The 288,358-nt window shown below is 40.0% G+C and overlaps 23 protein-coding genes and 2 long non-coding RNA genes across 34 annotated transcripts; 15 read left to right on the plus strand and 10 right to left on the minus strand.

Moving 5' to 3' along the window:
• Window positions 1-737: 737 nt before the first annotated feature.
• Window positions 738-25,444, plus strand: LOC308318584 (meprin A subunit beta-like; the record flags this gene model as incomplete). The annotated part of the gene is made up of 13 exons (XM_080768200.1): window positions 738-882; window positions 1,508-1,523; window positions 1,710-1,748; window positions 1,833-1,864; window positions 2,318-2,387; window positions 4,053-4,170; window positions 4,321-4,505; window positions 4,667-4,885; window positions 5,043-5,195; window positions 22,114-22,332; window positions 24,446-24,913; window positions 25,024-25,197; window positions 25,338-25,444. The coding sequence occupies exons 1-13, from the start codon at window positions 808-810 to the stop codon at window positions 25,442-25,444; spliced, it is 1,875 nt and encodes a 624-aa protein (XP_080624326.1). The 5' UTR covers window positions 738-807.
• LOC308317900 (prostasin-like) lies at window positions 14,370-20,712 on the plus strand (the record flags this gene model as incomplete). The annotated part of the gene is made up of 9 exons (XM_080767248.1): window positions 14,370-14,485; window positions 14,739-14,923; window positions 15,102-15,320; window positions 15,429-15,590; window positions 17,141-17,167; window positions 19,502-19,673; window positions 19,781-20,052; window positions 20,226-20,371; window positions 20,464-20,712. The coding sequence occupies 9 exons, from the start codon at window positions 14,370-14,372 to the stop codon at window positions 20,710-20,712; spliced, it is 1,548 nt and encodes a 515-aa protein (XP_080623374.1).
• Window positions 25,445-32,078: 6,634 nt separating the features above from the next.
• Window positions 32,079-40,609, plus strand: LOC308318355 (meprin A subunit beta-like). Of its 3 annotated transcripts, XM_080767881.1 has the most exons (15): window positions 32,079-32,172; window positions 32,348-32,442; window positions 33,115-33,130; window positions 33,317-33,355; window positions 33,440-33,471; window positions 33,923-33,992; window positions 35,590-35,707; window positions 35,858-36,042; window positions 36,221-36,439; window positions 37,576-37,728; window positions 38,945-39,163; window positions 39,248-39,709; window positions 39,816-39,989; window positions 40,145-40,272; window positions 40,541-40,609. In XM_080767881.1, exons 2-14 carry the CDS (start codon window positions 32,368-32,370, stop codon window positions 40,249-40,251), a joined length of 1,869 nt encoding a protein of 622 aa, XP_080624007.1. In that variant the 5' UTR covers window positions 32,079-32,172; window positions 32,348-32,367; the 3' UTR covers window positions 40,252-40,272; window positions 40,541-40,609. The 3 variants fall into 3 exon arrangements, with proteins under 3 accessions (XP_080624007.1, XP_080624006.1, XP_080624008.1); XM_080767880.1 differs by having other exon boundaries at window positions 40,145-40,584; XM_080767882.1 differs by lacking the exon at window positions 32,079-32,172 and having other exon boundaries at window positions 32,260-32,442; window positions 40,145-40,584.
• A 1,294-nt stretch (window positions 40,610-41,903) lies between these two features.
• On the plus strand, window positions 41,904-43,824 carry LOC308318376. The gene is made up of 3 exons (XR_013964354.1): window positions 41,904-42,031; window positions 42,564-42,744; window positions 43,701-43,824. It is a non-coding gene; the product is annotated as an uncharacterized lncRNA (long non-coding RNA).
• A 184-nt stretch (window positions 43,825-44,008) lies between these two features.
• Window positions 44,009-56,187, minus strand: cblc (Cbl proto-oncogene C, E3 ubiquitin protein ligase). 6 transcript variants are annotated; one of them, XM_080767878.1, is made up of 13 exons: window positions 55,186-56,181; window positions 50,481-50,627; window positions 50,012-50,168; window positions 49,781-49,902; window positions 49,500-49,637; window positions 49,201-49,288; window positions 48,976-49,107; window positions 47,269-47,439; window positions 46,636-46,788; window positions 46,166-46,218; window positions 45,820-45,903; window positions 45,278-45,333; window positions 44,009-44,857 (listed from the first exon to the last, which is right to left on the minus strand). In XM_080767878.1, exons 1-13 carry the CDS (start codon window positions 55,536-55,538, stop codon window positions 44,715-44,717), a joined length of 1,797 nt encoding a protein of 598 aa, XP_080624004.1. In that variant the 5' UTR covers window positions 55,539-56,181; the 3' UTR covers window positions 44,009-44,714. The 6 variants fall into 6 exon arrangements, 3 of the variants coding, with proteins under 3 accessions (XP_080624004.1, XP_080624003.1, XP_080624005.1); XM_080767877.1 differs by having other exon boundaries at window positions 48,976-49,288; window positions 55,186-56,183; XR_013964350.1 differs by having other exon boundaries at window positions 44,764-44,857; window positions 45,278-45,405; window positions 45,609-45,903; window positions 48,976-49,288; window positions 55,186-56,187.
• LOC308318377 lies at window positions 45,599-49,921 on the plus strand. The gene is made up of 3 exons (XR_013964355.1): window positions 45,599-45,692; window positions 47,302-47,465; window positions 49,515-49,921. It is a non-coding gene; the product is annotated as an uncharacterized lncRNA (long non-coding RNA).
• Window positions 56,188-59,959: 3,772 nt separating the features above from the next.
• Window positions 59,960-86,849, plus strand: bcl3 (BCL3 transcription coactivator). 2 transcript variants are annotated; one of them, XM_080767884.1, is made up of 10 exons: window positions 59,960-60,005; window positions 60,603-62,272; window positions 63,139-63,253; window positions 71,894-72,002; window positions 79,800-80,007; window positions 81,766-81,854; window positions 81,975-82,052; window positions 83,138-83,308; window positions 85,143-85,242; window positions 85,686-86,849. In XM_080767884.1, the coding sequence occupies exons 2-10, from the start codon at window positions 61,570-61,572 to the stop codon at window positions 85,793-85,795; spliced, it is 1,683 nt and encodes a 560-aa protein (XP_080624010.1). In that variant the 5' UTR covers window positions 59,960-60,005; window positions 60,603-61,569; the 3' UTR covers window positions 85,796-86,849. The 2 variants fall into 2 exon arrangements, with proteins under 2 accessions (XP_080624010.1, XP_080624011.1); XM_080767885.1 differs by having other exon boundaries at window positions 83,141-83,308.
• A 200-nt stretch (window positions 86,850-87,049) lies between these two features.
• On the plus strand, window positions 87,050-97,796 carry ddx61 (DEAD (Asp-Glu-Ala-Asp) box helicase 61). Of its 2 annotated transcripts, none has more exons than XM_080767887.1 (13): window positions 87,050-87,243; window positions 88,666-89,553; window positions 89,665-89,728; window positions 89,837-89,941; window positions 90,178-90,307; window positions 92,183-92,329; window positions 92,995-93,089; window positions 93,761-93,883; window positions 94,295-94,423; window positions 94,552-94,732; window positions 94,971-95,072; window positions 95,183-95,399; window positions 95,946-97,796. In XM_080767887.1, exons 2-12 carry the CDS (start codon window positions 89,375-89,377, stop codon window positions 95,389-95,391), a joined length of 1,464 nt encoding a protein of 487 aa, XP_080624013.1. In that variant the 5' UTR covers window positions 87,050-87,243; window positions 88,666-89,374; the 3' UTR covers window positions 95,392-95,399; window positions 95,946-97,796. The 2 variants fall into 2 exon arrangements, with proteins under 2 accessions (XP_080624013.1, XP_080624014.1); XM_080767888.1 differs by lacking the exon at window positions 87,050-87,243 and adding an exon at window positions 87,435-87,483.
• A 1,088-nt stretch (window positions 97,797-98,884) lies between these two features.
• On the plus strand, window positions 98,885-117,195 carry tomm40 (translocase of outer mitochondrial membrane 40 homolog (yeast)). The gene is made up of 10 exons (XM_080767890.1): window positions 98,885-99,112; window positions 99,762-99,970; window positions 103,101-103,168; window positions 105,910-106,002; window positions 106,176-106,277; window positions 106,480-106,585; window positions 107,604-107,726; window positions 115,829-115,905; window positions 116,444-116,546; window positions 116,682-117,195. Exons 2-10 carry the CDS (start codon window positions 99,763-99,765, stop codon window positions 116,819-116,821), a joined length of 1,020 nt encoding a protein of 339 aa, XP_080624016.1. The 5' UTR covers window positions 98,885-99,112; window position 99,762; the 3' UTR covers window positions 116,822-117,195.
• Window positions 117,196-133,946: 16,751 nt separating this feature from the next.
• Window positions 133,947-135,591, minus strand: LOC308318363 (beta-1,4-galactosyltransferase 1-like). Its single transcript, XM_080767892.1, has one exon. It carries the CDS (start codon window positions 135,500-135,502, stop codon window positions 134,513-134,515), a length of 990 nt encoding a protein of 329 aa, XP_080624018.1. The 5' UTR covers window positions 135,503-135,591; the 3' UTR covers window positions 133,947-134,512.
• A 4,062-nt stretch (window positions 135,592-139,653) lies between these two features.
• LOC308318365 (trypsin-like) lies at window positions 139,654-144,009 on the minus strand (the record flags this gene model as incomplete). The annotated part of the gene is made up of 6 exons (XM_080767894.1): window positions 139,654-139,806; window positions 141,374-141,510; window positions 142,364-142,527; window positions 142,857-142,955; window positions 143,333-143,489; window positions 143,970-144,009. The coding sequence occupies 6 exons, from the start codon at window positions 144,007-144,009 to the stop codon at window positions 139,654-139,656; spliced, it is 750 nt and encodes a 249-aa protein (XP_080624020.1).
• A 1,332-nt stretch (window positions 144,010-145,341) lies between these two features.
• On the plus strand, window positions 145,342-148,120 carry LOC308318364 (serine protease 1-like; the record flags this gene model as incomplete). Its single annotated transcript, XM_080767893.1, has 5 exons — window positions 145,342-145,381; window positions 145,992-146,145; window positions 146,857-147,116; window positions 147,592-147,728; window positions 147,968-148,120. 5 exons carry the CDS (start codon window positions 145,342-145,344, stop codon window positions 148,118-148,120), a joined length of 744 nt encoding a protein of 247 aa, XP_080624019.1.
• A 7,710-nt stretch (window positions 148,121-155,830) lies between these two features.
• On the plus strand, window positions 155,831-157,253 carry LOC308318360 (interferon-inducible GTPase 5-like). The gene has a single exon (XM_080767889.1). It carries the CDS (start codon window positions 155,886-155,888, stop codon window positions 157,023-157,025), a length of 1,140 nt encoding a protein of 379 aa, XP_080624015.1. The 5' UTR covers window positions 155,831-155,885; the 3' UTR covers window positions 157,026-157,253.
• Window positions 157,254-158,724: 1,471 nt separating this feature from the next.
• Window positions 158,725-162,399, minus strand: LOC308318358 (interferon-gamma-inducible GTPase 10-like). Its single transcript, XM_080767886.1, has 2 exons — window positions 162,263-162,399; window positions 158,725-160,614 (listed from the first exon to the last, which is right to left on the minus strand). The coding sequence occupies exon 2, from the start codon at window positions 160,605-160,607 to the stop codon at window positions 159,045-159,047; it is 1,563 nt and encodes a 520-aa protein (XP_080624012.1). The 5' UTR covers window positions 160,608-160,614; window positions 162,263-162,399; the 3' UTR covers window positions 158,725-159,044.
• A 4,319-nt stretch (window positions 162,400-166,718) lies between these two features.
• LOC308318585 (uncharacterized protein) lies at window positions 166,719-172,589 on the minus strand (the record flags this gene model as incomplete). The annotated part of the gene is made up of 2 exons (XM_080768201.1): window positions 166,719-167,989; window positions 171,437-172,589. 2 exons carry the CDS (start codon window positions 172,587-172,589, stop codon window positions 167,013-167,015), a joined length of 2,130 nt encoding a protein of 709 aa, XP_080624327.1. The 3' UTR covers window positions 166,719-167,012.
• Window positions 172,590-176,269: 3,680 nt separating this feature from the next.
• On the minus strand, window positions 176,270-186,555 carry LOC308318367 (trypsin-1-like; the record flags this gene model as incomplete). The annotated part of the gene is made up of 6 exons (XM_080767895.1): window positions 176,270-176,317; window positions 176,492-176,593; window positions 176,705-176,841; window positions 177,367-177,617; window positions 177,820-177,967; window positions 186,516-186,555. 6 exons carry the CDS (start codon window positions 186,553-186,555, stop codon window positions 176,270-176,272), a joined length of 726 nt encoding a protein of 241 aa, XP_080624021.1.
• A 1,458-nt stretch (window positions 186,556-188,013) lies between these two features.
• LOC308318586 (trypsin-1-like) lies at window positions 188,014-190,075 on the minus strand (the record flags this gene model as incomplete). The annotated part of the gene is made up of 6 exons (XM_080768202.1): window positions 190,018-190,075; window positions 189,718-189,865; window positions 189,185-189,435; window positions 188,674-188,810; window positions 188,396-188,497; window positions 188,014-188,061 (listed from the first exon to the last, which is right to left on the minus strand). Exons 1-6 carry the CDS (start codon window positions 190,055-190,057, stop codon window positions 188,014-188,016), a joined length of 726 nt encoding a protein of 241 aa, XP_080624328.1. The 5' UTR covers window positions 190,058-190,075.
• Window positions 190,076-192,325: 2,250 nt separating this feature from the next.
• Window positions 192,326-195,696, plus strand: LOC308318587 (trypsin-1-like; the record flags this gene model as incomplete). The annotated part of the gene is made up of 6 exons (XM_080768203.1): window positions 192,326-192,395; window positions 192,553-192,700; window positions 193,733-193,983; window positions 194,737-194,873; window positions 195,114-195,215; window positions 195,682-195,696. The coding sequence occupies exons 1-6, from the start codon at window positions 192,356-192,358 to the stop codon at window positions 195,694-195,696; spliced, it is 693 nt and encodes a 230-aa protein (XP_080624329.1). The 5' UTR covers window positions 192,326-192,355.
• Window positions 195,697-196,344: 648 nt separating this feature from the next.
• On the minus strand, window positions 196,345-198,484 carry LOC308318588 (trypsin-1-like; the record flags this gene model as incomplete). The annotated part of the gene is made up of 6 exons (XM_080768204.1): window positions 198,415-198,484; window positions 198,118-198,265; window positions 197,386-197,636; window positions 196,913-197,049; window positions 196,600-196,701; window positions 196,345-196,392 (listed from the first exon to the last, which is right to left on the minus strand). The coding sequence occupies exons 1-6, from the start codon at window positions 198,452-198,454 to the stop codon at window positions 196,345-196,347; spliced, it is 726 nt and encodes a 241-aa protein (XP_080624330.1). The 5' UTR covers window positions 198,455-198,484.
• Window positions 198,485-199,962: 1,478 nt separating this feature from the next.
• On the plus strand, window positions 199,963-202,209 carry LOC308318369 (trypsin-1-like). Its single transcript, XM_080767897.1, has 6 exons — window positions 199,963-200,023; window positions 200,352-200,499; window positions 200,734-200,984; window positions 201,281-201,417; window positions 201,568-201,669; window positions 202,095-202,209. The coding sequence occupies exons 1-6, from the start codon at window positions 199,984-199,986 to the stop codon at window positions 202,140-202,142; spliced, it is 726 nt and encodes a 241-aa protein (XP_080624023.1). The 5' UTR covers window positions 199,963-199,983; the 3' UTR covers window positions 202,143-202,209.
• A 9,112-nt stretch (window positions 202,210-211,321) lies between these two features.
• Window positions 211,322-213,584, plus strand: LOC308318370 (trypsin-1-like). Its single transcript, XM_080767898.1, has 6 exons — window positions 211,322-211,382; window positions 211,708-211,855; window positions 212,094-212,344; window positions 212,678-212,814; window positions 212,963-213,064; window positions 213,510-213,584. The coding sequence occupies exons 1-6, from the start codon at window positions 211,343-211,345 to the stop codon at window positions 213,555-213,557; spliced, it is 726 nt and encodes a 241-aa protein (XP_080624024.1). The 5' UTR covers window positions 211,322-211,342; the 3' UTR covers window positions 213,558-213,584.
• A 2,774-nt stretch (window positions 213,585-216,358) lies between these two features.
• LOC308318371 (trypsin-1-like) lies at window positions 216,359-218,635 on the minus strand. The gene is made up of 6 exons (XM_080767899.1): window positions 218,575-218,635; window positions 218,164-218,311; window positions 217,683-217,933; window positions 217,208-217,344; window positions 216,956-217,057; window positions 216,359-216,478 (listed from the first exon to the last, which is right to left on the minus strand). Exons 1-6 carry the CDS (start codon window positions 218,612-218,614, stop codon window positions 216,431-216,433), a joined length of 726 nt encoding a protein of 241 aa, XP_080624025.1. The 5' UTR covers window positions 218,615-218,635; the 3' UTR covers window positions 216,359-216,430.
• A 2,837-nt stretch (window positions 218,636-221,472) lies between these two features.
• On the plus strand, window positions 221,473-223,682 carry LOC308318373 (trypsin-1-like). The gene is made up of 6 exons (XM_080767901.1): window positions 221,473-221,533; window positions 221,732-221,879; window positions 222,114-222,364; window positions 222,698-222,834; window positions 222,988-223,089; window positions 223,563-223,682. The coding sequence occupies exons 1-6, from the start codon at window positions 221,494-221,496 to the stop codon at window positions 223,608-223,610; spliced, it is 726 nt and encodes a 241-aa protein (XP_080624027.1). The 5' UTR covers window positions 221,473-221,493; the 3' UTR covers window positions 223,611-223,682.
• A 1,559-nt stretch (window positions 223,683-225,241) lies between these two features.
• Window positions 225,242-229,723, minus strand: LOC308318368 (trypsin-1-like; the record flags this gene model as incomplete). Its single annotated transcript, XM_080767896.1, has 6 exons — window positions 225,242-225,289; window positions 226,024-226,125; window positions 226,320-226,456; window positions 227,145-227,401; window positions 228,292-228,439; window positions 229,684-229,723. The coding sequence occupies 6 exons, from the start codon at window positions 229,721-229,723 to the stop codon at window positions 225,242-225,244; spliced, it is 732 nt and encodes a 243-aa protein (XP_080624022.1).
• A 4,580-nt stretch (window positions 229,724-234,303) lies between these two features.
• Window positions 234,304-236,040, plus strand: LOC308318372 (trypsin-1; the record flags this gene model as incomplete). Its single annotated transcript, XM_080767900.1, has 6 exons — window positions 234,304-234,371; window positions 234,473-234,620; window positions 234,928-235,175; window positions 235,476-235,612; window positions 235,732-235,833; window positions 235,993-236,040. The coding sequence occupies exons 1-6, from the start codon at window positions 234,332-234,334 to the stop codon at window positions 236,038-236,040; spliced, it is 723 nt and encodes a 240-aa protein (XP_080624026.1). The 5' UTR covers window positions 234,304-234,331.
• Window positions 236,041-288,358: the final 52,318 nt, after the last annotated feature.

A 288,358-nucleotide genomic window follows, 5' to 3' on the forward strand; every position in this document is an offset into this window, starting at 1 on the left:
TTTCCGAATGTTGGTAATAGGACGGGATTCTTTGTTCACGATCCAATTTCCGATTGTTTGATTTTCTCCAAAAAACACTTCGGGTATGCCATATCACAACAGACAAAATCACAGACAATATCCATCATATCATGATATGAATATAATATTGATACTAGGGTAGTCCTGATCACATTTTTTTTGTCCTGAATCGATTCAGATCATTTTTTAAATGAAGTGATCGGCCCCAATTTCAAATCATACGATCGGACCCTAGTTGGTACAGTTTTACTCTTCAATAAGTAAGATATGTTTTGATATTGGGATTTAAAAAAAGGTGTATTATAGTAAAAATGGATACAGTATCTGATTACAGTTGAGACCAAGTGGATAATGCATTTGAAACTATGCATTGATTGACAAAGGGACACATTTTTTGAAAATTCTCATTTGGTATGTCCTCCTCTGTTGTTTGAAACCTGTTTGGGCTATCCAGAAATAGACTGCTTATAAGCACGATGTACAGAACTGTACCACACAGACCTAAATTTTCTGCTGAGCAACAGACAAATGAATCTATACAGGCTTGCAACATGCTAATATTAACCTTTAATTAAATGTAATTTAATTCAATTTAATAATTAAAGAAATGAACTACAAAATGACTTTTGATAAAGAATATTACAAAATAACTATACTACTACTACTATTACTACTACTACTACTCCTACTAATAATAATAATAATACTGGTAATAATAATAATAATAATAATAATAATAATAATAATAATACACCTTTCCATACAGCGTTCCAGTTTTTAAAAGCTATGCCTGACCAAGGGACTGTGAAAAGGATGAATACCTTTATACTTCTTGTGCTGTGTTATTCATCATTCTCCAGGGTAAGAGTACCATTTCTTATACACTAGTCGGGAAAGGAATTTACAAAATAAGCATGTAAATTGTTTAAGTTCGTAAAGTATAAGCCTAACCTTAATAAGTTCAGAAAGAATGTATACCTGCTTCGTGCTTTGTAGCAGATGATTTATTGACTGACACTACAACTGACAGACTTTTTATATCTCTGCTGTCGGGAGGAAACCTCATAACTCCAAAATGTTCATTTTTCAGGAAATTAAAAATATACATTTTTCAGGAAATAAAGAAAACGTTATATTTTTAAAACAAAGCAATACAGCCTCATCAAAGTTGGTGTTTTATATATTGTCAATTATCCATGAGAGGGGGAGAGGTGATGGAGTTAGTTGCTTTAGCAGGTTTTGTCCAAAGCACTTTTTACTACTTTTCCATTGGTTCAATATTTTCGAAACAACACACAGACGTAAAGGGTGTTCAATATCACTGATTTATGCCAAAAAGTCTAAAACCTCCTGACAGCAACAATCCAGAATGATTTTTCAACTGTATTTTGTTTATAAATCTATATTTTAATAAATCTCAATGTGACACAATAAATCTCTGACAAACGTTGATTTTTTATTTGATCAAATCTTGTTTTCCCCTCAGCCTGAAACAATCCATGGTAAGCTTATATTCATTAACTAAATTACCTTATTTCAGTTGTTGAAATGGGTTTAAATAGGCCCAATAGACATACTTTATTTGGATTTTTATTCCAGTCAGCCTACGGCATCTATCTGGTGCTCAGTGTTGCATACCGTTGTTTCTGTCAGTTTCACAATGTTGTATCATCTCTCTGTTGCTCTAGATATTGGCGATGGCAAGGACATTACTGAAATCAACGAGGGTAACAAAATGTTAAACAAAATGGAATTCAAATGAAGTGAACTGTGTGTGGTGGTGTCATCCATTTTCTATGTTCTCGTTACAGGTTTAGACTTAACATTTGGTGACATCAGGGAGGTGAGATTAATATTTCATAAAATCACTACAATTTAAACACTTAATTGGTACCCTATTCAGTGGTGAGCATTTGGTGAAACATACCATACCATATCTACAACCTCACAACAACGCATAGCAACGTGATGCCTTTTGAGGTTGTAGATTGGCTTTTTTAGGTCAAGGGAGGGGGCCTAGTTTAGACCCCTGCCCTGAGGACTAAGTAAAGGCTTTAACTTGAGGTAATTGACACTTGCATACATGACATTGCGTGTGTGAGATTACAGTACTTTAAAGTTACATAAGATAAAGGAAACTTTGTTGTCCATTGAACTGTCCAAATTAAATGTGGTATAGGCCACTAAGGCCAGTAGTATACAGTAGTATACAGTCTACAGACAAACTAATACATACCATTTAAATGTTATGTAATAAAACACAAAAACACTAAATACATGTTTTTCTTGATTTCAGACATATCAGAGAAACACCATCAGTCGACAATGGCCAATCCCAGTACCCTATGTTCTGAGACAGTCTCTTGGTAAATACAAAGCTGACTACTATATACAGAATAGATATGTACTATTATTTTGTAATATTTACACTCTCAGTCAGAGATGAATTATTTATCACAGAGGATTATATGGTTTCATAACCAATAGCATGCAGGTAACCATCTGATCATTACAATAGTGTGGCACAACACTATTTTTTGTACATTTTATCTAAAAAGTAAAGAGATGCAGTCATTCAGATTTAGATTTAGATAAGGTTGTTGCATTCAGACTGAGACAGATCAGATTTGAAACCACCTCTGAATGTGGCTCAAGTCACATTGGAAAAAATCAGATTCCATGTGAATCAGATTTCAATCTTGATGTGGCACAGATCTGATTCAGGCTAGATTTTTTTTTTTTTTTTAACAATATATTTATTGCGTTTTTCTTTTTTTAACAAACAAACAGACAATACAATAAAACAATACAATACATAATACATCAGACAATACAATTACTTAAAATGAAAAACAAACAAACAAAAAGCAAAACAAGAACATACAGTACATACATAAATACAGTATAATAAAATAAAATAAGGGCACTTAGAATGGTAACAACAACAGAGTCCTTATGGCCACAAGACCAAACAGCTGCAGAGAATACAATTAGACCTTTTCAGTTTCCACCATTAAATAAGATAAATCATTAACCGTAATATATTGGATAAACCGTCCCCATATCTTATCAAACATCTTCTGTTTATTCTTCAAAGTATAAGTAATTCTTTCCAGAGGAAGACACAATGATAACTCCCTAAACCACTGAGCAATACTGGGTTTGCCTATCTTTTTCCACGATAAGGCTATAGCCCTTTTGGCTTGTAGTAAACATAAATCTAGAAATCTTTGTTCGCTACTCTGAATCTTATGGCCATGGGTAAAGACCTAATAGAAACAGTTTCGGGTCAAGCTCAATATCTATCGACAATATCTTCTGAATCTCCCTCCTCACTTCTTCCCAGAATTCTTTCACTCTTGGACATGCCCACAGACAATGGAAAAGTGTACCTTTGTCTTTACCACATCTGATACAAGTATCTGGAATATCTGCACTAAATTTATTTAATTTTTCTGGAGTGATATAGACCCTCATCAGCCAATTATATTGCAACAGTTTTAACCGAGTGTTACCCGTCTGGGAATGAGCATCCTCCACTCTTCCAATGTCAATTCCTCTTGTAGATCAGCCTTCCATGCGTTATATTTGGATTCAGAGGATTCAGGAGAGAATTCTACTAACATAGAGTATAAATCAGAAATGATGCCCCTATTAAAGGGGTTTCTGATAAGTTATTTTTCTATTATTGACAGGGGAGGGAGTGTCAGAGAATTCACCTGTTTAACCCCTATAAAATTCAAGCTAGATTTGGCTGCCAGTCTGAACACACAGATCTGTGACAGATCCGATCTGGTCACTTGCAAATGCAGTGTGAACGATCGGGCCAAAAGATCAGATTTGGAAAATAAATCAGATTTGAATCAGATTTGACTGGATGTGACTTAGTGATGACAAAACAACACACCACTATCGGTAAGTCAAAGCAATCACCGTAAAACAGATTCCTGACATTTGACTCATTTCAACCTTGCATGTTATGACCGTCCACTGCACAACCATCAACCATGACACCATCTGGACCAATTAAGACATGAATTCCAAGGGGGTCTGCCTGAGAGCCTTTGAACAATTCAGACTGAAGTCATGCATTGATTTCAAGCCCAGGGACTCTGAAGATAACTACATTTCTGTCCACACGTCACCTGGGTAGGTTGACTGTCTGTATCTGTCTGTCTGTGTCATCATTCAATATAACATGGACAGATGGCCATAATAATACGTTTAATTAACTTTCTGGCTACTTTCTGGCGATGTGAATGCAGGTGGAATTTAAATGTTTTTTGTTTCCCTGTTCAGATGTTGGTCCTACATTGGGCAATCAGGCTTTGGTGAAGATGGACAGCCGCTCAGTCTTGGGCCAGGATGTGATACAACATCCATTACTGAACACGAGTTTCTCCATGCTCTGGGCTTTTATCATGAACAGTCCAGACATGACCGAGATGACTACGTGACCATTAACATTACTAACATCAAAGAAGGTTTTATTAACATTACTCTCACATTTTGCTACACAGTAGAATCTAGTGTTCATTTCGATCCTAAGACTGTAGCTACACTCTTTGGAGTCAAATTAATACTGATGATTTTAATGTATCTGTAATTATCTTATGGTGTGACGATGGATTTGTGTCTCATCTAGGTAAACTGCATAATTTTGCAAAACTAAGTGAAAACAGAAGCAGCACCCAGGGAGTCTCTTATGACTACTACTCAGTGATGCACTATAGTCAGTATTCTTTCTCCAATGGGAATGGGCCCACTATTATCACCAAAGACCCAAAGTTTCAGAATGTGATTGGTCAACGTTTGGAAATGAGCTCCAGCGACGTGCTGAAGCTGAACCGACTCTATCACTGCAGTAAGGACCATATTATTTAAACATGTTTTCTTTAATACATTTAAGGTACAACTACAAAGGTATACACTTTCTAAAGTAATTCCTACAGGTCTTTGTGATGTTTTTATTTGGTCAGACCAACCTAATTGTCTTCTATTCTATGCTCAAATGCCTACAGATTCAACCATTGCATTTATAATGTACTGCGGTTTTTCTCATGTGACCGAATGTGGAATGAGTCGCTGTTTGAGTTCACATGGCCGCTGGGAGTGGGTGACATCTGCTGCTGGGGGTCCGAGCTCTGACGACACTAACCTACCTAGTGTCAGTGGTAAGTTGGCTGGGAGTGGGTGACATCTGCTACTGGGAGTCTGAGCTCTGACCACACTAACCTACCTAGTGTCAGTGGTAAGTTGGCTGGGAGTGGGTGACATCTGCTACTGGGGGTCTGAGCTCTGACCACACTAACCTACCTAGTGTCAGTGGTACGTTTTTACAATTCAGCTGATGCTAACCCATGTATTATCTCTGTTTTGGCGGTATAATAAATTGTTTTTTTTTTTGTTATCAAATGTTTTTTATTTAAGACAAAAAATCACAATAAAACATGTTAACATCATGAATGAAATAAAATAAAGAAAGAAAACAAAACATATAAAAATAACACATAACATCAAAAGAAAGGAACACAAAAACAAACAACAAACAGACAATCCCACCCACCCCTCCCCCCGGGACCACAAAATGTCAGGACTCCTACCACTGTGCAATAGGGAAAAATAAATAAATAATAATAATGATGACTAAATCATGTCCCCATTGGCGAAACGTCAATGTATGAGGTGGTTTCCAGTGCGAAGCAACCATCTTCTTTGCGGCCGTTACGCCAGCAAAGAAGACACGAATACGGGTATTATTTAATGGCAATTGGGATACATCGTTTAATAAGAATAGAGATGGAGAGGGTGTAATGTTAATTTGTAGAATAATTGAAAGTTTAGCAGCAACCAAATTCCAAAATGTGAGGACACTCATAATAAATTGTTATATTTTAATTTTCAACAGCACAGCTAGCTTTCAGCAATTATAATTGCTTAGTAGTTTGTTACTCAGATTCAATATTGAGTTGATTTCTTACACTAGATCACCACGGGTACCCTTATTTTACCTTTAACTTTACCATGTCTTTTAACTGTCTCATTTAACTGTATGTGTTTTATCTCCAGATATTTCAAATCTGCAGAATGAACCCTCACTCCCATGTCCCAAGGTTAAGCCAACCAACTTCACTACAAAGAACCATGCCAATAAGAGCCCATGTGGTGCACAGTAAGTCCACAAACTGCTTCTGGATAACATGAACAACAATTAACTGAGAATATGGCAACTGGTTGTCACACATTTGACATAACGTTGTGTTAACTTGCCCAACACTGGTTTTAATTATTTATTTGATGTTTCTTTCTAGTAAGAATTGAGGCTCAAATACCTGCACGTACAGTGGATTATGCAATAGGGAAATTGAAGTTAACGGTATCAAGGCAAACATAAAGAGAAAGAAGAAACATCCGTACACTTGTTTGTAGAGCTCCATAGTAGACGTACTTTATTTAATTGGCAAAACATCTGCAACATTTCGACCCTTTACTTTAGGTCTTCATCAGGCAAATGTTGGCATTTCAATCTGATCATGATCTCATCAATATGGTCATCAAACAACCAACACGTCAAGCATCTATTAAGATAAATTCTTCCTACTTCCTTCCCCTCATGTGTCAAACCAGTTTGACATGTTGGAACACCTCAATCAGATATGTCATCATGTACATTTTGTTAAAATGTGCTTTCACATCCTTGTAGCATTTTAAAATTATGACAAACATCTACAGCACAGACTATATCATTAAGAAGGAAACAAAACAAAAAGAGATCGGGCTCAATCACAAGACAATGATGGGAATATTGCACGACAATGTTCACCTATAATGACATTCCCAAAATAGGGATGGTACAGTATGTTGAACATATTTAAAGGCTCATCATCAGAAATTTGTAGAAATATTCCAGATATTGTATTTGTTTTTAACAAACTAATTACATAATTATTGTATTTATTGTATTTTATCTCCCAAGTATTCATTGCATCTCCAAATGATATTTTTCCCCCAGTCATCATCGACAGAAGTCTGCATAACACCATTGTGCTTGATAAAGCACTTGCCGCCATTGGACCAGTTCGAGCATCTGAACCATGAAGCTGGTGTCAGTCAGTCCTCCAGTCATCACCGTCTGTGAATTTATTTTTTAGTGAACCTGACTCTGTGACTCATACTTCATCGTACGACGAAGAATTAAGCACAATTGTGCCTCATATATTCTGCTAATATGTCAGTAAAGCTGTGCAAGTTCTATCTATTCCTAGTGAGATGCAGTACAACATTTTCAAAGCAATAAACAAAAAACCAACAAAACAGAACGGCAACAGAACGGCAACATTTCCTCATTGTGTGATCTAATACATGTTTAAAACCAGTTACAGACACTTGGAGGTAAGTCTGCAATCAAAGATTTAAATTGGCCGTATGTAATGGGAGAGCAGATCTTTAATTTAAGATGTAAAAACAAAAGGCTGTTTTTCCCAGTTCTGTGTTTACATTTGGAACCATTAGTGTAAGGTTGACGGGGATAAGATGATTCTTTCCCCTCCATCAGGCGCCCCGGCTGGCAAGGGGGAGGTAGTTTAGAGGCCAGGATTACTGCGTGTTTTTGTGAGGGTACCTACCCTAGGGCCTATAGGGGACACGGTGAGAACATGCAAACTCCACACAGAAAGGCCCTTTCGCCAACTCCACCTCGGGTATGGGCACTGATGACGTGGAGGAGAGAACACGCCCCCCAGCGTCCACAGTGGGAATCGGACCAAGGACCTTCTAGCTGTTAGGCGACAGCACTACCGACTATGCCACCGATACTTTTACTGAAGTACAAAATGTGAGTACTTTTTCCACCACTAAAAAAATAAAATAAAAGATCTTGTATCAGTTCAGTTGTATGTATGCATATACTGAAACTGTATATGCATACATGTACCATCCTTCATCTTGTATCGACCATGGCATTCTTCCAAAACGGTAACAGTGCAGATTCTGCCATTGCACCATTCTGCCATTCTGACTATGTGGTTTCCGTGTGTGGTTAGTGTTAGATAAGGGAATCGGAATGTTGGTTAACCCAACCAACTTCACTACAAAGAACCATGCCAATAAGAGCCCATGTGGTGCACAGTAATAATAATAATAATAATATATACGATTTATATAGCGCTTTTCTAGGTACCCAAAGTCGCTTTACAGAAAGAGTACAGACATATTTATTAGAAAACTATTTAAAAAGGTTTAAAAGGTTAAAAACTAGAAATCAAAATCAAAAGAGGGACAAACAAGAAGGGGTGTGTCAGTGTGTGTGGGGGGGGGGGTTATGTAGGGAAAGCCAGTTTGAAAAGGTGGGTTTTGAGTGTGCTTTTGAACATTTCGAGGGTGGGGGCAGCTCTGATGTGAGTTGGGAGTGAGTTCCAGAGAGAAGGGGCAGCCACTGCAAAGGCCCGGTCTCCCCACAGTAAGTCCACAAACGGCTTCTGGATAACATAAACAACAATTAACTGAGAATATGGCAACTGGTTGTCACACATTTGACATAACGTTGTGTTGGGTCAGCTACATGTAGCTTAACTTGCCCAACACTGGTTTTAATTATTTATTTTATGTTTTTTTCTAGTAAGAATTGAGGCTCAAATACCTGCACGTACAGTGGAGTAAGCAATAGGTCTATTGAAGTTAATTAATAGGCGTATTAGCTATGATTCACTGTTTTGCAGTGTTAGGTCAGCTACAGTACATGTAGCTTAACTTGCCCAACACTGGATAAGATGATTCTTTCCCCTCCATCAGGCGCCCCGGCTGGCAAGGGGGAGGTAGTTTAGAGACCATGCAGGATTACTGCATGTTTTTGTGAGGGTACCTATACCCTAGGGGACACGGTGAGAACATGCAAACTCCACACAGAAAGGCCCTTTCGCCAACTCGGGTATGAGCACTGATGACGTGGAGGAGAGAACACGCCCCCAGCGTCCACAGCGGGAATCGGACCAAGGACCTTCTAGCTGTGAGGCGACAGCACTACCGACTATGCCACGTGCCCCATTTTAGACGCTTTTAACACTACGAGCGGCCAAATGGAGGTCTCCGTCCTATCAAATAGTTACTCTCAGAGCTCTGAACGGAGATTAATCAAAACACGGAACATTAATCATTTCATAACCGAGCGCACCCGCACCATCTGAGAGCGACGATTGGGAAACATCCGATGTCATTTCCGGTTGGGACGTCATCCAATCTTGTCCCCCTCCAATTTTAATGGTTGGGATGAAAAATAATAACGTGAATAACTAACGGTCCCGTCGCTTGTCGCGTTAGAAGTCATCAAACCTCCCGTTGTTGTCGATCCCCTCGGGGGTGTTTTGGCTACATCTAGCTACTTCCAAGATGACACGGAGCGACCTTGAAATAGGCTCTGAAGCTGCAAATCGCTGGGCGCCCTGATTTAATGGTTCCAAATACCTCTGGGCGGTCAGAGTGTTTAACAAAAAATGAAAAGACTGCAATCAAAAGTTACTGCACCATTACTGCATCAACAAATTATAGTAAAAACTGGTCAAACAAAAATTGTCAAATGATATAAGAGAGATCTACAAGCTCACAGTGACTCTGCGTTGTGAGCTTGCAGATTGTCTATTTGTGGGTTTCCCCAGTTCAAATATGATTATTTTGTGAGGTCACAGCCTGAATTGGCAAAATATCTGCAACATTTCGACGCTTTACTTTAGGTCTTCATCAGGCAAATGTTGGCATTTCAATCTGATCATGATCATGATCTCATCAATCTGGTCATGAAACACCCAACACGTCAAGCATCTATTAAGATAAATTCTTCCTACTTCCTTCCCCTCATGTGTCAAACCAGTTTGACATGTTGGAACAAATGGAACACCATGTCATTTTGTTAAAATGTGCTTTCACATCCTTGTAGCATTTTAAAATGATGACAGGTATAGGTAAAACTCTGTCAGCTGCATAACAGTGATATGGAATATATTTCTCAAAGACAGAGCCATAGGAGAGCATGCATAATCAGACCAAAAGGCCCCAGAACTGAACCTCGAGGGAAGTCACATTTAATGGCAGTCGGGGTCGGGGATGACCAACATCACCCTCCCAGGTGTTTTAGAAGAGGTTACATGCCGGAATTCTGAAGTCCTCTCTTCTGGCACAACGCCATTCCGATTCCCTTATCTAACACTAACCACAACGGTCTCATTTCAAGTTTTCAAATGTATAAAAATGTTGAAAATAGCAGATCTACAAGCTCACAATGTGTTATAGATGCAACACATCATAGATTTCAAATCGCCGAAAAGTAGGGTTGAAGTGGTTAATGTATGTTTTGTAATATTAAACCAAATCTAGAATGTAACTAGTAACCAAAGCTGTCAAATAATTGTAGTGGAATAAAAGTAAAATATTTGCCTCTAAGATGTAGTGGAGTAGAAGTAAAAGTATTGGACATTTGAAGTACAAATTCCTCAACATTTTACTTGAGTACAGTACTTTCCACCACCACTGTTTTTTTTTAATGTTATGCAGCCTTGCACACATGACTAAACAACAGTGAATAAACACAAATTCTCAGCTCTTTTATCCTTCCGAACACTTCTAAAAAGAGACTCTTTGATGAACATCAGGTTTTAAATTAAATGGACAATTGAATAGCAAAACATCTGATGGAATGCTGTCTAGCTTATGGACAAGTAAAAACATTACAACTGTGATTAAATAATATATTATATCACATCATGGAATTGTGTTTAAAATAATCATTACACAAAGACTAGTTACATAAGTTCTTCCCTGACATAATATCTCCTTTGCAACAAATGTATCCCACAAGTTTCTGTACCAACCTAGAGAACTTCTGGACAGATGTTCTCAGATTCTCAGAGATCATTGGTATTGTTAGAAAATACATTATTATTGTGTAATTTTCTGAATGTTGGTTTTACTCTTCAATAAGTAATATATGTTTTGATATTGGGATTTTGAAGAAAGGTATATCATAGTAAAATGCACACAGTATCTGATTACAGTTGAGATAATGTGGATAATGCCTTTGACAATATTTATGTGATTGTGAATACTGTCACAATCACATAAATATTGTTACACATAAATATTGTTACACTTTATTGGCAGTTTGAAATTGTGACCACTTGCTGAGGACAGGCTAAATACAGGCATTTTTGGGTACGGAGCCTGCTTTTAACTAATTCAGATGGCATATGAAAAAAAAATATATAATGAAATGAATGTCATAAGAATACACAACTGTATTACATTTAACTTTGCAAGTGCTTTTATTTTTATTAATTAATTTATTTTTAACATCCACTCAAACATCCACTCAAATATTTTGACAATGCTCATTTGGTATGTCATCCGTACTGTCGTTTTAACTTTGAAACCTGTTTGGGCTATCTGGAAATAGACTGCTTATAAGCACGGCGTACGGAACTGTACCACACAGACCTAAATATTCCGCTGAGGAACAGACAAACATAGTCTACATGAAGGCTTGCAACATGGTAATATTAACCTTTAATTAAATGTCATTGAATACAAAATAGTCTTTAGATCAACTGAATAATCTTGCAGCATAGTTTAATAAAATAACTTTTGATTAAAATTATTACTTGAATAACTACTACTACTACTATACTACTGCTAATAATAATTATTATTAATCATTAATAATTCCATACAGTGTTCCAGTTTTTAAAAGCTATGCCTGACCAAGGGACTGTGAATAGGATGAATACTTTTATACTTCTTGTGCTGTGTTATTCATCATTCTCCAGGGTAAGAGTAAAACATTTTTATACACTATTCCGGAAAGGAATTTACATACACTTACTTACTATTATGAAAATAAGCATGTCAATTATTTAAGATCATAAAGAATATACTATATTTTGTGCTTTAACAGTTGCTTTATTGACTGACACTAGCTTACAGACTTTTTATAAATCCAGAATGATTTTTAAACTGTATTTTGTTTATAAATCTATATTTTAATAAATCCCAATATGACACTAAATCTGAACATGACAAATGTTGATTTGTTGATTTTATCAAATCTTCTCCCCCCCTCTCAGCCTGAAACAATCCATGGTAAGCTTATATTCATTAACTAAATTACGTTATTTCAGTTGTTGAAATGGGTTTAAATAGGCCCAATAGGCATACTTTAATTGGATCTTTATTCCAGTCAGCCTATGGCATCTGGTGCTCAGTGTTGCATACCGTTGTTTCTGTCAGTTTCACAATGTTGTATCATCTCTCTGTTGCTCTAGATATTGGCGATAGCAAGGACATTACTGAAATCAACGAGGGTAACAAAATGTTAAACAAAATGGAATTCAAATGAAGTGAACTGTGTGTGGTGGTGTCATCCATTTTCTATGTTCTCGTTACAGGTTTAGACTTAACATTTGGTGACATCAGGGAGGTGAGATTAATATTTCATAAAATCACTAAATACTAAAATAGCAGATCTACAACCTCACAACAACGTATAGCAATAAGCAATGTGATGCCTTTTAAGGTTGTAGATTGGCTTTTTTTGGTCAAAGACAGAGGGAAAAGGAAGGGGCCTAGTTTAGACCCCTGGGGATTATGTAACGCTATAAATTAAATTGACACCAATCTGGGAACACATTGGCAAATCACAGGAAAACACAGCGTCCTCTTTGACATGAGTCAACAGTCTGTCTGACACTTTTATATATATATATATATTTTTTTCTATATTATTTTACTGCCTTTATTGGATAGTGTACGGTTTGGTGAGAGATGGGGGTGACACGTGGCAAAGGTTGTCATGATCGGGAGTCGAACCTGCGACACGCCGTCAGGCTGGCTTAGCAGCCTAGGTGCCCGGACCGCTACACTAGCCACCCAGGCCTAGACTAAATTGACAAGTGTCAATGCATGACATTGCGTGTGTGAGATTACAGTTACATAAGATACAGTTATATAAGATAAAGATAAAGGAAACTTTATTGTCCATTGAATTGTCCAAATTAATATTTGTATAGGACAGGCCTACAGTAGTATACAGACAAACTAATACATCCTTCTATCCTAATGGACAGGGGGTTCACAAGCACATGGCCGTTTATCCATGCTCCTTCTCCTTCTCCTACCAAACCACTCCGTTAGCACACATCTCTCCATGCAAAAAAACATCTGCACGCCACCCGAATCCAGCTGCACTACATTGCATCCACGCAACTGTCATATTTACTGTACAAATATTACTTTTGTCAGACACACTGTTATTGCACAACATTTCGCTGTGACGCAAATGACATCACAACTTCCTCATTCCCCGGCACCTCCCCTTTTCACTGCACACACACACATACACAGTTACACACACGCACGTGCGCACACACATACACAGGGCACAGCAGCACGGGACAGCACAGTTTGCTACAGTACAGTACAGTATGGTAAGGCACAGCACAGTACAGTGCAGTGGAGTACAGTACAGTACAGTACAGTGGAGTACAGTACAGTACAGTGAAGCGCAGCGCAGGACAGGACAGTGCAGAGGACTACAGTATACTATTCCCACTAGGTTACCACATTTACGACATCCAAGCAACTTGGTATATAGAAACATTGCCACTTGCCATGCTTGCTTTTAGACGGAAATAAAAACAAGCAAAACAAACAATAGGGCCACTCAGCCAGGTTGCCAAGTTTGCACTTTCCAAGCAACTGGGTTGCCATATTTGCTTTTAAAAAAACCAAACAAAAAAAACAATATCGAGTATCGCCCTCCCACTATTGCCTTCTTCCCATTTGCAACGCGTGGCGCTATAGGACAATGTAATAAAACACTGAAGTGTCTATTGTTTTTCTTGATTTCAGAAATATCAGAGAAACACCATCAGTCAACAATGGCCAATCCCAGTGCCCTATGTTCTGACACAGACCCTTGGTAAATATAAAGCTGAACTTGTATACAGTAAAATCCTAAACTATAATTTTGTAATTTTTCACACTCAGTCAGAGTTTATATGTGGCACGGAAGGTTTTATGGTTTCATAATAACCAATAGCAGGTCATTTATTGATCATAATAGTGTGGCAGAATACAAATTGTTTTGTACATCTAAAAAGTAAAGAGATGCAGTCATTCACCTGAAACACTTGAATTGATCTCACTGACCCAAGAAAACAACACAACACAACACAACACACCACTACTATCAGTCAAGTCAAAGCAATAAGTGTAAAAGAGATTCCTGACATTGACTCATTTAATCCTGATATGACTATCCACCTCTACTGCACAACCATGACACCACCTAATGGACCAAATAAGACATGAATGCCAAGGGAATCTGCATGAGAGCCTTTGAACAATTCAGATTGAAGTCATGCATTGATTTCAAGCCCAGGGACTCTGAAGATAACTACATTTCTGTCCAGACGTCACCTGGGTAGGTCTGTCTGTCTGTCTGTCTGTCTGTCTGTCTGTCTGTCTGTCTGTCTGTCTGTCTGTCATAATAACATGGTGAACAGAATTTTAAACTATTTTGTTTTGTTAGTTGTCAGTTGGCACACACTATATTGTTAATGGGGGTCCCTGTTCATCATTCGTACCAGCTTATGGCCATAATAACAAGTTAAATTAACTTTCTGGTAACAGTGTGAATGCAGGTGTAATATTTTTTTTCTTTTTCCCCTGTTCAGATGTTGGTCCTACGTTGGGCAATCAGGCTTTGGTGAAGATGGACAGCCGCTCAGTCTTGGGCCAGGATGTGATACAACATCCATTACTGAACACGAGTTTCTCCATGCTCTGGGCTTTTATCATGAACAGTCCAGACATGACCGAGATGACTACGTGACCATTAACATTACTAACATCAAAGAAGGTTTTATTAACATCTAAAGTTCCTTTTCATTACTCTCACATTTTGCTACACAGTAGAATCTAGTGTTAATTTCGATCCGAAGACTGTAGCTACACTCTTTAGAGTTAAATTAATACTGATTAATTTAATGTATCTGTAATTATCTTATGGTGTGATGATGGATTTGTGTCTCATCTAGGTAAACTGCATAATTTTGCAAAACTAAGTGAAAACAGAAGCAGCACCCAGGGAGTCTCTTATGACTACTACTCAGTGATGCACTATAGTCAGTATTCTTTCTCCAATGGGAATGGGCCCACTATTATCACCAAAGACCCAGAGTTTCAGAATGTGATTGGTCAACGTTTGGAAATGAGCTCCAGCGACGTGCTGAAGCTGAACCGACTCTATCACTGCAGTAAGGACCATATTATTTAAACATAATACAGGTACAAATGTATATTTACAGTGTAAACATTCACAGACCAACCTAATTGTGTCCTATTCTATGCTCTAATGCCTACAGATTCAACCATTGCATTTAAAATGTATTGCGGTTTTTCTAATGTGACCGAATGTGGAATGAGTCGCTGTTTGAGTACAGATGGACGCTGGGAGTGGGTGACATCTGCTGCTGGGGGTCCGAGCTCTGACCACACTAACCTACCTAGTGTCAGGCCTGAAAGTGGTATGTTTTTGAGTGGTGCAACCACTCCCTTACAGAGCTATGTGTGTGTGTGGGTGGATGCCTGCCTGCCAGGGTGGGTATGAGCTCGAAAACAGCATGTTTTTTTCACCACCTGTGCGCAACCTAACACACACATAAACATCGGGCCGGCCCCTGGACACGTTCCTGGGGGTCTGGATGTGAAAAAGTGAAATAGATCAGGGGTTTTCAACTGATTATGAACCAGGGACCACCACCCTGACTGAGAATTGTAACATAATTTTCAATTAGTTTTAAGTATCCGAAAGATTGATTGAATGTTTACAGTGTTCATTCATTCATTCATGATGAATGAATGAATTAATCTTTATTTTCGTGTCTTGTCGTTAAGACCCATCCCTTATGGGATTATAAGACACCAACAACATAAATAAACAATATCACGTTCACTTCTCACACAGAAGCTACACCAGGTATTTGGTCAAAACAGAACAGAAATAAGCAAAAACATAAAAATAAAATACATGATACATCACATATAAGTTTTCTTTGTCCGTATGTACCACTGTATCAAGAAGACATTTCCTGCCAAGCCAGAAAAACCCACCTATAGCTGAAGCCATTTGTACACTTAGACGTATTATAACTAAACCCAAGGGCGTCAACTCCGGTAGTGCCTGAGAGCTTAGTCGTTATAGGGACCTTCTGCCCTTGACTAAACCTGATGACACTTTATGTAGTCCAGCAGTAAACAAACCTTCTTTCATTTCAAGGATATGCATTAGGCCACGGACACACGAATCTCACGATACAATCTTATTTATCTCTGCTACCCCAACCTTAATCTCTCAAGAACAGAACTGTAAATGTACAAATGAACTGAAATGTACAAAACACATGCTAGGACCTTAAGTACCTTAAGAAGACATTTCCTGTCAAGCCAGAAAAACCCACCTATAGCTGAAACCCAAACGTTTAGAAACCTCTGTTCCCTCTGTCCCAATGAACAAAACAATTAGCTGTAAATTATTTAAATTTGTCATTTTTTGAATAGCTTGTTTCCTTTCCTTTTCAGGGGTTCACTCACAAAACTCACAAGATGGTAAGTACAGTTATGTTTTACCTGGCTAAAGAGCAATACTATCTGCAAGGTCCTTGCAGATTGTTTTTGAAAAATGCAGAAAAACACATGCTAGGACCTTAAGTACCTTAAGAAGACATTTCCTGTCAAGCCAGAAAAACCCACCTATAGCTGAAGCCATTTGTACACTTAGACGTATTATAACTAAACCTGATGACACTTTATGTAGTACAGCAGTAAACAAACCTTTTTTCATTTCAAAGATATGCATTAGGCCATGGACACACGAATCTCACGATACAATCTTATTTATCTCTATACCCCAACCTTAATCTCTCAAGAACAGAACTGTAAATGTATAAATGAACCCAAGCGTTTAGAAACAGTGTATACAGAACCTCTGTTCCCTCTGTCCCAATGAACAAAACAATGTGCTGTAAATTATTTAAATTTGTCATTTTTTGAATAGCTTGTTTCCTTTCCTTTTCAGGGGCACACTCACAAAACTCACAAGATGGTAAGTACAGTTTTCGTTTACCTGGCTAAAGAGCAATAATATCGCTGCTCATTTCTTCTAACCCAGCCCGTTGATGCATATTGTGGTTGAATTACAGACTCAATAAGGTTATAAGAACATAACTGTAGTCTATGAAAAACTCAGTGTAAACGTCCTTGCAGATTGTTTTTCTTTCTATGAAAAATGCAGAAAAACACATTCTAGGACTTTAAAGGCAGTAAAGGACCTTATGTGTTTTATTTAAGTAACAGCAGACTGTCTTCAGTGACACCTTTTAACTATTTGCTCCATATACAGCCTATGCTATTTTTCTATTTATTCAGTGGTACAAATGTACACATGTTAGCTGTCACGGTGAGTCAAAGGGTAGGACCCAAATGCAGGACAAGAGCAGGAATGTTCAAATAAAATGATTTATTAATGCAAAATGGCGTCAATGCTACAAACAAAACAAATGAGTAGTAGCAGCATGCAGAAATTGCCAAAAATGCAAAGGTTAGCACAAAGCAGTAAACCGAAAGTTCAAACATGAAAACCTTTTGAAGCAGTAAAGTACAAAAATGCAGCCTTTCAGAATTGCAAAAAAAAACCAGAGAACCAGGAACCCAGGTACAACACAGGGGACAAGGAAGTATGTTCTGACAGTGCGAGTGTGGAAAGAGTCCAGTCTTATAGACCGATTCAGAAACGGGTCTCATGGTCGCAGGCAACGTATTTCCTGTAGGCGGAGACGACATATCTGCGGTTTCCCCGCACAAGGCTGCTGCTTTATACCTCATACTAAGCACAAGTATGAGGTATAAAGTACAGCAGCATGTTGCCTTAAATTATTATTGTTATATCACTTACTATTACTGTGTTAACTTATTATTCATGTCATGTGTGAGTGGATAGGACCCGAATGGAAACAAGGCCGCAAGGTCTTTCTTCGGTGAAATCCTTTTTTGGACAAAAATGCATGACTGTACTTTGTGCTGTTTGCATTTATGTTGCCTAATAAAGTATTCAAAATAAAGTATTCAAAAGCCATGTGTTCCTAAAACAGAAAGATTGGGTATTGGGTAAGACTGACGTTATGTATCTTTCAGGACCTTTCACTGCTTTGTCTCAACCATTACTTTATGGCTCTGGTCTCAGCCACTGCGGTAGATATTTTGACATTCCGTATTTATTTATTTTTATGTTGCCACTACTGTTGGAGCAGCCATAAACTACACAGGTTCATCCCGATGTTCTGGGCATCTTTGTAATGTTAAAGGCCTATTCATAGTCTGGATTTTCGGTGGTGAGGTGACCACCCCTCCGGTGGTGAGCTGACCACCGGAGCTGAAATAACGTTGAGCGGCCATACTCTGTTTTTACTCACCACCGCTCAACGTTATTTCGCGGTGGTCGCGGTGGTCAGCTCACCACCGAAGATCCAGACTATGAATAGGCCTTTAGTGTTAAAAAAACAAAAGCATGTAAAAGAGTAACGTTTGAGGCAGACTAACATCAGTCACTTTTCCATTCACTGTAGTAGAAGGAGGTGCGGGGAAACCGCAGATATGTCGTCTCCACCTACAGGAAATACGTTGCCTGCGACCATGAGACCCATTTCTGAATCGGTCTATACCGGGTCTATAGAGCGTCGCAGTCCCTCCCCCTTTCAGAACGACGAGTGGCCCAGGAAATGAATCGCAATGCATTTGTCCCATAGGCTTTTCTTAAAGTATTTATTTAAAGACTGTTACGCCGCGGACAAAGCCAACTCGGATCGTGACAAATCATGACAATGAACACAATATTTTGGGCCGATCAAATCATTAGAAAGAAGACAATAAAGGCAGGAGACAACACTATTTGTTTTGTTTTTCTTGCGATTCATTTCCTGGGCCACTCGTCGTTCTGAAAGAACTCTAGGGAGCAGGGTAATTGCCGAAGTGTTCACAGGTGTGGAAGGGGCATGGCACTGTTGGGCTGGAGAGGGAGTGGGAACAGGTGTGTGACAAGGACTGAGTCGGAATGGAGAGTGGCTGACATGCAGACAGGGGAAGGGTCAAACCATGACGGTTAGCTACAACTAAGGCATTGTAGTTTTTTGGGCAAAGAGATGTGTTTTAAAAGAACCCGAGAATCTAGTATAGAATTCTGTCAAAGTGTGTGTGTGTGTGTGTGTGTGTGTGTGTGTGTGTGTGTGTGTGTGTGTGTGTGTGTGTGTGTGTGTGTGTGTGTGTGTGTGTGTGTGTGTGTGGGGTGCGGGATTAATACTTCATCGTATGATAGAGAGCATAAATTATGCATTACTCTATTGGCTTTGCAACCCAGATCAATTGACGTTTGTGTCTCTCTCAGTGTGCGGCCAGCCTCCTCTGAACACCAGAATAGTTGGAGGTGAGGACGCTCCTACAGGGAGCTGGCCGTGGCAGGCCAGTCTACATTCATCTAGTACTTCTCCAAGTCACTTCTGTGGAGGATCTCTTATTAACAATGAATGGGTGATGTCAGCTGCTCACTGCTTCTCAAGGTGGGGCGTTATTATCAGCAAGAGTCTCTGAGACCATTTCATTAATACTTGCAAAAGGAAAGTGAATATTGTGCTAATTATGGATTGCCTTTTTTCTTTATTCTTAGTAACACTGTACCATCTGGTCTCACTGTTTATCTGGGTCGGCAGAGTCAAGAACTATCCAATCCTAACGAGGTCTCTCGGTCGGTTAGCCAGATCATCCGCCACCCCGACTATAACTCTATTACTAGTAATAATGACATCGCTCTCCTGAAACTTTCATCGCCGGTGACTTTTACCAGCTATATCCGACCAGTATGCCTGGCAGCATCGGGGAGCACCTTCTACAGTGGCATCGACAGCTGGATCACCGGCTGGGGTACAATTGGATCTGGACGTGAGTACAGTACAGTAAAGGTCCATTTTAATGGTAGCATTTCAAACCAGGTGAATTACAGTAATACAACAAAGAAACCCCCATACAGAAATGAACTCGGTGACTGTGATGAAAGAAAAGAAATACGTTTGATATGATAATTTGCTCATGAAACTAACTTTGTGTCTCCCTAGTTGCCCTTCCTTCCCCGAAAAACCTCCAGGAGGTGGAGGTTCCAGTGGTGGGGAACAGACAGTGTAATTGTGACTATGGAGTGGGCGCCATCACTGACAATATGATCTGTGCTGGCTTCACTGATGGAGGGAAGGACTCGTGTCAGGTGATCATTTGAATGGTTGTGTTCATTGTGAGCATTTCTTCCCGGAAAAGATCTCATTGTTTTAATACAGCATGTGTTTCCCTACACGACAGGGAGATTCAGGAGGCCCAATGGTGAGCAAAGAAGGTTCTCGCTGGGTTCAGTCTGGAATAGTGAGCTTCGGTCGGGGTTGTGCCCTACCTAATCTCCCTGGAGTCTATGCCAGAGTGTCTCGGTACCAGGATTGGATCAACAGTCACATCAGCAGCGACCAGCCAGGATTTGTCAACTTCACGTCCTCTGGGACTAACAGTGACCTGAGCGTCACCTGTGCTGGCCTTCCAGCTATAGGTAAAGAATGAAATAATGAAATAATCATGCAGTGCATGCCGTTATAATTTATAGCTGAAGCTGTTTGCACACAACACTTAGACGTATAATGACTGGTACAGACACTTTATGTAGTACAGCAGTAAACATAAACCTTTATCATTTCAAGGATATGCACTCCCTAGAGGCCATGGAAAAACATTGTCCCTGCATCCCTACATCTGCCGGTTATAGCGCCACCATGAGGCCGATTTCTGTTAGTCGCACAGATTTCATCCAAATCTCACGCAAATTGGTCCACATGATCTCTGTAGTCATGTGATCAAGACGAGTCTGTTGGATTTCTCAGATTCTACACTGATTGGCTTACACACTTATCGCTATAGTCATGTGTTCAAGACGGATCTGTCCGATATATCATTTTCCATCCTAATTGGCTAACATTGGCTTTCAACGTTTGCAGGATTGGCCCGTTTTGAAAAATAATAAGCCTCAAATCATCCAATTGCCATCCAAGGCAAGAAGAAATAACACCCTTTTCACATTGGCCTATTATAGCGCCACCAGGGAGGCCACAACCTGACCTGTCCTGGTGGAGACCTGTGCCGATTTCCTTATAATGCTGACTCAATCAGGCAATCCGGTACAGTTTCCCTTGAGATTCTAACTCCCTTTTCTGTGGAAGTTCTTGACGTCCGACTTCCCAGTAACTGACAATATTGACGCGTCATCATCACGTAATTTACTGCATTGTTTCTCAACTTGTGGTCAATACAATAAATTAAAATACAAATCTTCACTTTCCTACATGCATGGTCAGGGACCACATTCAATACCTTCACGGACCACCAGTGGTCCACGGACCACCAGTTGAAAACTCATAAAATAGATGATATAATTAATAAAATAAAATAATGCCATATTTATAATAATTATTTGGATGGAGCAAAAGGCCTGCAATGTTTTATGACAATTGATTGATTGATTGATGCAACTAATTTACTTGCAACCATTATCCCCAATGGCAGTTGCAAGCATAGAGTATTAAAAGGATAGAGACTGATCTGGCGCGAAGCTCCACCCCCTCCGCTATTCAGTCAGTGGAAGTTGCTCAGTGGCGTTTTGAAGCAGCCGGAAGGACCGTCTACTTCCGCCTTTTTTCGCCGATTCAGCATTTGGGCACCAAATCTTGGTGCCCAAATGCAGAAGTGCAGCTGGGCTTTAACATTGAGTGCTCGGTTGCACGGGGTTTCCTCGTCAAGAATCCACGGGTCCGCCTGCAGTCCTTCCTCTTACCACTAGGGCCCAGCGCTTCAACGTTGGAGTGCCTCACTGGCCCCTTGGTTGCAAGGAGTTGCATTGGTGTGGTTTGAGACCCTAACCCTAAAATATAAGAAATGTAAAAGTTTGAGAAACACTGTTCCATTATGCAGGTTACTTCATGCATGCTAGCACAGCCTCTGGCATGGAAGGAGATTCCATCTGGATGCAGACCATGAGGATGAGTCCCAGCAGGACGTGTCATGTCCAGTGTCTCCAGTTCTACTACTACCACAGCGGGAGCCCATCAGACCAGCTCAACATCTGGATCAGAGAGTTCCAGGACCAGTGGGACTCTACAGGAAAACTACGTCTCATGGGACAGATCACTGGTAAGGAGGGATGGACAGACGGACAGATTGATACACAGAAAAACGAATGGACAGACACACGGACGGACAGACAGAATATAAATCATGTAACTGCATCGTATACAATTTAAATTAAGACAAGGATTACAGTGAGTATTGTAGAACAGGACTCCCAAATAGCCATATCCTCTGCAAAAAATATACATGCTCATCTGTTTTCGTGATGTTATGTCATTTTAGTTTCCTTCTATTCATCCTCTTCTTTCAGGTGCATCCATGCGATGTATTTTAGTTCTTAGGTATTCTATTCATAGTGACTCATAGGAATAGACTACGTGACAACCAGGTATAGTCTGGTGACCACCGGAAAGATGGGTGACAGCCGGAATGTAGACGGCCCCCCGGCTGACCGGGTTACCCGGGAGCAGTACGGGTTGGCCCAGCCTATATCTTACGTGAGGAGGAAGCCCAAATAAACCTCGGTGAGGCCTTTAGGAGGGCCATTCAAGCCGCAAGCGTAGCCTGCAGCACCACCGTTGCCCAGGTGGAGCCTGCAGAATCATTGCGGCTCAAGAATCTACCACTACTGAATGAAGTGTCTGGTGCTGGGAGTCTGGTACAACGCACAGGTCCTGGACCTGGTGTGAGCAGGAGTGGACCTGGTGAGAGCCTAGTCCTTCCATGTGCCAGATTGGTCTACCTCCCAGTCCCGGCAGAGTAGTTCCGGAGCGGCGGATTGTGTGGCCCTGGTCTTTCCCTATTCAATAGGGAAAGACCAGGCCCACACAATCTGCACACAAACCACAGTTTGGGAAACCCTGCCCTATTGGGTCTGATCGAGGGTCACCTGAGTGAGAGGTATGATGTTCGCGAGATCCGAAACCCTATCAGGGTGTTGATGCACTTTCCCTATATCTGCTATCTTATGCACACAGGTTTAGGACAACGGAAAGCGCCTCTTCAAACCACCCGTAATGCGAATACGTTTGATAAAAGAATGGGCTCCTGATTTGGAGCTGCCTCGATGACGCACAATATTGCAGAACATTCACAGCTCAGAGGTCTCATTCTGTCTTAACCGATTGAATGCGGGAGCGGGATATTCACGTGGTTCGATTCCCAGTGGTCCGATGCGGGAACGGGAGATTTACGTTAACTGCATGTTTTTATTGATTACGGGTTGATTACTTTCATTCACCTTTCTATGCGCCCGGACATCGGCATTGTATAACGTCTGCAACACACATGGAGTCATGGACAGATGTATGTTTCCTTCTTCATATTATGAACTAACAAACGAATCACATTATCGAGGGACCGCCATGAAATCAGTGGCCGCTGGCCGGGTCTTCCGTTGGGGAGCGGAGCACCACCACTGATCACCATAGCCGTCTTTGCCAGCAATCACTATACCTCGGTCGTGTGTTTTATTCATTATAATTGCAGTGATAAGACCGCAATGAGAATGAACGCGTCAGGGACGTCATCGACCCGGTTGTAATGTATAACGAATACACATTTCCTCATCCGATCCTAAACCGTTGTGTTCTGTGGAAGCTATTTCCCCTTCCTCTTCGAGTTGCTCTTTTCCATCGCTCCTGCTTCAAAGAGGGTGTCTGTCCAGAGAGGGGTTTGCCCAGACATGTTTCCCTCCTAGCTTGCAAGTTGCAAATCAGTGAAATCACTACCATCGCCGATCCAGTAACGCGTGAGATAGATTAGGCGAAGTGCGCATCATCATCATCATCCTCATGAAACCAGAGTTATGAAGGTTTAAAGTCACAGACATTGACAGGCAGATATAAAAATGAACACAAATAAATTAATATCCTATACATACTATACACCGAATGAAAGCCATGTCAGTAATTGGTTATTGAATGCAGCTTGCGCCCACCAGAGAGAACTTTAGAGAAGTCATGGACCTGAACAACTAAATATTCACAAAATAAGGCCTATAGCGACATGTACACACTATATACCGTATGAAACAAAAGACTCTCTGCTTTCATAAGAAAAAAACTAATATTGTAATAATAATATAAATCACACCCCTGTGAAGTGAGCGGTGCAACTGTTGCAACAAATACTGTTGCAATTACATCCTTTATGATTGTGGAACTCCTTCCTCCAGGTTCACCAACATCTCATTGGCAGCTCCACCATGTTCCTCTAAATGCCAGCAAGACCTTCCAAGTGGAGTTTCAGGCACAGAAAGGAGCAGGTAACTCTTCAGGAGGCTTCTCCATAGATGACATCAACCTCTCCGAGACGGAGTGTCCACATGTGACCTGGCAGATGAATGACATTGAGCAGGTTTTGTCCAACAGTCCCGACGCCTATACCTTCTTGTATGGTCCAAAGCAGTATTCCAGTGAAGGCTATGCATACCAGGTTGTAGCAGTACTGCTCAGAAATTACGCATACCGGTATATCGGACTGTTTGTGCGTTTGGTGTCCGGTGAGAACGATGACCAGCTGGAATGGCCCTGTGCATGGAAGCAGGTGACTTTTCAGTTGCTGGATCAGAACCCCAATATCCAGTTGCAGATGACCAAGCAGAGGAGCTTTGTTAATGATGCCAATGAAACTGAGAGTGATGGTGAGCTTGAGGGATGATTTGTTCCAAAAACCTAGCTGTTGCATGCATGTCATCTTCAACAGTATTTTCTTGTGGGTTGTTTACCATTTCTACCTGTCATCTGTAAACAGGTACTTATACTTGGGGCAACCCTCGTCAAAATGGTGTAGTGGTGACAGGGGAGAACAATGAGACATATTTTGCCAACCCATTGTATGGTATATTGTTCTTTGCCAGTCTGAGTTCAATGAGAGAGAGAGACTTCCTGAAGGGGGGAAATGTGGTTTTCCATATCGACTTCCAAGGTAGGCACACTGAGTACTAGGCAACATTTCACCTTGAAAGTTGACCATATAACCAGATAAATGAATTATGATTCTATACTTTACATTGATACTTGTATGAGTTGGAACCACTGGAAAGAATATTTTTTCTTCTCTTCTAGATATTTCTCCTCTTGTTAATGGCAGTGATCTTCCATGTCCAAAACTACAGCCAGCAAAGATTTCACATCCTCCGAATACTCTTAACAATCCATGTGCCGCACAGTAGGACAATATATCTGATTATTATGGGGATAAATGATGGTGGCCTATTGAAAGAAGAGTACAATTTAGCACTACATTGCTAAGTACTGCAATTAATTATCACGCAGTTTCACACACAATTATTCTCTGCAATCCATCCAAGTTGACAACTATGAGAAAAAATGCTGCTATATTACCCTATTGTTCGAAGACTACAGTACGTTGTTTTTCCAATGGAAATATCCCAAAAACGTGGTCGTATTATAATCGAGGACTAGGACAATTTGACATTCAGTGTTCTTTTTCCACAAATGGTTCTTGGAAAAATTTGGGTCGTCTTATAATCAGTCATCTTATATTCTGCGCAATACGGTACTGTATTACTGAACACATCCTTTATTTAAATACGGTACTGTATTACTGAACACATCCTTTATTTCAATACGGTACTGTATTACTGAACACATCCTTTATTTCAATACGGTACTGTATTACTGAACACATCCCTTATTTCAATACGGTACTGTATTACTGAACACATCCTTTGCAATGTAAGACTACTGATTGAGTGATTGTAGATGTTACTGTAAAGTCACTCTGGATTAAGAGCGTCTGCTAAATGCCTAAATTGTAAATTGTTGTTGTTCCCTAGGGTGACGACAACCCCACCTCCAACCACCCCACCTCCAACCACCCCACCTCCACCTACTCCACCTCCAACCACCCCACCTCCAACCACCCCACCTCCACCTACTCCACCTCCACCTACTCCACCTCCAACAACCACTCCACCTCCAACCACCCCACCTCCACCTCCAACAACCACTCCACCTCCAACCACCCCACCTCCACCTCCAACAACCACTCCACCTCCAACCACCCCACCTCCACCTACTCCACCTCCAACAACCACCCCACCTCCACCTACTCCACCTCCAACAACCACCCCACCTCCACCTACTCCACCTCCAACCACCCCACCTCCACCTACTCCACCTCCAACCACCCCACCTCCACCTACTCCACCTCCAACAACCACTCCACTCCACCGTTACTGTAAAGTCGCTCTGGATTTAGAGCGTCGGCTAAATGCCTAAATTGTAAATTGTTGTTGTTCCCTAGGGTGACGACAACCCCACCTCCAACCACCCCACCTCCACCTACTCCACCTCCAACAACCACCCCACCTCCAACCACCCCACCTCCACCTACTCCACCTCCAACCACCCCACCTCCACCTACTCCACCTCCAACCACCCCACCTCCACCTACTCCACCTCCAACAACCACTCCACTCCACCGTTACTGTAAAGTCGCTCTGGATTTAGAGCGTCTGCTAAATGCCTAAATTGTAAATTGTTGTTGTTCCCTAGGGTGACGACAACCCCACCTCCAACCACCCCACCTCCAACCACCCCACCTACTCCACCTCCAACCACCCCACCTCCAACCACCCCACCTCCACCTACTCCACCTCCAACCACCCCACCTCCAACCACCCCACCTCCAACAACCACTCCACCTCCAACCACCCCACCTCCAACCACCCCACCTCCAACAACCACTCCACCTCCAACCACCCCACCTCCACCTCCAACAACCACCCCACCTCCAACAACCCCACCTCCACCTACTCCACCTCCAACAACCACTCCACCTCCAACCACCCCACCTCCAGCTACTCCACCTCCAACAACCACCCCACCTCCACCTACTCCACCTCCAACCACCCTACCTCCATCAACTCCACCTCCAACCACCCCACCTCCATCAACTCCACCTCCAACCACCCCACCTCCACCTACTCCACCTCCAACCACCCCACCTCCACCTACTCCACCTCCAACCACCCCACCTCCAACCACCCCACCTCCACCTACTCCACCTCCAACCACCCCACCTCCATCAACTCCACCTCCAACCACCCCACCTCCACCTACTCCACCTCCAACCACCCCACCTCCACCTACTCCACCTCCAACCACCACTCCATCTCCAACCACCCCACCTCCACCTACTCCACCTCCAACCACCCCACCTCCATCTACTCCACCTCCAACCACCCCACCTCCACCTACTCCACCTCCAACCACCCACCTCCATCAACTCCACCTCCAACCACCCCACCTCCACCTACTCCACCTCCAACCACCCCACCTCCACCTACTCCACCTCCAACCACCACTCCATCTCCAACCACCCCACCTCCACCTACTCCACCTCCAACCACCCCACCTCCATCTACTCCACCTCCAACCACCCCACCTCCACCTACTCCACCTCCAACCACCCCACCTCCATCTACTCCACCTCCAACCACCCCACCTCCATCTACTCCACCTCCAACCACCCCACCTCCATCTACTCCACCTCCAACCACCCCACCTCCACCTACTCCACCTCATATCATTTATCATTTATCATATATATCAGGAACTAGCAACAAGAAAGTAGCAGAACGTTTGAAGATTGGAAGTTTAAAACCAGATCCGTAGACATAACGAGTATGAAAGATAGGATGAAATTATTGAAAATAAAGCTTCTTAGTGATGATGGAAATGATCCGTTATTTATTTGAGAATTTAATTCTCACATAACACTCATTATCTTTTCTGTGGAATAACGCAGCTGCAATTTATGAAATATGCATGATAACAAACGTTATGAGTGGCTTATATTTTAAGGTAGGCTATCAATTAAATAATGATAAGCATATTTCCACAGTTTCATATTCAGAGCAAGTATGCTTTTTCTGCCCAGTGATGAAGCGCCTAATTACTAAAGAATCTTCACTAAAGCAACTCACTTGACTGATTGTATTATCAAGTGCAGGCTGTATTGACTATCAAGACAACACTGGAAAGAGCTCAGACTTCATTATCCCTATAATACTAAGCACGGGTGATTTTTCATAATGTTGCTGATGTCTGAGGTGTGTGGGTCTTTCAGTACCTTCATGATGCTCAGTGACATCATAGAAGGTAGGTTTGTTTCCCTGCCCACATCCCTGGTTTTTTCTACAGGCAGGTGTTCGGGTGAATTTCACCCGTGTTTAGTGATAGTGTGATAGAGAAAGAATCCCATACACCCACAATGGACTTTTTTCTTTTTTTTCTTCTTAGGAATGGGTGGATCCAATTGTGTGAACCAAGTGGTGCAACTCCTCTCTCTCTCTCTCTCTCTCTCTCTCTCTCTCTCTCTCTCTCATTAGAGACACAGCACTACCCCTCTCTCTGTTTCTGGCGCCCCCTACTGCTATTAATACGTCACATACTCGTGCTCATTGACCTACACAAACAAACAAACGGGTACACGGACATTGCAAGCTGGTTGTAGAAGTGGTTGCACCACTTAAAAATATATATGCACGTTTTTCACCGATTTTGTCCCCTCCATGATATGTTTTTTGTGAAAAGTCATGATGAAATATTAAAGAAGAGTAGCTCAAGTTACCATGCTGTACTACTAATATTTTTTATGGAATATTTTACATTGCGTAAAATATACCTGTGTTTAGTGATTGTGCAACAAAAATATGTTTAGTGTTCTAGGGTTATAAATCTATTCTGCAACTATACTGTATGACTAACCAAATAATCCACCTGACCTTTATTAACCGACCCCTTAGTACAGATATACATTTTACAGTGCAGTACAGGAAATACTTGAATGTCAGTCTTTTCTGTATTCTGTCTTTTCCGACCCCCTTCCATTCATGTCCTTTTTTCCCATTGTCTTAGTTATAGTAGACAATAGTTAGGGTAGGCTATGCTAGAAGCCATTTAAAAACAAACCATTCTGGAAAACAATCAATGCCAGAGCCGGGACAAGCGTGATGTACTCTCTTTTCTTTTTGTTTTATACTTTGTATTGATTTTTTACATTTTGACAGCATACAGTACGTTGTGCATAAATCAAGTGTCTTCTGTCCCAACATTGGGTCAGCCCGTAGTATGCCAAAACAAATATAGACAACATTCAAATCAGCGCCAGAGGAATAACTAAAAACATTAAAAATAAAAATAAAAGGAGGAGAAAACAAAAGGGAAAGAACAGAATCCACAACCATCATTATACATATATCGTTGACTAGGATAAAAACAAAAACAGAGAGAGAGGTAAAGAAGAAACGTGAAAAAAGAAAGAAAATAAAAATAAAAGAGGGGGGGGGGGTCCTTGGGTTGTATTAACAGAAATGTCATCAACATGTCTAATAATAAACGGGTACAGTCAGGGTCCAAGGCCAAACCACTGTCATGATGCAATAAGTATAGGCTGGGAGTAAAACTAAGAAGCTTGCCTAGGAATAGGATTGTGTGTGTGAAAATGGACCTTTTTCCAGTATTGCTGAATTAGATCACACTTCCAGAAGACATGCATAATAGTACTAATTCCTAATGACACTTGAAGCAAAGTTCTAAGGAGTTGGGAAACATATTATGAAGACGGAGAGGTGTGTAATACGTTCTGCATGTGAAAGAATTTGAAATGTAATGAATGGATGTTTATAGAGGTACATTTAGGAAATATCTTGTTACAGATGAAGATCCACTCTTCTGGGTCAAATTTCACCCCAATATCCTCCTCCCATACTTGCTTCAGTGAGTCATAGGAGGAGTTACCAATATTAGTCAGTATATGATATATCTGAAATATGACCCTTCCTAACATCGGGGGTAACTTTTTCAAAACGTAGTTTCCCCTCTCTCCTCTGACTTTCTAAAAAGTGTCGGATTTGGAGATACTTGAAGAAGCCTAACCTTTAGTAGCTGAATTTGAACCATCTAAATCGAGAAGGAGTGCACTGGGTGTGATGACAGTGAAGTGACAATTGAAGGAGTTTTAGACCCTTTTAATAATAATAAAAGAAACATTACTGCATAGTGCATTGACTACAAAACTGGCCAAACAATGGCCTAATTGTCAAGAAAATAACAGATCTACAGGCTCACAACGACTCTGCGTTGTGAGCTTGTAGATCGTCTATTTTCACAATATTTATCTGTGTAACCGAGTCAAAAGAAATTAGTGGGGGGTTCCCAGTTCCAATATGATTATTTTGTGGGGTCACAGCCTGAAAATGTTGAGAATGCACTGTTCTAATCTAGACAGTTAAACAGGTAGACAAAGTAGAAAGTACTCTTTATGCACAGTATACTTTCTATATGATTCTTTATGTTTTGAAAATAGCAGATCTACAAGCTCACAATGCGGCACTGTGAACTTGTAGATCGAGCCTTTAACCATATTTCAAATGTATATAGGGCTGAAGTGGTCCACCACCACTGATTTTTATTTTTTTTGTATATCTAATGTAACAGCCACATGACAGAAACCATATACATGATCCCAAGGACCAGATTAATAATAATAATAATAATATATACGATTTATATAGCGCTTTTCTGGGTACCCAAAGTCGCTTTACAGAAAGAAGTACAGTCATATTTTATTAGAAAACTATTTAAAAGGTTTAAAAGGTTAAAAACAAAAGAGGGACAAACTCCAAACTGTTGTGTGTGTGTGTGTGTGTGTGTGTGTGTGTGGATTGTAAATTAATTCATCTTCAGTGTTCCGTTCAGTCGTCCATTCATCTCTACAAAAGAACAAACCGTACACTGGCAGCAACTGTTGCAACAAATGACAGCCCCTATCACACCTACTGTATTGTTGCAATGATATGACTTTTCTGTTGTTACAGTACATCTGTCAACAGCTGTTATGCAGCCTTCACACATTCCTAAACAACAGTGAATAGAATACAAATTCTCAGCTCTTTTATCCTTCCGAACAGTTTTTCTGTACATTTTCCCACGACTGATGAACATCCAGTGCTAAATTAAATGGACAATTTAATAGCAAGATATCTGATGGAATGCTGTCTGGCTGATGAACTGTGGCCAAAAGTTATATTATAGCCTACAGCATCATGGAATTGTGTTGCAAAATAACACACATTTCATTACAAAAAGACTATAGTTACATAAATTCTTCCCTGACATAAAATCTCCTCTTTGCACCAAATGTGAGATTAGGGACCCAAATACATAGGAATAGTTTCTGTACCAACCTAGAGAAATTCTGGACAGATGTTCCCAGGTCATCAGATAGTCTGAGAGATCATTGGTATTGTCAGAAAATACATGATTGTGTAATTTTCCGAATGTTGGTAATAGGACGGGATTCTTTGTTCACGATCCAATTTCCGATTGTTTGATTTTCTCCAAAAAACACTTCGGGTATGCCATATCACAACAGACAAAATCACAGACAATATCCATCATATCATGATATGAATATAATATTGATACTAGGGTAGTCCTGATCACATTTTTTTTGTCCTGAATCGATTCAGATCATTTTTTAAATGAAGTGATCGGCCCCAATTTCAAATCATACGATCGGACCCTATGGTACAGTTTTACTCTTCAATAAGTAAGATATGTTTTGATATTGGGATTTAAAAAAAAGGTGTATTATAGTAAAAATGGATACAGTATCTGATTACAGTTGAGACCAAGTGGATAATGCATTTGAAACTATGCATTGAATGACAAAGGGACACATTTTTTGAAAATTCTCATTTGGTATGTCCTCCTCTGTTGTTTGAAACCTGTTTGGGCTATCCAGAAATAGACTACTTATAAGCACGATGTACAGAACTGTACCACACAGACCTAAATTTTCTGCTGAGCAACAGACAAATGAATCTATACAGGCTTGCAACATGCTAATATTAACCTTTAATTAAATGTAATTTAATTCAATTTAATAATTAAATAAATTAACTACAAAATGACTTTTGATAAAGAATATTACAAAATAACTACTACTACTACTATTACTACTACTACTACTACTCCTACTAATAATAATACTGGTAATAATAATAATAATAATAATAATAATAATACACCTTTCCATACAGAGTTCCAGTTTTTAAAAGCTATGCCTGACCAAGGGACTGTGAAAAGGATGAATACTTTTATACTTCTTGTGCTGTGTTATTCATCATTCTCCAGGGTAAGAGTACCATTTCTTATACACTTGTCGGGAAAGGAATTTACAAAATAAGCATGTAAATTGTTTAAGTTCGTAAAGTATAAGCCTAACCTTAATAAGTTCAGAAAGAATGTATACCTATAGCCTGTCAGTCTACTATTTCGTGCTTTGTAGCAGATGATTTATTGACTGACACTACAACTGACAGACTTTTTATATCTCTGCTGTCGAGAGGAAACCTCATAACTCCAAAATGTTCATTTTTCAGGAAATTAAAAATATACATTTTTCAGGAAATAAAGAAAACGTTATATTTTTAAAACAAAGCAATACAGCCTCATCAAAGTTGGTGTTTTATATATTTTCAATTATCCATGAGAGGGGGAGAGGTGATGGAGTTAGTTGCTTTAGCAGAAATTTTGAGGGTCCAATGGAGTTAAGAGGTTTTGTCCAAAGCACTTTTTACTACTTTTCCATTGGTTCAATATTTTCGAAACAACACACAGACGTAAAGGGTGTTCAATATCACTGATTTATGCCAAAAAATCTAAAACCTCCCGACAGCAACAATCCAGAATGATTTTTCAACTGTATTTTGTTTATAAATCTATATTTTAATAAATCTCAATGTGACACAATAAATCTCTGACAAACGTTGATTTTTGATTTGATCAAATCTTGTTTTCCCCTCAGCCTGAAACAATCCATGGTAAGCTTATATTCATTAACTAAATTACCTTATTTCAGTTGTTGAAATGGGTTTAAATAGGCCCAATAGACATACTTTATTTGGTTTTTTATTCCAGTCAGCCTACGGCATCTATCTGGTGCTCAGTGTTGCATACCGTTGTTTCTGTCAGTTTCACAATGTTGTATCATCTCTCTGTTGCTCTAGATATTGGCGATGGCAAGGACATTACTGAAATCAACGAGGGTAACAAAATGTTAAACAAAATGGAATTCAAATTAAGTGAACTGTGTGTGGTGGTGTCATCCATTTTCTATGTTCTCGTTACAGGTTTAGACTTAACATTTGGTGACATCAGGGAGGTGAGATTAATATTTCATAAAATCACTACAATTTAAACTTAATTGGTACCCTATTCAGTGGTGAGCATTTGGTGAAACATACCATACCATATCTACAACCTCACAACAACGCATAGCAACGTGATGCCTTTTGAGGTTGTAGATTGGCTTTTTTAGGTCAAGGGAGGGGGCCTAGTTTAGACCCCTGCCCTGAGGACTAAGTAAAGGCTTTAACTTGAGGTAATTGACACTTGCATACATGACATTGCGTGTGTGAGATTACAGTACTTTAAAGTTACATAAGATAAAGGAAACTTTGTTGTCCATTGAACTGTCCAAATTAAATGTGGTATAGGCCACTAAGGCCAGTAGTATACAGTAGTATACAGTCTACAGACAAACTAATACATACCATTTAAATGTTATGTAATAAAACACAAAAACACTAAATACATGTTTTTCTTGATTTCAGACATATCAGAGAAACACCATCAGTCGACAATGGCCAATCCCAGTACCCTATGTTCTGAGACAGTCTCTTGGTAAATACAAAGCTGACTACATATACAGAATAGATATGTACTATTATTTTGTAATATTTACACTCTCAGTCAGAGATGAATTATTTATCACAGAGGATTATATGGTTTCATAACCAATAGCATGCAGGTAACCATTTGATCATTACAATAGTGTGGCACAACACTATGTTTTGTACATTTTATCTAAAAAGTAAAGAGATGCAGTGATTTAGATTTAGATAAGGTTGTTGCATTCAGACTGAGACAGATCAGATTTGAAACCACCTCTGAATGTGGCTCAAGTCACATTGGAAAAAATCAGATTCCATGTGAATCAGATTTCAATCTTGATGTGGCACAGATCTGATTCAGGCTAGATTTTCTTTTTTTTTTAAACAATATATTTATTGCGTTTTTCTTTTTTTAACAAACAAACAGACAATACAATAAAACAATACATAATACAGCAGACAATACAATTACTTAAAATGAAAAACAAACAAACAAAAAGCAAAACAAGAACATACAGTACATACATAAATACAGTATAATAAAATAAAATAAGGGCACTTAGAATGGTAACAACAACAGAGTCCTTATGGCCACAAGACCAAACAGCTGCAGAGAATACAATTAGACCTTTTCAGTTTCCACCATTAAATAAGATAAATCATTAACCGTAATATATTGGATAAACCGTCCCCATATCTTATCAAACATCTTCTGTTTATTCTTCAAAGTATAAGCAATTCTTTCCAGAGGAAGACACAATGATAACTCCCTAAACCACTGAGCAATACTGGGTTTGCCTATCTTTTTCCACGATAAGGCTATAGCCCTTTTGGCTTGTAGTAAACATAAATCTAGAAATCTTTGTTCGCTACTCTGAATCTTATGGCCAGGTGGGTAAAGACCTAATAGAAACAGTTTCGGGTCAAGCTCAATATCTATCGACAATATCTTCTGAATCTCCCTCCTCACTTCTTCCCAGAATTCTTTCACTCTTGGACATGCCCACAGACAATGGAAAAGTGTACCTTTTCTGGAGTGATATAGACCCTCATCAGCCAATTATATTGCAACAGTTTTAACCGAGTGTTACCCGTCTGGGAATGAGCATCCTCCACTCTTCCAATGTCAATTCCTCTTGTAGATCAGCCTTCCATGCGTTATATTTGGATTCAGAGGATTCAGGAGAGAATTCTACTAACATAGAGTATAAATCAGAAATGATGCCCCTATTAAAGGGGTTTCTGATAAGTTATTTTTCTATTATTGACAGGGGAGGGAGTGTCAGATAATTCACCTGTTTAACCCCTATAAAATTCAGGCTAGATTTGGCTGCCAGTCTGAACACACAGATCTGTGACAGATCCGATCTGGTCACTTGCAAATGCAGTGTGAACGATCGGGCCAAAAGATCAGATTTGGAAAATAAATCAGATTTGAATCAGATTTGACTGGATGTGACTTAGTGATGACAAAACAACACACCACTATCGGTAAGTCAAAGCAATCACCGTAAAACAGATTCCTGACATTTGACTCATTTCAACCTTGCATGTTATGACCGTCCACTGCACAACCATCAACCATGACACCATCTGGACCAATTAAGACATGAATTCCAAGGGGGTCTGCCTGAGAGCCTTTGAACAATTCAGACTGAAGTCATGCATTGATTTCAAGCCCAGGGACTCTGAAGATAACTACATTTCTGTCCACACGTCACCTGGGTAGGTTGACTGTCTGTATCTGTCTGTCTGTGTCATCATTCAATATAACATGGACAGATGGCCATAATAATACGTTTAATTAACTTTCTGGCTACTTTCTGGCGATGTGAATGCAGGTGGAATTTAAATGTTTTTTGTTTCCCTGTTCAGATGTTGGTCCTACATTGGGCAATCAGGCTTTGGTGAAGATGGACAGCCGCTCAGTCTTGGGCCAGGATGTGATACAACATCCATTACTGAACACGAGTTTCTCCATGCTCTGGGCTTTTATCATGAACAGTCCAGACATGACCGAGATGACTACGTGACCATTAACATTACTAACATCAAAGAAGGTTTTATTAACATCTAAAGTTCCTTTTCATTACTCTCACATTTTGCTACACAGTAGAATCTAGTGTTCATTTCGATCCGAAGACTGTAGCTACACTCTTTGGAGTCAAATTAATACTGATGATTTTAATGTATCTGTAATTATCTTATGGTGTGATGATGGATTTGTGTCTCATCTAGGTAAACTGCATAATTTTGCAAAACTAAGTGAAAACAGAAGCAGCACCCAGGGAGTCTCTTATGACTACTACTCAGTGATGCACTATAGTCAGTATTCTTTCTCCAATGGGAATGGGCCCACTATTATCACCAAAGACCCAGAGTTTCAGAATGTGATTGGTCAACGTTTGGAAATGAGCTCCAGCGACGTGCTGAAGCTGAACCGACTCTATCACTGCAGTAAGGACCATATTATTTAAACATGTTTTCTTTAATACATTTAAGGTACTGCAACTACAAAGGTATACAGCATACCTTTGTGGGAGACACACCCATACTGCCACAATCGCACTGCTAAACCTCTTATCCTTAAACTTTGTCTTTTTTACTATTTTGAAAAACATATTAAAGATAGAGTGCTGTGATTTTTTTCCACCCTAAAATATGATCATCAGGTCTTATTGTTATATAAGTTGGTATAATTTTTTCAAAAAGTGTACAGTATTTGTTAAAATGTTGTTTTTATGTGGGCACGCCCACAATGCCTGGTTTTCCTGATGGGTGGTGATCCGCCTGAACTACAGCTGTAGTTGTATGATAAAGGGTGAGGGGTTAAGGGAGGGGCTGATAGTGTGAAGAAACCCTAAATACAAAGTTAATACACCATTGCACAATAAAAACGACTCCAGGGTGTCTAATGAAGTACTGTCACCTCATAGACACGTGAAAAACTGGAAAAATTAAAAAATTGTGGCACTCCCTCTTTAAAGTTGTTCAACTAGCCGATCTACATCAACACGCTGTGAGCTTGTAGATTGGCTATTTGAAAGATTTTTTTCCCCCCAAAATAGTAAAAAAGACATGTAGGGATAAAGAATATATTTATTAAAATAAAATAAAATAAAATAAAATAAAATAAAATAAAATAAAATAAAATAAAATAAAATAAAATAAAATAAAATAAAATAAAATAAAATAAAATAAAATAAAATAAAATAAAATAAAATAAATTATATTATATTTAAAGATATATAAAATATATCTTTATTGTATCATGGACCACTAGTGGCAGGTGGACCACTGGTTGAGAAACAGTGTTCTAATCTAGGGAACATACAGTCTCATTTCCCATCATTCCTCGGTTATCTTAACATAATTAGTGTTGGATCTCTTGTACTTCTGCTTTAGAGCTATTTTGAGACATTCTCAAATAACATTTTGGATGTTAACTTTAAGTGCAATATTTTGCTAAATTCAGCACAATAATTCCTGCAGACTGTACTGTATATCTAAAGTAATTCCTACAGGTCTTTGTGATGTTTTTATTCGGTCAGACCAACCTAATTGTCTTCTATTCTATGCTCAAATGCCTACAGATTCAACCATTGCATTTATAATGTACTGCGGTTTTTCTCATGTGACCGAATGTGGAATGAGTCGCTGTTTGAGTTCACATGGCCGCTGGGAGTGGGTGACATCTGCTGCTGGGGGTCCGAGCTCTGACGACACTAACCTACCTAGTGTCAGTGGTAAGTTGGCTGGGAGTGGGTGACATCTGCTACTGGGGGTCTGAGCTCTGACCACACTAACCTACCTAGTGTCAGTGGTACGTTTTTACAATTCAGCTGATGCTAACCCATGTATTATCTCTGTTTTATCAACAGAATAATCTTGTGCCATATTTTGTTTTATATATAATTTTTATGTATCAGAAATTTTAAGTGAAAACAAATCTAATAGATCTTTTACAATCAATGAAATCCATTAGTCTGATTGACCACTTGAGCCACATTTTATATGATAACAGTCAATTAATTGTTGCACAGCTAAATTGCATGCCAAATTATAATCCAATTTGTATTGTTTATAGAGAATAATAATAAATAAAGCAAATAATATACAGTATTTTATACAATTAGCCATTCATTTTCATATAACTCATGGTTGGAGAAAAAGGCCTGCAATGTTTTATGACAACATAAGGATTGATTGATTGATTGATTGATTGATTGATTGATTGATTGATTGATTGATTGATTGATTGATTGAAAATTGTATTAACAGTTTGCAGAATGGGTACAAAGAAAGTAGAGGTCAATACAAAATCTGCTAAAGAGTATAAACCCAGAAAAGGCACTAAGACTTGAATCTCTTTTCACAGGATATAGCTCAAACGCAAAACACAGCAGTAAACACTTTGTCATTCAAAATTAAGCTCCTGTGTCTCAAAAGATGCAGTGACACTTTTTGTCCAAATACCCATATGGGCTGTCTAAGAGCATTAGAATAGAACAGAAACTAGAATCAGCTTCAGTACAGTTGGGTGCTATAGTGTGTGAACTTCTGTGAAGTGAGTGAGTCAGTGAGATGAAAAAAGCTGCGAAATCTGCCTAGCTCAATTGACCTTATGCACACCGCTGCCATCTTGTCAGCAAGGTGCTAACTAGGTGCAACTTCCCATTGACAGCCCATTCATCCAAACAGAAACGTCCTATCTAATTGTATTAAACAACATCAAACTCACCAACATTGCAGCTGTACGGAAAGCTTGAATTATCCTCTCATCTATCTGCATAGTGTTTGTTTCATAAAAACAGTGTTACGTCCACCTCCACCATCTGTTCTCTCCCCTCCAGGTAGGATTGCATCCAGCTCACTGATGAGCTATCAAAACCAATTGATGTCCATTTGTTAAGGGAAGACCTTGAAATGTAAAAGTTTGAGAAACACTGTTCCATTATGCAGGTTACTTCATGCATGCTAGCACAGCCTCTGGCATGGAAGGAGATTCCATCTGGATGCAGACCATGAGGATGAGTCCCAGCAGGACGTGTCATGTCCAGTGTCTCCAGTTCTACTACTACCACAGTGGGAGCTCATCAGACCAGCTCAACATCTGGATCAGAGAGTTCCAGGACCAGTGGGACTCTACAGGAAAACTACGTCTCATGGGACAGATCACTGGTAAGGACGGACGGAATCGTCTTAAATTGTTCAAATATTATATTGCTATCACAACCTTTATTATTATGGAAATCCTTCCTCCAGGTTCACCAACAGCTCATTGGCAGCTCCACCATGTTCCTCTAAATGCCAGCAAGACCTTCCAAGTGGAGTTTCAGGCACAGAATGGAGCAGGTGGTACCTGTAAATCTCCAGGAGGCTTCTCCATAGATGACATCAACCTCTCAGAGACAGAGTGTCCTCATGTGACCTGGCAGATGAATGACATTGAGCAGGTTTTGTCCACCAGTCCCTACAATACCTTCTTGTATAGTCCAAAGCAGTATTCCAGTGAAGGCTATGCATACCAGGTTGTAGCAGTACTGCTCAGAACTTACATCGGACTGTTTGTGCGTTTGGTGTCCGGTGAGAACGATGACCAGCTGGAATGGCCCTGTGCATGGAAGCAGGTGACTTTTCAGTTGCTGGATCAGAACCCCAATATCCAGTTGCAGATGACCAAGCAAAGGAGCTTTGTTAATGATGCCAATGAAACTGACAGTGATGGTGAGCATGAGGGATGATTTGTTCCGAAAACCTAGCTGTTGCATGTCATCTTCAACAGTATTTTCTTGTGGGTTGTTTACCATTTCTACCTGTCATCTGTAAACAGGTACTTATACTTGGGGCAACCCTCGTCAAAATGGTGTAGTGGTGACAGGGGAGAACAATGAGACATATTTTGCCAACCCATTGTATGGCATAAAGTACTTTGCCAGTCTGAGTTCAATGAGAGAGAGAGACTTCCTGAAGGGGGGAAATGTGGTTTTCCATATCGACTTCCAAGGTACAGTAGGCACACTGACTACTAGGTAAACATTTCACCTTCAAAGTTGACCATGAAACCAGATATAAAACTTAATTACTTAGGATTATATACTGTACTTTACATTGATATCTGAGTTGGAACCACTGGACACAATTATTTTTCTTCTCTTCTAGATATTTCTCCTCTTGTTAATGGCAGTGATCTTCCATGTCCAAAACTTCCGCCAGCAAAGATTACACATCCTCCGGATAATCATAACAATCCATGTGCCGCACAGTAGGACAATATATCTGATTATTATGTGGGGATAAATTACAGTATTGCAAGACAAGTACAATTTAGCACTACATTGCTAAGTACTGCAATTAATTATCACACAGTTTCACACACTATTTTATTTTCTGCAATACATTCCAACTATGAGAAAACATGCTGCTATTGCTGTATTACTGAACACATCCTTTGCAATGTGAGATTGTAAATGTTCTTGTATTACCATGTGTTGTTCTTGCTTACTTTAAATCACTCTGGATTAAGAGCATCTGCTAAATGCCTAAATTGTTCCCTAGGGTGACGACCACAACCACTCCACCTACTCCACCTCCAGCAACCACTCCACCTATTCCACCTCCAACAACTACCCCACCTCCACCTATTCCACCTCTAACAACTACTCCACCTACTCCACCTCTAACAACTACCCCAACTACTCCACCTCTAACAACTACCCCAACTACTCCACCTCTAACAACTACCCCAACTACTCCACCTCTAACAACTACTCCACCTACTCCACCTCTAACAACTACTCAAACTACTCCACCTCTAACAACTACCCCACCTCCACCTACTCCACCTCTAACAACTACTCAAACTACTCCACCTCTAACAACTACTCAAACTCCTCCACCTCTAACAACTACCCCACCTCCACCTCTAACAACTACTCAAACTACTCCACCTCTAACAACTACCCCACCTCCACCTACTCCACCTCTAACAACTACCCCACCTCCACCTACTCCACCTCTAACAACTACCCCACCTCCACCTACTCCACCTCTAACAACTACCCCACCTCCACCTACTCCACCTCTAACAACTACCCCACCTCCACCTACTCCACCTCTAACAATTACCCCACCTCCACCTACTCCACCTCCAACAACTACCCCACCTACTCCAACAACCACCCCACCTACTCCAACAACCACTCCACCTCCATCTACTCCACCTGCAACAACTACTGCACCTCCAACAACCACTCCACCTCAACCTACTCCACCTCCAACAACTACCCCACCTCCAACAACCACTCCACCTCAAACAACTAGGCCTATTCTACTGCTAACAACCACTCCACCTACTCCACCTCCATCAACTACTCCTCCTCCAATAACCACTCCACCTCCAACAACTACTCCTCCTCCAACAACTACTCCACCTCCAACAACTACTCCACCTCCAACAACCACTCCACCTCCAATAACCACACCACCTCCAATAACCACACCACCTCCAACAACCACTCCACCTCCAATAACCACACCACCTCCAATAACCACACCACCTCCAACAACCACTCCACCTATTCCACCTCCAACAACCACTCCACCTATTCCACCTCCAACAACCACTCCACCTCCAACAATCACTCCACTTACTCCACCTCTAACAACTACTCCACCTCCAACAACTACTCCTCCTCCAACAACTACTCCACCTCCAACAACTACTCCACCTCCAACAACCACTCCACCTCCAATAACCACACCACCTCCAACAACCACTCCACCTATTCCACCTCCAACAACCACTCCACCTATTCCACCTCCAACAACCACTCCACCTCCAACAATCACTCCACTTACTCCACCTCTAACAACCACTCCACCTCCAACAACCACTCCACCTATTCCACCTCCAACAACCACTCCACCTCCAACAATCACTCCACTTACTCCACCTCTAACAACTACTCCACCTCCAACAACTACTCCAACCACTCCACCTCCAACAGCCACTCCATCTCCATCTTCAACGACAGAAGACGACGACAGGTGCTCATGTTGAAATTTCTACAAGCGACAAGATATATATATTCCCATAGAGCAGTGGTTTTGAATCAGTGGTCCAACAAATCTTATATCCAATGACAACAAAATATTCTACGTTTTTTGTCTGAGATGCTAAATCTCATCAAATGGTGGTCCTTGGCTCAAATGTCGAATAAATAATGGGCCTTGATATGGAAAGGGTTGAAAACCACTGCCAGAGAAATCTTAGATTGCATTCTATAAGAACTGTGTTACAAAAAATAAACAAATTAGGTGATTTAGTCAATTATTTTTTATATGATATTCAGTTACATTTGATAATGTATTTAAAGAAAATTTGATTTTTTTTATTATTTGGATAAATTAGTACTTTTTTCACAGACAGTTGATACTGTCCATATGAGTGACATCGCCCGGCTGGTTTCTTTATTTTTGGACCACAGTTCTAGGATAGTGGCCTCTAGCGGCAATGATTGCAAACTTTGGTGCTCTATATGCAGTTTATTTGAACCATTTATTTTCCTCCTTCCTGCAGCATCTTCGACTCCTCTTCTGGAATGGTGTCCTCCACTCTGCTCGTCATCCTGGCTGTTGTGATGCTTTTGAATCTGTGATCTTCTCCCATCTTCAACTCAACCTTATGATGCGTCCATGCAGAGTGGAAACTGGGAACATATCCACTTGGATCTTCCCACCTCAGTGTTCAAGTGGTTGAGGTTGGTACATAATGGACTGACAAGGAGGACTGTTCATGTGGAATTTTCCTACTTTGAAGTCAGAAACGTCTCATTTTCGACTTGGCCTGAACTAAGAGCATGAATGATTCATGCTTTTATGGAGATTTGACCATTTCTACAGTATTTTGTGAATTCAGCCAAACAAATATTTTGTTAAACTTCAATAACTTGAATGGTATAAGGTTCCTATTTGTCATTGACACACCTTTAGAATGTGAACTAGACCAGAGCCGACATTGATTGATGTTCTCAGCTGTAATTCTTTTATAGAACTTTTGTACTTTTCTAAATAATTCTCTCACAACTGAAACAAGCTTTTCCTGGTTAAATCAACAGCTTACTCTTTCTTTAACCTTAAAACTCTATTGACGTGCGCCACCAGGGGTCATATCATATCATATATCATATCATATCATAATAACTAGCAACAAGAAAGTAGCAGAAAGTTTGGAAGTTCACTTAAACCCAAATGCGTAGACATATAACCATTATGAAAGATAGAATTAAATTATATGAAATAAAATCAAGTAAGACATTTATTTAACATTATAGGCTGGTGTGGTATGTCTGTAGTGTAATACTGACGAAACATAGAACTTTAAAATTGGCCTGCAGTTCAGTGTTTTCTGAACGATGAGGCTATACTATTTTGTTTATATTTTAGCTATACTGATTATCTTGACCATCTGCTTTCTAAATAGTGGCATTTCTGTTGTTCTAACCCTTCAAATAAAAGATTGTTGTGCAAGTCAGATTTAAGTTGTCTCCCTTAAATTAATGCTGAAATGGACCTTTTTTTAGAGCCCTAAAACCAATTTTAGCATCATATTTATCTCGCTGTTTTACACACTATTGTTAATGAGCTGGACCTTTTTTTTATCATCAGGGCAGCTGCCCTTCAAGGCACACATTACAAAGATCACTCTGTCCTGTAGGTTTGAACTTGACAACACCCAGAGGATCTGAACCTCTCCAAGGAGTCTGACCACAGCTTACTCCATCCCTACATCATGCTCTCTACAGCTGATTCACTGGCTTCCAGCTCTCTGTGTGGCGTCCCTTCATCCAGCCTTATGCCTTTAAGTTTACAGACTTTCCACAAATTACTGCTGTCGTCACTCACCACCAGAGGGCGCCCAGAAATGAACATTGTTTCCCCTCCATCAGATCTACTGATTGCCATCATCTTTGTCTTGTTACTCATGTTCCATGTTCATTGCATCTGTTAGTAACAGAGTTGCTTTAAGTGGTGATTTGTTCACTTCTCAGTCATTGTCTTTTCTTTGTTCTAGCTTTGTTTTCATCCTCTGAACATTTCAGTGGAATAACGCACCCTCAATGTATGCAATATGCACAATAACAAATGTTATGAGTTGCCTATATGTAGGTAGGTATCAATTAAATAATGAGAAGCATATTTCCACGGTTTCATATTCAGAGCAAGTATACTATTGCTGCCCAGTGATTAAGTACCTAATTACTAAAGCATCTTTAGAATGCCAAGCAACTCACTTGACTGATTTTATTATCAAGCACAGGCTGTGTTGACTATCAAGACAACACTTTGGAAAGAACTCAGACTTCATTATAAGCTCTATTCTGTGACTACTCACTACTGTATTATTAACCAAAAAACAATCCACCTGACATTTATCAACCAATCCCTTGGTACAGATAGGCCTACATTTTACAGTGCAGTTTACAGTAAATACTTGAATGTCATTCACAGTCAGAATTGTGGATGAAACTTCACTGCCAGTGTCTTCACAGTGATGATATGTTCTTGCCCCTAAAGTCTATAATTTATACTTTGTTGTACAACAATGTTCACTGGAGAAAAAAAAGATTTTCAATCAAAAAAACAAACAAACATGTATTTTCTGCAAGTGGTACATCATGTGACAAAGTAAAAAAAGGCTTTACAGACAACAGACAAGATCCTTTCATTGTCAGTATGAAATGGCTCTGTCCATCCCTCGTTGGATGCGTTTGTCTTTTCTGGATTCTGTCTTTTCTGACCCCCTTCCCTTTGTGTCCTTTATTCCCTTTTTCTTTTTGACTGAGATGGGGGGAGTTAGACTTGCTGCTCCACCTACACAAAAGAAGGAACATATAATGCTTTATTTATATTCTGTCTAAAGGGATATAGCCATAACTATATCATTCACTATTGTCTTAGTTATGTCTTAGTGTGGACTGCCATCCACACTGAGCACTAACTATATTGTTCACCATTGCATTTTTAAGTAAGCAACAACGCAATGTGTTATGATGAGCATCTATATATGATCTGCTATTTGTATATTCTTAAACCTGATTCAACCAAGTATGAATCAGGTTTAAGAAGAGAGAAAGTGTGTAAATAAAGCAATATATAATCCAATCTTACTGTATTTAACGTTTTAAAATTACACCTTTCATTCACGTTTTGACGCTGCAGGTCTACACAATACAAATGCACATTGAAAGGTCATGGCTTGAGGGCTAAGTAATTTCCCAAAACAAAGCCTACCTTCTGCACCTGACAGGGAGGAGCCAGGATGATTTGCCTCTGGCAGCATTTCCAAACTGTCACAGAGAGATGACCACAAAATTAATCCGACAATAATTCAGCACATTTCACATGGTGCTGTATAAAACCTATAGGTTGTACACAGGGTTTAAAATGGTTAATATCACTCATACAGTCCGTGGCAGGGGGATACTGTGTTTTGCTGTCAGCAGCAAGTGGTTCAGCAAGAGGCTAATAACTGTAATCAAGAGACCTGATTGCCTGTCAGACTTTCAAGGACAGTCAATCAGCCATAATTATGTGTTCTTTATCTTTCAGAGACCCGGGCCACACCATGTGGATATGAACTGTTTTCCTCAAGGAGGGGGAACTGCACGCCTATGGTTGACCCAAGCAAAGAAGCTCAACATGAATGGTAAAGACAGTTTATATTAACCCATTTAGACCTGAAGTTGATTCTTAAAACACGTTCAAAATACTAACAGTTATCTGGAAAACATGCAATAGACTAGAGAGTTTCAATGCAGACGACTGGCACTCACCTGCGGGAAAGTGGGTAAGACACTGACGGTTGCAACCCACCAGCATACTCCTCATCTGTACTAGCTGCTGCCTCCCACTGCCTTCTATTGGACGGGACAGAACAACCAACACAAAGAAACAGTGCAGAGATATGTCACATGTGAAACTCTGAACAAACAATGCTAATAGGAGTAAAACTGGGGTGGCTTAATTTCCCCCATTAGCAAACCTGCAGATGCTGGTCAACCTGCAGAGTTGAGCTGTTTTCAGTTGGAGGGGTCAACATTATGCTTACAAGCGACAAGTATATTACCTAGAGATTGCAGGTAGTCCTACACCTGGTTACATTTTTTTTTTTAAACCTACCTGTTACTGTCGGCCTGCAGGGCATGATGTCCTTTATGTTTGCTACTGGGATACTGTTAAAACAGAGTGTGAACAAAGGTAGGACCATCAATACATGTTTTTGCCTGATGCACATCTTTGGCCACATCGTGCAACATTTACAATTGTACATTACATTCACAACATTGACAATAACGGATTTATTGAAAACATTTTTTATGTTTGTACTTAATTAATATGAAGAATATTTCAAGAGGGTTTCTGTATCCCATAGCTTCACTTGAAAAGCAAAACAAGCTACTACTACTCTTGCATCATTTCAGGGAAATTTCATGTTTGAAAGTGAAATATTATAAGCAAAAGGAGCACAGCACATCGGCCCTGTGAGGTGCCACTGCCAGCAAACGGAAAAAACAGCCATGAAGTGTGGTCACCAAGTAAGATACTATCTTCGCATTAAGCAAATTAAATGTCTGGATGTGGGAACTTACAGAATGTCTGTCTGGGAGGCTGGGCGCAGAAGGCTGAGTGTGGAAGTGGGGAGACCGGCTCCATTGGCCCACACTGGATTTAGGGGGTAATGGGGGAGGGCTGATAAAGGATTTAGGATGGGAACTAGGAACCTGGTACTCCTCATTGGAGAGCTATCCGGGGGGGGGGGGGGGGGGAGAGAGAGAGAGAGAGAGATATGGGGCAGAGAGACAGGGTATAGGTAAACCGTAGAAGAGAGGGTAGCAACTTGAATATTGGCAATTAACCTGTTGGGGTCCTGGAAAGGGTGATCCCCAGCTAAATGAATTAATATATTATCAAAATCAATTTCAGTCAAAATCAGTCTCTGTAGTAGGCTACACTACATTTGGGACTACAATTCCCTTGATGTTTACAAATGGAATGTTGAACACAGGTGCCTTGCATTGGCTATCAAGTGATCACATGCACTGCTCAAACCCTTGTACTGTTTCGTCCTTCAAGACCGAAAGCTTGCATTAAACTCTGATATCTGTGTGCAGCTAATTTTCCTCTGTCTCAAACTTTGGTTATTTGAAAATGTACAACAAGCCACTAGCTCACAATTCGTCGTTGACATTTTTTCACAAGCACAAACTGTGGGCAGAACACACTTTTCTCAAGGCAGCCACTGTCTTCATCACCAGTTCCACATCCTCGTGGTCGTCCTCCTCGTCCTCCTCGCTGTCCTGCTGATCGGCGGCTTTGAGGTAGGGTTCCACCAGGATGGACTCTGTTCCTTTGATGTCACAGCGGCAGTATGGGCAGGAGTTGCCACTAGACTTCTGAACAACAACAATGGACAGCGAATGTGAGTCTTCATGCACCCCATTCTATTTTGCAACACTGAAGTAGCCTAAATAATGAGTTACCACACGCTATTCCTGACTTTATATTACCAGCTCAGTGGCCTTGTGCTTAGAGTGTCCACTCTGGGTATGGGAGGTCACGGTTCGATCCCCGGCCGGGCCATACCAAAGACTCAGTACCTCCCTGCTTGGCACTCCGCAATAAGGGTTGGATTGTTGGGGATAAGTCTCTGTGACATACTAGCGTCATGTCCAGGGGGTGTACTTGTACATCAAGCTACCTCACGCTACAGAAACAGGAGATAGGCTCCTGCCCAATGGGCCTCATGGCTTGGCAAGGCTTACTTATTCCTGTATATTGTAAATGCCGAGGTGGAGTATGGTTTGGGGAAACTAGTAAGGTTAAGGTTATTGCTAAGCATACTAAAAGAGATAGCGACAGAGAGAGAGGGAGAGAGTGTGTGCAATCTGTTCATGCATAGGTGTGTGTGCATGCATCCTCCTATGTGAACACTTGCTGCTGAGGATGGGAATTATCGATTAAGTCTAACTAATAATCGCTAAGTAATCGATTAATCGATTGATCGATTAACTGGTTAGTTGATAAGTGGCATTTCTTTTAAATCTGAGAATCTTAATTTCCCTCAATGTAACATAAAAATCTACACTTTGCTTAGAAAGAATACAAAAGACATATTATATTATCTTGACCATTTGAGATACAGGACCAGGCAATGGCATCTTTGTATGAGGAATAAAATGAAAAGTGCACTGTCTTGTCTGTCACATCACATGCAAAGGCAGAGACGTTTCTGTGGCTACCAAGGTGGGGGGGACCTTTTTCACCCGGGCCCACATGTGCGTTCCTCGGCCGTGTGCAGACAGCACAGAAAATTGCCTGATAGAACCGCAGAACTTTCGATTAATTGTTAACTGTGAAGTTTAATTGATTCATTTCTTAACAGCGATGAATCCATTAACGCTTATCTATTAACATCCCTACTTGCTGCATTTTCTTCCCCCATTTCTGTGTGTTTAATGAGCAGGGCTTACTGTACGTAGTCGGCATATCATAAATCACTGTCTGAGATCATATTGTTGGTACAAATGGGATATCTTATATAAGCAATGCATGGCAGGGATTTGTAATCGTTCCTATCTGTCCAACAGAGTAGACTTGTGTGGAGCTTATGTTTTTACTCTATTCCACCCGTTAGCAAAACAATTCGAGCAAATTGTAATGATCAGCAGTCTGCCCAGAAGAGACGATTAACCAACTATTGGATTGAAAAGGTCATAATCAAGAACGGATGGGTAGATTTTGGGGAAACTTGGTGGCAATGAACATTTTCATGTGGCAGCCAAGTCTATGTACGTTTAATGTTTACTTTAAGCAAGTTCATGTAGTTTGACAGACAGACGGACCAACCGGCCAACTGACAGATATATCAGTTATACTAGCTGCGTGGTCAGTTACAGCTAAAAACGATGTCAGTGGATTGACCTACATACCTGCCAGCCTAGGAGACATGACTTGCATAGGAGATGACCACAGGGCTGGATACGTGTGTCCTTGTCCCTCTCCGTGCAGATCTTACACAGCTGAAATGTGCTCCCTATCTCACAATAGAGCTCATACTGTTCCTGGTGAAAGGAATCGGATGAAATAAGAGGGAGAGGAGAAAATAGATACTTTGGTGTCTTATGTGAATGTGTGGCATGCGTAAGTGTGTTTACCTCTGTGACTTTGACTTTGCCTTTCTTGGCTGGCTCACACAGACTTGTCAGGTCAGGGTTCACATCACGGCCATCTGGGTATAGATAGCTGCAGCCATAGAACAGAAAACCCAAATGCATACTGTGTTGTAACTCGTATGACTTCATAATATGACTTTGGAAATCTGTTCTGTGTGTGTGTGTGTGTGTGTGTGTGTGTGTGTGTGTGTGTGTGTGTGTGTGTGTGTGTGTGTGTGTGTGTGTGTGTGTGTGTGTGTGTGTGTGTGTGTGTGTGTGTGTGTGTGTGCGTCCATGTTCACCTGCCCTCCCTGAAGCCCTGGATGAGTGCATGGTGGAGAGGTATATTCTGGGGGATGGTCTGGATGATGGCTCCCTCAGTTGTCACATGACCTATGGCCCACTGGCCCATCCTGGTGCAGCTCAGACGGAAAATGTAACTGGGAGGGGGAGGAAATCCAATGGGTAAATGTTTAGCAGTCTATGTAGCATTCATCAGAGGGTTGTGGAATAGTTTGTCTGGCTATACGCAAGACTAGTGTAGTAGTGTTAGACACGGAAGGTGAGTTAGACTGTAACTCACCTCCCGGCTCTTTGGCGGTAGTGTTCCAGACGAAGTTTGACCTGGTCATATGTGAGGAAGGCCATGTAGCCTGGATGAGTCACTGCTAAATGGTTCCAGTTTGTTAAAATCGTCCTCCAAGGCTTGAGGGAGAAGACAGAACAGAACAGGAGACATTTAGAAACAAATATTGTGTTCATTTGTGTCAGTCTGTGTCATGCTCTGTTTAATATAAATCTGAAAGTAGGCTACCTGAAACAGTCTGGTGAATATGTCAAACTCAAACACTGAGACGTGGTCATTGCAGGTGAGGTCAATGGTGGACTGCAGTGCCATAGACTCCATCCCTTCCTCGAACGCATGCACTCTTCTCAGCTGCTGTTTAAAACTAGCCCACTGCACTATACACCTAGGTGGGGGAGGGCAGGAAACATAACATTTATTTTACATGTTGTGATTCTCAACATGTCGGAGGGTACTGCAAGTCGACCTCGAAATATTTGGCAAGACACTAAAGATTTGTACAACTATTAATATCAAAATAATGAATGTAAAAAGTTAATAAATAAATAAATGATCATCATATTATTTTCTTTAAAAACAATGGCAATGAATAGGAACTTAAATTACACTGCGTGCAGAACACAATCAATTAATAAAATAAACATGCTCTGAAAATGCACGTGGCCCACCCATCTGACGTATCTGTGCCCATTCTCACTTGTTAGCAAATGAATGTCTCCAGAACTGCTCAGCCTCCGTCTTCATTGCCATATACATAAATCCATGGAATTGTCCCCCAGGAAACATGGCCTTCAGCTCGGAGAGCATGTGACTGAAGAGCAGAGAAAGCTTGGTCAAGTTCCTCCTGGGAATAAAAGGGAGAGCAGACATTCAGCTGTTGTTTTTTAACTGATGCAAAGGTCCATGATATGAGCTATAAGAGCTCAGCTCTTCCACTCTAAAATGTTAAACTATTGCAATTAAAAATATGAGCTATGAACATAATACTGTAGCATATGAACTATAGTCCTTATACTCCCTCTTGAGTTGTTTATTAAACTCAGCTGTCAATCCTTTTACAAACAGTATCACGTATACCTTTGGTGTACAATAAATCATGTTTCCGCAATGAACAGCAACACCCTATGGGTCTAAGTTAAATACGTTTTGACTCTGTGTTGTGGAGGCCCCTCAATTATAATATGTGATTCCAATTTAGGCTTGATTGCACTATGCGTTCATAATGTATTTTATTGCGTGTTTATCACATGACTACAGATATTATAGTAATTTGAGTGAGCTTTGAACAAGATCTGTTGTACAAACGCTTTTGAAGATAGCACCTTTGACCTAGCGGAGACAATGACAAATTAACTTCCAGTTGTAGAACCTTAAAATAGAATGTGGCATTGTTTAAAAAATAAATGTTTTGTGAAACTTTCCATCTCTCTTAGAAGAACACTCACAGACATGCACACCGATACATATTCACATGTGTGATCACACACACACACACACACACACACACACACGCACGCGTGCACACGCACGCTTGAACATACACGCATGCGCACACACACATGCACATACACACGTGTACATACTGTACATGCACACGCACACACAGTACTTTCGCACAAGTCAAGCTATCTTATACAAACAGGATGCTCTCTTGTATTGGTTTGACTGTCAATACCACAAAATGTTCCATCGGCCACCAAGCCACACCTCAGCAAGTCAAGCGAAGTCAATCTTTGCTAACAACATAAATCACTGTCAATGCAATGTACTTGATTTAAACTAGAATAAATGACATAATAACATAATCATGCCAACATCGTTCCCTATCATAATAATAATACTGCATTTACACGTTTTCTATCCCATAAATTACCACCATAATGCATGTAATATATTATATCTATATATATGTTATATATATGGATGATTGTACACATTTTAGAAAATGACATGCACACCTCCCTCCAACTTTGTGTGTGTGTGTGTGTGTGTGTGCGTGTGTGTGTGTGTGTGTGTGTGTGTGTGTGTGTATGTGTGTGTGTGTGTGTGTGTGTGTGTGTGTGTGTATGTGTGTGTGTGTGTGTGTGTGTGTGTGTGTGTGTGTGTGTGTGTGTGTGTGTCAGTTACTCCACATTAACATCTCAAAGGCCCAAGCTCGACCTTTTCTTCTTCTCTGTCATTAGTAGTCCTAACAGGACCAGGCGACTGAAACCAAACTCCAAATATAAAGTCACCACATTTAGCCTGTCCTTTCCACAAATATCAGAATCACTGACTCTCTACACACCCACCATTATGTCTGTATCAATGCAATGGTCAATGCTGGTCGATGCTATTTATGGATGCTGCAATTTACGCAATGATAGGTTAAGCTTGAACTGTGTGAGGATACTGTAATAATTGGCAAAACTAAAATTTATTTGTATAATTATATAACATTATTGTAAAATAATGAATGTAAAAAGTTAATATTAAATCAAAATGCCTATTTTACCTGTTTATACAATGTATTTATTATGTGGGTTTGGTTTGGCTCAGCTTTTGAAATTCAGTGTCAGGCTCTGGAGTAGTGAGTCTCAGTTCACCCAATTTTCTAGAGGACCCTTCTGACCTTTGGGGCCCTCGGCCTCGGCCCAACTGCCTAAGTAGAAGTTATTTTACGACATTATGTTGTCTCTTTTGTGCCGTTAAAATAGTTTTTACTCATTATTGAAAATGTTAAATATTTCCTGCAGTAACAAATTCAAGCTACAACCAATCATTAGCTAAAACAAGATATCTAGTGCAGTGGTTCTCATGAGGGCCAGGGACTTCCAGGGGTCCATAAGGTCCACAGTTTAGTGACAGATAGTTCATCTTCACCATTATTACATGTACAACTACACAATATTAAAACAAAATCCTCTTTAGTTACACTGGTGTGGCCTGATACATACTAAATTGGGGGTCCTAGAAATTAAGAAAAACTGTTGAGAATCACTGGTCTAGGAAGACTATAGTTTCTGAGCTCTTTGCCAGACATCTCTACTGCATCATTTATGCAGGAAATACAATTGTGAGAAATGAACACATTTTTAACTGTTCTGAACTTCTGACAGGAAGTACCTGTCAGAATCGAATGCAGCATTGTGCATGTTATTTGTGCAAATGAGAAAGAGGTAGGGAGAAAGTATGTGTTACCTCATCTTCAAACCACCCATTGCCTATGCTACTTTTCATTAGATAGATCAGGGGTTCTCAACCTGGGGGTCTTTCCGGGGGTTCCCAATCAAAAACGTTGAGAACCCAAAATGTTCACTACCCCTGCAGTTAAAACCCCTCTGACTGCATCATGCTATATATGTCTGCATTGGATATACACAACATTATGTGAGACGTGCACCCTCTTATGACCTTGCAGCTAGTTTGTTTGTATTAGGGAAGGTCATCCTCCAAAATGGAATTCCTCTGCTGGACGAGGACCGCAGACCGGATAGTAAAGTTTGGAAACAAAATGGCTACCAGAAGTTTAGGACAATAAACTATAGGAAACACTACGCAAGCTGTAGTATAATATCATATATTGTACATTATACTGTATATGGAAGAAGACCTGTGCGCTATGAGAGGATGAGAGATTTATTATGTTTAATAATACTTCAGATCCAGATTTATCTTTATAGGTTTCCTTCCTACATTATAATGTTCCTCTATTGTACCTCCACGGGACACATACAGTATATGCACGGATGCACCTCAAAAAGACCATCAAGAAAGGTGTCATTCTATTTAATAAGTAATCGTTAAAATTGTGGCCCGCTATTTATCATGAGGCATGATTGCACATATGTTTAAACTACATTTATTTTTCTATAGAGTTTCCCCTCTAATACCTTGAGTATGTGGTGCCTGGGTGGACATTGTCCACCCAGGCAACATTTTCCCACAAACACACGTGTCTTTTGGCTAGCTGCAGATGCATCTGAAGATATACCAGTAAGACGCCTGAGGGCGAGAAGTAACCGCGGCCTTGCAGACTGCTGGGTGAGCACTGGCACTTTGGCATGGGGGGTCAGATCAGCATATGGAATGAATTCTGTACTGGCCATATATGGAGCGTGTCTTGAGTGTACAGGGTTTGATGAGGTCAGATCAACATATGGAATGTCAGAACAGGTCAGCTCCATATATGGAGATCTAAGGATGGCAGCGGTGAGCAGGGGCAGTGTCTTGAGTGTACAGGGTTTGATGAGGGCCCAGGCCGTGCCTGGTGAGACCTCTAGTTTTCGCCGGCTGCCAGGCGCGGCTGCATCAATAACTTTGGGGCAGGCCCATCTAGAGTAAATGGGCAGGTATCAGTCAAAAGGGAGACGTCGAAGAGGAAGGATGGATGGGGAAGGATCAACATATGGAATGTCAGAACAGGTTCTGACATATATCCATGGAGATCTAAGGGTTTGAGGTCAGATTTAGTGTTGCTGGCCAATATTGATGACACCAGGGATCTTCATATATGGGCTTATATGACCTGCGGTCGTAAAAATATATAAAGATAATAAATTATATTTAATTGTTCTTTAGGAGTTTCCACATGTTTCTGCAAATGTTCAGTAGGTTTAATATACCGATTTTCTATGTCAAATGAATGTTTCTCTTTGTCTGTTTTCCATAACTCAGGTTCACAAATGCAAAGTAGTTTCTGACAACCAAGCAGAAGCAGAAGTTGCTCATTTCAAGTGGTCATGCTTGATAGAGCTTGTAGAAAACTGAATCCATTCCACATAGCCTTCTTAAGACAAGTCTCATCAATAAACAGAGACATTTAATCTCATTCTTCAACTCCCATCCCAAAGGGAATTAAATGAATATGCTAATGTAATTACTTTATAAGACTGATTAATTTAACTTTCAAATGTGTTTGTTCCTGTGAAGCAATCACTGCAAAATATAGCAAAACGGATACATTTCGGTCTTGTCTTGACTGTGTTCTGTTTGGCTTAACAGGCTAAACTGGATTGACACTACATGCTTCATTGTCAGAGTTTGAATTCTGCAGAGCTGCCCTAGCTTGCTTTATTTCTGCAGGTGAACTGACCTCATATTGAAAATACTGGTAAATGAAATGAAGGATATCATAGTATCTTGGTGTTTTATATGTTTTCAGTGGCTTGTACTGTGACTTGACAGGACACAAGGATTGGAAAAGTGATTGGCCACTTAGCGTTATATTGATCAGGTTCCCCAGGGGTTTCTACACTCCCCCGCCCCCCCCCCCCTTCACCTCTACATCTAAAGCCTGCATGTCTACAAGCTCACAGCACATTGAGTTACAATGCTTAGTGAGTCCCTGAATACTAGGGACACTAGGGTTCATGTGGTTAAAGGTCACTCTAATTGTCCCCTCCTTATAGATGCTTTCTTACCTGCAACTGGATGTCTCTTCAAACATCTGGTCCCGTCCTTCCTTAAACAGCAGCACAGCCCTGTCAGTCTTGTCCACCAGGTGTCCAATGAAGATCCTCAGGTAATCTGCCTCATCCCCACGTGGAACTTTGCTCCCTGGTCCCCTGGGCCCTTGGTACGGTTCCCAGACTTGAGAGAGCAACGTGGCAGTCTCAAACACCACCTCCGGCAGGTATGGAGGGCTGGCCCTCAAGCTCAGCCGAGGGTTGGTGCACCGCCGGTAAAGCTTCTCCAGTCTTTTGAGAGCCTTTTCCACCATCCGCTGGTCGCTGATGGTGGGGAACTCAGAGCTGGAGCTATTTGTTGTCGCCATTGTTTACAGTTCTTCAGTTGGCTTGTCTGGTGACTGGTCTGGTCCTGCTGTGTTGTTTTCACTCCGAAAAGTGTCAATACATGTGTCTCTCTTTCTCCTTCACTGTCTGTCCACCTGTATGTGTGTGTGTGTGTGTGTGTGTGTGTGTGTGTGTGTGTGTGTGTGTGTGTGTGTGTGTGTGTGTGTGTGTGTGTGTGTGTGTGTGTGTGTGTGTGTGTGTGTGTGTGTGTGTCCGTGCGTGTGTGCTGTTGGAAATTGTATTGTAGCAAGTTATTGACTGCATATGATGAGATACCTCATCACCTTGTCAATGTCTATGTGAGATATTTACGGTAGCATGCTGGCATCCATTAGGCATCCATTGGCATCATACCGGTAGCATCATGTTAAACAAGGAGAAAGCACATCCGTGGTCAAAGCATCCTCAGGAAAGGTGACAAGATGGTGAAGTCTCCACTCAAACAATGTCCGCAACAGCAGCAGCACAGGAGCAAAATAACTGAGACTTATATACTGTATAACTTTCCAAGGCCTTATATGTGCCACACGGCACAAAGTGACTAGGTAACTAACTGGTAACTGTATAACTTTCAGTATATCAGCAGCACAACCCGAGAGGCTGTGCATAAGGGAAAGTGTGAGCTGAAACTAAGTCAAGGGAGGTCTCACACTCAACCTCCTCTCTCTCTCTCTCTCTCTCTCTCTAAACAACTCCACTCCATTCTATTCTTATTCTCTCCATGCTAATGATCACATTTATTCACTTACTCTGTCATAGTTTTTTGCTGATACAATGCTTTGACTTCAGTGAAGCGTGATACTCATTCAAAAGTACAAAGTCTCAGAGGACTACTTACAGTAGATGGAAAGACTGTAGTGGCTTAATTGTTGCTGATTCTCTTTCTCTCACTATCTCTTTCTTTGTCTCAGCTACTCTGCCTTTTCTTGTTGTCTTTGATGAGTTTCCTGGTTGCAGCCAGACAAACAGGTTTTGTTTTGTTTTTATAGCCCAGAGAGAGAGAGAGAGAGAGAGAGAGAGTGAGAGAGTAAGAGAGAGAGAGAGAGAGAGAGAGTGGGGGGGGGGGGGGGGGGAGAGGGAGAGAGACTATGATAGGTGTGGGCAAAGAATTGCAGCTATTACAAATTAAGAACAGAGGAAACAAAAGACACCCACAATACCTCTGTGTGTGCATGTGTGTGTAGATAGAGGAAAGGGGGCGAACGGAGCATACAAAGGTGTGCAGACCACCGCAAGACAGGATGTGTGCCTGTAATGTCACTTCACACTCACAGCAGCACCAAAAATTAAACGGGTGCTGCAACCTTGCCATCTCTCTACCCGGATCTAAATCCTTACCCAAGTGTCATCAGTGGTTCTGAAACCTTTTAATTTAAAGGACCCCCATTACTCTGAGAGTATACAAAATAATGTAAACTCTCGAGTTACAGAGTTACTGTAAGGGTCCATTTAGAACCCACCTCAAAGAACCATGATGGTTCCTGGACCCCACTTTGTGAACCACTTGAGTTAGCCTACCACCATGACATAGGAAATTACCGTACTTATTTTGTATCATTATTTGTAGTTTTGGTGTTTTAAGGATCAGAAACAGTTGTGTGTCAGTTAAATGCCAGTAACATAGCCCTAAATGTAAATGTTTGGTATTTAAACAATACTACTTGTTGGATTAGTGTGCTATCTGCTGCCATCGAGTGGTGGAATGAGAACATTCCATTTTCTTCCACTGATGTTTTATTCACAATGCTGAATTAGACACATCATATCCATCACAGACTCACAGTATACATTGGGTTGCTCACTGTGCATGTTGTTGTATTGCTTTGTTTTATATTGATTCAATTTTCATATGATAAACCCAAGTCACTGTACTGTGAACATACATAATTATGTGAAAGGAAGCTTTGTATTCCCAGTAACCCCTTTTCTTGTTGTCTTTGATGAGTTCCTGGTTGCAGCCAGACAAACATTTTGTTTATTTTTAATTCATGCAAATGTTTACTTTACAGGGTATAGAGTAGACACATGGCAAGTATTTCAGAGTTATTAGACTGGGAATACAAACCTTCACATGCAGGTATATGTTCAGTATAGTTGGGTTAATCATATGAAAATGTTATCAATATAAAACAAAGTAATGCAACCAAATGCACAGTGAGCATCACAATGTAGTGACGGTTACACACCGGCATTCTGAAACTTCTGATGGGGGACATAACTAGACTTTTCTGGGACCCATGACAGCATATGACACCAGGTTCTGGACGTGCTGGTGATGACGATATGACACCAGGTCAACATTTGGTGATGGAGAACACAAAGAATATTCAATAAAAACTAAAAGATACCTTGAAATTCATCAGCTGTGCTGTGTGAGTTGCATAAATTAACTGGCATTGACTGTCAAGATCCTGTTTTGGAATGAAGGGTCAAAATGTAAATTGTATTTTAACAGAATTATGTTCCTTCACGTTTTTTTCATTGCACTTTTGCTTCCCCAGCACAAGAGGGCGAGATTTCCCTTTAAATGGACAGATGAAAACATTGCATTTCAACATCGTCACCAGCACTGACAGAAGTATTTCAGTATGTGCATAAACACAGAGACGAGACAAGGACGTCGTGAATTATCTTCCATCTTCACAGAATGTGTTGCACTGTGACATAAATCAGTGATTGATTGTCAACTTGAGCCACTGGTTGACCGTTAAGATACAGCAAGTGGGCCCCCCAATAATTGGCAAAACAAGACATTATTATTGCTAATATAACAATAATAAAAAATAACTGAAAGTATACTACGTTAGTTCCATTGATCCAAGCCATAACACAATCGATTGATTGATCATTAAAATAAATGTGGCCATTAACACTTTTTGTGCCTGAGGGCAAAGTCTCAAATCAAAAATAAAGCTTGCAAAAAATAAATACCGGTTGTAATTAAAATGTTCACCTATAAATGCATGCACGTGTGTGTGTGTGTGTGTGTGTGTGTGTGTGTGTGTGTGTGTGTGTGTGTGTGCGCGCGTGCGTTGTGTTGTGTGACAACTTGTCACCAATCTGTCACAGAGGGAGCAGATGGAGTCACAGGGTCATGTGGAGACCAGTGGCAGCTCTAGTACAGGGCTTCTCCAAAAATGGGTCCTTGGGCCAGGGGATCCAGGGGCGCCCAGACCAGACAAATTGCTTATAGCATTAAATTCAGTTTATCCACTATAACCCTATTTTGTTTCATACTACTTTGGCTATGTTCACAAATAGCCAACCTACAAGGTCACAGTGCATTGTAGTGATGTGAGCTCTGCTTACAGATCTGGTATTTTGGAAAGATTAAGCAAAATCGAATACATTTTGTGAAAAATGTTGAATGATTTTGAAAGATTGTACACAATCCCTGGCACAGAATTGTTAGGTATTTTCCGTGGTTTTGTGGGTGATGGTCCATGAGTCCTTTGGCCTTTTAATCTTATGACCCGGTGTCTCCTATGGTCTTGCCAAATTATGGATTATGCCCTGTGACTGACATTTGATGTCACGCTGTCCCACTGACTGTAAAATAGTATGGTTCTGGCCCCGCCAGAGTTTAGATAGTAACACTGCTCTCCTAGCTAGCGTTGGTAGATAAGAATTGTTTTGTTTCCGTTTGCCATAACACCCAGCTTCTGTGTTTTTGCCCTTGAAGTTAGTATTCTCTCTAACAGACTGGTAAACTGCACTCAATGACGTTATGCCCTGTCCCCCGGTTCCACTAACTGATATTGCATGTCCGGACTATCTCTGCCCCGTGAGATAGTTCCTGTATGCAATATTCGTGACGTCTTGCATTATCTGTCCATTTGTAAACAAATATGTTTATTGACCTTGTTGTTCAACACATTTTCCGGTGTATTGATTACGGTATGCTATATTAACCATGTTCAATTTGGACATGGTCAGAGATCCTTGTGGAAACGCTGTCCGGATTACATGCCTTCTTCTCTCCCAATACAATGGTGAATATGAATATATCTGATTGAACCCCCTCCTAGCTCTGCTTGTCTGAAATTGTCTTCCTTGTGTCTGTCAAATTCATTCTAAGGTATTTTGGTTAACTCTGTAATACTCTGACTTTTACTCATTATAGTTCAAAAGGTTTTTATAACCATTTCTGTAAAGTTACCAGCCTTCTGCTTCTATTCCAGTGAAGAGTATTTATTGTAATTAGAATACTTCCAAAAGTATTTATACAGTTCCGGTGTTCCGGAGCTTCTAGCTCTCTGCTATCGAAGCCTTTCCTTATTTATCCTAGTCTTTATTCTAATACAGTCCTTTCAAGTATAATGGTGGAAATATTCCCATCAAGAATCTTTTCAGATCGAGGTGCAGCCAAATTAATAAGCTACCGGTATGTGAGTGTCCTTAATTGTCCTTGACATGAAAATGTTTGAGAACCACTGCTCCTAGCTCTGGTCCATAGCTCTAATGCGTGCATTAGAGCTATGTTACTATCAACGTCCGCCGCTCGCATGAATGCAGACCAGCCTCTACTCTTTAGTGTAAATAAAAAGAACGTTTTTGCTACTCACCAAAACAAAGGCGGGTTGTGTCAATAGAAAGACTACTTTCCTTAGTGGAAGCACTCTGAGCCCCCCACCACACGTATAAACTGTACTTTTTGGCCAAAAAGGGATTTTGTTTCCACCGAAAAAAAAACATTTTTAGTTACTCCGCTGCGCCCTCTACTGATATTGCCCAGAGAACTGCCTCATAGAGGATATTTTTCCTCCGGTGAAAAAATATCCCTTTTTGGCCAAAAAGTACCGTTTATACGTGTGGTGGGGGGCTCAGAGTGCTTCCACTAAGGAAAGTAGTCTTTCTATTGACACAACCCGCCTTTGTTTTGGTGAGTAGCAAAAACGTTCTTTTTATTTACGCCAAAGAGGAGAGGCTGGTCTGATTTCGATTTGAGATTTAACATTGGAAGTCCCATATCCTTGTACTGCGCGGGGCAGAATCGTAGAAGCAGTAGAAGGATATGGATCAGATCTACACTGCTCCAAAGGAAGGCTACATCAATCAAGTCATGCCAGGTCATAAACTGACCAGTTTTGTCATGGTTCACCAATCAGTCACACCCACAGGAAATACATTTATTCCCTATTAAGACACTTGGGGAAGATCCCAGATCTGCGCGTTCTGCTCAGTGACAAAACAGCCCCGGGCAACGGCTGAACGGCACAACAAATCCACCAAAGATGCTGCCCGGCCAACAGAACACTGCGCGATTGATAGATTAGATCACATGCGAAGTCTGCTTCCTCTTAAACAGCGCCAGAGTGCCGAACGATTTGCCCCCTGTGCATAACGCTTAACGCATTAGACATAGTTGTTTTGATTGAGTTTCTATATAGCCTACCATCAGTTTCTAAACAGCGAATCGGACGACACAGACAGTCGATACTCGATACACTAGCGCCAGAGACTCAGAGAGTTAGTACAAGCTGAAGTACAGTAAAATAAAGCAATCGTAGAGAGTGCATTGCCTCATTGCACAAATGCACTGTCAGTGCACTCTTCAAACGCTTTTTTCTCCCTCAATTCGGAGCGCAAAGGATTTAGGAAAGCCCCAACATTTGCAAAAGGCGATCACTGTTCAATCCGGTTCAATGCACGCACAACATGCAGCATAGTTCACCTAGGCTACATCTGTTGGTGTGCAGGTGCGCGCTTGAGCCTATACCTGTAAGTGACCGGTCAGTTTGGTTATTTTCCTCGGAAAACAAATTTGCATTTTGAATTATAGTTGTCTGAAAACCTATATAAGGATCAAACTTGCATGGAAAAGCAGTGGATTTGATGGTTGCGCACAGTCTACATTGATAATGGGACATGGCGTCTGTTGACTGGTCATTTCGGGAGCATTGCTCTCGTCTGAATCATCATCTGCGAACCTCAATCTCCTGCGTCTGAATCTACAGTCCACACACCTGAAAACTGTCTCTCTGGCAACACACTGCGCCGCGGGACGGGTTCATGCCGACGATTACCATGGACGCTTTCTGTCAGTCGGTGGCCACAGCGCCGCTGGATCTACGCACCACCAACAGAGACCGCGGAGGCACCGGCGTGTTGTTGAGGACATACGACGACGACAAAGGTCACCGCGGGGACAGCGACACTCATGTCACCGCATCCCCGTGCAGCAGCAGGCGCACACGAGCGGACAGCATGGGACACGGTGGGGAAACGAACGCGCTGCACAGGGAGCAGCTGCTTGCTGGGTCTTTGCCTCCCACTCCTACGAATCCCATGCTGGAGCTGGACACAAGACACTCGACCACACGTGCAGCCGAAGGACTTGGAAAGGCGGTCGAGTGTGAAGGACTTGGACATGCGGTCAAGCGCTTCTATAGGAGCGCACTGGGCAGCGAGCATGACGCGGCGGTCGACAAATCTTCATCGAGGCTTCCCTTCAGGAAACGCCGGTTTCCTGCTGCCCCGGCGGCGATCCCGAAGCGCTCGCCCGCTCCACCGCCACCAGGCAGAGAAGACCGCTTATTATCTCCTGCTGCACAAAACACTGCCTGGCTCCAGCGGAGGAGTCCCCCGAGGTGCTTCGATGATGAGGAGAGGAGTATCAGTGCGCCACCGCGACCACCCAGGCACATGTCCTTGTCCAGTGTCAGAGACGGCTATCCAGCAGCAGCAGGACTCGTGCAGGCGTATAGTCCGTACAGTAAGTTAGCGATTCTCATGCAGACTTTTCAATTGAAAAGACCCCCAGTTTGATATGCATTATGCCACCGATCCCCATATTCGTTATATTACTATTATTATTATTATTATTATGATTATTGATGATGATGATGATGATGATGATGATGATGATGATGATGATGATGATGATGATGATAATTATTATTATTATTATTATTATTATTAACCAGAGCATCCATTTGGTTTCTATTCCTAATCTTATCATTTAGCTGGGTACCCCGGAGCCCCTCAATGACACCTGGTCCTGGACCATACTGTGGAAGTATTGGTCATGAATAGCCTTTAACATGGCCAGATTGAGATTGATTGCAACCCATTCAATTAGGCTGATCTGGGGCACACATGGATTCCTACACTAATAATACTTACACAGCTAAATAAATTCAATTTACAATTTAAGTCTGCAGGGTGTAACACAATTTACCATTATGGGTACATTTTTACATGTTTCTTTAAATTATAACACAGATATAATAAATAACCTGCCTATAGTAGGCTATACAGTATTGAATATGTCCTACACTATAGGAAGAAAAAATAAGTTCAGTGATGATGATTTTTTTTTTAAGTAACATTGCAGTTTGCAGTCTAAAAGAATAGCTTAGTAGTCAATCAAAGTAGTCAGATAATCAAAACTTAGTATAGTACACAGTAAACATCCTCTACAATCTATTCTTAACTCTTGAGAGTGCACAAATTTGACCATGCAGGTCCATTTCCTTCTAGGATTGTACTTCCTTATGATGGAAACTGGAAAGTATATAATATCGTCTGTCTTGCCAACTTGTTCACTCTTCCTCTCAATCTCTCTCTGGTCCGATCCAGTGTGCCCAGTCTACTACTGGCCTCCCGTGGCTGCCTTCCACCCAGCCCAAACCCAAGAAGAGAAGTTACTGGCCGATGTCACTCTGGCCACTGACCAGGATGAGGATGGAGACACGTATGTTGATGACTTTGATATTATTTATTTATCTTCTTCCCCACAGCATTGCTTTCTCATGCACACAAAATCCACAGAGTGTAAAACATGAGGCATTTATAAGATCACTAGGTTAAGCGCTACACTGGATCTCAACTTTGAAATATGCAGTTTTCTGTGCAGTTTAGCTCTGGAAGCTTTCCAGTACAACTAAAGCCTTTTACTGTTGGCCACTTTCTTTCTTTCTTTCTTTCTTTCTTTCTTTCTTTCTCTCATTGAGAGCAAGCTCTCTTTTTCAAAGATGCCGTGATCTGATATAAAACACAATACATATAAGGAAAGAAATAACAAATATTTGAACCACATTACAACGTCACAGATGGAAATAATTGTAGTGTTACAACAGGTGCAGTCACTATGTAGTGTTTCCTCAAGAAGCACCCTGAATTTCTTTATGGAGATCAATCGAACCAGTTTCAGAGAGTCCTGAAGTTTGTTCCATTTGTGTGGACTGGACTCGGAGCATAATAAATGATAGGAGCTCCATTGGGCCCTATTTTGGCCAGTGCCTTAACCCTAGCCTGGCCCAGGTTAAGGTTAAGTTTAGGCATAGTATTTGTGAGGATATATAATAACCACTTGAACACAACGTAGCACTCCCTACCCCACTGACAGCACGGCAGGTAAAACAAGCGCCCCATCAGCACCCATCAGGTCCCACGCTCTGCGAAAAAGGTAGTCCTGTCCACCAGTAAACAGTAAACATGTGAACTATAGCGGGTATAGATACAGACAGACCATATGTACCATGCAAAGAAAGAAAAGGAGAATTGAAAATACACTGTACACTACAGTATTGCTTCAGCAATCTTTTCATTCCACCAACAAATAGTTCCTTCAAGACTGCAATGTCAGCCCTAACAAAGACCTAGGAGGTACCAGAATGTTAAAAAAAAAAAAACTGTTAAGGAACTCATATGTTTATATCCATGACAACTGACATGAAAGAAGAGCTAAGCATCATGTATACACCTGCAGGTTCACTTTAGGCACTGCATAATTATCCCATAGCATGTAATATGACTCATGTCATTACCCAGATATATTATCATAATACAGACAGCAAATTGTCTCATCTAGCATCTACAACTTCAACTTGACAATCTGCCACATTTGCACCGGGGCATCAAGCAGGGAATAAAGATCCTATAGCCCCCCCCAGGCTATGAAAGATCAAGATTTTATTGTTTAAATAAATATTTGGAGGCAACAGACTTGTGTTGTCATGGCACCCAAATTCCAAACAACACCTTGTCTATATCATTAGATAAGTAAGTAGCCTTGCCGAGCCATGAGGCCCGTAGGGCAGGAGCCTATCTCCTGTTTCTGTAGCGTGAGGCAGCTTGATGTACAAGTACACCCGCTGGACATGACGCTAGTATGTCACCTTGATGCTGAGTGTCAAGGAGGGAGGCATTGGGTCCCATTTTTACAGTCTTTGGCCAGGGATTGAACCCCAACCTCCCGGTCTCAGGCCGGACACTAACCACAAGGCCACTGAGCTGGTATATCATTAGATAGCATATATATTTTGGAGAGGACCACTCAGTGGTCTACTACATCCCAAATGCCTTCGCAGGGGAAACCAGATTAGTAACTATCAATGCACACCATGATTGGTTTCACTGGAATTAGCAAAACGTGCAGGAACTAAAAAGGAAAAAAAAGAAGAGAGAGAGAGAGAAAGTACATTTGTAACCTGGAAGAAGTTTGACAGATAGGATGCCATGTGATTTGATTTTCATAGTCTCTTTATTTGTGTTAGAAAAAAGGTATTTATTTTATTGAATCACTTAACTTAATAGCCGATCACAACACGCTTGAAGGTTGTTTTTCTTCTTCTTGACAAAATAGGGACACCATATCTAAAGTGGTTTGCATAATTACCAATACTGACAATTGATGACCGATAATATCGGTCATCAATTGACTTGTTTTGCCTGATATTATATCAGGCAAAACAATCAGTGAGGCTCTAGTGTGAGTTTTTCACAATGGAGAGGTGAGGGAAGTGGTGAACTATAGTATAATATGTGGAATTCTAAAAAAACAACTATACACAGAACCAAATATCTGCCTTCATGCATGTACTGTATGATCGGCACAACCCCTGAAGGTGCACCTACACACAGACAGAAATTAATGACAGGTCGATGCTCTAAGCCTTAGCTTAGAGCATCGACCTGTCAGTAATTTTCCTTAGAGTCTAAGGCAAGCACACTAATGTGGCTGAAATAATATCCAAGAATGTAATGCTATACTGTAAAGTTGCTGTCGTTTCCATGAAGTATCGATGTCATTTGCATCCTGTCAAAATAGACCTGTGATGACCAAGCTTCATTAGAGCCAAAAGTCACATTATTATTTGTCACTAGAGCATCTATGTACCTTGGGGACCAGAATTCCCTGTCACGTCGTCCACATTATCCATTCTGTACAGTGCATCCTGCAAGTACAAGTACATCTTTTTTTACACCCCCCCCCCCCCCCCACCCCCCCAGACAGAAAAGAAAACAAAAACAGTTTTAATTAGAATATAATTGTGGTGCCCGGATGGTTAGCTCAACCGTCTGGGCATCTAGGCTGCCTGACGGCATGCTGCAGGTTCGACTCCCCATTTCCTATAAATAACCTATAAATAACCTATAAATAAAGTCAGAAAAAGCCAAAAAAAAAATATATATATACCAAAAAAAGAATATAATTGTGGATTGACGGGCAAGTCCTCAGTTTACAGATAGTACCACATACAGTAGCACAAATAAAGAATAATATAAATAATTTCTTAAAAAAGAAATAAACTTGATTCAACCACTAAACTCTGTTTTACCTTCTCATCAACTGTGTAGCTCTTTGATGGGTGTCTTTTACCTACAGTATACACTTCCTTGGTTGTGTTTCTCAAATCGTGCGTGTGTGTGCGCACACGCTTTTACGTCAATGTGGTTTTGATACCCTGTTCTCAGCGCCTCAGAGCCCTTCAGTGTCGGGAAAATCATAAATATATGATTGTGGTTTTCTCTTAGGTGTTTCTTCTCTTCCTTTCTCTTTCACAGTGTTTTTAAATGAATGGGCTCAAAAACCCAAACATCCGCTCTTCACTTCCTCATTTACCGCTTTCCCTCTATCAACCTCATCTTGCTCTCTAGCGCTGCCTCCCCTTCTCTCATTTGCGCTCACTCTCCTGTCTGTTCTAAACTCCGAAAGCACTCACTACTCACTATTTAGTGCACCATATAGTCATTACGCCATTTTATAGTGTTGCGAATAGTGATATTTATTATTCTCAAACATCTTTATGTCGGGTGCAGTACTTAGTTTAGACTAGTCATTGGTTAGACCAGTCATTAGTCCTACAGTACAACCTATCTCAAACCCTCACCCTAACCCTAACCTCCCACGGGGCAACACACCTAAACCTAACCTTAACCCTCTCCCAACCCTTTTAACGCCGTCACCAACCTTAATCCGGTCGTCTTAACGCACCCCTCACCAACCTTATGTCTAACCAATGGAGAGATGACTAGTCTAAAAAACAAGTATGCACCACCTTTTGTTGTCAAGGACCCATTTGAAAATGGGTTACAAAAAATGGGTTACAAAATCGTGGGATAAAAATTATATATAAAAATAAATAAGCTTTCAAAATGATTGCACCTTTTTCCAGATGTTTCAAAAACATTTAGACAAAATTGAATTAATAAAAAAGCGGTTTAACCCTGTAAAACCCGGATTAATTTCTACTTGCAAAAAAACGATTTCAACCTTACTGCTCAAAAACCCCATTCCCTGGTATATTAAGATATTAACCCATTTTGGGAGGGAACCCATTTTGGTGTTTTAACTGAGACTATAGAAAAATACGCACATCACTTCATGGAGGTGCTGGGTTCAAAAAGTTAACTGAGGCATTGTAACAGCTTAGCTTGCTGTTTTCATACACATGGTTTTCATGCATATGTTCTATGACACACATGTAGCACTGCCTTTGCAGCATTGAGGAGTAGTGTCATGCTTTGTTACCGTCTAATGGCGTCACTTCTCATAAACCTTATTGTGGTGAGGTTTCGACTCGCATCCCCTCTTGTTTACTATTCGCATCAGCTCACAGCACAGGCTGTCCTTATTGAACCCACTGGGGATGTCGGGCATGGCCAATCAGGTTAGCTGTTTCCTCAAACCTCCACACCAAACAGGATACCACATCTACGCCACTGCCCGTGTTAGCATTCTCTCTCTCTCTCTCTCTCTCTCTCTCTCTCTCTCTCTCTCTCTCTCTCTCTCTCTCTCTCTCTCTCTTTCACACACATGCACACACACACACACACACACACACACACACACACACACACACACACACACACACACACACACACACACACACACACACACACACACACACACACACATACAAATAGAGCTTCTTAATACTGCACAGTTAAGAAGCAGGAGTTAAACTATAAATCTGATGTCCGTGAGGTCAGATGTAGAGTTGATGGCCGGCTCCATATATGCAGATCTAGGTGATGATCCAGTCTTCTCCATGTATGACTGACTGACCTACTATATGTAAACTGCGACCTACAGTTGCAATTACAATACATAATCAAGAGATGATGTGTGATCACACTAGCGATTGCACTTTAACAATTATTTGTTGATTGCTTAATAGAGATTATTGGCAAGACTATTTCATTTCATACTGTAATATTGCATTATTGTCCATGTTGCTGTCTTGAAAACATCAGCGCACTTCACCTGATCCACACAGGATAATGCTCACAGTAGGACTTGACTCTCTCTCACACACACACCTTCTTTCTCACTTTCTCTCACCCTGTTTGTCTGTCTGCCTCTTTCTGGGTCTGTCAGTGTGAATGTGGCTGGTTTGGGACTCCATCTTGCGTCAGTGTTGCTGTGCTGGGTTTTATCTGGGGCTGCGGTCTGCCCCACTTCCAGGAACCAGAGACAGATAGAGTTTCGTCTTGAGAGAAAGAGATTCATACAATTAAACAGGCGAAGGAGTGATAAAGACAGACAGACAGACAGACAGACAGTACTGTGAGTCTCAGCTAATTAACACAATGGCTAAAATATGGACACACATACTGTCTTTATGTCTGTGTGTGTGTGTGTGTGTGTGTGTGTGTGTGTGTGTGTGTGTGTGTGTGTGTGTGTGTGTGTGTGTGTGTGTGTGTGTGTGTGTGTGTGTGTGCGAGCACGTGCGTGCAGCCGTGCACATGCCTGTGTTCCCATCAGTACATTGGTACTTGTTGACAGCTGCTGAGACAGCTGTGATGATTCTCGTTTCACAAACGCCCTTGTCATGCTCATCTGGGAAATCTGTTACAGCCAGGTGGCTACAAACAAACAAAAAATACAATTGTGCAGCTTTTAAGATAAGATAAGATGATGTGTTATTGTCCGAGTTAGTTCATTATCCAGAGGCAGCCATGCATTCATCTTCAACCGCTTATAGGGAGTCGGGTCGCTGCGGCAACAGTTCCAGACTTCCCTTTCCCACGTCACATTAGCGACTTCATCCGCAGGTGGATCCCAAAGCGTTCTGAGGCCACATGGAGCTATAATCCCCCCATCTGGTCCTTGGTCTGCCCTGTGGTGTCCTCTCGGTGGGACGTGCCCAGATGACCTCCCTATTGAGATACCCAAACCACCTTACTGTCTCCTTTCCACGTGAAGGAGCAGCAGAGGGTTTGAGAAATCTCATTTCAGCTGCTTATGTCCCAGCATAGTTACTGGTAGTTAATTTCAGTTCAGCAGCATATAGCCTAACTGTGGGATTCACTTTAGTTTTTCGACTGTCGCTTATCTCTGCTGGCTCAGTATCAATATACTAAGACTTTTACTGTGCAAAAATCTACAACAAATTATGTTGAATTCAAACTCTCACTCAGTGCGACATAGCATTTTGCTCGTACTTTACACCTCAAAACCCCCAACACATTGTTGAGCTTGTTGGGTGATAAAATACTGTTGATTGTTTTTGTGGAAAACTCCATTACAGGAACAGGGACCTGCTGAGGAAAGAACCGACATTCAAAGTTCTGCTTTTCACAGCGGTGTCATTAGCAAATCATCTTTTTGGAAATGGTAGCTGTGGTTCCAATCTGATCATTTGACACTTGTATTTGCATTTCTTTGCTATCATATATTGTAGGAGAATAGGTTGTGCATTCTCCAATATTTGTCTTGTTTTTTTTTTCCATTTATGGAAACAAACAGTAGGAATGCTCAGAAGGGTTTTGCTCCATAGAGATGTGTGGGTTAATCACTCACACAATACCGTTGACATTTCATGCTGGCACATGCAAGAAAAAACATACAGTAAGTAGCTTATTTGTGCATGTATGGACACACGCACACACACACACACACACACACACACACACACACACACACACACACACACACACACACACACACACACACACACAGTCATTATTTGGCTGGCAGAGATAGATAGATGCAAGATGTATGGAAGTAAAGAAGGTAGACAGACAGAAGGGAAGGGAAGGGAAGGGAAGGGAAGGGAAGGGAAGGGAAGGGAAGGGAAGGGAAGGGAAGGGGAGAGAGAGAGAGAGAGAGAGAGAGAGAGAGAGAGAGAGAGAGAGAGAAAGACTGATTTATTCTTATGTACTGTTGCTGACTCTAAGCCTACAATGTTGGAGGCTGTTCCTTAGGTGTCTGTGTTTGTTTACAAGATTTCTGTCCTCATGCACCATACTGTCAGCCAACACCTGTTATGTACTGAGAAAGAGCTTTGTCCTTACTTGTCAGAGTGCCCTCCTCACTTTCTGCATGCTTGGCTTTACTAATACTATATGCAAATTATTATTTATTATTTTGTTCTGCTCGTGCACTAGATCACTGCAGGTTCTCAATGTCAGGTTCGGGAACCAATGGGAACCGGTTCAGTTCTTTTTGGTTCTTAGTCCATGAGCCAGAGCTCCAAAATTGTGATTGAATTGAAATTAAATGAAATTGAGTGGGCACAACCATACCTATATTAGATTGTTATCACCATGAAACTTCCCCAGTTGATTACTTACTTTAAATACACAAATGAGGCATTATATAGGAAAATATGCACAAAAACAATATTAAAAAGCTACTGTGGAAGGGTTATCATATATTAATTTACTTATATTGATCCATATTAAACAATTTAATATAGTTTTGCCCACTCAATTCATAATTAACGTTCCAATTTTGGAGCACTGGCTCATGGTACCAAAAAGAACTGAATCGGTTCCCATTGGGAACCAACCTGTGGAAAAGGAGAGTTAAATAAACGCTGAGAATTTTACAATGTACATCGTGGTCCGGAAGATAAGTACAGTGTTCAATGACTCTGTGAGTGAGAACTGAGTCTCCAACTCCAACCATACTTTTAAGTTAGTCTTAACTGGTCCCTGCTCCCCGACATTGTCTCTGAGTATGACTATGCCTCCATTTTTTAATTAAGAGCTGAGTACCCTTCGTGAGCCGCATTGCTTGTAGTTCTGTTATTTTTGTCCTACTCCATCTTACGACGGAGTAGGCCTATAATTCATGCAACACAGAAGGGAGAGAAAGAGACGGAGACATACACAAGAGAGACAGCTGCCGTTGTTACTACAACAGGTCAGGATGTGACATAAAGCCTCTTTACTGGAAGTCAACAAAGATAACAGAATACAAAGTCTTTATCTACAACACTATACCCCTCCCTCCTCCCTGTTCTTTATTTCCCCCCGCTGTCCCAAAGTCTGACCTGTGTGTTCTTTCACTTTACATGCAGATCTTGTTTTGTGGTTCCCACTTTAGTCTTGATAAGGTTTCAATAGTAAGCTGGGTGAGTCATACAGTATTAGTATGTATATGTACTATGGAGGACATTGGTGGCGCTATACTTGGGGACTAATTAGGTCAACGCTGATAAATATTGAGTTATAATCACTTGCCATTCGGGCATTCACATTTATGAACTATCTAACAGATAGCATTACACATGATTAAGCCATGAGCTTGTTTTGTAAGCAAATATCTAAGAGACCTCTGCTGATAATAATGCTGCTGATAATATATATGGGGGAAATAGCAAGCAACATTAACATTATCTCATAGGTTTTCCAAACTCTCTACATCAGTTGTAAATTAGTTTTAGGATCAATGTATGGTTGTATGATAGTAGTTAAAGATCAAATGACAATACAACATCTGAGCAAAACAGTCCGTATCTGCCACTAGTGCAGTCCTGTTATATCGCTTTATTGAGTTCATGGCCTGGGGATCTATAAACTCTCCCGAGTCTGCTGCATGAAGGTCCCATGCAAGATACTAGCAAAGTGAGCAACAATCCATTTCTGGGGTACAGTAGTAGTGCGTGCGTGTGCTCGCGTGCGTGCGTTTGTGCGTGCGTGGGTGCGTGAGTGCGTGTGCTTGCGTGTGTGTCATTGTGTGAGTTTGATGTTGTCCTTGTTTGTGCACTGATGGGCGCTGTTGATGTTCTGTTTTAGTTTTAACCTGTACAGCACTTTGGTCAGCTTCTGTTGTTTTAAATGTGCTATATAAATAAAGTTTGATTTGATTTGATTGCAGGCCACTCCATATAGCCGTGGTGCAGGGAGAAGAGCGTGTAGTCCACACACTGATCCACCTCTTGCTGCTGGCTCACAGAGACCTTGACATATACAACAATCTACGACAGGTGAAACACACACACACACACACACACACACACACACACACACACACACACACACACACACACACACACACACACACACACTCACACAACTAGAACCTGTAGTCTCCATTTTATTTTGTATAAGTTGTGAACCCTATTTTTATGTTCTTTTGCTTTGCCCTGATAAGCATCTGTGTGCTCTTAAAAGGTCAGACTGGGGGTCACGGTGGCACAGTTGGTAGTGCTGTCGCTGGGTTGGCGAAAGGGCCTTTCTGTGTGGAGTTTGCATGTTCTCCCCGTGTCCCCTAGGGTAGGTACCCTCACAAAAAACATGCAGTAATCCTGGTCACTAAACTGCCTCCCGCCTGATGGAGGAGAAAGGAACTGGTTGGAATAACGTGTTCCTTCCACGCACTACGTCCAACCAGGGAAACTCCCCCCTGTCAGGTGTAAAGGAGCAACTTGGACACTCAGGCATGAAGGAAGCATGAGTTCAAGTCCGTTGCTCTACCCTTGTCCCCCATATATGGGGACTAGGTTGGTGGAGGGTGTGTAGAGCCCAGGATCACATTAGATGATTGACACAGGGGTGAAAAATGGGTTACAAAATCGTGGGATATATATTTAAAAAAAAAGGCCAGACTGCACCAATGCAACTATAGTCGCAACTCCCTGATACTAAACTGTTTTAAGGCCAGTACACGCCAATATAACTCATTGCAATGATGGTAGCAAGTACTTGCATGTTGCAAGGAGTTGCAGGAGTTGCATTGGTGTGGGTTGACTGGCCATTAAGTGCAAAAGCTTTTGGTCGCATAAGGTGTAAAAGACATTCCTTCCATCCATGGCTCCTGCCCTGTCTACATAATGTCTCATACTGGCACTGGTTTTACCTGATCAATTTAGGGTCAGGGCGTATATTGGCGCACAGCTGTGGCCTTCAGATGACAGCGACAGGGAAAGAAAACGAAAGAGGAAGTCCTGGGTTTCGTTCTTTGCCCTGACACATTTTTACCACACGCTTTGACACCCAGTAGCATGGCGGCCGCAGTCTGGGTGATGGAATGCACCCTTCCCTGTTGCTATTCCACCTGTACATGGCTGGAAGCCAAATTCTGCTGGGAAGGAACATCTGTGTACACTGTGTACTTCCTGTGTTCTGTTCTTTTTTTATTGTGTCACACGCGTTTGGCCGTAATATGTTTTTCTTTCTTTTCTTCACCCACGCATTACCATAATCTGCTTTCCTTATCAAAGCAGATTACAAAACTGCATTATGCCCTTAGGGAGTTACTTGTATTAGGATAGTTGTGGATAAAAAAGTGATAGAATAATGAAATAATAGGCCTTATCTTGAGCACATTTGGCTTTTTTTCTTTTTTACTATTTTGAAAAACATTAAAAAAATGTTCAAATACCTGATATACTTGCTCACAACGTGTCAATGTTAATCGGCTATTTTCACTATTTCAAAATATGAAAGAAAATGCCCAATGATGCATATTACCATGTGGACATAAACCCCACACTATTTTGCTAAACACAATTGTGTCAGTGTGCTGTGGACATACTGACATGGGGAACAGATGAGTCGATGAAATCGGCTATCATTTTCCAGTTTATCAGAACTTCATCAGTTAACCACATTTTAGGGATTTAGCTGAGGCTCTTGAGAAAGACTTGATGATCTGAGTCCTATGAGCATGTTCAATGTTTGATATAACACAATGTTGACGGATATGTTCCAGTCAAAGGAATTGAACCTAGCGGCATGTCTTAGCCGCTAGGTTCCATCCCTACCTGAGCACCTCCCTTTTTCCTATATTTCAAACATTTTAACCCTGGCGTCCCTAATTTGGGATTTTTCTATTTTGTTTTACGTTGTGAGCATTTAGCCTCATTATTTTTGCTATTTGTCATATGACCAAGTATGTACTTTAGGGCTTAAGTATATGTTACACCATTCTTTGGAGTGTCCTGATGGCTTACACAACTGGATGCAGACACAATTATGCAAAGGTATGGTCTTCAAGGTCTTTCCCAATCCCGTGCTGCCCCAGCTTCTTGCCCTCAGCGGCCAGTTAGTCTGCCCTGTAAATTCACTTTCTCTTTTCACCGCCCCAAAACCTCCGCCCCTTCATCCTGTCACACTCAGAGCTCACCACATCCACTACTAGCCCACTAGCCCATTGTTTCCCAATTTACAAAACAATGGGTCACAGTCCTTTTTTACGTTTCTTATAAAGAAAGGAATAGTGAAGGATTTCTTTTTGGGTCTTGAGGTGAACCGTTTGGGAAAAACGGCACTAACCTTCCAATCTTTCCTGCCCTCTTGCTTTCTGCATGTTTCTGTATCAGAGGAAGGTACCTGAGGCCTGCATGGCTTTGTACTTCACAGAGGATGGGGTTTCACACAGTCGCGCGACATCACCGGCTGACTTACCAGAAATAACGCAGGTGCCGACAACCACTCGATGCTCGGTTTGGCCTTGTGCACGTTGTAATATCCTGTGTCTTCGCACACACTTAAGTGCGTGTGCATGCGCACCACCTTCAAATAGTCGTCTATGCTCATGCACATGAGCTTACACGCACGCACTTGTGTATTTTAGCTGTGACGTGAGCGCCCCCCCCCCATTGTGTAAACTAAATTCTCATTATTTGCAAACTAGATTCAACATACTCAAGCCTGCACACATTATAAATATAATATATAATATAATATGCCCCCGAAATATTGTACTGAGCAAATGTTCTGTTACCACCTTCAATAATAATGATAATAATAGTCTTTATTGCTTCTAATTCTACTCGAGTTAGAAGCATTAAGACGCATTTTAACCCTCAATGGCTTCCTTTCTGAAAAATAAAGTCATTGTAAAAAGATTCACGTGTTTAGATATTCTATTTACAATGAGATGCGGACGGGAGCTGGTGCCACTTGGACCCGGACGTAACGTAGTACTACAAAATGACGTCGGACTTAAATACTGAATAGTGGCAACTGAAACGCAACTGACAGGTCTTATGTGTGCAGTGTGCTTGGACCACAGTCAACTAGTCAAACATTACAGCTGCATGTCATTTTGTTCCACTACATTGTTCTCTGCGGTACATTCATTAACCATTTGTGATAAGAAGTTCCCGTCAAAGTTATTGTCAGGCATGCCTCCCGGTATGCACTGACAGTAAACAATCATCGTGCACAATTCAGCACAATATATGTTGGCCTGAATTAATGCCAAAAGATTCTTTTTTGCAGGTAAAATGAATCTCTTGTAATGCTATAGTTTATATTTATATTTAGTTGATATTCATATACCGGTAATGGTTGCTTAATTTCTCAGCAAGCCTTGTGTGTGCTTGTGGCCTGTGGTGTGTGCGTGTGTGCGTGCGTGCGTGCGTGTGTGCGTGCATGCGTGCTTCTCTTGCAGGCATGTGTGTTTTTGTGAGCTTCAGTATCTTCGTTCCGAGAAGTCACATGACCACCCCCCGCCCTCCCCCGGTCTGGGCTGTTTCTCAACATACTGTATGTACCTGAGGTTCAGAGGGTAGTTGAGAGGGACTTTCCCTGCTTCTCTCTCACACACACACACACACACACACACACACACACACACACACACACACACACACACACACACACACACACACAAACTGCACACACACACACACACACACACACACACACACACACACACACACACACACACACACACACACACACACACACACACACACACACACACACACGCACGCAGTCACACTCACACACAGTCACACTCACACACAGTCTATCTATCTGTCTCTCATGGACAGGAAGAGAAATACAGGACAAGTACATGGGTAGAAGTGATGTAGTTGTTGCTTGCTTAGAAATTAGTAGTAGTTGTTGTCTCTGTGTGTGTGTGTGCGTGCGTGCGCGGCTGCGTGCGTGCGTGCGTGTGTGCGCATGTGCTCGGTGGCTTGCATGAAGTTTCAGAGATCATCCCACTCCCACTCTTCCTCTATATTCCACCCATGGAGGTGGATCCTACCTCATTGCCTGCTCTCTCTTTCTTCCGCAATTAACTGATCATTGCGATATAAGCTTTCCAATGAGGCTGCCGTAGTTTCCAGGGTATTGTGTTCGATCTCTTTGTCTTCCATACTGTATAAGGTTCACTGATAAGGTGATGTTATTCCAGTGTACTGTATATCACGCACGTGACGTCTTTATCTCTATCTCTTTGTTGCTTCATCTGTGTTTACTCGCATAGTGTACAAAATTTCTCAAATCGACATGCCTACTAACCAATTCAGTTCTTTCACTCTACACCCAATCTGAGAATCCCATTGTCATACACAAAATCTCTACAAGTTTACAACGTGTCACGTTGCAAAGTGTTGTGAGCTTGTGGGTCTGCCATTTTGGGCAGAATGTGCACCTATTTTAACTGAATGTTTGACTATTAGACTATTATGAACCTAGAACAGGGACACTTTGGTTAATGTGCGTAACACTGAGGAGTGGACTTTACTGTGCAATATCCTTTGTGTTTGCTTAGTATCTATGCTTGGAATGAGTTATACAGCCCAGGGCTTCTTGCCATCCCGCTCTTCTCTTCTCTTCTCTTCTCTTCTCTTCTCTTCTCTTCTCTTCTCTTCTCTTCTCTTCTCTTCTCTTCTCTTCTCTTCTCTTCTCTTCTCTTCTCTTCTCTTCTCTTCTCTTCTCTTCTCTTCTCTTCTCTTCTCTTCTCTTCTCTTCTCTTCTCTTCTCTTCTGCTCATTTTGCAGGAATGTGCAGAGTGCCGTGAGGGCAGACATGCTGGGGAGAACGGAGGGATTTTCCCTCTCTTATCCTGTCTTTCCCCTGGACTCCCTGCCGCCACTTCCGTCTCTCCCTCTATCCTCCCCTTCTCCTATCCTCCCTCCCAAGCCCTCTTATCTGCCCTGTGTTTTTGTTTTTAGTCACTTTGAAATGGTTTACAGGAAACTGGTTGCTAAATTCTGTGAACTTTGAGATGTTATTGGAAAGACCTTAAAAGGCCTAAGTTGCAAGCAGGCCCCTGCTGTAATTAGGGGGATGATTGTAGTTGATAGTTACTTACCTTAACTTTTTTTGCAGTGTGGACTCCAAACATAATGCAATCCTTGCTATGATGAATCCTGCAGGGTCATATGACTGATAAGATGATATTTTTAAATTATCCATTCGGATGAACTTAGATGTCTTTTGCATCACATGTTCCAACAAGAACTGCCATGCAATGTATAAGAAAAAGTGTAAAATAAAAGTAGGTCATAAAAACAGTAACCTAGTGCAATCAGTGTTCTGTTATTGCATTATTGCGTGTGTGTGTGTGTGTGTGTGTGTGTGTGTGTGTGTGTGTGTGTGTGTGTGTGTGTGTGTGTGTGTGTGTGTGTGTGTGTGTGTGTGTGTGTCTGTGTGTGTGTGTGTGTGTGTGTGTGTGTGTGTGTGTGTGTGTGTGTGTGTGGCATGTGTACGCATGCTTGCGCGTGTGTCTCATTTGTGAGTCACAGAATTCAGGGAAACACTGAATGCCACTGGCATTGATACACCAAAGGAATTCCAGCAACCTTATCTAGCACTATTACTCCACTTTGTTCTACTCTTTACTGGAACAGCCACAGCTGCGCCAGTCGAGGGCCTCCAGCAATGTCACTAAAGTGAAACTTGGAGCATCACCATTCTGTTTGTCGTTTAACATTAATAACTTCTAGAACATCCAGGTTAAAATATTTCCTTCTATGACTAAGCAGGATTTCCACACAAAACTATTGTCCTTGGATGGCATAAGGTCTTCAGGGCCATGGCCCAATGCCAGAGTTAACACAGTTATCAATGGCACAACACACAGTACAGTGGAAGATTCAAGATTGTGCAAGGTTTTTCATTCCATCTCCCCCTCTCCTTCGCCCCAGAGTTAAACCGGGAAAACACCTCTGGTGCGGAACTGTGTTTTGAACCATCAGTCTACTTTGGACAATCTGTCTTTTAGAACAGGTTAATCTTCATTTTGACATCCTCATATGACTTGTTTATCTACTCCATTGCCACTCATTTAGTTCATACTCGATATCTGCAGCTAAGTGGTGTATCTTACTTCCATAAGAGATAAGGGATTTTAATTGCCTATACACACCTTATGTATTTTTCATGTGGTTATTTTGTCATTTGTTGAATAATTTCAATCACTCCTTAAAGCTACACCTGTAAACTTGTGATGACAAGTTGAAGTTGGAGGAACACAGTATACGCTGTTGCTGACTGCTGTTCTGTGACACTGTACGAATTGCTGAGAGACTGGGATGTTTTGAACCCGCACACAGTGTTTGTGTGTTGTGTGTGTGTGTGTGTGTGTGTGTGTGTGTGTGTGTGTGTGTGTGTGTGTGTGTGTGTGTGTGCGCGTGCGTGCGTGCGTGCGTGCATGCCTATGTACATGCATGTGTGTGAGCGTGCAAGCATGCACATGCATGTACATAATTGCATGTATAATATGGTATAATAGGTATAATAGTCTTATGGCTCACTGTAGCATGTGTCAGTGTACCTTGGCATCGGTTGTCAATAACAATGATCTGACGTGGCTTGCTTGTTGACTTGTAGGCGTTGGCTCATATTGCTGTCGTTTCATTGCATCTTTGACCTTCAACCATGTAGAAAAAGTCACAGATGACAGGTTTGTTTCGGCAGGAATAACATAGCCTCTTACTGCTCCCACACAATCACCAAGATCTGAGACTGTAAGTCTTGTCTAGATCAGTGTTTTCTTGCATCAGGGCCTACTTGAAAATCTCACAGGCGTTCACAGTCCTCCTATCTGACCGCCTAATTATTCAGATGGGCGTTTATTTTAATTATCCATCAATCGTGTGTGTGTGTGTGTGTGTGTGTGTGTGTGTGTGTGTGTGTGTGTGTGTGTGTGTGTGTGTGTGTGTGTGTGTGTGTGTGTGTGTGTGTGTGTGTGTGTGTGTGTGTGTGTGTGTGTGTGTGTCCTTTAGGCAGAGTCTTATATTATCATGTAGTAATCAACTGTAGTTAACTGTAGTTGTGGTGCCACCTATAGTAAAGGCTACACAATGCAATCCTCTGTTAAATTTACACTGAGAGTGTACAAATAGACCCTTACTGAAGTTCATTTAACCTTACTGTGCAAAATTTCAATTAAACTAATTAAACCAATTAAATAATTCATTATACTCTCTTTCTCTGTACCAACCCCTTATATTTTATTTACAGGGTTCCCACGGTCATGAAATTCCTGGAAATATTTTGAAATTAGAAAGAGTTTTCCAGTCCTGGAAAATGTTTTTCAAGGGTCCTGTACAAATAGTTGACAATACATTGTTTTTGCTATTGATTTTGTTAATTAAAACCTTTTTCCAAAACATGAATAACATCAACAAGTCGTTATTCACCAAACGGCAGCGTGATTACAGCCTAGTGTGTAACAGTACGTGACAAAAATATCAGATACTGTGTAGGTGGTGTTAGCAAAACATTTGGCACAAAATTTGGAATTGAATTATAGCATTCTATATGCTATGCTTTATTGTTGCTACAATTGTTGCCTGTCTTTGGGTATTGCACATGGAGTACGAGTAAGAGACTCATTATTGCACTGAATGATTCTTATATAGGCCTGGAAATTGGGTTAAATATTCTGGGAAAGTTTTGGAAATGTTTTGGAAATTCATTGGTAAAAAGTCTACCCCACTGTTTAGCCATCACCTTCTTTTATATCCTTCTTTTTCAACTCCTCTCTCAATACCAACCGTAACACTTAATTATTTCTCTCTTTCTCTCTCTGTCAGACTCCTCTCCATTTAGCAGTGATAACCCAGCAGCCAGGCATGGTGGAGGCCCTGCATAGAGCCGGTGCCGACCCAGGGGCTTTGGACCGCAACGGCCAGACGGCTCTTCACCTCTGCTGCGAGTACAGCCAGCGGGACTGCCTCGCTGTGATCCTCTCTCACTCCTGTGCTGCTTCCTCCTCCTGTCTGGAGATTAGAAACTATGAAGGTAGGTTGTAGTCTGCTGGTCTCAAAGTTGGGTCTCAAAGATTGCCCCAGGGTGCCCGGATAATTGATTGACAGAAGTGGGAACCAGGGGTCTCTAACTCAGTCTCTGACCATGTACAAATGGAACGAAATGGCCCCTTACTGCTCCTTTTTGTTCCATTTGTATACTCTCAGAGTTAAATCAACAGCATTTTACAGTTTAGATTGGGGTCACAGAGATATAACTTGCATGAGGGTTTGTGGCGTTGTGCATATCAAACTGGAGGTGCTTGAAATGTGAGAATCACTGATATAGTCCACATTAGTGGCACATTTATTTACCAGTGTAATTTGGTGTGTTTCCTTGTTGTTTTCCGACAGGAAGTAACAACAAATTGTTACTTCAAAAGAAACTAGGAAATTATATATATATGTTTAAGAATTGTCGGGATCGACATAGAGACAGCGTGGCTCCGATGTGGATCTTGGACTTCATGTCACCATCTATGATGTATCTATGTGGGCAAGGTCTCAGCACGATCAAGGAATCTCCATTGATTTTAACATACATGAACAACACTGGAGGTACTTCTTTGTGCTACTGGCAGCGTGCAAGATTGGTGCTGATTGGTCCAGCAGTTTGCACGATTTGCTCCGTTCAGACACACACACAGACACTCGTAGACGGCAATAGCCTCTTGTAGAGCCATGCTGTAAAAATAGTGAGGGATCTTTTTTCAGAATGACTGATTAAGTTATGTCATTAGATCAGATAATCCGATTAAGCCCGGTGATAAACTGTAACTATGATTTTCCAAAACTTGCTCGCAATTTATCATTAATTTCATGACTTACTTCCTCATGACACAGCAAAATGTTGATGTGACTTGTCAGTCATCAGCCCCTTAGTCTGCCTATTTGCGAACGCAGTGAGCACTTACTATGAGACCTAGCAGATCATGTCTGTGTGTGTGTCCGTCCCCCCTTTGTGCCCATATATGGAGCTGAGTGATTTGTTTGTGATTGGTGCAACACACTCCATATTTGGACGTATAGCTGCTTTGGGGACTCCTTATATGGTTATGGCTAAGTTAAAAACTTAACTTAAAAATAACTTCACTTAAAAAAATTATAACTTAAAAATAAATCTTAAAAAAACCCAAATATGTACGAGCTGCGTTCGCTTCCCGCGTTTGCGCGTCTTACTGGTGGTAATATGATCTAATCGAGAATGACAATATTATGTAACATCCTGATGTACAGTCTGTAGATGACCATCACAAATGAGCAGGTTCGATTAGAAACTTTTTCAAATTGACTAACATTGTGAAAGAAATGACAAAGTGACTCATGAGCCCTGAGCAATGAGCATGCATGTGTATGAGAGAGAGAGAGAGAGAGGGAGAGAGAGAGAGAGAGAGAGAGAGAGAGAGAGAGAGAGAGAGAGAGAGAGAGAGAGAGAGGCTGTGCAGTAAATCTTTTGTGTTGGAACAGCAGGTTGAAAGTGGTTAAATGTAACCTCAGTGATACTTACTTGGTTACGTTTATACACTGTCAGAGTTAAATACGTAGATACCAGTCACAGGGCACGTATAATGTGATTGTGCATTCCTGTGTGTGTGTGTGTGTGTGTGTGTGTGTGTGTGTGTGTGTGTGTGTGTGTGTGTGTGTGTGTGTGTGTGTGTGTGTGCGTGTGCGTGTGCGTGCATGCGTGCATGCGTGCGTGCGCCCGCACATGGCAGTGCATAGCTCAGGCTGCGTTGTCCTTTCCTGCCTGCAGGTTTGAGCCCTCTGCATTTGGCGGTGCGAGGGGGCCATAAGGCCCTGGCCAGAATGCTGCTGGATTCCAGAGCCGACATCAATGCTATGGTCTGTCCACATCCTGCTTTTACACAAGTGGTTAGGCTTTCACCGGACTCATTATTGTCTCTTCTGACTTTTTGTGTATACTGACAATGTTTTTTCTTTTTTTAATAAATCTCTAATTAGGACATCAAAAGTGGCCAAAGTCCTCTCATGCACGCGGTAGAGAGTGCTAATATCAACATGGTCCACTTCCTCATTGAGGTAATGAGCGTGCATGTGCATGCACGTGTGTGTGTGTGTGTGTGTGTGTGTGTGTGTTAGTTTCTGTGAGTCACCTTAAACTAGCCTGAGCTTGTAAATCTGCTTTTCATTTTTGAACATTTCTTTTAAAAAAGAAGACAAATCAAAAAGAATGAAAATAAAAATATTCCCAAAATACGGATGCCAAGTAGAAAGTGGTTAATGCTGTTTTCAGCTCATTCGTTGAATAGTTTATTTTACATTTTTTGGTTGTTTTGTGATGAGCTCCACCCCTTCCCCATAGTTTCTCTTTCTCTTCTATCACACAGATAAGAGTTCCAGAGAAATGTGACTATATGATTCACAATTGCTTTATTGCCAGACCTCAGTGGTTGTCATAAAATATAACCATTGAGGCTAATGTGTTTTCTACTTTTCTTCACAGTTTTCTTTTTTGTTCAACGCTCTGCCATCACTCTATTCCTTTCCTTTTCCTTTCCACGGTTGTCCTCCCATTTACTTAATCTCTCTCATACTATGATAGTGAGAGATATGCTGCTTCACCCATCTTTTATCTCAGCCTTTTCATGCTTTGTACTGTATGTGTCTGCATATAATGCACCGTGGAGAATGGTCAGTCAATCAGACTGATAGTAAGAAGGAACTATTATTATTTGTTTTCACCACCTTGTTGTATAAGATGGTTGGGGGATTGACATGCTGAGTAAAACGATCTATAATGTCACACAGTGTCCCATTGTTTTGTAGATGTGGCATTTTCAACGCGGTACACCAGCGCCAACCAAATATAACTCATAAGCCATTGTTAGGCATTTTACACTTAATGTCATAAGACTGACATGACACAGTCAAAAACACTTTTATCATTAAGTTTAAAGTTATGTCTATTATGTCACTTTCTATTGTCCAGTTTTTATCTTGAGGATACGTTGAAGATACTTTAATTAGTTTGATGCACAAAAGCTTGGGTGGTTGTTAGACTCGATCACTGCTCTTCATCGCAGAATAAAATATAATTAGGCATTTTTGAGGCCCTTGGCATGTTCCATTGTTTTCTACAATCTGGGCATGCTCTTCTACCCCAGCAGAATGGATGTGATGTCAATAGCCAGTCATACAGCGGGAACACAGCCCTCCATGCTGCCTGTGGACGGGGTCAGGTGGACACAGTGAGACTGCTGTTAAAGAGCGGAGCAGATAGCAGCCTCAAGAACTACCACAATGACACCCCTGTCATGGTGGCCAAGAACAAGATGGTGAGGAGGAAGAGAAAGTAACTGATGATTGAGAGATGCAGAGGATATTACGGGGGTGGAGGTAGATGGGGAAAACAGTCCCAGGTCGAGTAGAGTTCACTTGTCATCTATAGCAGTGGTTCTCAACCTTTTTAGGCAGTGACCCCCAAAAATATCTATATTATATGATTTGACAATTTGACCAGTTTTTAATAGTATATATTTTTTATTTTCTTTCTTCATTTTGAGGTATTTAAAAGGACTTAAAAGTCCTTGAATTGTCACTTCAAGGACCTGAGGATCCCCACAGGTTGAGAACCACTGATCTATAGCATTTCTTATCAATTTCTTTGATTGCCAGATGGGAATAAATTACAATTAGTGTCAATTAGGCAAGATATAAATGTATGGTATATATATATATTATTATTTTTTGCATGTAGTTGAAGACAAATACAAATTGCAAATCCTAATTGTACCAATAAGGCTTGGTTAGGACAGTAGCAATAGATACAAACTTCATCCTCTTCTCCGCTATGGACTGTTACTCTAGCAAAAGCAAATGTATATCAGGCCATCTAGTGGTCAGATATAGAGGGTACACAGTCTGCCTCATTCACTAAGCTTGGATTCGCACATATTTTCTACTTAAGCAGTAAGCACATACATAACCTAAGTTCTCACATTAAAGGTGGTTGCACACCGGCTCGGTGTGTGGGGACCTTAAGAGTCTGAATCATCAAACTTTTTGTCCATGACTTTTGACGGACACTCAAACTCTCATCTTCTATGCTGGGACCAAAGCTTGCATATGTTATTATGAATGCCTTATTCTTCATGCAACATAAATTACAATAATGCCAAACCTCAAATACAATATTCATGTAATGAACATTTGTCAACACATAAGAAAGAAAGAAAAAAGATGTCAAACGATCTATTGCTTGAATGCATATTATATTAGACACGTTGCAAATTCAACTGATTTTTATTTATTATTTATCCCTCCGCATGTTTGCCGTTTCTTCAAGTGGGGCCACATGCAGTTTTGTGTATTGGACGTCCATGCCAACTCCACGTCTCTCTATTCATTTATAATATTGACCACATCACATCATGCTTATGTCATGTCCATTACCTTACCATCTGATGAGGATACAGTATGGATGAAATCTAGCTGTGTCCATAATCCATATCCATTCCCCATTCCGACGTGGAACAGGATATGTTTTTAATCTATATTCTATTTCTATAGGCTAATCAATAAAGCGCAATCTGGATCTGATCGGATCTCATGTTCCTTGATTCCAGCGTAGCTATAAAAGGCTTCTCTATGATATCCTTTCCATGTTTTATTAGCCTATTATTTGGTGGGGTTAAACTTTGTAACTTCTTATTCTCATTACACATGAGAGCATTACTTTATTAATGTCCAGTTGATCCATTGGGCGATCGAAGGACTCGCTTCCAGACAGAACAGATTTACAAGTTGTCTCAGCGGTGCGACTTGACACGTTGTAAGCTTGCAGATCTGTTTTTTGTTTTTTCCCCCCATGTGGGTTATTTCTGAAGGTGTTAAACTGGAGAGTGGACGCTCATGACTTTCAAACAAAAATGAGATACTGTACACCTTTGATCCACACAAATCACGGCTCTGCATCCCCTTTCATGAATCACACTTGACTCATGCAATATACATGAAATTTACGACAAGGTTTTACATACTGTAAATAACATTATGACCAGGTTAGTGAATGGGGCCCATTGTGTTCACAAATCTACCGATGGTTTCCTTTTTTTGTGTATTTGTTAACACACAATAGCTGACCCACTTTGATCCGTAAATCTGTTCCAGATAACAGATGTGCTTAGAGGGAAGGGCCCCAAGCAGACAAGAAGTCAAGACCAGCATTGTTTGTCAAGCTCATCACATGGGAGCAATTTGACAGCAAGTGGTAAGCACAAAAAACACACATGCAGGCCCGGACGGCTAGGGGCAATGTGGGCACAGAGCCTCCCAATTTTGTATTGACCTGTACCCATTCTACAAACTGTTAATACAATTTCCAATAAATCAATCAATCAATCAGCCTGACATCGTGTTGTGGGTTCGAATCCTGATCCTGACGACCTTTGCTGCGTGTCACCCCCATCTCTCTCTCCCCATTTCCTGCCAACCATTTATTGATACGACAGTAGTCCTATCAATAAGGCATAGGCATAAAAGCCCCCCCAAAAAAAAAAAACACTGTGTAAAGCGACAGTTCTTCACTTGTATTTCCTTAAATCCTTAAATTGACATTATGTCATAATAACCATGATCAAATGCCAACGCATACACAATTACACATGTTTGTAAAGTGACAATATTAAATGCTGCAATTTCTCCCTGTCTTAGGATCCCCATCTCCCAACCACAGTCTTGGGCGCTCGCCGTCATCCACCCCACACAGTGCCTCCCTGTCTCCAAAGGGCTCCGCTCCACCTACATTCGCAATGATATTTTAGCCACCTTAACTGGCTACTTTTTAAGCCTCGTCCCATAGAGAGCCAGTCTCCAGTGGACATCCTCCTGGACAGGCTGAGCCAATGAGTAGAGGCTACTGCATCATGAAACAGAGGAAATTAAAAAGGCCCCAATGCTACTGCCTCTGCCTGCCACTATTGCCTGATTGTAGAACCGCTATTTGCAACACTGGCACGCTACCAAGTATAAATCAGGCTTAAGACCTTTTCAGACAGGCAGCGACTGATGCGCCTAGTAATTCATTTTCATTGAGATGCCTGCGTTTTGTTTTTGTTTTTTTGTACGTACGGAGAAATTGAGGGGCGATAACGCACATGTATTTTCGTGGCCGCGGCCCCGTGAAATTGTTGAGTGCATGCTCGTTTCGTGCACACGCCCGCAACTGACTATAGGATTGTGTTGACCTTTTTTTTATGCAACTGGAGTTTCGCCCCTCATGAGATCCAGGTGACATCTGCGTCACTCGCTCCCTGTCTTCATGCTGAATGCTGTGTAGGCCAGTCAAAATGTATATAATAATCAATTTTTGATATATTATTTGGATGACCCTAAGGATCATAAAAAACGATTACTATTGCAATTTCTTTTGGGTCAAATCTTAGATTGACTGGCCTAGTGATGCCTGGTATTTCTACTCTCCTATTTCACATTAGAATTCCCAGGGAAACTCCACATCCTGTGCATTCAACCAGCTGCTGTCCTGCCCCAGTGCCCAAGTGACAGGTGGCAACTCATGCCATGGCCAAGGGCAAGTTTGAAACTGACTAGACACTACAGGCATCCGTGCGTGGGGCGATCTGTAAACTGGAACTGTTGCAAAAGGCTTGGAAAGAACTAATGGGAAATTTGGACCACATCTGTCAGTCCAGTTGAAATGGTGAAAAATACTTATTATAAACAAATATCAGCTATTTGCACAGTAGAAAATAATTATTCTATGTCATGTCAGTCAACTCAAGCGGTACCGAGAATGTAGTATGCACAGATTCCCACTGTTGTCTTGTTTTGTATGAGAAATGGTTTACAGTTTACACCAATTATTTTGATTAAAAAAAGTATTAAATATTTTTATACAAAAGTACACACTTGCAGTTGCAGTAGGTTTTTGGGGGGGCTGACATTTGAAAGCGTGGCAATGGTTGGACAGATGGTGGAGTTCATTTAAAAGCGTGGCTGTGATTGGACAGACGGCGGCGTGCACAGCAGACCAGCCAGCCCAAAAAGGAGCGCGCGGCCATGTTGAATCGTCAATTTTCTGAAAGAGACAAAAGACAAGAAGACTAGAAGAGTGAACGACTCGATGGGATTTCGACAAACCGAGTGATTGTTAAAAAAAAAGAATAATAATAAAGAAACGATCCAAACGACTTCGACAACATTATAAACTAACGTCAAATGCGGCGAAGAACATCGTGTAAACGCAATAAAGGTAAGCTGCGCTCATCTTTTCCCGTATGCGACTACCTAAAAGTCTGTTCTCTTAATGCCACATCTATGCCCCGCCGTACGACAGCGTCGTGCGCCGAAAATAGCCAATCTTCAAGCCCACTGTGCGTCCCACCCACTGCACGTTGTGAGCTTGCAGATCTGCGAATCGTCGGTGCGCGAGACCTTCTCGGGGCGAAGTATAAACCAGGCTAAAGGCTATTTCATAGTACTTCGTCGCCTGGTCAGTTTTCTTTCGACATAAAAACACATTTTCCCGACCGTTTCGCTTGAAACGCGTCGTTTCTATCGAACGAAAGGGTCGACGGGTATAAAATAAACGTGGACTTGTTTGCTAGCGTTACACACCGATAGCCAGTTAGCCACGTTTCTATGCTAGAAGTTGTTCAACTACTAGCCTGCTAGCACCTCTCGGCTAGTTAAGCTAAACCTAGCTGACAGCAGACTGACTTTTCTCACAGATCAAACTGTCTGCTCTCTTTATTTTATTTCGCTAGTTAAGCAACGCCGTGGTTTTAATGAAGACATTGATTTTCGGAGCTCATGGAGATGGGTTTACGTGCGGTTTGTTTTTAGCTTTTCCAGATCAAACTTTTGGCTATTGCTAGCCATCACAAGGCGGCGTGTTTCACAACAAAGAGCGAAAACAGCCCAAAGTTTGAAAACAGGTGGTTGTTGTTCTGAGCTGTGCATCCGACTGCGATGCCCCGGGGTATCTGACAGAAGAATAGTAGGTGGTGTGTCTGAACGTGACGTTATTTTAATGGCAGTTTGGCAGACTACCACTGACTGTACATTGCAATGTACACACATCGATCCATATGGGAACCGAACCAACTCTTTGATTCAGTTATTGGGGAACCAATGTTGGGAACCGAACCAACGCAGCTCCATTCTGGTGTAGCCTACTTCCATAATGACTTAACATATAAGCGACTTTATTTGGAGAAACAAGGGTTCCGCTCTGATGTGCTTCCTAATCATTCGGTCGCTAGTTGATGGGTGTTTTTATTTTTTTTGCATACTAACCTACTAACCTGAGAATGATACTGTGAGTATTATTTAGCAACTTCTATAATTTCAAGAACCTCCCAATACATTAAGTCACTGTACTGGCCCCACTTGGAAAAGTAATTCTATCTCTGGGGGCTGCAATCTACACGTAAACTCCCCTGTATTCATTTAACGAGCAGGCCGGGCCCATTTGTTTCCTAACTAGAAAACATTTTTGCCAGTGACAGTGGGACCCCAAGGACTGCTGAGTTTCCCCAGGCTGCATGTTGGGAACCAGTGGCATAACCACTGCAGTTCTGTCTCCCTTTGGGTCCTGTCATCGTGTAACTTGCTACATATACTGAAAATCACATGATTTAATATCCCTTTGTTTTTCTTTGGTGCCTGACAGGTAATCTGGATTTGAGAGCAGTTTCAGACTGCCATCTGTAACGTTACGTCTACCACAGAAGACGGGGACTGAGACAAGAAGACTAAGTATTGAGATTAAAAGTGGACCATCCATCTAACAGACTGTTGGAAGTGATTTTTGCTTTGAGCTATTACTGAGCATCAGCACATGCGTTGAAAGACTCTTGAAGTGATCAAAGAAAAGTCTGTGATTTGGCATAGAGGACCATAATATCACTACTTGCCGATCTGAATGAAAACAAAGTCAAAACAGCACTTGGAATGCCAAGATACACACAGTAGCAAGGAAGTCAAGTACAGTTTAAGTCTACACCAAGACTGAACAAAATTCAAAGAGAAATACAGTTTGTTTTGGATACATACAGTATATGATCTATTTATTCATATGAATGCTTATTTCTCCATTTTTTGGAGAGTCTTGTAAATAGATGGTATTAAGTACGTCAGACTCTTCTTTTCAAGTGGTCTGAACGTAGACTTGTGTACGCAAATACATTCTTTGAATCAGAATAACTGGAAACAAAGATTTTTTTTTTTTTAGGGTTTCAGATTTTAGAAATATTTTTACATGAGGGCATAAGGAACCAATAAAAAAAAACAATAAAAAAAAAAGCTTGACACACTGTTGCGGTTTAAAAAGAAACAAGAGGAAAAAAGTTTTGGAAACTGTGAAATAAGCTCTTGAAGACATGGCTACAGCAAGAACAGCAAACCGCACACCCATGATGCAACTGAACAAGCCAGCAAATGGGCAACTCAAAGGACAGCCTAAGCCGCCTGGGCCACAGTCGGGACTCCAGCTAACTACCCAGCAACCTGGTACCCCCCAGAAAGGAAGCAGCATTCCCCAGACCAGTGGGGGTATCAAGTAAAATACCAATTGCACAATTTCCCTCTTATCCCATTACTGCCTTTTGCTCTTTTCAATCATTGGTTAGGTATTGTTCTGTGTTACATTGCAAACCCATCACTCTTGCAGGTTTGGCGATGACTGGAAGAAGTGCCTGCAGTTGCCTCCAAAAGACACTAGAATGAGAACCTCGGTAAACTAACTCATTGCCTTTTTCGTGCTTCTACCAAACGTTTATTTACCTTCTGTGTGAAGTACATCAGAGCTTAATGTGGGTTCCCTTGTCCTCTGCATTTCCCAGGATGTGACATCAACCAAAGGGAACGAGTTTGAGGACTACTGTCTGAAGCGGGAATTGCTCATGGGGATCTTTGAAATGGGATGGGAAAAGCCCTCGCCTATCCAGGTAATTGTTGCAACTTGCAAAATGGAGTTCCAGAATTGCAAAACATTGAAATGTATTTTTATGGTCATAGCTTTTGGCAACAATTAATGGTGCCAGAGATTAGTTGGTAATAGACGGACAGAGTGCAAATCATACTCTCCCCATGCCTTCACCTGGTGGAGACAATTATGTAAAAGTGTAGTTTTTTTCCCAAGTCGACTTTGACGCTGTTCTGATGTGTCTGTATGCTCCTGTAGGAAGAGAGCATCCCCATTGCCCTGTCAGGCAGAGACATTCTGGCCAGAGCCAAGAACGGCACAGGGAAAAGTGGAGCCTACCTCATCCCTCTCCTGGAGAGGATAGACCTGAAGAAGGACCATATCCAAGGTGAGCAAAGTTGACAATGACAAAGTTTCTAGGAAAATCTTTGACTGCAGATGTATTTCGGAGACTAATTATTTTTGGGAGTGTTCTACCCATTGCTGCCTGTCTGAATACCAAAAGAATAGTCATTAAAATTGACATATTATTGCTTATAGCAGCTTTAAGTAGCATGTGACAATTGTGGCATGTCAAACTAGGGGGTTTCTGAATCCATTCCAAGCATTAGTTTTGCACGAAAAACCTTGGCCTAAATTCTACCATGGCCACTTGCCCAAATGTGCCAGGGTGCCGTGTGCGAACGGTTGAGAAATGACAGTTACTGTGTGGCGGTCCCCGGAACATCCAGACCCCCTGGAACGCGCCCAGGGGGCCAGGCCAGTTCTGGCGAGCCGCCCCCCTGTCCGAACGGTTGAGAAATGACAGTGTACTGTACTGTACTGTACTGTACGGATACACCTGAAATCATATATATATATATATATACAGTTACTATGTGTTAGGCTGCACAACAGTGACACTAACCAAATGCAATTTCCGTGCTCGGACCCAGGTAGCCAGCCAGGCACATGCAAAGCTACTTAAGGAAGTGGTTGCACCACTTAAAAATGCAAATAAAAGTACGCTATGACATCACAGGTCCGGTCCAATTTTGGGACCATGTCTCCCCGACTATCACAACTCGCTCAAATCTTGACTGATTTACAAACGGGTTGGTTTATTACAAACTATCAACGTGGCTATGATTCAGGATGCTTATCTAAAAGGACAGACTGTTTTCATTTAGCCATTTGACCTGTTGTAACCTATACATTGTTCTACCTTTCCATCCAGGAGATACCCATGTCTCATTAGTCTATCTATGTATAACATTTAGTTTGAAGTTACAATGAAACAATGTTTCTATAGGAAGGAGGGTGTCTGAAGTCACAATGGGTTTCTATTGGAAATGGCCCTTTTTTAATAATTACATATGGTAGGGGAGAACAGGGCAAGATCCCTTTTTAAATTTTAAATTACCCTGTCCAGGAAGGACAATGCAAAGTGTTTTATTCTGGTGTTAATTCTGGCTTGGATGTCTGGCTTTAGTATCATGGATTGACTCAGTGAAGATTGTAAAGGGCATCGGCGATCTATTAACATTTGAGTCAATTCAATATCTGAAAGGGATATTTCACTTTCAAACTTTTGGTCATTTTATCGTCTACTCAGGCTTATGTGAACATAATAAGTTGCTTGATTCAGTTTTGATATTTATTTTAGCGTCCCACCCCCTTCCTATACAAACTCATTATAACAAAACTATTTTTTTGCATGGGCAGCTAAAATGAATATCTAATTACTGAATCGGGAAACTGGGCAACTGTATAGCTTTACACTGTGGTGACCAATGTTGTACAATTTGTGCCCCCCCATATGGTACAGTAGAAAAGAAAAACGTTAAGAGCAGTTTAAAAGCAACGCGGTAAACTTATCCTAACAATGCATTGTTTTTATTGTTTTATTTTACACTGGTGTATTGTATTTTCTCTGACCTGTGAAGCACTTTGGTACGATGAGTCGTTTTTAAATGTGCTATACAAATCAATTTGATTTCTAACCCAATATAGTTTACTTCTATGTTTAAAATGAGGTCTGGATGTTGTAACGGAGTAGCAGTAGCTAATTAAAATCATGTTTTTGGAGGAACTTGAGCTATGGGATGAATTTATGTCTGCATTAATAAAGTAATTAAGATTGGGCATCTACAGTATTGTATGTCATTTCAACTGGTCTTTAAAACATAGCTTCAGGTTGTCAATATTTCTATGCCTACGGTATGTTCTTTCCCTGTCTTCTCCCAAATATCCATCTGTTCTGTTCTCTCTGTGCCTCCCTCAGCCATTGTGATGGTGCCTACCAGAGAGCTGGCTCTCCAGGTGAGCCAGATTAGCATCCAGGTCAGTAAACACCTGGGGGGAGTAAAGGTCATGGCCACCACCGGAGGTACCAACCTGAGGGATGACATCATGCGTCTTGATGAGACGGGTATGTACTATCCCCACATAGCAGTTGTATATTAGACATAATAAAATGGACCCTGGGACCTGAGGTAAAATAATCTGAATTGACCTGGACCCAATTTAGCATAATGGGATTGGGACCCAAACCTGTATGGGGCATGATATGACAATGACCGGGGGAGAGCGGTGGAGCTAAGAACTTTGTGATGCATTGCATGCAAGTGACTCTTGGAATTGTTATGCAGTAAACGTAAGTTACAAAACTGATAGTGGATTGTTTTGGGAAACTACAAATGCAGGAAGGGCACAGTGCATCTGTGATAAAGGGGTGCAAAGAACTGAACTGTAATGAATGGGGTGCAAAGAACTAAATGGTAATAAATGAGGTGTAATAAGTTGGTGCACTGAACGCACATCTGCACACTATTGTGCTTGACATGTATGACATTATGGCTGATCTGAGGATCAGTTTAGCATTAAGCCCCTGAGACAATGGATCACGTTGGCTGCCCAAAGTGCCTGGTGTAAACTCTGGTTCCTGCACTAGTAGACTTAATGCTAAATGTACCTGCTTGCTTGTGCTTGACTTCACAATCCTGCTTGCTTGTGCTTGAATTCACAATCAAGCCGTGTTGGCTGGGGGTGCCTATTGCTGGGGCTGATATTACTGTGCTATTCTGCTTTTTTTAGTGCATGTGGTGATTGCCACACCAGGGAGGATCTTGGACCTGATCAAGAAAGGTGTGGCCAAAGTGGATAGAATCCAAATGATGGTGATGGATGAGGTGAGGACTGTCTCTATTTTGATTGGTGCAGCCACTCTGCAACAGGTGACAAAGTGGTGCTGTTGAGCTTCACACAGTACAGGTGCCTGATGGAGGAGAAAGGAACTGGTTGGAATAACGTGTTCCTTCCACGCGCTACGTCCAACCAGGGAAACTCCCCCCTGGCAGGTGTAAAGGAGCAACTTGGACACTCAGGCATGAAGGAAGCATGAGTTCAAGTCCGTTGCTCTCCCCTTGTCCCCATATATGGGGACTAGGTTGGTGGAGGGTGTGTAGAGCCCAGGATCACATTAGATGATTGACACAGGGGTGAAAAATAAGTTACAAAATCGTGGGATGAAAAATATATTTAAATAAACAAATGTGAATGATTCAGGATAAAAAAGTGAGCCGACACAATTGGAACTGGAACACACTAAAATTGAAGTTAATACATGATTTTTCTTTCGCCTGATTGTTGGCACCCAACCTGAAATTATATCTTTGGTTTGCTGAAAGGCTCTAGAGACGGGCAGACTTTTTACTGAACGAACACTATCAATATGTACAGTTATATAATGCTGTAATGAGTACAGTAAACTAACACAATAATCAATTACTACATACAGATTTCTGTCTGTAGCCTAACCCTTTTTTATTTTCTTTCTCAATTTTATTCTCTTATTTCACAGGCAGACAAGCTGCTCTCTCAGGACTTTGTTGTCCTAATTGAGGACATTATCAGCTTCTTGCACAGGGACCGTCAGATCTTGCTGTATTCTGCCACCTTCCCCATCAGTGTGCAGAAGTTCATGGTGAGACTACAGAGAAGCTGCCCGGCAGTGAAAATCCCTTGATACTCCAATCTTTGACTGTAAAATGGAAAACAAAAAATGTGTGCTTCATTTAAAATGTTTGCAGTCAAAACACAACTTTATGAATAATGCAATGGCATTGCCCAATCATTTATATTTGTATAAAAGTATATTTGCTGGGCCGTGGCTCAGTGGTCCAGGCACCTTGGCCGGTAGTCAGAGTCTGGCAGTGGGCTCGACTCCCGATCCCGACGGCCTTTACTGCATGTCACTCTCCCATCTCTCTCCCCCATTTCCTGTCAGCCTACAGTTTGTCCCTCTATTAAAATATAAAACGATGCGAAAGCCACAAAAAAATACTTTTTTCAATGATTTTAAGTACAACTTTTTGATTACATTTGTCCTGTTTAGAACAAGCACTTGAAGAAACCCTATGAGATCAACCTGATGGAGGAGCTGACCCTGAAGGGAATCACCCAGTACTACGCCTACGTGACTGAGAGGCAGAAGGTGCACTGCCTCAACACACTTTTCTCAAGGGTGAGTGTGGTAGAACTGCTTCAGTTTTGTACAGACCTGTAAAGTACATGAAGTCGTCGGAACATTAATCCGTCATGTCTATATCCCTAGTTGTTCTGACACTCTGTTGGTTTCCTTTATACATTTAGCTTCAGATCAACCAGTCGATCATCTTCTGCAACTCTACCCAGAGGGTGGAGCTGTTGGCCAAGAAGATCACACAGCTGGGCTACTCGTGCTTCTACATCCATGCCAAGATGATGCAGGAGTACAGGAACCGTGTGTTCCATGACTTCAGGAATGGACTGTGCAGAAACCTGGTCTGTACAGGTAGGTCAAGGACATGGCAGGGGATTTTAATGTACCATAGAAGTTGTATTAATGCCATCCCATGTTTATTTTTTAATGCCGAAGTTATACATTTGCGTTATTACACTTGGCTGTGGATGAATTATGTATTATGGTGTACCTGTCTTGTGTTTATCCTCAGAATATTGCAAAAATATTTCATCCATATGTGTGCCTATTACATCCATTGTAAATTGAACATGTGCTTGCTTTCCCCCAGATCTCTTTACCAGAGGCATTGACATCCAGGCAGTGAATGTGGTCATCAATTTCGACTTCCCCAAAAGTGCGGAGACTTACCTGCATCGCATTGGCAGATCAGGTAAGATGAGGCCCTCATAGGAATAAGATACAGGATTGTATTCATTTACAAAAGCCTGTGTTTGTGTTGTAGTTGCATAGACACCCTCTTACATTTCCTGTCTACTCTAGGGCGGTACGGTCACCTTGGCTTAGCCATCAACCTGATCACCTCAGAGGACCGCTTCAACCTGAAGGGGATTGAGGACCAGCTGGTGACTGACATCAAGCCCATACCTGGGAGCATCGACAAGAGCCTGTATGTGGCAGAGTTCCACTCTGTGGACCCAGATGATGAAGGCGATGCAGTAGGCAACCACAAGGAACTGGGAGCAGCTTGAATCAAATGGTGCGTTCGTCTCAAACAAGAATGCTAAGTTTTGCATCAACAATAAATATAGCATATTGAAACGTCCCTTGGCATAGGCCTAAGCCAAATGGTGCAAATGAGAAGTTCAGTAATGCAACTCCTGCCCATCCTTGTCTTCTTACAAAATCATGGCTAGACTGCACCAAATTGCTCAATTTGGGGAAATTGAATTCCAGAGAATAATTAATTATTACCTAATTTTAATAGCTTTACCTTATTTTAATAACTTTACTAAATGCTGACACACAGAAACCCTCACAGTTGATCTTATTGCTTTCAGTTATCTCCTGATATTAACCCATTCTGGGCGGGAACCCCTATTGGTATCTTACCCCCTCAGGCCGGGCACCCATATTTGGGTTCTGTACAGTATGTACAGTATTCAAAAATGTATTTTTTTTGATGCGGCTATATAAATATTAAGTTTTTCAGAAACCTTAGGTCAGGATTTAGAGGCTAAATGGGTTAATAAGCAATGACACCACTTTGACAGGGAAACAGCTGAAGTTTTGTTTTGTTTTTCAGAATGGTTGGTGTCTGGCATTCATCGCACCAAATCTCTGCTGCACATTCAGACGACAAGATTCCAAATGAAGATGTCTTTGTCCATCAAATGGTCTTTTCAAGTTTTTTTTATCTACTTTTTTAATGTCCAGTTTTAGTTTACAGCAGTGAATCCGTGAATTCTGGCCTAGTTTACAGCCATTGCTGGTCAATCCCATCGAAACTGCCAACCTTTAATCACGCTGGCCTGTGGCCACATTGCCAGTGTCATCACTGTAACTTGTGACCTGGGCTGAACTTTTGAAGTCTTATCCTTAACCCTAGCCTAAAATAAAACCTCACTGTGGTGAGGGAAAATGATGTGAAGAGAAACAATGTGAAAAGTTAATGTGGACTTGATTTGTTTCAGCCAAGATTGCATAACTGCGGTGTAGTTGACACACTTCCTACTGGTGATGTTTATCTCCATGTACCTTTTTGAGCAGATAGTTGGAAAGAAAACCAAAGTGGAAAGAATAAACTGGAGAATTCCAGAAACTATAAGAATAAAAAAGTGAAAAACCAAAATGGCCACTTCTGCTCTGGAGGCTGCCTGAGGTACTCTACAGTCTACAGTCTGCAGTACAAAAGGGGCCAAAACAATGTACCTGACAAAGGTTTTTGTGCTACATGAATGCGTTATTAAAAGTGACTGTCACTAGTTCATTTTGTCAAAGCACAGGCCCAGTATTTGGTGCTAGTTTACTTTTTAATATACAACATACTTTTAGAACTGTACTACCTGGCAGCTTTTTCAGAGGTCTTGAAGTTAACATGAACCTTGTGTGTTGATGTTTATGTCAAGATCACAAGATAATGTATTATGCTGAAACCAGTCAAACCAGTTGTTTGATCATTCTGTTTGTCTTGTTTTCCATTTTACATTCTGAAGTGCCTTACTCCAGCCTCGCTCCATTTTGCGGTCTTGTGTTTTTCTGTCCTGGCCTCAGTCCAGTCTTTATTTTCATGAAGAACTGCTCCAAATTTGTACTCGGCACTCAGTGGCATTCAGGAGAGGACTTCTTGGTTGTGAATGAGGGTAGTTGCATAGAGTGGACATTACCTCAAAGATTAATCAATTTATTATTTAATTTTCCTTTTAATTGCAGCACTTTGTAGTCACAATTTGGAGTATGACAGGATTTGCTGTTTTCTTATCTTTTTATTACCGATTTATTGGACAAGACCAGCAAGACCCAAATTGGGGTCATACAGCCTTGGACTCATTGTACATGGCACATAAAAAGTATGAAATGTTCTATATTGACGTATGCCTGTCATAGTTTACTTTGCGCAACAAATTCAGTGGATAACTTGGAACTCGGCCTGACACCTCAACTCTTTGGTTGGTTTCAGCATAATTTGTCCATCACCAGCAGAAAAGGGACCATTGTATTTTTGCTCTAGTCTTCATTACTCATGTGGAGTCCTGTGTCATTCTTGTCTGGCTCTGATGTACCCTGGTCAGGTCAATGCTTGCTTCCCTGGTGAACTAAATCCTTGGAAAGGCAACGCTTAATAAATATAACTTGAGTAATGAGGTACTTGTGTTACAGAGGCTACAAAGAACCTCTACCAGTGGTATTTCAGAGCAATGGCACAAATACGGTTGTATGTCCTTGTTTGTAACCTTGTTTGACGCCTTTTGTAAAATGTGAGATGATTCTTGCCCCCAGCTCTGAAATTGTGGATTTAAATTGCCTCAATTTATGTTTTTCTTTCTCATGACAGCAGAGGTTTTGTTAGGGGGAGATGCCAATTTTCTTTTCTTTTTCTGTGAAAGTGTATCAATGCCAGCGCCTCCAAAGATTTGAAATTAAAAGCCCAACAGAATCTCTGCTTTTGTATATTTTGTTTAATGTCTTGTTGAATCAAGTTAGGGTATATGATTATTTTGTTAAATGGCTCTTCTGATAGTGTTCTGCTGATACAAAAAGCTTATGCAGGTTAAAAAATGCCTAGTATTTTAGGCAAGTAGACACTACCATGTCAGACTAGCATCACCATTTTGCAAATTGCCATAGCCAAGAAAGTACTGTAGCCAAAGTGGAAATGCAATGCTGTTGTATTATAAATGTCAGACTGTCCTGTTGAAAGTTGGGGTATGTGATATTATTTTGTTAAATGGTAGTATGGCAGTAAAAAAGGATGACTCTCCAGCTCTTAGACGTGTTGGGCAGTTACTAGTAATATTACTTTACCGAGTAACAAGGTATTACTCTGCCAAAACTGTAATATTATACCAGATTACTTTGTAAAAAATGGCACATATTTTACGTTGTTTTGTTGGCTTAAACATCAATTTATAGTGTTCCCGTTCCAATTTTCGAAGTACTTTCATTGTCTGAAATTTGTATTAAACAGCCAAAGAGATGTGAGACCCGTGTTACTGAACACTACAGTGATTACAATCAGAATAGTGCTTTAACCTTAACTTTTTTTTGTTATAAAATATCACTTTACCCTGCCAGGCCTGCCTGAAGTTATTTATCGCAGCCTTTATTTTCCCTCGGAAATCCATGCATTGTTAATTAGGACTTCAATAAATTGGAAGGAGCTGCTCAGCTGAGCTGATCTGATCAAAATGATGTAGGCTACTCATCTTTGAACAAACGTCATGCATGGATTTGTCAGTGATGTCACTCACAACTAAGCATCTCGACGGCACTGGTCTGTCCTTGGAATGTTGGGTAGTGGTGTTAACATAAGCGACTCGCGAGGTATATTATATAGTATATACTGACTCTTAAAGGTGTTAACTCCAATGCCACGGAGCGCAGACGGAAATGCCTGTATGCTTTGTAAAATACCGGATACGGTAGGGTAGGCGGACACCTTGTAGCCTGATTTGAGTGTACAGTAACCAATCGCGGCTACGACTCGAACACTGCCCTCGGCAGACAGAACGGTGCTGTGAACTTGGTTGGTTCAGTTGCCGGGTATTGAATTACCTCCGGGCACTGACGAACATCAGTGTTACGAAGGAACGTAGTGCATCTCTGACATCACAACCGGGACGTCAGGGGGTGACATCACCCTAGTGACCGCCGGTTCGACACCTGCGCTCAAGGAAGATATAGGTCCCTGTCCCTATCTCCTCGGCATTCTCAGACCAGACAAGGCCTAGTTAGGTCTCGGTCACAATCAGCGTGAGTATAAACTATAACAAAAACTGTAGTTGTATAAATATGTACCGATGACTCGGGCAGGCCCCGATGTTTTTGTACCAGTCTATTAATGAAGTTTTGAGCTGAACTCATGGTCTCCTCCAGTTAGCTAGCCGAAATAGCCCTTCATGCTAAGCTTGCATTAGCTACTGTAGGCTAATTGACACCTGCTGGCTGCTGCTAAGACCTGCTGGATAAAATCTACATATGCGTGTGCCTTCTTTAGTTAACCAGTTGAATGGCAGAATAGTTACTTGTGACAACTGTCAAAATTGTTCTGGAACGTGCTCTACAAAGTAGGGCATTTACAATTAGCCTACAAATAGAATCATGCTTTTCTCATTGACTGGGGGTACGATTAAGAATCCTTCGCAGCCAGCGGTAAATTGGCTAGCGTTGATATCACTCATGTGCAACCAGTTAGAAGTTAAATGTACGGTAACTTTGACGCAACTTGGCACAAGCAGTGGACAACCAGGGCCAGGCAAAGGACTACTAATTACCTGTGCTGTGCCAATCACATCCGCAGGTTAATTTGTGTTACCGATGGCTTTTAGATGACCTTGGCCGATCTGCAGCTCCCAGACTCAATGAATCCCCTCCTTTTGCTGTCATATCCTTCCTTTTAAAGTATGGGCAGTGTGTTGGCTGCCAGCGCCCCGGCCCCAGCCCCTGCTGCAGCCGGAAGTGGCCTGGGGGGACCAGGCCTGATGTCTGTCCCTGCAGGGTTCACCATGCCTCCAGTTTCTCCTCCAACATCTGGCTCAGTCCAGCCTGCAGATGCTGAACCCCCTCTTCCAAACCCAGGCACATATGAGGAGTGTCACCGCAAATGTAAAGGTCAGATCTTGTTGTAAGTTGCTCTGGACAAGTGTGCCTGGAATGTTGAAGGATTTTGCTTTAATCATTTTCACTTTAAACTACATTTTGGTAGCCTGGGCAGTGGGCACCATTCAGGTTCATGAACCGGTCGGGAACGGATGATATTGCTACGTCATGTTAGTATTGTTTTGTAGTCAGCAATATTCCGGAACTTCCCTTTCCCTCAAACCGATTTCTCAATAAAAGCTACAGGCTATGAGAGCTTCCGGTTTGAGGGAAAAGGAAGTTCCGTTTGATTGTTCCTGCCTGCTCCCGACCGGACTTTTGGAACAGAGAGCTTTCTTCCGAGGTGGAAAGCCTGGTGAAGTGAGGTTTTGTTGAGGCGAGGTTTTGGCTCCACGTACTGTACATAATCCATCATTGGCCAAGTGTATGACCCAATACAAAAATGCAAAACAAAGCTTATGCACATTGCAGGCTAAAAAGACCAGTATTGTACGGCAAGTTACACTACCACGTTGTCAGACTAGCATCCCTCTGCATTCGCCATTTTGTAAATTGCTATAGCCAAGATAGTCCCTTAATACATGCAACACAGATAATGGGATGAGTCTAGATTTGCAATACCCTCCATTTAACCCAACAACGTTAAACTCACCAACATTGCAGTAGGGAAAGCTTGAATTATCCTCTTTCAAACTGCAAAACGTTTGTTTCATAAAAATCCAAAGTGTTGGAGTTTGGAAGCACTTGTTTTTATTAACGGGTCGTGCTGCTGCCTCCTGCATTATGTGCAAATGCCTTATCTGTAATTCTGCATAGGCCTACTGTTCTTTTTTTAAGAATAAAAATACATACATTGATTATACTTGCATATTCTCTTCATTAAGTTAAGTTCATTAATCAAGTGTTTTTTATAATGTAATTCCTGCATACGCCACTGGACTGCACATACTGTAGATTTTAAGACACTGCAGGTCTGAACTCTAGGTTGTTACAGGCAGTGGTGTCATGCTCGTAGAACGCAGTACCACGCTGTGGTACCAGTAATATTTGACGTGCACGCACAGGGACGGAACGGTGCACGTGCAACGGTGCGTCCACGCTAGAGCGCGTCCCCCTAGATTCAAGAGAAGTCACCACTAAGATGCACAAATAAGTACCCAGTGGTCTAGGTTTACTGGCGCCCACCTACCGTGCCAAATTCAAATGGCTACTACTTTGCATAACAACAGCTTTAACTGTTTATACCTGACCGGTGACTGTGAGCGCACGTAGCCTATACACGGTAAGCATGCACACTTGACTTACAGCAGTGTGGACTGCTTGCTCCAGTAGGCTACTGCTGCTGTGTGGTATTCTCCTCCATCAAAGAACAGTTACAGGGTAGGGTAGGTACCCTCACAAAAAACATGCAGTAATCCTGGTCACTAAACTGCCTCCCCCTGACCAGCCGGGGCGCCTGATGGAGGGGAAAGGAACTGGTTGGAATAACGTGTTCCTTCCACGCGCTACGTCCAACCAGGGAAACTCCCCCCTGTCACGTGTAAAGGAGCAACTTGGACACTCAGGCATGAAGGAAGCATGAGTTCAAGTCCGTTGCTCTCCCCTTGTCCCCCATATATGGGGACTAGGTTGGTGGAGGGTGTGTAGAGCCCAGGATCACATTAGATGATTGACACAGGGGTGAAAAATGGCTTACAAAATCGTGGGATAAAGAATATTAGTAAAAAATAACCAGTTACAGATTAATCCGTCCAGGCGTCCAAAGCAAACTTTTTAGTTTCGCTAGTGTGCAGTAAAGATGTTTGTCTGGCCATTTGAAGTCTACTTTTGTGTTTTGTTTGTGTGTCTAAAACTCATACACTATTTAACAATAGGCTTTAGCTATGCAGCTGTTCTGTGTGCATGCTGCGATGCGCAAATGCACACGCGTGCGACGTTCCGTGGTACCAGTAAAATAATCACCATGACACCACTGGTTACAATACAGGGACAGTCAGTGTGACTTTCACTAGTTTCTGCTTCACTGTTCTCATGTGCTCTCCATAATTGCTTTTCAGAAAGTCCACTTCATCTTGTAACTTGGAAAATGCTTGTCAAGAAAGATTATAATTTTGGCCTTGCTCAACAGTCAATACCGTAGTGCTTAATCAGACATCACTTTCAGTTGGACAATGCACGTGGGTTTCTAAGTTGTTAACATCCTATATAGACCAATTATTTGTTTACAAACATTGGGACTGGGCCCATGGGTGACTGTTTCATGTAATCAATTCCCAACAGATCTCCAAACCTGTTTTGGGGAGCGCTGGTTTCAGTTCATTCAACCTCTTGTGTGTTTGCTAGTGAGATGCACCCTAGGAGACATTTATACTCAATGCGCAACAGTATTGCGCACAGAGAACAGCTGATATACAAGCTCACATTGCATCGCGGATGTGACTGTTGTGAGCGTAGAGGTCTGCGTGCGAGATACCATCGCGGGACGAAGCATAAATTATACTTGATGGGTTGCAGGTGCGCGTGCAGCCATGGACAAACAGACTCTTCATGAGCGCACCTCCCGTTCTTATGACAGCGACTGGAGGTTTTTAGGACAACTGATTTGAATTATTGTTCAAATACAACAGAAACCAAGGATTATATATTTCAAGGGCGAGAGATCACAATAAAAATCCTAATTCTTCCTCCACACTCGGAGAAAAACAGCATCTGAAAGTTTGATGGTGCATTTTTTTACACATGAGTGCAGTTAGAACTTTTCCATTGCATCTTATGAGAGGCAGGGTTCTTGTGCTGCCGGTATGCTGTTGCTTATCAGTGTGATGTCGTCTGTTAAGGCGTCTATACTATACCTTCAAAAGCACAAGTATTGCAAGTTTCTTAATGGCAAAGTGCGAATTTGTGGAATGATACTAGTCCAGGAACAATAACTTTAATGTGTGTGTGTGTGTGTATATATATATATATATATATATATATTATGTGATCATGTTTAGACCATGATGGATTATATAGTGGAACCAAATATGAAAAAAATGCTGAATGCAATGTAAATCCAATGTTTGACAAACTTAATCTATACAATCCAGTTTAAAGAAGTGTTTGCTTCATATGCCCAATTTTGTTCTGTTCTCCTTTCCAGAGGTCTTCCCTATGCAAATGGAAGGAGCACGGTTAGTGGTCAACAAGGGTCTAAGTAATCACTTTCAGGTCAGTGATGGATCCAGTTCTCTTGCTTGTGTTGAATGACTTACCATAACCACTAGGTGTCAGTATTGGCCAAGTCAGGGATCAGGGCACCTTGCACATTCATCCCCATTCCCCATTCATGCAGTGTAACACTATATTTGCTGGAGAATTCTTCTAAATAATGGCACTAGAGTAACAGCAGATGATGCAGATTTTACTCTGAAAAGCCCCGCCTTCCCCCCCCCCCCCCGCTGTCACATCTAAAGTCTCTCTAAAAGTGTTTATAGTCCAAACGAGATGCTTCCTGAAGTCAGAAATGAAGACAGAACATTGACCTTTTGGAAAAACCATGGAGAGCTCCCTAGATTTAGAGTTATGAGTCATTCTAATGGAGCCGTAAACAAGAACGTCAGTGCACATGCACGAAACATGAGGAGTAGGCCTATGCTGCAGAAGGAAAGGCCAATCAAGAAAAAAGACCTAAGGAGTAAGGACGCCTATACACGTCCAAGGCACCCCGCACTCCTTAGCATAATTTGTAATAAGTGCCTCAGTGTACTGGACATGTGTTGGTTAACAAAACGGTTGAGTGGCAAAACACTGAAATATGCTTAAATTATTACATCACAAATGGAATGTGACTGAATGGAGTAAGTTTATCATCTAATTGAACAATTTTCATTGGTTATTTTTTCTTAAATTAGATCTGATTTCAATTATTTAATCTGTCAGCATGAAGAGCAGACTGCTACATCATCAGGACTTTTCTTTTATGTAACAAATGTGTCATTTATTGTTCTGGATGTATAAAACTCCCAACAAGCGCTTGAATATCATACTGTATGCATGAGAGTGAGATGAGGGATGGACAAAAGATCGATTGCATGAGAGGAAAGGAGAGGAATGTTTTGTTATCAAGTGATCGTAACTTGAGTGTGCATTGACAGACACGTGAGAGTGTTATACAATACAGTACATGCATGCTTTACGGGTGTATGGGTGTGCCACTGTGCCATACATGTGCTGTAGTGTAGCCTATCCTTGTGTACATGCCTGCATGTGTGTGTGAGGTGAGGTGAACAAACAGCCTTTATGTTCCCCTTGAAGGAGGAGTGTGGGGTTGTAACTATTGCTTGGAACATAGAGGATTGTTGATTGGCTATTTCTGCGTCATTGTACATGTTTTTCAGCTAATCCAATAAGGCTGTGGGTGGGACATTGAACCAGTCTACAAAACGACAACATTCTGATTTTGTTCTCGGTGTGAGAGGCACATAAAATATTGGCACGCATGCCAGTCAAAACATTAATTCTGATCATTTGACAAATTCAAACTATTGGTAATTGGCGGGCGCAGGATTGGGATCATTCGCTACATTTGACTTTATTGTCAGCTTGCACTGAAATGTGTTTTGTGTCCATGACGTCACCGTTCAAGATACAGACAAGACATGTATACAATATATTACAAAAGATACATTACAGGACACAAATCACAGAAGCAGACAGGAACAAGAACAATGGAACATATCCTCTTGGTTTACCGATTTTGGTTTAAAAGCAGAACAGGTTCTTTAGCCTGTTTTTAGGGACTCTAAACCGCCTCATGGAAGGCAACAGTTGATCATTCAATCCCTATTCCCTATCATGTGCTATGAAACAGTTCTTGTATGTAAACGCTGCAATTAAATGGTTCATTGTAGCATAGTAAATCATTACATGATCCTTTTCATCTATCTGGCTTAAGTGCCTTGCAGAGTCGAACGTAATCGATGCAAGAATACATACAGAACGGAGGGTGAAAAAAATTCTCCCTTGCGTTGTCAGTTACGTTATCCGCCAGGTTGGGATCGGCTCCCGAGCCAACGCAACCAAATTGCTTGCGTTGCGTACCTTACGTCGAGGACACCCTGCCCACCTGGAGGCAGCAGAGAGAAAGGTTTTGTTTCCTGCTCTGCTCCTACCCCTGAAACAAGAGGGAAGCCACTCCATTGTAAAAAAATAATTTTAGAATTCAGGACGCCGTCAGAAGATGTCATGATTGTCATAAGGCTTTTGTTAAATACATAACGTTTACACTACATTATTATTATTACAACAGTACACATACAGTACAGTACATGCAACGTTTGAAACCACCAACAGTTAAAAAAGGCCTGGAAGAGAATAAAAGGGCACAACATACAGACAGTGAGGAGTTTGTTAGTATTTCGCCATAAAGATGGCTAGCCAAAGCTAGATGGCTAACTAGCCATATCTGCTGTCACCATAGAGAATAGTTATAAATAATATACTCTAAAGGTTGTCACCTGTCTTAATGATTGTTGTTAGACCTTCTGCTTGATCTTCTTCCTCGGGAGTTCTCCATCACAGTTTCTGATGGCATAAATACTGGTGTAGTTTTGACAACCAACCATGCCATCAGCCCTTGCAAGTTGCAACAACGACAACGGCACGGGGGGAAAAAGACCAGATCTATTCACTTCCTGAAAATGCAGCGTTGCTTTCTGGGACAGCTTCATAGTGTCACAGCTGCCATCTAGTGGACGAGTACATTACAGTGATTTATAATCCGACGCAAGCAACGCAAGGACTATGCATGTATAAAATAATATTGCGTTTCTTTGTTTCCGTTTGACTCCCCCACGCAAGGAACAAAACGGACTATGTACAGGCCTTTAGTGTCTACTTTGGTGTACGCAGTTCCAATATAAATGTTATGATTACAGCTGAACATATTTGTGTGTCCCGTTTCTTTATAGATAAGTCATACTGTTACCTTAAGTACCCTTGGGGATTCTGGCTATCGGTTTGGTTCCACCTACATAGGCAGCAAGCAGACTGGACCCGGAGAGGTAGGTCCACCAGTCCATTTAGCACTCCTTAAAGCTCCTTGTTCCCATGTGTTCTTTAATATTTTGTTGGAAAAAAACAAACACAACCTGATAATATATAGATGACTGCATTATTATTAGGTTTTGTTTGTTTATTTTGACTGAGAAATAAATGAAACCTTGGTTCCCCTCAGTCGTTCCCAGTTATTGTTGGAGATATGGACAACACCGGCAGCCTGAACGCACAGATCATCCACCAGCTCACCACCGCTGTTCGCTCCAAAATAGTCATGCAGGTATACAGAAGGCTGAAAAATATTGGCATTTTTTTCCCTGTGTCAAGTCCGCTATTCTTCTAGTTAAGATACATTTTCATTATAATATGAAGAACGAATGGAATATGCAAACAATTCTAAGCACATGTTTGTTTCTTAGAGAATGTTAAACGTGTACAGTATATCATCTAAATTGTAATGTGTGCCTTTTTGCAATTTGTAGACTCAGCAACATAAGTTTGTGAACTGGCAGTGTGACATGGAGTACCGTGGGGAGGACTTTACTTCTGCTGTAACATTCGGAAACCCTGATGTCTTCGTCGGCTCTGGTATAGTTATGTCGAACATGCCATTGATTCACAAATTGCAAGGGTAAAATGGTAAATGGTGCATTTACTGTATATAGCGCCTTTATCCAAGGCGCTATACATAGATTGTGCATTACATTACATTCACCCATTCACACACCCATGAAACAATGCATGGCACCTACCTGCACAACCTCAGTGTCTTGCTCAGGGAACTTCGACACTAACTATGGGGGAGCCCGGGTTCGAGCTGGCAACCTTGTGGTTCCCATCCAGCCACTCTACCCCTGAGCCACCGCCGCCCCAAAGGGTGGTAGTGTGAGAAACCAATCATGAAAGTTAAAGACAAAACATAGTTGACCAGTTCAGTGGCCTTGTAGTTAGTGTCTGTCCTGATACTGGGAGGTTGGTGGTCAATCCTTGGCTAAGTCATACCAAAAGACTATAAAAGTGGTACCCAATGCCTCCCTGCTTGGCACTCAGCATCAAGGGTTGGCTTGGGGGTAAGTCCCTGCGACATCATGTCCAGGGGGTGTACTTGTATGTACATCAAGCAGCCACAGGGCAGGCTATTTGGAATCAGGAGACTGAACAACAGGCCACATGGCTCGGGAAGGATAGGTTCCAAGCCTAATAATGGTATGAGAGCGAGGAAAAACCAAGCAGGCAAAAGAGACAAACGTACTACACTAGTGTGTTACATTTACATAAAATGGAAATTTGTCTTCGGCACACCAGCAGTCAGTTCACAACAATAAAAACATTACATAAACTACTAACGCAGCAACAGTGATCATGGGCTGTGGGGATTAGGTGGTGAACTATTTAAACATTTTCTTATTTAAAATGTCCACAGCAGTTGGCACAAACAAAGTTTTGTAACCCTTCTTTTTAGCTAATTTGACTCCAAGCCTCCTGCCTGATGGCAACAAGTCAAATTCAGAACGAAGAGGGTGGGTGGAATCATTGTAAATCTGAATGGCCTTTTTGGTTATGGAGCGGTTGTATATGTCCTGAAGTTGCAATGTGTTCGTTGCAGGTATTTTGGTTGGCCGCTACCTCCAGTCCATCACACCAGCACTGGCTCTTGGTGGTGAGCTGGTCTACCACAGGAGACCTGGGGAGGAAGGAGCCGTCACCTCCCTTATGGGCAGGTACACGGGTAAGATCTACTGGTACACACCCTCAGTGTAAACATGTAAAATATGGTTTTATAGAGTGAGGAAGGATTCCTGTTTAGCAGAATTTAATACTGTATCTTTTGTAATGCTGTCTTTGTGCCACTAGTTTAGTAGTCAAAAAGGATAGTTGAAACAGGGAAACGGATGGAAGCAACAGGGAAGCATAACTAACAACATTATGATGTGTGGAAAGTAGGAAACCCCAGAGGGGAAGATATTGAGGAAGAAAACTACAGATCTTGTTTATTTACAAGAACTGGTGAAGACCTTAACTGGTCAAAACATTTTACAGAATATTTTGTTATAACTTTTACTTTCCTTCCTCTCCTTTAAATCTTTTGAGTGCTCGGATTCAGGGGTCACCAACATGGGAACTACCCATAGATCCGAAGTCCCGTTAGTCCGAACATGCACTGCTCCCGTGCTTGCGGTTAGGTTTAGGTTTGCTCCCGTGCTTGCGGTTAGGTTTAGGTTAGGGTTAGAGATAGGGATAGTAATTTCGGAACAATGAACCTTCTGACTAATGACACGGCACCATCAACATGTCTGTACACGGACAAACGTGTCTTATTTACAGTGGAAAAAGGTGCAGGAAAAGATCAAAAACAGATCTGTTCAGAACAATCTGCTACAAAAGCAAAAGAAGGAAAATAACTGGACAAGTAAAGCTGTCTGAAAAAGTTTTTTACAGTTGAAAGTATTTCAAAGTGTCCAAATATAACAACACAATACTATAATATCACTCCTGATCACCATCAGACCTCCAGCTTAGAAGTTTGTTCACCTCTGATCAAAGAGCCATTGCCTGAAACGAGTTGTGACACTGCATTATGATTCCTTTTAAATCCTATTATACGTGATGATTTTGACTTATTTTTCCATTTGTTCCATTGGCATACTCAACCATACAAAGTCATAGACTTTCTCATCATGATATAAGAAGGTTTCTGGCACCCAGCTCGTAGCATGGCTCATTAGTCAATAGATTTTCAATCCATACAGTACCTCCTGGGTTCGAATCCCACTGAGGGGAACCATGGTTTCATTTATTGTTCAGATAGAGAGAGAGAGAATTAATTTCCTGTAGGTGGACTCGACGTAGCTGCGGGTTTAAACCCTCACCAGGTGCATCTCTTCTACTACAGTGAGCGGTAGAGTGACTGATGTTAGTTTGCCTCAAACGTTACTCTTTTACCTGCTTTTTACTTACACTAACATTACAAAGATGCCCAGAACATCGAGATGAACCTGTGTAGTTTCAACAGCTTTAGTGGCAACAGTGTAGTGGCAACAATTAAAAATAAATAAAAACGGAATGTCAAAATATCCACCGCGGTAGCTGAGACCAGAGCCATTGAGTAATTGTTCAGACGAAGCAGTGAAAGATACATAACGTCAGTCTTACCCAATCTTTCTGTTTTATGAACACAAGGCTGCTGTACTTTATACCTCATACTAAGAATTTAAAGTAAATTCCCTACCTACTCAGCCCAAAAATGACAACCAATCAGAGACCAAAGTATTATTTTGCATGGCCTTAGGGTTTATGGCTTTATAAGATGTGAAGATCAGATCGCTGCAGGCTGAGCTCAGTGTGTGCATACGCAGTATTTCTTTGTGCACCATTAGACATTTATTGAAGCCACTAGATTTCGGTTTTAGGCTATGTCAACAACCTTTGACTGTATCGGCTGTTAGAGAGGCTATGTGCATAATAATGCATTCAAACTTGAGCCTGACACTAAGGCCCAGGCTACACGTATGTGGATCTTTTGCAAAACGGATATTTTCGTCCTCCGTTTTAGAAAAAATCCCTGCCCATACGACAGAGATATCCGAGTCCACACACAAACGCAGAAACGCATTGAACGCAGTATAAAATCACTGCAGTAGCCGGTTTCAATTGTAGGCTATATTATATTTGATTTTATATTTACACTTGAGGTGCCAATCATATTTTTTTTAATGAAGGAATAAGTACCGCATTTTAAAAGTCACCTACATTGTGAGTACATTGTCTGTCAGCATGTCACACTATGTGCATAAATCTCCAAATCCCGACTCGACTTTTCTCTCCATATAATAAAAAAATTATACACTTTACCATTGCTCTGGCGACTTGGCAAGTCCCGCACAGAAAATAATAGCAGAGTCAGACCTATAGAAGTGTCCACAACCACTTATGAGCTTGAGTGGCTATATTTTCGACGTGTATAATTTATTTATACGTTTATTTAACAGGGACAATACAAAAAACAATGTATGAAGTTGTAAAAACATGAAACCGTTGCAAATTAGCCGTGGCTACAAACCCATATACATTGCAACCACAGTACCTGGTTAGGCCTTTCTATAGTTCTATACATCCACTTAAAACAATCCTTTACAACATCTACCTAAAACAATCTTTTACATACAAATACTAATACATCCAATACATCTAATCCAAGTAAAATAACAGTTTTAAAATGTGCCTAACACATTAGTGTTCGCACCTCTGGCCCGATTTCAACCAGAGTTTGTCGTTTTATTTCAGTTGTTGGGGCATTCCACAGGTATATCCCTTGTACTGAGTAAGAAGACTGACCAAATGTGGTGTTACGCTTTGCTACCTTGAGTTTGCCGGCTGCGGATCCTCTTGTGATCCTACTAGTTGGTCTATCTGGTCCTTTTATCTGAGGACAGAGTACCGCTGGGGCAAGATCATGAACACATTAGAAAATTATCTTAATGAAAGAGAATTTAATAAAACTGTCAAAACTATGCAATGATGCCATTTTATTGGTTTTTGTATCCATTATTTTGAGTGCTTGTTTATAAAGTGATGTGAATGGTTTGATGACTGACTGTGAGGCCTGGCCCCAGACAGTAATACAGGAGAACATAGGAGATATGGGAAAAAATCATGGCTTGCATAAACAGTTGGGCTGCGTGCAGTGGTATATATTGTCTGGTTAGTCTAAAGCAGTTCAGGTTTGTTTTTAGAGTATTGCTCAACTTTTTGGTGTGTTTATCAAATTTTAGTTGAGTCAAGAATGACACCCAGAAATTTGAATTCCCTGACTTCATCAAATTCTTCTTGGTCTATTTTAATGTTCAATTCATAATTTTCTTGCCTCATTATTGAGAAGTTCATTGCTACTGTCTTTTTTAGATTCAGAGTTAGGTGATTCCTTTTAAGCCATTGAGACACATCCTCCATTTCCTGGATTGGTATCTCTGCTACTTCACCAGGGGTTGTAGCCGGTACATAAATGATTGTATAATCTGCATACATTTGGCAGGTAGTGCTTTTACAGCATGTTGGTAAATCATTGAATCATTTTACACCCATTAATACATGTCACGTTAACTTATAATGTAGGCTAATAAAAGTTCACAAGCCCATTGTCGGCATGCAGGCACACTGACAAATGCAGTCGAGGGGTGCGCCCTTTATTACCTAAACAGGAGAGAGCCATATGCGCACGGCGACCCACTGTATACTTTCTTCTCACCATTCACACCTCTCTCTCTCTGCACCCCCTCTCTCTCCCCTCCATGACCATGCTATATCCACAGACTACAGTTTATCTGTAGCGGTCCGCATTTAACATATTGTTCAAGCTTCGCACACAGCACCAATACAAATGAAATCACCAGTCCGCACTGGACTAGTAAGCTGATGTATTTATTAGTGTGCCCTAAAAGGGCAACCAGACTCTTGTAATTGAGACACTTTATTATTATTATTATTATTTTACTGGAGTAAGACAAAGTTTGGCGCTTTATACCTCCCACAGTTTTGACTGTACGCACTTGAGCCATATGTCAAATTGACGGGAGTCGTGTGATTGTGCTTTGCTAAGAGAAATGTTGTATAGTTTAATTGATATGAATTTATTAGTGAATTAAATTAGCCCATTGACTTCAATGGAAAAATGCGAAAAATCACATTCAAGTATTTTTTCCTCAGAGACTGTAATCACTATAGTTACAAAACTTCAACATTATCACTAAAATCATTTAACCTATAATGTTATAATTTTATCGGTCGGCCTCATCGTGGCGCTATAACTTTACATTTTGGCTTATAACTCTTAAAATCAAAATTATTTCCTTGGATTCCTTGGGTCATGACGCATCTCCCCATATAGGCCACGCCCATTTCCGCCATGATATATTTTCTGCCATTTAGAATTTTGTCCAAAACACACTTTTTGCTTTTCCTCCTACATATTTTGTCCAAATCTCACAAAAATCTGTACACGTTATCTCTGGACCCATCCAATTAAAACACGAAGTGCAGAATTTTGAGTGCGTATCGTTCGGCCGTAATCGTCGTCCGAAGTTAGTAGGGGGGGCCTATATCACAGAAAATGCCATAAATCACGAACGGAATGTCCAATCCATCCCAAATTTGAATCACATGTCCGGGGTGGTTCAATCAACCAAGTTCTAAAAGCAAAAACATGAATTTTGGGGGTTAAATCCCCTCCGAATTACTTACACATGATCTAAGGTGTGACTTGAAATTGTAATTGGCTGGCAATATTAGTGGGAGGGGCATATGTAAGCCACTGCGGCAACCACACTCTGCAATTTTTTTAAATTGCGAATTTTTTATATTCATATTTGAATAGAAAAGAGAGGTCGCACACAATGCATCGCGACACATCGTGAGCTTGTAGATCAGCTATTTTCAAATGGTCGAAATGTATATAGGGTTGAAGTGGTTACAGTAATGTATGTTTTTCTAATCAAAATGTAAATCTCCAAAGTAACTAGTAACTAAAGTTTTCAAATAATTGTAGTGGAGTAAAAGTACAAATGTTGGCTCTGAGATGTAGTGGAGTAGATGTAAATGTATTGGAAATTTGAATAAAGTCAAGTAAAGTACAAATACATCAAAATTGTACTTAAGTACAGTATTTGAGTAAATGTACTTCGTCAACAAAGAGAGAAGTATATGACCAAGCTGTCCGTCTGATGACAAAAAAGATTACAAAAGAAAGGAGAGAGAACTATGACTAAGACACAGAAGTGGTCAATGTTATCCTCAACTTCAAATTGACATCTGTTGTCCAGATCATATCTCACAGCAGGGCTGCAGGGCTGAATCATTCAGGCCGCGGTAGTCAAGTCATACACCCAGCCAGGCCACCCTATCCCTATTCCCACACACTAGTACGTTTGGATTACAACAGAGCCATACAGTATAGACAGAGTTGCGACATTGACAGGGCAGAAAACAGCCCGGTCACGTGGTTCATGTATTCACGCGAGCCCTATCGACTACAATACATTCCATAAACTTCCGTATTTCAAATCTCTGTATTTATGCCAAATATTGCGATATCGATACGATATACGATATTACCGTTAAAATTTAATATTCTACATTTTAAGTGTTGCAACACTTATACATACATACACGTGTGGGTATTGAAAAACCATAAAACCTGGGTGATCTATTCTACTGTATGCTATCAAATTGTATGTTTATTCATGCAGCATAGTACTGTAGTATATTGGTGTTATAAGATGTATGTTATACTTTAGCTATTGAAAAATAGCAGATCTACAAGCTCATAACGAGGCGCCACGCTACGAGCTTGTAGGTCTGCTATTTTTTTTTTATCGTGAAAATGTGGTGCAAATCTTTGAATATATATATTCTGTCAGAGCGATCGTTTTTAACTCAATCTTTGCTTCATGGGGGGTCCCTGGAACAACATATTTTCATATTTTCAAATACATATATTTTTGGGGTCCTTGACATGACAAACTTTAAGAATGACTGACATGGAAACATAGGCTTTTCAGAAAACTGACATTTGCAGAAATGTCTTCAGGTCTAAATGGGCCTGGACCGCATCCCCATGCATGATATGATCTACTGCACCACGGATATGTCAACATGAAGTCGAAATGAGTCATAGTTCTCTCTTTTTGTATCTTTTTGTCATCAGTTTCCTCCTTTAAGTGAAAGAAAAGTAGTGTCAAAATATCTTTTGTATATTCGCCTTCAAAACAGGCCGTATAGTAGCTTTTCGTGCTGGGGCCCTTTACCGTTTGTCGCAAAAACATGAATTTTGGGGGTTAAATCCCCTCCGAATTACTTACACATGATCTAACGTGTGTCGTGTGACTTGAAATGGTAATTGGCTGGCAATATTAGTGGGAGGGGCATATGTAAGACACTGCGGCAACCACACTCTGCAATTTTTTTAAATTGCGAATTTTCTAGTTATTGGATGCAGCAGAGCAGAGCCTTTGCTCGCTGCAGTTGATGCAACATATGTTTTAAAGTTGTTCACAGTGATAACAATTGGATAGATATCTGTGTAGTTTCCATGCATGCACAAGCTGCATTTCTCACCTAATTATAGTAAAAATGATATGGGCTAATAAGCGGTGACATCATCGTTTCTCAAAAGCTCCCTTTCGCATGACTACACAGATCCACTGATTGATGATGATTGATGATTGATCACAAATCTTCACTTAATTATCCGTTTCCAAAAACCTCCGTTTGAGTGGCTGAAAACACAGTTTGCGTGTGGCTGAAAGGTCCATATATACAGTGTGTGTAGCCTGGGCCTAAGCCTCTCCGGTCTATAAATGTTGATTGGACTCTTCCCATGTCTGTGGACTGTGATGTGCTGTGTTGTCCACTAATGCTGGACAAGGTTGCGCTTTCCCCAAGTCCCAACTTTTTGTTTTTCAATATTTTTATAGATTTTTACATTTTATGACAAAGACAAGACAGAAAAAACTAAACTAAAAACAGACAGCTCAGCTCAGACACGTTGTGGAACAAAGGACATGGTTATACACATATACCCATTACCTACATTGAACCAAAAGTAAATACAAATATGGACACATTGTTTGGTGCTTGAAAGTCTCCAGAGAAAATTAAAGAAAATAAAATAAGATATATATATATATATATATATATATATATACATACACACACACACACACACACACACACACACACACACACACACACAACTTTATCCATCAAGGTTAGTGGTATCGCTTCTGTCCAGGAACCCTATGGTCAAGGTGGTAGCTAACTGAGGGCCAACAAAGCCCAAGTCCCAACTTGTCACCACCCCCAGTAAAACAAATGTATTTTTGTATTTTTCAGTTCATTATTTCTGTATTTAAAACGCATCCCGAGATCAAAGGGAAATGAAAACATCATATTCACACATGAGCAGTGGAGCGGTAACATTATTGGAGATTGTTTAACAAAGTGAATAGATGACATTACAGTCCCAGGAATCTGTACAATCAATCGGGTTATGCCAGAACTCTGGGTGCAGCTACGGTATGCATCTACCAACAATTGCTCAAATTGACGTAAACTAAACGCTTCATAAACCGTTACCATGCCTCCCTTGTTTGCAGTTTTAGGTATTCAAAGGAAATCTTGAACTTTTTCACACACCTTAACTTTGTTTGTGGTGATATGTCTTTCCTTGTTTGAACAATAATATTCACCTGTCTCTTGATAGTTAGGTTCATGTTGTTGACTTAAAGCTGCACCATGTCATCATTCATCATTTTTCGACTTTGAGATCATGGATTTCACAATGCCACGCCAGACTTTCCGGTCCTTCATTCTACCCCGGATTTGAACCCGGTTTCCTGCACAAGTGCAGAATGTTGTACCGTAAATCTAATAGAGTTTGGGGGTTTAAATGTAATCTTCACCATCAGATGTGTGTCAGATCCTGTGTCTAGGTGAGACATGACCTTTGACACAATCTAAATGTCTCAATAAATGAGCAGGGAGACAAAATACAACAATCCCAATTGTATAAGATATATTGTATTTACCATACAAATTGGACAAAATTACATTGTATTCATTAAAAATAATTGCATGGTTTAACTACTGTAGTAGTGGCACAAAATCAGCATTAGAGTGTGACAGATGGAAGAACTCCAGCTCAGGTCAGCATACCAATGTTATCCAGTCAGGAGAGAGAACCCCACAAAAAATACTCTACAGCAATTATTGGACTTTGTAGCTATTTAACACTATTGGTTGTTGTTAAATATTGTTTTTGCTGTGTGATCCCTCCAGGTGATAACTTTGTTGCTACATTAACTCTTGGTGGAGCTGGAGCTCATGCTACATACTACCACAAAGCCAACGACCAGGTAGGTAGCTTTGTTACATCTCGCTATCATGTGGTTGTCTTGAGTTTGCTGTTAACCCATTTAGACCCGACGACGATTCTAAAAATGTGCTTCTAAATCCTGACAGTTTTCTGAAAAACCCTATGTTTCTATGTCAGTGGTGCTCAACCTTCTTCATGTCAAGGACCACCAGAATTATCTGTAATTGGCCTCCGACCCCCATCTCAAAATATGTTGTTCCAGAGATCCCCTCCCCAGAAGCAAATATTTGGGTTAAAAACGTTGACTCTGAAAGAATATATATTCAAAGATTTGCGAAACATTTTCACAATTTTTCAAAAATAGCAGATCTACACCCTCGTAGATCTGCTATTTTTCAATAACACAATGCTTAAAACACCAAAAGGGGTTCCCGTCCAGAATGGGTTAATCATCACATCTGTCCCTAGTGAATGTAAGGACATCTTCTTTACCAACATGGAGGTGTGAACTCTAACTAAATTTAAACGATGTACTGTATTTAGTATTTTCATTCCATATTCTATTTGATGTCTACTAGCTGCAAGTAGGGCTTGAATTTGAGGCCAGCACGAGGATGCAAGACACCACAACATCGTTTGGCTACCAGCTGGACCTTCCCAAAGCCGACCTTGTTTTTAAAGGTATACACACATGATAAGAGTACTGTATAACAAGTTTATGGTACTGTGTGTGTGCATTGCTACAGATTGACAAATGTTTAGTTGTATGATTAACCAGTTTCCAGTGCGTTTACCATCTTTCCTTTTCTGTCGTAGGTACGCTTGACAGTAACTGGGTTGTAGGAGCAACCTTAGAAAAGAAACTATTGCCTCTGCCCCTCACACTGGCACTGGCGGCCTTCCTCAACCACCGCAAGGACAAGTTCCAGTGTGGCTTCAGCGTCACCATCGGCTAGAGGTGCCACTGGTAATCAAGAGCCAGCACACAGGCCTCTGCTTGGACAGGCACAGAGACACGCAGGGACCTGGACTGATCTTTTTTGTAGAAACCAGATTCAGAGACTCTTATAACCGACTTCAGGGACAGAGAGAGTGCAGAGAGAGCAAGAGAAACGACTACCCAAGGAGCCAGGACTGGCCAAGCCATGCCTACATACTGTAGCACAAATGTATATTTCCTTTTCGGTGTATCTGGTGGAAAAACCCCAGAGGCTAGAGTGATGCGTGGCCGGGAGAGGTGATGCATGTGTGATGTTTAATTGTGTTTAATCAAAACAAGTTTGTTAGACTTGATATGTCATGGTTTGAAAATAAACAATTACTTTTGTAATGCTGGATGTTTGTGGTCGTTTAAACAAGACAAAGGACACCATTCCTGGACAGTAGTATATAAAGCCACCTTTGCGGTTCTGGAACATGAGAAGCCTGCATTTATGGTTTAATTATTTGGAAGATAGTATTCTGCTACTGTAAAGTGTAAACGTTTACATGTTTTATACTGTAAAGTGTAAACATGCATGTTCAACTTACTCACTGGAAAATATACAGCTACAAAGTACAAGTGTATAAAGTGATTTTATGTGATTTCCATGTAGAGGAAAGTGACTAAGACTAAATCGGAATTTCCTGACAAAATTATTGCATAAATTAAATGTTTTCTCCCCAAATTTCTACCAGCCCCCCCCCCCCCATTAACAGTACACACACAGACGGAGTGGAAAGCCGCTGGGATTGTGGAGGAACCGTGCTACATGGAGGTGAGGAAGTGTTTGACCTGGGTGTCAGCCCAACACTCAATAGGACCTTTCTGACACAGTTGTTCGCTTCAACCCACTCAAACTATTTACAAGGTTCTTTATTATTTGTCTCCAGAGGAAGAAATTTGTCTTAGACAAAGGGCCTGCATGCAAGCGTAGCCCTTATGTCCATGTCGCGCAGTGCAGCGCCAAATAGTGTGTGTGTCCATGAGAACAGTTCGGTGGAAAGTTCATTTCCCATGTGTTTGTGTGTTCCTGGCATATCTCCCGAAGGTCATGTCACGTTGCCTCATTGTCCTGCGTTATCATGGTTCAATGGAGACGAACACAGCCCAGACGAAGACACAACAGGTGTCAGGGAGGGAGGGGGGGGGGGGGGGGCAGCAGAGGATCCTTTCTTGCGCTGTCTCTTCTTGTGGAGATTGTCAATTGGGGGAATCCAGATTCATGTTTAGAGCGAGGGATAGCAATATGGCTGACCTGTTCCAAGATCGTGTCCATCTTCTGATGCATCTCCCTAATTGCCCTGCCCAGCTCGGCCATGGCAGGCAGTATAGGGGCTCCGTTCAGTGTTGCCATTTTTCCAATTCTTCGGTACACAAGACCAATGCACAGCCCAATCAGCAGAAATAACCATAAATCCAAATAGATATGCCTCTTCTACGCTGATAGTCGGGGGAAGATCCATCAGGGTATTGAGCGGGCTCTCCAGAACCCAATTTACATGAAAAAATGTTGTCCATCACGTACAGAGACCATACATTGTGATATCTGCTACTACTTATACATCTCAGGGGTTTACCGTATTTATTTCAGTTGCTGCATCTGGTCTTATTTCACCAGGAGTACGACCAGGACCTGTGCTTTGCACCAGATTCCAGCATCAGACACTTCATAATAAATATATCTTTGCTTAATAGTAAAAGTTAGGTTTTGTGCATCTAATATGGCTTAACCTCTAACTTTATAATTGGATCGAAAATATTAATACATTCTAAAGCCAAAAATCAGTAACACAAACTTTTATCTTCGTAGCTTTTGCGTGACGACAGACTACGGAAAAAGTTAAATTATAAAATTGAAAATGGATTCATCAATATTACCATGATGAATTCTCCAAAGACAATGGTACAACGCATAAATGGGACTATACTTTGACATGCAATTGTAGAAGGTAATATTCATTAATGTATATTTTAAATGGAATGGTTGAATCGAATAAAAACCTAATGAAGACCTCTACCTAGGAATTACTTAATTCACTCTTCTTCTTTTGTGTATCATCCTCAGATGTTGGTGTTGTGCTGCCACGCCCTCGTGTCTGGCCCTTGGAAGAGGCCGGCCTCCGAAGATGGTCTACTGAGTACTGGGGACAGGTTGTAATTATGTGTTTGGCAGTCTGCTCAGGCTCACTGCATTTGCATTCTTATTCACAGGAAATTATAGTATTATTTTGCATCATTGTATTTCAGGGTTAAAAATTTACCAACATTTCCAAACGGGAACAGTTAAAAGACTCCTGTACTGTACTCAAGTTAAAGAACAGAACTGCTTTCGGTCGGTCAGCCAAATAAATGGCTGTGCTTTGTATTATATTGTATTGTATTTTGTATTTTATGTCTTTGTTGAAGACCTTTGTAACTTACAACCTATTCTTGAGTCTTGGCCAGTTCTTCTTTCTTGTAAAAAAAATATTGTGGTGGGTTTCAGATTAGAGGGAATACAATTGTCATGACATTTTCCTTTTAAAAACACATTTTGTGCCGTCTGTGAAAAAAAAGACAAAAATAACATTGGGCACCCTGGGTCACTATATTGAAAGTGTTGTGTGGGCACACAAAGCGTTTTAATAGGAACAAGTTACACTCTTATTTCTAAAGCAACATATCAAAAACCAACTCCGCTGTAAAGGAGAAATGGAAGATCAGTGTGCTCACTATAATTACCCATATCGGGAAAAACAACATAATACAAACACATTCTCAATAATGATAGTCGACAATTCTTTTAGCTACAGTGACGTTGTGTCCTAGTATGTGAATACTGAAGTGAATCAATGCAACACACGTGTAAGTTGTAACACACGCAAACGTGCACACAGTGTGTGCTTCCTGCGTGGACTTGGCTCCTTTTCGAGGCTCTAGTCTAGAGCTTATAAAACGTCTCTTGCACACCTACAAAGGTGACAGGTGCGTTGGAGAAGACCGAATGAGGGTCCAACACACTGGAAAAGAAACAACTTTGTCAAAATTTGAAGACGGTGGCCCTCATTTATCAACCGTGCGTACGCCAAAATATGGGTGCACGCCGAAATTACTTCAATTTTCGGCATTTACCATTTCCGCCAAAGCTTGAAATTGAACTTAGCTAGGACAAAAAGTCACGTCTGGTCGGCAGCTGTCGTACGCTTTGTCCTCACCTGTATTTCTGTCGTAGAACGGCGGAGCAGCATTGTTTGACCAGCTGAGAGGCTGCCACAGGCATCGAAACATATGTATTCACTCCTAAAATGTTAATATAAAACTGTATGTATATGGGCTACATGTAAAAAGAAAAAGAAAAGAAAAAAAGGAATAGGCCTACATCAACGATGTGTCTTTGTGTCGTATGAAATTAGTAGGAGATTTCCAACTTTACAATTAAAATTGCGCTTGATGCTTAAGCCATTTAAACAGTGTTTTGCATGAGCGCATACATGGAAGGATTTGGGCTGTCTGTGCTGGACTAATTTCCATGACGGGACGTTGGAAAGTATAGCCTATAGTGCTGCAGCTGCGGAGAATCCCAACATGCATGGGTAGCCTATATACTGTAGCCTAACTACAGCAGGCCGATGTCTTTCTGGAGTTACGTATCTCCTCCTCGTTTAATAAACCCGATGCGTCGCTGGAATGCCAAATGTGCCGTGCCAGCGCAAGTGGGAATCGCATCGGAGATGGGTATAGCGGCTAACCCAGCCAGCCAGCCCACCACCACAGTACCACATATGAGGCTAAGGTTTTCGCTGCACAGCCCAGCCACTGCAGTGACTGCGAGGCAATCTAAATAGACTGTCGAACGTGCATGGTCAGTTGGTCACAGTGTCACGGACGGACCACAGTGATAAAGAGAGACAGACAGACAGACAGACAGACAGGACAGGACAGGAGGAGCACCTATGCAAAACAGCAGCGTGTGTGTGCCTATTTGTTATTTAAATCATGGTTCACAGGTTCAGGTTTTCGTTCACTAATATCTTGTTGTATATTAAATTAAAAATACTTTAATAATTTAATATACAACTAACAACACACAGTGAAAGTTGCTTGCAAATTGCGATATGTGCGTGCGTGTGGGGGGTGAGGCGGGCAGCAAGGGAAGCGAAGCGAGAGGAGAAACAGACAGCTTTATTTAATTCATGCAGGTTTATTTATTTAAGATACAACAAGTTGCGTGTGCGCGTCTGTGTGTGTATGAGAAAGGGGGCAGCAAGGCAAGCCAGCAAAACTTTTTTCCTGTAAACATGGTTTCAGGATCGTATTGCAGAACGTTCATGTCGCAAAAACGAGGGCGAGGCTTGATTTCATAGTGCGTGACAGATAGATTTCAGCCGTCACATTTATTAACGTCGGAACGAAATTAAGGAAGGATCAGCTGTTTGCGATCACTTTATAAATGCCGTGGCGACGTGGGTGTACTACGAAACCTACACTCGAATCTGTGGCAGATTTTACACTCAATTGATAAATGAGGGCCGGTGTGTGGGTTTTTTTCCTTTTCCAGTGGCTCAAGAGCTTGACAAGATTTGTGCTAGGACAGAAAAATACATACGCAATATAGGCTCTGTGGATGATTTTAGCTCCCTTTGATTAGCTCCTCGCAGCAGATGTGTTTTTCCAGTTGAAATTTGCTGCTCAGCCAATCAAATAAAATGAGAGAAACTGACCTGGCATTTTTAGCTTTTATTTATTGACAGTGGAGAGAGACAGGAAAAGCAGAGAAAGTAGGGGGATAACATTCAGCAAATGGTCTGGCCAGCTGGGAATCGAACCAGCAGGTCACTGATCAGATCACTGTACGAATGTGGTATGCCTCAGCCAGAGCTTTCTGGGTCAGTTTTTGTTTCTCGCAGCCTCTCTCATAGCTGTGGAAAGTAATCAAACCTTGCCTATGCACCTTTAGTTTTGGGTCTGGTGGGGTGTCTCTACAGAACATAAGGATTGGATAGGATGTGTGTATGTGTATTGTGCATGACAAAAGATGTTCCTTTATTTCAGATCCAGTTTTATGACTCCTGTTTTATTGAAGATATTATATATTTTTTTTTTACCAGTAGTGCAAGTAGTGATTCAATTCATACACTCAGCCTCCCCGCATCTATATTGTGAGGGCTTTAAACTTGCAATTGATGAACAGTTCTTTAAAGTGCATGCTACTTGTTCCTCTACTAGGTTTTGCACACTTTGTAGGTGTGCTCATTGAAGACTTGTCTTCGTTTGACTTATACCTGTACATTCAAATTTCAAACTAGACAGGCCTGCCCCAAAGTTATTAGTGCAGCGGTGCCTGGCAGCCGGCGAAAACTAGAGTTCTCAACAGGCCCAAAAATTAAGGCCAGGCCCTACCTGGGCCCTCATCAAACCCTGTACACTCAAGAGAATGTCCCTGCTACCACCCTTAGATCTCCATACTGTATGGAGATGACCTGTTCTGACATTCCATATTATGTCGATCTGACCTCATCAAATCCTGTACACTCAAGACATGCTCCTTATATGGCCAGTACAGAATTCATTCCATGTTGATCTGACCCCCTATGCCAAAGCGCCAGCGCTCGCCCAGCAGTCTTCCGTCAACGAGACGGATGCGTGCATGCGACCTCGCCAGAGTCGCTTCTCGCCCTCAGGCGTCATACTGGTTTATGTTGTCTGTGGTTGTGAGCACTGAGCAGTTGTCTCAGGACAGTATTCGGTTCATTGTCTTGGAGAAATTATAATCTTACCAAATTATATAATTAAGGGCACCGTATTACTGTACACTTTTCAGTTGGGGTGTCATTGTTGGTGGAACTGTGGATAGTGATTCAGTTGAAAGTAGAGTACTTTTTTATGTAACTTTCCTGGATAGCTTGACATTGGAGCAAATGTTGAAAGCACTGTAAGGTGGATGATTGAGGTTTTGAAGGGCACTGTTGGTCTTGTATGAGGAGAGAAGTTTTGTCAGAGCTTGTATAGGGTTTCTGAGCCTTTTAGGTATAGACGGTAGTCAGCAGACTTTTGAACAAAGTAGAGTTTATGTAATGGCAGTTGAAAAAAGACAGAATGAAACTGAACACAAGTTTTGAAGAGGAGAAAAGCAAATATGTGAGAAAAAAGCAAATAGCTAAGCATAGAGTTACAGCACTGCAGGCTGTAATTGACAGAAGGTACCTTTCAGGTTTCAGGTCTTGTGTTTCTTCTGGTTAATCAGGGTCTGACATGTCCGTTAAATCGAGGTTGTGCCAAAGTTTAAGTTTAACTTATTTTCTTAGTTTTTTCTTTGTTTGTTTTTTAGTGTGGGCAACCAGACTATTGTTATTGTAAATGAGGATACTTTGCCGCACTACTCCTCCCACAGTTTAATCTAGTTAATCTGTTGCAGATTTCTTTTTGGGGGGCATAAATACCCTCCGAATTACTTACACATGATCACAGGGGTGACGTGACATTATAATTGGCTGGCAATATTAGTGGGAGGGGCCTATATAAGCGACTGTGGCAAATTTGCAATTTTGAAAAATTGCGACCTTTCTAGTTTTGTTTGTTTTGAGTCTGTGAGTCACAGGGTTCATTTTAGTTGAGTTGAGTTGCCTAGAGTTGTGTTAGAGTTGCCTTAACCACTTTGACTGTTCTGTTCCCTACATATAACTGAACTGGATTCAGGGAAGTGGCAGTAGGTGTACGTCCTGCTCTACCAGTTGAGTAGGTAATGGATGGGATGGTGGTTCAGGTTCAGGTTTATTTGTCATTTGTATAGATACAGAGTATACATACAATGACATTTGTTTTGCTCAGAGCACTCTCAGTCTTACATACACAGGACATAAACAAACATCGGTCAAGTTCTAGCTGCAGGCATTGACATTTCTTTCCCTCTCGCTTTTCCCTATTTACGTCATTGCCATAGGTCACGGGGTTTTCCCTCTACAATACATCACCTCTCTGTGCCGGACATTTCTCATCTACAAGCTCACAATGTGCTGTTATGAGCTTGTAGATCAGCTGTTTTTTCCACATTTTGTCTCTGGGTTATACATAATCAATCTAAAGTCATGGTTCCACCAGACATTGAAATTACTATTGAAAGCCAGTATATTGTGCTGAAATGGCCTGGGATTGGAAGGACTTTGACTTGACTTTATTAGGATCTCTTTTAGCCAAAGACTTATTCCATAATATTGACCCTTGATAAGAAGAAGTATGTTTACCACTTAAATGTTTAACTATTGGAATAACATGTGATTTCTGGGCAGTTCTGGTATTTAATGAGTGTCTGCTCCTCACCAATTGAAACCTTGAATGTATCAATTGTGGCCTCTTCATTGCTTGAATTGTGTACATTAAGTAAGTGATCAACCTATCAATTTGATCCCTAACCGATTAGGGATTATGACGCTCAACAATAAGTCCATGGGCACTTTATTAAACTTCTAGCTGCTGTATTATGTATAACTTTTATTTGACCCTTCCCTGCATTTACCCAAACCTCTGCACAGTAGGATATCTGACTTTTAGTGCATGAGCTACTTGATTTAAAACCTTTCTGGGGAGATAATTTGACACTATGTAACATACAGTCATACACATGCAGTTCCAATTCTCTTCTTGTTCAGATGAGAAACATGCAAGGTCCAATGCTCTGTTATCTTCTCTGAGTTGCAGAGGGGATTCAGTGCTCCTCTTCCTCCCAGAACCAACTACCATCAATTAGATTTTCTTCATGTTAAGCACAAGCTTGTTCAGCCTAACCCACTCTATGAATCTGTCGAGATCCAGCATCAGTGCCTCCTCTATTCTATTTCACCATTTGAGTACCCCACAGCATACACTGTTACATCATCTGCAAATATGAGTACATATAAAATATCATTAATACAATGGGCTATACAGCAACAAACCCAGGCAGCTCCCTTTAATAGCTTTAAGCTATTAAAGCTGTGTGAGATGATAATGTTTCTCTCCAAATAGTCCCACATCTGGTTACACACCATACTTTCTAATACTTATAAGGGCTGGTATTGTAGGTGTTGCCGCATGGAAAACGGCTACACAGTCTCATATAGCTACTGGCAATAGACTGCATTCATGGGTGTCAAGTTATTCGGGATTTTCTTCTGAAACCTCTTTGCCCAAACTTGAAAAACGGCTTAGCCGACAGGGGGAACTGTGGTCAACTCAAAAAGACAACTTCTTGGTTCTTTTGTTTGTTTTTACTTGAACTTGTGGTACAGGTAAGTACAGTTGTTGGTTAGGTATTAGGTATTTAGGTTGAAAACCTTAAACAGAGAAAAAGACAAAAAACAAATACAAGCTGTCATTAACTAAGTAAGGTTATACTTAAACAAAAACAATATCTGAAATTCACTCATGTCACTCGAAACCACAGTTACTAATGTAACCTACATGACTGAATCAATGGTCACTTCAGTAATCTAAATAAACAAGTTGTTTTAACTCATATTTCTTTCCTAATTCAATTTAAGATCATCACATTCGACTAAGCAAACCTATATGCAACTCAAACTTAGCTAATTATAGCAGTTACATTTGGCCTAGCAGCACAAAAAACATAAATGACTTTTATAATAAATGTAAGCAACAAATAAACTGCAATGCAGAAACAATAACGCACCAGTGGCATTCCCCTTGATGGCTTGAGGTTCCCAGCTCCAGTGTTTTCAGTTCAGTTCATGAAAAGTCTGTTTGTTCTGCTTCTCTCCATGCTGTGTTCTCCACTGCTGCTGCTCTCCTACTGAACAAACACTTCCTGCTTTTCAGTGCCTCGCCCCAATTAGTGATTGTCACCAGGTGCTGACTCATGATCAGTGACTGATCATGAGTGATTGATGCCAATTAGGCCAATTTGGGGTTTTGACAGCACAATGGGTGAACTGAACCTAATCTGTTGTACATAGAAGTTGAATAGAATATACTAATCTGTTGTATATCGAATATACTGTGAAGTTGTTTATAAAAAGTTAGGTGGCAGCTACTGAGGGAAGAAATGCTGTTTGTGTAGTATTGTATACATTAGATTGCTGGGCATTTCTGCCTGAGAAATCAATAGATAAATATATGATATGAATCAATATACCAAGATTATGTCTTTTATCATTATTCTGCTGCATTGTCTGAACCAAAATAAGTGTTGCTCTTATGTACCTGTGCATAAGAGCACACTGTGCACACTGTACCTGTGCATAACTATTGTCAACTATTGTGTAGAACACTAATGGGTATCAGAGGTCAGAGATTTGTTTAACAGGGTGTTTCCGGTGCTCATTAATTTACGCTATGTTTGTATGGTATGTTATCTGCATGTATTTGAGGACGCACAATTGAGGATAAGACAATGAGGCAATCAGAAGAAACATTTATGAAAAAGGAGATCCAATGCACTCTGTTTCAGAAAGGTATAAAAAGCCTTTATTGTAATGGCATCAGCTATAAGCCAAAGAAAAGGGTTACAAAACAGCTGTCAAGCCTTCATCAGGGTCAAATACTGGTAGTCATGGCAAGCAAATCATGACATCATTTTATAGTGACCACAAACACTCATTTAAACACTTTCACATGGTTGAAAAGGTTGCCCCATATTGTAGATCCTTGCCTGCTCACGTGGTTTCATTGTGTATAGCGTACAGTCTCCCTCCATCCCTTTTTTTGCCCCACTTTGTTTATTGTGTTTCTTTATCTGTTCTTTTCTTGGTTATTGAATAACCAAGAAAAGAACAGATATACAGAATGGCTATCCGAGAGCCTGGTTAGCTCTGTTTGATTGAAGTATTTATTAACAGTTTGCAGAATGGGTACATTTCACATGAAAGCACAACTCGATACAAAGAGTTACCGTTGGACAGCACACTGATAAAGCATTTCACAACAGGGTCCGCCATTTTCAATTCATCAGAACATTTAGAGACGTACAAATATACACTTCTATATACAAAATCACACCCGTGTGAAGTGAGGGGTGCTATAATGTATTAAAATCTAACTCATGTTGATTAGGTGATGTAATGGTGATGTAAAACAAACGGTGCCAACACAAACATTAAATGCCATTAACAATAAAGAGACAATATGACGTAATGAGGGACAATATGACGTAAGTTTTCCCTTCATTGTCAATAAACCTGTAGGAGGGGCTCGAGCCCCTCAAAAACAGGAAATCATCTAAGGAGGTAAAAAGGGAAAAGAAACGTATACAGTAAGGGGCAAAGGGCGTGTGGGGGATTCAGATTTTATGGGGTACAGTTTCGTGTTGCAAGCCGTCCATAGGTGCCCTTTGGGAGCGGTTTTGAAAGAGTCAAGGGATTCAAATGTCTTAATGGCTGTTGGTAGGGACTTCCACATTTTATATATTTTTTTAACAATATATTTATTGCGTTTTTCTTTTTAACAAACAATACAACAAAACAATACATAATACATCAGACAATACAATTACTTCAAATGAAAAACAAACAAAAAGCGAAACAAGAACATACAGTACATACATAAATACAGTATAATAAAATAAAATAAGGGCAACAACAACAGAGTCCTTATGGCCGAGACCAAACAGCTGCAGAGAATACAATTAGACCTTTTCAGTTAACACCATTAAATAAGATAAATCATTAACCGTAATATATTGGATAAACCGTCCCCATATCTTATCAAACCTCTTCTGTTTATTCTTCAATGTATAAGTAATTCTTTCCAGAGGAAGACACAATGATAACTACCTTTTTTTTGGCTTATAACTCTTGAACCATATCTTGTGTACGGTTGCAAGTTGGTCATCCGTCAACTTTTTGCAAGATTCTATAACCTGGACGTGGCAGAGCTTGCTATGACTCACGTAGTCCTGGGTGCTGTAAGGCATCAATTATACTAACTTTGTTATAACTTTGTTATAGCAAATGCTCCACAACAACACAGTGAAACAATCAACAGTGAAACATTCCTTTAAATTCTGACAGTGACATGAATCACTCATCATCATGTACACCAACTATTTAAGCTACGTTGACAAACAAAACTAGTTTAGCCTGTAGAACTTCCTGTCTCCTCATGTCCCCAAGTAACACTGTCCTCTGAAAGGCCATCTGCACTATTCACCTTTGCAGCTAAGGTTCCCTTTCTCGGACTGCAACTGTACTTACTGTATAAGACCCATTTATTGAAATCCCAACATGGAATATACTTGGACCATGCATTATGCCACATATAATGCCTGTCTCAGGACGGCCACCTGCCAGTATACAGTGGATAACTTCCCAGTCTTGCTGGGTAAGTTAGTTGGGTAACTATATATCCAACTACTTTAACCCAGACATCCTGATTTTGGGCATGTCATTATAGGCTAAGAAGAAAGGACAATTGCTGATCTACAAGGTCACAACATGCCGTAACGTAATGTGTTGTAGCTTTTCCCCAAAAATAAGTTTTGATAAGTGACTTCTTTTAAAATGTGTAGTGCAGTGGAATAGAATAGACAATATGACACGTTACCACATACCACATTACCACATACCAATCGTTGCATAGAAGCAGCATGGTTATTGTTATGCGTACACCGTACACACCCATGGTACTGTGCCAAGATAACTCACAAATCAAGATAAACGCACGCACAGGCAGTCAAGTTGTCTATCGATGTTAACCCTCACCCTAACCTATTAACCTAACCTCCCATGGGACAGCACACCTAAACCTAACCTAACCCTTAACGCACCCCTCACCAACCTTAATCAGGTCGTCTTAACGCACCCCACACCAACCTTATGTCTAACCAAAGGATGCCTCCCGAGCCACTTCCAATGTGATTGAACTATAGGCTCTGGGGCTGACAAATATTAGCCCCAATGTTAAGTAAATCAACAAAGGTGTGGCAGCACCAGGAGAGTGTGACCCAACTTAATGTGTTTTAAGAGTCTGTTTAATTATTTAATAATTTCGTTTTATGAAGGTTTACAATTAATACTGTGAATGAATTGCAATAACAAAGTGTAACATGCAGTGAGGACGGAACGTTTGTTCTAGCCCAGGTTCTCTGGGGTCCCAATATAAGGAGCGCAGCTTCCGGTTCCCCTCAGTTACATTCTGGAAAGAAAAGCAACACTCATTGCTCCTTCTTTATCCCTGTTTATTCAGGTTCAGTTTTATTAATGAGGTACTCAGCAGCCCTGAGACCCGTAACAGAGGCTTGTCATGTCAGCTGTCAATCAATCAACTTAATGAAGGCCAATGGAAGACAATTTATTGGGCTGTAAAACAATATGCCCATTTTGACCTATTTTGTTTTTCTCGCAAATATTTGATGCTGCTGCTTTAGATTCTACCAGCAGAGGCCCACGGCAGAGCATACCCTGCTCTACGCAGGGTATGGCAGCATCCTGGGTCCTAAGGCCTTCAGGAGGCTGAAACCCTGTACTGGCATAAGCCAGTTGGATGGCCTCCTGCACAATACACCGGGAAAGCCATACTTTAGTAATATGGGTTTCCTTTAGCTCTGGTTCCCCATGTGGGGTCATGCCTATGTTCCCTCAGCCCTATGTTCCCTCAGCCCTATAGTATGTTCTCCCATTTAAAAACAGACCCTATGTTCCTATGTTGCCCTATGTTGGAATTCCCTGACTGGGGAAACTTGTCAAGGTCTTCGCGCACAGATAGCGTTGGTTCCTCCCTGCACTCTTCCTCCTATCTTCTCCCCCTCACCTCTCTGCCTGTACCTGTACCTATCTAGATTTCTAGTTAATGATTCATTGATGTCACCTGTAGGCAAATGATTAAAGCACTGAGGCCTATGTGTTCATGGCCCAATTTCAATATCTCCATGTTATTTCATGTGCAAGCTTTACCAACGCAACACAATGTTAGATCATCTGAACAGTAAAAGAACATGAAAAGCAACATGAAAAATCTATTGTATTTTCTAGTTCCCAAGCCACAAAAAGAAGCCCCTTTGTTTGATTTTAGATTGTCATTTCCCTTCCCCTATTCGCATGTCCTAGGCTAGGGTGTGACCGTAGGTACAATAAGCCCATAATAGGTGAACAGACATTCTACCTCTAATCTTTACAGCTATCTTGCTCTATCAGGCTCCATTGCTTTCAGCCTTTCACCATAACAAAATGAATGTAATTCAGATGACTGTTTTATACTAGTGTAGAATAGATGGATGAAGTGCAGGCTCTGAATACTAATTCGCAGTGAACAGTTTTAGCAATTAATGCGTTCTCTGTTTACTAATTACTAACCCACCTGTATGTATGCTGGAAATTGGAAATGTTTTGAAATTCGGTTTAAATTCATATGTTTCAGTCAGGTGATTGTGATATAGAGGCAAATTGAAATGACATATTTTTAATGTTTGGAAATATGAAGGGCTAAGTATGTAGTTGGTGTGAAAACAATTCGTTTTGCAACATTTTCAAGTGTTTAGATTGCTGTGTTAACTGTTGGAACTTAGTTTTGAGAAATATATCATATAAATAAGTTTATGTCTCGCTATTAAACTTGATCATTATAGGAGACATACTTTATTCCTCGCTTGACATAAATTATTGATTTCAAATTTTAAAATATTAAGTAAATATGACACTTAATAATTATGCATTTCTATTGGGTTGGTATGCGGTCAGGGTTATGGTTGGCTCAGGGAAGAGGACGACCCTGCCATGCATAGTCCATAGTGCCAGCCATTATGATATGATATGATATAGTACTTTATTGTCAGTTCACACTGAAATTTGTCTTGCGACACAGCAGCCAAGTATGCAGAACACATATACACACATTTGACATAACACAAAGAACAAGACAATTTACATACATAAAGACATGAAGACAAGAGCAATATCCACAGCTTAGATTATCCTGTGGCTACTACAACTCCTGATTAAGCCTCAAGGTCGACTGGTGGACAAAGGACCTCTTTAGTCTGACTTTATTGTACACCATATCTCCTTCCTGAAGGTAGCAACCTATATTCTCCATATACAACACATGCTTAGTATTAGAGGTGATATTCCTTGCTAACCTTAGCTGTCCACAGACGGACACACGGACAGACTGACGGACATAGTGCAAAACATACTCTCCCCATACCTTCGGCTGGTGGAGACGACAAATCAAATGTATTTATCGTATAGAACTTTAACCTATAGGTCATGGAACAGCATAATAAATGTAAGACTACGAACAAATTGCTCACACTTTCTCACAATGCCCATACACGTCCAGCTCTTGTTTCACATAGTCTTGTTGTTATGGTTTGGTCAAGAACATGTGATATTGGCTGGCGGGCATTGTCAGTGCAGGACAGGTGCATAAAGAGACACAGAGGCTACGGTTCCGGGTGCAGGAGCAGGGTGCATGTTTATTTTACACACACACACACACACACACACACACACGGCTGTTGAACTGAACAACCGTGGCAGCATGCTGCAGGAAGGGGATGGAAAATAGACATTAGGCTAGAAAAATACTTTTGTTTTGTTTATTCAAGATTTCAGGGTATACAGTTAATCAAATAATATGACAGTATATGTGACACACCCATACGGAACATACCAAAGAGATAACATGTACATAGAGAGAATTCTCCTAACCTAAGTTCTCTGAATAAAAGTCACATAATTATAAAACCCATAGTGAGCTTGCTGCACCTGGCAGTTATGACGTGAGTCATTGTTTACACTTGTTTAGTCTATGGAGCCAACACAGAAACAGTTGAGATGAAACAGACACCCCCTTGCCTTGTATCTGTGTCATGTGGGTGCCCAACACTGAGCTATATAAGTGCCTATTAGGAGATTATTTTTGCCCCATTGAAGCCATTATTCACAAACCACATACAGTATCTTTAACCTTATGAACATTCTGATACTTAAATAGTAGACTGGAAGCTGGAAGTGAAACCCTTTCATAAGTGTGGAAGCCTGGAAGGTGGTATCTTCTGTATTAGGGATATTGGGCCAACATGCTCAATTACAGCACCTGAGGACATGGAAACATAATTCACATCAGAAACAGTGTTGCCAGATTTTGCAAGAGAAACAATCCCAAAAGAAGGCCACGTGATCACACAAACAGATGGTCCTCAGCAGTTTTATCACTTGAACCCTACAGTATATATGAATTGGCTATTTTCAAAAAGTCTTGAAAATATATTTTTAAACATTTTAACTACACAAATCATGTATGAGGGTCCCTGGCATAAAACATTTTTCAGAGTGTGCGGGCAAATACATATTGATTTGGGTCCTTTACATGAAAGTGTCAGAGAACCACTGGTTTACTTTAAACAACATTGGGGTGGATGCCCCGCAAAATACAACCTAATACAGTCTTTTAAGGGTCTTAAAAGGTTTTATTTGGTTCCTATATCAATGGTTTAGCGGGGGACCCCTGGAACAACCTCAATGCCACTTTGAGAAACGCTGTCCTATAGGGCCAGGCACCCACGTCACACAGATACAGGCAAATCAATCTAAGTTTGGGGGTCTTGTTCCCATTGTATTTAATGCCTCATATCATGTCTCCCCTCTGTACTTGGGACTGGGTGTGGCAAAAGGCAGGTCAGACAGCAGAGACATAACACTGCCTGAGACAAGACAGGTGACTTTTGCGCGCACACACACACACACACACACACACACACACACACACACACACACACACACACACACACACACAATCGACTTGTTTGTCTTGTTCTGATGGTACACGTTTTGTTCCTGATGTGACTGTATGTGAATGTGCATTTGCCTCTGCCCCTCCCTTGACCTGCTCCTATTTCCCCTCAGCCCAATGTCCTCTTCACTCTCCCTGCCCTGAGGCCAAGAGTCTGACTGCCCTGTGTGCCGCCCACCATGCAGGCAGTATCACACGACAAGTTCCGAAGTTAGGTTTAATGCATACATAGAGAATATATGCAGTAAGAACACATGACGTCCACCAGAAGATATGAGACAAGGACAAGAACAATGTATATATGAATAGAATGTGTATCTCGTATCATTGCGAGATGCACAGGCAAATGGTTATCATTATGCTTATGAAAATGAGTGATCGGATCCACACAGTCTAGAGACTCTAGTGGATAAAGGTCATAATTCAGACAGTTGTTAATTCATAGTAAAGACGAGTTCCTGCACTTGGGTCCTGAAACCATTTACTGACACAAAGTTACAAAAAGAACTGGCATGTTTGAATTATAAAGATCTGAAAAAAGTTGCAATGTGCTTTATAGCCTGTAAAGACCCACGCATACTCCAGTTTTAGGTGATACCGGTAAGCTATACTAACCTTTTCGGTGGTTATAGTCAAAACAGTGGGATGTGTTGGGTCACTTTATCACAGAGTATGCAAATCATTGAAAGAGGGAAGGGACTATCACAGTCACACAGGACGTAATATAACAACATATCCTCTTTTTTTGGTAATATCCACAATTGTGTCTTTTTTATGGATTTCTCATTTCTGGGATTCACCAATGTTCTTATTTTTGCTCTTCTAAAAATACATTGTACTGACCTAAAAGGGGGAAAAAACATCTTGTCTTCAGTCTACTGATTGATTTGTCCACCAATGCAAGGAAACATACGTTTTACATTTGAGGAACTTGAACAATACATGATGCATACTGGAGAACTCTCCCATAGGGGGGAGTCTTAAGGAGTAGTCTATAGCTGGGTGCAGATTCTTGAAAATACACTGAGAAAGGAACATCCGCACTCTTATTATATAGAGTATAGTTTCTTATGAAGTACTAAACACACGCAAACGCAGCAGTCTACTGCGTGTCAAAATAAACAAGTAGAAACTACTCAAGAGTGTATATTCCTCTCTCAATGACTCATACTATCACATGTTTAGTATATCATAATTATTAGAAATAATTGATTGAATTATTATATTTGTGGGCTAAACAAATAAGCTACTATAGTCAAAACTATATAAAAATCATTGGATGATATTGCATGCATTCATCTCTTCAGGTTATTTTATTTTCAATTGCTGTGTCCCTAACATTTTTTAAGTCAGTACTATAGAAAATCACAATTAAATTCAACTTCAGTTTGACATCACAGGTTTTCCCCACAATCTGCAGTTTATTTTTTAAATAAATACAAGTAAAAATGACAAATATAAAAATAAACATGTTTTGGAACAAAACAAGTTCCTAATATGTCCTCTTCAAAGTCTGCCTATAGTTGCACAATTTGGAGCCTATTGCGTATAAGTCAAAGCACAGAGACAAAAGTATGTGTGATGATTTTGAATATCGTCACTGTCAGCTGGAAACCTATAGATATAGCTTGTACAAAACTGTTCCTTTTTTGTGATTATAAAAGGTAGGCCTATGAATAGTTTGTGTGATACTCTTGTACAATGAAGTAAGGCATTCATCATTAATAGGCTACTAAACAAAAACTAAACTAAACTGAACTGCAATGATATAAACCTGTCTCAACTTAAATGTTTAGAGTGGGATCAAATAAGACGTAGGCCCATACACCAAGGTTTTGGGCAACCAGATATTGATGGATAAAGGAAAAAGTCATGATTTGAGAATATAAATGAGCTGGGTGAGCCTGGATCAATGAAGAGGATTCGCGCACGCATGCACACACAGTCACGCACGCACGCACGCACACTACGGGGTCCCAATGTCGACAGTAATAAAAGTATAAAGCATGTCTTTCTCAGTCTTAACAACATGGTATACGAGGGAGTTTATTCCGTCGCTGTCCATGGTATGTCTTATTTTAGTCAGCACTTTTATGTTATCCGGATTAGGTTCATTGTTTAAGTCTCTTGCATGTTTGATCATTGTGTATCTGGCAATCTGTGAATTAGGTCGAGAAATAGCCATGCCTTTATAAGTAATACGCAAATACATAGCATCATCCTCACCACCCCATCCCCAGAAAGAATTGGGGAAACCATTGACTTTAACGAACTGCGCTTTGGAAAGGGCTATCGCTCCACCAATGAGTTGGTTGTATCCCAAACTGAAGTTGAACTTATCCACGGCCACGGCCAGGTGCCGAGGTTGGCTGTAGCACCTGTACGGGTTGCGGTCGTCCATGGGAATAATGTCCACGTCGTGGAAGATGAAGCAGTCATATTCCTTTTCCTTCAGCGCCTCGAGAAAGCCCGCGTTCATCAGCCTGGCTTTGTTGAACGTCCCATCCCCGTGCTGGTTGATGACATAGAAATCATATTCTACTTGCTGCCGCTGCAGGAAGGGATGGAGATAATGCAGCAGGTACTTCATCTGATGATGCCGGTTGCGAAATGGCACGATCACCGCCACTCTCTGCACGGCGACGCACTCCCGGGGCTTGAATCGGCCCCCGAGCTGAAGAGCGGGGTTCTCCTCCTTGACGGTGTCTAGACTCATTGTCTGGTTGAGGTCCACGGGGAACGGACCGGACAGGTGAGGTGAAGTATCGGGGCACCGTCCCGTGTTTGTCTCGTTCTTCCAAATCCATTTGCCATCGCGGTCGGCGTCCTGCCAAGCTGAGTGCCAGCTCTCAACTCTGTTTGTAACAGGTGATTCGGCATAGGACTTAAAACACAGCAAGGCAAAACACACTAGTATCAATAACGTCAATAATGTGAGCCAGCGTTTTGTCCTCATTTTGATTAATATTTGGTCAAGGAAATCTTCGCCTGAAGATTATTAAAGCCTTGGATATTCGCATGCCTAGGCTACTATAGCTAAGCCTATACTACAACGAAATGGCCAAAGTTAACAAGAGTCAACAAACACCCTGGCTGATTGCGGTTAAATAGTTCAACCTGTTGGTGTCACTTTGAGATGTCACATGACTGTTCTCAAGTTTCTCTCCCCTCTCTCTCACCTCTGGTCGCACACTGTCTGACAGCATCTTTGCAATCAATTTGGTAAAAAGGTTAGAAACTAATCAAATAAATATAGGCCTACCGGTATATTTATAGTTCAAAGTAGTAGCCTACATTATAATATAATTTAAAAAATAAATCACACCTGTGTGAAGTGCGGAGTGCTCTTATCATCGTACATCATCATGATGTAAAATAAACAATAGTCCTATATGCCTATTTTGCTCAGACACTATGACATAACATTCTCCATTCATTGTCAATGGTCAAAGTTTGTTAAAGACAATGTTTGTGGACAGTAACTAAAAGCTGGATGTAGCCTATAGGAGGGGCTAGATCGAGCCCCTCAAAAAACAAATAGCAGAAAGTTACCATTTATTAAAAGGTGCTCAGTTTGTATGTACATTGTACACTGTACAGTATAGGTCTGTGTAAGATCAGTACAGTGCATTAATGTCATTATGGATCTTACTTCTCTATTTGTACATTAAGAGTCATGTATTCAAAGTCTTTGGGTGGTTTAAGCCCAAACCCCAATGATTCTCCAAGCAACTCCTTGGAACATGCAACTACTTGAGTGCAGGCATTTTGTGGCAAAAAAGGAACAAATTGCAACAGAAACTCTTTCAGCTGTTTTTGTTTCATAAATATGTTAGTAACAATTCAAAAGTCCTGCATTCTACACATTTTCTAGTAAGACATCAAATACACAGTTACCACAGATTTATTTGTGTCGTGTCAATCTAGGGGTTTTCCATGATTTCACGATTTGTTTTGCACAAAAAACACTCCTTGGGCTAAAAATGGCCATAACCATAATAATGTGATGACCTCATCACATTTGTGATAACCTCATCACATTTGGTTCAACGCTGTTGACCTGTAGGCTACATCAAGATAAATGAGGATAAAACATAAGTTTCCTAATTAGTTCTAGTGAACAGAAATAATCAATAAGAAATAGTCTCAGTAACCTGACTGTATATAGGACACTGTATAGGACTGTATAGAACACTACATAAAAATAAATCACACCTGTGTGAAGTGAGGGGCGCTCTTATCATCATACATCAGGGCTTGACATTAAGGCTTGTCCGCTTGTCTGGGACAAGTATTAAAGTGCATTCAAAATTTTATTTATTCCAAATAATACCAAATACACAGGCATATATCAGTGCTATCAGAGCAGTTAACAGACTGACCACATCGGCATGTAAACTTTTAGCACTGCGTGTATTCACCCAGTAATTAATTCCTAAGACTTTGAGTCAGATATCGTCCTCTAGTTTCATATCCATGTGAAAGTTCTGACAGAAACCATATGTTATGTAAAATATCGCCACTTTTACATGAGGAAAAGCTAGACTGAAAATATTAAAACTTCCTTTGGGAACAGTCAATGTTTGGGAGCACAAACATTATGGCGCACACAATTGACAGGTGTGTTGCGATTGGTGTTGGATAATTGATCACACAACCTATTTTGTGTGCCCCATACTGATGGACAATTTGTAATTATTGTAGATTTGTTAGTGGATGGAAGTTTACATGTTCCCAGTGACTTGTTCTTCATATGCCATGTGTCCTGCATAATTATGAATCATTACATAATGCCCTATGCCCATGTATTTTTCATGTGCCACAGGTCACCCTGTTCCACTAAGTTTTCATCTCACTTCATGCCCTGTGTCCCACTGATTCATATCATGGCTGTCTCTGCCCCGTGAGATATCTCCTGTATGTAGCATTCAGTGGTGCCTGTTTTTCTGCCCCTCTGTGAACAACATGTTTTTTGTCCTTGGTCTCTATGCGCCCTATGTGCTATAAGTTTAAATGCCGACGAGGTCAGTCTGGTAACTGTGCGCGGATAGGACCGATCTATGGCTGTGTATTTGGAATACGTGAAATATATGTAAGATCATAGACATTCTAATCTAGGTCTATTAACTTGCAATCTTTGAATATTCAAACATGTTTTCACCAAGTAAAACCAATTTACAGTTAGTTGAATTAAAATGTAGGCCTATTTGTGTGCTCGTGCTCCGGACAAGTGACTTTTGTGAAATGGGAAATGTACTGTCAAGCCCTGCATCATATATCATCTCATTCTGGCCAATCACAACTTGCATCCTCACTTTTCCATCTTCAATTTTCTGCCCTCACATTTTATCCTCAATACGTACTTTGCTCAGCCAATCAAATAATCTCAATTCCGTGCTCAGCTAATCAAATCATCGTTATGATTCACACAGACACACAAATCTGGGCATAGGAGGGGCTAGCGCCCCTCAAAAAATAGATGCCTCATTGGCCGCTGCAGTTCATTGAAGCGATGTGTCCCCGACTCCAACGAAGGTGGGAGTCATGTTAATATTTATGTCCAATTATCAGATACCACAGAAAATTGTGGTCACGTGTCTGTATCTTTAGAATACAGATCTCATTTGGGACAATAGGGCAATTTTAACCTCCATAAAACATTGAAATGTATAGCATAACGTTCTACTTAATTAAACCAATTACTCCTCTTCAATATTTTGTATGTAAGCTTATTTTCATACATGTTTTATGATAAAGATAAAGAGAACTTTATTGTCCATTACATTTACATAAAATGGAAATTTGTCTTCAGCACACCGGCAGTCAGTTTACAACAATAAAAACATTACTTAAAATACACAAATGCATTATAATACTATATAAAATGAATTCACATAACGCAGCAACAGTGATCATGGTCTGTGGGGATTAGGTGATGAACTATTTAAACATTTTCTTATTTAAAATGTCCACAGGAGTTGGCACAAACAAAGTTTTGTAACCCTTCCTTTTAGCTAATTTGGCTCTAAGCCTCCTGCCTGACGGTAACAAGTCAAATTCAGAACGAACAGGGTGGGTGGAAGAATTGTAAATCTGAATTGCGTTTTTGGTTATGGAGCGGTTGTATATGTCCTGAAGTTGCAATTGTTTGTCTCAATGATCTTGCTGGCCTATGGCCTATGTGTTGGTTCACCTATGTATGTGAGAGAAAGAGAGAGAGGAGAGGAGGGGGGGGGGGGGGGGGGGGAGAGAGGGAGGGGAGTTGCACTACTCAGTTCACACGGGTGTGATTTTCTTTTATCCCTAACTGAGAGATTCCCATACCAGGATACGATTTTAACAGAACACTCTGAGTGAGTTATCTATAGACCATGTTCAGGGTGTGTTTACTATAGCGTTAAAACTTCTCAGTTTCCTGAGAAGATAAAGCCGCTGCCTTGCCATGTAGATGTTATCTGCATTGGTCTGAAAGGTGAGTTTATTGTTCATGGTTGTTCCCAGATATTTAAAATGACTGACCTACTCCACTTCCTCCACACTCATAATAACAGGCCTAAAGATGAACCCCATGGTGTTAAAAAGTTTTCAAGTGACCATCAGGAATTTCGGACACGACACTCTATAAGGTCATGGTTTCAGGTTGTTCTTTCAATTGATTGATTGATTGATTGATTGAAAATTGTATTAACAGTTTGCAGAATGGATACAGTTCAAGGAAAGTACAGGTCAATACAAAATCTTCCAAGAGGATAAAGAAAAAGAAAAAGAAAAATACTTAAAACAGCAAGTGGAATGCTGGTTAGACTGTGGTACAACTATCTAATGTTATTCTATTGAAATCACTCAAAGACAAAAGACATGGATGAGTATGTTACTACGGACTTTATTGTGTGTTTTACACTCTGTTAACTCTGTGCCATCCAGATGTAAGAGACAGAGAGACATCATCCGTGAGAGGGTAATGGAAAGAGCAGGAAATAATGCATGAGTGGAACATGAGTTGTAATGGAAAAAGGAATGTGGTTAGTCAGGTGGTCTGTGGTGGGTAAGGAACAACAGGTAGAGTATAGAGAAAGATGGATGGGAAGATAGGTGCAGATGCGGTTTTCAGGGGTTGGCTGCCAAGGTATCTTGGATCCAGTGATGAAACTCGCACACTTTGACATACACACCAGGATAGCCGGGCACAGCGCACCCCTGGCCCCATGACACCAGACCGTGGAGTTCTCCAGAACACACCAGAGGACTGCCAGAGTCACCCTGTCCAAAACAAAAAGAGAGTGTTTTTGTCTACTGCTGTAAGGATAGATTTATATGATATATCATCTACCACTGTTTTAGCCCCACCATGACAATGTGCATTGCACATCTATACAAATGTTCCATAAAGGCACGTGGAAGTTGGGATGTAGGTTTATACTCTATTTTGTAGTTACACGCTATATTGTAGTGAGTAGTTTAGCTTTATCATAACGGCTGTTGTTATTGGTTTGGCAAGATATATCATACTGTAGCATAAGAGAAAAACTCAAATCTGGCTGTCCATACTCATTTGGTGCCCTAAAGCTTAAGCAAGCTCAAACTTTCTTTTATCTCTGTGCTTATTTCTTCATGTGACACCCAAACAATACATTAATGTATTGCAAAGTTTGTTTTCCGTATTGCTAATAGCATCATAGACCATTATCCAAGTGGAAAGTGAGTCTGGAAGATGCTGAACCTGTTTCATAACAAGCAATGTGGAACAAAACAAGCGAGTTGTGCCAAGCACAACCAAGTCTTCTATTATGGAAAGATATACACACGCAGATGGCATACAATACCAAGCTAGAATAATGCTTAGTGTGGAAAATTGCCAGGGAATGTAAATACATTAAAATGAGATATTTCTCATATATTTTGTGTGTGTGTGTGTGTGTGTGTGACGTGTGTGTGTGTGTGTGTGTGTGTGTGTGTATATATATATATATATATATATATATATATTTATTTATTTTTGTCCGCCTTTAACCCATCCCAACAATTATAGGAGCATTGTGCTAATACACAGATGCAATAGATCACAGGAAATCAACACGACTGCAAAGCAAGAAAACAAATATACCTAAGTGTATTTGATATATTGAATGTGCATTGAACTGTACATTTTACACAGTCAGAGTTATTATTACAATAGCATATCTGTAGTGGTTGAAAGTGATCTCCCTAAGCTTCCATTGAGACATGTTGATCCTGGTGCCAAGTAGGACACCTACTGGTTAACAATGTCAATGGAAGCAGAACGCACACCGGATTGAAGTTCAGACCTCTTTGCAATTACCATTAATTTTATGCTTTTATGAAATGCATTTACATATACTTTGGTCACAATTAAAAAAAATATTTGTTTATTTGTTGACATTTCTGCCTGGCCTAGCTCAACTACTGTATTAGTTAACTAACCCCCCTTTCACAGCGTGGTGCATTCATAGTGAAAATAACTGATCTATAAGATCATGAGTTGTGAGCTTGTAGATCAGTTATTTTAAGTATTTTTTAATGCTTTTACTTTTTTTAATGATATGCCCAAAATAGTGATTGATTACAATTTCATAATTTTATTAAATGATTGACAATCAATATTTCTGTATACTCAATTAAATTGATTCGTTTGATTAACTGTTTCGCAGAGATTCACATCCTTTCAGTGGTGTGATAAGAAGTTTCCATTATCAACCGCTGTAGCTGTACATAAAGGCAAACTTTGTCAACCACAGAAAGCAACGTTAGGTCAATCACTCCACAAAGTACTGTGTGTTTATTCTTGTCTTTCCCAGGCAGTACTTACATTGCATGCATCTCGGCCTCCATCCATGTACCCAGCACACACCATCCGACGAGAGATCATACCGGGGTAGGCATTCTCACAGTCGGCTTCATCCGTAATGGGCACATCCAGACACTGCAGAAGGACGGGCATGTTGACTGAAACAGGTCAAACACACAATGAGAGAGAGAAACGGCTGTGCATATCTATCAGAAAACATACAGTATAGTACAGTAGCTGGTTAGTCCATTTTCTATTTTATTTTTCAAAACAAATGGAAGAAATATTCTTGTAAATATTGTAACTGTACCCTACAATACCAAGCCAGAATATAGTGTGTAAATCTAAAGGTGAGAAAAATCTATTAAGTTTGTGTTATGTTATGTACCCTGTCCTATCCAAAGTCATTGATGGTAAAGAAAGAAACAAATGGTATCGTGGAAAAACACAATGCACTGTCAACCTTTTAATTTCAAGGACCCCCATTTTGAGATGCATTTAGGGATCAGGCCACGCACCCTAGTTTCCTTTGATTTGAATCATGTGGAAATTGGCGTGACTCCTATGTGACTTCTTGTGACTTTATGCGGCCAACCGTGACCTCATTCGTCTATGACGTATCTATGATGTATGACTTCAAATGTGGGCAAGGTTTCAGCCCGATCCGAGCCCCATTGACTTCCATTATAAAAGTTAGTAAATATTAAAAAAATATATAAAACATTAGTGAAGGTATTAACGTACCTATCCTATACTGGCAGTTTGCACAAGACATTTGGCACTGATTGGTCCAGTGGTTTCACTGGTTTGCAAGATTAGCTCCAGGCAAACACACAGACATCAGGCACAGACAGACAGACTATAGCCTCTTATAAACAGCTAGACTCCCTGCAGAGCCACTTTGTAAAAAACGTTGATATAATTTCACATACATTTACATAAATATGATTATAATTATGCTCTAGTGTAATTATTAATGCTACAATATAAAGATCAGTGGTATCAGCTCACCCTCCTCTCCCACGGCAGTGTTACCCCAGCCAGACACAGAGCAGGGCATGCCCTCCATTGGACAGCTCGTGGGCAGAAGGATGGGTGCCACCGCCTCGGTCACCTCCACAGGGTGGTAAAGCTTGATCATCATAATGTCATAGTCCAGGGTCTGGTAGTCATAGCTGGAAACAGGTGAATAATTAAGGTGTGTATTGATGGATGGAATTGGATCATTGTTGTTGTGATTTGTTATGTTTAGATAATATACATTCAGAAGAAAAGGCCTAACTTCTAAATTAAATAGTTTTTTATTATTAGGCCCCCTCCTTCCCCCCCCCCCCCCATCTAATGTAGAGGGCCAATTATATTAATTAAGGAGTAAAGTCTACAAATTATGTCTTCATCGAAAATAGCCAATCTATAAGATCACACAACACAGTTTGTAGAGCTGACATTTTCACAGAATATAGAGACACTAGGGGTTCATGTGGGTAATGAATGTTTTGCTCACTCTGAGTGCCAAATGATGGTGTCTATCTTCACCAGCTGCTCGGTGCCTTCAAACACACGGAGGTCGTGTTCTCCCAGCATGACCTGCATATAGTAGGGACTGAGAGAGGACAGGATGGGTTTATAAAAAGGTAATTTGCTGTCTATACATCTATAAACATTGTATATTATTTAACCAGTAAGACGCCCTGAGGGCGTGTCACAAGGCCATATATGGAGCATGTCACGAGGCGTGACTGACTGACGGGAGATGCAGGTGTGTGTGTGTGTGTGTGTGTGTGTGTGTGTGTGTGTGTGCGCGCACACAGTATGTTTTGCCTACTTGTATTGTTAAACTAGTTGTATTGTGCTGTATGTGTATATGTGGCAATAAACACCTGACCACACCATCATGGTACATTGAATACTAAATACTAAACCAAATTCCTTGTATGAACCTCATACAATAAAGTGTTTCTGAGTTATTTTTATACTCACTTGTACCAACAGTGGGCGACAGAGAGCACCCACTGCTTGTTGATGAGCACGCCGCCACAGAAATGATAACCGTAGTTGAGAGAGGCCATGTAGGGTCGAGAGTGAGGCTCACACTCCTGTCCGCCAATGATCCTCCCATCCTCACGGGGGACTGCCGCTGTGACACACAGGGGTTAATTAACAGAGGGGGGAATTAACTATGCAAGTCACATTCACAACAATTCACAATGCATCGTAGGCTACTTTCACAGCTTGTTTTATATATAGATCATCTGACGAATAGTGAAATTAACTTATCTACAAACTCACAATGTGTTTCATGGCGATGCATTGTGAGCTTGTAGATCTGCTCTTTTTGATGCTTGAAAAATCACAGATAATTAACATGTCCAAATATGGATTCCAGGGTTAATGTGGTTAAAGCCACATTTATTAAATCAGATTTATTGATAATTGTAATCTCAAAGGATACTATGCAGCTCTAAGAAGCTCTTTGAGCTTCTTAGAAAAGCCTACAGTGCTTTTCTGTGCATGCCATGTGTGCATTTCGTGGCTTGCATATGTGTATACACATATGCACTTGAGTGGACGCTTGTGTGTATTAGTTAATGTGCATGTGTGTGCGTGTATGGATTACCAGCAGCTCCAACCAGCAGAAGAAGGGCCAGCAGTGTCATCATGATGCCTGGTGAATGATCAGAAGACATCGGGAAACACTGTGGCTCCTATTTATATCCAACCCCAAGTCCATTCTGAACCCCCCCCCCCTTTAATCAAACACCCACATCCCAGTCCTCACCCCCTCACCTAAACCTCCCCCAACCCCATCCCTCCCTCCCACCAAACGGGCACCCCTGTCCCATGCTTGTTATCATGCCCTAATTCCCTTATCGGTCTACTAAAACCACCGTACACACACCCTCACCCTCCTCTCCCATGGCAGTGTTACCCCAGACACACACACACACACACACACACACACACACACACACACACACACACACACACACACACACACACACACACAGTAGTAATTATACCAGTAGTAATTATATACCTCCCGGTTTTATGGGGAAATGGAAGGCGGGGCTTTTCAGAGTAAAATCTGCCCATGTGCCTTTATTTTGACAAGTGTTAAAATGTTGACTTTACAAAAATCTATATTGAATAAGATTACTTTACATTTGTGCTGTAGGATTGTTAAAACGTCTCAGTGCAAAACAGGATTCATTACATGATATTTTATATTTATATTGACGAAAACAGACTTGTCATTCATTTGGATGGCAGCCATCCCCAAAACTCTGTTTGGCTGTTTTCCTTTGGCCTGAGTTAATCATCAGAATTGTGAAAATATAGACATGACCTTGGTCTTTGCCTTGGTCACTCTGTGGCACTAAGCCACTTGGAAGACAGTGAGTGAGACAAATAAAAACCTATGTAATGTTATTTAAGAACAACCAAAGCTGTTCCCAGTTTTTGCTAAGTATATTGTTAATAGTTTTTAGTTTAGCTTTTTATTTTATTGTATTATTTGAACCATATTTTACATTGGTCATGTATCTGTAGTGTATTGTGCTGCTTATGACAATGAAAGCTGTATATTTAAAGATAAGATTTGAAAATTAACAATATTCTCGGTGCAGCACAACACGTCTGCACTTGAATGTATGTCATGTTAACTTGCATTGCCCCTATAATAAAGAAAGAAAGACAACATTAAATTAAAATATCATTATATAACGGCAGTGAGAACACGACGAGAGAAAAAATAAAATGAAATGAATTAAGGTTACGTGTGAGTTTTCCCAGATTGTGATGACAGGTCAATTTTGGAGATAGGGGGCATTTTCTGGGTGGGAACAGGGGCAGAGGGAGTAAACAGGTGGGGGTTGGATGGGGGGGGGGGGGTTCTGGTCAGCACACAGATGGCATGAGGTATAAATGCTGTGAATGACAGAACAGTCTTGTCCAGTTCGAGTAGAGGAAGACTTGAGTAAGGCTACAGGATGATCGGCCTTATCGTACTCACACTCCTGGGTGCTGCAGGTAAAACACACGCTCGGCCGTTCACATGCGTGCACACTGCGCGTACACACACACACACACACACACACACACACACACACACACACACACACACACACACACAGACAATATGACAACAATAAGCAAGACAAATACAAATACTGTAGACACAAAAAGGAAATGAAATCAAAAAGACGAGACAAGACAAAAATTAAGGGAAACAAAAAAATATATAGTAAAAAATAAAAAAATATTATTATTTTAATAAACTATTGGTAAAAGTTATAAGAATATTAGTCGAACCGCCATATGAATGACTGACTGGACAATTAGTCCGAAATATCAGGGAGTCTCAGCTCATGTTTAAAAAAGGGTCCCACATTTCACTGAATTTTATCAGGGAGCCACCCAGCAAAGCATATGATTCTTTAGTTATAGGTTTAAACTTTATGCTTTACACTGGGGGTTTTACTCTGTATATAGCCTCAAAGTCCAGCCGTCTGCTGTCCAGCCTCTCCCACCCCTCACTGGGGAAGATTCTGGGAGGAAAACAGAAATGGGGCGAGTGGTCTTGCTACCTCCTGGATATGCGTTCTTCTCAATTGCCGTCTCTCCCCTTCCTGTCTTTCAGTGGCAGCCCCCATGGATGACAAGATAGTGGGAGGTTACCAGTGTGAGGCTCACTCACAGCCCTGGCAGGTGTCCATCAACCTCGGCTATCACTACTGCGGAGGCTCCCTCATCAACGACAAGTGGATCATCTCTGCTGCCCACTGCTGGCAAAAGTAAATATTACAGTATGGCTTACTTGAGTTCAGTCAGTGGTTTTCAACCTTTTTCATATCAAGGCCTAATATTTATTCTGCATTTGAACCACGGTCCACTGACTGATGAGATTTAGCCTCTCGGACCCAAAACTGAAGAATATTTTGTTATTGTTGGATAAGATTTCATCCACAATTCCATGCTGTATTGATGGTACCATAGGAGAGACAACACGCAAACGTTGATCAATATATATATTTTATTATCCAACTGTGTAGACTTCTTGTAAAATAAACAATTAACAATAATCACACTATTGAGCAAAATGAGAGCGTAAAATGAAACCATAAGGGTCTGTTTGGTTTCATTTTTCGCTCTCAAGAGTTAAAGATCTTTAAGGGTGCACTTGGTTACCAACATCATTTAGCTGGGGACCACCTGGAACCCCCTCAAGGACCACTGGTTGAAAACCACAGCTTTAGGGCATTATTTTTATTGGATTTCATATGTTTTGTTCAAGAGAATCAATGCGTGTCTTTTGAATAGATCTATAGATCTATCTAATAGATCTATGTGGGTTGGGGTTAGGGATAAATCTAAGTGTAAAATAAATTCAAGCAGACACTCTCACTCTCTCTCTCTCTCTCTCTCTCTCTCTCTCTCTCTCTCTCGTCTCTCTTACGTGAATTTCCCTGTCCGTGTTGTGTTTGGTCTTCTCTCTCTTAATTCAGCCCCTATTCCCTGATTGCCATCCTGGGAGAAAACCACATCTACAAGTACGAGGGCACAGAGCAGTACATGTCCGTTGATGCCATCTACTGGCACCAGAGCTACGATTACCAGACTCTGGATTACGACATCATGCTGATGAGGCTGGCCCATCCTGCCGATCTCACCGAGTATGTCAAGCCCATAGCCCTGCCCCAGGCCTGCCCCAAGGTCGGCGACATGTGCCTGGTGTCTGGATGGGGCAACATCTACACTGATTCAGGTATGGTTTGAGAGAGGAGAAAAAAATATTTTAAAAAAATGTAAAAAAAAAATATATATATATATATATATATATATATAAGAAGAATAAGAATTGTTGCTTTTTGTGTGGAAAATCTCATCCCAATATATGTTCAGTTCAGGAAGAAATCACTCTCCTAAGTATATTGTGTGTCCGGAAGCCGAAGATTTTGTTATTCGCTCCTGTCCGTGTGTGTGTTTGTGTGTGTGTGTGTGTGTGTGTGATTCCGTATGTCTATGGTGCTATACCAGGCCTCTTTCTTTTTGGATTATAATAACCCTATTGCAAAAAAAGTTTAACTGTATCAGAAAGGCTATTTCCCCGTCATGTCCTGTCCTGCCAGCTGGAACCCATGTCTCCAGCTATGCAGGTACGAGTGACCTACCCAGCCCTTTGTGTGCATGGAATAAAGCTGTACTGTATTATGTCTCCACCTTTCTATCACACCATCCAGTGTTCAACCCATTTTACCTGCAGTGTGTGGATGTTCCTATCTTGTCTGATAAGGAATGCGATAATTCCTACCCTGGCAAGATAACTGACCGTATGGTGTGTGCCGGATACCTGGAGGGTGGCAAGGATTCCTGTCAGGTATTCGAAACATAATAATCTGTATGGCATGACACCGTAAACTGGTGGACCAGTGGTATACTATACAAGTATACAATAACCGCAGCTGTCCTGGACAAATATGTGAATTATTGTAAATGTTCATTTATTAATTCATACTGTGTTTTTGGCTCTTTTGCTCTCCACTCACCCCTTCTATTCTCTTGTCCTCTCCTCATCTGCCCTGTACCATCTGTCTCCTCTCCTTTCCCCTTGCTCAGGGTGACTCCGGTGGTCCTCTGGTCTGTAATGGGGAGCTGCAGGGCATTGTCTCCTGGGGCACCGGCTGTGCTCAGCCAAACTACCCCGGAGTCTACACCAAGGTCTGTTCTCTGCTACCCTGGATCGACGAAATCCTCACTAACTACAGCTAGGCCCCCCACATCCAATCACAGGAGACGTGCAAGGGAAACTTTTGAGGGAGAACAACTGAGAGCGAAATAGAGAGAGAGAGAGAGAGAGAGAGAGAGAGAGAGAGAGAGAGAGAGAGAGAGAGAGAGAGAGAGAGAGAGAGAGAGAGAGAGAGAGTAAAAAAGAGATGTGCCACTCTCCAGTATAGCACAGAAGGGGTTCCAGCCTGATCAATAAAATGACTTCCTTGATGCCATTTGTGCATTTGTTTTACTTGTGTATTTGTTCTATTTGTTTATTCAAAGATGATGGGAATACAAATAGTAAAAATGCTGGTTGTTTACTCAACACTGAAACAAAGAAGACATACTGTGTAAGGAAGTCTGGTTAGCCGCATTATACTGTATATATTATCACCTGCATTTGGCAAACTATTAACTATAATAGTACAGTATGAGAATACATTTATTTGGTTTCAACGGACGATAGGTCGTCACTATGGCGAAAGAGAGAAAATAATAGACCAGCATGCTTTCCAAGCAGCTGGTAAAAAAACCAATATGATAATATATCACAAAACACTGTAGAAAAGATAACCTGGAGGCCCTGTGATTGGTTTGAATAGAAAGGCCGGATAGAGATTGAAAACACATTGTGACAAATGCACATAATGTTTTTGTATTTATTTGCTTGACCTATGGCTATGCATATTATTATGTAGGTGTGACATGTGGAGTGACTTTACAATTAATTTGAACATTTCTGGTTCACATGAGCGGTAACGGGTCTGATACAGGGTGTAATTGTAGCCCAAACATTAGACTCTCGTAGAGGTTCCTTTTCGATTCTGACGAAACCTCTACGAGAGTCTAATGTTTGGGCTAGGGTAATTGAATGATTGATGGTGTCACCCAACTTTATTTATAGAGGAAGTGACACAGGAAGTGGGGATCAAATGGACAAACAAACCTAGGTGCACGTTTGACAGAGAGGAGCTCCATGGCGCCAGATAGTCCGACCGTTTAAATCATCGTTTGGTTTTTACAGTCTATGGTTTAAAGTAAACGCGTAGTATCTGCAGCCAAGAGGAAGGACAGACGAGCCAACGGGAACAGGAACGCGCTGTTGCTGCCGTTGGATAATGGATACTATCGGTCGTTTGGAATCACAGTTGCCGGCGTGCGTGGAGTCAGACCGAGACATCACGTCAATAACGGTGAGACCATTCCAAACATCTCGTCCTTGTTGGATTATCATAGGCCCTAGCCCCTAGGGGTACATCGGGAGCGGACTCTTCATGCTGTGTGGATTATAGGAACTTTAACACTAAGGTCTGAAGAAAAACAGCTAAATTTGCATGTGCTTAAATTCACATTTAGAATTATTTTCAGATGTCTAGATTCTCTGAGATGATAGAATGGTGATGGATGATGATGCTCATGGACAAGCTTCATGGGCAAAGATAATCAACTTCTAAATAATAAAAAACGGTCAAAATGACCTCTCAGACCTTCTAGAATCTAGTGAGACTATAGTGCGCGTGCACGCGGAGAGGAGGACCGACGCGAGTCGCGCGACTGCTCTTTTGTTTATTTGAACTTGTTTTATTGTTTGATGTTGTGACTTGTGACCCGGCCTATGGGGTTGCTGGGCCTGGGACTCATTTGGGGAGGGGTATTCTTGAGTAGTGGTTGATTTCGGTTGTTTCCCAAAGTAAACAGTGTATATTGCTTGCCATTCTGTTTGCTCAACAACATCCTTTGGTGGCTTCTATATAAAATACCACAGATTTAACCCGACGATCCCGTTGTTTTTCCCTTTAGCAATAATTATCCTTTCAATGTAAAAGGCCGATTGTTACATGGTGGCCCATTGATTGAAATATTTATAAGTTTAACAGTTTAACAAATTAACAGTTTGCAGAATTACAGTACATTTCCAGCACAAACTCAATACAAAGACTGTTAACTGTGAGTGGACGACCCAATTAAGCATTCCACTTGTTTACAACAGGCCCGGGTCCACCTTGTTCAATTCATCAAAACATTTAGAGACGTACAAATAGACACTTCTATATAGTTAAAGAACAGAACAGGAATTCATCATAAAGGAAGCAAAAAGGGGAAAGAAACATATACAGTGAGAGGAAAGGGGGGGGGGGGGGTGGGGGGGGATTCAGATTTTACGGGGGCCAGTTTCGAATTGCAGCCGTCCGTAGGTGCCCTTTGAGAGCGGTTTTGAAGGAGTCAAGGCATTCACATGTCTTAATGACTGTTGGTAGGGAGTTCCACATTTTGGTGGCATAGGAGCGAAAATAATTTAGTCCCTTGTTTGTGCCGAATCTGGGTTGTACATAGTTTGTTGCACTCCCTCTGGTGTTGTGGGTGTGGACTTCGTTTACATTAAGGAAGTATTTAGACAGGTAGGCCTACATGGGTATCTTGGTGGTGTATCAAATCGTGTGGACCAGACCCATTGCAAGATGCTGTACTCTGTCGTCGACCCTAAGCCATCCCAGCCTGTCAAAGTGGGCAGGGGTGAGGGGTGTGAGGCCAAGTAGGAGCCTGACCAGTTTGTTTTGGGATGTCTGGAGCCTTGTTTTAAGGGCCTTTGAGGTGCTGTGGCACCAAGAGGTGCATGCATAGTCAAAGAAACCTTGTACGAGGGCTCCTGTTAAGGTCTTCAAGGTGTTTTTGTTGACCAGTGAGGAGATCCTGTAAAGGAATCTTGTTCTTTGATTGACTTTTTTGATTACTTTGGTGGCCATTTTATCACCGGAAAGATTGGCCTCCAGGATGGAACCTTGGTAGGTAATTTCATCTTTTCGTGTGATAATATTGTCACCCACTCTAACCAAGAAGCCATCTGCCTTGCTGAGATTACTATTTGATCCGAAGAGAATGGATTCAGTTTTTCCCAGGTGTAAGGATAGTTTATCAGCGAGCCAGGTGCAGATTCTACCGAGTTCAGAGCTGAGGGTCTTTTCAACCTGCAGTTTGTTCCTGTCCGAGACCAGCAGTGCTGAGTCATCTGCGAACAGGAACAAGTTGCGGGTGTAAAGGTATTATAGTGCATGGAAGCCCAAATTGTTATTTGTTGAAAAACGAGTGAAGCCCAAATAATACACTCTAAAAAAAGATTCACAAGGGGTTTTAAGAGGGGTTTTGAACTTTTGACTTCCAGAGCTTCCAGGTCTTTTACTGGTTTAACCACATCCAGCAACTCCAGTGGCTGTGGATATTCAATGGGTCCCTTCTGTTAGTCATTCTGCTATATTGTGTATAACGTAATGAATTTGTATTGAGGGGTAACCATGATGTATTTGATCTAACTATTGTACCCTCGGTCCCCTTTCTGTAGGGTCCGAGGGTCCCGAAACGGGCTAACGGACCCCCCCCCCCCCGCTATTCATGTCAGTGGAAGTTGCTCAGTGGCATTTTGAAGCACCCGGAAGGACTGTCTATTTCCGCCTTTTTGGGCGCATTTCCGCATTGGTCCAATGTGGAAGTGCAACCGAGCGCTCAATGTTAAAGCCCAGCTGCACGGGGTTTCCTCGTCATGAATCCACTGGGCCGCCTGCAGTCCTTCATCTTACCACTAGGGCCCCGTGCTTCAACTGGAAAGCCTCACTGGCCCCTTGTGGGTTTTACCAGATTGTTTGTTGGACCATGTGCCAGCCTGTTGAGTGTTGAATGAGGACATAGGCATATCTGCCAGATTGCGGCAGTGTTGTCCAGCAGGGGGAGTGGTTTCACCAGGCTAATACTGGCCTGGGCCATTAATAATTAAAAGTACATATTTTGGATTGTGTTGGCTGTGATTACTTTTGCTGTGAGCCTGTGACAGTATTCAGTCCTGTAATCAAAAGATCAGAAACCCTAGATCTGTAGTATTTTGTTCCTCATTCTCTCAATTGACCCATACTGTGTGAGAGCAGTTTCAGCTGCCGAGAATGAGGAAAGAGTGCTGACGGTCACAGAGCACACTTTTTGATTTAGGAAAATACACTACCCATACCTGAGGTTTGAGGAGTTAATACCATACATACATGCATGCCTGTATGGCTGTCTCTAACAGTGGACATTTTTGTTCATGACAAAGACAATATATACATGTATGTATTGTGTTATATATGTATTTCATGATCTGAAAAGCTGAGAACGTACAAGCAGTACATTTTTATTGAAGCCTATATTTAATCTCTACTGAATAAGAAATGGATATTTTCGCTGCCATTTAAATTATAAAAGCTACAAGGTTATTCTACAACTCTTCATTATGATGGTTATAGAACTTCTCAGGCTAATAAAACCAAAATCTTTGAATCTGTATTTTACATGTTGTTCCGTAAATATCAGATATTGTTTGTAGGAAGTTGTAGAAGGATGGTGGTTTTGTTCACATTTTGTGGCGGTTCAGCACTTCAGGCAGCGATTGACCCTAGGCAGTGATTGAGGGGTACATTCCTTCACTCGTCCTCAATCAACTCAAAATGATCATAGATATGGAAATTATGACTGCTGTGTCTGATTAACGAGTGATGACACCTGGGATCTGATCAGCTTGGGCTATTTAAACAAAGCTCACATCAGCACTGAGGCTCATTCTTCTCTGCGAGGGGCACAGCGGAAAGATATAATCCACTTCACACATCGAATTGAACTATATGTTCTCTTGAGCTGTAACTGTTTACCTCCTCTTAAAGCAACCTCCAGAGTTTACTGAAATACTTGCTGTGTTGGGAAGACTTTTGTTCATGTATTTATCCCCCCCCCCCCCCTGCCTTTGTTAGAATCTTTGCAATACTATAAGGGAAGGATATAATACATTTATAATAAAGTTGGCTGATACAATACAATGACCTCTGGATGCATGTACTGTACCAATGGGCATCAAATACTCTTTTGACATCCCATACTGTTTGCCTGTAATTGGCAGAGACTATTTCTTGTAACTTGTTGACATCTATGGCATCTGTCTATATGTCTATGGTTACCCCATCCCCTCATGCACATTGGAAGAGACAGGGACAGGGCCTCTTTCTTGCATATTTTTGAGTTTTGTATCTTTTCCTTGCATGGCTGGCTGCACGGTTACAACTACATGTACAGCACGTTACTTGTGTTGGTACTTGGAAATGAATAGCTTTGGTCAAGTCTGTGTAAATGATTGATCTGTACGGAAGCTCACAGCAGCAAATGGCCATCGATAGCGTCTTAGCGTCTGTTGTAAACTCTAAGTACTGGTAGTGTGTGCAGGCTGGGTGGTGTGATAATCCGGTTGAAGTATTCCTTCGGTACGGTGACTGTGGCGGCGGGCCCGGGAGAACAATAACGCGACACGAGACAGTATCACGCTAAAGGTTCACAAAGTTTATTACACAAACGGGAACATGTATAGTGCTGGATCGTAATGAAGATATGAGACATAATAACGTGCCTGCAGCAAGGCTGACCTTGCTGTCTGAGATGTCTCTCGTAGCCACAGATCAGGCAGTACACAATACATATCAAGTACACTGTGTCTCACGTTCAAGACATGGGCGATCATGATTATAACAGCGTCTACACAAAAATGCTATGAATGGTACTTGATGTCACATACGAAAACCACAAAGTGGACCTGTACGCATGGCCTATCGCAGGTCATGGATAAGGTCAGAGAGAGGAGGATGAGGCATGGGCAGTGGACAGTGTTAAGATGAGGTCAGAGAGAGAAGGTTGATCCCCACCCCTTGTTGCATTCAGGAGGGCACCCATAATCAAAGGTACAGTCATGTACACAAATATGGTTCAGAGAAAGACCACATGGCTGACAACAACTGTAATGTACAGATGTGGTATATGTGTGCCTGCTGCAACAACACATCAGACAAATCATTCAATCATCCCCACACTGGAAAGAAAATTCCTATTCGTCAATTCATTGCAAATCGACACACGTGATTTAGTTACTATGTCCTTGTGGTCTGGCATATGTAGGGCAAACTAAACGACCCCTCAAACAGAGAATATCAGAACACAAAACTGCAATCTGTACGCAAACCATGGTTCACCTTCATTAAAAGTCTGTGGGATTGAGAGATTCGAGATGCCCAGCAGAGGGGGTGATATTCTAAAGAGACTAGCCCAAAGAGAAATGCAGTGGATATACACACTCAATACTATCACACCCAATGGACTGAATGATGATTATAGCTTAAAATGCTTTTTGGGTTAAGATTAGCTTTAATGCCTGGATGTGTAACTGAGATACTATGCCTCAAAAATGCTTATTCAAATCAGTTTATGATTGGACCCTGTTGATTGACTTAAGATTTCAGCTGTAGGTGAACTCTGACCCTTTTGTATAAATTTACTTGAATTCACTTGATGTGAATGCTCTGAAGACTGCATAGCAGAAACGTGTAAGCGTTCCTTTTTTAGCCCAAGATTAGTTTTATGTGCAAAACTAATGCTTGGAATGGATTCAGTATCATTAAAAAAAAACCCTAGTTTGACACGTCGCATACTAAAGCATAATGAAAATTTGGCCTATAGGTTGTTGATGGTATGGTCACATATAAACTATAAAAAAAATTGCTCAATACCGACATCCCGTCAGCAAGTGGATTCATAATGTATACTATAGACAGTATTTTAGGTCAATAAAACAACTATAAAATGTCTCACTCCACACCCCCGGCTGCTGGACTAAATGGCCAAATTATCAGTATCAACAGCAACTGCAAAGTAACTTGATATAATGTTCACACCATATTTGAGCAGTATTATTTGAGCCTCAGATACTCTGAATGTCAGATTGTAGTGGGGTTGTATGATTATTCATCACTTTGACTACTTCCTTCCTGGCAAGCAAATCAGTGTTCAATTTTTTATTAATTTACTGGAAGTATTGTGTTTCTGGAGTGGTGGGTCTGACAGGTTTTGTCGCCAATCGCCAAGCTTTTCCTGTAAGACGGAGCATTGCACATTCCAGTCAGAAGCATATTTCCATCAACCGGTTGATGAGAGCAGATTCTGCCAATGCTTTTGAATGTGAACGGAGCGGTTTGTTTCCATTTGTGGATTGCCACCAAAGAATGCTCCATTCCCAATGAAAAGCATTAGCAAAATCAGCCCTAATAGGCAGAATTAAAGTTTGTTAGTTGGTTGTATTGATTGATGCTTTTCTCTTCTCGCATCCCATGGACAAAATGGAAATGTGTAGTAGTTGTACAGACAGCAGCAGAAACTTAAGCACTTTTCTGTTTATACCTCAATAACTCATTTGGCATTGGTGGACTACTCTCTCCAGTCACATGAATAAGACAAACATTAAAAGTCCATAGACTTGGCTGCCACATGTCATGTCTGAAAGCCAGACGTTGGAGGGGCACCCCTAAAAAATGAGAGAAAGTAACCACCTAAAATAACATAGCTATGCCAAACATAATGGGCCTACTGTTAAACACAACAATGAAATGATTAGGGATTAGGGCAATAATGCCTACAAACCACAAAATAGTTTAAAAGTTGTGCAATATTTATTCTTTACACCACAGGGATCCTGGGAATGAAGTCAGTCATGCTCTCTCCCCCGTGTGTGGAATCAACAGCGTTGTCATAGATCTGTCATAGATGCATAGCTGTCATAGATGCATGACAGATATTTAACTGCCTGACTTCACCAGTTCAGTTTGTTATTTGCACAGCCATCATTTGCACAGCCATCATTTGCACAGCCATCATGGCTGAACCTATCTATGAAACAGCTGAATCGAGTGGTGCGAACTACTATGATAACGAGATGATGGGTGAAGTTATGGGTGAAACACGGAACTATGTGAAAGTTGATCCTTCTCTATCATCAGCCGAAGCAAAAGAGGAACAATTCCAATTGGAGAACGTGACTCTGAATATTGGCATTACTGGAGAGAGCGGAGTGGGAAAGTCTTCCTTTGTCAACGCCTTGCGAGGTCTTGGAAATGGAGAATATGGGGCAGCAGAGACTGGAGTGACTGAGACCACTATGAAACGCAAACAATACAAGCATCCCACCATGCCCGGCGTTTACATTTGGGACCTGCCGGGAATTGGTACACCCAACTTCAAAGCTAAAAAGTATCTCAAAGAGGTTAAGTTTGACTCCTATGATTTCTTCATCATAATTGGCTCTCTTAGGTTCAAAGAGAATGATATCATGCTGGCCAAAGAGATCAAGAGGCTGAAGAAAACGTTTTACTTTGTTCGTTCGAAAGTTGATCAGGATGTGCAAGCTGAATTACGGAAACCAAATATGACTGAGGAGAAGGTTCTCACCAATATCCGACTCAGCTGCAGAGACAACCTTGCACCTGTTGGAAGCCCCAAAGTCTTCCTCATCTCCACCATGGACCTGGGGAAGTATGATTTCGAGAAGCTGGTTGACTCCTTGCAGGACAACCTGTCTGACCATAAGTGGTCAGCTCTGGTTGAATCTCTTCCTGTCTGTTCTCTGAGCATGATTGAGACAAAAAAGAAAGTCCTTAAAAAAAGGGCAAAGATCGCTGCTACAGCTGCTGCCACCTCAGTGCATATCCTTCTTCTTCCTGGCTTCTCAATTTGCTGTGAGATTGCTATCATGGTAACGTTCCTAGAGAGAGCCTTGTCTACCTTAGGGCTGTCTGAAAAATCCATCCAAGCACTGGCAGTGCGAGTCAACAAGCGACCAAGTCAACTGAGATCAGTTATGAAATCTCGCTTTTCCAAGGGAGTAGATATAAAAGTCGTGGCCGGTATGTTTCGCACAACAGGCCTGTTAGTGGCAACGATTGTGCAGGGTATGTTGTTTGGTGTTCCGGCCATCACAATGGTGATAGCATTTGCCACTACTCTTAAACTTCTGAATCAGGCAATAGAAGAAATGGCAGAAGACTCTAAAGCAGTGTTACTTGCCGCAGGTTTGTGATGAAACGATTGTAAAAATGATGTAATGTTGTTGTACTGTAAATGCTTTAGTATTTACAACATTTTACAATGGTCAGATTTATGTACAGTACTCCTAGTAGCAATGTAATTGGTAAAACTACCCAATTATGGGATGATGTTAAGAAGGTTTTTAAATTTGGGCTGTTCCGTTCAGACATGAAGTTGCCAATCTTCTTAGAGGTGATTTATAAGACACTATAGGCCTACTGTATATATTGCCTAAAATGTTAGTGTATTGTTTGTAAATCATTTATAACTTTTCATATAAAACATTACTGAATCCTAACACAATGTAAATAACACCAATAATATATTTTAGCTATTGTGAATTAATTAATTTTAATCTCAACATATTATGAGTGCTTGTTATGGAATGTCCCAGAGACGGTAAACATTGTGGCCTTCTGCAGATAGAGGCGACACCTGCATTTTCTTTTTCATGGGAATGAGGAATTCATAAATTCATCAATTTAACAATTTGTAGAGGTGGATGCTGAACATTTCCATTTCTTGTGTCTTATTATTGTCATCTGTTGTATCAAATAAACGTACTAAAATACATTTGTATTGTAATGTTCTATTTTCTCACCAAGGAAATACTTAATTCCTGCAACGGACATTTACATATTTATGCTTATTCATAATGTATTCTTTATATAATTGTCTTTCTCTTAATCCGTGCCCAGGGCCCCTTTTTGTGATGTATTTAACCTTATTGTATGCCTTTATGAGCTATGGGATCATCTGAATTTCCCCTCGGGGAGCAATATATCTACAGTAGCTATATTCAAGTATTTAATTTCTATACTGTGAGTTTATAATCACGAGAATAAAAAAGAATAAACCAATATAAATTCACGTCATACTGGTATGTGAACATCAAATTGAATGTACTTTCCAGAGAAGCCCGGTATACGTAGCTTCCCCTCCAGAGTAGACCACTGTGTTTTAAGGTTGAGCAAAAACAGTGGCCCACATGTGTCCCAATGTGTGTTTGCCATTAGTTCTGATTGATCAGGTACCGGTTGATATAAAACAAATACATCTTATTCAAAAACCTAATATATCTCAACCGAGAAATGTCTAGTACTTCAAGGTTTCTGAGTAGGCCTATATGTATATCAAACATAACTTATTGAATTCTTAGGATATATGCCTAACTCCATACAATTTCAGTTTGGAGAATATCGTGTAGAACAATTCCTATCCTTTCTCTTTTGTGTTTGTGGAGCAAAGAGAACATTTGCTACTTGTGGCCTGCCTGTTTATTTTATTTTTTTAATCATTTCATTTCAACACTGCAGCCTTTAGTTGGTATGCTTGGCGTGGCTTTATAAAACTATTATTAACGTCATTGTAATTGTGTTGATAGAAAGAAAACGTCAAATCAACACACCACAGAATACAGAGGCATAGTTCATAATTTTTATTGGAATCCAGAGTACAGTTTGAAGACATCTTTGATTAGTCCAATTTCTGTTCTGAAACTACATGTTGTAAAAAGTCAATTCATTGTGGCATGTAACTGGCTGGACTAATCCCTTGAGCTTGCAGCTCGTCACATTTCATTTCAGCATCAATTAATTCATTAATAGGGTTAACAGACTATCTATTCTAATGCATATTTGTGCATGAGCCTCTGTTACACAATTGATACAACAAATCAAGTACAGAAGAGAAGAGAACACAACAGAGACAGGCAGCGCTTCTTTCACCTATGTGATAATTTCTTTCTTTTTTCTTCTTTTTTTTTGCATTTATATTTTTATATAGGCAATACAAAAAACAATGTATCATCAACTTAAAATCATGAGAACATTTCATTACATTTGATTTGGGGTTTTTAGCCAAGGATCATTTGCAACCCCAGTCCCTCATCGTAGCCAAGTTTTCTACACCAGATATTTTCATGAATAAAAAAAGAAATAGAAAAGAATAACGTTCCCAAAATTACCACAACAATGTATGACATTTTATAACATACACTACATATTTTGTTTTAAAAGTAATCCTCCTGCTCGTCACATACAGACTGACCCACCAGGAGTTTTCCCTGTACCTTTTTCTGTGAGTCCACCTGGGAGTACAGGCTTTCTACTCCCAATGGTGAGTCCACCCCTGGCATGTTTTCTCCCTGTACCCCCAATGGTGAGTCCACCCCTGGCATGTTTTCTCCCTGTACCCCCAATGGTGAATCCACCCCTGGCATGTTTTCTCCCTGTACCCCCAATGGTGAGTCCACCCCTGGCATGTTTTCTCCCTGTACCCCCAATGGTGAATCCACCCCTGGCATGTTTTCTCCCTGTACCACCAATGGTGAGTCCACCCCTGGCATGTTTTCTCCCTGTACCCCCATTGGTGAGCCCACCCCTGGCATGTTTTCCAGCATCACTATACTAAGCACAGCTTTGGCATCCTCTGCCATCTCCTTTATCCCGTCACGGAGTAGACGAAGCGTTGTCATATAAGCAACTCCCATTGCTCCAACACTACCTACGGCAGGAATAGTAGCCAGAAAAACCTCAACAGTCTTTACTGCCACCATGGCTTTTGTACGCATCATTTTGGCTACCACTTTCTCATTGACCCCCTCAGCGAAACGAGGCTTCATCACTGACCTGAGATCCTCTTCTGCCTTGTTGACCCTCTCGGAGAGTCTCGTGAGAGATGTCTTGTCTAGTCCAAAGGAAATGAGGGCCTTTTGCAGAAAGACTTGCATGATCCCAATCTCACATCCTACAGACAATCCTGGAATGGGAATTGCTGCAGTCGCACAGGCAGCACCGGCAGCAGATTCAGCACTTTTGTTCCAGTGTTCCATTTTCTTTTCTATCATGGCCAAGGAGCAGACAGGAAGTGACCGAATCAGAGCTGACCGCTTGTGCTCTGACAGGTTTGTCTCCAAAGAGGCAATCAGGTTTTGCAAATCAAACTTCCCCAGGTCAAAGTTGGAGATTAGGAAGACTTTGATGTTCCCAAGAGTCTTCAGGTTTTCTTCACAATCCTGTCTGATCTGGGAGAGCACCATTTCCTCAGTGACGTTTTTCTTACAGGTTTCGGCATAGACATCCTGGTCAATCTTTGATCGAACAAAGTAAAACTTTTTGTTCTTCTTCTTGATCTCTTTGGCCAGCAAGATGTCATTGTCCTTGAACCTAACAGAGCAAATGATGAAGAAGAAGTCATAGGTGTCAAACTGGACCTCTTTGAGATAGTCCTTAGCTTTGAAGTTGGGTTTTCCAATTCCCGGCAAGTCTCCGATGTAAACGTTGGGCATGGTGGGGTGATTGTATCGAATGGCTTTCATAGTGTTATCAGTCACTCCAGTCTCTGCTGATCCATTATCTCCTTCTCTAAGACCTCGTATGGCGTTGACAAAAGTGGACTTTCCCACGCCGCTCTCTCCAGTCACAGCAATGTTCAGAGTCACGTTCTCCAACTCATTGTGGGTCTTCATTGATTTAAGAGCATCAGTTTGGTACAATTTCAGGTAGTCCTCCAATTCACTGAGGACCTCAGGACTGAGGATCTGAGGATTATCACATGTAGTCTCTTCTGACATGATGAATCTGTTGAAACAAACATTATAGAACATTATTATGTCTATGACTTTCACTGAATTCTTGGCATTAAACGTAAAGTTAAACATGTAAAGTTTTAGGGCTCCAATTTCGTCGCCGTTTCCTGCGACGTGGCCCGCAATGTACCTGCCGTCCGAAAATTACGAGTATAGGAGCTTACTTAATGTCCCCTCAATGGTATTTTGGTCCAGCGTCACCAGCTATCTTTTTTGCAGACACCGGTATTTGCGCCTAGAGGTGTGGTCATGGGCGTGCTGGCACACTTTCCCCTAAATTTCTATTTTGGTCACACACATTTGGGAAGACGCATAGTGGATTTTAAAAGCACCCATAAACGTATGACAAATTAGTTTGGTAAAGAGCGGCGCGCACCGTGCGCCTGCATGGAGATGTCCGCGTAGTGCAGGCTGCACCTTCTCTCCTTATTCTCCTATGCATCTCTTTGTAATTTTCCTATAATCGGCAGAAGTGAGTGCCTGCCACTTCCTTGTGTCCATTGTGTTTATATAATTGTATAGTCAAAGAAGTCATTTGTGCCAGGCATTGGAGCAGGGTGCAGCACAAGTGAGACTTCAAGGCAGCAGCACATCACTCTTCCATTGGTTATAGACCGTAAGGCTATGAAGCAATATAGAACTGGGCATACCGGGCAACGGATATGGGATCTCTTAACCCATTCTGACCTTTTTGATTGATTGAAAAATGTATTAACAGTTTGCAGAATTACAGTAATTTTAAGCACAAACTCAATACAAGGACTGTTAACTGTGAGTGGACGACCCAATTAAGCATTACACTTGTTTACAACAGGGTCCACCTTGTTCAATTCATCAAAACATTTAGAGACATACAAATAGACACTTCTATATAGTTCTGAGATCAGATTCTAAAAATGTCTTCTATGTCAGTCGCTCTTCAATTTTTCAAGAATAGCAGACCTACAAGCTCGTAGCGAGCTTGTAGATCTGCAATTTTTCAATAGCTAAAGCATAACATAGTGCTAACACCAAAATGGGTTCCCGCGCAGAATGGGTTAAAGGCAATGGCACGTGGATTGGTGTAATTATTGTAACGCACAAACCCCCACCTATGCATAATATAACGGGTAACGGAGGTGTTTTAGGGATTTAGACAGGTAACCAATATACCAACTTTAGTGGGGGAACACCCCTTCCTCCCTGCTAAATCCCAAAACGGTGTGTAAACGAAAATGGAGCCCATAGTTCTCATGCAACACAAGGTTTCAATCTACTGTGTAGATTGTACAGTGTACGATTGTACATTATTGTACAATCATACAGTAGCTTGCATGCTCGCATGCACTTATCAAGTCACACAATGTTTTATATTCTTCCGTCAATCATTCAATTAAATAAATAAATAAATACATAAAAAATCATTTTGCATTGGATTTATTATTATTTTGGTTTGCACTAGTAGTCAACATAACCACTACACATCATACATTACCCAATAAATGCTAATATAAAGAAATACAAAATGTACAGTATATATTACTCTTGCATGAATAGGTTTCTCAGACAGTAGTTGATGATGATGCATCAGAACTTTGAATTGTGAATTAAATCCACCCTCTATTCCCAGGGTGTAGAGTTAAAAAGATTTGTTCACTTACCATAAATCTTATGTCGGGGTGGAATAAATTTGCTGCAGCAAATATCAACAATGCCTGATTTCTATTTCTAAAGTCTTTATTCTTTACACCTCATGTACATTACACAGTATGTAATGCTGTGAAAGAGGATAGTCTTGCTCTCTTCCTACTAGTGTGTGGAATCAACATTGTGCATAACAACACATAGCTGTCATAGCTGCATGACAGTAATAGGCTAGCTGCCAGCCTTTACCCTCTTTATTTTGTTTGCACTCGAACTTCCTGCTTGTTAGGTATTCCAAGCAATAGTAGGTATGGTATGTTATTTAGATAGATGGTACAGTAGATATGTTGTTATCCTAGTTCATTTGTAGCATATACTTTTATTTCTCGAATTTTCCACTTTAATACCATGATGTTGGATAAAAGTATTAGAACTATGTGTTCACGACCTATTCAACCTTGCACTTTATTGCTGTAAGTGTCACTGACTGTTTGTTTATTGCGACCGCAGGTCACAGTTAACTATGAAATTGTGCATTTCCCATCAGTTGTTTGGTTGGTTGGTCACCAATCGACATCAATATTGGCCAGCAACTCTACATCTGACATCAGACCCTTAGGGCTGATTCATACTCCTATTTTAGAGCCGAATAAAAGTCGGTTCGGCGCTGTAGAGCCTACAATGTGGCGTCATTTGAGGTTCGGGGGGGCGGGTACCGTCCTAAAATCGAGTCTTCGGTGCTACTGAAAATTTCTGACGAGCCGAAATCATTTCGGCACTACAGCGCCGAAACAGCGGTAAAATAGGAGTATGAATCGGCACTTAGATCTCCATATATGGAGCTGACCAAATTATTGGTGCAGCCGCGTCCGGCAGTTGGCGAAAACTAGAGTTCTCAACAGGCCTGAAAATTAAGGCCCGGCCCTACCTGGGCCCTCATCAAACCCTGTATACTCAAGATACTGCCCCCACTGCCACCCTTAGATCTCCGTTTATGGAGCTGACCTGTACTGACATTCCATATGTTGATCTGACCTCATCAAAGCCTGTACACTCAAGACACACTCTATATATGGCCAGTACAAAATTCATTCCATATGTTGATCTGACCCCCCATGCCAAAGCGCCAGCACTCGCCCAGGCGGATGCGTACATGCATGTGACCTCGGCCTAGAGGGCGAGGTCGCTTCTCGCCCTCAGGCGTCTTACAGGTTTATATAACAAAAACAATTTGAAAAGGTAAACGAGAACAAACATTCAACCTTCATAACCGTGTAAAGCATGTAGCATGTAAAGTCCACATGCTTATTATCAAATATATTTAACAATTATATAGTTTGACAACTCTGCTTGCCCCAATGTGTGGATAACATTCACATTTATGTGATTTGAAAATGAAACAATATCTGAGTTGTAGCCTGCATGTTTCTGACTACACTACAGTACATTCTGACCTAAGCATATTGAAGCAGAACCAGTTTGTCAAATTATGTAGCACATGAAGTATTTGGAATGGTATGCGCGGCACATTAAACCATTTATAATTATTTTCATGCTGCACAAACCGGTCCTTGAAACGGCACTTTAAGAAACATTGTACCTGCTACTACATTAAACAATGTAATGTATGCCACAGATAAATGCAGTGGCTCCCTTCGCTCATATGTACAGTAGAAGTGGATCTATAGCCTAGGCCCTAGAATGAAGACTTTATGCAAAAGTATGTTAATATTTTATTGAAAATCAATTAAAAACCCCAAAGAAACCATAATGGCACTGCATTATACACGCTGCAGCACATGGGTATAATTGTCACTTTATACACTTCTACGTAGGCCTACTGTATGTTGGTTAACAATGTTGCACATTAAGCTAATCATCTGGGGACCTCCCACAAATAATTAGGAGATCCACATGTTGAAAACCACTGTCCAAATGTCTAAAATAAATACACATGCGAATAATTGCGTTAGTTAATTGTGATTAAATGAGTTAACTTGGACAGCCCTATATACATAGATAATCAGAGCAGTCTACTTATTGTCTGACAGGTTTTGCATGCCGCCAACCTCTCGTTTGGACCTAAATTCTCTGGTACACAGTGTACTGCACATTCCAAGACTCGTCAGTATCTTTAAACAGGCTACGTTACATGTTTAATCTCTTGGTATCCTTGAGGGTGGATTTATGTGATGATTATTCATATCTGTGTATTAATATACGCATGTCCATTTTTGAGGGGTGCTAGCCCCTCCTATGTCCAGCTTTGAGGGTGTGTGTGTGTAAACACAAACATTGAACGTCATTGATAATGAATGGCCATTACGTAAACACAAACATTACGTAAACACAAACATTGAAGACAAAAGTGGGGACGATTGTGATTGGCCGGAATGAGATGATGCATGATGATGTATGATAAGAGCGCCCCTCACTTCACATGGGTGTGATTTTATTTTTTATTAAATTGCATTAATACATGCAATAAGAAAACGGTAAAAAATGGTCAAGTGAGAAATATTACAAAGAACCTCCCAGTTTACCCCCATTGTACAGAATACAGGGTTTCATTTAAATGGTATCCAGATTCCAGAGTTTGAAGACATCATTGATCAGTCCGATTTGTTACATGTTCGAACATTATCGAACCTGTATCACTGTACCATAGACAGCTTTGGCATCTTCTGTCATCTCTGTTATCCCCACAAGGAGTAGATAAAGCGTTGTGGGAAATTAAATCGGCATTGCTACAACATTTAAGGGAGGAAAATGGGTCAGAAAAGACTCACTATACTTTGCTACCTTCATGGCTGGTTTATTCATCATTCCGTCCACCAATCACCCATTGGAATGTAAATGCGTGCATTTCAGCCTTTGTATCCTACTCATCTGGCAGGTATATCTCTTTGAAAACCTTTAGTGCTACGATTGTGCGCGGGGAGACGACAATTAACACATCTTGCCAGCCCAAAATGTAATTCCTGGAAACGCCACTGGCCTGCATGTCTATGGGAAATGTGTGCCTCTTTCTCTGACTACATGAGTACATTCTGATCTAAGCTTATTGAAGCAGAACCAGTTTGTCAAATGATGTAGCACATTTGTTCTCTTTAGACTAGTCGTGAGCCACATGAAGTATTTCATGGAATGAAATGTGCGGCACATGAAACCATTTATAATTATTTCCATGCTGCACAAACCGGTCCTTGAAACGGCAATTTAAGAAGCATTGTAATTGCTGCTACTCCCCCCCCCCCCCCCCCCCCCCCTCCACTTGCATATGATGCTAATTAAGTTTGTTTTATTTATTTAGTACATTCGTTAACGTTTCAGCCAAAAGAAACAGGTGATCTGCATCTATTTGAAGAAAAAAATAACACATATGAAGATGATGTAATGTATGCCACAGATAAATGCAGTGGCTCCCTTCACTCATATGTAGAAGTGGCCCTATAGCCTATAGGCCCTAGAATGAAGACAAAGACACATTACAGTATATTACAGTATGTCGTCACTGTCAGACAGAAACCTTGTATATCCATTATTTTGTATGTGTTCTTTTGTAAACTAATTTCCTATTTCTTCAATGATGAAGTAGGGAATTCATAGCTATTGGCCTGGCCCAATAGCTAATGAATTCCAAGGGCCCAGCCGCCCAGGCCCAGGGGCCCTTGGCTCTCCTGAGGAAACTAGACCAAACTGTACTGCAGGCTTTGAGGCACTGACAAGTGCTCCTTGGGCCCTTCAGGCTCCTTGGGACCCCTTAAAGTGGGTTCAATTCAGGTGACCCCCCCCCCCCCCCCCCATGATATAGATACAAATATACTGTAGATACAAATAAACTCTTACCACAAACTCTCAGTTTAATCTATATCTCTATATCTCAAACAAGGAGATAACATTCTTGTCTCTGAGAATGTTTGTATAAATAAACAGTTAATAATATTAGTGCTGTCCAATGATTCAATATTTTAATTGTGATTAATCACATGTTTATCTAGTTAATTGTGCGATTGATTGCACGTTTTGATCTGTTCCCAATTTACAAATGCACAAAGTATTTTATATTGCTATTAACCCGGCAAAAATATGCTTGCTTTATGCAAAAGTATGTTAATATTTTATTGGAAATCAATTAAAAACCCCAAAGAAACCATAATGGCACTGCATTATGCTGCAGCGGATGGGTATAATTGTCACTTCATACACTTATATGCCTACTGTATGTTGGTTAACAATGTTGCACATTAAGCTAATCATCTGGGGACCTCCCACAAATAATTTGGAGATCCACATGTTGAAAACCACTGTCCAAATGTCTAAAATAAATACACATGCAAATAATTGCGTTAGTTAATTGTGATTAAATAAGTTAACTTGGACAGCCCTATATACATAGATAATCAGAGCAGTCTACTTATTGTCTGACAGGTTTTGCATGCCGCCAACCTCTCGTTTGGACCTAAATTCTCTGGTACACAGTGTACTGCACATTCCAAGACTCGTCAGTATCTTTAAACAGGCTACGTTACATGTTTAATCTCTTGGTATCCTTGAGGGTGGATTTATGTGATGATTATTCATACCTGTGTATTAATATACGCATGTCCCTTTTTGAGGGGCGCTGAGCCCTCCTATGTTATTTTTTATTAAATTGCATACAATAAGAAAACAGTCAACTGGTCAAGTGAGAAATATTACAAAGTACCTCCCAGTTTAACCCCCATTGCACAGAATCCAGTTTCCAGAGTTTGAAGGCATCATTGATCAGTCCGATTTGATAGTTGTTCGAACATTATCCTGTATCACTGTACCATAGACAGCTTTGGCGTCTTCTGTCATCTCTGTTATCCCCACAAGGAGTAGATAAAGCGTTGTGGAAATTGAAATTGGCATTGCTACAACATTTAAGGGAGGAACATAGGTCAGAAAAGACTCAACATACTTTGCTACCATCATGGCTGGTTTATTCATCATTCCCTCCACCACGTCTAAATTGACCCCCTCAGCAAAATGTGACTTCATCATTGACCTGAGCTCCACTTCTGGCTTGTTGATCCTCTCTGAGAGTCTCTTGAGAGTTCTCTTGTCTAGCCCAAAGCAACTGAGGGACTGGTGCAGGAAGCCTTTCACAATTAGAAACTCACATGCCAACAAGACTGGAAAGGGAATTACACAAGCAGCAGTACAAGTACAAGCAGCAAGGACAGTAGGTACAGCAGCTATCTTGAGTTGTAAGCTTTTCTTTTCAATCATTCTCAAGGAGCAGACAGGAAGTGAGTGAATCAGAGCTGACCGCTCCGACAGGTTATTCACCAAAGAGTCAACCATGTCATTGAAATCATACTTTTCCAGCTCAAAGGTAGAAATTAGGAAGACTTTGGGGTTCCCAAGAGACTTCAGGTTTTCTTCACAACTCTGTCTGATCTTGGAGAGCACCTGCTCCTCCGTGAGTTTATTTTTAGTGATTTCGTTATGGACATCCTGGTCAATCTTTGATCGAACAAAATAAAACGTTTTCTTCATCTTCTTGATCTCTTTGGCCAGCATGACGTCATTCTCTTTGAACCTAAGAGAGCCAATTATGATAAAGAAATCATAGGAGTCAAAGTGAACCTCTTTGAGATACTTTTTAGCTTTGAAATTTGGTGTACCAATTCCCGGCAAGTCCCAGATGTAAACGTTGGGCATGGTCGGGTGATTGTATCGAATGGGCAGTTTTATTGGGCAGCAGCGAGACCAGTCTTATAGAAAAAGTTTGGCACCTTACTACTCCTACACACTTTCACTTAAAAATTCCGTTCAAACTGTAACATGATCAGCTTACTGTGGAATCACACAGGTGTACATGATTTTTTTTTGAAATGTTTTGTAGTTTTAGAAATATTTTACTTATAATCAATGGAGGATTTTGGTACATCACAACTTCTTCATACTTTCACCTGGAAACTCAATTAAACAAGTCAGCTTACACTGGACATACAGGCCTAAACTTTTTACTTTGAAATGTTTTGTCATTTTTAGATATTCTTTTAAAACTTAACTTTAAAACTTAAGTGATGCAACTTTGAACCCTCCACATACTTTCACTGAGAAACTCAATTCACAATTTCCACCTAATCCACCGGTCACGCATATCATATATCATATATCATCGTACCAAAACACGGAAGATATTTGACTCAAGTGGCCTACACGCTGCGGCTGCTATATTATTATATCACAACATAATATCCAACTGCCAATGGTATATATATACAAGGATAGGATGATTTAAATTTAGGCCTATGTCTATGTGGAAAACTTTAGTTAAACATGCAGAATGTTTTGACATGAAATAATAATCCTGTACCTTAGTGTTTTTTTCCATTAGAGCGAGCATGATAAAATAGGCTACAGCTTGTTGTTATGCTGCTGCTGTTATGAATGGTAAAGATGCCAAGGATTGACAGTGTTTTACTTTACAACAAGATTTATTTTGTAGTGATTTAACTAAGGAAAACAGTTTTTTCCTGTTTTCCTTGGTTAAATTCCAGACCAGCGCTTTTCTTACCGTAATCTGATTTTATAACGACCAGTGATGTGATTTTTTAAAAATAAAAACATCTAGAGCGGTGCACAGCTCAGAACAGGCTCTTTCTAGCTCATTCGCCTTTTTACAGAATAAAGCCCCTTTGGGACCAAAGTCACAAAACACTGTTATGAGTATATCCATTTAAACTACCCATATGTCAAAAGTGTTCAGTTTTCTCCTTGTGGATTCCTGGTAAAGTTCTTGTAATTTTGTTTTAATTGTAATGTTCCACATATTGGTTTTTGTAATAAAAAGCTCTTGCATTGAACTGCTCTGCCTATATGCCTGTCTGTCCGGCACATGGATCCTAAACCATGCTTCTTCGCACCGTGACAGATACAGAAATCTACATGAACTCTTTCACTGCCAAGTAAATCATTATTCAATTCACCCAATGCCAGTTTGTCCCTACCTTTGAAGTAGTCACAGAATAATGTATGCCCACTATAAAAGATCCCCGGATTGTTGATGTTCCGTTCGCATTTTGCAAGGCATTCACAAATGCATAGCTGTCATAGCTGCATGAGTAATAGAAACTGTCAGCTTTTTATTTCTTCACTCGAACTTCCTGCTTGTTAGGTATTCCGAGCAACAGTAGGTAAGGTATGATATTTAGTTAGGTATGTTGTTTACTTGATATTGCACTTTATTGCTGCGTGTGTTTGCTAAATTGAAATTGCTTCAATCTAATTTCACTCTGACTTCCATTATTAAAATTTATTTATTTTCTCTTTTTCGTTTATTTATGACAAATACTATAAGGTATTATAAAAGAACAAATGTTCAACCGTCATGGAAATGTATTTATTTGGGGGATTTCGATTCAGTAACAGTAGTTTGTCTACATAACATTAAAACTGTAATTTGCATTAAGTTGTGTATTCATATATTTTGTACATGAATTAACATTTCAGACCGAAGAAACGGGTGATCTACATCTATTTGAAAAATCACACCCATGTGAAGTGAGTGGTGCAACTCTGTGTGGGGGTCCCCGGAAGTTCCAGACCCACAGGGCCAGGGTGCTGGCCCGGTTCCGGTAAAACGGTAGAGAAATGACAGTTACCATGTGGGGTTCTCTGGGGGTCCCCGGGGAGTCCCCAGGGGGGTCCCCGGAACATGTAACACTGTGTGGGGGTCCCTGTACTGTACAGTACTGGCACACCCGAAATCATCATACAGTTAATACGTGCGTTTGTGTGTGTGTGTGTGTGTGTGTATTAAGTTGCGCACAGGTGGTGAAAAACATGCATGCTATTTTCGTGCTCATACCCAGGCACCCAGGCAGCCAGCCACACATATAGCTTTAAGGGAGTGGTTGCACCACTCAAAAACCATGGTCAGATTATGCCACAGATAAATGCAGTGGCCCCCTTCACTCATACAGTATATGAGGCCATAGCCTAGAATGAAGGCAAAGACACATTACAGTTTGATTGAAATATTTATTAACAGTTTGTAGAATTACAGTACATTTCAAGCACAAACTCAATACAGAGACTGTTAACTGTGAGTGGACGACCCAATTAAGCATTACACTTGTTTAATGTTTACAACAGGGTCCACATTGTTCAATTCATCAACACATATAGAGACATACAAATAGACACTTCTATGTAGTTAAAGAACAGAACAGGAATTCATCATATATAAGCAAAAAGGGAAAAGATATAAGTGAGGGGAAAACAGGGAGGGAGAGATTTTTACAGAGGCCAGTTTCGAATTGCAGCCGTCCGTAGGTGCCCTTTGAGAGCGGTTTTGAAGGAGTCAAGGGATTCACATGTCTTAATGACTGTTGGTAGGGCGTTCCACATTTTGGTGGCATAGGAGCGAAAATAATTTAGTCCCTTGCTTGTGCCGAATCTGGGTTGTACATGGTTTGTTGCACTACCTCTGGTCTTGTGGGTGTGGACTTTGTTTACATTAAGGAAGTATTTAGACAGGTACATGGGTATCTTAGTGGTGTATTGAATCTTGTGGACCAGACCCATTGCAAGATGCTGTACTCTGTCGTCGCCCCTAAGCCATCCCAGCCTGTCAAAGTGGGCAGGGGTGTGGTGGGTTCGGGGGGTGAGCCCAAGTAGGAGCCTGACCAGTTTGTTTTGGGAGGTCTGGAGCCTTGTTTTAAGTGCCTTTCAGGTGCTGTGGTACCAAGAGGTGGATGCATAGTCAAAGAAACCTTGTACGAGGGCTCCTGTTAAGGTCTTCAATGTGTTTTTGTTGACCAGTGAGGAGATCCTGTAAAGGAGTATATTACAGCATGTCATCACTATGTCAGACAGAACCCTTGTATCTCCATTGTAATGTGTTGTATGGTAAATTAATTCCTTTTTTCATCAATGACCAGTCACCAGTAATGTCTTTGAGTGCCAATTCTCCCATTATAAAGAAAGAAATAATTTGTAATTATATTATGCAATTTTCAAAATATGGATGAAAAAAAAAATGTTTTTAAGAATGAATTCCCAAGGGAGAGACGTCTTGACGCCCGTGGGATCCATTACTTAATAGGCAATTAGACGTCTTGACGTTTATGGCTACTAAACAGTTGTTGACATGGCACACTGACTATCTAGAAAATAAAAACATGGCACTTAATTTCAAAAAGGTTGCAGACCCTGGCCATAGACAGCTTTGGCATCTTCCTTCATCTCCTCTATCCCCACAATGAGTAGAGCTAGTGTTGAGGAAAATGCAATCGGCAGTGCTCCAGCAGTGCCAAAGATCGGACAACAGCACAACATAGCCTCAATAGTCTTTAGTACCACCATGGCTGGTGTAGCCATCATTTTGGCCACCACGTCTACATTGACCCCCTCAACGAAACGTGACTTCATCATTGACCTGAGCTCCACTTCTGGCTTGTTGACTCTCTCGGAGAGGCTCTTGAGAGATCTCTTGTCTAGCCCAAAGGAACTGTGGGACCCTTGCAGAAAGCCTAGCATGATCCCAATCTCACATCCCACCGAGACGCCTGGAATGGGAATTGCAACAGTGGTACAGGCAGCAAGGGCAGTAGGTACAGCAGCTATCTTGAGTTGTACGCCTTTCCTTTCAATCATTTTCAAGGAGCAGACAGGAAGTGAGCGAATCAGAGCTGACCGCTTGTGCTTTGACAGGTTATTCGCAAAAGAGTCAATCAAGTCAGTGAAATCGTACTTTTCCAGCTCAAAGGTGGAAATTAGGAAGACTTTTGGGTTCCCAAGAGACTTCAGGTTTTCTTCACAACTCTGTCTGATCTTGGAGAGCACCTGCTCCTCTGTGAGTTTATTTTTAGCGGTTTCGTTATGGACATCCTGGTCAATCTTTGATCGAACAAAATAAAACGGTCTCTTCATCTTCTTGATCGCTTTGGCCAGCATGACGTCATTCTCTTTGAACCTAATAGAGCCAATTATGATGAAGAAATCATAGGAGTCAAAGTTAACCTCTTTGAGATACTTTTTAGCTTTGAAGTTGGGTGTACCAATTCCCGGCAAGTCCCAGATGTAAACGTTGGGCATGGTGGGGTGATTGTATCGAATGGCTTTCATAGTGGTCTCAGCCACTCCAGTCTCTGCTGCGCCATCATCTTCGTCCCTAAGACCTCGTATGGCGTTGACAAAGGTGGACTTTCCCACCCCGCTCTCTCCAGTTATGGCAATGTTCAGAGTCACATTCTCGAAGTCGTCATATGTCTTCTTTGTGTCTTCTTTGTGTTGGAAAGAATTCACATAGTCCTCCACTTCCCTGAGGATGTCAAGATCTTCATAAATATGCTCTTCCGACATGGTGAATCTGATAAAACAGAAATGATAGAAAGTATTTAATGTCTATGCATTGCTCCACTGAATGCATTTCAGTAGTATCAAGCTAAGGTATATACTATAGTGCTCATGCACATGGTTTCAATGCACTGTGTAAACAACATAATGTATTGAACATAACAGAGAAACAGAGAGACAGTCATGATCTGTGTCTTGTTCTGTCCCGCTGTTTTATTATAGTTAGTGTTTTACTTTAACAGTCGTGTTCCTTTAATTTTTCCTTTAATGTCCTGGGTTTTTCCTATTTTCCTTGGTTAAAGGAGAATTCCAGACCAGCGCTTTTCTTACCGTAATCTGATCTTTTCAACAACACATGGTACAGGCGAAAAAATATATAAAAACAACATGCAGAGCGGACAACAAATCTGGGTCTTAGGCTCGTTTGCCTTTTTACAGAAGCCCCTTTGGGACAAAACACTGTGCAATGTGTTTGGTCATAATTTCAGGTGATCATAATAAGCGATATAGCCTAAAAACCTAGCCCTAGAATGGCTCTTGTTGTTTCACAATTGGCAGGTGGTGTGATTATTTACCCAGCACCTATCGCAAGGCACCTGCCAATTGTGTGACCCAAACTTTTGTGTTTCACTGGTCAATTGGTGATGACGTCTGGGGTAAACGTATTCGTAAAATCAGTCCAGCGATCATTCCGGGCCCCTTTGCCCGGAGAGAAAGACGTCTGTGTGCATCTATTGAAAAAGTGCAGATAATTGACTAAATACATGTTTTGTGCCAGAACTTTCACATGGATATAAAACTAGAGGACCATATTTCACTCCACGTCTTTGGAATTATTTAATGGGTGAGTACAAACGGAGCATTTATCACATTTAGGCCACCAATTTGGAACCCGAACAGAAGTTAAGCAGACCGTTCTATGGCTCTGTATGTGAAATACTGTACATGCTGTATGAAACAGCCATTCTAGGGCTACCTAAAACCCAGCATGCACGGTCGGAGCCTGCGCTGCACTCTGGATACCAGTCTTGATTGATTGAGTGATTGAAATATTTATTAACAGTTTGCAGAATTACAGTACATTTCAAGCACAAACTCAATACAAAGACTGTGGGCATAAAAGGGACACAGGGGACAGATGGGTACAGGCACTTTTTGACACTGATACAACATGCATTGCATACCCGGGTGGGATTGCATGCATTCACAATTTGCATTGTTCCCGAGGAGGCCAGCGACCCAATGGGCACCGGTCTAGTAATAACATAAAAACAATACAAGAATAATCATCCATGGAAAGTTAATACATTTCCCTATTCTAACCAATAGGGTGAAAAGGGTAGAATTTTTTTTCACTTACTGTAAATATTAGGTCAGGCTTCAGTAAATGTGAAGAAGTAAATAGCAATACTTGAGAAAATTATTTTAAAGTAATACAAGATGTTTCTTCTTACACATCAAGGACCATTGATCTGGATGAGGTCTGTCTTGCTCTATATGCTCTCTCCCCAGGGTGGATTGTGCATAACATCCATCATAGATGCCGAGCTGTCATATAGATGCTTGACAGCAATATAATTAAATGACTGACTTGCCTGTTGACAGTTTTATAATCCACTCCCTGACAGTTGGTATTTTGTGCTTGAACTTCCTGCTTGCTAACTGGGTCATTCTATGTGCCATTTTGTGTCTCTCAGAACAAAACAATTTGTAAATATGAAAAAAAAAAAGACAATTATAAAAATCATAATTTAGTTTCCTTGATGTGTTTTCATAACATAAGAACAATAAAGTTTGTGTTTTATTGTTTTATAGGGTTATTTACGCATTTATGCATAAATGGCCTGTCCCTCTGCATGATTGATCAACTTTGACTAGATATTGAGCCCAATTTTTTTTTAATCTTATCAAATAATCTAATTTTTTATTGGGTAAAAAAACTATATTTTAGTTGTGTTCCCCTGTTTAAGTCAACCCTGTAAAAAAGAAAACACCCATTCAGAGGTATTGGATCCAAAAGTCCATCCTTTCCAGGAAGTGACATCACTTTCAAGTTGCTGGAAAAGTCAGCCAAGTGTGCTCTTCTTTTAATGACTTTTCTTTGAGTTTCATAAAGTTTGACATAGGGGGACAATCACTCTGCGTCAACCCTGTGACCCTGTTTAAACGGAGTTATAAGCAATTGTTTAATTTAAAAAAAATCACACATAAAAAGTAGTTGTTAGGCTACTTGTTTGACAATAAAATGATGGACCAACCAACTGACTAACAGTCAAAATATTGAAGAGTGAATTGCTGTAACTTTATTATTATTACTTTGATTTTATTATACTATATTTATATCCTGTTACCACCCACGTTATTATTGATGATTTTATTAAGGCGTCGATGTGACCTTTTTATTTAACAGTTCTGTGGTTTTGCTTGTTTTGGTTTTGGCTGCATTGGGAGATAAGGATGGTAGCCTACTCTGCTGCCGACTTGTGTGCAATGTGTGCCATGTGTCTCATGTGTGCATGATTGGCTTGGCCTCTAGGCAAAAGCCTGTCAATCTGGATTGTTTTCTTGTGTCTAACAGTCTTACCATTTAATTAGTGGAGTCACAGAATAATGATATAATGATTTATCTGAATTGTTACCTTCAAACTCATGTGGGTTGAGCTATTTTCTCTGGTCTGCCTATATATCCACCCAATAGTTGTGGTTTAATTGTAAATATCGGATTGTGTTGAAACTTGATGAACTCGTTGAACTAAAGTCAATTATAAACCTAGATAAAATGTTTATAGACTTTTTTTAATCCATGCTTAAATTGTGATTTAAGATGCTTTAGGACTTAATTATTGATTAACCCATCCAATAAGGAAGATATAATTGAATCAGGAAAAGAAGGTTTATGGATTCGGTGAGAGATGACATGCAGGTGGCAGAAGTCACAGACGAAGACACAGAAAACGGAACCAGAAACTGACATTCTGCTGTGGCGACTCCGATGGGAATTGACCGCGTCCTCGTTTTTACTACCCTGTTTTTACTACCCCTAGGGCCGTCGCCTTGATGGCCCTAGTTACAGTTAGTTATCTTCAAAACTCCTACATTTGATCATCCATTTATTCCATGAGATTAGACCATAGACCATGTTATGGTTTTATCCAGAATTCTCTGAGGTAAATGAGTTGGTGTACATTTCCCATAATAGCCTATAGCCACTATAATGTTTTACTTAATATGGAATTGACCAGGCAATGTCAACATTTCCTTTTTTTTTGTGAGCTACCTGGTTTATACCTAAGGGCTATTACACAATGGAAAACATATTAGTATAACACTGCTACTATCACAAGCTACTATCAATATGTCTACAGTGAGCAGCACCAGGGCAGGAATTTCACAGGCCAGGAAGGCCATAGGGCTGTCGTTAGCCCTCAGTTTGGCCTTTTGTGCCCCTCCAAAAAATGACATGCCCTGAGGCCACAGTGGCCTTAATGAACCAGCTGACTGTACCACTGTCTCTTTCTTAATTTAAAACATCTCAGACCAAATCTGAATCATTATTTAAGCAAAGAAAAATGAAATGGACTTCACAGATAAAGTTCAAATGATTTATTTTCCAGTACAAAGGATGGAACACACACATGACATGATGATAAAGTGCATTAATTGAACTGGAGAATGATCAGGATCACTTAGTATTTGGCCATGGTGTCCTGCAGCCACTGAGTGAAGATGCAGACCTAAACAAGAGACATTAGGAGTTAGTAAATCACATCATTCGTCAATCCAACAGAAGTTAAACCTGACGTGGAATGGTAATTCTTCCAGTGTTAGCTTAAATACAATACAGAGTAAATAATATGATAGTTTAGTTAGTTAGTTATGATTAGTTTTCAGGTGGTTTTAAGTGTTACCTTGGCGTAGACACCAGGATGGTCCCTCTCAGCACAACCGTATCCCCAGGACACAACACCCTGCAGCTCACCGTTGCACACAACGGGGCCACCAGAGTCACCCTGAGAGGAGGGACGTGAAAATTATCCACAGTGGAATGATATCTAAATAATGATCAATGATGACAGAGCTACCTTATTATTGCATGAGTATGGAAAATGTTAACTACATACCTGGCAAGAGTCCTTGCCTCCCTCCAGGTATCCAGCGCAGAACATGGCGTTGGTGATCATGCCAGGGTAGGAGTTGTCACAGTCCTGCTCAGACAGGATGGGAAGGTCCAGGCACTGCAGCTTGTCGCCGCTAACGCCTGTGAGTCAAACAGATTTGGGGTGGAAAGTGGTTTGAATGACAAAGTGTAAAGATGCAACATTTATGACAATCTTTTCACTATAATTGTTAATGTCCAACTGTGTAATCGTGGTACATGAGTATATTCAGGAAAATGAATAGTGTTATTTTGAGTATCCAACATCTATCGCGATGAATGGATCGGTACAATACCGTTTCCAGCTACGGTGAGACTACAGTACATGCGGTTATCAGGTGCTGATTGACAGAACAGTGTATGAGTGGCTGTACACCGGGCCTCATGATAGATGAGTTAGTTAATTAATTATTAATGAATGTGTTTGCTTGCTTTCTTGTTATGTCTTGTGTCTGTTGTTGAGTTATGTCTGATAAAAATACAAATACAAATGTATATATAAAATAAAACATTTTCTGGAAATTTGTCGATTTTCCTCCCAGATGCATGATTTACTCACAGCTCATGGTGTTATTTTTTCTGAAAACTAGTTGCTCCAAAGATTTGTCACCCAGGTGCTATACTCACTGGAGCTCATGGTGTTGCCCCATCCAGAGACTAAGCACATGGTGCCAGCGGGAGCGCAGGAAGTGGGCAGAGCCACAGCCTGCACATACTGGTTGAGGGTGGCGGGTGTGGCCAGCTTGATCAGCATGATGTCATTGTTGATGTTGTAGGAGCTGTAGTTGGGGTGACGGATGACACGGGAGGAGGAGATGAACTGCTCGGTATTCTCGGTGACCTTGATGTGGTGCTCGCCAAGACGAACCTGAACGCGGCTGGAGAAGGAAGATATGAGTACGGGTTAAAAAGGTAAAATAAGGATAATACAGGTAGAGTAAAGGGTCTGTAGATATAAACACCACCACACACTTCTAGTGGGTCAAGATGACTCACAAGTGATTATTATTTTTTAATGGTTTCATGAAAATCAGACTCATATATTTAATACTGGCAAAAATGTTTCAAGGGTTGTCTTACGACTTGTAGCAGTGAGCAGCAGACACAACCCAGTTCTCGTTGATCAGGGAGGCACCACAGAAGTGGTAGCCAGAGTTCAGAGACACTGTATGGGGCTGGGAGTGTTTCTCACACTCATATCCTCCGACGATCTTGTCCTCCTCTGCAACTGTAAACGAGAATCAGTTTAAGTTTGCATAATTGAAAAAGCATAGTTATTTAGTTTAATACATTTTTTATATCCTTCTTACAAGCTTCCAATTGAAGTGGAAGTTTAGGTTTTCATTTAAAAAAAATGTGACTGGCCAAAAGTAAAATAAGTGTTGCACCACAAAAGTATTTCAGCCAATTTGGTAAACACTGACCACTAAGAAATCCATCTTAGAATCGGTATATTATAATTGTACAGTGTGGACAAAGCTCTTAAGTGGGCGTCCAGCACATGCATAATGGAACTATTTCTTTTTTTTTTTTTTTTTTTTTTTTTGGCTTTGTGATTTAAATTTTAGTTTGTTTTAATAATAATTAAACAAAGTCGCTTCAGTTATCGTTTCGTTTTTTATAAAGCCAAATATATATATTTTCAATTAAAGTTTTCGTTATTTCATTTATTATCTTCAATAACCCTGATACTCACAAGCAGCTCCGATGAGCATAATGAATACCAGGGACCACATGGTTGCTGTGTGATGCTGTCGATGAGAGTACAGTACTTCACCTGGACCCCTGGTTTATATACACAGTGGGTGAGCTGTGATGTTCCCCAGCTGTCCTCATTGGTCAGCAGGGAGCGAATCACCTGCAGGACGCTGAAGTTACTGTAGATCAGAGGTGCCCTAACCTTTTTGACTTGAGAGCTACTTTGAAAATGACATGCTCAAGCACAATGTACCTGAGGGGGCTTAGTTTGGAATAGTGGTGATGGTATTACATAATTATAAGACAAACGCACTTGGAATGGGAAATACAGGGGGGAAACTTTGAATTGTTATAGGGGTTTTCTTGTATATAACTTTGTAATGCTACTGATGTTTGTGATACAATACTTGAAAACAAAGTACTGCATTGTGGGTTTAAGCTGACAGGCCCTTTTTGATGTCAATCAATCAAGTCACACAATTTCTTCACATTTAAATAATATATTTTTAGGGCATGTCATGTGGTCTACAGCCTTTGTGATCTCCTGGTATACGATCTACCTTCTGGGCACCCCTGCTTTAGATCTTTTATTCCCAGAATTATGCAAAAACCACATTTCGTAGAAAAAAACAATGATTCTTGACAAATACCGCAATAAAAACCGTTGGAGAACTGTTGGAGAACCTAGTTGATGTAAAATGTAATGCTTTTGTGGGCCACAAATGTAAATAATAATAGTTATGTTTCTTTTCATATATATATATTAATCATATTTACCTTGTTGAAATGTGTTGAACAAATATAATATAAATTGTTTGCATGTGTGTGTGTGTGTGTGTGTGTGTGTGTGTGTGTGTGTGTGTGTGTGTGTGTGTGTGTGTGTGTGTGTGTGTGTGTGTGTGTGTGTGTGTGTGTGTGTGTGTGTGTGTTGACCTTTCAAGACTCGTAAAATAGTCTGTTGAATCTAGTCTTTTGGGGATAGTGCTGGAAAAATCAACTGTATTTTTGAAACAGTCCAAGTTATCTTATCTTTTCCTATGGTGTCAGGCAGAACAGGTGCTTTGAACGTTCTGGGACACCTCTATATTTAGATTCTAGAACTGAAGATGTGAAATGTTTGAGACACAGCTGGCTAGTTCTCATACAGTGCAGCAACATTTATTTCAGATAATATGGAAATATTTGTGAAGCTGAAGTTTAAGTAGTATGCAGTAGAATTTAAACACTACATACTGTATTATATTACAGAGTTTATTTTATAACAACACTGGAAAACATTATTCATGTATCACATTGTTGTGCAAAAATGTAAAACAGAACAATAAATTAACAATAAAAATTAACAAGAAATTGTAATTGTATGTAAACTGCAATAAATAGTAATCTAAACTGCCCACAAGATGGGTTATAGAGACATCATACATTTGGGAGTGTTAACATATAGTAAAATGCCATCTGTAATAATGACACATGGGCCAGTCGAAGCTGCACAAGTTATGTACTTTTCGTTATTAACACATCATTGTCATTTGGTTGGTTGTTGTCCACTTGTCACTAACCACTTAAAGTCTCATACTTCATTGCAGTCTTTACTTGTCCACCTGCCTTATTTCCCCCCATTTTCAACACTCTCTTTACCATAATAAATACATTACCTACAAGCAGAGTTGGGTGTAACGAGTAACGGAAAATCTCGTTACTGTAACGACACTACTTTGGTCGGTAACGAGTAATATAACGACACTACTCCTCCAAAATTGATAATCACACTACAGTTACTGGTCGCTGCAGCGCTTGAGTTACTCGTTACTTAATTGCGTCATGTGGCTGCTTTCAGCAGTGTTGCTTTGGACTTGGAGAATAATGCACACAACGGAGATGAGTTGAACATAAACAGTAATGGTGCGCTGGCAACGCACTAGCGGAGTCGCGGACTAGAACATGTCAAACCGGTGTCAGATCAGCAGCAGCACAGCACTTTTCGTTACTGTCGTGGACTCGTAGGGTGGCCAGACGTCCGGTTTTAGACCCACCTGTCCTCCTCCCACCTCAACCTCCGTTTTTTTTTGTAATATATCCTACAGTGCTTGTGTCATAAGCTCATAACTGTCATTTACGTCGTCTCGGTATTAAAATCTCCGCAGCAGCACTCCTCCGCTCCACACAGCGAGCCAGTATCCCACTGTCAAAGAGACAGAGCAGACGCTGGGGTGTTGCCATGTCCGTTTATTATAAGCGACTTTGGGCTTGTTTTATAATAGCCTATTTTGAGCTTGTTTTCATAGACATGGCTGCTTGTTTCTCTTCCAAAACCTGGTAACACTGCCAGTGGGAGGGTCGGTTTGTTTCTTGTAGAATGTGTACTTTGTTAGTTAATGCAGAGATGAATAAACCAAATATGTTAAAACTACATTTAATGAGCAATGGAGCAGGGAACTCCACATCATAAAGAAAGGGATCCTAAAGCACTGTGAACATATAGGCTACTGATTTCTCTCAGTCTCATTATTTTTATTTGAATATATTTGATTTGATTGATTGATTGAATAATTGATTAGAAGTTTGCATAGAAAAAGTTTTACAAGGTCAAGAGAACCACCGTTTGGAAAGGCCCATTTTGTTTTATTCCTCCACAACCTGGTAAAGAGCATAAAGACATATCTTGTGTATGTCCTCCTTATTAGGATTATAAAGATTTGTTAAGTGGTAAATTATGTGACAATGTGACAGGCAATGTTATGAAGTAACGCAAAAGTAATGTAACGAGTAGTGTAACTAGTTACTTTCTCCAGGGAGTAATAAAGTAAAGTAAGGCATTACTTTTTTCAAAAGTAATATGTAATATGTAGTGCCTTACTTTTAAGAGTAACGGACCCCATCTCTGCCTACAAGTACAAGCTCTAAAGTTTAGATCTAGGCTACAAGAGCTCGTAGATCGGCTATGTTCGCAGAATGTAGGCTAGTATGACATGCTCAGACTAGGGATGCTATAGATAGCTATTCACAGTGTTGGGGAAGTTACTTTGAAAGCGTAGCTTGTAAAGCTACAAGTAGCTCACCATGGCAGTAGCTTGATCAAGCTACATAGCTACCCCTGGAGAAATGTAGCTTGTAAAGCTACAGCTACATGGAAAAAGTAGCTCAGCTACTTTATATTTTTCAGCGTTAAATTGAGAATGTACATGCGGTGCATATGAAACAAAATATAATATCCTACAAAAAAGTCACATGCCACGATGCCAGCTGAAATATGCCTCTCAACAGTTTTATTAAAAAAAATAAAAAAAATAAAAAAGACTTAGAGACTTACACAAATAAAAGAGGATCTGTTGAGGATACTGTGTGTTATACATGGCATTTAATCGTCAATGTTAACACATCTTGGTTTCTTTTTTTTTAATACTGTTTTTATTAGGCATTTTTGAAAGACAATTTCAGATTTAGACAATGATAATAAGTAATTCAGTTAAATAAAAATGAAAAAAATAACAGGCATGTTAACACATCTTAACTGTAAAAAAAGAGACCCTTGTATAATGAGAACTACACCTACATTATAACTAAACAACTGTTACATGATGACATTTGATCGTCAACATTTGAAGACCCCTGTTCTAGACAGATTTTCCCCCATTAAAGAAAGGATAAAACAAACCAATTGTTGAGAATGTTATTAAAACGGGCATAGTCTTTACAGTCACACAAATAAAAGAGGATCTGTTGAGGATACTGTGTGTTTAAATGGCATTTGATCGTCAATGTTAACACATCTTAACTGTGAAAATAATAATAAAGGTCTCTTGATAGCCACACCTATAAATAAATCTTAACTTAACACAACCTAAACTGTAACTTAACTGTAAAAGAAAGTTGGGCCTATATTTTTTTATATGCCAGGGCAGAACCGTTTGTTGACGCGACACATGAGCAGTCTCTCAAAGTTCTTATCGGATAAGCGGTTGCGTTTGGCACTGAAAATGTCCTTGCCAACACTGAAAAGCCGCTCACATGCGGCACTGGATGGGACACCACTGTTGAACTTGTGGTGTTCTAGTGGGGGGGTTGTTCTAGTACAAGCATTAACACAGCAACCAATGGTCAAAATGAATATATTTATTTCATGTTATTGCCCAAAATTGTAGCTTGTAACTTGAGTAGCTAAGCTACCAAAAATTACCCAAAAAGTAGCTGAGCTACTTGACGAGGTACACCAATATGAATGTAGCTAAGCTACCACAAGCTACAGCAAAATGTAGCTAAGCTACGTAGCTCAGCTACATGTAGCTTAATACTCCCCAACACTGGCTATTCATGTGGTTGAGTAACTTTATTTTGCCATGTACATTCACATATAGCCTACCCGGAAGTTGTCCTCTCTATAACCCATCTTGTGGGCAGCCACTGAGCAGTGCCTCATGGGGACCAGCAGCTCCAGCCCTAAGGTCTAGCTGTGCTTACACAGCGCTTTTGTCAAGGGCACTGATAGGGGAGAACATGCATAATTGCAATCTTGACGAAGAGCCTTGTAGTTTTAATAACTACTTGGACACGCTATAAGTGCATAAGTTGACATAAATATGCAGTATGCAGTGATGCCAGTGACACTGCAGGGAAAATGTGGGAATTGGCATTGACTACATTGTAGAGAAAAGGGAAATATAAGAATATAACATTTTTCACAGGCAGTTTTGAGTTTGATGGTTCTGAGCGTCTCATTAATGTGTTACACATCTGATACATTTTTGACAAATGTTCTATAGAAGTAGCCAGTAGTTGATTTTATTAGGCTACGCCAGTAAAATGGTGTGCAGGGCTTTAGTGTTTGGGTTAGTATGCTGCCTGCTTCTAACAACGATTCCCAATTTGGATTCTACTGGAAATTGTCACTCAGTGTTTTGCACTTATTTTTGTAGCATTAATGGTACACTTATGCTGTCATGTTACAGTATTGTGTGTGTGTGTGTGTGTGTGTGTGTGTGTGTGTGTGTGTGTGTGTGTGTGTGTGTTTGTGTGTGTGTGTGTGTGTGTGTGTGTGTGTGTGTGCGCCTTGCCTTGCGTGTTTGTGCATGTGTGTGTAAATGGTACAGAGGTGGTGGTACCACCTAATACTATCTATTAATTAAGTCACATTTACTGTACTGTATTGTGCTGTAGGTGTTTATCCTTATTGTTATTGCTGTTGTCAATGGAATTGTTTCTGAGGGTTCCAAGTTGGTTGTCCTACTTTTCTTGTGTCCTGTAGGGACAGATTGCATAATATGGATACTTGGTTTTATGGCAATATTTGTTTTGGGCTGTAGTTGGACTGAATCTTTAAGCATTTGGCAGTGGGTGCTCATGCTTGGTCGAGTACTTATGTCTGATCTCAGAAATTGGCGTGATGAAAACTCTAGTCTACAGGGATACTCACGGGACGTAGGCTAGTAGTAACATTATGCTGTAGTTAAGTTACGGGTGCAGCAGCTTCCTGTAGCCATTGTTTTCAATAGCTCCCCAACATTTCATACACCGTCCAGCCATAGGTTTTAGTGTTGTTTTATAATGGTGTCATGTGTCATTGATGTCCCCATGTAGCATAGGAAAAGGTTATGGTAGGCCTATTGTAAGTGTATGTTTATTTTTATGATTCAGTATGATGATAGATGGGGTCATTTCAATCCACTTTGTATTCATACATTTCAATGGGGAGATGAGAGGGGAACATCATGGTGGACACAGGACTGAAAACATTGGCAGGAATTAAAAGCCTATAGGAACACAGTAAAACCCCTATATTTTTCTGTGTAAATATTAGTTAATTGTTTATTAAAGACAAGAATATAATACAAATTATAAGTGTCATGGTTATGGCCATGATTTAATGAAAAGTATCCTATCCATGGTACTTTATTGATGTTATTTATGTCATGGTCCACAAATAAAAGAGCACAGCAGAGGGAATAATTACTTTAAAATGCTTTATTTATTAAAAATAAATATATTAACCATAAAGGTCATGTTGGAGATCGAGCTGTGTGACTGATGTGGAGGCTGAAAGCTGGTATCAAACCTAGTTGCTGGCCATGGTGGCATGCAGCCACTCTGTGACCACACAGACCTGGAGATTAAACAATAGGAAATGTTAACACATCTACTACTATATTGTATCAAGTATTTGGAGCACAAATGCAGCATTTGACACAAAGGCCGTCTGGTACATAATCTTACTTCAATTGAATATACAACGAATAAATAAATGTCAAATGAAATGTTTCTATTCTTTGAATAAATTGGAATACTATAAAGATATGTAAGATGTTTGAGCCATACCTTGGCATAGACACCAGGGTGGTTCTTCTCAGCACAACCGTATCCCCAGGACACAACACCCTGCAGCTCACCGTTACACACGACAGGGCCACCAGAGTCACCCTGAGAGAGAGAGAGAGAGAGAGAGAGAGGCTAAGCAGTGAGGACCAGCATTATGTTATCTGCACGAGCTGTGCATTCTGGCACACAGTGACACAACTATGTTCACACATTTAAATGTCTGCTGAAAAGGGTGTATCGTATAGGGAGCCATACCTGGCAAGAGTCCATGCCTCCATCCAGATATCCAGCACAGAACATGGTCTGGTCGATCATACCAGGGTAGGAATTCTCACAGTCCTCATCAGACAGGATGGGAATGTCCAGGCATTGCAGCTTGTTCCCATCAGCAGCTAATAGTAGAAAGGACATGTATTAAAAATATATTTAGCAAATACTGTAGTTTAACACGACATAGCTGCATACTTTGTGGAGCCCCTATTCATCACTTGTTAAACAGATGATCGTCAGTGTTCCCTGTGGCTTCTAGCTTCTAGTCATATAAGCTATGTTAACTTTTAACGCTCTACATGGGAGCTACGTGCTGAGTTGCTACAACTCTATATATGCCTATCTGTAGGCTGGCGCACACACACACACACACACACACACACACACTTATTGTATAACACTTTGCAACATTGTTAAAAGGGTGCTATATTAAATACAATAAATATAATAACAATTGTTATAACGTTTTTGAAAACTAGTTGCGCCAAATATTTGTCACCCAGGTGCTATAGGCCTACTCACTGGAGCTCATGGTGTTGCCCCAGCCAGAGACTCTACACATGGTGCCAGCGGAGGCGCAGGAAGTTGGAAGAGCCACAGGCTGCACATACTGGTTGAGGGTGGCAGGTGTCTTCAGCTTGATCAGCATGACATCGTTTTCAAGGGTCCAGGAGTTGTATCTGGGGTGGCGGATGACACTAGAGGAGGAGATCATCTCCTCGTTGCCCTCAGTCACCTTGATGTTGTGCTCGCCAAGGCGCACCTCAATGCGGCTGAAGGCAGTAGAGAGAATCTGGTCAAGAAGTGTAGTGTTGTCATACATGAAGTCATACATTTATATTCATAGATTGTTACTTTACTATTTATCTTCTATCTACAGTTATGCAAAAGAGGCTGAGTGAGGGGGGGGGGGGTGGGTGGATAGCTGAAGGAAATTATATTTCTTTCCATATTTGTTCAGCTAATATGGTCCTGATTGTGGGAATATATCTTACGACTGGTAGCAGTGAGCAGCAGACACAACCCAGTTCTCGTTGACCAGGGAGCCACCACAGAAGTGGTAGCCAACATTCAGAGACACCTGATGGGGCTCCGAGTAGGGCTCACACTCATACCCTCCGACAATCTTGTTGTCCTCTGCAACTGAAAAACAGATTATGTTAAATTAAACAGGTCGTTTCGAGGAAGCAATCTGATTGATAGATAGATAGATAGATAGATCTCGTTCCTGCAGCATCGCAGGCGTGCATTAATGACGTTAAACCACCCCCTATTGTGTAATATTGGTTAATTACAAGAGTTTGCAACAGAAATGCATGGCTGGCTGGCCTTTTACATTTGCAATTCTATAAGCAAAAGATTTCAGTAATTGGCAAATAATATGTTCTCCCAGCATGTGAAAAGGTTATAGTGAACTACAGTACCATGGTTTGCTAGGCCTGGTTTGGCTTGTAATAAAGTGTGAAAGACGGGCAGCTGTGGAAGTATTTTATACTCACACGCAGCTCCGATGAGCAGAACAAAGATCAGAGACATCATGGTTGCTGTGATGCAGTCGATGAGAGGACTTCACCTGGACCTCTTGTTTATAAACCCATGCACAACCGTACTCTGCTACGCTCCCTGATTGGTTGAATAATAGCATAATTTAGAATATTGCCAGATACTGACAAGCTGGAATTGGCAGGCATCCTGAATGTTGATGCCAAGAGGCCAGTGCTATCTGGTAATAATCTTAACTGCAACAGATGTATTGTTCACATAATGTCGTTACTCATTGGTTGGTGTAATGAAAGACAGAAAATAAAACAGTACTTACCACCAACAAATACATCATTCTACATGATTACATCCATTTATAATTTTTACCTGATGTTGAACAAATGCATCAGACAAATAAATAATGGGATCCTAAATTTTAAAGAATCTCCACTAATGGTTCTCAATGTGGGAGCTGGGGGAACCTCTAATAATTACATTATTTTATAGTTCATTTATACTAAATTAACCCTTACAGATTTGTGGTGTAGGCCTACCTCTACAAATGAACCAAATAGACTCAGTTACCTACAGTAACTACAATACAATGAATATTGTGCTACCTTTTTGGCCATAGTGATACAAGAATCGCTGGATATTCTCAAATTGCACTTTTATTTGTAGCTCTGAATAAGATAAGGACTACATGTGAAATGTAATTGTGAATGCAATTTATATAGCTCTACTTAAAACTAGAAAGAAATGTATTTCTAAAGGAAAGAAAGAAAGAAAGAAAGAGATGCTAGTGTGAAAAAAACGAGTCGGACAGATTTATGGTGAATAGAGATGACGGGGGGCTCAGGAGCAGTGCTGTGCACAGATTTTTCCTTTTGTTTTTTTTGTACAGTGTAGTGTACAGTATGTGGACCATGGTGACATTGATAAATTCTTGATAAAAAGCTTCTAATAAAAATGTAGGCCCCAAAATCTATAAATCTCACACTATTCCCGGCCGGTTCCACGCACTGCACAAGGTGCCCTTTTTTCACTTAAGCACCTGTATATATACCGGTAGTTTGTCCACCGACAGTTGTGGCGAGACTGTCAAGCAGTACAATGATATCCAGTCACAGCTAGCTAGGCCTATTCTGGGATGAACATTCACCTAAGAAGATCTACAAGCTGACAACAGTTAAATCCTGAAATACACATGGAAACGGTGTACAGCTTTTTTCACATTCCAATTTACTATAATAATATAAATGGTAGACAATCGCATATTTGGGAAGTGGAATGTACAGTACATGCACACAAGATATAACAACAAAGCACAACCTTGAATCTAGAACAATTAAAACAAGCACAACAAAATTACATTTGTCTGAAAGACTTTATTATACAAGATGAAAAAAATGTGGGATGGCAATAATGGAGGTATACAGTGTTTGATGTATGATGGCTGAGGTGATGGTGGTTGTAATGTAGGCCTACAGGAGATAGGCTACTGTAGGATCAGACTTAAGAGCTGGCCATGGTTTGCTCCAGCCAGTCGTTGAACAGGCACACCTGAAAATGGAGACGGAAAAGATTTAACATTCTCAGCTTGACCTATATTTTAGGGTATAGTTGTGTATTGTATTGTTATGGTTCACATTTCTCGTCAGAATACATTACAGGTATTGCAACAGGCAAGTCTCATATTTATAGCTTCCTCACTTGTGGATAAAATAATAGTAAGAATGATAATAGTAATAACATAAAATAATCTAAAAAATATGCACCTCAAAAACATATTTTCTTAGATTGGCTCAGCCAAAATCCTTACTTTTATCAATGTCATGTCTCTTTTCTATGAATAAAGACTACAAAACTGAAATAAGACGTATGAGGCATTCTGTACCTTGGCGTAGACACCAGGGCGGTCCTTCTCAGCACAACCGTATCCCCAGGACACAACACCCTGCAGCTCACCATTACACACGACGGGGCCACCAGAGTCACCCTGAGAGAGAAAGCGAGAGAGAGAGAGGGGAAAGAAGAAAGAGGAACAATATGTACATTTATTTCTCAATATAATTCAACATCTTGACCATCGATATTATAAAAGGCTTTTCTAACATTGCTTTACTATTCAGATGGTGGAGGACCTCTGCAGGTGAACCTTGCTGACTACAGTACCTGGCAAGAGTCCTTGCCTCCCTCCAGGTATCCAGCACAGAACATGGCGTCAGTGATCTGGCCAGGGTAGGCGTTGTCACAGTCCTCATGAGACAGGATGGGAATGTCAAGGCACTGCAGCTTGTCACTGTCATCCCCTGGGGTTAAATACAGGTGAAAGTTGAAATGGATTAAAACAATGGAGATATATAATCCTATATACTTGTCAAAGCGTAAATTGCATTAAGGATGTACAGTATAACTATAACGATATCAACATATCTGTTTTCAATGACTTATGAAGATGAGTAACGAAAAGGGATATTTTCCTCATACAAATAATTGAGATGAAGCCTACTAATTATTTTACATAATGATTAATGATCAGTGTCAGTGTTAGCCATACTGTACAGTATGTGTTGTGATTTTGAGGCTGTTTAAATATTACACACAACTGAATTGTTATGAAACATTTAAATGCACTTTTTCTCAGGTTGTAACTAGGCATGTTGATCAGGTGCTATACACTCACAGTAGCTCATGGTGTTGCCCCAGCCAGAGACTTTGCACATGGTTCCAGCGGGAGCGCAGGAAGTGGGCAGAGCCACAGCCTTCACATACTGGTTGAGGGTGGCGGGCTTGCTCAGCTTGATCAGCATGATGTCATTGTTGATGTTGTAGGAGCTGTAGTTGGGGTGACGGATGACACGAGAGGAGGAGATCCACTGCTCGGTACCCTCATCTTCCGCAATGTGGTGCTCGCCAAGACGAACCTGAACGCGGCTGGAAAAGAGGGACGTATGAAAGTTTAGGCTCATGTTATAGTTCCTGTCCACTTTGTGCTTATTTTCTCATTTAATGAGTAAAACATTATTTTAACTATGGATGAGTATAGTTATTATGATATAACTAGCACATATTCAGTGGTTGCAGGTAGACTCCCCTTTAGACCCTGGTGTCACCTGAGAAGTAGTACCACCTAAAGCTCATAACCATGACTCATCAGGTGAGTTAAATCAAATTTAATCCAGACTATGGATGTAAATATATCAAGGTTTTTCTTACGACTTGTAGCAGTGAGCAGCAGACACAACCCAGTTCTCGTTGACCAGGGAGCCACCACAGAAGTGGTAGCCAGAGTTCAGAGACACTGTATGGGCCTGGGAGTGTTTCTCACACTCATATCCTCCGACGATCTTGTCCTCCTCGGCAACTAAAAACACACAGGAAATATACTATTAGATATTTTGTTCTCTGAAATCAGAACAGAGGTCGAAACAGATACCAACCAGTTGAACATACAGATACGTAAGTCACTTAAATATTTTAGGTAAGTGTCTTTAGGATCCAGGCCTATAGACTCACAAGCAGCTCCGATGAGCAGAATGAAGACCAGAGACATCATGGTTGCTGTGTGATCCTGTCGATGCAGTACATGTACTTCACCTTGACCCCTGTTTATATGGAGTGGTCAGTACAGTGGTCACTCCCCACACCCTTGGTTGACCAATCAGGACGAACAGTTATATTCAACAAGATCAAAATGTGTTGCCTATGAGATAATTGTACTATATCATTGCTCCCTATCACAAAGGACATTTGTAGATGTCCTGACCCTTTAATGACTGTGTGCATTATTACTACTGATATAATTACTACTATTTTATTCTTGAATGCATGAACGGTGAACGCAGATTCCTGTTTGCTATTCATACTTTGGATTAACACATTTGTGCATTGCAAATGGTCTTGGATATTCTGCATAATGTGTACATTTTGGTGCTGTGAACAATTTACAGATATGACATTAACAGGAACACGATGCAATTCGTTTTTGTTTGTAATCTTGACATGCATGGAGCTATGAGAGTGGAGTTCTGCAGGTGGCCTGTTCACACACAGACACATGCACAGACACATGTACGCACACACACACACACACACACACACACACACACACACACACACACACACACACACACACACACACACACACACACACAGGACATGGTTTAACCTGAGAAATCACCCCTCTAAGCCAGAAGTACATTTAGAATTCTTTCAAAGAAACATTGTTCAGAATCTGAATCAGAATCAACTTTATTGCTAAATCATACATTCACAGGTGCAAAACAGTAGACTGCCATCGTTTGTTGTTATTTCCATAAGCGAAATGGCTTACGCCAGCTCTGGTATCTAACCAGATGTAGCTTAGGTCTTAGGACTCCGACCAATCTTAATCAATATAAAACATTAAAAGATGGAGGTCACGGAGCTCTCCGTCCATGGCAGTTAACCGATGCATTTGAAATGACGGCGATCTCCGTCCACATGCAGAAAAAACTGTCAGCATGTGTCCACATACTGTATGTATCGACAGCATATAGTCCACATACACTGTAGTCCACATACAGTATGTGTCGACAGCATATAGTCCACATATGTGTGGACAGCATACAATATAGTCCACATTATGTGTCGACCGCATATACTGTGTAGTATACATGTGTCGACAGCATATAGTCCACATACTGTATATGTGTCGACAGCACATACTTACATACTGTAATGTAAGTGACACTGGTATAATTCACAGCTAGGTGCAAGAGGTTGAGAAAAAGTCTAAGGCCAGACTGCCAACACGTGCATTCCTTAATTAATTGGTCTGCAGTTCTGTGTTTTGTGGGTTGATAGAAATTCGAGAGACGGCGAGATCCATGCTCGACTGCGACGATTCGTCGTGGCATATAAGGGGAGTCGTCGCAGCATAACGGCCCGTTCGTCGCCGTTGCCGGTGGTATTGAAACAATCAATGATAAGTATTGCCATTGACATAAACATACTGTAGGGACTGTTTAAACTACTTTACAGTTTACAGTGATTGATTGTGTGAAATTGTGTCCATAGTTTGTGTGCGTGCGTGATACTGTGTGTGAACCAGGCCATCTGCAGAACTCCACACGTGGCGTGTAGCTCCATGCATTTCAAGACTAGAAACAAAACAAGTTGCGTAACTTTCCAAACGGGATTACCCACTGGTATGATCCACTGGACAGTCCAGAGTCCACTCATTTCATATCTGTTCATTTTACTACATATTATGAAATTGTTCAAATTGTTCAATGCTTGCATGCTCAAATGGACTAATCCAAACAAAGTATAGGAAAGGAATAGTTACCAGGAATGTGAGTCGATCCTGCCATTAGGGAATAAAGTATATGAATTGTGATGTCGGTATAAGAATCCATTATACACAGACAGGAATAGGCACACCAGTCCTTGTGGTGCCGGCCCACGGAAGAAGAATCCAAATAACTAGTCGTCAAGACACATAAAGGTGGCCGCACACGTAGTAGCCCAAGTGCCAATATTTTATTATGGACGCAGAGTAATAGATAAAAGATTCTCGATTTGGCACATGCAACTGCCTTCTTCAGGTATAGCTAAGTAGGAATGCACACATTTCCAGTAATGTATTTGTTTATTTCAGAAAAGGCTAAAGTGATAATTTATTTAATCATCATCATCATGTTATACAAATTCCTTAAAGGAGGAACAAATTTGGTCTGATCAGTACAAATGTTGAATATGATGTCTGATCATCCTGAGTGTCCTGGAGGGACTGACCACTGTAGGGACTGACCACTCCATATAAACAGAGGTCCAGGTGAAGTCCGGTCATCGACAGAATCACACAGCAACCATGAGGTCTCTGGTATTCATTCTACTCATCGGAGCTGCTTGTGAGTACTATAGGCCTATCCTAAAAATTGTTTTTTTTACCTTAACATGACATGTTTAAGTGTCCTATTTGTATGTTCTAACGGTTTCAACTTCCCCTCTGTTCATGGAGGACAGAATATCTAATAGTGTATTACTATTCCATGTGTGTGTGTTTAGTTGCTGAGGAGGACAAGATCGTCGGAGGATATGAGTGCGAGAAACACTCCCAGGACCATACAGTGTCTCTGAACTCTGGCTACCACTTCTGTGGTGGCTCCCTGGTCAACGAGAACTGGGTTGTGTCTGCTGCTCACTGCTACAAGTCGTAAGACAACACTTAATATTTGTATTATTAATTTTATTATTATTATTGTCTGGATTTTTTGTTGGATTCAGCTAACCTCATGAGGCATAATAAAACATCAAGAAGGAAAGCTAGATAGATAACTCTATTACTCCCATGTGGGAATCCATGCGTCAGAGACAGCGTAGCAGTTTAGTTTGCAGATACAAGGCATTAGAAGTACAGATACAATCAAGAGTTAGAATAAAAGTATATATAATCCAGGGCATGAAATTCATAGAGGCCATGGCCCCCCACAGTTTGGCCTTCTGGCCTTCCCCAACTGATTACACCTCCTCTTTCTTGTCCTTTGTAAATAGGATTTTGTGAAATCAACAGTTTATTAATTTATTTATTGTATATAGTTATACTACTACATAATTTACGTACGTATTTGAGTAATACATTATTATAAAATTATCCATACCCCTTATTTTTTGTGTTCTTGTTTGTTTAAATGTAGGGTACACATCTTTTTAAATAGGGAGACTATCTGCAACCACTGCAAATGTGCTAGTTATATTATATCATACATAACATACTCATGTACTCAACAACGTACTTATTGATTAAAGTATAGGGCATAGCAGTGGTGGACATTTTCTTGTTCAATTGTTCAAGACCCCATTCATATTTCCCATAGAGATTTCCAAAAAGTAAAATTTAAATAATTTTAAGCCTAGGATCAAGCCATCCAGGATCCTGGTGAATCATGACCATAAATAATTTTATTCTGTGAAGATTTGTGTTTTAAATTGATATAGGCATACCGTTAATAACAAAGTTTTGCGGTTTTCAAAAATAAAAATTCACTGCAATTCAGATGCAAATGTTATGGTCATGATCCATCAGGATGGCTTGATTCTAGGCTTAATATAATTGATATAAATAGTTTTGGAAATCTCTACGAGAATAAATAATGGGGTCTGGATCGATGAAGCCAGAAAATAAGCACAAAGTGGAGAGGAACTATACATGAGCCTAAACTTTCTCATGCCTCCCTCTCTTTTCCAGCCGCGTTCAGGTTCGCCTTGGCGAGCACCACATCGAGGTTGATGAGGGTACCGAGCAGTGGATCTCCTCCTCCCGTGTCATCCGTCACCCCAACTACAGCTCCTACAACATCAACAATGACATCATGCTGATCAAGCTGAGCAAGCCCGCCACCCTCAACCAGTATGTGAAGGCTGTGGCTCTGCCCACTTCCTGCGCTCCCGCTGGCACCATGTGCAAAGTCTCTGGCTGGGGCAACACCATGAGCTACTGTGAGTACAGCACCTGTTTGAAAAAGTGATCATGTTAAGGGCTGAGCTCAGTCACCGGCAGGGCAAGAGTTTCAGGGAGGCTACGAATGGCATGGTCGTCGTTGTCCCTCAGTTTGGCCTTGTGCACCTCCAAAAAATGGCATGCCCTTAATGCCACAGCTGACTGTGTCTTGTTAAGATTCTGAATTCGTAACTCCCATGAGTCCCCATCTTTAAACAAATTCAGGAACTTTGGTTGCTGCAGGGCTGAGCATGCATGAAATAGTAAATACCATAATTTATTTATTTCACTGCAGATAGTCTAAATTATAGTATTTGATAGCCTTCCTGCTCTGGCATTATTTGGCCACCAAAGGTCAAGTGGCCTTACATGATCTCCGGACCTATCTGATTAAAACAGCACAGGCATAATGTTGATATAGTGCATATCGTTGCAAAATGATGCCCCACCACATGATCACAGGGGTGACTTGACATTGTAAGTGGCTAGCAAAATTAGTGGGAGGGGCCTCTGTAAGCGATTGCGGCAACCACACTTTACAAAATTGCGACTTTTCTAGTTTGGCCATTGTACCCTCAAAAATGGACAACATCAAAGGCCAAGTGGCCTTTCCCCTAAATTCCAAATTTAGTTTAAAATAATATAATCATAATAGTTGCATCTTTAATGCAATTTGCCCTTTGAAAAAGCATGGATTAATGTGTCCTCCATTGTTTTAATCCATTTCAACTTTGACTTGTATTTAACCCCAGGGGATGACAGCGACAAGCTGCAGTGCCTTGACATTCCCATCCTGTCTCATGAGGACTGTGACAACGCCTACCCTGGCCAGATCACTGATGCCATGTTCTGTGCTGGATACCTGGAGGGAGGCAAGGACTCTTGCCAGCTACTGTAGTCAGCAAGGTTCACCTGCAGAGGTCCTCCTTCTCCACCAATGTATCTGAATAGTAGAGCAGTGTGTCAGAACATTATAGTGGTCATTCCTTTCACAATATTGAATTGATGGTCTTGATGTTGAATTGCATTGAGAAATTCATGCATGTCTTGTTACACTTTCCTCCTCTTTCTATTTTTGTTTTCTCTCTCTCTCTCTCTCTCTCTCTCTCTCTCTCTCTCTCTCTCTCAGGGTGACTCTGGTGGCCCTGTCGTGTGTAACGGTGAGCTGCAGGGTGTTGTGTCCTGGGGATACGGTTGTGCTGAGAAGGACTACCCTGGTGTCTACGCCAAGGTAGACCTCAAACATCTTATTTAGATTTAATAGAGAAGATCTTGAAAGAGCGAATCTGGCAAAAAAATGTCATGAGGTGTATCTAAAATTGTTGTGAGGGCTATTCATATTGTTTTTAATGTCATTACTATTGTCCTTCTTACTATCATATTATCCACAATGTTAAGTAACCTATATAGCTTTACTAGCTTATAAATACAAGTCTTTGAGACTTAAATGTAACTTTGCTGTGATTGTTTTCATTGTGTTATTTACTCCCCAAATATATGATTGTCTCCCATTTCTATTACACCCATTATTATAGCAAATTGGAATGTAAAATCTGCACATCATTTAATAATAATAATAATAATACATTTTATTTATATGGTGCCTTTCAGGTCACTCAAGGTCGCCTAACAAACAGAAAAGAAATACAATACAATTTACTTGTGTAAATGTGTAAACATTTACTTGTGTTTTTCAGGATTCAACCACTTAAACCCTATACTTAGTACCTTAGTACCTAGCCCTTACAACGGGTAAGGGCTATAGTTACTAGAAATGTGTCCATTCTTACTACTAACATCACAATTCATATAGTTTATTCCCTAATGTAAGGGACTCACATTCCTAGTAGCTATCCATATACTTTCTTTGTTCACAACGCATTTGCACATTGCATTGCAGATGCTATCCTGCACTGGTTTAAAAATAGAAAAAGAAGCGCTGCCAGGAACAATGGGTCTATATACCTGTGCTCTTTGGCGACTGATGAGCAAAATCGAACAAAGTACTGCTTAACTTACAAATGGTGTGGACTACAGACTTGCAAAGAAAATACATTTTCACTGGATGTTAAAGAGAATGGTGCTATAGTGAAACCTAACAGACCTATTTCGGGTTGAATGTTTACCTAATAGCAGCCCTATTTTACTAAGTATAGAGTATGGAAGTGTTTAAATCCTGAAATAAAAATTGGTATAATAATATAATATGAGACAATAATATTTGTTGAGTACAAACACAATCACAACAAAGTCAAATTTGAGTCTGAAATACTTTATTATGCAAAATGAAAGAAATAGAGTGTTTGAGGTATGATGGCTGAGGTGATGGTAGATGTAGCCTACAGGAGGTAGGAGCAGACTTAGGAGCTGGCCATGGTTTGCTCCAGCCAGTCGTTGAACAAGCACACCTGAAAATGGAGACAGAAAAGATTTAACATGCTCAGCTTGGCTTTTGACCTGTATTTATAGGGTATAGTTATTACCCATACATTTTTATGGATCAAGGTTCCAGGGTTTTATTTCTACTGCAGTTGAAAGGTCTTGAAAGGAAGCGATTCCTCCTAAACCTTGTGGATAATAAGACCCATAAGGAAGACGTTTGAGCCATTCTGTACCTTAGCGTAGACACCAGGGTGGTCCTTCTCAGCACAACCGTAACCCCAGGACACAACACCCTGCAGCTCACCATTACACACGACAGGGCCACCAGAGTCACCCTGAGAGAGAGAGACACACAGAGAGACCGAAAGAAAAAACAAAAAGAGAAAGAGAGGGAAAGTGGAACAAGACATAAATATATTTCTCAATAGAATTCAACATCAAAAGCACCAATATTATAAAAGGAATGGCCCCTAGGCTGTTCTGATACTATTCAATATGATGGAGAAGGAGGACCTCTGCAGGTGAAACCAGTTCACTATACAGTACCTGGCAAGAGTCCTTGCCTCCCTCCAGGTATCCAGCACAGAACATGGCATCAGTGATCTGGCCAGGGTAGGCGTTGTCACAGTCCTCATGAGACAGGATGGGAATGTCCAGGCACTGCAGCTTGTCACTGTCATCCCCTGGGGTTAAATACAGGTCAAAGTGGAAATGGCTGAAAACAACAAAGGAAAAGTAAATCTGCATCTATATGCTTTTATCGGAGCATATAGGCCTAAAGAATGCAACATATAGCATTAAGGATGCAACCATTATGATGACATTTGGTTTTAATGTCAATGTTTCTGAAACAGGTTATTATGATGAAGTAGTTGAGGAGCATAGGGATAGTTTGCGTTAATTTGTCTAATTTTGCACAGGCCCAGGGGTTCTCAACGTTTTTGGCTTGGGACCCCCGGAAATGCTTTGACTGGTTATGTCTCGTAACTTTTTAAACAGGTGTTGTAGCCTATACTCACAGTAGCTCATGGTGTTGCCCCAGCCAGAGACTTTGCACATGGTGCCAGCGGGAGCGCAGGAAGTGGGCAGAGCCACAGCCTTCACATACTGGTTGAGGGTGGCGGGCTTGCTCAGCTTGATCAGCATGATGTCATTGTTGATGTTGTAGGAGCTGTAGTTGGGGTGACGGATGACACGGGAGGAGGAGATCCACTGCTCGGTACCCTCATCTTCCGCAATGTGGTGCTCGCCAAGACGAACCTGAACGCGGCTGGAAAAGAGAGAGAGGTGTGTGAGAAGGATAGGCTCATATAGTTCCTCTCCACTTTGCATGTTATTTTAATCAATGATAATGAGTAGGCCCTACAGTATGTTATTTATTAATGACAGAATATAACTAGCGCATCTGCGGTGCTTGCAGGTAGTCTCCCTTTGAGATTTTCTTTTTAATTCAAGGGGTAAGGACGATTTTACTCAAATACATACTGTAATATGACTACATATAATTAGTAAATAAATAAATGTTTATATCACAAAATAATAATAGCAATTGTATTTTGTAGAATTGGTGACAAGAAAGAGGGCAGTGTGGGCGGGGCATATCATTATGTGTGGGACAGAAGGACAAACTGTGGGCCTTCTGTCTATCCTGGTTACGGTATATTTTTATGCTTCATGACTCATGAGGTGAGTTAATCAAGATTCAAATCCAGACAAAAAATATTAATATACTGTATCAAGGGTTGTCTTACGACTTGTAGCAGTGAGCAGCAGACACAACCCAGTTCTCGTTGACCAGGGAGCCACCACAGAAGTGGTAGCCAGAGTTCAGAGACACTGTATGGGCCTGGGAGTGTTTCTCACACTCATATCCTCCGACGATCTTGTCCTCCTCGGCAACTAAAAACACACACAACGGAATACACTATTAGATATTTTGTCCTCCATAAACTGAAGGGAAGTCAAAACAGTTAGGAACCAGTTGAACATACAAATCACTTATGTCTAGGAAAAAGGTAAATGCTTTTAGGATCTAGGCCTAGACTCACAAGCAGCTCCAATGAGCAGAATGAAGACCAGAGACATCATGGTTGCTGTGTGATTCTGTTGATGAGTGGACTTCACCTGGACCTCTGTTTATATGGAGTGGTCAGTCCCTCTGTACAGTGGTCAGTCCCTCCAGGACACTCCCCACACCCTTGGTGGACCAATCAAGATGTTCAGATACAAAATGACCAGACCAAAATGTGTTGCTTCTAGGAATTTGTATAATGATAGTATTAAAAAAAAAGGGGGAGAATAGCATTTCAGCCATAAACTAATACATTACAAGAAATGTATGCTTTCTTACTACTAACATCACAATTCATATAATGTGTTCCCTAATGTAAGGGACTTACATTCCTATCCATAAGCATTGCAAATGCTATCCTGCGTTGGTTTACTGGTCTATAGACAATGGCGCTATAGACCTTTGCTCTTTTGCGACAGATGACCAAAAATAAAATAAACACAAAAATAAACACAAACAACTAAATAAATAAGGCAAGACCTGAAGTGACATGGGAAAATATTAAATCAGTGTAATAAATATTTACACTACACCAAACATGATCACAGTGATCAAAAAACATTATCAGTCAAATATAACAACATCAGAGTAATCGATTTCATCATTTAAACTTGGAACATTGTGGTAACGATCCAAAAGGGTTCCCGTTGGAGCAGTCTTTTGAGTCGATGATATCCTGCATAATTTGTACATTTTGATGCATAATATGTAGTAATATGAACATGAGTGGACTGTCCAGTGGATCCTACCAGTGAGCACACAATGCGTTTTGAAAATTATGCAATTTGTTTTGTTTCTAATCCTGCATGGAACTACAAGCCACGTGTGGTGTTCTGCAGATGGCCTGGTTCACACACACATGAAAAGAGAGAAACGACATGCATGTACAACACGAACGCACGCACGCACGCACGCACACACACACACACACACACACACACACACACACACACACACACACACACACACACACACACACACACACACACACACACACAGAGAGAGAGAGAGAGAACTCCACTTGTGGCTCATAGCTCCATGCATGTCAAAACTAATTGCATCGTGTCCCTGTTAATTTCATATGTTCATTTTCCTACATTATTATTACATAGCACCAAAATGTACACATAATGCAGAATATCCAAGACCATTTGCAATGCTTGCATGCTCAAATTTGTTAATCCAATTGTTAACAAGAATGGGAGTTCATGCCATTAATTAATAAATTGTGATATCAGTAGTAATGCACACATTTCATTTATTATTTAAATCCAGAAAAGGTAAACATGCTGTTCATTTATTTAAGTAAGTACTTTTTCTTGTGTTTCATGAATACAATTGTCAAATATATATATATATACTAATACTAATAATTCCTTACAAGAGCAACACATTTTGGTCGTTTTAGTACAACTATGATAGTATCTGAGCAACCTGATTGGTCCACCAAGTGTGTGGGGAGTGTCCTACACGGACTGACCTCTCCATATAAACCAGGGGTCCAGGTGAAGTACTGTACTCTCATCGACAGAATCACACATCAACCATGAGGTCTCTGGTCTTCATTCTGCTCATCGGAGCTGCTTGTGAGTATAGGCCTAGATCCTAAAGACACTTTGGGCCCTTGCCCCATATCCCTAAACTTATTTGCCATTCTTTACTATTTTGAAAATCATTTAAAAATAGTTCAGCTAGCCGATCTACATTGACACGTTGTGAGCTTGTAGATCGGCTATTTGATCTTTTTTTAAAGCTTTTTCAAAATAGTAACAAATGGCAAATAAGTTTAGGGATAAGGGGTAAGGGATATCAATATACAGTATAACCCTTGAACTGATTTCTAACTGTTTTAAATTCCCATCTGTTTACAGAGGACAGAATGTGTAATAGTATATTCCATGTGTATGTTTACAGTTGCGGAGGAGGACAAGATTGTCGGAGGATATGAGTGTGAGAAACACTCCGAGCCCCATGCAGTGTCTCTGAACTCTGGCTACCACTTCTGTGGTGGCTCCCTGGTCAACGAGAACTGGGTTGTGTCCGCTGCTCACTGCTACAAGTCGTAAGAAAACCCCTGATATAATATTTAGAATGCATTTTGATGAACTCACCTCATGAGTTGTATGGAAAACCTCTTAAATGTACGAATTAAGATGTGATATGGAAAACATCATGATTTCTAGCTACCTTGTAAACTTTATCACATACAATTTGACCCTTCCTGGCCTGAGATTTTTACCTGTACATCCTGTATTCTGTCTTCCCTGTTTCATTGTCTCCCAATTTTTTTTTATAGCCGCGTTCAGGTTCGTCTTGGCGAGCACCACATTGCGAAAGATGAGGGTACCGAGCAGTTCATCTCCTCCTCCCGTGTCATCCGTCACCCCAACTACAGCTCCTACAACACCGACAATGACATCATGCTGATCAAGCTGAGCAAGGCCGCCACCCTCAACCAGTATGTGCAGGCTGTTGCTCTGCCCACTTCCTGTGCCTCTGCTGGCACCATGTGCAGAGTCGCTGGATGGGGAAACACCCAGAGCTACTGTGAGTATACAGGAGAAGCACCTTTTTTAAAAGTGATCAGGTTAAGCTAAGTTACTCGTGAATCTGGTGAAAATGTGCATATAAAAGGTCCATAATTTACACATTATACATTATTCTTTAGTCTTTACCATCTTCATCTGTTTCAGAAACATTTACATTAAAACCAAATGCAATCATAATGGTTGCATCCTTATTATGTTGCATTCTTTATGCTTTGATAAAAGCATAGATGCAGATTTACTTTTCCGTTTTTAACCATTTCCAATTATTTGACCTGTATACGTATGTACCTCCAGATGATGACAGTGACAAGCTGCAGTGCCTGGACATTCCTATCCTGTCTGATAGGGACTGTGACAACTCCTACCCTGGCATGATCACTGACGCCATGTTCTGTGCTGGATACCTGGAGGGAGGCAAGGACTCTTGCCAGGTACTGTAGTCAAGTTGTCAACAGGGTTCACCTGCAGAGGTCTTCCCTCTCCACATTCTGAATAGTAAAGCAATGTGTTAGTACAGCCTATTGGTCGTTCCTTGTACAATATTGATGTTCTTGATGTTGAATTTTATCTCTCTCTCTCAGGGTGACTCTGGTGGCCCTGTCGTGTGTAACGGTCAGCTGCAGGGTGTTGTGTCCTGGGGATACGGTTGTGCTGAGAAGAACCGCCCTGGTGTCTACGCCAAGGTACAGAATGATCGACTCACATATTGAAAACGCAAGGATTTTCATTGCTAAACAGCAGTAGCTGCTATAAACGAATCTGAGAAAAGAGGCGTGTATCTTTTTGGCTACCAAGCAAGTGTATTGAAATCTGGTCTTGTCTTGTCTTTTTCTAATCATTAACTAGCTATAGTATACACTACAGACTACATTATAATTATAATAGTATAAAACTGTCGATATATTTAATTCATTTTAGCTTTTTTTGTTACCATTTTACTTTAAAATCTATTTATTTTATAACTAGTAATTATGACTCCATGCATCCACAATATAAAGAAAGCTAAATAAAAAATGTCACTGCCTGCAATGTAACAATAGCTGCAATACATGTGACAATACAACCCTGGATGATTGAACTATATCACATATTTCTGTCTCCATTTTAGGTCTGCATTTTCAATGACTGGCTGGAGAAAACCATGGCCAGCTACTAAGTCTGATATCCTACCTCCTGTAGGCCTATCTTACAACTACCATCACCTCAGCCGTCATACCTCAAACACTCTACCTCTGCTAAAGTGGGACAGTCCCACTTTATTGTTATTTTCCCATCTGGCATAATAAAGTCTTTCAGACTTACACATTTGTTTGTAATGGTTTTCATTGTGTTTCTACTCTCCGCACATATACATGATTTCCTCCCTTTTATATTACAGAAAATTATTTATTATTATTTCTTTTTTTGCCTGGATTGGGAACAATAATGCTTTTCACACCCATTGTGACCGCATGGACCAATCAAGATGCACCCTTCAATAGAATTCAACATGATAAACTCTCAAAACATAACATTATTTTAATTTTAGTGAACAGCAGTTTGTATTTGGTATTTAATGTCTAAAACCGGGAAAAATAAATGTAGCTCTAAGTGCAAATTCAATAAGGAATATCTCACGCTTTCATTCAGGTTACCAGCACTGCAGTGGCATATAGACTTCCGTTCCCACACTGTCAAAATCCTTCCATTCACAAAATCCCAATTTGAGCAATACTATTCAATCGAATTCTATAACCAATCTGCAGCCAGCCAATCAGCGATTGAGCGCCGTTCTATCAAATACCACTATCAAGGGTATGCACGTGACATCATCGTACCTGGAAGTTATGTGGGAACGCCCACTGAGTGGCAAAAAACTACTTTCTGGCCTTGAAAGCCCATTCCTCCAAACAGAAAAGTCCTGTCTGATTGCATGAAACACAGTACAATGTTAAACTCACCAACTTTGCAAATGAACGAAAAGCTTGAATTATCCAAGTTATTCCAACCAGTTCCTTTCCCCTCCATCAGGCGCCCCGGCTGGCCAGGGGGAGGCAGTTTAAATTATCCTCTTTCTATCTGCAAAGTTTTTGTTTCATGAAAATCCACCATAGAAACGTTATGAGCTACTTTCTGTCAAGAAATGCCCTGCATTTGATGTCAGAGTTTGGTGCTTGTTTTCAATAAAACATTATGTGACATTTAGAAACAGGTGGTAGGCTACGCCGGACGGTTGAGTGATTTCCAACCAGGGGGGCAGTCAGACAGATATTTTGTGAAGCCACTGAGGAAATCGGGATTTCCTGAAAGAAGGGGGGAAGTCCCGCCTCGTTGTCTGGGCCAGCCAATGGCCAGCTGGGCCAAAACGGATCTAGAAAGATGGTGACTTACAATACAAGGACTGACAGGCTTCATTTTACGTTCATGTTAGACCCGGAGAACGCTTTGTCCATATTTTTTACAGTCTATGTTTCCAACGAGCACTTCCAAACGCCATGCTGCTCAATGTTTTGCCACTCAGTCTAGATGAGGGGGGCGTGTCCTGATGGGAAAATCATGCATGTGCATATTAGAGACACACGGGGACTACAAATTTCACGCCCCCAAATGAGACAGTGTCCCCACTTCTGGTCCGTTGGCACGGTGTACTGCAGGCCAGCCCATAGAAGTCCATTGAAATTCAACTGTAGTTAGCCTACTTTTAAAATAATATGAAATTAACTGAAGACTATATTGATTTGAATAAAAATATGTTTCTAAATGTATGAAGTGTCTTCATCAACATATATTCTTGTTTTCTCAATAGAGGATGTATTTCACATTTAATTTACCACTTGAATGAGTTACCCATAATGTTAACGGAGCAGAGGGGAGACGGCAGACAGAGAACCTGTCGCTTTTGTGTGACACTGCCTTTACGAGGCTACGAGCGCCGACTTTGAAGAGTGGAATTCTCAATATACATCCCGATCCCGACTGACTTTGTTATTCATGTCTATATTTTGAACATGTCACAGGCTTACTATAATGTTCTACCTACCGTGGAGCTCCGACGGTGTGTTTTACCGCTGCAGCCACTTTGACTTGAGATTTACAATGCTAGCACTTTTCACAAACTGATGGAGTATATTATTGTACATTGTAGGATGTATATTGAGATGGCAAGTATGTGACATTTAAACGGACAAATGAAACATATAGGACACTTTATTAGAACACGCATTTAGCAGACGCTCTTAATCCAGAGCGATTTACATTAAGCAAGAACAAAAAAGCATGGGAATACATGAAACTTTTGAAAGCTAAGAACGTAACAGTGGAATATCTATATAATGAAACTATACATATATACTATACTATGCTATACTCTATTTCTCGCTCAAGCTAGGTCGGGAGGTAACCTGGGGGTGCACGGCCTAGGTTTGGGAAGGCCTAGGTTTGGGAACCGCTGGTCTAGATGGAACGGGGGTCCACATGCATAGGATGGATTTTTTAACACCACCTGTTTTTTCTTAATCCTTGAAGGGTGTATTTAATACTATTTATATTATTCTGCCAGGTGACAGGCTAAAACAATGTCCCATGGGGTTCTGTTTTAAAGCTTTCTTACACATATCCTGCCCCTAAACCGCAAGATGAAAAAAATATAAACAATTAAGCTGTCACAGTCACAGACTTTTGTCATTCAGTCTAGGTCTTATATTTCTATGTATTGTTCCCTGGTCTAGTTTTCATGGTTCTATGTTTGTTTGCTCCAGCTGTGTCTCATTTTGTAATCAACCTTCTTGTGTATATCAGTCTTGTTCCCCAGTCAGTCCTTGTTGAGTCATTGTATCCTGTCTAGAGTTCTCATCGGGCCTGAAAATTAAGGCCCGGCCTTACCTATGCCCTACCTTAACCTAAAAAGACCATAATGTTAGGCCCGAAAACCCGAAAAAGCCCGAGTGGGGAAAAAATTAAAATGCCACTATGGCCGCCGCGGTTCAAATGTTATTGAAGCGAGTGTGAACGGACTAGGCTAATCGCCGAAATAAAGGATTTATGTAACTGACGTTCATTTCCAACATTCTAATGGTTTCCAGCGATTTCCAGGGGTGAGTAAACATCTTTGAATCAAAGTAGCAGCGATCCTCTGAAGTGACGCAGTTATATGTCCAATACTGTCCTCGTTAACAAACTTTTTCATCATTCACCGTTGGCTAACGTTGTGCAACAGTCCAGAACAGAGCTATACAATATTATGACAACTGTCAACTTGGCTATAAAATCTACTAGGCTAAGAGTGTAGGCCTATATAGTTTACATTAATCATTGACTCTCAAATCCACATACCACGCGTAATGTGCGTTGCCTAACCAAAAGAACAGACATACAAACAATCAACATGCTGCTCGATTGCGTGTCGACAGCTTGCAGATCTGTTCTTTTGGGCACACAATGAGGCGCGCTGCGCTTGATTGATTGATTGAAATATTTATTAACAGTTTGTAGAATTACAGTACATTTCAAGCACAAACTCAATACACAGACTGTTAAGTACTGTGAGCGGACGACCCAATTAAGCATTACGCTTGTTTACAACAGGGTCCACATTGTTCAATTCATCAAAACATTTAGAGACATACAAATAGACACTTCTATGTAGTTAAAAAACAGAACAGGAATTCATCATATAGGAAGCAAAAAGGGAAAAGATACATGGGAAAAGGGGGGTGGGGGGGATTCAGATTTTACAGAGGCCAGTTTCGAATTGCAGCCATCCGTAGGTGCCCTTTGAGAGTGGTTTTGAAGGAGTCAAGGGATTCACATCACGTCTTCATGACTGTTGGTAGGGCGTTCCACATTTTGGTGGCATAGGAGCGAAAATAATTTAGTCCCTTGTTTGTGCCGAATCTGGGTTGTACATGGTTTGTTGCACTCCCTCTGGTGTTGTGGGTGTGGACTTCGTTTACATTAAGGAAGTATTTAGACAGGTACATGGGTATCTTGGTGGTGTATCGAATCTTGTGGACCAGACCCATTCCAAGATGCTGTACTCTGTCGTCGACCCTAAGCCATCCCAGCCTGTCAAAGTGGGCAGGGGTGAGGTGGGTTCGGGGGGTGAGGCCAAGAAGAAGGAGCCTGACCAGTTTGTTTTGGGAGGTCTGCAGCCTTGTTCTAAGGACCTTTGAGGTGCTGTGGTACCAAGAGGTGGATGCATAGTCAAAGAGACCTTGTACGAGGGCTCCTGTTAAGGTCTTCAAGGTGTTTTTGTTGACCAGTGAGGAGATCCTTTAAAGGAATCTTGTTTTTTTATTGACTTTTTTGATTACGTTGGTGGCCATTTTATCACCGGAAAGATTGGCCTCCAGGATGGAACCTAATTTCATCTTTTCGTGTGATAATATTGTCACCCACTCTAACCAAGAAGCCATCTGCCTTGCTGAGATTACTATTAGATCCGAAGAGAATGGATTCAGTTTTTCCCAGGTGTAAGGATAGTTTATCAGCGAGCCAGGTGCAGATTCTACCAAGTTCAGAGCTGAGGGTCTTTTCAACCTGCAGTTTGTTCCTGTCCGAGACCAGCAGTGCTGAGTCATCTGCGAACAGGAACAAGTTGCAGTCACAAGCTGATGTCATGTCGTTAACATTTATTAGGAACAGTAAAGGCCCTAGTATGCTTCCTTGTGGGACGCCACAGCTCACTGGGAGGGGGCAGTGTTCCGTTCACCTCCACCATCTGTTCTCTCCCCTCCAGGTAGGATTGCATCCAGCTCACTGATGTGCTATCAAAACCAATAGCTTTAAGTTTGTTAACCAGTATGGAGTGGTTCACGGTGTCAAAAGCCTTTTGGAGGTCCAGCATGACCATGCCGCAGTATTTTCCAGCATCCACCTCGTGTTTGATGTGGTCGCTCAAATAGAGGAGGCATGTGTCAGTGGAGTGGGATGTTCTGAAACCAGATTGGAACTCGTACAACAATTTATTAGTGGCAAGATACTTTTCAACCTGTTCATAGACTATTTTTTCCATCACTTTCGAGATGGAGCTTAGAATAGAAATAGGGCGGTAGTTGCCGGGTTCTAATTTACTCCCTTTTTTTGTACAGGGGGGTTACTTTGGCCAGTTTAAAATCTTGGGGGACCTGTCCCTGTTTGATGGAGAGGTTTACTATGTGGGTGATGACTGGAGCTATGCAAATGGCTGAGTCGCTGAGAAATTTGGAGGGAATATTGTCATGGCCAGTGGCCTTGTGGGGTTGGAGGGCACTCAGTTTTGTAAGTACCTCCTCAGTTGTTACCATTGCCATTTTAAAATCATCTTTACAAACACCTAGGTTTTTGTAGAAGGCTTTGATGTGCTCTACACCAAAACGCCCAGAGTGGGAGGGCAGTTTGTTAACCAGCATTGTTGCAATGTTTGTAAAGAAGATGTTCAAGTGGTTGGCTACATCAAGCTTGTCAGTGATGAGGGTGTTATTCGATTTTATGTTTATGTTAGTAAACCTGGTTTTAAGTTTCTGACCACAGCCTAGTTGGTTATTTAGTAGCTTCCAGAGCTCCCGAGGATTGTTTTTGATTTCCTCGGCTTTATCATTGATAAAGTTACTTTTGGCTGATTTGGTCATGGCAATTACACTGTTTCTTAGCTTGTTAAATTGGGTTTTAAGGATGCACAGTTTGGTTTGGAGATCACTGTCGAAGCGCTTGGCTAGCTTGGACTTGCATTTAAGAAGTTCAGAGCATTTGTTGTCTCTGGCTTTCATTGCAGTCAGTATGTCCGAATTCATCCATGGCTCCGAGCGGGTTTTGACCCTGACGGTTCTCAGAGGAGCCATGATGTTTAGTACTGATGTAAATTTGGTTTTAAAGCCAAGCCATGCTTCTTCGACTAGTGAGCTCCTGAGCACATCGGACCAATCCAGACTCTCCAGTTCTAGGTTAAAGGCTACGATGGCGAAATTAAATTGCTGTACAGCGCTACGATTTGGAAACCAAATAGCTGTAGCCTGCAGTGGACTGTAACATTGCTTGGTCATCATGTAACGATATCACGTGTATGCAGTGAACATTAGCGCTTATAGTTATATGGAGCATTTATACCGTGATGACGTTGATTAGGTAATTTAGGTTATTCACCCAGCTGGGTTCAACGAGACAGCAGTGTCTCGTTAAGCCCCGACGTTTCCAAAACGAGCTATTGCGGATGAATCGATGGTGATGGTGTGGTATATATTTTCTACCATTATACACTGCAGATACTTAACCAAAAACTGGAGAGCACCGAAGAGAGTTTGAGACACGGCAGACAGAGCAGATGGAAGTTGTTATTCCAACGAAGTACAGCATACACGACTACAGCAAGAGCTCACGCCAGCCAGCAAAGTGGCTGACGTCTCCACAGGCTTGCGCCCCAACTAACAAAGTGATTGTATTCTAGGACTAGGTGACTTACTTGACTACTTAAGCATTTTCGACATTTATTGCATATAATTCAGTGGCAAGTCTTTGATCAACCAGTCTGTCTCTTCAGGTCAACAAACTCCTTTGTTATACAAATAGCCACCGGAATTCGGCTCCTTAGTTCTCACCCTGAGAAGGCCACACCCACGTAGGTGACCACAGCTGATCACCAAAATAGGTCTACTGTAGCCTATGTAAATTGCACAATGTGTCCATTGCAGAATTATGGAATCCCATATTCCACAATGGTCGTATAGAACATTTAAGCATATGGCAAGTTAACTTAAGTTATATATTTTTGATGCTGAGCACTAAGCAACTCATTTGGTTCGCAAACCAGAGGCCAGACTGTAGCAACTAGCAAGTTCAACAACCACCGTTCTATTCTGTCACTTCTCTGGTGCGCTGCTGCTGCCTCCTCCTCCACCATGCAGTCCGGTCACATAGGGTGCGTTCGGAAATGCGCCCTGAACGCACTGGTGTGCTCTCTTGTCATTCGTTTATTCAGTGCACTCGGTGCGTTGTCGTTCGAAAATCCAGTGCGCTGCGCACCGGGTGTGCCGAGTGCCCGCACTGAGCGACCCTACCCTGAAGCTGGGGTTGTCTTGTCCGGTGTCGGCGGTCGGGCGGTGTGAATGCGTCACAGCTGTTGTCCTTCGTAAATAAGGCACACTGTCACCGCCCACCACACTCAACAGTGCGCCCCGGTGCGCATTTCCGAACGCACCCATAAAGTAGCCTAAACTGTAAAAGTTGATCGCCAACATTCACCAGCTCAGCCCTCTTCATAAATGCATTACACAAACAACATAATTGTTATTTTTATTATAATAAAATAAAATCACAGTGCCCGAGGCTCGGCCCGGCCCGACTAATTATCGTGCATTTTGGGCCCGACCTAGCCATGGTTCACATGACGCTCTTCACGAGCGTCATGGCGCAACTGCCTCCTGTTTTACTTGATCGCTACATTTACAGTCCAAACGTGTATATAAACATTCCGATTTCAAATATAAAGTACTCGCCACATGTGCCACGGGTGTAAAAAGCATTTTTATCCGAGCTGTTATTTTGCCATTGGCTTTCAACTACGTGCCCCTATCGGTCGGGAGGAGGGTGGCACTCGGTGTGTTCGATATAGGCACGCTGACCGCACTCCCAATACAGACTGCGTTTGGGTCCTTACCTCACCTACACGTGACACAAGCATAACGTTTGAAGGAAACAAGGTACCGAGACAAGTTTTCCATACAAGGAATTCATTAAAGTGATTAATATTAAGATTCAAGCATATCTTGACTCTATTTCAGGACAAAAACGGCCAAGAAATAGCTGAAAACGTTAAAATCACATTGATACTTTTTTTTGACGCCACCTGTTTTTTCCAAATCCTTGAAGGGTGTACTTTACGATTCTGCCAGCTAACAGGCTATTGACATACAAGAGAACTATTGACATACAACCTACAGGGACATGAACATATGTTTCCGTACAATTAGAACCAAAGGAATACATAGAAAATTTGAAATGGATTCAAGCATATCTTGACTCTATTATGGGACAAAAACTGCCAAATAATAGCTGAAAACTTTAATACCACATACATACGTATTGTGTGTATTTTAAATTAAGATTCTACCAAATTGTACCTACCAAATGTATAACCTTAAGTAAACAACTCACAGAGACAAATGAACACATTACCCTACAATTTGTAGCCAATAATTCCTTGTACTCCCAGGAATTAATTTAAATGTATATTCAGATTAAAATTGCTCCACATCTTGACTCTATTACAGGACAAAAGCGGCCAAAAAAACCAAGCGGAAAATGCAGATAATTTTCCCTATGTATTAATATCCTCTCAACATCTACTTGGAACTGTACGAGACGAGTACCACCTCATTGAAATGAAAGAAAAACTCATGCTGGGATGACAGTGTAAGACATAAGTTCAGAGGAGCAGGCTGTTTCCTACTGACATCCATTGAAGGTATAAACTCTTATCATGGTAAGGTGTGAGACATGGGATATAGTAGAGTCCCTAGAAAGGGTCCACACGAACTACAGATGCACTACAGTGGTCTACAGCAGGGGTTCCCAACCTTTATATTGTGATGGACCGGCTGACGGTTCATAAAATGTTCGGACCGGCAAGGTCAACTTCAGAGTAATCGACTTTATCATTTAAACTTGGAACATTGTGGTAACGATACAAAAGGTTTACCTTTGGTTTACCTTTGGAGCAGTCTTTTGAATCTATGATATCCTGCATAATTTGTACATTTCTATGCATATGTAGTAAAATTAACAGATAAGAAATGAGTGGACTGTCCAGTGGATCGTACCAGTGAGCACACAATGTTCTGGATTTGTCTTGCGTTTTGGAAAATTATGCAATTTGTTTTGTTTCTAATCTTGACATGCACGGAGCAACAAGCCACGTGTGGTGTTCTGCAGATGGCCTGGTTCACACAGAAATGAAAGAAGAGAAACACACACACACACACACACACACACACACACACACACACTTCATGTCTGTTCATTTTCCTTCATTATTATTCAAAATGTCACCTTATGCACAATATCCAAGACCATTTGCAATGCTTCATGCCCTCAATTGATAAAGTATAATAATTGTGATATCAGTAGTAAGGATGCACACATTTAAATTATTATTTAAATCCAGAAAAGGTAAACATACTGCGTGTGTGTGTGTGTGTGTGTGTGTATACCGGTATATGTATATATATATATAGAATTCCTTACAAGAGCAACACGTGTTGGTCGTTCTACAACTATGATAGTATCTGAGCAACCTGATTGGTCCAACAAGTGTGTGGGGAGTGTCCTATACGGACTGACCTCTCCATATAAACCTGGGGTCCAGGTGAAGTACTGTACTCTCATCGACAGAATCACACATCAACCATGAGGTCTCTGGTCTTCATTCTGCTCATCGGAGCTGCTTGTGAGTATAGGCCTAGATCCTAAAGACACTTCGGGCCCTTGCCCCATATCCCTAAACTTATTTGCCATTCTTTACCATTTTGAAAAACATATTAAAATAGTTCAGGTAGCCGATCTACATTGACACGTTGTGAGCTTGTAGATCGGCTATTTGATCTTTTTTTAAAGGATCAAAATAGTAACAAATGGCAAATAAGTTTAGGGATAAGGGGTAAGGGATATCAATATACAGTATAGCCCTTGAACTGATTTCTAACTGTTTTAAATTCCCATCTGTTTACAGAGGACAAAATGTGTAATAGTATATTCCATGTGTATGTTTACAGTTGCGGAGGAGGACAAGATCGTCGGAGGATATGAGTGTGAGAAACACTCCGAGCCCCATGCAGTGTCTCTGAACTCTGGCTACCACTTCTGTGGTGGCTCCCTGGTCAACAAGAACTGGGTTGTGTCTGCTGCTCACTGCTACAAGTCGTAAGAAAACCCCTGATATAATATTTTGAATGTATTTTGATGAACTCACCTCATGAGGTATATGGAAAACCTTTTAAATGTACAAATTAAGATTGAGTGATATGGAAAACATCATGATTTCTAGCTACCTTGTAAACTTTCTCACGTACAATTTGACCCTTCCTGGCCTGATATTTTTACCTGTCCATCCTGTATTCTGTCTTCCCTTTTTCATTGTCTCCCAATGTTTTTTTTATAGCCGCGTTCAGGTTCGTCTTGGTGAGCACCACATTGCGAAAGATGAGGGTACCGAGCAGTTCATCTCCTCCTCCCGTGTCATCCGTCACCCCAACTACAGCTCCTACAACACCGACAATGATATCATGCTCATCAAGCTGAGCAAACCCGCCACCCTCAACCAGTATGTGCAGGCTGTGGCTCTGCCCACTTCCTGTGCCTCCGCTGGCACCATGTGCAGAGTCGCTGGATGGGGCAACACCCAGAGCTACTGTGAGTATACAGGAGGAGTACCTTTTTTTAAAGTGATCAGGTGAAGCTTAGTTACTGGTGAATCTGGTGAAAATGTGCATTTAAATGGTCCATAACTCAGTTAAGTACAGTTCAGTTGTGTATAATATACACATTATACATTAGGTCCAATGGTTACTCTACAGTCTACACCATCTTCATCTGTTTCAGAAACATTTACATTAAAACCAAATCATAATGGTTGCATCCTTAATGCTATGTTGCATTCTTTATCCTTCGATAAAAGCATATGCTGATTACTTTTCCGTTGTTGCTTTTAACCATTTCCAATTTGACCTGTATATGTACCTCCAGATGATGACAGTGACAAGCTGCAGTGCCTGGACATTCCCATCCTGTCTGATAGGGACTGTGACAACTCCTACCCTGGCATGATCACTGACGCCATGTTCTGTGCTGGATACCTGGAGGGAGGCAAGGACTCTTGCCAGGTACTGTAGTCAAGTTGTCAACAGGGTTCACCTGCAGAGGTCTTCCCTCTCCACATTCTGAATAGTAAAGCAATGTGTTAGTACAGCCTATTGGTCGTTCCTTACAATATTGATGTTCTTGATGTTGAATTGCATCTCTCTCTCTCAGGGTGACTCTGGTGGCCCTGTCGTGTGTAACGGTCAGCTGCAGGGTGTTGTGTCCTGGGGATACGGTTGTGCTGAGAAGAACCGCCCTGGTGTCTACGCCAAGGTACAGAATGACTCGCATATTGAAAACGCAAGGATTTGCATTGCTAAACAGCAGCTGCTATAAACTAATCTGAGAAAAGAGGCGTGCATCTTTTTGGCTACCAAGCAAGTGTATTGAAATCTGGTCTTGTCTTGTCTTTTTCAATTTTCCACCTTTGAATAGATTTCCGCGTAATCATTAACTATAGCTATAGTATATAATTGTTTGTATACCACTGTCGATATATGTAATTAATTTGAGCTTTTTTGTTACCATTTTACTTTAATCTGATTTTAGAATCTATTTTATTTCATAATTAGTAATTATGACCTATTATGTTATCCATGCATCCACGATATTCAGAAAGCTATACAAAAAATGTCACTGCCTGCAATGTAACAATAGCTGCAATGCATGTGACAATACAATGATTGAACCATCTCACATATTTCTGTCTCCATTTTAGGTGTGCATTTTCAATGACTGGCTGGAGAAAACCATGGCCAGCTACTAAGTCTGATCCTACCTCCTGTAGGCCTATCTTACAACTACCATCATCTCAGCCGTCATACCTCAAACACTCTATGCTAAAGTGGGACAGCAGTCCCACTTTATTGTTATTTTCCCATCTGACATAATAAAGTATTTCAGGATTACACATTTGTTTGTAATGGTTTTCATTGTGTTTCTACTCCCTGCACATATATACATGAGTCCTCCCTTTTATATTACAGCAAATTATGTATTATTATTATTTTGCCTGGAACGATATTATGCTTTGCTTGCGCACCCATTGTGGCCATGGTCGGCATGGTGGACCAATCAAGATGTACCTTTCAATAGAATTGAACATGATAAGCTCTCATAACAAAACATAATTTCAATTGTGGTGAACACCAGAACAATTTGGTATTTCATTTCTAAAACCGGGAAGAAGAAATGTAGCTCTACGTGCAAATTAAATCTCTCTCGCTTTCATTCGGGTTACCAGCACTACAGTCAAAAGCAGGCTCTTTACCCAAAAATGTCTGTATTTAGCCTGTCCCCAGCAAGTGGTCACAATTTCAAACAGCCAAAAAAGTGTCTAATACTGTCACAATCACATAAATATACATACTAAATGAAAGTAGATTGTCAACAACATAGCAAACAATATACACAGTTTATTTTTATTTGTCGACAGATTTAGCCTGAAGACTACTTTTCCAAGTCCTGTTTATATTTGTTGCAACAGTGGAGCACCTGGTCTGACAAGCATTCTGTAGGAGCCATCTTATTTGATTTGACATATTCATGACCAAATGGCGCCCCCCTGGTTGCCTTGAGAAATGGCACCATGGTTCCCTTTAATTAAGCCACAGGCCCACAGCTGTGGGGAGAAAGACGCCAATAGAGACACAGATTTTCAACAGCTTGCACGCAACGCACAAACAGCGCAGTTAGAGAAAGAAAGGAAAGAAAGAAAGAAAAGTAGCCTACTTTATTATTTGTTATCGAACCCTGCGCTCGTCTGTTTTTTGAGACCTTTATTTAGTTTGTCTGGAGCTTGTGCTTGTTTTTGTTTGCCCCCGTTTATTTTGAACCATACACTCACACAACGCAAACTCCTACCAATAATACCAACCTTGCAGTCATCAATCGCCATCGACAAACAACTATATATACAACAAGTGAGTAAACAACAACAAGACGCCCAAGTCCCAAAGTGTGAGCACGTTAAACCGTTAAAACTAAATGGCTACATTGTACTACAGAGGGTCTAACAACTGTAGACATTGAAACAACGTTGTTTCAACGTCTATATATAGACGTCTACATTTAGACCTTGATTAGCCAGGCTAAACAAGGCCCCAAATCCATATGGCCACCATCAAAAGCCTGTTAAGGCACAATAAGGCAAAATGACCTACAATTCATTCTGCTTTCAGTAGCATGTGACGTGTCAAACAGGAGGTTTTCATGATTCTGAATCCATTCCAAGCATTAGTTTTGCACAAAAAACTCACAAATGCAATGAGGTCAGCACATTTGAGCACAAATGGCTATGGCCGTTTTTAGCCCATGAAGGAGTGTTTTTTGTGCAAAACTAACGCTTGGAATGGATTCAGAATCCCCCTAATTTGACACGTCACATGCTACTGAAAGCAGAATGAATTTTAGGTAATTCTGCCTTATTGTGCCTTACAGGTGATGGTGGCCAAATGGCCATATGGATTTGGGGCTCTCATGAAATTTCCCCGCATTTTTGTGATTTGTGTAATAACCCTCCTAGATGACAAATCCATTCAGAAACGGACCTTTGCTCTCCGGTCACGGAACTGTCGTAAACGACTCAACTATATGTCAAAATCCTTTCATTCACAAAATCCCAATTTGAGCAATACTATTCAATGGAATTCTACAACCAATCTGCAGCCAGCCAATCAGCGATTGGGCTCCGTTCTATCAAATGCCACTAGTCTGGAACGGGGGTCCACACGCATAGGATGGATTTTTTCTCAACCAGTATAATTTCAAGGACCCCCAGTTTGACATGCATTAGTCTACGGGCCACCATTTAATGGCATTTCTATCTCTGAGACCCCCAATTTATATTGTAAAATCAATGATAATTTAACTCTGAGAGTGTACAAATTTTGTACACTCAGAGTTCCAGACCCATAAGGGTCCATTTGGTTCCATTTGTACACTCTCAGAGTTCCAGACCCATAAGGGTCCATTTGGTTCCATTTGTACACTCTCAGAGTTCCAGACCCATAAGGGTCCATTTAGTTCCAAACTATCATTTAGCTGGGTCCACCCTGGAACTCCCTCAGGTACCCCTGGTACGAGATGACAGATCCATTGGGAAACAGACCTTTGATCTCGGCAGTCACGGAACTGCCATAAACGACCCAACTAATATGCCACTGTAGTGCTGGTAACCCGAATGAAAGCGAGAGAGATTTAATTTGTACGTAGAGCTACATTTATTCTTCCCGGTTTTAGAAATGAAATACCAAATTGTTCTGTTGTTCACCACAATTGAAATAATGTTATGTTATGAGAGCTTATATGTTGAATTCTATTGAAAGGTGCATCTTGATTGGTCCACCATGCCGACCATGGTCACAATGGGTGTGCAAGCAAAGCATAATATTGTTCCAGGCAAAATAATAATAAATAATTTGCCGTAATATAAAAGGGAGGACTCATATTATGTGCGGGGAGTAGAAACACAATGAAAACCATTACAAACAAATGTGTAATTCTGAAAGACTTTATTATGCCAGATGGGAAAATAACAATAAAGTGGGACTGCTGTCCCACTTTAGCATAGAGTGTTTGAGGTATGACGGCTGAGATGATGGTAGTTGTAAGATAGGCCTACAGGAGGTAGGATCAGACTTAGTAGCTGGCCATGGTTTTCTCCAGCCAGTCATTGAAAATGCACACCTAAAATGGAGACAGAAATATGTGAGATGGTTCAATCATCCAGGGTTGTATTGTCATATGCATTGCAGCTATTATTGCATTGCAGGCAGTGACATTTTTTTTATAGCTTTCTGAATATTGTGGATGCATGGATAACATAATAGGTCATAATTACTAGTTATGAAATAAAATAGATTCTAAAATCAGATTAAAGTAAAATGGTAAAAAAAAGCTAAAATGAATTACATATATCGACAGTGGTATACAAACAATTAGAATTATGATTCATACTGTAGTCTGTAGTGTATACTATAGCTAGTTAATGATTACGCAGCAATCTATTCAAAGGTGGAAAATAGAAAAAGACAAGACCAGATTTCAATACACTTGCTTGGTAGCCAAAAAGATACACGCCTCTTTTCTCAGATTCGTTTATAGCAGCTGCTGCTGTTTAGCAATGCAAATCCTTGCGTTTTCAATATGTGAGTCATTCTTTACCTTGGCGTAGACACCAGGGCGGTTCTTCTCAGCACAACCGTATCCCCAGGACACAACACCCTGCAGCTGACCGTTACACACGACAGGGCCACCAGAGTCACCCTGAGAGAGAGAGAGATGCAATTCAACATCAAGAACATCAATATTGTAAGGAACGACCAATAGGCTGTACTAACACATTGCTTTACTATTCAGAATGTGGAGAGGGAAGACCTCTGCAGGTGAACCCTGTTGACAACTTGACTACAGTACCTGGCAAGAGTCCTTGCCTCCCTCCAGGTATCCAGCACAGAACATGGCGTCAGTGATCATGCCAGGGTAGGAGTTGTCACAGTCCCTATCAGACAGGATGGGAATGTCCAGGCACTGCAGCTTGTCACTGTCATCATCTGGAGGTACATATACAGGTCAAATTGGAAATGGTTAAAAGCAACAACGGAAAAGTAAATCTGCATCTATGCTTTTATCAAAGCATAAAGAATGCAACATAGCATTAAGGATGCAACCATTATGATTACATTTGGTTTAATGTAAATGTTTCTGAAACAGATGAAGATGGTAAAGAGTAACCATTGGACCTAATGTATAATGTTTAAATATTATACACAACTGAACTGTACTTAACTGAGTTATGGACCATTTAAATGCACATTTTCACCAGATTCACCAGTAACTAAGCTTAACCTGATACACACTTTTTAGAAAGGTGCTTCTCCTGTATACTCACAGTAGCTCTGGGTGTTGCCCCATCCAGCGACTCTGCACATGGTGCCAGCGGAGGCACAGGAAGTGGGCAGAGCCACAGCCTGCACATACTGGTTGAGGGTGGCGGGTTTGCTCAGCTTGATCAGCATGATATCATTGTCGGTGTTGTAGGAGCTGTAGTTGGGGTGACGGATGACACGGGAGGAGGAGATGAACTGCTCGGTACCCTCATCTTTCGCAATGTGGTGCTCACCAAGACGAACCTGAACGCGGCTATAAAAAGAAATTGGGAGACAATGAAAAAGGGAATACAGGATGGACAGGTAAATATTTCAGGCCAGGAAGGGTCAAATTGTACGTGAGAAAGTTTACAAGGTATCTAGAAATCATGATGTTTTCAATATCACTCAATCTTAATTCGTACATTTAAGAGGTTTTCCATACACCACATGAGGTGAGTTAATCAAAATGCATTCTAAATATTATATCAGGGGTTTTCTTACGACTTGTAGCAGTGAGCAGCAGACACAACCCAGTTCTTGTTGACCAGGGAGCCACCACAGAAGTGGTAGCCAGAGTTCAGAGACACTGCATGGGGCTCGGAGTGTTTCTCACACTCATATCCTCCGACAATCTTGTCCTCCTCCGCAACTGTAAACACACACATGGAATATACTATTACACATTTTGTCCTCTGTAAACAGATGGGAAGTTAAAACGGATAGAAATCAGTAAGGTCTATATATTGATATCCCTTACCCCTCATCCCTACACTTATTTGCCATTTCTTACTATTTTGAAAAACCTTTTTAAAAATATCAAATAGCCGATCTACAAACTCACAACTCAAATTGTTTTTCAAAAAAATGGCAGATAAGTTTAGGGATGTCTTTAGGATCTAGGCCTATACTCACAAGCAGCTCCGATGAGCAGAATGAAGACCAGAGACCTCATGGTTGTTGTGTGATTCTGTCGATGAGAGTACAGTACTTCACCTGGACCCCTGGTTTATATGGAGAGGTCAGTCCGTATAGGACACTCCCCACACACTTGGTGGACCAATCAGGTTGCTCAGATACTATCATAGTTGTCGAACGACCAACACATGTTGCTCTTGTAAGGAATTATATATATGTATATATATATATATATATATATATTTACAAAAACACTTCAATAATTTAGGAAAATCGGTTGGCAAGAAATAATCCACCCCAAAAAGTTGCTGAAAAGAAAGTATGTATGTGATCTTAACGTTTTCAGCTATTATTTGGCAGTTTTTGTCCTATAATAATTCAAGCATAAGGTATGCTTGAATCTTAATAACAAAAATATTTATGCGTCCTTGGGTCCTAATTGTACGGAAACATGTGTTCATTTGTCCCTGTAGGTTGTTTATGTCAATAGTTCTCTTTTTTTCATTTTCGGATTTGGGTAGGATTGTGTAAGAAAGGTTTAAAAATTAACCCTGTTATGCACCTGGCCTAGGGGGTGCCAAGGTACACAACAAAAAACAGGGGAGACGCAGTTTACCAAAGAAATAGAATTGATTGATTAACCAAAAATAAGTAATCAAACGATAAATCAGGAATAAACAGATGAAGTGTGGAGATCAGTATTCTGTGGTGTAGTGCAAGTATGCATGAGTGAAATGTATGTGTGGGCGTGTTGTATGTATTAACAGAAATGTTGAAAAGAGTGCATGGTGGAAAAGGTGCAGGAGGCAAATGAAAAGAACAGAACTGGGGAAGGACTGGGGATGATCTAGGGGGTGTTATTAAACAAATTGAGCCCCAATGTAATTCATGAAAGCCCCAAATCCATATGGCCACCATCAAAAACCTGTTGAGGCACAATAAGGCAAAATTACCTACAATTCATTCTGCTTTCAGTAGCATGTGACGTGTCAAACTAGGAGGTTTTCATGATTCTGAATCCATTCCAAGCATTAGTTTTGCACAAAAAACTCACAAATGTGATCAGCACATTTGAGCACATTTGCGGGCAAGTGGCTATGGCCGCTTTTAGCCCATGAAGGAGTGTTCTTTGTGCAAAACTAACGCTTGGAATGGATTCAGAATCCCTCTAGTTTGACACGTCACATGCTACTGAAAGCAGAATGAATTTTAGGTAATTCTGCCTTAGTGCCTTATTGTGCCTTACAGGTGATGGTGGCCAACTGGCCATATGGATTTGAATGAATGAATGAATTTTCCCTGCATTTTTGTGATTTGTGTAATAACCCTCCTAGATGACAAATCCATTGAGAAACGGACCACGGAAGCGGTCACGGAACTGCCGTAAACGACTCAACTATATATAGACTTCCGTTCCCACGCTGTCAAAATCCTTTCATTCACAAAATCCCAATTTGAGCAATAGAGAGTATGCACATGCATGATTTTCCCATCAGGACACGCCTCCCTCACCTAGACTGAGTGGCAAAACATTGAGCAGCATGGAGTGTGAGGTTGTGTTATTGAAAACAAGCACTTCCAAACTGTGACACAAAATACTCTCATGCAGGGCATTTCTTGGCAGAAAGTAGCTGATAACGTTTCTATGGTGGATTTTTATGAAACAAAAACTTTGCAGATAGAGGATAATTCAAGCTTTTCGTACAGCTGCAATGTTGGTGAGTTTAACATTGTTTAATGCAATCAGACTGGACTTTTCTGTTTGGATGAATGGGCTGTCAAGGCCAGAAAGTAGTTTTTTGCCACTCAGTGGGCGTTCCCGCATAACTTCCAGGTACGATGATGTCACGTGCATACCCACTATAGTACTATTCAATGGAATTCTACAACCAGCCAGCCAATCAGCGATTTGGCTCCGTTCTATCAAATGCCACTAGTCTGGAACGGGGGTCCACACGCATGGGATGGATTTTTTAACGCCACCTGTTTTTTCTTAATCCTTGAAGGGTGTATTTATATGATTCTGCCAGGTGACAGGCTAAAACAATGTTCCATGGGGTTCCGTTTTAAAGCTTTCTTACACATATCCTGGCCCTAAACCGCAAGATGAAAACAATATAAACAAGCATAACGTTTGAAGGAAACGACATACTGAGGCAACTTTTCTATACAACTGGGACCCAAGGAATTAATTAAAGTGATTAATGTTAAGATTCAAGCATTTATTGACTATTTCAGGACAAAAATTGCCAAAAATGTATCGATACTAGTCTTTTCAATAACTTTTTGGAGTGGATTTTTTGACGCCACCTGTTTTTTCCTAATCCTTGAAGGGTGTATTTTACGATTCTGCCAGATAACAGGCTAAAAAAGGTCCCATGGGGTTAATTTTTAACCCTTAAACAATCCTACCCAAATCTGAAAATGAAAAAACAAAAGAACTATTGACATAAACAACCTACAGGGACAAATGAACACATGTTTCCGTACAATTAGGAACCAAGGACATAGAAATTGTTGTTATTAAGATTCAAGCATAACTTATGCTTGAATTATTATAGGACAAAAACTGCCAAATAATAGCTGAAAACGTTATGATCACATACATACTTCTCTTTTCAGCAACTTTTTGGGGTGGATTATTTCTTTCCAACCGATTTTCCTAAATTCTTGAAGTGTTTTATATATATATATATATATATGTATATATATATATATATATATATATATATATATATATATGTATTTCCTTACAAGAGCAACACGTGTTGGTCGTTCTACAACTATGATAGTATCTGAGCAACCTGATTGGTCCACCAAGTGTGTGGGGAGTGTCCTATACGGACTGACCTCTCCATATAAACCTGGGGTCCAGGTGAAGTACTGTACTCTCATCGACAGAATCACACAACAACCATGAGGTCTCTGGTCTTCATTCTGCTCATCGGAGCTGCTTGTGAGTATAGGCCTGGATCCTAAAGACACTTCGCCATTTTTTTGTTTTTCAAAATAGTAAGAAATGGCAAATAAGTTTAGGGATGAGGGGTAAGGGATATCAATATATAGACCTTGAACTTCTAACTGTTTTAACTTCCCATCTGTTTACCGAGGACAAAATGTGTTATAGTTCCATGGACCATGTGTGTGTTTACAGTTGCGGAGGAGGACAAGATCGTCGGAGGATATGAGTGTGAGAAACACTCCGAGCCCCATGCAGTGTCTCTGAACTCTGGCTACCACTTCTGCGGTGGCTCCCTGGTCAACGAGAACTGGGTTGTGTCTGCTGCTCACTGCTACAAGTCGTAAGAAAACCACTGATATAATATTAAGAATGCATTTTGTTGAACTCACCTCATGTGGTGTATGGAAAACCTCTTAAATGTACAAATTAATATTGAGTGATATGGAAAACATGATTTCTAGATACCTTGTAAACTTTCTCACATACAATTTGACCCTTCCTGGCCTGAGATTTTTACCTGTCCATCCTGTATTCTGTCTTCCCTTTTTCATTGTCTCCCAATTTTTTTTTATAGCCGCGTTCAGGTTCGTCTTGGTGAGCACCACATTGCGAAAGATGAGGGTACCGAGCAGTTCATCTCCTCCTCCCGTGTCATCCGTCACCCCAACTACAGCTCCTACAACACCGACAATGATATCATGCTCATCAAGCTGAGCAAACCCGCCACCCTCAACCAGTATGTGCAGGCTGTGGCTCTGCCCACTTCCTGTGCCTCTGCTGGCACCATGTGCAGAGTCGCTGGATGGGGCAACACCCAGAGCTACTGTGAGTATACAGGAGGAGCACCTTTTTAAAAAGTGATCAGGTTAAGCTTAGTTACTGGTGAATCTGGTGAAAATGTGCATTTAAATGGTCCATAACTCAGTTAAGTACAGTTCAGTTGTGTATAATATTTACACATTATACATTAGGTCCAATGGTTACTCTATACCATCTTCATCTGTTTTAGAAACATTTACATTAAACCAAATGTAACCATAATGGTTGCATCCTTAATGCTATGTTGCATTCTTTATGCTTCGATAAAAGCATATGCAGATTTACTTTTCCGTTGTTGCTTTTAACCATTTCCAATTTGACCTGTATATGTACCTCCAGATGATGACAGTGACAAGCTGCAGTGCCTGGACATTCCTATCCTGTCTGATAGGGACTGTGACAACTCCTACCCTGGCATGATCACTGACGCCATGTTCTGTGCTGGATACCTGGAGGGAGGCAAGGACTCTTGCCAGGTACTGTAGTCAAGTTGTCAACAGGGTTCACCTGCAGAGGTCTTCCCTCTCCACATGTGTGAATAGTAAGGCAATGTGTTAGTACAGCCTATTGGTCGTTCCTTGTACAATATTGATGTTCTTGATGTTGAATTGTATCTCTCTCTCTCTCAGGGTGACTCTGGTGGCCCTGTCGTGTGTAACGGCCAGCTGCAGGGTGTTGTGTCCTGGGGATACGGTTGTGCTGAGAAGAACCGCCCTGGTGTCTACGCCAAGGTACAGAATGACACACATATTGAAAACGCAAGGATTTGCATTGCTATACAGCAGCAGCTGCTATAAACAAATCTGAGAAAAGAGGCGTGTATCTTTTTGGCTACCAAGCAAGTGTATTGAAATCTGGTCTTGTCTTGTCTTTTTCTATTTTCCACCTTTGAATAGATTGCCACGTAATCATTAACTAGCTATAGTATACACTACAGACTACAGTATGAATTGTAATTGCTTGTATACCACTGTCGATATGTGTAATTCATATTAGCTTTTTTGTTACCATTTTACTTTAATCTGATTTTAGAATATTTTATTTCATAACTAGTAATTATGACCTATTATGTTATCCATGCATCCACAATATTCAGAAAGCTATAAAAAATGTCACTGCCTGCAATGTAACAATAGCTGCAATGCATATGACAATACAACCCTGGATGATTGAACCATCTCACATATTTCTGTCTCCATTTTAGGTGTGCATTTTCAATGACTGGCTGGAGAAAACCATGGCCAGCTACTAAGTCTGATCCTACCTCCTGTAGGCCTATCTTACAACTACCATCATCTCAGCCGTCATACCTCAAACACTCTATGCTAAAGTGGGACAGCAGTCCCACTTTATTGTTATTTTCCCATCTGGCATAATAAAGTCTTTCAGAATTACACATTTGTTTGTAATGGTTTTCATTGTGTTTCTACTCCCCGCACATATACAGGAGTCCTCCCTTTTATATTACAGCAAATGATTTATTATTTTTCCTGGAACAATATTATGCTTTGCTTGCACACCCATTGTGACCATGGTCGGCATGGTGGACCAATCAAGAGAATTATTATAGGACAAAAACTGCCAAATAGCTGAAAACGTTAAGATCACATACATACTTCTCTTTTCAGCAACTTTTTGGGGTGGATTATTTCTTGCCAACCGATTTTCCTAAATTCTTGAAGTGTTTTTTTTCTACAAGATTCTACAAGGTATACCAACCTGAAATAATGTCCCATGGGAGTCCTTTTTATCTTACACTATTACAAAACCCAAAAATGGAACAAAATGGAGAAAATGCATAACCTTTTAAGTAAACAACTCACAGAGACAAATGATTCATGAACACATAATACCCTACAATTTGTACCTAATAATTCCCTGTACCCCATTTAAATGGATATTCAGATTAAGATTCCAACTAGACTATTACAGGACAAAAGCGGACAAAAAACCCCAAGCGGAAAATTCTGATAATTTTAATAATAGCTGAAAACTTTAATACCACATACATACGTATTGTGTGTATTTTAAATTAAGATTCTACCAAATTGTACCTACCAAATGTATAACCTTAAGTAAACAACTCACAGAGACAAATGAACACATTACCCTACAATTTGTAGCCAATAATTCCTTGTACTCCCATGAATTAATTTAAATGTATATTCAGATTAGAATTGCTCCACACCTTGACTCTATTACAGGACAAAAGCGGCCAAAAAAACCAAGCGGAAAATGCAGATAATGCAGATAATTTTCCCTATGTATTAATATCCTCTCAACATCTACTTGGAACTGTACGAGACGAGTACCACCTCATTGAAATGAAAGAAAAACTCATGCTGGGATGACAGTGTAAGACATAAGTTCAGAGGAGGGCTGTTTCCTACTGACATCCATTGAAGGCATAAGCTCTTATCATGGTGAGGTGTTGGAGAGATGGCTGTAGTAGAGTCCCTAGAACGGGTCCACTCCACACGCACTACAGATGCACTACAGTGGTCTACAGATCACGGCAGTGCTCTACAGATGTATTACAGTGCTCTACAGATGCACTACAGTGGTATACAGATGCACTGAAGTGGTCTACAGATGCACTAGAGTGGTCTACAGATGCACTAGAGTATGTCGTCGTAAACCATGAACTATTTTCATCTTTTTTATCTGCGAAAATCATGAAAAACGACATACTATGGTATAGAGTATTTAATGATTTTCATCTTTTTATCGTTAAATATAATGACAACAATCACAACAAAGTAAAAGTCTCAAATACTTTATTATGCAAGATGGATAAAAGGGTAAGTGGAACAGCAAAAAGTGTTTGATGTATGACAGCTGAGATGATGATAGTTGTAAAGACAGGCCTACATGGAATCAAACTTAGTTGCTGGCCATGGTTTGCTCCAGCCACTCGTTGTACCGGCATACCTGAAAATTGAGACAGAAAAACATACTCAGCATGGCTTTTGAGGCTTTGAGCTATATTTGTAAGGTAGCCTATAGTGTAGGTAGCCTATACTGTACGTAGTTGTGTACTGTATTGTTCATGGTTATTGCTTTTAGAGATCCCTTAACATTGTAAATTGCACATACCACAATAGCACATATGGAGTATCAGTGTACTTGTAACAAGTTATTGCCATATGAGATATTTTAGGATTAACCTTTTGATGGGCGCTAACCCCTCCTATGCCCAGCTTTGTGTGTTTGTTATTGGCTGCGCAACGTGTGTACCCCATAGCGATGTTTTGATTGGCTGAGCACGGAATGTGACTTATGATGATGAAAAAATAACGAGTGTGATTTTTTTAAAGGATACAAATCCTCTTGTAGTCTGTATTGATGTTGTTTGATAGTGTATTATTGTATGCTAGAGTTAAATGTTGGTTTAGAGATCTTTTTCTTGACAATGTTGTATTGTTTAACGCACTACAAGGTGCCTAATTGCCACGTAGGAAAGTACTTTTTTTAATTGAACTTAATTGAACTGCATTACATGGTCAAAAAGTGCTTTTGGTATGTCCTAAAGAGTTTTGAATTCACATTTCATGGTAGGCTACATTTCAAAGACATTGTTTCTGATTTTCGATACACTTACTGCTGCTCTTTAGCAATACACAGTCCTTGCTTTATTGGTGTCTCTGTTATACTGCATACTGTACCTTGGCGTAGACACCGGGATAGTTCTTCTGAGCACAACCGTTGCCCCAGGACACAACACCCTGCAGCTCACCATTACACACGACGGGGCCACCAGAGTCACCCTGAGAGAGAGAGAGAGAGATAGAGATGAAAAGAAAACAGAAAGAACGAGGTGGAACAACAATTAATTTCTCAATACATCAATATTTAATTAATGTAAAAAGGAATGACCAGTATGCTGTTCTGACACATTGCTTTACTATTCAGAATGAGTAAAAGGAGGACCTCTGCAGGTGAACCTTGCTGACTACAGTACCTGGCAAGAGTCCTTGCCTCCCTCCAGGAATCCAGCACAGAACATGTTGTTAGTGATCTGGCCAGGGTAGGATAATTTACATTCCCTATCAGTCAGGATAGGAATGTCCAGGCACTGCAACCTGTCTTCATCATCCCCTGGATACAGGTCAAAGCGTGGAAATGGTTTAAAACAACAGAGGAAAAGTAAATCCGGATCTCTGCTTTAAACATTAAGGATATAGCATTAAGGATGCAACCATTATGATTACACTTTTAAAGGTTCCGTTACATTAATTTTCATTATTTTTTTATTTTTTCTGTTTCTGTTAGGTTTTATGACCTCAATTACACCCAAACAACCTGAACTTTGAACATTCAGTAGATTAACTTTTTCGGTGGCTGTGGTTTTCTCTGTGTGTTCTGAACCCTTTTGAGCTGCAATGAAACCAGGCAAACAGGCCTTAACAGTGACATCTGCTGGCAAATCCCTATGTCATATATGGGATTTGTGGAGTCCTACCTCACACTCCATAGGCAAATCAGAGCACTTGTTTGAGCCAGAAAACCCCAGGCCACAGAAAATCTGCTGAATGTTAAAAGTTCATGTTTTTTGTGTGCAATTGAGCTCAGGAAACTATAAAATAAGAACAATTACAAAAACGTATTTTTAATGTCACAATCCCTTTAATGTCAATGTTTATTAAACAGATTATTATGAAGATGATTAAGGGCAACGATGAGGGATCTTACCACACACACGCTTACACAAATAATGGAGAGATTAGGCCTAATGTACGTATAATGTGTAAATATTGTTCACTTTTTCAAAAGATGCTATACTCACAGAAGTTCATGGTGTTGCCCCAGCCAGAGACTAAGCACCAGGTGCCAGCGGGGGCGCAGGAAGTGGGCAGAGCCACAGGCTGCACATACTGGGTGAGGACAGCAGGCTTGCTCAGCTTGACCAGCATGATGTCACTGTCAATTTTGTAGGAGTCGTAGTTGGGGTGGCGGATGATAAGGGAGGACTGGATCCACTGCTCGGTACCCTCATCGAGGATGGTGTGGTGCTCGCCAAGACGAACCTGAGTACGGCTGACACTGGGTGAAAAGGGGGATTAACGTGAGTTAATGGGAGATGTATCTCTCCACATGTATGTTGACTGGATGATATAGAATGATTAAGATTACGGAATTTACATTTTTAAAGACATCTCACCTAGAAATGTGTAGGCTAATGTGTAGGCAAATGGCCTATTTGTTCAAACAATATACGGGGAGTTGGGAGGGTCCTGTGTGTGAGTGATTGAGTGAGTGAGTGAATGTACAAAATGTTTGTACTAACAAATTTGGAGTACAAATTTGGAGTATATGGTTCCATTGAACATTCCAGTTTGCTTCCCGGTGTGTCTATGGCACATGCTATGTCTGTCACCTTCTTCTTTATATATCGTATATATCTTGATTCTGGGCATGTCATAATAGGTGAACATTCAGAGTGAGGAGGGGGCCTATTATGGAACTCGGTACTCTGGTCAACAAAGTGTAGCATTGATTTTGGGCAGAAACGGATCATGCTGATCCCACCCCTTTTAGTATAATGGCCTAACTTAGTGTGACTTTGTTTGGCCTAAGCCACATGGTTTTGAGACTTGCAGAAAAGTAATTGCCTAGGTCTAAGTCAGTAAATAATTTGGCCTGAGTCAGGTTTAATCCTATTTATTCCTATTTAATCTTCTTATGTTACATAACTGACAGACAGTGTTATTTTTATTTTAATAATCATGAATTGTTAAATGTATTTAGTGAAATGATTAAGACATCCTGAAAAAATGACTTTGGCTGTTTAAGAAGGTGACGATGAGAAGGGTTTACAATGCTTGTGATACATTGTAACAATAACATTCAACCCTAACATTAAACATTCAAATGACATTCAACTATTCAAGTGAGTTAAAAGGCATCCTAAAATATTGAAAGGATTGTCTTACGGCTTGGAGCAGTGAGCAGCAGACACAACCCAGTTCTCGTTGAGCAGGGAACCACCACAGAAGTGGTAGCCAGCGTTCAGAGACACCTGATAGGGATTGGAGTGTTCCTCACACTCATACCCTCCGACGATCTTGTCATCCTCCGCAACTAAAAACACACACATGATGTAAGCTGTTAGATATTCTGTGCTCCATAAACAACTGGGTATTTCAGTTGGCAAACACAGTGTGCCTAATCCACCATTTGATTCGACTTTCGATTTTTAGCTCACATTTCACAAAGGTATTAGGATATTGACTCTTGATTTGTAAACAACAATTGTTTCTCAACAAATAACTTGTATTTATAATAAAAAATGATAACTGAAAATATATTATAATAATAATAATATATTAACTTTGGGTTTTATGCCCTAACAGTCATTGACATTTTTGAGCGGTGCCTCCCCGCTCCATCACGCAGCTATGTGTGTCCCTATGCGTGTCTATGTGTGAATGTCTGTCCAAGAACGGAACGCTGCAACACGGTAACTCTGTCATTTCTCAACCGTTTCGGACACGGAAAAGCTCGCCGGAACAGGGCCGCCCCCCTGGGCGCGTTCGTGGGGGTCTGGACGTTCTGGGGACCCCCACATGGTAACTCTGTTATTTCTCGACCGTTTCGAATCGGACGCGAGAAGGCGTAACCCTAACCCCCACTCGGTAACTATACTGTATGTCATTTCTCAAAGATGTTTTTCCAAAAAATAATCAAAGTACAGTACAGAGCACAGTACAGTATAACAATACATGTATAGTTGCACCGCTCAGTTCACACAGGTGTGATATTTAGATTCTTTAAGAAGATGCGTTAACATTCTTTGAAAATGTGGCTTCCTTTGGACGTGCACATGTGTGGGATTAACATAATAAAATAGCGTGAGAATTGTGATACGGCTTGTAATTTCAGTACACCGTATCGAACATCAATTTCGATTCATTTTCGGTACATCGTGTCAGCCTTATAAATAATACGTCACTAAAAGGAGAAATCCAGACCAAAACACATGTACCCATGAATCTGTACTCAATTTTTCCCACTCCTCCCACGTAAAATGCAGCTAGAATGCATTAGAAAGCTGGTTGTCTTCATTCTAATGCAGGTATTTTAGTAGCTCCAAACGTTTTTTCCAGAAATCGTCTATTAATAGTGTCCTGGTACTCACGCATGCACCGCTTGTCACCCTCAAGCTGCTGTTCATACAGAACCCAGGGCCAGGCCGGGCCTTCATTTTCAGACAAGTTGAGAACTATACCTTTGGGTGCAGCTTATAGGCTAATTCATGGTTACATGTGTTTTGGTTTGGATTAATATACTGGGTAAGTGTCTTTAGGATCTTGGCCAGTACTCACAAGTAGCTCCGATGAGCAGAATGAAGACCAGAGACCTCATGGTTGCTGTGGGATCTTGTGATGAGACTTCACCTGAACCCCTGGTTTATATGGAGTGATCAGTCCCTATAGACACACCCCCCACAGACGTGGTGGACTAATCAGGTTGCTCAGATAAAATTATATTTAACAGTTGTACTGACGATGATACCAAAATGTGTTAAGAGGCAGACATTGCGGTAATTTGGTAACAGTATTTGAAGAAATAAATTTCATCCATTTCAAAAAGAAAATAATATACTACTGACCTTATAATTCATAAAATGTTCTTCCTTAGTGGAAGGAACATTATTGGTAGCTATAGCGATTCTTTATTTGAAGTAACTAATTTGAGCGCATTGCAAATTGTCTTGGATATTCTGCATTATCTGTACATTTTGGTGCTTTGAACATTTGTATATTAACGTCAATAGTAAAAGAACATCTTAAAAAGTGGGTACAAAATGTCCTGTTCTTGTTATTAGTTTCCTTGGTAAATGGTGTGATGTACTTTGTTTCTAACCTTGACGTGGAAGTGAGCTCTGCACATGGCCTGGTCTCACACACACACACACACACACACACACACGCGCGCACGCACACATGTCGCACGCACGCATTGCAATGACACCCAGATACAGAGGAGGTTCAAGCCTGCCTGTTTATTTAAAGGGGACTTCCACGCACTTTCAACATTTTACTATACATTATGAAGATCTTTGTATGATGTCACTGAGATGTACTTCATGTTACTGATCACGTTTCACTGTTTCAGACCTCCAGTTCTAGGCAACATAAGGAGCTATTTGAAGGACAAGTATTACAATGATTTCAACAACTCATTCAAGAATTTAATTTACCTGTTCTTGACCAGCGTACATATTTACAATTCAGGGCATTATGTACAGAAAAATAAAGAATGGGAAATATTAAAGGAACCATCCAATATAGAACAGAGAAATTATTATTTTAAGATTTTACAGAGCATGCAACAAGACATTAAAAATAAAGATTTGGAAACAAAACAAAACGTTGGAATTGAAATTCAGAATAATAACCCTTCTGAAAACAAATGGGAGGAAGCATGTCTTAATGACCAAAAACAAACAAATAGCCTAGTCCAAATCGGAGAGCGTTTGACTGGAAGGTCCAAAATATGCATTTTAGAACTCCAGCCATAATGGCTAAATATGGAAAATCCTCATGATTAAGTTGGAGGGCTTGTGGACACAAAAGAGACATTTCGGATATGGGCCTGTGGATGTTAAAATTTAAATAGAACTTGTTTTGGAAACATTAAGCTTGGATCCAAAGTTATATAATTTTAGGCATCCATGCTGGAAACTATATCTAGGATATTACAATCCTATGGCTGCAAGAAGAGCCACAATAACCAAACATAAAACAATGGCAACAAAGGGTGAATGAGAGGTTTGTTATCGATAAGATTACTGCCACAATACAGTTGAAAATGGACATGTTTATAGTCACCAACTAGCTATGTAATTTCATCTTATTTTTAGTTAAAGGTATATTCAGTGATTTCACTTAATTCAAATAGCACTACTTTTTTTGTTTTGTTGTGATACTATATAGTGTGCTGACCATATATAAGGAGTTCCTCACTGTCCCCAGTTAACCCCTGGGGGTCAAAAAAACCATAGGTTTCGTTTTTGGCTAGGTGGCCCAGCTTTCATCCAATCAGGATAGAGAGGCGCCTTCCGCTAATCATGTTCGAGCGGGGGCGGGCCTTGGTGTGTGTGCTGTTGGCCTGTCGCGTGTCGCTGTAGAGCATGCATGCATGTGCACATCTTGTTATCCAAATCACCCAAATCACTGAATGCTCCTTTAATTATTCTTATTGGTATTTTCTAGTATAACATGTTGGGTTGTCAGGAAATTATGTAAAGCTAGTTAATGTACTGTTTACTGTAGACAGCCAGGTTTATTTATTAATCGATTAAATCTATGATTGGATGTTTCTGTTACATATTGTTTTGTTTATTTTGGTTTTATGTAGGCTAAGCCTATTTCCTTGGTGGTGGTGTTTATTAACCATGAAATAGGGACTGTTTATGTTTATAACCAAATAAGGGAACATATTGTATGAATTTCATGCATGAACAAATGGGAGAATGCAATAATTATTTCATACAGAAGGATGGTCTTCCTGCTTTCTTTGTCGCACCTCCAACGGTGCCATGGCGGGCTATGCATGAAAGAATAGGTTAGGCAAATGTCTTTCAGATTTAGGACTATACTCACAAGCAGCGCCGATGAGCAGAATGATCACCAGAGACCTCATGGTTGCTGTGTGATTCTGTCGTTTCTTCTCTTGTCTTGGACCTCTGTTTATGGAGTGGTCAGTCCCAACAGTGGTCAGTCCCTCCAGGACACTCCCAAAACACACTTTGTGGACCAATCAGAATGATCAGAAACAATTATGTACAAGACCAAACTGTGTTGCTCCTGTAAGGAATCTGTATAATTTAATTATGGTATTTAAATAAATAAATAGCGCTTCAGCCATTTCTGAAATAAAACGTGTGCATTCTTACTACTACCGGTATATTAAAAAAAAAAAAAATCTGCACACCACTATTGCTGCTCCCAAATGAAGGTTTACTTATGTAACTCAAAGTGTTACATAAAGTATGTTTTTATTTTATTATACAATGTTACTGATTTTGATCCAGCACCCAGCCTAGTAGGTCTGGGATGTGCATGGCGTTCAGCTGTTTAGCAGCTTCTCTCTTTAACGTGCATTCTTACTACTGACATCACAATTCATAGCCTATACTTTATTCCTTAATGGCAGGGACTCGCATTGGTACGGTAGCTATACTTTGTTTGGATTAAAACAGTTATGTGATTTGTTATGTGTTGATGCTGTGAACAATTTCATAATATGTAGTAAAATGAACAGATATGAAATGAGTGGACTGTCCAGTGGTCTGGATTAGTCTTATGCAACGTGTTCTGTGTCTAATCTTAAAATGGCAAGAGTGGAGTCCTGCAGATGGCCTGGTTCTCACACACACACACACACACACACACACCACACACCACACACACCACACACACACACACACACACACACACACACACACACACACACACACACTACACAGGACATAGTTTCACCTGAAAGAATACCTGAAAAAAAGGCCAGAAATACATTTAGAACTAGTTCAAACTAACATTTGATGCCCAAATTTATGGTTGATTTTTTGACTAAAAAGCACATGTAACAGAAGTACAGTATGAAACAAAATGGGCCTGACTGTTCACGACCCAATATATAGGCCTACATATCCTAAAATATCTTTGTTGTGTGAGCCTGAAAATGTCACTGTAGATGAGCGGCAGATTTTCAATCACCATAAGGTAGTTCAGTCTGTCCCTGGATGTTAGATGCCAAAGGAAATATTTATAAGTTACAATGTTTGAAGGATCTATGGAATGGAGAATTTACGTCATATGTGTCTGTCTGTCTGAGCAAATTGACGTTACGTCATGATGATGTACGCTGATAAGAGCGCCCCTCACTTCACACGGGTGTTATGTGATGTTTTTAACTCCAGGTCACAGAAATGAATGCAGAACTGTGTAAAGCAACAAAGTCAAGGACACTTTTTGTCACACCATGCTGTCGTTAACTTTAACTACATAAACCCTAGCATCCCTTTTCTGGGTATATGTCGTAACCAAGCTCACAATCTTGCGACACATTGAAAGCTTGTAGATCGGCAATTTTTAAGATGTAGGGGGAAAAGGAGGAGACCAACTATTGACCCCTGAGGGATACTGGGTAACAAAGTATATAAAAGGGATATTTTCAAGCATGTTTTGGGTGAAATATTCCTTTAAGTGATTATGAAACAAAGCATTTTAGGGATGTACACATTTTTGTGTAATTAAATTGCACTTAAAAATAATTAAGGCACACTAACAATATACTGTTATTGAAAGGAAAAGTAAGCAAGTAAGTACTAAAGTATGAATTTAGGGCATTGACTCGAGCTCAGAGCTCTTCATGTACAGAATTTCAACCGTTTAGAGTAATGATTCTCAAATGGAACTGTGTACAAATTGAACCAAAGGTATACAATTAGTTCTACATACTCTTAGAGTTACAGCGTTTTAGTTCCTAACTATAAATCCTTTATAGCTAGGCTGATGGGTCCCCAGATCCCACGTTGAGAACCATTGGTTTAGATTCTAAACCATGGTTTACTCTAATCCTAAAAATGTGACACCATATTTATTTTCTCACAACTGACCAGTGAAAATAAGGTAAACATATTACCTTATTTTCATCCATTCTGGATGGGTAGTTCACAAACATATCGAACAGAAGTTTTCTTTCCGACTTATTTTACCTACCAATGAGTAACGACATTGTGGAGAAATACATGTGAACAATACATCTGTTGCAGTGTATTACCAGATAGCACTGGCCTCTTGGCATCAACATTCAGGATGCCTGCCAATTCCAGCTTGTCAGTATCTGGCAATATTCTAAATTATGCTATTATTCAACCAATCAGGGAGCGTAGCAGAGTACGGTTGTGGGTTTATAAACAAGAGGTCCAGGTGAAGTCCTCTCATCGACTGCATCACAGCAACCATGATGTCTCTGATCTTTGTTCTGCTCATCGGAGCTGCTTGTGAGTATCAGGGTTATTGCAGTAGAAAATATAACTATGCTTTTGCTTTCATGCAAAACTTTAAACTGTTCAATCTTATTTAAACTGATGTATGTTTTTAGTTGCTGAGGAGGACAAGATCGTCGGAGGATATGAGTGTGAGAAACACTCCCAGCCCCATCAGGTATCTCTGAACTCTGGCTACCACTTCTGTGGTGGCTCCCTGGTCAACGAGAACTGGGTTGTGTCTGCTGCTCACTGCTACAAGTCGTAAGACAACCCTTAAAACATTTTTATGAGTATGATTTTCATGGGAAATACAATAATGAATAATCTCATTCAAACTTCAAAATCTCTTTCAATCATCACTCATGAACCTCTAGAAGTGTATAGTTTATATCTATAGAGACCCTTCCCTCTACCTGTATTTTTCTTATTTTACCTTTGTTAGGGACATTTGTGGGAGTCAAGCTGAGAAGTTATGTACTGTTCTACTACATGGCTTAAGAAGTTCTACAAGAGCTTTCTCTCCTGTATTTCCAAGCAAATTCAACACATACCCATTTTACTTCTACAGCCGTGTTCAGGTTCGTCTTGGCGAGCACCACATCAAGGTCACCGAGAATACCGAGCAGTTCATCTCCTCCTCCCGTGTCATCCGTCACCCCAACTACAGCTCCTACAACATCAACAATGACATCATGCTGATCAAGCTGAGCAAACCTGCCACCCTCAACCAGTATGTGCAGGCTGTGGCTCTGCCCACTTCCTGTGCCCCCGCTGGCACCATGTGCTTAGTCTCTGGATGGGGCAACACCCAGAGCTGTGAGTAAATTATCCTTCTGGGAGGAAAATCAAAAAATGGAAAATGGTTCAGATGTTCAGTATTTTATATATAATTTTCATAGATTTTATCAGACAAAACATCAACAATAGACACAAGACATGTAACAATAAAGCAAACAAATACCAGACTATAATGCTATGCCCTATATACCTAAGTACCAAAATTCAAAAGTTGGACACGTTAACAATTATAGTGAAAAGATTGTTAATCACAAATGTTGCGTCTTTACACTGTTGTCATTCAAACCACTTTCCACCTAAAATCTGTTTGACTCGCAGCTGTTAGCGGCGACAAGCTGCAGTGCCTGGACCTTCCCATCCTCTCTTACGAGGACTGTGACAACTCCTACCCTGGCATGATCACCAACTCCATGTTCTGCGCTGGATACCTGGAGGGAGGCAAGGACTCTTGCCAGGTATATATAGTTAACATTTCCCGTACTCATATAATAAGGTATCTCTGACGTTCATTGATCATTATTTAGATATCTAATCATCGTTCCACTCTGGCTAATTTTCACATCCCTCCTCTCAGGGTGACTCTGGTGGCCCCGTTGTGTGCAACGGTGAGCTGCAGGGTGTTGTGTCCTGGGGATACGGTTGTGCTGAGAGGGACCTTCCTGGTGTCTACGCCAAGGTAACACTTAAAACCACCTGAAATAATAAATCATATTATTTACTCTGTATATTGTATTTAAGCTAACACTGGAAGAATTTCCATTCCACGTCAGGTTTAACTTCTGTTGGATTGACAAATACATTTTTGATTTACTAACTCCTAATGTGTCTTGTTTAGGTCTGCATCTTCAATCAGTGGCTGCAGGACACCATGGCCAAATACTAAGTGATCCTGATCATTCTCCAGTACAATTAATGCACTTTATCATCATGTCATGTGTGTGTTCCATCCTCTGGAAAATAAATCATTTGAACTTTATCTGTGAAGTCTATTTCATTTTTCTTCGCTTAAATAATGATTCAGATTTTGTCTGAGATGTTCTATCTGTGAGGCGACAGCACTACCAACTGTGCCACCGTGCCCCCTATGTTGCATTCTTAACATAATGCTTTGATAAATCTATGCATTCGATTAACTTTTCCTCTGTTGTTTTAAACCATTTCCACTATGACATGTATGTACCCCAGGGACGACAGTGACAAGCTGCAGTGCCTGGAGATTCCAATCCTGTCTGATAGTGACTGTTACAACTCCTACCCTGGCATGATCACTGACGCCATGTTCTGTGCTGGATACCTGGAGGGAGGCAAGGACTCTTGCCAGGTACTGTAGCCAACAAGGTTCACCTGCAGAGGTCCTCCTTTTCCACCATCTGAATAGTAAAGCAATGGCATGTCATCCCTTTTACAATACTGTTGTATTTAAATTTGAATTTTATTGAGAAATTAATGTATTTCTTGTGCCACTTTCTTTCTCTCTCTCTCTCTCTCTCTCTCTCTCTCTCTCTCTCTCTCTCTCTCTCTCTCTCTCTCTCTCTCTCTCTCTCTCTCTCTCTCTCTCTCGCTCTCTCTCTCTCTCTCTCTCTCTCTCTCTCAGGGTGACTCTGGTGGCCCTGCCGTGTGTAACGGTGAGCTGCCGGGTGTTGTGTCCTGGGGATACGGTTGTGCTATTAATAAAATCAAGGATTTTTTTGCATTGCTAAAGCAGCTATGAGGTGTATATTTTTGCTAACAAAAGTGGTTGTGAAATGATTGTCCTGACGTTCCTGTGTGCTCATATCATTTCAATTCCATTAATTTCAAAAAGTTTGATTTGTCCTTGAGGTGCCATTGGGAGTCTTGCATTGCAATTATCTAAAAATAAATATCCCATTCTCAGATCAAACACTACACTACATGACAAAATGTGTAAATCGTATAACGTCAATATTACAGGCTTCACGAGGAACAGCCACGTGTCCTTAAAAAAATACTTTCTAACATAACAAACAGACAGTAGCAATGCACCATTGTTGATATTTATATATTCTATACTGTATATGTTTTTGTTGTTGTTGCTATTTTACCTTATAGCCCATGGTCTCGGAGCGTCTTTTATTCAAATCCTCGTTTTCTTCATTTTTAGCCCATGACTTCGGACGGCATACCGCCGTTTTTCATCATTTTTGAGGATTTGACGAAAAGACGAAAATCACTCCAAGACCATGGTCTCGGAGTGATTGTTTTCCCAGTGTCTCCCCAGTGCCCCCCCAGTGTCCCCCAAGTGTCCCGCCAGTACGCCACTGTAAATTACCTGTAAATTACAACAAAACAAACTCAAGGCACTGGTGTGGTAGGCTACTTCCTGGTTTACCAGAACAGGGTTCAACTCCCTGCAGTGCTCTGCTCAATTTGTTGTATTTACATGGTTTATTTTTTATATTCTGCTCAGTGTTGCCTTTTCATAGATGATAACCCTCAGGTTCTTTTTTGATTTATTTATTAGATCCCCATTAGCTTAGTGTGAGTTACAGCTTGCTGTGCTTGGTGTGGCATTTTTTCACTATTTCTGAGGATTTGAAAAAAAGGTGAAAATCACTCAGAACATGGACCAGGGTCTCGGAGTGATTTTCGTCCCAGTGCCCCCCCCCCCCCCCCCCCCCCCAAAATGAAAAAAAAAACTATGGGTTATAGCCCATGTGTTTTGAAATAAAGAAATAAAAAGTTATCCTCGTTTCTTATCATTTTGGACCATGGGCTATAGCCCATATCATACGGCATACTATAGCACGCCGTTTTTCATCATTTTTGAGGATTTGAAAAAATTAAAAAATTAAAAAAACGATGGGTTATAGCCCATGTTTTTTGAAATTTTGAAAAAAAAAGTTATTCTCGTTTCTCATCATTTTGGACCATGGGCTATAGCCCATATCGTACGGCATACTATAGCACGCCGTTTTTCATCATTTTTGAGGATTTGAAAAAAATAAAATACAAATAAAAAACGATGGGTTATAGCCCATGTTTTTTGAAATTTTGGAGAAAAAACATTATCCTCGTTTCTCATCATTTTGGACCATGGGCTATAGCCCATATCGTACGGCATACTATAGCACGCCGTTTTTCCTTTTAGGCTCCAAGCCAAATTAAAAATGGAATGAATATTACCATCCCAACTCCAAACTCAGTGACCGAATCCAGCTTGCACTACTAAATTGCTGGGCAGGAATCCCGTGACTGTGCAAAATAAATGCTTGGAATGGATTCAGAATGATGAAAACCACCTAGCTTGACACGTCACATGCTATTTAAAGCTTACTGAAATTTAGAACATTTTGCCTTATATTGGTTGTTGATGGTACCCCAACTTTCAGCAGCTGTCGAAAATTCCCCTAGGGTGGTTTAATATAAACCAATGTGGGATATGTTAGTAGACACCTTTACAAACACTTGGTAAGAAATGTATTCCCAGATTTGACTGGTAATACTGATAATATATTCCCTGACTATAAAGGCATAAAAAGCCCAAAATACTGTAAATCTTAAAATAATATATAATAATAATGACCTGCTCCACATCTTCTTTCATATAGTAGTATTTTGACATTTCACGTTTCATAAACGGTAAATAAATTCCAAACATGAGCAATTGATGTGAAATGCGTACAGGTTAGTGTAGACCGCTTACAGAGTGAAGAATGCATGTAGCCTAAACCATTTTAACGAGGTGTCAAAAAACTGATTTTTAAATATATCGTGTTCTCCTGATACTGTAAAGGCATCCAGGCCATTTTAACCCACTTTGTTCTAAATGGAACGCTCTCTCTCTCTGCATTTAAGTGAAACAACTGCAAGTAATATATATATTTTGGAAAGGGGTTCTAGTAAAGTGAACAACACCCTAGCCTAAACCCCTCTGTTCACTGTTACATTTGAATAACAGCACTCAAAAAATGCAATGCAATCAGTCATTGCAACTGACAAAACAATATGCACTTATAAGCAAAGAGGCTACGAGATGTGTGTGTGCTGGTGAATGTCTACCAAAGTGACATAAAGAGGAACCAGAGAGAGAATGCTAATTCTTAAATTGTAAAGACAGTGTCTGCTACCATGCTACTGTATGTTTTTGCAGGGTAAGTACAACCTAAGGCAAATAATGTAGCATATTTGTCATCAGTGCAGATGCTAGAGGGGTACAGTGTATTAACCCTTTTTCTGCTAATATTGTAGTGTAATATATAGTAGTGGGGGAAATATTGAGCACCACTGATACAGAAACATAGGTAGGCCTACCTATGTTTCTGTATCAGTGGTGCTCAATATTTCATGTCAAGGACCCCAAAAATTATCTGTGTTTGGCCATCGACCCCCATCTGAAGACGTTGTTCCAGGAACATGTTTCAGGCACATTTTCACGATTTTCAAAAATAGCAGACCTACAAGTTCATAGCGTGCCACTCGGTGGCGCGCTATGAGCTTGTAGATCTGTTATTTTTCAAAAGGTAAATTATAACATAATGTTTAAAACACCAAAAGGGGTTCCCACCCAAAATGGGTAAAAAATGGTTTTAATATTTTTTTACTTTGCATGCCTGATGTAGCCACCATATTTAATGAATAAAAATTTTGGTTCCAGGGATTCCGGAACTCAGGAGGTTGGAATCTGATCAGGTCTGCAGAGTCAACCAGCCGAGAGACACCGCTGCCTTCCTCGCGATGCCCCAACGAGGCTGATTTCTGTCCCTTTGAAGTTGATGTGCAAAATAAATTGAACATGTTGGGGAGTGAATTAGCTGGTTCGGAGCTTAATTTTCCGAATGGCTGAAAGCATTTTCTCTAAAGTATTTACAGTATTTCTGAGAGCATTCCTCTATAGTTCTAGGTAGTTTATACCATTTAGACCTGAGGACGATTCTACAAATGTCTTCTAAATCATGACAGTTTTCTGAAAAACCCCATGTTTCTATAATAAGTGGTTGTCAAACTATTTCATGTCAAGGAGCCCCAGAGTTTTCTGTATTTGGCCGCCGACCCCCATCTGAAAAGATTTGAGTTGAAAACGTTCGCTCTGAAAGAATATAATTATATTCCAAGATTTGCGACACATCTTCACAATTTTTGGGTTATTTTTCATCTATCACTAGATATATGGACATACAGTATGATTGTTTTTATTGAGTCTGTAAATATCTTCTGTCATATACTCATATTGTATCTTGGATCAGCCGGCCCTGTCCAGCTGGTACAGATTGATCTATATGTAGCCCAGTGGCATATATGCCTGTAGTTCTATGTAAATCCACCAGGTGGCACTGTCACTTTAGGAGTGCCATGTTCTGGGGGTCAAGGGTTACACTGAAAAACGTCTTGAATAATAAGAAGCAACCTGCGTTTGTGGGGTTTCTTTGAGAAGATCTTGATGATTGTAAACAAGAGGTGAAAGCTGAACTAGTAACTATAGTAACTCAACTTGGTTGAGTTTCTGTGTCTTTGTACTGTCTTGGAAAGGGGTGAAGCTTGGGGGACCAGTGTTTGCTCAGTGTGTGAGTTGGCCGTTCCTCACACTGTTTGTGATAGAGCCACTACCATATTTAGTTTAGGTTTATTTTATGTTACAGGCTTGCATGCCATATTTGCCAAACTGTGGCATTCTTTACACAAATAACTTAAGATACACCAACACCAACTTCTTGGGAAATAAAGAACCCCAATATATGTCTGTGTCCTGTGCCCTATTTGCCAGGTTACATATAAGGCTATTATGGGCCATTAGATTGTTTTATTACTGTCTGGAAGTATATCAGTTACCTTATCCCGCTTCGCTATACCAACATTTCATTGCATATTCCATAGGATAATGTTAATTAAAATGACTCCTATATCTCTAGACTTTCCATCTACATCCCTCTCCACAACTATTAATAGACTACCACAGTGTGTGTGTGTGTGTGTGTGTGTGTGTGTGTGTGTGTGTGTGGTGCACACAGCTGTGATGATCAACAGTGGATGATCCAATCAATCACTTATCACTCTGACCAACGGACCAATGACGGACGGACTAGTTGAACAGGTGACCGGATCCAGTGGCCGTGGCTTTGGATTTAAATAGGAGTGGCCATGTTGTTTCCCAGCATGCAGTTTGGTTTGGGAGCCACTGAGCTAGGCTGGTTCACTGACTGCATGCTTTCTGGGAGCCATGCTGTTTGTTCCAAGGTATGTTTGAGAAAACACGGTTTTATCCTTGAACACTGTTGTATAAACATTAGAGGATTGAACACTGTTGTATAGACAATGACATTAGAGGATTTATAGGACGTTATTGTGACACTAAATGGACAATGTCAGAAACACTTGTGTTTGTTTGCCCCCCTCCATCAAACACAAATGTTTGGTCAAACCATGTGCCTCCCATTGGAAAGGCATTGAGGCGGCCATCAAACACAGGCAGAGCACAGAACATGTTTGTGTTAATGAGGCCTTGGGCCTCTATCTCACAAAAAAAAACATTTGTCTTGTCTGTTTAATGGCCGCCCCAATGCATTTCCAATGGGAGGCACATGGTTTGACCAAACATTTGTTTGATAGCCGTGTTCTGAACCCCCTCCATGAAACACAAATGTTTGGTCAAACCATGTGATCTACAAGCTCACAATGCATTGTGATGTGACACATTGTGAGCTTTTAGATCTGTTATTTTCAAAAGGCCTCAGTAGAGGATAAAGTGAAATATCCCTTTATTATATGAATTTTACAATGTATGAAATCTGGATAAAGTGTAATGTTTTTTTTTTTTGTGTCTTACAGGTTAATCATGTGACCTTGGTGTCATGTGTGACCTTGGATGGGGTCATCAGGAGATGGCTGGTATTGCTAATAGAGTGTCTACTCGGTTGAGCTGAAACTTCTAACGGTGTCAACGAACGCTCTTCCTGAGATTACGAGGCGAACGGTGACGATCGGGACGTATTGTGCCATACAACCTTCGCGGCTCTATTAATACCGGCTATCTTCAACCGAGCGACGGAAGCCCCACCACGGTACGTACCGGGATTGCATGTGGCTGTAGTGGAAACTAGGGCAAAATGTCATCCTGTAGGCCGACAACTAATGTTTCCTATTTTCCCTGTCATTTCAGAACGTGAAGCTGACAAGGCGACGTCTGTATTGAAGGTACGAACTCTATGCTGTTGCCGCTGCTGGGTGCTGTTAGCAGTGGAGGTTGGTAATGAACCTTTTGATTCCTGCTGCTTGTGTAAGTGGGCTACATGCTACCATAGGCTACCGTAGGTTGTCATTTGCACCGTGTATTGTTTCACATCATTTGTGTATAATGCCACTCTACATCACATGCCATTATGGGCTATGTGATGTTTGTGTAGGCATGTGATTTATTTATCGTTTAACATAATTTACGGGTAAAGCTTTCACGTCACATCACATATGTATGTTCTGTTCTAGTGTCTCCTTTCTCTTCTTTGCTTTTAATAAAGTTATTTATTTTGGTCGTCTCATAAAAAAAAACACTTTCTTTCTCCTTGCCTATCTATTGCCCTAGTTCTTCACTAGTGGACTGTGTACAAATGTGATGTGACTTATGTCCGGTATCATTATGGTAGCATGTAGCCTGCTTAACACTGTTTACAGCCTTCTATGCTGTAGATCTGTCCACACTAACAGGAAGAACATTATGGCAGATTTTCTTCCTTGGTTAGTGTGTTTTGTTTAGTGCTGATATTTAAGGTAAGTGGGCGTAGTTTATTATCTTTGGCTGTCGGGCAGAAACCTTGTATCTCCATAGTTTTGTAATTTATTTACTTGGTCATGCTACAGTGTCACACACTAAAGTAGCAAATAGCTGATCTACAAGCTCAGGATGCAAAGATCATCCATTATTGAATATAACCTATTTTTGTATGTATCGAACCATTTAAGTATAAACAAGAGCTTGTGACTAAACATTGGAACACAGATTTATTATATTAATAATAAATGTAATCTTATCACAGGTTTTCTTTTTGTGTCCAGTAACTGTTTTGGACGTGCACGGTTTCTACCCCGACCTTTCATCTCCTCTTCTATTCTTTGCTTTAATAAAGTTATTGGTTTTTCTGGTCTCAGAGTTTTTAATCGCATTTTGCTTCATATAAAGTAATTTCTTTCTTTCCTATCTGTCGCTAGTTCTTCACTAGTGTATGTGGTGTGTGTGTCGGGTTGTGTCTCGCGTACAGTTTCTAATCATTTGATTGGAGCTGTATGTCGTTTCACGTCATTTGCGTTGAGTCATTTGCCGGTAAAGCGTCATCACGTCAGTTCACATCAGATATGAACACAGGCCACGTATGTGATGTGCATTTATGTGATTTTTCTTGTGATTCATTTTCACAGTAATTGCGGATAGCTCGTCTGTGTCGTCGCACGCCATATGAATTTTGTTCATTGCTGTTGTGTTCTAATCCGTTGTGTTCTCATGCTGTATATTGCTGACAAATACTTAGGGTCCAAAGAATGCTTCTGCCATTGCATAATTTGCACCTCGTATAATTTATGTCAATCGTCCACAAATGGCATAAATTGTAATTTTTTAAATGTGGGCAATTATTTTGAAAACACTAAATATCAATTTTAAAATAAAAATGTAGAAAACAAGGGACAACTGGCTAAAAAAACTTGCACCACGAAAACCTAAGGCCAACTGCTTGGGCAGAGACTAAGAATCTTTTTGTTTTGTTCATGTTCATAAAGCGCTCCAAGTGCTTTAAGTGAGAAGTCCAGCAGCAAACCTCTAGGTCATAAGACTATTGTTGGTGCTATATCATCAGATCCAATTTGTGAGTAAAGCTTCATCTAAGCCCACATCACATATGAACACAGGCCCGGTATGTGATGTGTGTTTATGTCTCGTATCATTTCACATTTGTGAGTAAGGCTTCATCACGTCATCCCCACATCACATGATGAATTTAGGGTTAGGGCTAGGGTTAGGTATGTGATGTGGATTGATGTGATGTATGTCTTTTATAATGTGCGAGTGAAGCTTAATCGTGTCAGTTTACATCACATTATGTGGTGTGTATTGATGTGATTTATTTATGCTGCCATTTACAGCTAAAACTTCATTCATGCCGGTCAGTAGGCGAGGCATTGATGATGGGCCTATGACCCAAAGGTTTTCTGCTGCACTTTTCACTTAGCACTTTGGAGCACTTTATGAGCACGGAAAAATAAAGATTTTCTTAGTTTATGTCAGGAGTTTTCTTTAAGGTATTTGTGGAGTGAGTCTTCTTCTTCTCGATTTCAATTGTATAAAGACATAATCATGGCTATTTATAGTCTGTTATGAATCAAATTGTTATGAATGATTGCTTTTGGACATGTAAATTACAACAAAACCAACTAAGGCACTGGTGTGGTACTACTGGTTTACCAGAATGGGGTTCAACTCCCTGCGGTGCCCTCAATTTGTTGTATTTACATGGTTCATTTTCTGCTCATTGTGTTTCCTTTGCATAGATGATAACCCCCAGGTTCTTTACTGTGTTTGTACTCTCTACAGTTGGGTTACAAGTCCATTTAGGGACCAAGCCCAAAGGGACTCTTGGTCCCTTATTTTTCTCTTCTCCTTCCACCAAAAATGCCAGTTCTGGCTGAACCGTCGTTTTCGCAAAAAAATATGTGACCAAATTTGACCGAGACTGCCATTGGATTCTTTTTGCTTTTTCATGTCGTATGAAAGCTGTGACTCATAGCTTCAAATTGATGTATCTGTTGTTCATATGGTATTTGGGTTTAGAGTTAAAGTTAGACTAAACCAAATTATAAAAAGGAAACTATCTGACACGTTGGAAAGAAGCAACACAAAAGCAGAGTAAACTAGAATGCTATCTGAACAGAGAATACACAGTGGCAGAATACCTGAGCACAGTGACCGACCCAAAACAAAGAGAAATCGTAACTATAGGTACAGACTCGGTGAGCACAGGTCTTGCGATCGAGAGGCTGTCATAGGCAGACCTGTATCCCGAGAACACAGACTATGCACACAAAATGAAGTGGAAACCGAGCTACACTTCCTAACCATCTGTCCATTGTACCAAGACACAGAGACGAATACATACTTCCCACAGATTACAACCACACACAGAGATTTTGAAAACCTGACCAATGACAAAAAACTCTATCTGCTTGGCAAAGCACAACAATGTGCAAATGTAGCAGCAATATTTCAGTTGCTGTGATAGGAGAAGGATATCAAATGGAACACAACCACCATAAAGATTAATCATTGTGTATATTCCTGCACTATACCTGCACAGAGTGCTCTTGGTACATAGAAATTGATCTATTGAAGATTCTGACTTTCAAATGTACATCATTTTTGTTTTGATTGTATTGCTGTATTCTTTCTGCTTTAGCAATGTAAACGTATGTTTTCTCATGCCAATAGTGTGTGGTTAGTAAGCATAAGACTGAAGAAAATCTAAGCTCTTAAACTGGTACTCCTTTGCATATAAATGAGAGATTAGGCAAAAACTTTATCTTTACTGAACTGCTCAAATACATATGCCTAATTACAATATATTCATAAAGTGAGAATGTAATTTCCACAAAGAAGATTACAAACGAGTCACAAGGTCATGAGGAGCCCTTTTCCAATCTCCGAATGCCATTATGATGTCGCTGCTGATGCTCGGCAGGAGAATGACTCATGGTCACAGGTTGTCTTTTCCAGACCAGATGTCAAGCTAGAAGTGACAGGAGAAAGTGATAAGTGACTGAAACACACAGGTGGTGTGTAATGTGAAACTGAACCAAATTAACCCTACTTCCTGGGCATGTGAAAATGGCCAATTTACACACTCACATGCTATACTATGGCAAATAAAACCAAATGCACTATACTACTGTTAAAAATCACACCGTGCCCAAAGTGCCCTATGGTAGATCCGGCCAAGTGTACAGGTTGAGGACAAATCATGTTGCCGTTTGGATTGTTTCACCTTCTCAGACAAAATGTATTAACATTTGAGTACACACTCAATTATAATGATATTGAGGTATTGGGAAATTCTATTTTAAAGAAAGTAAATTTAACTTACCTCCTTATATTCCCTTTAAATAAATGTTTTTGTATAATATGGCAAAACCTTATGTTGGCTATAATCTATTTCCACATGACCATAAAATTCTGCAGTGTTAATTTAAATAAACGAACACTAAACGAGGGTTTAATGTGTACATTCTTAGAGAGCTTTCCACAATCTTGTAGAATAGATTCATCATTTTGTGAGCAAAGTCTTCATTGTTTGACAGCCATTGACAAATATCTGGCACTTGATTGACTAGTGTACTGACAAAATTAATCATGTATTCTTTATTTATTCATTTTAAGACAGCTGGGCTTTTGCTCATTTTAAATAAGTCAAGTCAATTTTATTTATATAGCACATAAGTGCTTTCCAGAATAGGTAGACCGTATTCCATCACAGTGCAATAACAAAACATGTAATACAATCGAAAAAACGGGCCAAAATAACAACAAAAACAATGAACAACAATAAACACTAAACTGCACACTGTATTAAAAGCCAGACTAAAAAGGTGTGTTTTCAGGTTGGATTTTAAAATCTCCAGGGGGGGGGGGCTATAGCCTTTATGTGGAGTGGAAGATTATCCCAAAGTGTAGGTCCAGCTACAAAGAAAGCCTGATCACTTTTTGTTTTCAGATTTGAAGGGGGGGCTGCAATGAGTTTGAGAGTGGAGGATCTGAGTGTCCTGGTGGTATTAGGGGAGCTGTTATTAGTTCAGAAATATAGAAAGGGGCAATGCCGTTTAGGGATTTAAATACAAAGAGTGATTTGAATTGAATGCGGAATTTAACAGGCAACCAGTGTAGTTTTTCCAATGCTGGGGTGATATTATCTCGTTTTGTCGTTCCAGTTATCAGTCTGGCAGCAGCAAATAAGACAACTTTGCAAGTTAGTGAAAGGGAGCTTTGCATTCATAAGAGCTGCTGTCGGACCACTACCAGTTGACCTGTAGTAAGTCTCATGGTCGGGGGTAGGACCAAGGGATTTGGGATTTGTTTATAAACATTTTGGTATTTGTTTATAAACATTTGTGATTTGTTTATAAACATTTGTGATTTGTTTATAAACATTTGGGATTTGTTTATAAACATTTGGGATTTGTTTACAAACATTTGGGATTTTGTTTATAAACATTTGGGATTTGTAAGTCTCATGGGGGGGTAGGACCACTACCAGTTGGCCTGTAGTAAGTCTCATGGTCGGGGGGGTAGGACCAAGTCTCATGGGTTTTGGGATTTGTTTATAAACATTTTGGTATTTGTTTATAAACATTTGTGATTTGTTTATAAACATTTGTGATTTGTTTATAAACATTTGGGATTTGTTTATAAACATTTTGGGATTTGTTTATAAACATTTGGGATTTGTTTACAAACATTTGGGATTTGTTTATAAACATTTGGGATTTGTAAGTCTCATGGGGGGGTAGGACCACTACCAGTTGGCATGTAGTAAGTCTCATGGGGGGGGGGTAGGACCACTATCAGTTGGCCTGTAGTAAGTCTCATGGTCGGGGGGGTAGGACCAAGGGATTTGGGATTTGTTTATAAACATTTTGGTATTCGTTTATAAACATTTTGGTATTTGTTTATAAACATTTGTGATTTGTTTATAAACATTTGTGATTTGTTTATAAACATTTTGGGATTTGTTTATAAACATTTGGGATTTGTAAGTCTCATGGGGGGGGTAGGACCACTACTACTGGCCACATGAGGCCCCCACCTAGCTTCTTAATTTTGATCTCAAAGTGCACCAGATTGAAGCATTTTCATGGCAAATTTACAATTTTTATCCGGCGTGGCAAAGCAGGAGGGGGGGGGCTCTGTATAATATGTTGCCTAGGGCCTCAAAAGGCCTAGAACCGGCACTGCTAAGATGGCACTAATTACGCGAAACGGCCTGCGATTGAACTGCGATTTCGGAAAAACCGTTTAACGTATTCGAATACGGTTTGAACCACGAAAAAGTCCAGAGTCGTGAAAAAAAGGGTGCAAATTGAAATCCTTGGATAACTATAGTGTGCTCGCTGAGGCGAGCCCACAATAACTCAGAAACTACAAAACATTTCAAAGTAAAAAGTTCCAGCATGTGTGCCCTCAGTAAACTGAATTATAAAAAGTGTGAATGAAGTTTCTAGGTGAAAGTGATTTTTGACGTGCCTATAGAGCTGCCATTGAGCCCCATTATAAATGTCTCAAATTTGAAAGCCTTATGTTTCTAAAACTATGAAACATTTCAAAGATTCCTTTTCAGGCAAACATGTCCACCGTAAGATGAACCTAAATACGTTTGAATGGGGTTTCTAGGTGTAAGTATGTAGGACTAGTAGCATGCCAAAGTTTGTGCTATTGCCATATAGGGTGCCAATTTCCGCAATTACCATTTCCGCAATTTCCTCAATTTCCATTTCCGCAATTTCCATTTCCACCATTTCCACCATTTCCGCAATTACCATTTCCGCAATTCCGCAATTTGACAAAAACGATGGGTTATAGCCCATGTTTTTTGAAATTTTGAAAAAAAAAGTTATCCTCGTTTCTCATCATTTTGGACCATGGGCTATAGCCCATATCGTACGGCATACTATAGCGCGCCGTTTTTCATCATTTTTGAGGATTTGAAAAAAATGATGGGTTATAGCCCATGTTTTTTGAAATTTTGAAAAAAAAACGTTATCCTCGTTTCTCATCATTTTGGACCATGGGCTATAGCCCATATCGTACGGCATACTATAGCGCGCCGTTTTTCATCATTTTTGAGGATTTGAAAAAAATGACGAAATGACAAAAACGATGGGTTATAGCCCATGTTTTTTGAAATTTTGAAAAAGAAAGTTAGCCTCGTTTCTCATCATTTTGGACCGTGGGCTATAGCCCATATCGTACGGCATACTATAGCGCGCAGTTTTTCATCATTTTTGAAGATTTGAAAAAAATGACGAAATGACAAACGATGGGTTATAGCCCATGTTTTTTGAAATTTTGAAAAAAAAAGTTATCCTCGTTTCTCATCATTTTGGACCATGGGCTATAGCCCATATCGTACGGCATACTATAGCGCGCCGTTTTTCATCATTTTTGAGGATTTGAAAAAAATGACGAAATGACAAAAACGATGGGTTATAGCCCATGTTTTTTGAAATTTTGAAAAAAAAAGTTAGCCTCGTTTCTCATCATTTTGGACCGTGGGCTATAGCCCATATCGTACGGCATACTATAGCGCGCAGTTTTTCATCATTTTTGAAGATTTGAAAAAAATGACGAAATGACAAAAACGATGGGTTATAGCCCATGTTTTTTGAAATTTTGAAAAAAAAAGTTATCCTCGTTTCTCATCATTTTGGACCATGGGCTATAGCCCATATCGTACGGCATACTATAGCGCGCCGTTTTTCATCATTTTTGAGGATTTGAAAAAAATGATGAAATGACAAAAACGATGGGTTATAGCCCATGTTTTTTGAAATTTTGAAAAAAAAGGTTAGCCTCGTTTCTCATCATTTTGGACCGTGGGCTATAGCCCATATCGTACGGCATACTATAGCGCGCAGTTTTTCATCATTTTTGAAGATTTGAAAAAAATGACGAAATGACAAAAACGATGGGTTATAGCCCATGTTTTTTGAAATTTTGAAAAAAAAAGTTAGCCTCGTTTCTCATCATTTTGGACCGTGGGCTATAGCCCATATCGTACGGCATACTATAGCGCGCAGTTTTTCATCATTTTTGAAGATTCGAAAAAAATGACGAAATGACAAAAACGATGGGTTATAGCCCATGTTTTTTGAAATTTTGAAAAAAAAAGTTAGCCTCGTTTCTCATCATTTTGGACCGTGGGCTATAGCCCATATCGTACGGCATACTATAGCGCGCAGTTTTTCATCATTTTTGAAGATTTGAAAAAAATGACGAAATGACAAAAACGATGGGTTATAGCCCATGTTTTTTGAAATTTTGAAAAAGAAAGTTATCCTCGTTTCTCATCATTTTGGACCATGGGCTATAGCCCATATCGTACGGCATACTATAGCGCGCCGTTTTTCATCATTTTTGAGGATTTGAAAAAAATGATGAAATGACAAAAACGATGGGTTATAGCCCATGTTTTTTGAAATTTTGAAAAAAAAGGTTAGCCTCGTTTCTCATCATTTTGGACCGTGGGCTATAGCCCATATCGTACGGCATACTATAGCGCGCAGTTTTTCATCATTTTTGAAGATTTGAAAAAAATGACGAAATGACAAAAACGATGGGTTATAGCCCATGTTTTTTGAAATTTTGAAAAAAAAAGTTAGCCTCGTTTCTCATCATTTTGGACCGTGGGCTATAGCCCATATCGTACGGCATACTATAGCGCGCAGTTTTTCATCATTTTTGAAGATTCGAAAAAAATGACGAAATGACAAAAACGATGGGTTATAGCCCATGTTTTTTGAAATTTTGAAAAAAAAAGTTAGCCTCGTTTCTCATCATTTTGGACCGTGGGCTATAGCCCATATCGTACGGCATACTATAGCGCGCAGTTTTTCATCATTTTTGAAGATTTGAAAAAAATGACGAAATGACAAAAACGATGGGTTATAGCCCATGTTTTTTGAAATTTTGAAAAAGAAAGTTATCCTCGTTTCTCATCATTTTGGACCATGGGCTATAGCCCATATCGTACGGCATACTATAGCGCGCCGTTTTTCATCATTTTTGAGGATTTGAAAAAAATGACGAAATGACAAAAACGATGGGTTATAGCCCATGTTTTTGGAAATTTTGGGAAAAAAAATTAGCCTCGTTTCTCATCATTTTGGACCGTGGGCTATAGCCCATATCGTACGGCATACTATAGCGCGGAGTTTTTCATCATTTTTGAAGATTTGAAAAAAATGACGAAATGACAAAAACGATGGGTTATAGCCCATGTTTTTTGAAATTTTGAAAAAAAAAGTTATCCTCGTTTCTCATCATTTTGGACCATGGGCTGTAGCCCATATCGTACGGCATACTATAGCGCGCCGTTTTTCATCATTTTTGAGGATTTGAAAAAAATGACGAAATGACAAAAACGATGGGTTATAGCCCATGTTTTTTGAAATTTTGAAAAAAAAAGTTAGCCTCGTTTCTCATCATTTTGGACCGTGGGCTATAGCCCATATCGTACGGCATACTATAGCGCGCAGTTTTTCATCATTTTTGAAGATTTGAAAAAAATGACGAAATGACAAAAACGATGGGTTATAGCCCATGTTTTTTGAAATTTTGAAAAAAAGGTTATCCTCGTTTCTCATCATTTTGGACCATGGGCTATAGCCCATATCGTACGGCATACTATAGCGCGCCGTTTTTCATCATTTTTGAGGATTTGAAAAAAATGACGAAATGACAAAAACGATGGGTTATAGCCCATGTTTTTTGAAATTTTGAAAAAAAAAGTTAGCCTCGTTTCTCATCATTTTGGACCGTGGGCTATAGCCCATATCGTACGGCATACTATAGCGCGCAGTTTTTCATCATTTTTGAAGATTTGAAAAAAATTACGAAATGACAAAAACGATGGGTTATAGCCCATGTTTTTTGAAATTTTGAAAAAAAAAGTTATCCTCGTTTCTCATCATTTTGGACCATGGGCTATAGCCCATATCGTACGGCATACTATAGCGCGCCGTTTTTCATCATTTTTGAGGATTTGAAAAAAATGACGAAATGACAAAAACGATGGGTTATATCCCATGTTTTTTGAAATTTTGAAAAAAAAAGTTAGCCTCGTTTCTCATCATTTTGGACCGTGGGCTTTAGCCCATATCGTACGGCATACTATAGCGCGCAGTTTTTCACCATTTTTGAAGATTTGAAAAAAATGACGAAATGACAAAAACTATGGGTTATAGCCCATGTTTTTTGAAATTTTGGAAAAAAAAGTTATCCTCGTTTCTCATCATTTTGGACCATGGGCTATAGCCCATATCGTACGGCATACTATAGCGCGCCGTTTTTCATCATTTTTGAGGATTTGAAAAAAATGACGAAATGACAAAAACGATGGGTTATAGCCCATGTTTTTTGAAATTTTGAAAAAAAAAGTTAGCCTCGTTTCTCATCATTTTGGACCGTGGGCTTTAGCCCATATCGTACGGCATACTATAGCGCGCAGTTTTTCATCATTTTTGAAGATTTGAAAAAAATGACGAAATGACAAAAACGATGGGTTATAGCCCATGTTTTTTGAAATTTTGGAAAAAAAAGTTAGCCTCGTTTCTCATCATTTTGGACCGTGGGCTATAGCCCATATCGTACGGCATACTATAGCGCGCAGTTTTTCATCATTTTTGAATATTTAAAAAAAATGACGAAATGACAAAAACGATGGGTTATAGCCCATGTTTTTGGAAATTTTGGAAAAAAAAATTAGCCTCGTTTCTCATCATTTTGGACCGTGGGCTATAGCCCATATCGTACGGCATACTATAGCGCGGAGTTTTTCATCATTTTTGAAGATTTGAAAAAAATGACGAAATGACAAAAACGATGGGTTATAGCCCATGTTTTTTGAAATTTTGAAAAAAAAAGTTATCCTCGTTTCTCATCATTTTGGACCATGGGCTATAGCCCATATCGTACGGCATACTATAGCGCGCCGTTTTTCATCATTTTTGAGGATTTGAAAAAAATGACGAAATGACAAAAACGATGGTTTATAGCCCATGTTTTTTGAAATTTTGAAAAAAAAAGTTAGCCTCGTTTCTCATCATTTTGGACCGTGGGCTATAGCCCATATCGTACGGCATACTATAGCGCGCAGTTTTTCATCATTTTTGAAGATTTGAAAAAAATGACGAAATGACAAAAACGATGGGTTATAGCCCATGTTTTTTGAAATTTTGAAAAAAAAAGTTATCCTCGTTTCTCATCATTTTGGACCATGGGCTATAGCCCATATCGTACGGCATACTATAGCGCGCCGTTTTTCATCATTTTTGAGGATTTGAAAGAAATGACAAAAACGATGGGTTATAGCCCATGTTTTTTGAAATTTTGAAAAAAAAGGTTAGCCTCGTTTCTCATCATTTTGGACCATGGGCTATAGCCCATATCGTACGGCATACTATAGCGCGCAGTTTTTCATCATTTTTGAAGATTTGAAAAAAATGACGAAATGACAAAAACGATGGGTTATAGCCCATGTTTTTTGAAATTTTGAAAAAAAAAGTTAGCCTCGTTTCTCATCATTTTGGACCGTGGGCTATAGCCCATATCGTACGGCATACTATAGCGCGCAGTTTTTCATCATTTTTGAAGATTCGAAAAAAATGACGAAATGACAAAAACGATGGGTTATAGCCCATGTTTTTTGAAATTTTGAAAAAGAAAGTTATCCTCGTTTCTCATAATTTTGGACCATGGGCTATAGCCCATATCGTACGGCATACTATAGCGCGCCGTTTTTCATCATTTTTGAGGATTTGAAAAAAATGACGAAATGACAAAAACGATGGGTTATAGCCCATGTTTTTTGAAATTTTGAAAAAAAAAGTTAGCCTCGTTTCTCATCATTTTGGACCGTGGGCTATAGCCCATATCGTACGGCATACTATAGCGCGCAGTTTTTCATCATTTTTGAAGATTTGAAAAAAATGACGAAATGACAAAAACGATGGGTTATAGCCCATGTTTTTGGAAATTTTGGAAAAAAAAATTAGCCTCGTTTCTCATCATTTTGGACCGTGGGCTATAGCCCATATCGTACGGCATACTATAGCGCGGAGTTTTTCATCATTTTTGAAGATTTGAAAAAAATGACGAAATGACAAAAACGATGGGTTATAGTATAGCCCATGTTTTTTGAAATTTTGAAAAAAAAAGTTATCCTCGTTTCTCATCATTTTGGACCATGGGCTATAGCCCATATCGTACGGCATACTATAGCGCGCCGTTTTTCATCATTTTTGAGGATTTGAAAAAAATGACGAAATGACAAAAACGATGGGTTATAGCCCATGTTTTTTGAAATTTTGAAAAAAAAAGTTAGCCTCGTTTCTCATCATTTTGGACCGTGGGCTATAGCCCATATCGTACGGCATACTATAGCGCGCAGTTTTTCATCATTTTTGAAGATTTGAAAAAAATGACGAAATGACAAAAACGATGGGTTATAGCCCATGTTTTTTGAAATTTTGAAAAAAAAAGTTAGCCTCGTTTCTCATCATTTTGGACCATGGGCTATAGCCCATATCGTACGGCATACTATAGCGCGCCGTTTTTCATCATTTTTGAGGATTTGAAAAAAATGACGAAATGACAAAAACGATGGGTTATAGCCCATGTTTTTTGAAATTTTGAAAAAAAAAGTTATCCTCGTTTCTCATCATTTTGGACCATGGGCTATAGCCCATATCGTACGGCATACTATAGCGCGCCGTTTTTCATCATTTTCGAGGATTTGAAAAAAATGACGAAATGACAAAAACGATGGGTTATAGCCCATGTTTTTTGAAATTTTGAAAAAAAAAGTTAGCCTCGTTTCTCATCATTTTGGACCGTGGGCTATAGCCCATATCGTACGGCATACTATAGCGAGCAGTTTTTCATCATTTTTGAAGATTTGAAAAAAATGACGAAATGACAAAAACGATGGGTTATAGCCCATGTTTTTTGAAATTTTGAAAAAAAAAGTTATCCTCGTTTCTCATCATTTTGGACCATGGGCTATAGCCCATATCGTACGGCATACTATAGCGCGCCGTTTTTCATCATTTTTGAGGATTTTAAAAAAATGACGAAATGACAAAAACGATGGGTTATAGCCCATGTTTTTTGAAATTTTGAAAAAAAAAGTTAGCCTCGTTTCTCATCATTTTGGACCGTGGGCTATAGCCCATATCGTACGGCATACTATAGCGCGCAGTTTTTCATCATTTTTGAAGATTTGAAAAAAATGACGAAATGACAAAAACGATGGGTTATAGCCCATGTTTTTTGAAATTTTGAAAAAAAAAGTTAGCCTCGTTTCTCATCATTTTGGACCGTGGGCTATAGCCCATATCGTACGGCATACTATAGCGCGCAGTTTTTCATCATTTTTGAAGATTTGAAAAAAATGACGAAATGACAAAAACGATGGGTTATAGCCCATGTTTTTTGAAATTTTGAAAAAAAAAGTTATCCTCGTTTCTCATCATTTTGGACCATGGGCTATAGCCCATATCGTACGGCATACTATAGCGCGCCGTTTTTCATCATTTTTGAGGATTTGAAAAAAATGACGAAATGACAAAAACGATGGGTTATAGCCCATGTTTTTTGAAATTTTGAAAAAAAAAGTTAGCCTCGTTTCTCATCATTTTGGACCGTGGGCTATAGCCCATATCGTACGGCATACTATAGCGCGCAGTTTTTCATCATTTTTGAAGATTTGAAAAAAATGACGAAATGACAAAAACGATGGGTTATAGCCCATGTTTTTTGAAATTTTGAAAAAAAAAGTTATCCTCGTTTCTCATCATTTTGGACCATGGGCTATAGCCCATATCGTACGGCATACTATAGCGCGCCGTTTTTCATCATTTTTGAGGATTTGAAAGAAATGACAAAAACGATGGGTTATAGCCCATGTTTTTTGAAATTTTGAAAAAAAAGGTTAGCCTCGTTTCTCATCATTTTGGACCATGGGCTATAGCCCATATCGTACGGCATACTATAGCGCGCAGTTTTTCATCATTTTTGAAGATTTGAAAAAAATGACGAAATGACAAAAACGATGGGTTATAGCCCATGTTTTTTGAAATTTTGAAAAAAAAAGTTAGCCTCGTTTCTCATCATTTTGGACCGTGGGCTATAGCCCATATCGTACGGCATACTATAGCGCGCAGTTTTTCATCATTTTTGAAGATTCGAAAAAAATGACGAAATGACAAAAACGATGGGTTATAGCCCATGTTTTTTGAAATTTTGAAAAAGAAAGTTATCCTCGTTTCTCATAATTTTGGACCATGGGCTATAGCCCATATCGTACGGCATACTATAGCGCGCCGTTTTTCATCATTTTTGAGGATTTGAAAAAAATGACGAAATGACAAAAACGATGGGTTATAGCCCATGTTTTTTGAAATTTTGAAAAAAAAAGTTAGCCTCGTTTCTCATCATTTTGGACCGTGGGCTATAGCCCATATCGTACGGCATACTATAGCGCGCAGTTTTTCATCATTTTTGAAGATTTGAAAAAAATGACGAAATGACAAAAACGATGGGTTATAGCCCATGTTTTTTGAAATTTTGAAAAAAAAAGTTAGCCTCGTTTCTCATCATTTTGGACCATGGGCTATAGCCCATATCGTACGGCATACTATAGCGCGCCGTTTTTCATCATTTTTGAGGATTTGAAAAAAATGACGAAATGACAAAAACGATGGGTTATAGCCCATGTTTTTTGAAATTTTGAAAAAAAAAGTTATCCTCGTTTCTCATCATTTTGGACCATGGGCTATAGCCCATATCGTACGGCATACTATAGCGCGCCGTTTTTCATCATTTTCGAGGATTTGAAAAAAATGACGAAATGACAAAAACGATGGGTTATAGCCCATGTTTTTTGAAATTTTGAAAAAAAAAGTTAGCCTCGTTTCTCATCATTTTGGACCGTGGGCTATAGCCCATATCGTACGGCATACTATAGCGAGCAGTTTTTCATCATTTTTGAAGATTTGAAAAAAATGACGAAATGACAAAAACGATGGGTTATAGCCCATGTTTTTTGAAATTTTGAAAAAAAAAGTTATCCTCGTTTCTCATCATTTTGGACCATGGGCTATAGCCCATATCGTACGGCATACTATAGCGCGCCGTTTTTCATCATTTTTGAGGATTTTAAAAAAATGACGAAATGACAAAAACGATGGGTTATAGCCCATGTTTTTTGAAATTTTGAAAAAAAAAGTTAGCCTCGTTTCTCATCATTTTGGACCGTGGGCTATAGCCCATATCGTACGGCATACTATAGCGCGCAGTTTTTCATCATTTTTGAAGATTTGAAAAAAATGACGAAATGACAAAAACGATGGGTTATAGCCCATGTTTTTTGAAATTTTGAAAAAAAAAGTTAGCCTCGTTTCTCATCATTTTGGACCGTGGGCTATAGCCCATATCGTACGGCATACTATAGCGCGCAGTTTTTCATCATTTTTGAAGATTTGAAAAAAATGACGAAATGACAAAAACGATGGGTTATAGCCCATGTTTTTTGAAATTTTGAAAAAAAAAGTTATCCTCGTTTCTCATCATTTTGGACCATGGGCTATAGCCCATATCGTACGGCATACTATAGCGCGCCGTTTTTCATCATTTTTGAGGATTTGAAAAAAATGACGAAATGACAAAAACGATGGGTTATAGCCCATGTTTTTTGAAATTTTGAAAAAAAAAGTTAGCCTCGTTTCTCATCATTTTGGACCGTGGGCTATAGCCCATATCGTACGGCATACTATAGCGCGCAGTTTTTCATCATTTTTGAAGATTTGAAAAAAATGACGAAATGACAAAAACGATGGGTTATAGCCCATGTTTTTTGAAATTTTGAAAAAAAAAGTTATCCTCGTTTCTCATCATTTTGGACCATGGGCTATAGCCCATATCGTACGGCATACTATAGCGCGCCGTTTTTCATCATTTTTGAGGATTTGAAAGAAATGACAAAAACGATGGGTTATAGCCCATGTTTTTTGAAATTTTGAAAAAAAAGGTTAGCCTCGTTTCTCATCATTTTGGACCATGGGCTATAGCCCATATCGTACGGCATACTATAGCGCGCAGTTTTTCATCATTTTTGAAGATTTGAAAAAAATGACGAAATGACAAAAACGATGGGTTATAGCCCATGTTTTTTGAAATTTTGAAAAAAAAAGTTAGCCTCGTTTCTCATCATTTTGGACCGTGGGCTATAGCCCATATCGTACGGCATACTATAGCGCGCAGTTTTTCATCATTTTTGAAGATTCGAAAAAAATGACGAAATGACAAAAACGATGGGTTATAGCCCATGTTTTTTGAAATTTTGAAAAAGAAAGTTATCCTCGTTTCTCATAATTTTGGACCATGGGCTATAGCCCATATCGTACGGCATACTATAGCGCGCCGTTTTTCATCATTTTTGAGGATTTGAAAAAAATGACGAAATGACAAAAACGATGGGTTATAGCCCATGTTTTTTGAAATTTTGAAAAAAAAAGTTAGCCTCGTTTCTCATCATTTTGGACCGTGGGCTATAGCCCATATCGTACGGCATACTATAGCGCGCAGTTTTTCATCATTTTTGAAGATTTGAAAAAAATGACGAAATGACAAAAACGATGGGTTATAGCCCATGTTTTTGGAAATTTTGAAAAAAAAAGTTATCCTCGTTTCTCATCATTTTGGACCATGGGCTATAGCCCATATCGTACGGCATACTATAGCGCGCCGTTTTTCATCATTTTTGAGGATTTGAAAAAAATGACGAAATGACAAAAACGATGGGTTATAGCCCATGTTTTTTGAAATTTTGAAAAAAAAAGTTAGCCTCGTTTCTCATCATTTTGGACCGTGGGCTATAGCCCATATCGTACGGCATACTATAGCGCGCAGTTTTTCATCATTTTTGAAGATTTGAAAAAAATGACGAAATGACAAAAACGATGGGTTATAGCCCATGTTTTTTGAAATTTTGAAAAAAAAAGTTATCCTCGTTTCTCATCATTTTGGACCATGGGCTATAGCCCATATCGTACGGCATACTATAGCGCGCCGTTTTTCATCATTTTTGAGGATTTGAAAGAAATGACAAAAACGATGGGTTATAGCCCATGTTTTTTGAAATTTTGAAAAAAAAGGTTAGCCTCGTTTCTCATCATTTTGGACCATGGGCTATAGCCCATATCGTACGGCATACTATAGCGCGCAGTTTTTCATCATTTTTGAAGATTTGAAAAAAATGACGAAATGACAAAAACGATGGGTTATAGCCCATGTTTTTTGAAATTTTGAAAAAAAAAGTTAGCCTCGTTTCTCATCATTTTGGACCGTGGGCTATAGCCCATATCGTACGGCATACTATAGCGCGCAGTTTTTCATCATTTTTGAAGATTCGAAAAAAATGACGAAATGACAAAAACGATGGGTTATAGCCCATGTTTTTTGAAATTTTGAAAAAGAAAGTTATCCTCGTTTCTCATAATTTTGGACCATGGGCTATAGCCCATATCGTACGGCATACTATAGCGCGCCGTTTTTCATCATTTTTGAGGATTTGAAAAAAATGACGAAATGACAAAAACGATGGGTTATAGCCCATGTTTTTTGAAATTTTGAAAAAAAAAGTTAGCCTCGTTTCTCATCATTTTGGACCGTGGGCTATAGCCCATATCGTACGGCATACTATAGCGCGCAGTTTTTCATCATTTTTGAAGATTTGAAAAAAATGACGAAATGACAAAAACGATGGGTTATAGCCCATGTTTTTGGAAATTTTGGAAAAAAAAATTAGCCTCGTTTCTCATCATTTTGGACCGTGGGCTATAGCCCATATCGTACGGCATACTATAGCGCAGAGTTTTTCATCATTTTTGAAGATTTGAAAAAAATGACGAAATGACAAAAACGATGGGTTATAGCCCATGTTTTTTGAAATTTTGAAAAAAAAAGTTATCCTCGTTTCTCATCATTTTGGACCATGGGCTATAGCCCATATCGTACGGCATACTATAGCGCGCCGTTTTTCATCATTTTTGAGGATTTGAAAAAAATGACGAAATGACAAAAACGATGGGTTATAGCCCATGTTTTTTGAAATTTTGAAAAAAAAAGTTAGCCTCGTTTCTCATCATTTTGGACCGTGGGCTATAGCCCATATCGTACGGCATACTATAGCGCGCAGTTTTTCATCATTTTTGAAGATTTGAAAAAAATGACGAAATGACAAAAACGATGGGTTATAGCCCATGTTTTTTGAAATTTTGGAAAAAAAAGTTAGCCTCGTTTCTCATCATTTTGGACCATGGGCTATAGCCCATATCGTACGGCATACTATAGCGCGCCGTTTTTCATCATTTTTGAGGATTTGAAAAAAATGACGAAATGACAAAAACGATGGGTTATAGCCCATGTTTTTTGAAATTTTGAAAAAAAAAGTTATCCTCGTTTCTCATCATTTTGGACCATGGGCTATAGCCCATATCGTACGGCATACTATAGCGCGCCGTTTTTCATCATTTTTGAGGATTTGAAAAAAATGACGAAATGACAAAAACGATGGGTTATAGCCCATGTTTTTTGAAATTTTGAAAAAAAAAGTTAGCCTCGTTTCTCATCATTTTGGACCTTGGGCTTTAGCGCATATCGTACGGCATACTATAGCGAGCAGTTTTTCATCATTTTTGAAGATTTGAAAAAAATGACGAAATGACAAAAACGATGGGTTATAGCCCATGTTTTTTGAAATTTAAAAAAAAAAGTTATCCTCGTTTCTCATCATTTTGGACCATGGGCTATAGCCCATATCGTACGGCATACTATAGCGCGCCGTTTTTCATCATTTTTGAGGATTTTGAAAAAATGACGAAATGACAAAAACGATGGGTTATAGCCCATGTTTTTTGAAATTTTGAAAAAAAAAGTTGGCCTCGTTTCTCATCATTTTGGACCGTGGGCTATAGCCCATATCGTACGGCATACTATAGCGCGCAGTTTTTCATCCTTTTTGAAGATTTGAAAAAAATGACGAAATGACAAAAACGATGGGTTATAGCCCATGTTTTTTGAAATTTTGAAAAAAAAAGTTAGCCTCGTTTCTCATCATTTTGGACCGTGGGCTATAGCCCATATCGTACGGCATACTATAGCGCGCAGTTTTTCATCATTTTTGAAGATTTGAAAAAAATGACGAAATGACAAAAACGATGGGTTATAGCCCATGTTTTTTGAAATTTTGAAAAAAAAAGTTATCCTCGTTTCTCATCATTTTGGACCATGGGCTATAGCCCATATCGTACGGCATACTATAGCGCGCCGTTTCTCATCATTTTTGAGGATTTGAAAAAAATGACGAAATGACAAAAACGATGGGTTATAGCCCATGTTTTTTGAAATTTTGAAAAAAAAAGTTAGCCTCGTTTCTCATCATTTTGGACCGTGGGCTATAGCCCATATCGTACGGCATACTATAGCGCGCAGTTTTTCATCATTTTTGAAGATTTGAAAAAAATGACGAAATGACAAAAACGATGGGTTATAGCCCATGTTTTTTGAAATTTTGAAAAAAAAAGTTATCCTCGTTTCTCATCATTTTGGACCATGGGCTATAGCCCATATCGTACGGCATACTATAGCGCGCCGTTTCTCATCATTTTTGAGGATTTGAAAAAAATGACGAAATGACAAAAACGATGGGTTATAGCCCATGTTTTTTGAAATTTTGAAAAAAAAAGTTAGCCTCGTTTCTCATCATTTTGGACCGTGGGCTATAGCCCATATCGTACGGCATACTATAGCGCGCAGTTTTTCATCATTTTTGAAGATTTGAAAAAAATGACGAAATGACAAAAACGATGGGTTATAGCCCATGTTTTTTGAAATTTTGGGAAAAAAAGTTAGCCTCGTTTCTCATCATTTTGGACCGTGGGCTATAGCCCATATCGTACGGCATACTATAGCGCGCAGTTTTTCATCATTTTTGAAGATTTGAAAAAAATGACGAAATGACAAAAACGATGGGTTATAGCCCATGTTTTTTGAAATTTTGAAAAAAAAGGTTATCCTCGTTTCTCATCATTTTGGACCATGGGCTATAGCCCATATCGTACGGCATACTATAGCGCGCCGTTTCTCATCATTTTTGAGGATTTGAAAAAAATTACGAAATGACAAAAACGATGGGTTATAGCCCATGTTTTTTGAAATTTTGAAAAATAAAGTTAGCCTCGTTTCTCATCATTTTGGACCGTGGGCTATAGCCCATATCGTACGGCATACTATAGCGCGCAGTTTTTCATCATTTTTGAAGATTTGAAAAAAATGACGAAATGACAAAAACGATGGGTTATAGCCCATGTTTTTTGAAATTTTGGGAAAAAAAGTTAGCCTCGTTTCTCATCATTTTGGACCGTGGGCTATAGCCCATATCGTACGGCATACTATAGCGCGCAGTTTTTCATCATTTTTGAAGATTTAATAAAAATGACGAAATGACAAAAACGATGGGTTATAGCCCATGTTTTTGGAAATTTTGGAAAAAAAAATTAGCCTCGTTTCTCATCATTTTGGACCGTGGGCTATAGCCCATATCGTACGGCATACTATAGCGCGGAGTTTTTCATCATTTTTGAAGATTTGAAAAAAATGACGAAATGACAAAAACGATGGGTTATAGCCCATGTTTTTTGAAATTTTGAAAAAAAAAGTTAGCCTCGTTTCTCATCATTTTGGACCGTGGGCTATAGCCCATATCGTACGGCATACTATAGCGCGCAGTTTTTCATCATTTTTGAAGATTTGAAAAAAATGACGAAATGACAAAAACGATGGGTTATAGCCCATGTTTTTTGAAATTTTGAAAAAAAAGGTTATCCTCGTTTCTCATCATTTTGGACCATGGGCTATAGCCCATATCGTACGGCATACTATAGCGCGCCGTTTCTCATCATTTTTGAGGATTTGAAAAAAATGACGAAATGACAAAAACGATGGGTTATAGCCCATGTTTTTTGAAATTTTGAAAAAAAAAGTTAGCCTCGTTTCTCATCATTTTGGACCGTGGGCTATAGCCCATATCGTACGGCATACTATAGCGCGCAGTTTTTCATCATTTTTGAAGATTTGAAAAAAATGACGAAATGACAAAAACGATGGGTTATAGCCCATGTTTTTTGAAATTTTGAAAAAAAAAGTTAGCCTCGTTTCTCATCATTTTGGACCGTGGGCTATAGCCCATATCGTACGGCATACTATAGCGCGCAGTTTTTCATCATTTTTGAAGATTTGAAAAAAATGACGAAATGACAAAAACGATGGGTTATAGCCCATGTTTTTTGAAATTTTGGGAAAAAAAGTTAGCCTCGTTTCTCATCATTTTGGACCGTGGGCTATAGCCCATATCGTACGGCATACTATAGCGCGCAGTTTTTCATCATTTTTGAAGATTTAATAAAAATGACGAAATGACAAAAACGATGGGTTATAGCCCATGTTTTTGGAAATTTTGGAAAAAAAAATTAGCCTCGTTTCTCATCATTTTGGACCGTGGGCTATAGCCCATATCGTACGGCATACTATAGCGCGGAGTTTTTCATCATTTTTGAAGATTTGAAAAAAATGACGAAATGACAAAAACGATGGGTTATAGCCCATGTTTTTTGAAATTTTGAAAAAAAAAGTTATCCTCGTTTCTCATCATTTTGGACCATGGGCTATAGCCCATATCGTACGGCATACTATAGCGCGCCGTTTCTCATCATTTTTGAGGATTTGAAAAAAATGACGAAATGACAAAAACGATGGGTTATAGCCCATGTTTTTTGAAATTTTGAAAAAAAAAGTTAGCCTCGTTTCTCATCATTTTGGACCGTGGGCTATAGCCCATATCGTACGGCATACTATAGCGCGCCGTTTTTCATCATTTTTGAGGATTTGAAAAAAATGACAAAAACGATGGGTTATAGCCCATGTTTTTTGAAATTTTGAAAAAAAAAGTTATCCTCGTTTCTCATCATTTTGGACCATGGGCTATAGCCCATATCGTACGGCATACTATAGCGCGCAGTTTTTCATCATTTTTGAAGATTTGAAAAAAATGACGAAATGACAAAAACGATGGGTTATAGCCCATGTTTTTTGAAATTTTGAAAAAAAAAGTTATCCTCGTTTCTCATCATTTTGGACCATGGGCTATAGCCCATATCGTACGGCATACTATAGCGCGCCGTTTTTCATCATTTTTGAGGATTTTAAAAAAATGACGAAATGACAAAAACGATGGGTTATAGCCCATGTTTTTTGAAATTTTGAAAAAAAAAGTTAGCCTCGTTTCTCATCATTTTGGACCGTGGGCTATAGCCCATATCGTACGGCATACTATAGCGCGCAGTTTTTCATCATTTTTGAAGATTTGAAAAAAATGACGAAATGACAAAAACGATGGGTTATAGCCCATGTTTTTTGAAATTTTGAAAAAAAAAGTTAGCCTCGTTTCTCATCATTTTGGACCGTGGGCTATAGCCCATATCGTACGGCATATTATAGCGAGCAGTTTTTCATCATTTTTGAAGATTTGAAAAAAATGACGAAATGACAAAAACGATGGGTTATAGCCCATGTTTTTTGAAATTTAAAAAAAAAAGTTATCCTCGTTTCTCATCATTTTGGACCATGGGCTATAGCCCATATCGTACGGCATACTATAGCGCGCCGTTTTTCATCATTTTTGAGGATTTTAAAAAAATGACGAAATGACAAAAACGATGGGTTATAGCCCATGTTTTTTGAAATTTTGAAAAAAAAAGTTGGCCTCGTTTCTCATCATTTTGGACCGTGGGCTATAGCCCATATCGTACGGCATACTATAGCGCGCAGTTTTTCATCATTTTTGAAGATTTGAAAAAAATGACGAAATGACAAAAACGATGGGTTATAGCCCATGTTTTTTGAAATTTTGAAAAAAAAAGTTAGCCTCGTTTCTCATCATTTTGGACCGTGGGCTATAGCCCATATCGTACGGCATACTATAGCGCGCAGTTTTTCATCATTTTTGAAGATTTGAAAAAAATGACGAAATGACAAAAACGATGGGTTATAGCCCATGTTTTTTGAAATTTTGAAAAAAAAAGTTATCCTCGTTTCTCATCATTTTGGACCATGGGCTATAGCCCATATCGTACGGCATACTATAGCGCGCCGTTTCTCATCATTTTTGAGGATTTGAAAAAAATGACGAAATGACAAAAACGATGGGTTATAGCCCATGTTTTTTGAAATTTTGAAAAAAAAAGTTAGCCTCGTTTCTCATCATTTTGGACCGTGGGCTATAGCCCATATCGTACGGCATACTATAGCGTGCAGTTTTTCATCATTTTTGAAGATTTGAAAAAAATGACGAAATGACAAAAACGATGGGTTATAGCCCATGTTTTTTGAAATTTTGAAAAAAAAAGTTAGCCTCGTTTCTCATCATTTTGGACCGTGGGCTATAGCCCATATCGTACGGCATACTATAGCGCGCAGTTTTTCATCATTTTTGAAGATTTGAAAAAAATGACGAAATGACAAAAACGATGGGTTATAGCCCATGTTTTTTGAAATTTTGGGAAAAAAAGTTAGCCTCGTTTCTCATCATTTTGGACCGTGGGCTATAGCCCATATCGTACGGCATACTATAGCGCGCAGTTTTTCATCATTTTTGAAGATTTGAAAAAAATGACGAAATGACAAAAACGATGGGTTATAGCCCATGTTTTTTGAAATTTTGAAAAAAAAAGTTGGCCTCGTTTCTCATCATTTTGGACCGTGGGCTATAGCCCATATCGTACGGCATACTATAGCGCGCAGTTTTTCATCATTTTTGAAGATTTGAAAAAAATGACGAAATGACAAAAACGATGGGTTATAGCCCATGTTTTTTGAAATTTTGAAAAAAAAAGTTAGCCTCGTTTCTCATCATTTTGGACCGTGGGCTATAGCCCATATCGTACGGCATACTATAGCGCGCAGTTTTTCATCATTTTTGAAGATTTGAAAAAAATGACGAAATGACAAAAACGATGGGTTATAGCCCATGTTTTTTGAAATTTTGAAAAAAAAAGTTATCCTCGTTTCTCATCATTTTGGACCATGGGCTATAGCCCATATCGTACGGCATACTATAGCGCGCCGTTTCTCATCATTTTTGAGGATTTGAAAAAAATGACGAAATGACAAAAACGATGGGTTATAGCCCATGTTTTTTGAAATTTTGAAAAAAAAAGTTAGCCTCGTTTCTCATCATTTTGGACCGTGGGCTATAGCCCATATCGTACGGCATACTATAGCGTGCAGTTTTTCATCATTTTTGAAGATTTGAAAAAAATGACGAAATGACAAAAACGATGGGTTATAGCCCATGTTTTTTGAAATTTTGAAAAAAAAAGTTAGCCTCGTTTCTCATCATTTTGGACCGTGGGCTATAGCCCATATCGTACGGCATACTATAGCGCGCAGTTTTTCATCATTTTTGAAGATTTGAAAAAAATGACGAAATGACAAAAACGATGGGTTATAGCCCATGTTTTTTGAAATTTTGGGAAAAAAAGTTAGCCTCGTTTCTCATCATTTTGGACCGTGGGCTATAGCCCATATCGTACGGCATACTATAGCGCGCAGTTTTTCATCATTTTTGAAGATTTGAAAAAAATGACGAAATGACAAAAACGATGGGTTATAGCCCATGTTTTTTGAAATTTTGAAAAAAAAGGTTATCCTCGTTTCTCATCATTTTGGACCATGGGCTATAGCCCATATCGTACGGCATACTATAGCGCGCCGTTTCTCATCATTTTTGAGGATTTGAAAAAAATGACGAAATGACAAAAACGATGGGTTATAGCCCATGTTTTTTGAAATTTTGAAAAAAAAAGTTAGCCTCGTTTCTCATCATTTTGGACCGTGGGCTATAGCCCATATCGTACGGCATACTATAGCGCGCAGTTTTTCATCATTTTTGAAGATTTGAAAAAAATGACGAAATGACAAAAACGATGGGTTATAGCCCATGTTTTTTGAAATTTTGAAAAATAAAGTTAGCCTCGTTTCTCATCATTTTGGACCGTGGGCTATAGCCCATATCGTACGGCATACTATAGCGCGCAGTTTTTCATCATTTTTGAAGATTTGAAAAAAATGACGAAATGACAAAAACGATGGGTTATAGCCCATGTTTTTTGAAATTTTGGGAAAAAAAGTTAGCCTCGTTTCTCATCATTTTGGACCGTGGGCTATAGCCCATATCGTACGGCATACTATAGCGCGCAGTTTTTCATCATTTTTGAAGATTTAATAAAAATGACGAAATGACAAAAACGATGGGTTATAGCCCATGTTTTTGGAAATTTTGGAAAAAAAAATTAGCCTCGTTTCTCATCATTTTGGACCGTGGGCTATAGCCCATATCGTACGGCATACTATAGCGCGGAGTTTTTCATCATTTTTGAAGATTTGAAAAAAATGACGAAATGACAAAAACGATGGGTTATAGCCCATGTTTTTTGAAATTTTGAAAAAAAAAGTTAGCCTCGTTTCTCATCATTTTGGACCGTGGGCTATAGCCCATATCGTACGGCATACTATAGCGCGCAGTTTTTCATCATTTTTGAAGATTTGAAAAAAATGACGAAATGACAAAAACGATGGGTTATAGCCCATGTTTTTTGAAATTTTGAAAAAAAAGGTTATCCTCGTTTCTCATCATTTTGGACCATGGGCTATAGCCCATATCGTACGGCATACTATAGCGCGCCGTTTCTCATCATTTTTGAGGATTTGAAAAAAATGACGAAATGACAAAAACGATGGGTTATAGCCCATGTTTTTTGAAATTTTGAAAAAAAAAGTTAGCCTCGTTTCTCATCATTTTGGACCGTGGGCTATAGCCCATATCGTACGGCATACTATAGCGCGCAGTTTTTCATCATTTTTGAAGATTTGAAAAAAATGACGAAATGACAAAAACGATGGGTTATAGCCCATGTTTTTTGAAATTTTGAAAAATAAAGTTAGCCTCGTTTCTCATCATTTTGGACCGTGGGCTATAGCCCATATCGTACGGCATACTATAGCGCGCAGTTTTTCATCATTTTTGAAGATTTGAAAAAAATGACGAAATGACAAAAACGATGGGTTATAGCCCATGTTTTTTGAAATTTTGGGAAAAAAAGTTAGCCTCGTTTCTCATCATTTTGGACCGTGGGCTATAGCCCATATCGTACGGCATACTATAGCGCGCAGTTTTTCATCATTTTTGAAGATTTAATAAAAATGACGAAATGACAAAAACGATGGGTTATAGCCCATGTTTTTGGAAATTTTGGAAAAAAAAATTAGCCTCGTTTCTCATCATTTTGGACCGTGGGCTATAGCCCATATCGTACGGCATACTATAGCGCGGAGTTTTTCATCATTTTTGAAGATTTGAAAAAAATGACGAAATGACAAAAACGATGGGTTATAGCCCATGTTTTTTGAAATTTTGAAAAAAAAAGTTATCCTCGTTTCTCATCATTTTGGACCATGGGCTATAGCCCATATCGTACGGCATACTATAGCGCGCCGTTTCTCATCATTTTTGAGGATTTGAAAAAAATGACGAAATGACAAAAACGATGGGTTATAGCCCATGTTTTTTGAAATTTTGAAAAAAAAAGTTAGCCTCGTTTCTCATCATTTTGGACCGTGGGCTATAGCCCATATCGTACGGCATACTATAGCGCGCCGTTTTTCATCATTTTTGAGGATTTGAAAAAAATGACAAAAACGATGGGTTATAGCCCATGTTTTTTGAAATTTTGAAAAAAAAAGTTATCCTCGTTTCTCATCATTTTGGACCATGGGCTATAGCCCATATCGTACGGCATACTATAGCGCGCAGTTTTTCATCATTTTTGAAGATTTGAAAAAAATGACGAAATGACAAAAACGATGGGTTATAGCCCATGTTTTTTGAAATTTTGAAAAAAAAAGTTATCCTCGTTTCTCATCATTTTGGACCATGGGCTATAGCCCATATCGTACGGCATACTATAGCGCGCCGTTTTTCATCATTTTTGAGGATTTTTAAAAAATGACGAAATGACAAAAACGATGGGTTATAGCCCATGTTTTTTGAAATTTTGAAAAAAAAAGTTAGCCTCGTTTCTCATCATTTTGGACCGTGGGCTATAGCCCATATCGTACGGCATACTATAGCGCGCAGTTTTTCATCATTTTTGAAGATTTGAAAAAAATGACGAAATGACAAAAACGATGGGTTATAGCCCATGTTTTTTGAAATTTTGAAAAAAAAAGTTAGCCTCGTTTCTCATCATTTTGGACCGTGGGCTATAGCCCATATCGTACGGCATACTATAGCGTGCAGTTTTTCATCATTTTTGAAGATTTGAAAAAAATGACGAAATGACAAAAACGATGGGTTATAGCCCATGTTTTTTGAAATTTTGAAAAAAAAAGTTAGCCTCGTTTCTCATCATTTTGGACCGTGGGCTATAGCCCATATCGTACGGCATACTATAGCGCGCAGTTTTTCATCATTTTTGAAGATTTGAAAAAAATGACGAAATGACAAAAACGATGGGTTATAGCCCATGTTTTTTGAAATTTTGGGAAAAAAAGTTAGCCTCGTTTCTCATCATTTTGGACCGTGGGCTATAGCCCATATCGTACGGCATACTATAGCGCGCAGTTTTTCATCATTTTTGAAGATTTGAAAAAAATGACGAAATGACAAAAACGATGGGTTATAGCCCATGTTTTTTGAAATTTTGAAAAAAAAAGTTAGCCTCGTTTCTCATCATTTTGGACCATGGGCTATAGCCCATATCGTACGGCATACTATAGCGCGCCGTTTTTCATCATTTTTGAGGATTTGAAAAAAATGACGAAATGACAAAAACGATGGGTTATAGCCCATGTTTTTTGAAATTTTGAAAAAAAAAGTTATCCTCGTTTCTCATCATTTTGGACCATGGGCTATAGCCCATATCGTACGGCATACTATAGCGCGCCGTTTTTCATCATTTTTGAGGATTTGAAAAAAATGACGAAATGACAAAAACGATGGGTTATAGCCCATGTTTTTTGAAATTTTGAAAAAAAAAGTTAGCCTCGTTTCTCATCATTTTGGACCGTGGGCTATAGCCCATATCGTACGGCATACTATAGCGCGCAGTTTTTCATCATTTTTGAAGATTTGAAAAAAATGACGAAATGACAAAAACGATGGGTTATAGCCCATGTTTTTTGAAATTTTGAAAAAAAAGGTTATCCTCGTTTCTCATCATTTTGGACCATGGGCTATAGCCCATATCGTACGGCATACTATAGCGCGCCGTTTCTCATCATTTTTGAGGATTTGAAAAAAATGACGAAATGACAAAAACGATGGGTTATAGCCCATGTTTTTTGAAATTTTGAAAAAAAAAGTTAGCCTCGTTTCTCATCATTTTGGACCGTGGGCTATAGCCCATATCGTACGGCATACTATAGCGCGCAGTTTTTCATCATTTTTGAAGATTTGAAAAAAATGACGAAATGACAAAAACGATGGGTTATAGCCCATGTTTTTTGAAATTTTGAAAAATAAAGTTAGCCTCGTTTCTCATCATTTTGGACCGTGGGCTATAGCCCATATCGTACGGCATACTATAGCGCGCAGTTTTTCATCATTTTTGAAGATTTGAAAAAAATGACGAAATGACAAAAACGATGGGTTATAGCCCATGTTTTTTGAAATTTTGGGAAAAAAAGTTAGCCTCGTTTCTCATCATTTTGGACCGTGGGCTATAGCCCATATCGTACGGCATACTATAGCGCGCAGTTTTTCATCATTTTTGAAGATTTAATAAAAATGACGAAATGACAAAAACGATGGGTTATAGCCCATGTTTTTGGAAATTTTGGAAAAAAAAATTAGCCTCGTTTCTCATCATTTTGGACCGTGGGCTATAGCCCATATCGTACGGCATACTATAGCGCGGAGTTTTTCATCATTTTTGAAGATTTGAAAAAAATGACGAAATGACAAAAACGATGGGTTATAGCCCATGTTTTTTGAAATTTTGAAAAAAAAAGTTATCCTCGTTTCTCATCATTTTGGACCATGGGCTATAGCCCATATCGTACGGCATACTATAGCGCGCCGTTTCTCATCATTTTTGAGGATTTGAAAAAAATGACGAAATGACAAAAACGATGGGTTATAGCCCATGTTTTTTGAAATTTTGAAAAAAAAAGTTAGCCTCGTTTCTCATCATTTTGGACCGTGGGCTATAGCCCATATCGTACGGCATACTATAGCGCGCCGTTTTTATCATTTTTGAGGATTTGAAAAAAATGACAAAAACGATGGGTTATAGCCCATGTTTTTTGAAATTTTGAAAAAAAAAGTTATCCTCGTTTCTCATCATTTTGGACCATGGGCTATAGCCCATATCGTACGGCATACTATAGCGCGCAGTTTTTCATCATTTTTGAAGATTTGAAAAAAATGACGAAATGACAAAAACGATGGGTTATAGCCCATGTTTTTTGAAATTTTGAAAAAAAAAGTTATCCTCGTTTCTCATCATTTTGGACCATGGGCTATAGCCCATATCGTACGGCATACTATAGCGCGCCGTTTTTCATCATTTTTGAGGATTTTAAAAAAATGACGAAATGACAAAAACGATGGGTTATAGCCCATGTTTTTTGAAATTTTGAAAAAAAAAGTTAGCCTCGTTTCTCATCATTTTGGACCGTGGGCTATAGCCCATATCGTACGGCATACTATAGCGCGCAGTTTTTCATCATTTTTGAAGATTTGAAAAAAATGACGAAATGACAAAAACGATGGGTTATAGCCCATGTTTTTTGAAATTTTGAAAAAAAAAGTTAGCCTCGTTTCTCATCATTTTGGACCGTGGGCTATAGCCCATATCGTACGGCATACTATAGCGCGCAGTTTTTCATCATTTTTGAAGATTTGAAAAAAATGACGAAATGACAAAAACGATGGGTTATAGCCCATGTTTTTTGAAATTTTGAAAAAAAAAGTTATCCTCGTTTCTCATCATTTTGGACCATGGGCTATAGCCCATATCGTACGGCATACTATAGCGCGCCGTTTCTCATCATTTTTGAGGATTTGAAAAAAATGACGAAATGACAAAAACGATGGGTTATAGCCCATGTTTTTTGAAATTTTGAAAAAAAAAGTTAGCCTCGTTTCTCATCATTTTGGACCGTGGGCTATAGCCCATATCGTACGGCATACTATAGCGCGCAGTTTTTCATCATTTTTGAAGATTTGAAAAAAATGACGAAATGACAAAAACGATGGGTTATAGCCCATGTTTTTTGAAATTTTGAAAAATAAAGTTAGCCTCGTTTCTCATCATTTTGGACCGTGGGCTATAGCCCATATCGTACGGCATACTATAGCGCGCAGTTTTTCATCATTTTTGAAGATTTGAAAAAAATGACGAAATGACAAAAACGATGGGTTATAGCCCATGTTTTTTGAAATTTTGGGAAAAAAAGTTAGCCTCGTTTCTCATCATTTTGGACCGTGGGCTATAGCCCATATCGTACGGCATACTATAGCGCGCAGTTTTTCATCATTTTTGAAGATTTGAAAAAAATGACGAAATGACAAAAACGATGGGTTATAGCCCATGTTTTTTGAAATTTTGAAAAAAAAAGTTATCCTCGTTTCTCATCATTTTGGACCATGGGCTATAGCCCATATCGTACGGCATACTATAGCGCGCCGTTTCTCATCATTTTTGAGGATTTGAAAAAAATGACGAAATGACAAAAACGATGGGTTATAGCCCATGTTTTTTGAAATTTTGAAAAAAAAAGTTAGCCTCGTTTCTCATCATTTTGGACCGTGGGCTATAGCCCATATCGTACGGCATACTATAGCGCGCAGTTTTTCATCATTTTTGAAGATTTGAAAAAAATGACGAAATGACAAAAACGATGGGTTATAGCCCATGTTTTTTGAAATTTTGAAAAATAAAGTTAGCCTCGTTTCTCATCATTTTGGACCGTGGGCTATAGCCCATATCGTACGGCATACTATAGCGCGCAGTTTTTCATCATTTTTGAAGATTTGAAAAAAATGACGAAATGACAAAAACGATGGGTTATAGCCCATGTTTTTTGAAATTTTGGGAAAAAAAGTTAGCCTCGTTTCTCATCATTTTGGACCGTGGGCTATAGCCCATATCGTACGGCATACTATAGCGCGCAGTTTTTCATCATTTTTGAAGATTTGAAAAAAATGACGAAATGACAAAAACGATGGGTTATAGCCCATGTTTTTTGAAATTTTGAAAAAAAAAGTTATCCTCGTTTCTCATCATTTTGGACCATGGGCTATAGCCCATATCGTACGGCATACTATAGCGCGCCGTTTCTCATCATTTTTGAGGATTTGAAAAAAATGACGAAATGACAAAAACGATGGGTTATAGCCCATGTTTTTTGAAATTTTGAAAAAAAAAGTTAGCCTCGTTTCTCATCATTTTGGACCGTGGGCTATAGCCCATATCGTACGGCATACTATAGCGCGCAGTTTTTCATCATTTTTGAAGATTTGAAAAAAATGACGAAATGACAAAAACGATGGGTTATAGCCCATGTTTTTTTAAATTTTGAAAAATAAAGTTAGCCTCGTTTCTCATCATTTTGGACCGTGGGCTATAGCCCATATCGTACGGCATACTATAGCGCGCAGTTTTTCATCATTTTTGAAGATTTGAAAAAAATGACGAAATGACAAAAACGATGGGTTATAGCCCATGTTTTTTGAAATTTTGGGAAAAAAAGTTAGCCTCGTTTCTCATCATTTTGGACCGTGGGCTATAGCCCATATCGTACGGCATACTATAGCGCGCAGTTTTTCATCATTTTTGAAGATTTGAAAAAAATGACGAAATGACAAAAACGATGGGTTATAGCCCATGTTTTTGGAAATTTTGGAAAAAAAAATTAGCCTCGTTTCTCATCATTTTGGACCGTGGGCTATAGCCCATATCGTACGGCATACTATAGCGCGGAGTTTTTCATCATTTTTGAAGATTTGAAAAAAATGACGAAATGACAAAAACGATGGGTTATAGCCCATGTTTTTTGAAATTTTGAAAAAAAAAGTTATCCTCGTTTCTCATCATTTTGGACCATGGGCTATAGCCCATATCGTACGGCATACTATAGCGCGCCGTTTTTCATCATTTTTGAGGATTTGAAAAAAATGACGAAATGACAAAAACGATGGGTTATAGCCCATGTTTTTTGAAATTTTGAAAAAAAAAGTTAGCCTCGTTTCTCATCATTTTGGACCGTGGGCTATAGCCCATATCGTACGGCATACTATAGCGCGCAGTTTTTCATCATTTTTTAAGATTTGAAAAAAATGACGAAATGACAAAAACGATGGGTTATAGCCCATGTTTTTTGAAATTTTGAAAAAAAAAGTTATCCTCGTTTCTCATCATTTTGGACCATGGGCTATAGCCCATATCGTACGGCATACTATAGCGCGCCGTTTTTCATCATTTTTGAGGATTTGAAAAAAATGACGAAATGACAAAAACGATGGGTTATAGCCCATGTTTTTTTAAATTTTGAAAAAGAAAGTTATCCTCGTTTCTCATCATTTTGGACCATGGGCTATAGCCCATATCGTACGGCATACTATAGCGCGCCGTTTTTCATCATTTTTGAGGATTTGAAAAAAATGACGAAATGACAAAAACGATGGGTTATAGCCCATGTTTTTTGAAATTTTGAAAAAAAAAGTTAGCCTCGTTTCTCATCATTTTGGACCGTGGGCTATAGCCCATATCGTACGGCATACTATAGCGCGCAGTTTTTCATCATTTTTGAAGATTTGAAAAAAATGACGAAATGACAAAAACGATGGGTTATAGCCCATGTTTTTGGAAATTTTGGAAAAAAAAATTAGCCTCGTTTCTCATCATTTTGGACTGTGGGCTATAGCCCATATCGTACGGCATACTATAGCGCGCAGTTTTTCATCATTTTTGAAGATTTGAAAAAAATGACGAAATGACAAAAACGATGGGTTATAGCCCATGTTTTTTGAAATTTTGAAAAAAAAAGTTATCCTCGTTTCTCATCATTTTGGACCATGGGCTATAGCCCATATCGTACGGCATACTATAGCGCGCCGTTTTTCATCATTTTTGAGGATTTGAAAAAAATGACGAAATGACAAAAACGATGGGTTATAGCCCATGTTTTTTGAAATTTTGAAAAAAAAAGTTAGCCTCGTTTCTCATCATTTTGGACCATGGGCTATAGCCCATATCGTACGGCATACTATAGCGCGCCGTTTTTCATCATTTTTGAGGATTTGAAAAAAATGACGAAATGACAAAAACGATGGGTTATAGCCCATGTTTTTTGAAATTTTGAAAAAAAAAGTTAGCCTCGTTTCTCATCATTTTGGACCGTGGGCTATAGCCCATATCGTACGGCATACTATAGCGCGCAGTTTTTCATCATTTTTGAAGATTTGAAAAAAATGACAAAATGACAAAAACGATGGGTTATAGCCCATGTTTTTTGAAATTTTGAAAAAAAAAGTTAGCCTCGTTTCTCATCATTTTGGACCATGGGCTATAGCCCATATCGTACGGCATACTATAGCGCGCCGTTTTTCATCATTTTTGAGGATTTGAAAAAAATGACGAAATGACAAAAACGATGGGTTATATCCCATGTTTTTTGAAATTTTGAAAAAAAAAGTTAGCCTCGTTTCTCATCATTTTGGACCGTGGGCTATAGCCCATATCGTACGGCATACTATAGCGCGCAGTTTTTCACCATTTTTGAAGATTTGAAAAAAATGACGAAATGACAAAAACGATGGGTTATAGCCCATGTTTTTTGAAATTTTGGAAAAAAAAGTTATCCTCGTTTCTCATCATTTTGGACCATGGGCTATAGCCCATATCGTACGGCATACTATAGCGCGCCGTTTTTCATCATTTTTGAGGATTTGAAAAAAATGACGAAATGACAAAAACGATGGGTTATAGCCCATGTTTTTTGAAATTTTGAAAAAAAAAGTTAGCCTCGTTTCTCATCATTTTGGACCGTGGGCTATAGCCCATATCGTACGGCATACTATAGCGCGCCGTTTTTCATCATTTTTGAGGATTTGAAAAAAATGACGAAATGACAAAAACGATGGGTTATAGCCCATGTTTTTTGAAATTTTGAAAAAAAAAGTTAGCCTCGTTTCTCATCATTTTGGACCGTGGGCTATAGCCCATATCGTACGGCATACTATAGCGCGCAGTTTTTCATCATTTTTGAAGATTTGAAAAAAATGACGAAATGACAAAAACGATGGGTTATAGCCCATGTTTTTTGAAATTTTGGAAAAAAAAGTTAGCCTCGTTTCTCATCATTTTGGACCGTGGGCTATAGCCCATATCGTACGGCATACTATAGCGCAGAGTTTTTCATCATTTTTGAAGATTTGAAAAAAATGACGAAATGACAAAAACGATGGGTTATAGCCCATGTTTTTTGAAATTTTGAAAAAAAAAGTTATCCTCGTTTCTCATCATTTTGGACCATGGGCTATAGCCCATATCGTACGGCATACTATAGCGCGCCGTTTTTCATCATTTTTGAGGATTTGAAAAAAATGACGAAATGACAAAAACGATGGGTTATAGCCCATGTTTTTTGAAATTTTGAAAAAAAAAGTTAGCCTCGTTTCTCATCATTTTGGACCGTGGGCTATAGCCCATATCGTACGGCATACTATAGCGCGCAGTTTTTCATCATTTTTGAAGATTTGAAAAAAATGACGAAATGACAAAAACGATGGGTTATAGCCCATGTTTTTTGAAATTTTGAAAAAAAAAGTTATCCTCGTTTCTCATCATTTTGGACCATGGGCTATAGCCCATATCGTACGGCATACTATAGCGCGCCGTTTTTCATCATTTTTGAGGATTTGAAAAAAATGACGAAATGACAAAAACGATGGGTTATAGCCCATGTTTTTTGAAATTTTGAAAAAAAAGGTTAGCCTCGTTTCTCATCATTTTGGACCATGGGCTATAGCCCATATCGTACGGCATACTATAGCGCGCAGTTTTTCATCATTTTTGAAGATTTGAAAAAAATGACGAAATGACAAAAACGATGGGTTATAGCCCATGTTTTTTGAAATTTTGAAAAAAAAAGTTAGCCTCGTTTCTCATCATTTTGGACCGTGGGCTATAGCCCATATCGTACGGCATACTATAGCGCGCAGTTTTTCATCATTTTTGAAGATTCGAAAAAAATGACGAAATGACAAAAACGATGGGTTATAGCCCATGTTTTTTGAAATTTTGAAAAAGAAAGTTATCCTCGTTTCTCATCATTTTGGACCATGGGCTATAGCCCATATCGTACGGCATACTATATCGCGCCGTTTTTCATCATTTTTGAGGATTTGAAAAAAATGACGAAATGACAAAAACGATGGGTTATAGCCCATGTTTTTTGAAATTTAAAAAAAAAAAGTTAGCCTCGTTTCTCATCATTTTGGACCGTGGGCTATAGCCCATATCATACGGCATACTATAGCGCGCAGTTTTTCATCATTTTTGAAGATTTGAAAAAAATGACGAAATGACAAAAACGATGGGTTATAGCCCATGTTTTTTGAAATTTTGAAAAAAAAAGTTATCCTCGTTTCTCATCATTTTGGACCATGGGCTATAGCCCATATCGTACGGCATACTATAGCGCGCCGTTTTTCATCATTTTTGAGGATTTGAAAAAAATGACGAAATGACAAAAACGATGGGTTATAGCCCATGTTTTTTGAAATTTTGAAAAAAAAAGTTAGCCTCGTTTCTCATCATTTTGGACCGTGGGCTATAGCCCATATCGTACGGCATACTATAGCGCGCAGTTTTTCATCATTTTTGAAGATTTGAAAAAAATGACGAAATGACAAAAACGATGGGTTATAGCCCATGTTTTTGGAAATGTTGGAGAAAAAAAATTAGCCTCGTTTCTCATCATTTTGGACCGTGGGCTATAGCCCATATCGTACGGCATACTATAGCGCGGAGTTTTTCATCATTTTTGAAGATTTGAAAAAAATGACGAAATGACAAAAACGATGGGTTATAGCCCATGTTTTTTGAAATTTTGAAAAAAAAAGTTATCCTCGTTTCTCATCATTTTGGACCATGGGCTATAGCCCATATCGTACGGCATACTATAGCGCGCCGTTTTTCATCATTTTTGAGGATTTGAAAAAAATGACGAAATGACAAAAACGATGGGTTATAGCCCATGTTTTTTGAAATTTTGAAAAAAAAAGTTAGCCTCGTTTCTCATCATTTTGGACCGTGGGCTATAGCCCATATCGTACGGCATACTATAGCGCGCAGTTTTTCATCATTTTTGAAGATTTGAAAAAAATGACGAAATGACAAAAACGATGGGTTATAGCCCATGTTTTTTGAAATTTTGAAAAAAAAAGTTAGCCTCGTTTCTCATCATTTTGGACCATGGGCTATAGCCCATATCGTACGGCATACTATAGCGCGCCGTTTTTCATCATTTTTGAGGATTTGAAAAAAATGACGAAATGACAAAAACGATGGGTTATAGCCCATGTTTTTTGAAATTTTGAAAAAAAAAGTTAGCCTCGTTTCTCATCATTTTGGACCGTGGGCTATAGCCCATATCGTACGGCATACTATAGCGCGCAGTTTTTCATCATTTTTGAAGATTTGAAAAAAATGACGAAATGACAAAAACGATGGGTTATAGCCCATGTTTTTTGAAATTTTGGAAAAAAAGGTTATCCTCGTTTCTCATCATTTTGGACCATGGGCTATAGCCCATATCGTACGGCATACTATAGCGCGCCGTTTTTCATCATTTTTGAGGATTTTAAAAAAATGACGAAATGACAAAAACGATGGGTTATAGCCCATGTTTTTTGAAATTTTGAAAAAAAAAGTTATCCTCGTTTCTCATCATTTTGGACCATGGGCTATAGCCCATATCGTACGGCATACTATAGCGCGCCGTTTTTCATCATTTTTGAGGATTTGAAAAAAATGACGAAATGACAAAAACGATGGGTTATAGCCCATGTTTTTTGAAATTTTGAAAAAAAAAGTTAGCCTCGTTTCTCATCATTTTGGACCGTGGGCTATAGCCCATATCGTACGGCATACTATAGCGCGCAGTTTTTCATCATTTTTGAAGATTTGAAAAAAATGACGAAATGACAAAAACGATGGGTTATAGCCCATGTTTTTGGAAATGTTGGAGAAAAAAAATTAGCCTCGTTTCTCATCATTTTGGACCGTGGGCTATAGCCCATATCGTACGGCATACTATAGCGCGGAGTTTTTCATCATTTTTGAAGATTTGAAAAAAATGACGAAATGACAAAAACGATGGGTTATAGCCCATGTTTTTTGAAATTTTGAAAAAAAAAGTTATCCTCGTTTCTCATCATTTTGGACCATGGGCTATAGCCCATATCGTACGGCATACTATAGCGCGCCGTTTTTCATCATTTTTGAGGATTTGAAAAAAATGACGAAATGACAAAAACGATGGGTTATAGCCCATGTTTTTTGAAATTTTGAAAAAAAAAGTTAGCCTCGTTTCTCATCATTTTGGACCGTGGGCTATAGCCCATATCGTACGGCATACTATAGCGCGCAGTTTTTCATCATTTTTGAAGATTTGAAAAAAATGACGAAATGACAAAAACGATGGGTTATAGCCCATGTTTTTTGAAATTTTGAAAAAAAAAGTTAGCCTCGTTTCTCATCATTTTGGACCATGGGCTATAGCCCATATCGTACGGCATACTATAGCGCGCCGTTTTTCATCATTTTTGAGGATTTGAAAAAAATGACGAAATGACAAAAACGATGGGTTATAGCCCATGTTTTTTGAAATTTTGAAAAAAAAAGTTAGCCTCGTTTCTCATCATTTTGGACCGTGGGCTATAGCCCATATCGTACGGCATACTATAGCGCGCAGTTTTTCATCATTTTTGAAGATTTGAAAAAAATGACGAAATGACAAAAACGATGGGTTATAGCCCATGTTTTTTGAAATTTTGGAAAAAAAAGTTATCCTCGTTTCTCATCATTTTGGACCATGGGCTATAGCCCATATCGTACGGCATACTATAGCGCGCCGTTTTTCATCATTTTTGAGGATTTTAAAAAAATGACGAAATGACAAAAACGATGGGTTATAGCCCATGTTTTTTGAAATTTTGAAAAAAAAAGTTAGCCTCGTTTCTCATCATTTTGGACCGTGGGCTATAGCCCATATCGTACGGCATACTATAGCGCGCAGTTTTTCATCATTTTTGAAGATTTGAAAAAAATGACGAAATGACAAAAACGATGGGTTATAGCCCATGTTTTTGGAAATTTTGGAAAAAAAAATTAGCCTCGTTTCTCATCATTTTGGACCGTGGGCTATAGCCCATATCGTACGGCATACTATAGCGCGGAGTTTTTCATCATTTTTGAAGATTTGAAAAAAATGACGAAATGACAAAAACGATGGGTTATAGCCCATGTTTTTTGAAATTTTGAAAAAAAAAGTTATCCTCGTTTCTCATCATTTTGGACCATGGGCTATAGCCCATATCGTACGGCATACTATAGCGCGCCGTTTTTCATCATTTTTGAGGATTTGAAAAAAATGACGAAATGACAAAAACGATGGGTTATAGCCCATGTTTTTTGAAATTTTGAAAAAAAAAGTTAGCCTCGTTTCTCATCATTTTGGACCGTGGGCTATAGCCCATATCGTACGGCATACTATAGCGCGCAGTTTTTCATCATTTTTGAAGATTTGAAAAAAATGACGAAATGACAAAAACGATGGGTTATAGCCCATGTTTTTTGAAATTTTGAAAAAAAAAGTTATCCTCGTTTCTCATCATTTTGGACCATGGGCTATAGCCCATAGCGTACGGCATACTATAGCGCGCCGTTTTTCATCATTTTTGAGGATTTGAAAAAAATGACGAAATGACAAAAACGATGGGTTATAGCCCATGTTTTTTGAAATTTTGAAAAAAAAAGTTAGCCTCGTTTCTCATCATTTTGGACCGTGGGCTATAGCCCATATCGTACGGCATACTATAGCGCGCAGTTTTTCATCATTTTTTAAGATTTGAAAAAAATGACGAAATGACAAAAACGATGGGTTATAGCCCATGTTTTTTGAAATTTTGAAAAAAAAAGTTATCCTCGTTTCTCATCATTTTGGACCATGGGCTATAGCCCATATCGTACGGCATACTATAGCGCGCCGTTTTTCATCATTTTTGAGGATTTGAAAAAAATGACGAAATGACAAAAACGATGGGTTATAGCCCATGTTTTTTGAAATTTTGAAAAAAAAAGTTAGCCTCGTTTCTCATCATTTTGGACCGTGGGCTATAGCCCATATCGTACGGCATACTATAGCGCGCAGTTTTTCATCATTTTTGAAGATTTAAAAAAAATGACGAAATGACAAAAACGATGGGTTATAGCCCATGTTTTTTGAAATTTTGAAAAAAAAAGTTATCCTCGTTTCTCATCATTTTGGACCATGGGCTATAGCCCATATCGTACGGCATACTATAGCGCGCCGTTTTTCATCATTTTTGAGGATTTGAAAAAAATGACGAAATGACAAAAACGATGGGTTATAGCCCATGTTTTTTGAAATTTTGAAAAAAAAAGTTAGCCTCGTTTCTCATCATTTTGGACCGTGGGCTATAGCCCATATCGTACGGCATACTATAGCGTGCAGTTTTTCATCATTTTTGAAGATTCGAAAAAAATGACGAAATGACAAAAACGATGGGTTATAGCCCATGTTTTTTGAAATTTTGAAAAAGAAAGTTATCCTCGTTTCTCATCATTTTGGACCATGGGCTATAGCCCATATCGTACGGCATACTATAGCGCGCAGTTTTTCATCATTTTTGAAGATTTGAAAAAAATGACGAAATGACAAAAACGATGGGTTATAGCCCATGTTTTTGGAAATTTTGGAAAAAAAAATTAGCCTCGTTTCTCATCATTTTGGACCGTGGGCTATAGCCCATATCGTACGGCATACTATAGCGCGGAGTTTTTCATCATTTTTGAAGATTTGAAAAAAATGACGAAATGACAAAAACGATGGGTTATAGCCCATGTTTTTTGAAATTTTGAAAAAAAAAGTTATCCTCGTTTCTCATCATTTTGGACCATGGGCTATAGCCCATATCGTACGGCATACTATAGCGCGCCGTTTTTCATCATTTTTGAGGATTTGAAAAAAATGACGAAATGACAAAAACGATGGGTTATAGCCCATGTTTTTTGAAATTTTGAAAAAAAAAGTTAGCCTCGTTTCTCATCATTTTGGACCGTGGGCTATAGCCCATATCGTACGGCATACTATAGCGCGCAGTTTTTCATCATTTTTGAAGATTTGAAAAAAATGACGAAATGACAAAAACGATGGGTTATAGCCCATGTTTTTTGAAATTTTGAAAAAAAAAGTTATCCTCGTTTCTCATCATTTTGGACCATGGGCTATAGCCCATAGCGTACGGCATACTATAGCGCGCCGTTTTTCATCATTTTTGAGGATTTGAAAAAAATGACGAAATGACAAAAACGATGGGTTATAGCCCATGTTTTTTGAAATTTTGAAAAAAAAAGTTAGCCTCGTTTCTCATCATTTTGGACCGTGGGCTATAGCCCATATCGTACGGCATACTATAGCGCGCAGTTTTTCATCATTTTTTAAGATTTGAAAAAAATGACGAAATGACAAAAACGATGGGTTATAGCCCATGTTTTTTGAAATTTTGAAAAAAAAAGTTATCCTCGTTTCTCATCATTTTGGACCATGGGCTATAGCCCATATCGTACGGCATACTATAGCGCGCCGTTTTTCATCATTTTTGAGGATTTGAAAAAAATGACGAAATGACAAAAACGATGGGTTATAGCCCATGTTTTTTGAAATTTTGAAAAAAAAAGTTAGCCTCGTTTCTCATCATTTTGGACCGTGGGCTATAGCCCATATCGTACGGCATACTATAGCGCGCAGTTTTTCATCATTTTTGAAGATTTAAAAAAAATGACGAAATGACAAAAACGATGGGTTATAGCCCATGTTTTTTGAAATTTTGAAAAAAAAAGTTATCCTCGTTTCTCATCATTTTGGACCATGGGCTATAGCCCATATCGTACGGCATACTATAGCGCGCCGTTTTTCATCATTTTTGAGGATTTGAAAAAAATGACGAAATGACAAAAACGATGGGTTATAGCCCATGTTTTTTGAAATTTTGAAAAAAAAAGTTAGCCTCGTTTCTCATCATTTTGGACCGTGGGCTATAGCCCATATCGTACGGCATACTATAGCGTGCAGTTTTTCATCATTTTTGAAGATTCGAAAAAAATGACGAAATGACAAAAACGATGGGTTATAGCCCATGTTTTTTGAAATTTTGAAAAAGAAAGTTATCCTCGTTTCTCATCATTTTGGACCATGGGCTATAGCCCATATCGTACGGCATACTATAGCGCGCCGTTTTTCATCATTTTTGAGGATTTGAAAAAAATGACGAAATGACAAAAACGATGGGTTATAGCCCATGTTTTTTGAAATTTTGGAAAAAAAAGTTAGCCTCGTTTCTCATCATTTTGGACCGTGGGCTATAGCCCATATCGTACGGCATACTATAGCGCGCAGTTTTTCATCATTTTTGAAGATTTGAAAAAAATGACGAAATGACAAAAACGATGGGTTATAGCCCATGTTTTTTGAAATTTTGAAAAAAAAAAGTTATCCTCGTTTCTCATCATTTTGGACCATGGGCTATAGCCCATATCGTACGGCATACTATAGCGCGCCGTTTTTCATCATTTTTGAGGATTTGAAAAAAATGACGAAATGACAAAAACGATGGGTTATAGCCCATGTTTTTTTTAATTTTGAAAAAAAAAGTTAGCCTCGTTTCTCATCATTTTGGACCGTGGGCTATAGCCCATATCGTACGGCATACTATAGCGCGCAGTTTTTCATCATTTTTGAAGATTTGAAAAAAATGACGAAATGACAAAAACGATGGGTTATAGCCCATGTTTTTTGAAATTTTGAAAAAAAAAAGTTAGCCTCGTTTCTCATCATTTTGGACCATGGGCTATAGCCCATATCGTACGGCATACTATAGCGCGCCGTTTTTCATCATTTTTGAGGATTTGAAAAAAATGACGAAATGACAAAAACGATGGGTTATAGCCCATGTTTTTTGAAATTTTGAAAAAAAAAGTTAGCCTCGTTTCTCATCATTTTGGACCGTGGGCTATAGCCCATATCGTACGGCATACTATAGCGCGCAGTTTTTCATCATTTTTGAAGATTTGAAAAAAATGACGAAATGACAAAAACGATGGGTTATAGCCCATGTTTTTTGAAATTTTGAAAAAAAAAGTTATCCTCGTTTCTCATCATTTTGGACCATGGGCTATAGCCCATATCGTACGGCATACTATAACGCGCCGTTTTTCATCATTTTTGAGGATTTGAAAAAAATGACGAAATGACAAAAACGATGGGTTATAGCCCATGTTTTTTTGAAATTTTGAAAAAATAAGTTAGCCTCGTTTCTCATCATTTTGGACCGTGGGCTATAGCCCATATCGTACGGCATACTATAGCGCGCCGTTTTTCATCATTTTTGAGGATTTGAAAAAAATGACGAAATGACAAAAACGATGGGTTATAGCCCATGTTTTTTGAAATTTTGAAAAAATAAGTTAGCCTCGTTTCTCATCATTTTGGACCGTGGGCTATAGCCCATATCGTACGGCATACTATAGCGCGCCGTTTTTCATCATTTTTGAGGGTTTGAAAAAAATGACGAAATGACAAAAACGATGGGTTATAGCCCATGTTTTTGGAAATTTTGGAAAAAAAAATTTGCCTCGTTTCTCATCATTTTGGACCGTGGGCTATAGCCCATATCGTACGGCATACTATAGCGCGGAGTTTTTCATCATTTTTGAAGATTTGAAAAAAATGACGAAATGACAAAAACGATGGGTTATAGCCCATGTTTTTTGAAATTTTGAAAAAAAAAGTTATCCTCGTTTCTCATCATTTTGGACCATGGGCTATAGCCCATATCGTACGGCATACTATAGCGCGCCGTTTTTCATCATTTTTGAGGATTTGAAAAAAATGACGAAATGACAAAAACGATGGGTTATAGCCCATGTTTTTTGAAATTTTGAAAAAAAAAGTTAGCCTCGTTTCTCATCATTTTGGACCGTGGGCTATAGCCCATATCGTACGGCATACTATAGCGCGCAGTTTTTCATCATTTTTGAAGATTTGAAAAAAATGACGAAATGACAAAAACGATGGGTTATAGCCCATGTTTTTTGAAATTTTGAAAAAAAAAGTTATCCTCGTTTCTCATCATTTTGGACCATGGGCTATAGCCCATATCGTACGGCATACTATAGCGCGCCGTTTTTCATCATTTTTGAGGATTTGAAAAAAATGACGAAATGACAAAAACGATGGGTTATAGCCCATGTTTTTTGAAATTTTGAAAAAAAAAGTTAGCCTCGTTTCTCATCCTTTTGGACCGTGGGCTATAGCCCATATCGTACGGCATACTATAGCGCGCAGTTTTTCATCATTTTTGAAGATTTGAAAAAAATGACGAAATGACAAAAACGATGGGTTATAGCCCATGTTTTTGGAAATTTTGGAGAAAAAAAATTAGCCTCGTTTCTCATCATTTTGGACCGTGGGCTATAGCCCATATCGTACGGCATACTATAGCGCGGAGTTTTTCATCATTTTTGAAGATTTGAAAAAAATGACGAAATGACAAAAACGATGGGTTATAGCCCATGTTTTTTGAAATTTTGAAAAAAAAAGTTATCCTCGTTTCTCATCATTTTGGACCATGGGCTATAGCCCATATCGTACGGCATACTATAGCGCGCCGTTTTTCATCATTTTTGAGGATTTGAAAAAAATGACGAAATGACAAAAACGATGGGTTATAGCCCATGTTTTTTGAAATTTTGAAAAAAAAAGTTAGCCTCGTTTCTCATCATTTTGGACCGTGGGCTATAGCCCATATCGTACGGCATACTATAGCGCGCAGTTTTTCATCATTTTTGAAGATTTGAAAAAAATGACGAAATGACAAAAACGATGGGTTATAGCCCATGTTTTTTGAAATTTTGAAAAAAAAAGTTATCCTCGTTTCTCATCATTTTGGACCATGGGCTATAGCCCATATCGTACGGCATACTATAGCGCGCCGTTTTTCATCATTTTTGAGGATTTGAAAAAAATGACGAAATGACAAAAACGATGGGTTATAGCCCATGTTTTTTGAAATTTTGAAAAAAAAAGTTAGCCTCGTTTCTCATCCTTTTGGACCGTGGGCTATAGCCCATATCGTACGGCATACTATAGCGCGCAGTTTTTCATCATTTTTGAAGATTTGAAAAAAATGACGAAATGACAAAAACGATGGGTTATAGCCCATGTTTTTGGAAATTTTGGAGAAAAAAAATTAGCCTCGTTTCTCATCATTTTGGACCGTGGGCTATAGCCCATATCGTACGGCATACTATAGCGCGGAGTTTTTCATCATTTTTGAAGATTTGAAAAAAATGACGAAATGACAAAAACGATGGGTTATAGCCCATGTTTTTTGAAATTTTGAAAAAAAAAGTTATCCTCGTTTCTCATCATTTTGGACCATGGGCTATAGCCCATATCGTACGGCATACTATAGCGCGCCGTTTTTCATCATTTTTGAGGATTTGAAAAAAATGACGAAATGACAAAAACGATGGGTTATAGCCCATGTTTTTTGAAATTTTGAAAAAAAAAGTTAGCCTCGTTTCTCATCATTTTGGACCGTGGGCTATAGCCCATATCGTACGGCATACTATAGCGCGCAGTTTTTCATCATTTTTGAAGATTTGAAAAAAATGACGAAATGACAAAAACGATGGGTTATAGCCCATGTTTTTTGAAATTTTGAAAAAAAAAGTTATCCTCGTTTCTCATCATTTTGGACCATGGGCTATAGCCCATATCGTACGGCATACTATAGCGCGCCGTTTTTCATCATTTTTGAGGATTTGAAAAAAATGACGAAATGACAAAAACGATGGGTTATAGCCCATGTTTTTTGAAATTTTGAAAAAAAAAGTTAGCCTCGTTTCTCATCATTTTGGACCGTGGGCTATAGCCCATATCGTACGGCATACTATAGCGCGCAGTTTTTCATCATTTTTGAAGATTTGAAAAAAATGACGAAATGACAAAAACGATGGGTTATAGCCCATGTTTTTTGAAATTTTGAAAAAAAAAGTTATCCTCGTTTCTCATCATTTTGGACCATGGGCTATAGCCCATATCGTACGGCATACTATAGCGCGCCGTTTTTCATCATTTTTGAGGATTTGAAAAAAATGACGAAATGACAAAAACGATGGGTTATAGCCCATGTTTTTGGAAATTTTGGAGAAAAAAAATTAGCCTCGTTTCTCATCATTTTGGACCGTGGGCTATAGCCCATATCGTACGGCATACTATAGCGCGGAGTTTTTCATCATTTTTGAAGATTTGAAAAAAATGACGAAATGACAAAAACGATGGGTTATAGCCCATGTTTTTTGAAATTTTGAAAAAAAAAGTTATCCTCGTTTCTCATCATTTTGGACCATGGGCTATAGCCCATATCGTACGGCATACTATAGCGCGCCGTTTTTCATCATTTTTGAGGATTTGAAAAAAATGACGAAATGACAAAAACGATGGGTTATAGCCCATGTTTTTTGAAATTTTGAAAAAAAAAAGTTAGCCTCGTTTCTCATCATTTTGGACCGTGGGCTATAGCCCATATCGTACGGCATACTATAGCGCGCAGTTTTTCATCATTTTTGAAGATTTGAAAAAAATGACGAAATGACAAAAACGATGGGTTATAGCCCATGTTTTTTGAAATTTTGAAAAAAAAAGTTATCCTCGTTTCTCATCATTTTGGACCATGGGCTATAGCCCATATCGTACGGCATACTATAGCGCGCCGTTTTTCATCATTTTTGAGGATTTGAAAAAAATGACGAAATGACAAAAACGATGGGTTATAGCCCATGTTTTTTGAAATTTTGAAAAAAAAAGTTAGCCTCGTTTCTCATCATTTTGGACCGTGGGCTATAGCCCATATCGTACGGCATACTATAGCGCGCAGTTTTTCATCATTTTTGAAGATTTGAAAAAAATGACGAAATGACAAAAACGATGGGTTATAGCCCATGTTTTT

The sequence above is a fragment of the Protomyctophum bolini genome, assembly GCF_963924005.1.
Source record: "Protomyctophum bolini genome assembly, chromosome: 7".
NCBI lineage: Eukaryota > Metazoa > Chordata > Actinopteri > Myctophiformes > Myctophidae > Protomyctophum > Protomyctophum bolini.

Coding starts and splice junctions, on each gene's coding strand:
- LOC308318369 (XM_080767897.1), top strand. CDS start 199,984: ATGAGGTCTCTGGTCTTCATTCTGCTCATCGGAGCTGCTT. Junction 200,500..200,733: donor GCTGCTCACTGCTACAAGTC/GTAAGAAAACCC, acceptor TTTTTTTTATAG/CCGCGTTCAGGTTCGTCTTG. Junction 201,418..201,567: donor GAGGCAAGGACTCTTGCCAG/GTACTGTAGTCA, acceptor TCTCTCTCTCAG/GGTGACTCTGGTGGCCCTGT.
- LOC308318363 (XM_080767892.1), bottom strand. CDS start 135,502: ATGAGGACAAAACGCTGGCTCACATTATTGACGTTATTGATACTAGTG.
- LOC308318355 (XM_080767881.1), top strand. CDS start 32,368: ATGCCTGACCAAGGGACTGTGAAAAGGATGAATACTTTTATACTTCTT. Junction 36,440..37,575: donor GAACCGACTCTATCACTGCA/GTAAGGACCATA, acceptor AAATGCCTACAG/ATTCAACCATTGCATTTATA. Junction 39,710..39,815: donor CAATGAAACTGACAGTGATG/GTGAGCATGAGG, acceptor ATCTGTAAACAG/GTACTTATACTTGGGGCAAC.
- ddx61 (XM_080767887.1), top strand. CDS start 89,375: ATGGCTACAGCAAGAACAGCAAACCGCACACCCATGATGCAACTGAAC. Junction 89,554..89,664: donor CAGACCAGTGGGGGTATCAA/GTAAAATACCAA, acceptor TCACTCTTGCAG/GTTTGGCGATGACTGGAAGA. Junction 89,942..90,177: donor AAAAGCCCTCGCCTATCCAG/GTAATTGTTGCA, acceptor ATGCTCCTGTAG/GAAGAGAGCATCCCCATTGC.
- LOC308318358 (XM_080767886.1), bottom strand. CDS start 160,607: ATGTCAGAAGAGACTACATGTGATAATCCTCAGATCCTCAGTCCTGAG.
- LOC308318370 (XM_080767898.1), top strand. CDS start 211,343: ATGAGGTCTCTGGTCTTCATTCTGCTCATCGGAGCTGCTT. Junction 211,383..211,707: donor TCTGCTCATCGGAGCTGCTT/GTGAGTATAGGC, acceptor GTATGTTTACAG/TTGCGGAGGAGGACAAGATC. Junction 212,815..212,962: donor GAGGCAAGGACTCTTGCCAG/GTACTGTAGTCA, acceptor TCTCTCTCTCAG/GGTGACTCTGGTGGCCCTGT.
- LOC308318371 (XM_080767899.1), bottom strand. CDS start 218,614: ATGAGGTCTCTGGTCTTCATTCTGCTCATCGGAGCTGCTT. Junction 217,934..218,163: donor GCTGCTCACTGCTACAAGTC/GTAAGAAAACCC, acceptor TTCTTTTTATAG/CCGCGTTCAGGTTCGTCTTG. Junction 217,058..217,207: donor GAGGCAAGGACTCTTGCCAG/GTACTGTAGTCA, acceptor TCTCTCTCTCAG/GGTGACTCTGGTGGCCCTGT.
- bcl3 (XM_080767884.1), top strand. CDS start 61,570: ATGCCGACGATTACCATGGACGCTTTCTGTCAGTCGGTGGCCACAGCG. Junction 72,003..79,799: donor TATACAACAATCTACGACAG/GTGAAACACACA, acceptor TCTCTCTGTCAG/ACTCCTCTCCATTTAGCAGT. Junction 81,855..81,974: donor GAGCCGACATCAATGCTATG/GTCTGTCCACAT, acceptor ATCTCTAATTAG/GACATCAAAAGTGGCCAAAG.
- LOC308318360 (XM_080767889.1), top strand. CDS start 155,886: ATGATGGGTGAAGTTATGGGTGAAACACGGAACTATGTGAAAGTTGAT.
- tomm40 (XM_080767890.1), top strand. CDS start 99,763: ATGGGCAGTGTGTTGGCTGCCAGCGCCCCGGCCCCAGCCCCTGCTGCA. Junction 106,278..106,479: donor GCTCCAAAATAGTCATGCAG/GTATACAGAAGG, acceptor TGCAATTTGTAG/ACTCAGCAACATAAGTTTGT. Junction 107,727..115,828: donor CCTTATGGGCAGGTACACGG/GTAAGATCTACT, acceptor TGATCCCTCCAG/GTGATAACTTTGTTGCTACA.
- cblc (XM_080767877.1), bottom strand. CDS start 55,538: ATGGCGACAACAAATAGCTCCAGCTCTGAGTTCCCCACCATCAGCGAC. Junction 47,440..48,975: donor CATGTCTCCTAGGCTGGCAG/GTATGTAGGTCA, acceptor GTTGTTGTTCAG/AAGTCTAGTGGCAACTCCTG. Junction 44,858..45,277: donor CTCCCTGTCAGGTGCAGAAG/GTAGGCTTTGTT, acceptor TCTTTTGTGTAG/GTGGAGCAGCAAGTCTAACT.
- LOC308318373 (XM_080767901.1), top strand. CDS start 221,494: ATGAGGTCTCTGGTCTTCATTCTGCTCATCGGAGCTGCTT. Junction 222,365..222,697: donor GGGCAACACCCAGAGCTACT/GTGAGTATACAG, acceptor ATGTACCTCCAG/ATGATGACAGTGACAAGCTG. Junction 222,835..222,987: donor GAGGCAAGGACTCTTGCCAG/GTACTGTAGTCA, acceptor TCTCTCTCTCAG/GGTGACTCTGGTGGCCCTGT.